This window comes from Gobio gobio (assembly GCF_949357685.1).
Source record: "Gobio gobio genome assembly, chromosome: 21".
Lineage (NCBI taxonomy): Eukaryota > Metazoa > Chordata > Actinopteri > Cypriniformes > Gobionidae > Gobio > Gobio gobio.
In genome coordinates this window covers 17,718,047-17,972,230 of record NC_137117.1, presented here as the reverse complement: position 1 = coordinate 17,972,230, position 254,184 = coordinate 17,718,047, and the positions used below count along the sequence as shown (strand labels likewise).

Here is a 254,184-nt window from a genome sequence, read left to right as displayed (position 1 = left end):
TTACATTCTTGACACTATACACATTATATCTGCTGTGCACCTGAACATCTGGCACCATGAAGAGAATGAATGGTGTACATTTCACAAATCACACCACGAATCAAAGCATCCAGAGAAAAGCGAAAGCAAAGTCTTATTCGTAATGTAAAGGAGTCATTTTAAAGCCATGGCATGGGAGGCCTTTGTCCAGATCTGCTATAGCAAATGTTGAGTTAGAATAACAGGAAAAGATTAGGTAATGGGGCTGGATGTGGGTCAGCTTTTCATGGGCTCTGCAAAAGTGGTGTTATGTCTGTAGGATATTGCTTGGATGTTGTCTTACATTAAGGGGCATTAACAAGTGGTGTTGGTAACCAAAAAATTTAGTGGTGTAGCGGTGCTGCATATGCAAGGTTGGTATGCTGCATATATGAGAACACAAAAAAGCTACTTTGAACACATGTAATCTTTTTTTCACAGGGTTCGATGATTTAAAGGGATAGATCAAACAAAACGATTTTTGCTTTCTTTTGTGGAACACAAATATATAGCAGAATGTCCAAGCTCAATTCAATGAAAGTCAATGGTGGCCACTGGCCAGTCAAGCAGGATTTAACGCAACTCAAGGCCGTAACCACCATTGACATTGAAGGGGACAAGTCCACCCCCCCAATAATTAGAAATGGCCAAACTGTCCCTCCCAATATTTGAAATTCTTGCACTTCTCCACTGCACTCCCATTACGCAGCTCTCTGTATGTTAGGATGACGGCAGTGGCTCAGTGGTTCATGTAGGTTGTCTGCAAACCAGAAGGTTGGTGGTTCAATCCCTGGTTCCACTTGACCAAAAGTCGAGGTGTCCATGAGCAAGACACCTAACCCCAGCTGCTCCCGACGAGCTGGATGGCGCCTTGCATGGCTGACACCGCTGTTGGTGTATGAATGGGTGAATGTGAGGCAATATGTAAAGCGCTTTGGATGACCATGGGTCTGTTGAAAGCGCTTTATAAATGCAGTCCATTTACCATTTTTTTGGCTCGTTCAGTCTTCACACAGACAATCGCGTCAATCTATCGCTTAATGCCATTGCGGGGACTTTCTGGTGAAATCACAAAACAAAATGCACACAAACGTGTCCATGCTCTTAATACACAATCATTGAAGTTTGAACATCTTTGATTTTAATGAAGAAAAAAACTATATGAGGGCGGATTAGAACCTGTAGCCTTCCACATGGTTTACAAAAATTCTACCACCAGACCACTAGGGAATTCAAATATTAGCATTTGTCTATTGTCTTTATCTATTGTATTTATTCACTAATGGGAAGAATCTCGAGACTAACGATATATGTGAAGCAAATTGATGCAAATATTATTTGCAAATAGTCGCAAAATTATTATTTCACAACTAGAATTTCGTTCACTGTTCTGTTTCTTTATGCTTTATCAAAATAAAAAAAATGGTCCCCCCTACGGCCTTGACGCAACTAGCTTAAAAGGGTTAGTTCACCCAAAAATGAAAATTCTGTCATTAATTACTTACCCTAATGTCGTTCGACACCCGTAAGACCTCCGTTCATCTTCGGAACACAAATGAAGATATTTTAGTTGAAATCTGATGGCTCTGAAAGGCCTCCATTGGCACAATGCACGGTTCACTCTCAAGACCCTTAAAAGGTACTAAAGACGTCGTTACAAAGTCCATCAAACTACAGTGGTTCTACAATAACTCTATGGAGTGACGAGAATAGTTTTTGTGCGCAAAAAAACCCTAAATAACGACTTATATAGTGATGACGATTTCAAAACACAGCATCATGAAGCTTCAAAGCGTTATGAATCAGTGAGTCGAATCATGATTCGATTCGCGTGTCAAACCGCCAAACTGCTGAAATTTGCCGATCCAAACTGCTGAATCGACTGCATTGTGCATTGTGCCAATGGAGGCCTTTCAGAGCAATCAGATTTCAACTAAAATATCTTCATTTGTGTTCCGAAGATGAACGGAGGTCTTGCGGGTGTCGAACGACATGAGGGTAAGTCATTAATGACAGAATTTTCATTTTTTGGTGAACTAACCCTTTAAACTTGCAGTCTGTTCCTCAAACAGAGGTATCATATGGCTTCGGAAGACTTTGAATATTGAGTTGTATGATATGCTTTTTGTCCTTTTTGGAGCTTGTCAGGCCTTGGTCCCCATCCACCTTCATTATATAGAAGATACAGTTTTCCATGGATGAAGGAAAGTCATACATGTTTCGAACAACATGAATGTGCATAAATAATGACAGAATTTCTTTTGAGTGAACTATGCTTTTAAGTTTTCACCACTCCATGGGTATATTTAAAGAGCGGGGAGTATATGTGTCTATACAGAAAGTGATGGATCACTATTTGGGAGCTAAAGTGACTTGTGGAAATTTGCTGTCCTTGGTTCTTCTGAGTCAAGAGGTTTGTCATGCATGTCTGGAGTCTAGACAACATTCAATGCTTCTTTGAGTTTAGACACTACAGGATGAATCTTTCGTCTGTTTCTTTCTACACCATCTCTTGAGGTTTGTCAAACTACAGGAAAAAAAAAACACCTCTCATTTATCTCACAGGATATCACACGAATTGCATTGAGCACTGAATTACTGCCTGCTCGTTTCCGGTGAAACATCATAAACATTGTTTTCTTGTGATGTTTTAAACAGAAAAAGGACAAATTGATTTCGTTCACTCCAAAAACGTATGTTCCCTATTAATATTCTCCAGTGTGGCCCATAAATACCTTGTATTTTGTATTTCATTTGTAGGTGGGGGACTCTCATACTTGCACTGTGACTTCACAAATGCTGCCATGGCAACTAATAGTGATCACAACAAAAATAGTGGCGCATGCTGCACTCCAAACAGCTGGGGAGCTGTTTTAAGACACAGCATAAACATATTATACTCCTAATCATTTGCATTTATGGATATATACACACAGGTGTTACATTCACAATCACATGGTACCAAAATCATGTGTCGTTCATTTCAAGGCTTTCATTCATAACCGCTTGCAAGGCCACATAACGTGAGGTTTGTTGATCTTAGCATGTATGTTACATATAATATATAATATTATATGCAATCATTTAATTTACACAGGAATTTAAAAACTAAATTAAGAATTACAATGGCATGCTGTCAATGCACACACAATAATTTTGATTCATCCCTCAGTCATATGTCTGACTGTTTTATTAAAGTTATAGTAATCGTCTGTAAAAAAATGTGCTTATTTAAAGTCAAGTCTAATTTTTTTCCTTTTGTCAGAATGTTTTATTTATTTATGTATGAGTACAGTGTACAATAAGTACAATATAACAATATGAGTACAATATAATTTCCTGCAGGTCAGGTTGAAAAAGGTAGAAAAGTATTGTATTGCAATTTTATCCCAGAGTAATTTATTGCCCCATAGGCTTCCATTATACACTCGATCAGGCATAACATTATGACCGGTGAAGTGAATAACACTGATTATCTCTTCATCACGGCACCTGTCAGTGGGTGGGATAAATTAGGCAGCAAGTGAACATTTTGTCCTCAAATTTGATGTTAGAAGCAGGAAAAATGGGCAAGTGTAAGGATTTGATCGAGTTTGACAAGGGCCAAATTTTTATGGCTAGACGACTGGGTCAGAGCATTTCCAAAACTGCAGCTCTTGTGGGGTGTTACTGGTCTGCAGTGGACAGTATCTATCAAAAGTGGTCAAAAGAAGGAACAGTGGTGAACCGACGACAGAGTCATGGGCGGCCAAGGCTCATTGATGCACGTGGGCATCAGCTTCGCTTACACATGAACACATGGCACCAGGATGCACTATGGGAAGAAGGCAAGAAGCCGGCGGAGGCAGTGTGATGCTTTGGGTAATGTTCTGCTGGGAAACCTCGGGTCCTGCCATCCATGTGGATGTTACTTTGACACGTACCACCTACCTAAGCATTGTTGCAGACCATGTACACCCTTTTATGGAAACGGTATTCCCTGGTGGCTGTGGCCTCTTTCAGCAGGATAATGCGCCCTGCCACAAAGAAAAAATTATTCAGGAATGGTTTGAGGAGCATAACAATGAGTTTGAGGTGTTGACTTGGCCTCCAAATTCCCCAAATACAATCCAATCGAGTATCTGTGTGATGTGCTGAACAAACAAGTCCGATCTAAGGAGGCCCCACCTCGCAACTTACAGGACTTAAAGGATCTGCTGCTAACATCTTGGTGCCAGATACCACAGCACACCTTCAGGGGTCTAGTGGAGTCCATGCCTCGTCGGGTCAGGGCTGTTTGGCAGCAAAAGGGGGACCAACACAATATTAGGACATAATGTTATGCATGATTGGTGTAAATGCATTACTGTAAGTGGAATTTGTAATAAAATATTTGTTTTACAAAATTAGTTATTTATTAGTTTTTAGTAAAGAGACAGTAAAACCCTTATGTTCAGATGTTTTAAACTTCAAAAGCGAGAACAAGAAACTGAAACCATTTTACTACCATAAAAAAGGCGTTTTTTTTTTGTTAGTAAACTTGTTCATATTTGTGCTGGCAGAATGCCTTAATCTCTCAATCTCTTATCAGGATCTAAACACGCAATCAAGTGAGCTCTCTTTTTCCTCGGCCCTTTCTGTCACACAGCACTTCACCTAACTTCAGAAAACTGATATGCATCACTCAGACAGGAAATGCCTCTAACGTAAAGACCTGCCTTCACTTCCTGCTACTTCAACTTATTGCCTCTCTCACGTATAAAGACTCTGTGGAATTTCTTTCCCTCATTCTGTGCTTCTTTAACATTTTCCTATGAAAGGGAGGAAGTTTTGGGAGCTGGTGTTGCTGATAGCAGCAGATACCTGTTAAATTGTGAGTTAGCAGATGGATGCAAGTTTGAGAAATGGGATTTTGGCTAGTGGGAGAGTTCGGCTTCCCATTGTACTGTAGAAGCAGAGCGAAATTGACCTGATCTTTATAATTATAGAGATCTTTTGATGATGCTAAGACTAGAATCAATATTTCAACAAACCCCAAACCAGAATTATTAAACTTTAAAGCATAAATCATTTGTGCTACATGAATGATATCTCAAATCATGCGGTTTGTTCCTCAAAGCGATCTAATGTACAGTCTAGCTGATGATAAAATGGGTAAAAAAAAAATCCCATGGACAAGCATTCAAGGACTGACTCAAGCCATATATAACGTGCCCCTATTATGCTTTTTCGAATAGGGTGTAATAAAAAATGTAAGGTGTAATATAGCTGTTTGTGAATGTAAAAAGGTTTGCGCCCAAACAAAATCTTACTGAAAGATCGTTTTTTTTGTTTGTTTTTTGGAGATATCAACCTCAAATTTGGAACACAACTTTAGTTTTTACTTAGATTTTCTAGCAGTTTTATATTTCAACTAGTGCTGGGGAAAAATGAATCGTATCCAGAATAAAAGTTTGTTTACATAATATATGTGTGTGTACTGTGTATAATTATTATGTATAAACACACACACATGCATGTATATATTTAACCCTCTGGGGCTCTTCGGTCATTTCTGACCCAGAATTTCTTTTTTTAAATCGTAGCTTCATCGGAATGGTCTGAAACTTGGTGACTTTATTGGTACTTGGTATATATGAACACCCAAAAAAATTGGGGACAGGATTTGAAAAGTCTAAGTGGTCGTAAAAAAAATATTCACACTCAGGACCTTCGGGTCAAAAATGATCCCAATAGGAAATGAATGGAAAATTGGCAAAAATATGAACATACAGAGTTTTTTTGTGCATACAATCTCAGCCAGGATGCAGAAAAAAAGGACTCAACAGTGAAGGGGTGAATGTGTAAAACATCAAGAGTGCAAAACAGACAAAAAAACTCTCTCTCACACACACACACACACTTATATACACACAAAAACACACGCACACACAAATGAACGCGTGTCATTCCAAAAGCTAATTTTGGGAAATGTGTGAAATAAAAGCAATTATTCATCAATGTAAGAAATAAAGTGCACAGAAATGAAAGCATGAGACTGTAAGCCATCAAGGTTGCAAAATAGACACACTCACACACACAAACACACATAGGGAAAAGAGACTGGTGAAACTGTAACAGAGAAATGTGAAAATATGTGAAATAAAATCAATGAATCAAATAAAACAATGGGTAACCAAATGCTTTCCATTTGTTCTCTTTCTAATGCAATGTTCAGGTTTGACTCTATTATAAAGTAAAACTGGCACTTCAAATTACCATTTAAACCAACCAAACAAACAAAAAACTTGACAAAAATAGTCTTTGAGAATCTGTTATTATATATGAAATGGTAATTTGAAGTGTGCGTGTGTTTTTGTGTGTATAAGTGTGTGTGTGTGTGTGTGTGTGTGTGTGTGTGTGTGTGTGTGTGTGTGTGTGTGTGTGTGTGTGTGTGTGTGTGTGTGTGTGTGTGTGTGTGTGTGTGTGTGTGTGTGTGTGTGTGTGAGAGAGTTTTTTTGTTTGTTTTGCACTCTTGATGTTTTAGAGATTCACCCCTTCACTGTTGAGTCCTTTTTTTCTGCATCCTGGCTGATTTGTAGATTGTATGCACAAAAAAATGTTTGACCCGAAGGTCCTGAGTGTGACTATTTTTTTACGACCACTTAGACTTTTCAAATCCTGTCCCAAATTTTTATAAAACGCTTCGGGTCATTTTTGACCCGAAGTACTCCAGAGGGTTAAAATAGCATAATAGGGCACTTTTTCTGGAAACAACTCAGAACACCCTAGCAACTGAATAGTAACACTCTGGCATTGTTGTGGTGAGTTTTGCATGGGTTTTCTTCAGAACAGCCCAAAAGTATCTCAATTTTATAAATGTGAATCTCGTTTTGTGAATGAGAAACAGTTCAGTTTCTTTTCGTTCCTTCTTTCTTTTACTTGTTCGTGATAAAGTTTAGCATGCGTTGCAGACGGTGCTCTGATCTCCGTTTTTTGATGTTTAGTTTGTGTTGCTTGGACCTCCTTCAGATTCTCTGAGAAACTTGCTCCAGAACTACATTGCTCTTCAAAGGATCATTAGAATTATGTCCTCCTGGAGAAACATTGCAGACTCCATAAATTCTCACACTGTGTAATTTCATTACTCTGGTCTAGAAGTACAGAAGGTCACCGAAAACACTGTGTTTTCTTACTGGTGATAGGTATGGTATAAACACGGTCGTGTGTGTTTCTTTGGTACTAGGAGAACATAAATCAAGAAAAGTAATTTGAGAACCCAAGATATAGAGAAATTCAGATCTGAGATCTTAAGTCATATTTTCATTTCTAACAAAACATTTCCCCGCCAAGTGTTATTATTGCATTACCTCATTACATTACAGGCTAGGGCAGTGGCTCTCAACTGGCTTTGTTTTAGGATTTACATTTTACATTGGACAGAATTGACGAATGTTGCATTAAAATATGTCATTTGTAACTGGCCAACAATATGCAAAATTACTAACAACATTTACTAGCCTAAATCTGGAACAAAAAATGGGCTAAATATTGTGTAAGTAAAGTCATATTACAGATGAATTTGAAGTTTGAGTGGATACATATACTTTAATAAAAATAAAAAAAATGGACAGGCCTATTTAATATGTATTAAATATTGTATTTGTTTCTTTTCCCTGCTCTCTGCCCCACACCAGTTGAGTCATGCTATGAAAACTCAATAAATTACCCTTTCTGATGCATAGTTCAATATTTTCAACTTTAAAATAGGTTCTTTACACACTGTAAACCCTAATGCTCAAAATAATTAATTGGTTTGAGTAGAGCCAGCTCAAATTAAACAAATTAGTTCAATCAAATGAACTTTTATGAGTATTTAGAACTTCCTTTTTCTTTTGAGTTCACAAAACCGACACATTTTAAGTAATCTGAATGGTTTCATTGTTCATTGAACATGTTTCTTCTAATCTAGACAAACTTAAATTTAAGCAAAACTGGGTTGGGATTTCTATTTCCCAGCATGCTTTGCCATGACACTCAAAAGGGACAGTAAATGCCAAAATTAAGTGTTAAATTATGATTTTTTTTTGTGTGCAAGATTAACATTAAGTTGGAGATTTAGTAGTTTTGTTATGCTAGTTTAGAAGAGTCTCTGTTATGTTGGTTTTTTGTAGGGTTACCATCATGGTGACAAGTGGAGTATGAGCGTAGTTTGAGAACAAATATAAGTTAAATGTATTATATCGCTGTCCTCATTCAGTAAGTGCTATGCTAATGCTAATGCTACCAAAGCATTGTGTATCCAATTAGCTAGTTAAAGCTATAGTCAAGTTTCCACTACTAAAAATGTGAGATTACATTATATTTTAAAGTTAAATGTATGAATTATGAATTAGCTTAAATGTATGAAATAGCTTACTCAAATATTTCAGGTTCAGAGCTATTAAAATGCCTTTTTTTTTTAGTTTTGCCAACTTAATCGGGTTTACAGTGCATATTATAGTAAACATAACTTTAATTGAATTCATTTCACCTCATCCAGGTATATTTTATGGGCGACAGAGGAGAATATTGTTCATCCGGTGAAAAATAAAGTCCCAGTGGTGGCATTTGTCCCAAGAGTTGGGGTCAAGTTCAGAAGTTGTAAATTTAGAAACAGAAAATGCAGTGTTTACATGCGGCTGACCCCTTGTCTTAAAGTACTCTAACTCTCATCTGTTGTGTCTAAAGTTTCACTGTGCTATTTTCTTTTCCAAACACAGGCTGGCACCACAGGAAACCGCTCTTAGATGACACCTAAGTTTGAATTGTTCCGAAACCTTCTTTAAAGAGCCACAAAATGGTTCACGACGCGTGCTTGTCTTTAATGCACATCCGCTAGGATCCCACACTGAGACATGCGGCGTAGTATTCTGCATTGAACCCCAGCTCAGAGTTCGCCAGACAACTAATGAGCCACATAAACATCCCACCAAGCCTTTTACAGTGCACTTATGTTGCCTTAGCATAGGATCAGTTGTTATTCATGCAACATTCATGCAAATAGTGTTTATGTTTTTTGTTTTTTTAATTTCATGTAAGTCAATGAAAATGTCCATGTTAAAGGAAACTTCATGTATGATTAAGATTTTACCATAATTTTGAGCAGGTCCCCGACTTTTACATGCATGTTTAGGAATCACATAAAATGTGTGAAGAGAAGAAGAGGTATGGGAGGTTGGACAGAGTCAGCAGCAGAGCGGGTCTGTTGACAGAAAGTGTAAAAAGATCTATGTGAAGGCCTTCAGGGTCACCTCAAATCCGCAAGACGGCAGAGGTGAGAGGGTGAGCATGTTTAGAGCAAACATTTGAGTTAACGTCAGTTTAACATAAACTGTTCCCAAACCTAACGAGCTGCCTACATAGACATCACGCATCATGAGTGCTTTTGGTCATTTCCAAAATGTGGTAAGTTCACTTAGCTTGTGCAATGCATTCTGGGACTGTCTTCCATCATACTATGCAGAAGAGTGTGTATTAGAAGGTAGCATATGTATCTTGCCCAATGAAGGAAATCCCAGAATGCATTGTGTAATTCAAGATGGAGTATGAAGTGAGAGAAATAGAAATGATAAACATACACTACCCTTCAAAATTTTGGGGTCAGTTTCGTTTTTTTTTAAACAACTTAATACTTTTATTCAGCAAGGAGACATTACATTGATCAAAAGGGACAGTAAAGACATTTAATATGTTACAAAACATATTTGTTTTATATACAAAAGTATATAAATGTTAAACTTTTAAACTTTACATTCATCAAATAATCCTGGAAAAAAAAGGCATAATGGTTTCCACAAAAATATTAAGCATCACTGTTTTCAACATTGATAGCCATAAAATATGTTTCTTGAGCATAGAATGATTTCTGAAGGATCATGTGACACTGAAGACTGGAGTAATGATGCTGAAAATTCAGATTTGCCATCACAGGAATCAATTAAAATCTTGAAATATGTTCAAATTTTATTTGTAATGATATTTCACAGAATTGCTGCTTTAGTGTTTTTTTTTTATCAAATAAATAAACAATTTTTTTATAATAATAATCTTACAGACATTACTTACTTTGTTCATGTTTATTTAATAAAAAAAAATTAAATTCTGAAATATACAACTAAGATAGTTAAGTATAATTAAAAATGGACTGTTTACCCAATATTTGTTATGTTTTAATGTTAAGAGTTAGTTTGCTTAACAACATGTTAATGGAAAACTCTATTAGAATCACTTTTGAGTTGTTGAGTGTCCTGAAAGGAAGCTTGGAACAGAGCTTGTTTTCGAAGTTCAATGTTCATTTTAGTGTTTACTTTTCTCTTTAAGCTACAAATGAGGACATTTGTCCTGTAAAGTCTCTGTTAATCTCATAACGATCTCTGGTCACTTGCTAATGAGATCCTTTGAATTTGTGCAATTGAGTAAACACTTAATGACATAGTTGGCATTTTCCAAATTCTTACTTTTAAAGGGTTTCGCTTGAATGAAACAAAACAAACATACTTGTATTCTCTTAAACCTTTATTTTGTGATATTAAACGGCGACATCTCTTGCGATGACAGCAACAATACAGAAGCAGCTTCCATTCATGGGCTCCACTGACGTTCTTCTACTAAGCGTGCGATTTAGCATTTACTTACTCTGTCCATTGGTCTCTTAGAGTAACAGTGGCCCTCTGACCCCCTCCTGTGTTTTCTCATTGGGTTAAACCAAGTCAGGGGGCAGGCATGAGGCCCAATGGGGAAAAAATATAGAGTATGGGTTAATGTGTTTGTGTTGGTGGGTGTGTGCGTCCAGGGCTCCTGAGCACAGAACAGACAGGCAGTAAATCAGGCTTTTAGGGGGATGCCACAGGGGAACGCTGTTCCCTCTATCTTGAACCCCGAGCACACATACTCATGCACACATAAATAAACACAGATCACAAATGCAGTCATTCCACGTCCATGGGCTTCTAAAGTTAGAAGCATTATGCTCAAAAGTATTGCTTGCTGTAGTCCATACATCTTTAAAAATCAATTAATTCCCATTCAGAATCCTCAGTATGGGATTATGGAGGCATCTTATCATTCGATTAGGTCAAACTGACTGATTTTTTAAAACATAAAGATACTCGAAATACTACGAAAGATTGCCATGAGTCATTTTCACAACATCTGATATGATATATTTGGAATAAAATGGCTGACTTCATTATAAATAAAATGAAATGAAAATTCTGTCATCATCAAGTTGTTCCAAACCTGTATGAATGTCTTTATTCTGCTGAACACAAAAGAGGATATTTTGAAGAATGTCTGTAATCAAACAGTTGATGGGCCCCATTGACTTTATAGTATTTTTTTCCCATACTATGGAAGTCTAGCATGACTAGTCAGACCCACATCAAGATGTTGGGTCTGGGAACACACAATTGGCAAGGCTCAATCCAAGGGGCGAGATAAACGGTTGTCTTTCAAATTCCCTCTGCACACAATATTATAGCATTACAACCAACCAGAGCAACGAAGAAGGTGAAGCAGAGCTAGTTGAGCGTTTAAACTTTTGCTGTATCCGGTCAGCAAAACTCTGAACACATCTTCCTTTCTTAAGAAAGACTTCAGTCCCGTTCCTTGTTCTTTTCTCAAAGAAAAGCTTAACTCCAAGTCTTCCAGAGTCGCGGCCAAAGCCAATTCGAAAGTCCGCTGTTCGCCAGCTTCTTTGTTTACAAGTAGCACGCAGAACCTCCGCAACTCTGCCGTCATTATGTTAAGCCCGCCCACCGACTCTATACACAATGTGATTGGTCTGACCAGAGTTTGGTTTTTCCAGCTCGCAAGCCAATGGAGAGTTGCTAGACTACCCTGCCTGCAAATTAGATTTGCTGCCGCTAGGGTACGTCTAGATTTCTAGGCTAATAGAAGTCACTTGAGGGTGAGTAAACGATGATAGAATTTTCATTTTGGGTGAACTATCCCTTTAAGCAATATCACACTCCTGTTCACAAGTGATTTGTTTCTTTATTTTCTTCTCAAATTTCATCTCAAGTTCACCACTGATCCTGTGGTCTGACACAACATTTAGAATAAAACTTTATCAGTGGAAAAATTGTTGTGGTGGAAATGTTGCCGAAACTGTGGGATAATCGTAATCTGTGTAAAAATTAATTGAATCATTTTCACATACTGAACTAATCTTTTTTATGAAGATTTTTTCTTTTTTAAAAGTGATCTTTATAATTTAAGATCCAATAAGAGTATCCAGATCAGAGACAGGGGTAAAACAAACAAAAAAATACTATCAAAACCAAAGCCCGCTGTTAGATCACAGCCTCTGTGTGTTGTGTTTGGCCCTGAAGCATTTTTTTTAATATATTCTTCCTTGGATCCTGTGCAGTCATGATTCTGCCATTTTTGGTGAGCAAGATTGTTGGCACTCGCATAAAAAGGTCACCATAGTCTGGAGCATTATAACAGCAATGAAACACAGTGTTCTCTGGAGTGACTCACAGCATTTTCTAATAGTCCTGTAACACGCTCTCTGACACCCAGAATATGACAGGGTCTTCCTTATAAGACTATGCTCACAATAAAACTCTCCAGGGAAAACAGGGTGACATACTGAAGAGGACCGGTTGTGATTGCAATATTTGTGTATCTGTATGGTGGAGATGACTGTTTATTTAGTTAGACAGTTAACTGACTCACTTTGAAGTGGCTCTTTTAAAACACTCAGGCAGGACTGTTGGAACATGATTTACATTTATTTTCATTCGCAGGGTGGTATTTCTGTGAAAATAAACCACAGTTGTCTTCACAAACAACTTTGGGGCAGGGGCGAGATGTTTCTTTTAATGGAGAAGTCCAAGGCATGCTGACCGTTGGAGTTGAGCTGGTAACTTGAGATATTCATTTTCCATTTGTCAAGGCATCTCCACCTGTTGAGAAGTTCCCATACTCGTGCAATTTATGGGATAATTGTCAACATAATTGCCTGATAATTGCTGATAATTACAAGGACAAACTAACAATCATTTTGATTGTTTATTAAATTAATTAGGACCAGAGGCGGACAGTATAATGAAGTATTTTTACTCTGTTTAAATACATTTTTCAAGTGCCTGTACTTTATCAGAGTGTTTGGTAACACTTTACAATAAGGTAGTATTAGTTAACATTAGTTAATGCATTAGTTAACATGAACTAGCCATGAACAACGCCTCTCTTTAGCATTAGTTCATCTTTGTTAACGTTAGTTCATAAAAATCCAGCTGTTCATGGTTTGTTCATGTTAGTTCACAGTGCATTAACTAATGTTAGCAAGATTTTAATAATGCATTAGTAAATGTTGAAATTAACAAAGATAAATAAATGCTTTATAAGTGCATTTCATTATTAGTTCATGTTAACTAACGTAGTTAACTACTGTTAACTATAATTAACCTTTTTGTAAAGTGTTACCAGTGTTTTTTAACATTCCAAAGCATAATATTGTACTTTTTACTGCACTACATTTCATAATGAATATAATTTAATACTTAATTACATAAAAAATGTAGTACTTTCTTACTTTTATTCAAGTAAAAGTAATTCAAAATTGCAAGTGCAAGTAAGAAAGTACTACATTTTTTATGTAATTAAGTAATACATTATATTCAATATGAAATGTGGTGCAGTAAAAAGTACAAAATTATGCTTTGGAATGTAGTGAAGTACTGATAACCACTGATAAAGTACATATACTTGAAAAATGAGTAGAAAGTAAAAATACTTTACTTCTGTCCACCTCTGATTTAACTTTTAAAATTTTTGATATAGTAAAAAATATAGTAAAAACTAAAATATTATTAAAATGCAATTTATTCCTGTGATGGCAAAGCTAATACGTATAAATATATTCCATATCTTTCCTAAAATATTTTATCAAAATTAATATTTGAGTCAATACTGTGCTTCATTTCTGTTGTGGTCTGTCACTTAACATTTACAGGAATATATTTTATTTCATTAGCGATTATTATCATTTTTATAAGTAGTGACATTAGTTACATTAACCAAAGAAAATACACATTTATTTTGTTAGAATGACAAATTCTTCAAGTAGTCTCCTTAATGCCAGCAAACGTTAAAAAAAAATTGAACAAAAGCAATAATAACTTGAGAATACTTTGGGCCATCCAGTTTCTGTCTGTAGCTATAGAACGTATAAAAATATTGGTTTCATGCTGGCTCAAGCTGGTTTATGCTAGTAAGCATTAGTTTAGGGCTAGTCTAGCTGGTGGACCAGCATTATCAACCAACAAATTATTTCTGGTAAGGCTGGTTGACCAAGAAAGCCTTGCTGAATACACAAAACTGTTTTCAAGGAAAACTTTTTTTGGCTGTTCATTTACATGACAACAGCATTTTGGGGGCCTGAAAACGCAAGCTTATTTAAATGGGTTTCAAAGTGCAAGTTTTTGAAAACGATAACCGTTATGGTCTCTGTGTAACCCACAAAAACGAGAATTTGTGAAAACTGTGTGTTACGTGTTTCTTTACAAAGTTACATCGCCAACTACTGGCCTGGCATACACAATACAGAGTTTTAATGGGGATCCTTGTGAATGGGGATTTATTTGACAATGATGTCATAAAATGCGAAGGAAAAACTTGTCATGTAAACGTACCCTTAGTCTCCGTTGGGACATTGTGTGTGCACCATTTATGGCGTTCAATCCGGAATATGTGCTGTTACAGGAACCATCACTTCCTGCTATTGTGGAAAGGAATGTTTGCTGTGTTTTTGGTTTATATGGAGAGTGTGATGCATCTTCAGTGCTTACAATGAAAGACATATTTATTTTGGTGCCCTGTTAAAAGTATGGTACATGATCTACAGTTTTGATCAGCATAGGGTGAAGCTTATTTATGGCTGCCTGTCCATAAACAAATGTGTCTTTGCTTGAAAGTTGCTCTAATATTATATTTAAATAATCACCCTCTTTTAGGCATATTTCCATTCCACATTGTTTTGCTGAAGATTTCTCATGACACACGACTTTGGTTTACAGCACAGTGGATTGCTACAGGGAGTCTGACACCACACGGGACTCTAAGATGCGTGCAAACATCTGCTACTGTGAGAGTCTCATCTGCTCGTCTTCATGTTTCCCATAAGAGGGACTGAGATTCAGACCGGATTTTTTGTGGCAGATCGGAAAGGAAATGCATGGTATGTCACGTAAACACAAAACAAACATTCTGATGAATGTGTTTAGCCGCTGACAGGCAGCTGTAGAATGATGAGACAGTTGCTTTTCCTGCTGAGAGATAGACTCGGGTTGATCCAGTGTGTGTTGTTTCTTTAACACTGTGGCATGTGCTGCTCTACTCTACTAATTTTGTCTTTTAGTGTTTTCTGCTACAGAACACCCAAGAAGACCAAGAGACCAACCAACAGATCTGCACAGCTTAACTTTATGGTTTGCTATTTTAAAGCTGCAGTCTGTAACTTTTTTTGGTTAAAATTTGGTTCATACATTTTTTAGCAAGTACATAACCAACCAGTGTTCAAAACTATCTCCTTCACACTGGTAAGCTTGTAATAATGTGTTATAATTTGAGTAGTACTGTCTTTGCGTCATTACGTCACATCTGTATAAATAAAGAAGGAGTTCTGCTAGTAGTATCGCATGTGAGGATGCTGCAGGTGGCGGATCATTTATAGCCTTTTCTCACAGCAGCTGGAATAATTAGATTTATAATTTTGATGGTGGATTGTAATCCAGAAAGGTCTGAACTATAATCATCAGTGACAACTAGAGAGTCACCTGTAGTAAAACAAAAAATTTGACTGTACGGAAAATTTAAATCTACAGGTAATGCTAATACACACTAAATACATGTAGTCACACAATGCTGATGTTGTTAAAGGGTTAGTTCACCCAAAAATGAAAATTCTTTCATTAATTACTTACCCTCATGTCGTTCGACACCCGTAAGACCTCCGTTCATCTTCGGAACAGAAATGAAGATATTTTAGTTGAAATCTGATGGCTCTGAAAGGCCTCCATTGGCACAATGGCACGGTTCACTCTCAAGACCCTTAAAAGGTACTAAAGACGTTGTTACAAAGTCCATCTCACTACAGTGGTTCTAAAATAACTTTATGAATCGGCGATAATAGTTTTTGTGCGCAAAAAACCCCTAAATAACGACTTACATAGTGATGACGATTTCAAAACAAGGCATCATGAAGCTTCGAAGCGTTATGAATCAGCCAGCCGATTCATGATTCGGATCGCGTGTCAAACCGCCAAACTGCTGAAATTTGGCGATTCAAACCGCTGAATCGACTCGCTGATTCATAACGCTTCGAAGCTTCATGATGCCTTGTTTTGAAATCGTCATCACTATGTAAGTCGTTATTTAGGGGTTTTTTGCGCACAAAAACTATTCTCGCCGATTCATAGAGTTATTTTAGAACCACTGTAGTTCACCTTAAATGCTCTCTTTAAGTTTATTTGACATCAGAGATTTAAAATAAACAAGACAAGCTGGTAGCCAGGGGAAATAAATGACAGGTACTTTAGAGGTAATGACACTTTACTATAAGACAAATAAACCCGAAGACGTCCACCCATACACAAAATCATAGCAGAAAAGAACTTCTCAAATCTTTGTACTTTAATTCCTTGTATGGAGAATTGGAATGGCACAAGCCATGAACAAAGAACAAGAGACAGACTTTCTCAGTAGTTTTAGGCCTAACAAAGGCCTATCTGTGTACCAGCGGTTCCATTAGCAGGTAATGTAAACTGGACAAGAACAAGAGCACTTTTTAATGCAGTACAAAACATATCTTAAGAAGATTTGCTTAGGCGAGAAAGCTGTTTTTGTATTAGATATTGCATTTTTCCCTTTGCATGTAAACCTTGAGAGACTATAAAGAGGTTTCTGTGTTGTACGACTGTTTACATGCGCATTTTTGTGAGTGTTTGTTTTTAAATTATTGTAAACTCACTGCATGCTGTGTGTGTAATCCATTTGAAGGATCATTATAGTATCATTTTATTGCTAAACATAACCTTTTTATGAAAAGTCTCATGCAAACAGTACAGGATGTGAGACATCTATTCTTACGAGTGAATCAGCTCCTCGACCTCCATCAGGGAAACACACTAACATCTGACTGTTTACGCTAAACCGACCAAGCCACCACCTTGTATGGCCATCTGTGCTCTCAGAAAGACTCAGCTGAATATTATCCAGAGGCCTGTTCTATTAGACTGCTGATTCAAGTGCACTTAATGATGACCGCGATGAGTGTGAGGTTCAAACAGAACACAGACATGGTTCTCAGCTTATCTGTATAGTTCCTGACCGCTAGTATCAAGTGATCCCGTGGTAGCACCATACCCCCATCACCACAAAAGAACTAATATAAAGGTTACCAGAGAAAGTGATGTGGGGTCTGTTCTGACATGTTCTCAATAGTGGAAAGGGAAAGCAATCCCAGATCTGCTGATAACAGGCCTGGGTAACTGGAGCCATTCAGACAGGATCACATGAAATTGTTTGGAAGTTGAATGCTGTGCTTTATATCTCTTATGACAGCTGACTACATAATAGTTCAGGGTAGTTCAGAGAGAGAGAGAGAGAGAGAGGGGTACTATCCCCTGAATGTCTTGGGAAATATGAGTCACAAACAAATGATTATGAATCATATGATTTACGGTTTGAAATATTCACACACCCACTGCTTGTCTCTCACGTGTCTTTCCGTTCCTTGCCCTGGGTATGACTACTTTCGGTTAGTGTACTGCTGACCCACATCCCCTCATTTCAACTTCCGCACAGTCACCTCTGCACATTGGCATATAAGATTTAAATAGCTGGGTATCTAGAAAGTACTAGGCAACGTCTGAGCCTGACAGCAGAACATCATGTATGGTCTCACTTCATGAGAGAGTGGACTTGGCTGCCATCCTATCTACAACCCAACAACCTCTTATTACCCTTCCAAAGATTCAACTGTCTTGGCTATGATAGAGTATGTAAGCCTGGGGACTGTGATGTTGTCTGGAGAAACTCTGGAGTAGGTAAAGAAATAAACTTTTGGGAAGAGATCTCTCGCCACATGACCTTTTGGAGCATGTAATTTCCACATAGAAATGGCAAACAGCAAGCAAGAGGACCCCTGTATTACTATTCCCCTCTCCTCTATGTATATCCTTCATTTCTTTTCCTCTGCTGTGAAATGTCCTGCTCCCCCATTTGCCAGAGGTCTGGCTTACATTAAAGATTTGGCATAGCGCCCCTTAGGGCGGTTCACACAGCCACGAGATTCGTCATTGCTTAGACCCCGCCTGTCTCTGTCTCATCCACCAATTGAAGCCTCCCAGCCCAATACAGTTACACACACCACCCTCCCTTTTTCCCCAACAGAATATTTAGAGCTCGGAACCTGTGAGTGAGCTGGAAGTTTGGTGTGTAAGCAAGCTGGTTGCTAAGGTGGAATCTGTGAGGAGTGCGCACACGTTCATGCACTCTTGGGTAATCCATCCTGTCCATGTTTTGGCTGTAGACTCTGAGCTGAGTCTGGGGATTTTGGGAAGGCCCAGAGTACTCAATTCTGACGTGAGCAATATTTGAGACTGTAAAAAATGAGGCCAACGCTGGGAAGAATTTTACTGAGAGATATATGATGCATGACGTAAAGCTCATTGCAACAAGAACTCAGGGACTTGGGGAGATCTGAATCAGGGAGTTTATAAACTTGGTGGCCAGCCAGGTTTACTGATGTCACTACAGGCAACCACAAGAACTAGGTACGCCTTTGTCCTGTTCAGCTCAGAGTAAGAGTTTGTCCTCCAATAACATCTACATTAAGTCTTTGAATTCAAGTCTTCGGGTTCTTCCATCATCTGTAATATTATCTGGCATTTATGGTTCCCCACCCAAACAGCAGATCACACCACAGTAAAGCACTCTATCCTCTCATCCATGCTCAAATTCACATCACCTCCCATCTCACATGTGTCACAGAGTCTCAAACGGTTGATCAATGGTTTGGCAGGCACTGAGACGGAGTTGCTTTGATCCCACCGTTTGAGCGCTCAGTCTTTTAAAATGTTCCCGTGCTTTCCTACGGCCCTAATTGCTTCCATCTCTCTCAGTTGTGGCGCAGTCAACGCTGACTGCTGCAGAATTAACACAGGGAAGGCTGGAGAACGCGGCGGTGGGGAGGATTAGGTCACCTAGTTGTTATTTCTTATTATTTGCATTGGATCCTACACCTTTGAATGTAGTTGGTGCCTAGAGGAGCTAAGAAAGTGTATGCAGGACTCGCTCACATCTTAAGAACCCCAAAATTTGAGGAATGCAACTTGAGCCAAATCTTAAGATAGGCAAGAGAAAATAAGACAAACCTAACAAAAAACATACAAGATGGAGACAGATTCTCACTTCTACTTCAGCAGCTTGCATAATAGGAGAGGAAGAAATAGGAGCTATGATTGAAAACACATTGCGCATTGGTTTGCGAAACCATGCTCTCCAGTATCAAGATGTCCTTACTCGTTTGATAAGAAGCTCTCAGTACTCGAAGCTGAATCTCGTTGAACTTAAGTTGCTGCTTTCACGGATTCCTTCACATTTTATGTAGTTAGGACCATCGCTATGGAGAATGTTTACATAACCACAACACCTTAAACCCAGATGATTTCCACCCACACCACTAGCAATATTTCTTTCTTATAAACATTTATAAAACGTCTATATAGAAACCACACTGAGTTGTATGAATGCTCCTTTTTTTGCATCAGGACAGATCGAAGGAAAGGTAGCTGCTACTGAGTCTCTCACAACAGGTGAAGATGTTGAATTCCACAGGTGTGCTTTATCTAAGCCCTACTGTTCTCCAGGTGTGTCCTGAACACATGTTTCTTTGATATGAATTAAGGAGGGGTGACATAAGGATAGGTGAGTAGGGGAACAGCGGCTGCATGGCTGAAATAGTCAGATTGCTGCATTATCCTTAAATTACCCCATTAGAGGTCCCTGCATGCCATTAAGTTGTTAAAGCTCTGTCCCACTGCTAAACGTTGAGCAAGAGTGTGTAAGCAGAACCACTGTTTCACCATCCTTTGGGGAGGTAGCATAACCCCGACCTGACTCGTTGGGGTGGGTATGTCTTTTCCATTGTGTAAAGCAAAGTCATTTTGTAATTCTCGTGTCTCCAGCTGAGTTAATGAGACCCTTACCTGGGGAGTCGGCACGAGACCTGGTTTACCATGCCTTACAATGACCGACTCAACTGTAGGAAAACAGAAAAAAAAGAGTTCCCACAATCTTTGTGGTGAGTGACGCCTACTGCCCAAGCCATCACCACCTCCCCTGCTGGAGCCAAAACAGACTCCTATTGATGGAGGAAACTGGCTAGTTACTCTCACACACACACATGCTCAGAATAATGCAGTGTCCACATGTTCATGCTGGCGATGGGTCTCCTACAGCATTGCTCCTGGGAATGAGTGTTGAGACAAAACGAGGCTGACAAAGTGTGTATGTGTCTGCAAGAGATAGGATCTGCTTGCTGTCTGTCTGAGTATGTCTCCTGAGGTCATATGATAATGAGGAAGCACTGACCAAATCTATCTGTGCAATGTCTATGTGAATGAAAAGACAATGTTTTCTTACGTGAGAGCATGTGAATGCCAGAGTCCGTTTCACAACTTCAGGGAGGGTGTGAATGTCAGCTTAAATGCCCACATCCCTTGGAGGATGTCCAGGTCTAATATAATGAGGCCTTGCATTTCTGTGCAGTGAGCATTACATCTCTGGGAGATTCTCTTCATTTATGGCAGTGCCGGAAAACTGTTAGAAAACAGAAAATTACATTTTATGACAAAGTTTATGTCTGTAAAATTAAAAAATAAGTTCTCCCTGGCTCTCTCTGCTACAAAGTTAACTAAATTCCATCTGAAGTGACAGAAAACAGACCACTTGTTGAAAGCACACAAAACTTGAGTTCTTTGACAGTTTTTAAAACGTTTTCCTTAGACTAGAAGAATTAAATTATATAAATTTTACCTCCATTATTTAACCATTTTTTCATTATGCAAAGAATTTGGGACAGCAGTGACCAGGGCCAGGTGGAATCTATATGCAAAGAACTAGAGCAGAAAGGTTATAGAAGTGGAGCAATATCATTCACAAAGTTCCACACCTACACTAATAAAATTAATCTTTTTTTTTTTTTTACAAATAAATCTTTGTTTGTAACTTTACTTGGATAATTTGAGTAGCTCACTTAATTTGGATTTGTAGCAAAAACATATATTGTATAATTATATATCGCACTTCTTATTCTGAGTAATCTAGACAAGGCTTTGTAGACATGTGAATTTCCAACATACTATTTAAGCTTACTTAAAATATTTACTGCTGGATTTGGCTGATGCAGTAAACCCTTTTCACGTAACGTTACTCACTCAAAACGAGGATGTTTGCTGCTTGTTCAATATTATATTTAAATGAACATTTTGTCACGACTTCATTTTATTTTGTACAATCTACTTTCTAGGGGTAAGGAGATTTCTAGTTCCCAGAATGCTTTGCATGGGATTTAATTGGAAGAGAAAATGTTGAATTTATTTATCTTTATTTGTTTTTAAGCAATATAAATAAAGTAGAAGGCCTGTTATTATTGTTTAATGTTCTATTAAGTTGTTTTTTGTCATGTTGGAGTTTTGGGGGTTACCATCATGGTGACGACGAGTGGAGTTACTTTTTAGAGTAAAACCAAGACTATATTTTTTTACAGTATGAAAAAAGTAAAATTGTCAGCTTATCAACACATTCTGCAATAATAATAAGTCCACAGTTTGCATCTGGCCCTTGCAGTGACTAATTAGAATCGGTTAAAGAAAAAAATAATAAAATCATAGTGGTTAAAGATCTAATGTTTATTTTGAATTTATTGTGTATTATGATATTTTGTGTGTATCTGTGCAGGTCATGGTGCAGGTGCACCACAAATTGTTTGTGTGCTGAAGACAATGCATTACATTGGGAATCGGCCCTAGATGTTATCTGTTCTCTGGTACGGTCACCTGCTTGAGCATGTCACAAATGGTATCTGTGTTCTCACACAAAAATATGCAAATATGCAAACTGACGTGCTAGACATGAATGAAAAAGTGCAGGAGAAGAGTTCTCTCATGTATTTCTCAATATGCCCCTCCTCATTTACTTTCTGTTTTCTCTCTAATGTCTGGAGTCTTAGTGGAGTATTTTGGGAAAAAATATTAATATATATAAAACATGCTGCATGGTAGAGAGTTACAATATCTGTCCTCATCATCATAACTTTTGCACACTATCATCCCATTACAGAGTCTAGACATCAGACATGATTTATATCCATCAGAGCACCATATGAAACACAAAAGGACAGGGGATTGACCCTGAAGTCAACTCTGTTTTCGAATCTGGAGATCTCACATAATAGTCTAAATGTAATCAAGACCATGTCCTAATGCAACATTTACATTTTATTCTCTGAAATCAAACAAAAAAACATATTAATAGTGTCCTTAAAGGGTTAGTTCACCCAAAAATGAAAATTCTGTCATTAATTACTCACCCTCATGTCGTCGGACACCCGTAAGACCTCCGTTCATATTCGGAACACAAATGAAGATATTTTAGTTGAAAGCTGATGGCTGAGAAAGGCTTCACACAGGCCTCCATTGGCATTCAGTACATTGACACTTCCAAGATCCATGAAAGGCACTTAAAACGTCGTTACAAAGTCTATCTCACCACAGTGGCTCTACAATAATCATACAATGCGACGACAATAGTTTTTGTGCGCAAAAAAAAATCAAAATAACACCTTTATCCAACTTGTTCTCGACTTCCGTGTGCGCCTCCACGACGCATGCGCGAGAATATGACGCAGATCCGGCGTTCGGACATATGACCCAGAAGCGATTTGTTTACGAGCAGAGGAAGACGCGCGTGTCTAAGCTGTTGGATTCTACATTGATCGTGCTTTAGGTCTCGGCGTAGTGCTCAAAATGGAGCTTAAGTGTGTATTTCATCGATTCCCGAACACCGGCGCTACGTCATATTCTCGCGCATGCGTCGTGGAGGCGCACACGGAAGACAAGAACAAGTTGGATAAAGGTGTTATTTTGATTTTTTTTTGCGCACAAAAACTATTGTCGTCGCATTGTATGATTATTGTAGAGCCACTGTGGTGAGATAGACTTTGTAACGACGTTTTAAGTGCCTTTCATGGATCTTGGAAGTGTCAATGTACTGAATGCCAATGGAGGCCTGTGTGAAGCCTTTCTCAGCCATCAGCTTTCAACTAAAATATCTTCATTTGTGTTCCGAATATGAACGGAGGTCTTACGGGTGTCCAACGACATGAGGGTGAGTAATTAATGACAGAATTTTCATTTTTGGGTGAACTAACCCTTTAATAGTTCTTGTCAGGCCGAAAAGACAATAAGTGGTATCATCCATCCCTACGGAAAGTGACCTCCAAGCATCAGTTTTCAACATGGTATATTGTGTAATGTCATCAAATCAAGACATGCAAAAATGTGCAGGATGTCCTGTGATAAAGCATGACATTTTGACCCGTTTTGACCCTGAAGACAAGTTCATAAGCCTGGTGACCTCAAGAGGACCATATCACAGTTTGACAGAGCCTTAAAGAATGTTCTCTAGATTAAGTGAAGTGGACACATAGTCAACGTAGCTGACACTTGCAAAAGATAAATGGCCGAACACAAGCTTTTTGGGCTTATCTTATCCTGATGGGCCATTCAACACACCTGGGTGACCATGGTTACACAATGGAGACTTCACAGTTCATTGGAGCTCAGAAGGGAAGCTCTGCTTCCATTTCAGTAAAAAAAGTCCAACACTTTTTTTCTATTTTTTGAAAAACAGTACTGTTATGAGTAGATTATTTAGGGAACAATAATCAAGCTGACAACATCAGAAATCCTGGAAGTTCTTGTTAACTTAGAAGTGCTATGGGATTATTATTATTTTTTTTAATAGTCATTAGCTGCATCCGAAATCGAATACTTCCCTACTATATAGTATGCAAAAAACAGTACGCCAACAATAGTAGCATTTCCGAAATCATAGTATTTCAAAAATAGTAGTCGAAAAGTACCCGGATGATCTAATACTTCTGAGACGCGCATACGATGTACACTACTATCCCATGAGGCCATGGGAAGGGACACAACTGAGGCTGGTAGGTTGTTGATAATGACAACATGGCAGATGTAGTACGTCCGGATTACATTCATACTCTACAGAACAAGTCGCGAAGTAAGTTCCGATTCAAATGTAGTACCTACTCACATAGTACACGATTTCAGACGCAGCAATAAAGTCATGAGTAGGAATGGGTACTGAAATCGTTACTTTTAAGGGCACCGACCGAATTACGTCGGTACTACCGAGTACCGATTCACATTGAATCAATTGGTACCAAATTTCGGTACCTGAGAATGCATCTGGTGATATAGACTAATGTCTGTGAATATTAAACTGCAAAAACACTATTTAAATACGAATCCTGCATGTCACTGTGCGAATGAATGCCGTATACGCGAGGTTTACCTCACACACACACACACACACACTCACTCACTCAGAATCGAGCGTGACGGTAGCATGTTTCCATCTCTGCCGTCTCATATAAGGACATTAACGCACAAACATCATCTCCAGAGCCACTGAGAGTCACTTTGAGCATTTTACCATTTAATTTGAGAAAACCTACCGTCATGTCATAAACACACAGAAACTCAAAAGTCTTCACGGCAACTCATCAAAATAAAAGTTCAGCTAACTTAACAAATGTTGTGCAGTAGAATTTAGATACGTCTCAATGTTATAATAATACTAACACTAATGTAATAATAATACATTATAAGAACTTTATTTTTTAAATAATAAATTAATTTATTTTAATTTTAACCATATAAAGCTCAGTTGTGTAGCACTTTGTTTGACAAAAAAAGTTTCATTATATTAAAAGATCAAATAAATGTATGTATTTTGTCGTCATTTGATTACCAGTAAATACACAACACATCATTTGTGGGAAATCTTTTCATAAAAATGTAATAAAAAAAATAAAAAAGCTGGTTGTTTTTATGAATTAAATTAAGTACCTAGTAGCCTACTATTTACTAGTAAATATTACAGTATACAAACATCACAGACAATGGCAGACAGCGACCAGGGCAGCTCTGGCATAATGTCAATAACCCTTCTATAAACGACTTACAGGTTCTTTATAGTTGCCTAAAGTACCGAAAAAAGGTACCGTTGGGTACCGGTACCGAATTTCAGATACCGATACCGGTTAAAATGTGAACGGTACCCAACCCTAGTCATGACCTTAGATTTCTCATGAAGTTTAAAAATCTAACGTTGCACACAAAGTTTGCAGTGTAAAAGGTACCCATTACGGTTTCACTTAAAACCAGAATATGCATTAAAAATCTGTTGTTGTTATTCCCAGCGATATAAATGAATTTAATGATTTTAATCAACATTCCTCAAATGCCACCATGGCATTTCTTGTCAATAGCCTTTTCTTGTGGCTGTTTAGAATTAATATTTAATTACATTTCATTATTGAAATTCCTCAGCTACTTGTTTAAGACATGGGCTCCACCCGCACCAGTGATTTCCACACATCTAGTCCAGCCGGAGAGCATCCATGCTGGGTAGAGACAGTGAGCCAATCCACCCTCATTATCCTAGCATGAGTTTCTGAAGCCATTAAAACTCTGTGCCCTCGAGGTGGTTAAGGCCCGTCACCTGCTATGTCTAAATGACAATAATGGTTCTTTGTCAATTCATTCACCCTTTTTTCTCACTCCTTCTATTTTGAAAATAATACTACACAAAGTGAAGTGCTCAAAGACCAGGATAACGAATGGAAGCACGAGTTGCCTGAACTGTTACTTTTGAACCCAGGTACTAACTTTTTAGGCCGAGCACAAGTTTTTTGGGCTTATCTTATCAGATGAGAAAAAATGTCATGGTTTACCACAGAACATATATATGAATTAGAAGGGCATTTTTACACCCATATTTTAAACGTCTGGACATTTATGTACTTTTAGTGGCATTTTTTCTTTGTTACCCTAATCAAGTAAATCTATGATTGCGTTTCAACTTTTTTTAGCACAGCAAATTTGATTTACCTGTTAACAGAAATGAGTGTGACTAGACATTAAAGAGAAACCTCTGGCCTCTCACTCCCCAGGAAACCCCTCATCATGAAGGACTCGAGCTCCGAGGAGAGACACACTGGAAGTAACCCTGAGGGAATGATTAATTAAACAAACCCTACATGCCTTCATTCGGAATGCCTTCAAGGCGGAATTAGAGTGCATTTTTTTGGTGCTCATCTTACACAAGAGTTATACTATGCAGATCCTCTAGCATTTCATTTAAACTACAAAATCCATAACCAATCATGTTGACCATGGCAAATATCATGAGATGGGATTGTTCAAACACTAAACATTGCCAACATTTTCTTTACAACTTACCCTCTCATTTCCCTCTTCTCACGCAGCGAACAAATTCATACAGAAAATTAATTTGACATAGCTCAGGAACATCGGGTTCCACCTGCCGCCATTGGCTGTGTGAGAACACCACTTCTCCTATTAAACATTGTAAATGGAGGATCCATAGATTAAGTGTGGACTATTCAGGCATTGTGCCACCTCAGCTGTTAATGGAGACGGGTGGGAAGGAAACGAGAAAGACCATCAACTTCCCAGCCATAACACACACCACACGGGTCTTCCATTAAGACTTCTGGATCATTGAGCTAAGATGGTAACCGGATTTAGTATGTAACGACAGTTTTGATTCGTTGTTTGTTTTAAGCGTAATTTACTTATGGGGAAATTGATATTATGCTTTAATATTTGATATTATGGTGTAATGGTGTATTTAATGTTCATATACTGAGCGATGAATGCAATGAATATCACTGAATGATTTAAAGCTACAACATTTAACCCTAACTATTACATTATTTAAAATATTTGTTTGTATCAATGTAAAAGTATTTACTTCTTTAAAAAAATTCTTACTGACTTCAAACTTTTGAGCAGCAGTGTATGCATTTCATATTTTTCATGTTTATTTGTGTTTAGCAGATGCTTGTATCCAAAGCAACTTACATTGCATTTGTTTTGCTTCTTATAATATATTTGAGCTTCAAATACAGTACACCCTACTATCTACATAACGTGCTAAAATTGCATAGTAATAGACTATCAGCAATTGCATAATAACACATTTTATTGTAAATTTAAAAAAGAATTGGAAAAAATCTAGTTCATTTTGTATGTGCCTAATCTTTCCTTTTCAGTTTAACACCACGCGTGACAAGTCTTACAGTTTTAAAGGCATTTCTCTAGAAATCTTAATGGGCTCTTATGCGTGCCAGAAACCCACCCCTTTCCTTTGGAGTTGAGGTTTTTTTTAGATGGAGAAGAACATGTGCTTTGGGCTGGATGTGTACTGTCCTGTACCTGCGGAAGGCCACTAACTAATCAGGAACAAACCCTAGCATCTCAAGCCTGCTCGAATTACCGGCTGAGAATTTATGGTGGCTAAAAGCCGTTCCTGCCCCTCCCTCTGAGCTGGATCCTGTGTAGGCGAGATTGGGTTGCCATTGAAATTGTTTTATCAGTTCCTCTGGAAGCCAGCCAGCATGGGAGTATAGCGTAAATCTGCAGCGATTCGAGCCTTTCCTCTGAAGTCCTCAGGAATTCGTTTTGTCAGGCCTAGTTTGGGAGAGCAAGATAAATGAGTACCCTGGGCAGGCTAGCACCATGAAATCCCACTGTTGAGAGGAAGTGCAGGGAGAGATACATCTCTCAGAAAGGCATGGGGGTCAACGTTTGACCATCCAGCCAGTCGGGCACAGGTGATTGGTGATGCAATGCAAAGGAGAGAAATGAGTTTGGGTGGCTGGTGGTGCTTTATCCTAAATCTCCCCTATCCAAGATGGCAGTAAATCACAGTCACGGTGAGCGGCGGTGCACTGACCCTAAATTCCAGCCGTGCCTGTCGGAATCCCCCGCTCTGTACCCGTCTAAGGTTTACGACTACACCAGGACAGCATTACAAGACAAATAACAGTCCATGATGAAATAAAGAACCGATCCTGATGAGGTCTCGCTCATGCAGAACATTTGCTGATACGGGGATTTCTGTGTCCGCTGATTTACGTGCAGCGATGAAGCGAGGTTATCCGCGATCGTAAAGCGGAGTGGATTCTTCGGTAATTACCAGAGCGTTTTAATTCTAGAGGATTTGAGGAATGTTATTTACAGTAGATTGAAGGATGAATGGCCTCATTGGTTTATAAAAGTTAACCAAGGACACTGGCGTGCTCTCGCACAAACATACGGTCCATATGTATGCTTCGGCTCGGGATAGTGTCCATTTCCATTACCATGACTACAAACATTCATCATAGTTGTGGTAAAATTATGTTTCACAGCACACTCTCAAGGCATACAGCCCAGATGTCCTTTATTCTCAAAGAACATAACATGATCCCCCTCTGCAAGCCCCCTGTCCCGTGGAGACCCTATAAATAACATTATGAGCTCATCGCAAATGGTAATTAATTACAGGCAGGGGTTCCCTGCAGGAGAAGCTATGGGATATTGTGACACCCCATCTTCCCTCAGGACCCACCGTCACCTGTCAGGCCCACACTGGGCTTGTTTTCCCACCGGTAACCTGGTTAGTATCTCCTGCTGGGATGTAATGTCCACTGTGGAACCGGAGAGGTGCTGGACAAATCAACACATTAGAGACCGGAAACAGTGGCTGTCCTGCTAGTGTCTGTCTTCTTTTTTTCCCCTCTGGATGTTGTACAGACTTTAGCAGTAAATCTGTTCACATCTGAATGTGTTTAACACAACACTTCCTCTACTCTGAATTCAATTAAAGATACATAAACTAGGAAAGCGTGCTGGACTTATGGTCGGGGAACTTATTGCTGTTCTAAGATTATTTGCATTATGCTGCAAGTTACATGTCATAATTTTCAACAGCTATGGTGCTATATGGCACTAAAAGTAGTTCTTGGCTCGTAATCATAGGGGAACCACAAGGTTCTGTATATGGTAGCGGTGCTATATAGCACCTCAATCATCCCAAAGAACCGGTGAAGAACCGCTGAAGAACCACTGAAGCACCAAGATTTGGTGCTACACAGCACTTAAAGTGGTTCCCCTATGATTACGAGCCAAAGAACCACTTTTAGAGCACCAAATTTTGGTGCTTCAACAGTGATTCAAGTGTCAAGCCGTTGTTTCACACTTGGGGGGCAAAACATGAAATAGAAAAACCCAGCCTGTATGAAAATGACATCTTCCATGATAGAATTTTTTCATTATTATAGTTTGTATGGAAATAAATGTTGTGCACAACTTTTGGGGTCAAGATCTTGTATTGACAATGCAAGAGTCTCTGTAAAGTCTCCTCCAGCACATCCCAAAGATTTTCAATTAATTTAAGGTCTGGACTCAGAGGTGCCAATTCATGTGTGAAAATGATTCTTCATGCTCCCTCCCAACCATTCTTTCACAATTTGAGCCTGATGAATCTTGACAGACATATAACATGCTAGAAATATAATAATCACGGCACTAATGATCCAATCATAGACTCATAAGCATTTGTATATTTAAATCCAAACAGTAACTTTTTTTGGGCCGGGCAGTGTACATTTAGAAGTATACATGATATAATTTCATGTTTTTAAAATATATATCAGTTTTATGGTACTACGCAAACGATTCACAAACTATGACGTTCACAGTTGGAAATATAACAATACCTATTTTCCAGCAATAATATTACAATCACAAACCCCCCTCTGCCAATAAAGCTCCACCTTTCCCTTCCCAATCCATTCATTCCAAAACAAGAACCCCACAGCAGAATCAACACCCCTTGATAACACTGCTAAACTAAACACAACAGGTGTCCTTGTGAGAAAACCAACAAAGGCCTGTTGTCACCGCCCAGGGTACTAAATTTACGAGTATCTCTTTGAGTCTGTGAAAGACAAGTGTGCACTCAAGGAGTCTCATTTATAAAGCATGCGTACGCACAGGTTTGGTCTTAGTGCGTACACTAAAATCCACACCCACGCTCATATTTAAAAACACTTTTCCTTCTAGGGGTACTGCAGGGTTTTGGAAATCTAAGCTATTCTTGCAGCTCGCCATTCTAAATGAAATAATTTGGACGATGGCTGGTGCTCTTTTATGTGTAAATGTAATTAATTAGTCGTTGTTTACAAGATTTCACACTTAGATTTCACATCTGAAAGAGAGGCGTACACGCATTTTCTGTACGTACGCTCATTCTAATCACACATCCGCATATTTGATAAATGATCCTAAGATGAAATTTAGTAACATTTTATAAACGAGGCTCAAGAAAACAATGGCACTAGATTTAACAGAGATATCAAAAATATATCATAAAAGTAACAGCTCAAATATATTTTTGATGCTTTTTTGTGCTCTTAATTTATGCACTGATTCTTAGCCAGGAAAACAAATATGTCCAAGTGTTGGAATTTTCTTTTTTCTATTTTTATGTTTTATTTCAGGAAACAGTTGCCATGAAGAGAGGACATGTGCATCCTCTGTATCTCCGATTCTACAGAAACCACTTCCTTATTACCCCCTAAAAACAAGCATTTTCCTTCTCTTACTTGAGCCTCTTTCTCTTGACCCGAGGGCTTGATTTCTCCCTCTGAGGCACACAGGAAACAGTCCCTTCACCCTGAATCACCCTTCTATATATTCCATCCCTCAGCACGATCCTTCTCTGTGTTTCCAATGATTTCATGTGACCCAAGTGAATGGGCCTCTTGTGGGGTCAGTTAGTAGTAAATTATTCTCAATCTCTCTCCCAAACTCATTCTCTATCTCTGCAAATTACACAGTTGTCATTTTAGCCTGGGTATTATCATCCGTCACAGGTAATTCGATCACTAGTTGTCAGGAGAGTCAAATTGCTGTTTACACCTGGTATTAACAGGCTTCTCAAATGTGTCTCCTGTTTTGACTTGATCAGATTTCGCAAGGCTTCTGGTGCACTAAAAAAAACTACATATATATAATTCAATTTTGATCTCTCCACAAATGTGACAATTTGAGTGGAATGCTTTATTATTATTATTTTAGTTGACTACCTGTATTATCTGAACTTTGAATGTGCATGCTTCATGTGATCAATGTAAGGGGTTTTCAATCTGGAGTCTGTTCTGAGGGGTTGGAGGAAAACATTTTCATAGTATAAATTAGTCTTCATAGTTGAAAATAAATGGCTGTCTATATTAAGAAGGGGACTCTTGCGAGGGGATCAGAATATGGGAATCTGTGGTATCAAAAAGTTTGAAAATCCCTAGTGAATGTTGATGTCAGAAGTCTTGTGCATGTAAATGTATGCACCTTTCCACGTTTCATTCATATAGTACTCTTTAAAACTATACTCAGCCAGTTTGAAACTTATTTTGGTGGAGTGATTATGTATTAGGTCAATATTTGGTCTTCCAGGTCATGCATTTCTTACTTCCTCCAAATTCGGTTTGAGTGATCGCATCACAGATGTTTTGAAACATGCTTACACCTTTATTTATTGCTGTCCACAAGATGTATATCTAAACAGGGGTTTGTCTAAAAAAGCAGTTTTTCTCTGATCTGCTATCTAGTTTAAGGAAGCAGCAGGGTATTGCATCACTGAGCAGCTCCTGTGTGACTCGGTGGTGACCTCTTGCCCTGCTTGTATCTTTGTCTATCCATCTTTACCTTCTTTAGATGTTGATTTGAAAACATTACCATCTCAAATCACTCAATAACGGTATCTAGCAACCCTTGAGCGACGTAGAATCCCTCTTCTAATCTAGAACGTTTCACATGTCAGATAAACTAGCTCATGTGGTCAGAAATTACAAGTTGCAGTCATCTACCCTTTACACCCAAACTGACCACGCACGCTCTGATGTTGTGAAGGCTTTTAGTAACCCTGAGAAACTAAAATCGGCTCTTATACTTTCTCACGATAACGTCTTCTCATGAGAAAACATCCTTCCTCCCACAAACTCTCACTCCTAATTTGTCTTCTCCCTTACAGGAAGATCAAGGCATGATAGACCGACATCAGCATGATGTTAGACGTTTAAAGACGAGATTAACAGATCAACAGGCACCGCAGTCTCCTTCCCAGCGTTCCCTTTACCCATATCTCTCCCTCCAATGGGCAAATTCTCAGCACTCCCTTTCTATGTGACCCCACGATGCAAAGCTCTTCACGCACTGAAATGATTTCATGGCCAAAGCATTAATGAGATGATGTCACTTCACCCCCCCCCCCCCCCCCCCCACCCAAAACCTCCTTTCAGCAACACCACGGTTTTCCGCTGACATCACCGTGCAGAATTCATGTGGGGCGAGGCCCCTGAGCACAGATGCACTCAGGCCCTGTAAATAGAAGAGTGCTGAGCTAATTTGAAGTGTACACTGAAGAGGCAACAGATGTAACTGTCATGACAGCGATGCAAAACGTTTGTGTCGAAAACAAAGTCACGCCTGCGGCAGGACACATCTCAGATTGCAGAGGAACGCTGAGAGATCAGCACGGGAAAAGAGTTCAGTGGGTTTCTATGGCATTGCTGCCAAAAGTTAATCGTAATTCTTTGCCTTTAGCTAATGAGTCGTAACCTTAAATGTTTTTAAAGTCAACAAGAAGTGGCATTCCAAATCTATTTCCCTTCTGTAATTGAAATATTGTTGTGCGTAGGAAGTTAGTTTATTATATAAAGTGGTAATTGATTAGATTAGAAAAGTGCATGGTACATGCCAGACCTTATCATCTTATTAGTATTTGTAGGTATTCATAAGTTTGAAACGTATAGTATATGGAAGTATTGACAACATTTAAAATGCATAAGTATTTTTTTCCCCTTTGTTAAAGGGCTTTGCATCACATGGTCACATAGAAAGGGAGTGCTGATGAATGAAAGAAGAAACCATTATATTGTCAAATGAGTTAAATGTGATTCAGATATTATCAGTATTAATGCCTCACAAATAAATTATAGTAATTCTAAAAAATACGTACACATTACTCAAGACTTAAAAAAAGATTAGCATTAAAATGATAGCATTTTAATAAGCGTTTAAACATAACTTGAGAATTTCTAATTATGGCCACCAAGAATTGTGTGTAGCCTTTATTTTAAAATAGTCTGATCAATGTACTATCAATTTCTTAGTCAAAACTGTTTCCTAGCTTTTTTCAAATAAATCCTACTCCAAATTTTTCCACACCCGCTTATGAGGAGGCTTTTTCGCCAGATTTTTGGATGCTTTAGGTCAAGATCCCCCTCAGGACCTTTTTATCCCCTAAAGGCCTGTGCACACCGGGACGATTATCATGAGCGCTTATCGCCAGCGTTTTTCGTGACGTTTTCCGGCGCGTCTGTGTTCACACCCAATCGATTTTCACTGGCGATGCGCCGAGTGGACGTGCAAATTCAGTAGATAGCGCACCCGATACACAAGGTGGTGCTGCGCCACTTTACGCTTCTGACACTCGCTTGTCACACAAAAGAAGAAGAGAGACAGTATTTACGTGCTTGCCAAAAACCATAGACATATTATGTCTATGGCCAAAACCATTCACACCCTTTTTGCTAACTGGCAAGCAGCATTAGCAGCTCATCTTCTTCTTTGTCTACTTCCTCTTCGTCGTATCAATGTGTGCTCGGCAAGAGCGTTTTGTCCTTGAGCGCCACCAAGTCGTGTTTTACTGTAACTTCAGCAGCTCCAGGCACCTGAACAAAAGCGCCGATCTCATTGGTCGGACAGTTTTTAACGCGCCACGTAAAAATAAAAAAACTAAAAAGTTTTTGTTTTTAAATGCTTTTACACCTGGCGTTTTGCGCGTTGGTGTGCACACTCACATTGGCGCCCTTTGTTTAGTCACGAGGCGTTAAACGTCGCCGATAAACGCGGGCGAAAATCGTCCCGGTGTGAACAGGCCTTAATTCGTCGTTATTTACTATTATTGTCGTAACATGTTAACTTTATCTGGCATTAAATGACTGTTTAAACTAAAAGGGTTAAATCACCCAAAAATGAAAATTCTGTCATTAATTACTCACCCACATGTCGTTCCTAACCCGTAAGACCTTCGTTCATCTTCGGAAGACAAATTAACTGGCGTAACTCTGATGTAACTCAGAAACGCTGTACAGTATTTACTACGTCAACAGTGTAGAAGACGACAGACGCGAAGAAATTGTTGAATTAAGTTCATAAAATTAAAGTTGAACCACTGGAGTCACATGGACTATTTTAACAATGTCTTTACTACCTTTCTGGACCTTGAAAGTGTTAAATAAATAGCTGTCTATGGAGGGGTCAGAGAGCTCTTGGATTTCATCAAAAATATCTTCATTTGTGTTCTGAAGATGAACGAAGGTCTTACGGGTTGGAAACGACGAGGTACGACATGAGTAATTAATGATTTTTAAATTGTTGGGTGAACTAACCCTTTAACTGCATTATTTCTGGCCTAGTTGAGGTCAGCTCAAGGGATAGTGATTTCAGAGCAACATGATGACAAATTGTGCACATTAAACTTGCATTAAGAATTGAATAAGGTAAAGTTTGATTTCAAGTCACAGCTAGGGAGGGTCTGATAGTGTTGCCTTTGGTCGTGTCTCCTGAGGTCTCCCTCTAGCACACCATGAAAGGCCGGGGCATGACTTACACTAAACTGCAGCTAATTACATACCTCTCTCATCTTTCATCTGCATGATGTCAGCACATCCCTCCTGTGTTTTGGGATCTACAGCAGAGTGAGTTCACCATGTCTCATGAGAGCCACTTTAAAAGGGGTTTATGTATAAAATAATTTGCTTTTTCATGAAAAATTTGCCTAGGCGAGTTATATTTTCCTTTAACTTGTAATTTACTGTACAACCTTCTTTGTTTTCCTTTGGAAGTGAAGATGTCATTTGTTAGGTAATGTAAAAACTATTTGGAAGAGATTACAGCCGTATTGTTTTCAAAAGGCACTCCATCGCCACGAGTGTTTACACATCAGTGTTGTCGGAACAATGGGAGGCACTGAGACTCGTGAAAAACTACAAAGAACGAGATGGCAGGGAATAAAGATGAAAATGGATATGTGAGGCAACATTCTTTTTCCTAACAGTGAGAAATGGATCGAAAGAAGGCCTCTTTTTAAGAATTTACACTGCTATTTGGAGCATAACAGGCACATCCCTGTGAAGAAGAAAAAAAGTAAGACTGTAGTTTGCAGCATGAAATATAAAGAGGGAAGATAAAGATCAATATGCATATCAGGCACTATAACTCCTATTTATCTCTTTAAAAACTTCACCTATGTTCTAGCTTGCGTACTAATCTTGTTTATTCTTAAAACGTAGCATTGTGTACTATGAATTTTTGGGTCCTATGACCATTTGTCAAAGTCACTTTTATAAATAAATATAAATGTATTGTAAATGTATCTGAAAGTGTATCATGTTATTCAGTGCGCAACAGTGTCTGCCCACTTTGTCAGCGGTGCTGGTACCGGAAGTATTTTTTCCCTTTTTTCCATAGGAATATAAAAAAAGTCTTCGTTAAAGCATTATAAGCCATGAACCAAGTTAATCAGCAAAAAGGTCAATCAGCGAAAAAGCATTTGAAAATCGGACAAAAGGTACAAGACTGTACTTAGCGGCTTTAGTGAAGAAAAGAACTACAATCCAACGAAGCATTGCGACCAGCATAATCGGATTAAACCCGATGAAGAAATATAAAAGTACCGTTTTAAAATGTTAATTATATATCAACATATTACATTATTATGCGTCATGCGAGTAGGCAGAGCTGAAGAGCTCTTTTGGTGCATTTAGCTTTTTTTCCGACTCTGAATGGTGTAATTTCTGCACAGCATCATGGGTAATGTAGTTTTTCACCATATATTCTGCTGTTACATTTTTTTTTTTAAATAATGTGGGCTGACGGGTTCAGCAGAAGCAAATGTCATTGATTAACAACCTCATAGCTCACAGCAGGACTGACTTTTAGGTTATCGTTTCCCTTATGGCGAAAATGAATGGATTTGGAGAACGGAGAACCCAACTGTTGAACTCTATTGTCTGCGGAATTGGATGAAACCAGATCATATTTAGCATCTTTCTTTGATCCTGAAAGCATAAAAGTAATAATATGAGGACTTAATAATGCAATTATGTTTTCATTTAGTTAAAAATCTATGTTATTATATTCTTCAAATAATATAATATGGTATTTTTTTGGCATTACAATCATTTGAATTTGGAAGAAAACGTGCTTCATTTTAAATTAATTTTAAACTCAATTGTCCTATAATAATTTGACCCAGAGATGTTCATGACAGATTTTGAGAGTCACAAACTCTTATGACTCCTATAGACATATTTTTCTTTTCAGGAAACTTTTCTCCAGCTGATGTGCAGCTGTTTTCTGGGTCCTCTTGGAAAAGCTTGGCTATGTTGTCATGTTCTGCCTTTGTCAAGTTCCTTTTTTATTTTCCTGCCCGATGGCCATGCGCCTGCAAATATATGACATAATTGATTTCGTATGGTTTCAGTACCTCTGTAGTACCTCTGCTGAAACGAACAAACATATCAGAGGGCAGAGAAGATTTTAAAGTCTATACTGTAACATCAGTTGTCATCAAACAATTGTACATTGGGATTTGATGTGCATATTTTTGTCAATGATATGACAGAAACAGCGCTCCAAGTCACCCATAATTTACATCATATGGGTGGATCGTCATTGTGTAATTCATAGATCTCCCATTGCTTACAAAATGAGGAAGTACAGCATGACAATATCTGCTGTTAGCCCCACAGAAATAAAAAAAGGGAAATGTCACTTACCACAACTTCTGTTCACAGCTGCCTTAAGTTGCTATGGGAAAATTTCAGTACACATATACACTCAGAATTTAATTAGAAGCTAGGTGTGATTTCATTACATTCTTTTTAAGAAACTGAGAGGAACTAAGTTCTAACATCCATTCAGCAATTTTTAATCGACTGTAATGCTCTATACAGCAGTTAATATGTTGCTATAACCACAAGTAATGACAACGCAAGCAAAGCAACAAGTGGTTGTTTGCAGCTCAACTGTTTATAAAATGAGTCACATAGCACGGTTCGGTGCACAGTACGTACAACACAAACCGATATTTTTTTCAGCTGTCATGGAAGCCTTTGTGTTTTTTTCTCTCTCAGTCCTTATGTTACTTCACTGGAACAAGAGCATGAAGTTGTTTCCGTTGCCTGTGAATGAAACTTGCTAAGTTCCACAAGAAAACGTTGAATGGAAAAAGGCATGCACCTTAATTTATTTAGCCAAAAGGCTCTTGAGGCTTAAACTTTTTTCAATTAGTCATTTTCGCAATGTTCTATTGTCAGGGATTGATATAATAGTGTGACTATGAGTCTGATGTGACTACAAACATAAATCCTGACACGGCTAAACTAGATTTGTAAAATGTCTGATGTCTGTGCGATCTCTGGCTATGGTGCTGTTGTAGGTGGTTTGCAGAGATCGCTGTGGTTTCTAAGGAGAACTGAGGGGTTGATAGCATGTTGCTGTGTGGTCGCTAGGGATTTCTGGATGGTTAGGTGGTTGTTGGCTGGTTAAAGAACCAATATGTCTATGATTTTCTTGTCTCTAAATATGGCTTGAAGGGATAAAATGAAAATTCTGTCATCATTTACTCACCCTCAAGTTGTTTCAAACCTGTATGAGTTTATATCTTCTGTTGAACACAAAAGAAGATATTTTAAAGAATGTCGATAACCAGACAGTTGTGGACCCCAATGACTTCTATAGTATGTAAATAAATACAATGGAAGTCAATGGGGTACTTTAACTTTTTGGTTACCAACATCCTTCAAAATATCTTCTTAGAAAGAAACTCATACAGGTTTAAAACAACTTGAGGGTGAGTAAATGATGACCGAATTTTCATTTTTGGGGTGAACTATCCCTTTAAGTCCCTCCTTTAATGCGTGTCTGTGGCATTTTGCTGTCAGTTTTATTGTCCAAAAGGTAAATAAAAGTTTAAAGTCTGATCACTTATAGAGAAATAAAAGCATACGTCTTCTTGACAAGTGGCATGGTTTGAGTTATCATTCTCATCTGAAGCACTTACAGGTTGAGACATGCTGGAGTTTACTACGGTATGTTTACTATGCAAAATATGAGCTATAATAACAGTAGCTCCTTTCACACAAAGATTCCGGAAAATACATTGATAATGTGTCTGTCCCAGGATCGTTTGATTTGGTTCATTCACATTGCCAGTGATTTTCTGCAATCTGTGTGCGAGTCCAACTTCACACACATCCTGTAAAGATCCAGTAAAGACATGTGACATCAGGATGTGACGTGTAATGTCTCACAGTGTCTTAAGTTAGGAACCGCCGCAACTCTGCCGTCACTATGTTAAGCCCGCCCACCGACTCTATACACGATGTGATTGGTCTGACCAGAGTTTGGTTTTTCCAGCTCTCAAGCCAACGGAGAGTTGCTAGACGACCCTGCCTGCAAATTAGATTTGCTGCCGCTGGAGTGTATCTAGATTTCTATCATCATAGCACATCGCGCATCATTCCACTAAGTTGCCGAACGATCTCAGCTTTAGCGCCATCACTACGACACATCCCTTACGGCATTGGTCCTACCTTTTGTTCACACAGAGCACGTTCCAGGACTTATCCCAGCACTCATTTTTAAAATTTTCTGGAATATAATTAAAAATAAATGAAAACTATTAAAAATTATTTCCCATAATTGAAATAAGTTAATAAATAACAAGAGAAATTTAAAACGAAACAGGAAAATCACCACCATTGACATTCAGTCCACCATCAAGTTTTTTTAGCGTCCATTTGTCAACCAGCCTCTTTCTGCCAAGTTCTTAACTTGCTCATTTATTTTACAAGTGCATAAAATGCCAAAAAGTACCTTTCCATCATTCTTGAGTCACATTTTTACAGCTGTACTTCTCTCCTCACATGTTGAGTTTTCCTCCATTCACTATGTTCCTGAGGGAGGTGTTAAATCTATTCTGAGTGTGGATGTTGGAGTGCACTGACTGGAGTCAATGGGAGATTGTTGTATCATTCCCTTTGTAAGCGGTTATGAAGAAAATCATTGTGGCTTATCAGACTGTCTGAAGCTCTAATAATGGAGAGCTGACTGACCAGCAGAGAGTGTTTTGAATTATTGGATGGTCTTTTTTAGATATACAGAGTGATGAACCCCTTTCAACCTCATAGCGTTTTGATGACCACTGAACTTGTGATCGATAATTCATTTTTAGCTTGTCAAGTCACTGTAATTGCAGATATACACAGAACATGAAGCTTTCTAAGAACAGACAATTAACTTCAGGGCTCCAGACTAACTTTCTTTACTAGGAGCACTGTAACCCCTTACAGAAAATTTTAGGAGCACAAGCAGAACATTTTGGGGCACACCTTAAATCGACCTCCAACACAATTATTCACATTTTTCCCCATTTTAACTGTATTACTGACAAATGATTTTCTAATAAATAGACTTAACTTACAGAAATGACAATGTACCATTTAAGCGCAATGTAAATGTAACTGGTCCTACTCAACCCGCTCCAAGTGGGATTCGAACCGTGCTCTCCAGCGTGGGAGACAGGCACTTCACACAGGGCCAATTCACACCGCACAGACAAACACAAACAAACACTTTTGTTGGATCAATGTGTTACCCCAGTCGGCGTCTGTTGGCGTTGGTCAGGGTTTGTTTTCACCTGACTGAACATGTTCAATCAGCATTTGTCTGTGTCTGTTGGGGCAGTGTGAAAATTAGTTATTTTTTATTAAAAATCTAAATCCAACGTCCAACTTGTTGGTTGGCGTTTTTCTGTGTGGTTTGAATTGGCCTTAACAAGGAGGCTTAAGATAGCAGTCTTGAGAGGTTTAAGCCTGGGACACCAAGCCGATGACTGGCCGTCTGGCAACATCGGGCCATTTTTGGGCATCGGCCGACTTAGTTTTTTTGGTGTGTTCCGCACCATTGGCTCTAGTCAGACGGCGTCAGTTTTTTTTGGGCCGATTCAACATGTAGAATCAGCGTCAGGCCATCGTTGAGAGAGAGAACACTGATTGGCTGTTCAGCTCAACGAATGAGTCAGTGCATGAGAATAAGAGCAAAACAGCCAGCAAAGAAGTCAAAACGGTACAAATAGAAGGCTGTTCTCATTTTACGTCATCTTGCCTGAGTGTTCCTGGGCGAATATTGTAATATTAACATGAGCGGAGTGGAATAAAGAAAGTGATCAGCAGGATTGATATTCAAAAGGGTAAGCACGCGCTACTTTGTTTGCGGTTTGTGTATCTGCAGCCTGTGGCATTGGTCAAATGCAGGTGCAGAATGTAGTTCTCTCTGTGTGTTCAAGTGGAGCTTTTTTCCCCCAACGTAGGAAACTGGAGGCGACAACACAGTCGGCTTTTAACAGTGCTAGTTCTGTGGTATCAGTTTGGTGTGTCCCTTTACACGCACAGCTCTCACTAGCTGACCTCCATTACACTCACCCCCCTAAGCCTCACTCCCATCTGGGTCACAACACCAAATGTAACCGGTCCTAGGGTGCTTTCACATCTCTAGTTCGGTTTATTTGGTCCGAACCAAGGGCAAACAATTATACATTGTAGCATTTTTCAGCTTTTTTGGTTCCTTTTCACACCACACTGATTGCTTTGGTCCGAACCAGTTGAAACTAACCAAAATGCAGTCACATGACAACATCCACATCCCTCATTGGCCATGGCGTATTTCCTAAATTGCGACTGCACGGGCTGGTTTTGTCCCTGGCCATAATCTATTACATTGTTTGTATACACCACAATATGCACATTTCTATAATGAAGCACGGATGCAGCTTGAAAACAACGTTCTAATGCACTGCAAACAGCGAGCGCGCATCGCTCGTCACTTCAAGCGAAGATTGCGCTGTTCTTGTGAGTTTTCAAAAGTTGGGACCTAATATGGTCATCAGACCAAATTTCTATGAGGCTCCGCAACTCCGCAACTCCTCACTACTCCAACTTTGTCTGCGAGCTGCCATGCTAAAGTGCAAACTGTCAACAAACACTTCCTCATAACATAATGCACAGCGCAGCCGACTACGGCAGCTGGTTTAGTCCAAAAATGACCAGTACTTATTGCAGTTGGGTCTGTTCCAGGTCGGATCACGTTCTCACTACAAACGAACCGCTCCAGAGTTCGTTTGAAAGCGCACCGAGACCACCTCTTCAAGGTCTCGTTATGCTTGTTTGGTCCGCTTTTGGTGCACACCCGAGTGCGATTGGTGCTGCTTTCACACCTGACCAAACGACCCGCACCAAAGATGAAAACAAACTCTAGTACGATTCAACCAAACTAAATAAGGCAGGTGTGAAAGCACCCTTACTGAACCCGCTCCGAGCAGGATTCGAACTGTGGTCTCCGGTGTGGAAGGCGGGCGCTTTAACAAGGAGGCTAAAGACCGCAGTTGTCAGTCCCTAGAGCGCCTCTTGAGATCAGGGGAGTGAGGCTTAGATGCACAGCTTTTACTAGCTAATGACTAAACTGAGCACTAAACTGGGGTCAAATTCATCTACTGTATTTAACATACCTTCATCATTTGTATGCTGGACTTCCATGTGGCCAATCAAAATATGCTAATGTTGCAGGATCCTTTCGTACACACTTTCACATCTTTCATTGAAACATACGCGTCACCATCGATTATGAATGAGAGATAAGTGGCTTCCGTTAACTTGGCATAAGTTAAAAAGCTTTTTGATTTGGCTTACAATCAATGAGGAAGTTTTATTGCACTGTTCTTTACTAATTTATATTGCATTTTCTAATTGTTCTGTTTTATTGTGCAGTACATTGGACAACCCTAGTTGTGTTTAATGGTGCTATATAAATAAAATTGACATTGACTTCCTGCCAGTGAAATGCTGTTGGAAGTGGAGATGCAGTTTCATTAACGTATCTGTCTCAGCATATTTTATGCTTTGGGGTGCTGTTGTGCTTAACTACGGTGTCATGGTAGGCTAAATGTGCTCGCTGTGCATACATATGATGGTATATGATGGAGATGAGAACTCGTAAAGAGCTTGTAAAATGTGTGAAGGAGTCAAAACAGCGGCAAGAATCCCTCCGTCACACAGATGAACGAAGATCTGCTGCGAGAAGACGTGTACCGAACTGGGCAACAGCACGACTATGATGAGAAAAAACATGTATGCTTGAGCATTCTGTCCTATTTGGGGTCGCATCTTGTGGCATCATGTCTTGTTTTTTATTTGTTTACATGTCTTTAGTCCGTGTTGCGTTCATATTTACTTCAAACCACACCAGGGTTCATTTGGAAGCAGATCGAGACCCATCTTTTCAGCTGTCTTGGTCCATTTGTTTTGGTGCGCACCAGGATTTGGATGGCAGCGTTCACACTTACTCAAATGAACCACACTAACAGAGCAATCGCACCAGGGTTCGTTGGTGTCAAGTGTAACACACCCTCACCATTCACGAGTAAAATAGTTTTCCTTCTCGACGATTTGTTGCTATAGAGGGCCTGGCTCTGGTGAGAAAAATGCTTCAATGGCTCATTTCACCATTTTTGACGGAGCTGTGACGTTAGACACGACGATAGCGACACACTACGACCCGTGACTTGCGCAGTTGACCAATCACTCTAATCCTCCCCCTCTCACACACTTAGGCCTACACTGGTGGACTTACTCCCTACTCATTTAACATTAAATTTGGCTAAATTTACGTACGACTAGTTGTAAAAAAAAATGTTGTCCATATGGTTGCAGTCTGGATCCCTCAACTTGAACTTTAGTCTAAAAAATGTCATTCACTTCGTTAAGTCATTTCTTTGGCCTCACATTAGACCTTATAGGGTAGCACCATTTAATTTTTGACTGAATAAAAATAAGGCCTTGAGGAATAGAAAACGTAGGGATAGTGTGTACAATGGATTGTAATGTTCAATCAGATTGTTCAGCTAATGAAAGGCCTTCTAAAAAAATTAAACTTTCAGTAGACAAAAACTCCTAAAGACATAAAACAGTTTTAAAACTTATGAGTTGTGAAAATTACATGATAGAGCCATTCCCTCACAACCTTGTTTTCATCTGCGTTAAATTCAATATGGTGACCTGACCACTTACTCAAATGAGAAGAAAAACTGTGTTTTCTCAGTAAATTAGACTAGTATTACTGTATCACACCCATAGACTGTAAAAAAATTTGGACGTACGTAGTGTCGGTGACATCTCCCGACACTAGGGAGATAGGATTCTGAAGAGTCACTCCCGGATAATGGAAAATGGGCAAAGAGGCGGGACGTGGGTGGAGCTGAGGTGACGCGATGACTAACAGACAGCAGATAAATGACTATCCACCTGTCACTCAAAGTGGCCACGCCCTTAATTATGCAGAATTTTAAGGCTTTATAAAATGTAAACGAATGAGTTATAAAAAAATTCACCCCCCTCACAGTTGTCATGAAGGGCAAAATTACCCGTATAGACCAAAACCACAATTTGTACCAGACTGTAAACATGTTGTAAAATCAATGAGATTCTGCTCCCTTCTGGAGCCCTAGTGGCCAGTCGATGAATTGCAGTTTAAGTCACTTCCGTATTGGCTTCAAGAAAAACTGCGGGAGTTTGCCGCTTGATCACACCTCATACAAAGGCGGTACGTAACCAGTATGTAGGCCTGTTAATTTTGGCGCCCATAATAACATTTGTAACCGGGTGGTATTAGAATATAAAGCCCCTAAACTAAAAGTGTACTTCCCCTTTAAGAAAGTGGCCGCTGAGGCTGTGACGCGCTAAGAGTGCGTTAGAGAAAAATGGCTTAAGCAGTGCATGAGAGAGGAATCCGAATTTTGTATCATCCTGGGTTAAATCCATTATCTACGTGAGTAAATGTGATGATAATACTTTAATCTAGTGTAATATGCTGTGTTCATTTCATCCTGTTTATGTAAAATGTGTATTTTATGGTTAGGGTTCGGGATGATCGGAGTGTTTGTGATTGCATGTGACGAGTGTTACGAGTTCTCTGTAAAACAGAATTCGGTAAGTGTCCAATGTCATGTTTAAGTGCAAGATGTACGTGAATGATGTGCATAGGATCATGTGCATGTTATATTTGATTTCCATGTACTAGTTTAAATTCACCTGATGAAAATGCTGACAGTTGTTTTGTGTTTGTGTAGGGTGCCACTACCGTGTTTGTGTGATTTTCTAAAGTGTATTGTTTCACCCTGAAAGTGTGCCCTAACACTAGCAATAACTGGAAATTGAGAAATTGACACTTTATAAGAATTTCGTATTTTATTTTCTGTGAAGATATTCTTGGGAAGTTTTGGTTTGAGTTTATAGTTAGAGGGACCCCATGTGGTGGATTTGAGTATTACTATCTTTGATTTCATTATTACAGCATTACATGATTGAGTGATATTGTATTATCACCTGTATTGTGTTAAACTATTCATTTAAAATATATTAAGACCACAACAAAGAAAATCTAAACTGATTGAGTTTAATAAATCACCCAAATATAAAAAGTAATTCAGTGTCAATTGATTTATTTTGTTAACTGGCAACAAAATTTGGTACCAGGAGTGGGGTCTTTTTATAAATCAATATGGCCAGTGACAGTTAAGTGTTAGTGGCACATGAGTGAGCAAACACGGTAGTGGTGAAGGCCTCCGGTGTGGAAGGAGCTAGCTGCGGCCAGGCGGAGTGTTCAACGCAGTGCAGACGGGACAGGTGAAGTGGCCAGGACGTGACAGAGTGGACACAGTGGTGACGTGTGTTTCCCGTGGATTTCTGAAGTAGGCACGAACTGTCCCTTTTTGCTGCCACATTCAAGACTTTGACTTGCAACATGTCTGACCATTCAGAGGGGGAAGAGGACGACATTCGTCTGAAGTTGAGAGAACTGAGTCAAAAGCACGATGAAGCAATGGCCACTCTTGAGTCTTTGAAGGGTGGGCTTAATAAGACTTATGTTTATGTACCCCGAGAACGTCACATCAGTCCATTCACAGGGGACAGTGAAAAAGATGGGAAAACAGTAGATGAGTTTGTAGAAGAGGTTGAGCGTGCTTTAAGAGCCCGAAATTTGACACCAAATGATGAGTGTGATTTTGTGATGTCTTTGCTGCGAGGTGCTGCTTTAGAAGAGGTTCGGCTGCGAAGCGATGTAGACACTGATACAGCCACTGACATACTCACTTACCTTAGAGAGGCTTTCACTGATAGGCGCAGTAGTGCCCAACTCCTCCAGGACTTTTATAGTCGTAAGCAGAAAGAGGGGGAGGATGTTCGTGATTTCTCTCATGCACTAGCTCATGCTCTGGGTCAGATTACCAAGCGTGCACCAGAGGCTGTGGGAGATGAAAAGATAATGCTAAGAGACCAGTTTGTAGAGGGCATCCGAGACCCTGCCCTCAGACGGGAACTTCGACGATATGTAAGGGACAAGCCTGAGTCTTCTATGGTAGAAGTGAGGGAGGAAGCCTATCTCTGGGGCTGGGAGGAGCCATCTGGGAGGGTTCGAACTTCTAAAAGTCGAAGTGGTCCTTATGGCTCCTTCAGTGAAAACGCACATTGTGCAGAAATGAAAGCCATGGGCCATAACCCCGACACTTTATCCAAAGTAATGGATGTAGTCACTGAACAGGGCAGGCAGATCCTTGAGCTAACACAGGCCGTTAAAAGCTTAATGACACAGCAGCCGGGGGCTGGAGGCCTGTGGGGGAACAACACCCGAGCCCAGTTACGATTCACTGAGGATGGTAAGCCCATATGCCTGAAATGTCAGGAAGCCGGGCATATTGCGAGAAATTGTCCCCAGAGACGGAACTCTAAGAAACCTGCACCCCGTTCCAGTGAGTCGGGAAATGGGACGCCCGGGTTGCTGTGAGTCAAGCAATCCGGGGCCAACCTGTAGACTCAAGTCATGAAGAATTGCTGAAGCGGGCAGTGGGGACATGTCCTCAAGTAGACATTAAGGTTCTTGGTGTAGAAGTATCCTGTCTATTGGACACGGGCAGCCAAGTGAGTACGATATCCGAAAGTTTCTTTCGACAACACTTGGGGGGTGATGATGAAGACATGCTGTCGACCACTGGGTGGCTCAAGCTTACTGCTGCCAACGGGCTGGACATCCCGTACTTGGGATATCTTGAGCTAGAGGTAGAGACGATGGGCAGGAAAATTCCAAATTGTGGTTTCTTAGTGGTAAAGGATCCTCCGCTCTCTTCAAAAGCTGTTTCCTGTATTGTGGGGATGAACATCATAAGTCAGTGCCGGCAGATAGTGCAGTCTGAATTCGAGGCTCCATGGGAAGGGGGGCTAGAGACTGATTGGAGGAACGCATTCCAGCAAGTACAGACCTGTGATGTTCTTAAGAGTCGGGTGGCCCGGGTGTCAGGGAGGAGTATGGTCCATGTGCCAGCGGGCTCCATAATTACAGTAATGGCAAAAGGGTGGACAGTGAGTGCGGAAGGTGAAAACCAGTGGCTGCTAGAGCCAGCACACTTAGCTTTGTCAGGAGGTGTGCTGGTTATGCCGACTGTGGTAAGCTCACACCATTACGAGGGCCCTGTCCAAGTTCTTAACCTGTCTAGTGAAGATGTGTGGCTGCCCCCGAGGACTCGCATCGGTGTTCTGTCACAAGTGAAGGTGGTGGATAAGGACTCAGGACACGAAGTAACATTCCAACGTATTTCTGCCAATTCCGAAGAGATCTCTATTGGGGCCAAATCATCATCAAGGCAGGATCCGTGGTCCAAAGTAGTATCCCAGCTGGACATCGGAGGTACAATGGAGCAGCAAACCGAGATGAAAGCATTACTAGCTGAATTCTCACATGTGTTTGCCGTAGAGGAAGAGGATCTTGGATTTACGGACAGAGTACAGCATGATATTAACTTGGTGGATGATGTGCCTGTTAACCTGCCATATCGCCGAATTCCACCGAACCAGTACAGAGAGGCCAAGGAACATATAGCGCAACTGTTGAGAAAAGGTGTCATCCAGGAGAGTTCAAGTGCCTATGCATCTCCAGTGGTGCTTGTGAGAAAGGCCGACGGTAGTATTAGGTTATGCGTCGACTACCGCAAACTAAATCTGAAAACCAAGCGGGACGCCTATCCACTGCCACGAGTGGATGAGAGTTTCGATGTACTACGTGGCGCCCAGTTCTTCTCAAGCATCGACCTGGCCAGTGGTTATCACCAGGTGGCTGTTGCAGAAAAGGATCGGCACAAGACTGCCTTTACCACACCATTTGGGCTGTATGAACATCTGAGAATGCCAATGGGGGTTTGCAACGGTCCCGCAACTTTCCAAAGATTAATGCAAACAACCATGAATGATCTCATATTTCAGATTATGCTTGTTTATTTGGACGATATCTTGGTGTTTTCCAAAACATTTCCTGAGCATTTGGTGAGGTTGCGGTCTGTGTTAACAAGGCTGCAGGAGACTGGACTTAAAGTCAAAGTAGGGAAATGTCATTTTCTACAATCTACAGTGACGTTTTTGGGACATCAGATATCAGCTGAGGGTATAGCCACTGACCCTAACAAGATCTCTGCTGTGAAGCAGTGGCCGGTACCCACCACTCTGAAAGCTCTGAGGTCGTTCCTTGGTTTCTGTGGGTATTATAGGAGATTTGTCCCTGGCTTCTCAAAAATCGCAGGGCCGCTGCATGATTTAGTCAACCAGTGTCTGAACGAGGGACCACCAGCTAAAGTTAACCAAAAGGTGATCAGTGGGTGGAGTCCTGAGTGTCAGGCATCCTTTGATGCTTTGAAGGAAAAACTGACTAGTGCACCCGTGCTCGGATTTGCTGACTTCTCTGCCCCATTTATCCTTGAGACTGACGCAAGCAACCAGGGCTTAGGAGCAGTCCTTATGCAGCAGCAAGAGGGAAAGAAAAGAGTGATCTCTTATGCAAGTCGACGGTTGCGGAATGCTGAAAGGAATGACAAGAATTATAGCAGCATGAAATTGGAGCTGCTGGGTCTCAAATGGGCAGTAACTGAAAAATTCAGAAGTTACTTGCTGGGTTCGAAATTTACCATCATCACGGATAACAACCCACTATGTCACCTAAACACCGCCAAGCTAGGAGCTCTGGAACAAAGATGGGTGGCGCAGCTAGCGGCATTTGATTTTGATGTCCAATATCGACCCGGCCGGTGTAATCATGCTGCAGATGCATTGTCTAGGCAGCCCTTGGCAGGGGAGCCCGTGATAGACCTGGAAGATGTTGAATATGACAACTGTGTGACTATTTGTAGCCAGGTGCGACGTGGGACTGCTCTTGATGCTGAATTGGTCCACGCTGGAATTGAGAGGTGTGAAGTCCGGCAGATGCGTGCCATGGAAACGGGTGGGCTGGCAAGCACTGAGGCACAGGGGAATACTCCTATTTGGCCTGGCTATTCTAAAGAGCAGTTGGCCACGTTTCAGAGCCAAGATCCAGTGGTGAAAGAATTCAGGATCTTTTGGGACCAAAAACGTAAACCTGCAGGCTTGGAAGTAAAAAACCTGTCAAAATCTGTACGGTTGCTGCTGAAGCAGTGGAGGCGACTAAGGGAAAAGGATGGATTGTTGTATCGGGTAGTGGAGGATATGCGTCATGGGGAGTGCTTACAACTGTTAGTCCCCATCTGTCTAAGAACCCAGGTGCTTGAGAGTGTGCATGCTGGAATGGGGCACCAGGGGATTGAAAGGACCCTGCAACTGCTGAAACCAAGATGTTACTGGGTGGGGATGTATGGAGACGTTGAGCAATGGATCAAGAATTGCCAGCGCTGTGTTCTCACGAAAATGCCTCAGCCTAAAGTACACCCGCCCATGAAGTCCTTCCTTGCTAGCCGGCCTCTAGAGGTGGTGGCAGTAGATTTCACTTTGCTAGAGCCAGCTACTGATGGAAGGGAGAACGTTTTAGTTGTCACTGATGTCTTCACCAAGTTCACGCAAGCGTTTGCGACACGGGACCAGAAAGCTGACACCACAGCTAAAGTTCTCTTGAGGGAGTGGTTCATGAAATTTGGAGTCCCAGAACGGCTACATTCAGACCAGGGCCGAAATTTTGAAAGTGAGGTGATCGCAGAATTGTGCAAGCTGTATGGGGTTAAGAAGAGTCGTACCACACCCTATCATCCGACTGGAAATGCCCAATGCGAGCGGTTTAATCGTACTCTTCACGATTTGCTTCGAACACTTTCCCCTGAGACCAAAAGACGGTGGCCTGAGCATCTGGCAGAGCTCGTCTACGCATACAATGTTACCCCGCATTCAACAACAGGGTATTCTCCTTTCTATCTGTTGTTCGGCGTGGACCCTCATTTGCCTGTGGACGCATTGGTGGGACGAGAATCGGGGGCAAAGCCGACTCATGACTGGTTAGCAGTCCATCAGAGACGCCTGAAGGAGGCTCATGAACGAGCCAAGGTCTATGCTGAAAAAAAAGCAGCAGAACGGATTGAGCTTTCTCATGATAAAGTGTATTGCCCGTCCATTGAGGTTGGCCAGATCGTATACCTAAGGAATCGACCCCTGGGAAGGAATAAGATACAGGACGCTTGGCATTCGACCCAGTACCGGGTAATAGAGATTCAAGGGACCACTCATACTGTGGAGCCTGTGGAAGGAGGGCCCATGAAAAGAGTGAATCGGGTAGATCTCAGACCCTGTGTGCATGTTCCTACTTCAGTGGCTCGCAAGAAGGATGTTGAGCCTGATGTTGAAGTGGATGGAGCTTCGACAGTGGATGAAGATGATGAGAGCTTGGAGGATGGAGTAGTGCTCTTGGAATGTACTGGCACAAGTGGATCTGAAAATCTTGCACAGACTGAAACTGAAGTGGAAACCGAGATGAGAGCTCCAGAGGTGTTTTCTTGTGATCCCAAGGTTCCGGTTGGAATAGATCTTGGGGAAGGGTTTCAGGAGCAAGGTGGGGTTTCTAGTTTGCCCACACTTCGAAGGAGTGCCAGATCTAATGTAGGCCAACATTCCAATCCACACCACGAACCTAGATCAGCCCTTAGTCACAATGCTGTATCTCAAATGATAGCCAATTTAGGAACAGTGTTCTTCAGAGAAGCCGTCAAAGAGCTGAGAAATTCTTACACTGTCACCGAGGACGGTGACCAGTCGGCAGGGGAGAATGTAACCGGGTGGTATTAGAATATAAAGCCCCTAAACTAAAAGTGTACTTCCCCTTTAAGAAAGTGGCCGCTGAGGCTGTGACGCGCTAAGAGTGCGTTAGAGAAAAATGGCTTAAGCAGTGCATGAGAGAGGAATCCGAATTTTGTATCATCCTGGGTTAAATCCATTATCTACGTGAGTAAATGTGATGATAATACTTTAATCTAGTGTAATATGCTGTGTTCATTTCATCCTGTTTATGTAAAATGTGTATTTTATGGTTAGGGTTCGGGATGATCGGAGTGTTTGTGATTGCATGTGACGAGTGTTACGAGTTCTCTGTAAAACAGAATTCGGTAAGTGTCCAATGTCATGTTTAAGTGCAAGATGTACGTGAATGATGTGCATAGGATCATGTGCATGTTATATTTGATTTCCATGTACTAGTTTAAATTCACCTGATGAAAATGCTGACAGTTGTTTTGTGTTTGTGTAGGGTGCCACTACCGTGTTTGTGTGATTTTCTAAAGTGTATTGTTTCACCCTGAAAGTGTGCCCTAACACTAGCAATAACTGGAAATTGAGAAATTGACACTTTATAAGAATTTCGTATTTTATTTTCTGTGAAGATATTCTTGGGAAGTTTTGGTTTGAGTTTATAGTTAGAGGGACCCCATGTGGTGGATTTGAGTATTACTATCTTTGATTTCATTATTACAGCATTACATGATTGAGTGATATTGTATTATCACCTGTATTGTGTTAAACTATTCATTTAAAATATATTAAGACCACAACAAAGAAAATCTAAACTGATTGAGTTTAATAAATCACCCAAATATAAAAAGTAATTCAGTGTCAATTGATTTATTTTGTTAACTGGCAACAAAACATTATTCACACTACTCACGTAAGCAGCTCGTTGCTCGTGTCTCTGTGGTGGTGCCCATTTTGCGCGTGTAATGCGTTGAACTCTGCGTTGGAAATGCACAATAGACCTATTTATCAACATAATATTTAGCATTCCAATATATGTTTTTAAAAGCAACATGAAATATCTCGGTGAACTAGGCTACTCGCCTACTGTTTGAAGGGAAAAGACTGAGCGACCACCAGCACACAAACAGGGGCTGAATCCGAAATCGCCCCCCAAACCCTCATTCACTATTCCCTACGATGTTAGTCCACTAATATAGTTCACTTGAAGGAGTGAATGAAAACGAGTGCGTGAAGTCGGACAAACATGTGTTCATCGGCTGTGATAACACTCGTTATCGCGGTGCAATGTGGGAATGAATGAGTGCACTCAATAACGTCCACTATGGTTTTGGACACCACTACAAATGGCTGCCCCTTCAAATAATGCCCTATTTGAGGGTATGGAGCGATTTCGGATTCTGCCCCAGTCTTTTCTGATTATTTAAGCAGTTCATAGCTTCGGTTAGTTACCAGGCATTTGGATGTAACTGGTCCCGCTCCTCGTTTAAATTAGATTTCACGACGAGTTGGTAATCATTTTAGTCAGTCAATTATGTTGTGACAGTTTGGCAAACACTTTCGGGCGTTTCACTACGAAGCCCAGCCCACAGTGAAATAGGTTCAAAATACTTTTCCACATTACTTTATTAAATCATAATAATGTTGTTCGTGAATGAGTTGTCAAAATTACTTTCACACCATTCTGTAGTAAAAGTACTAGCCCTCAAGACTGATAACTCAAAAGTCTTGTGAACAACTATTCAGTATGTGTTTTATGGATTTATTGTGGTGGAACTCAAAAATGCCACTCACAGTCAAATAGCCTGTTATTTTCCTGTAAATGTGACTCATCAACCTTGCTTTGCCACATCATAGTCAAGAATTATTTGTATTCCTGTCACTTTCTTCATCTTATCTAAATCTGCTACTGAATGTTCAAGTGTTCCTCACATCATTCTGTCTTGTTATTCAGCAAATACATGTTACCACGTTGGCATTTCCTTGCCATTGCATTGTATCGTAAAATCATTGGTTTTTACACAATATGCATTCCTTCGGCTTTTCCGGCTTTTGGAAGCACGACACAATGGTGAAGCCGAGACAGGAAGTGATGGATGACTGACAAATCTCCCTTAATGCTTCTTGATTATTGCTCAGATCCTGTTATGCTGACATATTAGTGTCATATATGCAGTAAAACAAAAGTGATATGTGCTGGCAGTGTTTTTGCTAAGTAATGATTTTTTTGTAACTTAAATTGAAAGGCATGGTCAAGAATTTCTTTATAGGTAATCAAAGATTTGCCATTGTATTCCTTCAGAATGAAACTCAATTCAATTCACATTTATTTGTATAGCGCTTTTTACAAGCTTTGCAATTAAGAGTAATCTGTTATCAGAGGTGGCTGTGTCAAAGTAATGTCCATATGTCAGACATGTACAGTTCTAAGACAATACAGTACTACCAAATGCCCAGGGTTTTGTGACCTTCCTTAAATAGCTTGATGGATGGAAGATTGGTTAAATACACAGGAGCTGAACCAAAGGCCTTATAGGTCAGTAGTAATACTTCCTTGAACAATACATCCTTGTAGATGTAGAGATTTTGTGTACAGGTTTTTGGTCCAATAAGTAATACCTCAGTCTTATCCAAATTTCTTAGAAGAAAATAACTGGTCATCCAATATTTTATATCTTTAACACAATCTATCAACATGGATAATTTAGAGATTTCATCTGGTTGTGATGAAATAATAACTGAGTATCATCGGCATAACAGTGGAAACTAAGTCCGTGTTTTGTAATATTATTACTAGCATGTGTGTATATTGAAAATAGCAGAGGGCCTAAAACAGACCCTTGAGGCTCTCCATAATTTACTGACGTTAACTTGGATAATTCCCAGTTTAAATAAACAAAATGGTAACGGAGATAGGTACAGTCTAAACCACCTTAATGCCTGTCCCTGAATGCCAGTGTAATTTTGTAATCGATCTAAGAATATGTCACAATCTATAGTGTTGAATGCAGCAATAAGATCAAGCAAAACTTGAGATACAGCCATGGTCAGAAGCTAGAAGTAAGTCATTTGTCATTTTAATGAGCACAATTTCTGTGCTATGATGGGGCCTGAATTCTAACAAAAAAAAAAGTCAGTGTATGTATCATTCAAATGCAGATGTTTTGACAAAATCATAAGTGAAAAGCAAATATGCAGTGGCTGGGGACATCACAACATTTTAGGCTTTGACTAATAATGTTTTCCACTGCTAAAGTGTACAGGAAAAGAATGCAGACAAAGAGGCATTTGGTCACTGTACCAATCAAGCTGTTTCCTCCCATTCAGGGGATACAGGAAAATTTCATTGTTCTCCTCTCCAGGCAAGGCATGAATTGATGTTGAAAAGATGGTTCATTTTATTAGCGGTTGTCAAAGCAGATAAAACACAGACTTAAATTCAATTTGTATGATTAACAGACACAGGCTTAATGCCTCCCTTTGCTAAAATGAAATGATAAAATGAAAAGTGCACATTGCGCAAAAAGACACGTTGATATAAACCTAGGCAGCGTTTCTCAAAAGCACTGTGAGCTAAGTTGTTCGTAGGGACCATTGATAGCAATATTCTACGATCTACTTAGGCTTACGATGCTTTTGGGAAATGCAGCCCTGGTCTTTCCCCAGATGAAATTCTTCAGCAGGATGTCAAGAACTTTCCTCAAGCCATCCCTTCCTCTTTCATTCTGAATGGCTGTGTGGAACATTGGAGACATTCATGTGTTTATTGAAAGCTCTGTATGATTTCACAGCATGTCGGTGATGCTATCATCATTACTCACTTTCTCTAACCAAAAACAGTTTTGTGTGAACGTTAATGTGATAAATGACTGAAAGTGAGAAAGCTGAACTGAAAGACGGGCTGGTTTGATAGTCGGCATCTGCGGTGTGAATAAACTGAAGACGACTGCAAACAATGAGGTGTTGGAATGCCTTGGTATGCCTCATATTTGTCATAATTAAATTCAAAGGCTGAGGACAAAATATTAGTGCTGTCAAATCGATTAATTGCAATTAATCGCATCCAAAATAAAAGTTTGTTTTACATAATATATTTTTGTGTACTGTGTGTATATATTATGTGTATATATATACCACATATTATATAATCGCGATTAATGAATTTGACAGCACTAATATGCATATATGTAGGCTATATATGTATATAAGTGCTGTCAAATCGATACAAATATACACAGCACACACACATATATTATGTAAAAAAAAAAAACGTTATTTTGGATGTGACAGCACTAATATACATTGGGACACTTTTTGTCATTGAGATGACAGAGGAAAGTGAATACACCCCTAGGCCTTTGAAATAGGTCTGCAGTTTATCTGCAAATACATTTTCCATATCTAACCTACTGTGGATTATTTTTGGTTCAGTAGCAAAGAACAAGGGCAAACAGTGAACAAGACAGAAAATGTCATCCCCTCATGCAGCATAAGGTTTATATCTGAGAATGAGAGGGACACGGCAGGTTTTCCCTGGATGTAAGACCGCTAACTAAACCTGGATCTTGCTTAGATCTGCTCCATTCATGGGACAGTGTCGCCCTCTGGTGGAACGGAAAGCTTTGAATGCAAATTGAATTTACTCATAACGTGTGAAGAAACTCGTCCCCTCAAATCATTCTCTCAAAATGTCCAAGTACTATAGTCTCTCAAAATGTACAAGTACTATATACTATAGTAATAACTGTAAATGATGCATAATTAAAAGAAACTAACCGTAAAACAAACCCTAACTGCAACTCTATAGTAAGTACATGTAGCTTGGTTAATTAATACTATTCAGTCCTTATTTAAGTAAGTACAATAACTATGTCACCTTAAAATAAAGTGTAACCAGCTTGACCAACTTGCAAATGTTGAATATTGCGGTTATTAAAAACCATATAGTGGTGTACATGTGACGTATATACACTCACCTAAAGGATTATTAGGAACCCCTGTTCAATTTCTCATTAATGCAATTATCTGATCAACCAATCACATGGTAGTTGCTTCAATGCATTTAGGGGTGTGGTCCTGGTCAAGACAATCTCCTAAACTCCAAACGGAATGTCAGAATGGGAAAGAAAGGTGATTTAAGCAATTTTGAGCGTGGCATGGTCTGAGAATTTCACAATCTGCTCAGTTACTGGGATTTTCACGCACAACCATTTCTAGGGTTTACAAAGAATGGTGTGAAAAGGGAAAAACATCCAGTATGCGGCAGTCCTGTGGGCGAAAATGCCTTGTTGATGCTAGAGGTCAGAGGAGAATGGGCCGACTGATTCAAGCTGATAGAAGAGCAACTTTGACTGAAATAACCACTTGTTACAACCGAGGTATGCAGCAAAGCATTTGTGAAGCCAGGACACGCACAACCTTGAGGCGGATGGGCTACAACAGCAGAAGCCCCTACCGGGTACCACTCATCTCCACTACAAATGGGAAAAAGAGGCTACAATTTGCACGAGCTCACCAAAATTGGACAGTTGAAGACTGGAAAAATGTTGCCTGGTCTGATGAGTCTCGATTTCTGTTGAGACATTCAGATGGTAGAGTCAGAATTTGGCGTAAACAGAATGAGAACATGGATCCATCATGCCTTGTTACCACTGTGCAGGCTGGTGGTGTAATGGTGTGGGGGATGTTTTCTTGGCACACTTTAGGCCCCTTAGTGCCAATTGGGCATCGTTTAAATGCCACGGCCTACCTGAGCATTGTTTCTGACCATGTCCATCCCTTTATGACCACCATATACCCATCCTCTGATGGCTACTTCCAGCAGGATAATGCACCATGTCACAGAGCTTGAATCATTTCAAATTGGTTTCTTGAACATGACAATGAGTTCACTGTACTAAAATGGCCCCCACAGTCACCAGATCTCAACCCAATAGAGCATCTTTGGGATGTGGTGGAACGGGAGCTTCGTGCCCTGGATGTGCATCCCACAAATCTGCAAGATGCTATCCTATCAATATGGGCCAACATTTCTAAAGAATGCTTTCAGCACCTTGTTGAATCAAAGCCACGTAGAATTAAGGCAGTTCTGAAGGCGAAAGGGTCACCCCTTATAATACAACCATACTAATACAACACAGTATTAGTATGGTGTTCGTAATAATCCTTTAGGTGAGTGTATATTCTGTTAATACTTGTGAAACACTTTACAAACTAGGCCACAAATCAGTTATCTGTGATTATCAATAGTTTGTATTGATACTGGACCATTCCTGATTGAAAGATAGCTATAAGATGCCCTCATAATTACTAATAGTACAATTTAGATTTCATGCAACTCAATAAGCTCTCACATTGAAGATGGACCACAGTTGTTTTCTTCATTTTAGATTTTATTTCACTCACATTTTCATATAAAACTTTGTATGTTTTGTCTCCTCTGTAGGCAACAGTTAGCGTAAGTCACTCTTACAGCGTAGAATTCAACTCCATTCAGCCTTATTAATAAAGCACCTCTAACACACACAAACACACAATCATAATGTTGGTTTTCAGTTACTGTAGTGGTCTCAAATCTGAGTACTTAAAAAAGGAGGAAAACGAAAATATATCTGACCAAAAAAAGATGCTTAGCATTTTAGTTACAGGTACATTAGCATGTGCAACATTCAAGCCTCCTTTTTTAAAGCCATTAGGTTTTAGACCACTGGACTGGTGGATGTTCGAATGTCAAAAACATGAACAAAAAAGAAGACTGACTTCCATCTACCATGTTTTGGTCAGTGGCAGGCCTTTAGACCAACATTTTTAAGGATTCGTCAGTTTCTAGTTTCTAGCAGACAAAACTCATTTGAGTGCAGGAATGTGTGGTGGCAAACAGTACATTAAGATAATTCAGTAAACTGAGAGGAAAAACATGCTAACATACAAGGCAAATAAAAGTATGACAAAAAAGCATTTTATAAACACAGCAACAGTATAAAACAAAACAAAAATCCTTCTCGTTTGATTGGTCATTTGCAAAACTCATAATTATTGCAGATTTAGATTAAATCGAGTTTAATGCTTGGAGCTTCACAATGCTAAGTCATATGAGGGAGCAACCATGCTAACAAATCTTTTATTAGCCTCACATGCTTCATTTTAGCTAATGTAATCACATAATGAAGCATCTCCAATAGCAATGACATGTTGTGACATGTTAGTAAATCAGAAGCAGAGAGATAACGACAACATTAGCAATTACAACCAGCAATATGTGGATTTTTAACTTTTTTTTTTCTCTCTCTCTACATATACTGTTAATATGAATGTGATACAACTAAAATAAGAGCACCTTTTGAAATATGAAGAACCCATACTGCACTTACAAACATTGGTTCATCGCACAAATCAGAAAGAATCTTTCTGGCACACATACAAACACACACACATACACGCTGTAAAATTACCATTTTCTTGGGTTTCTTTAAATAATTTAGCAACATCCACATAACTCATTATACTATTTGAAGACACCATTTTTTTTCTTTTCATATAACCATTCAAATTATTACTTTGTCTTTAACTATCATTAAACAGGAGTGAACTAAACCAACTATAACAAAGCATCTAGGTAAAATCTTCATCAACATTATTCATATTCTAAAACAAGAGGTATGTGGGAAGGATGGGCAATAAAAATGCAAAAGGGAAGGGAACAGCAAGGGTAAAAAGGACGAGGCGGATGGTCTTCACATGGTTGCACTGTTGTGCACTGTTGACAGAAAATTATAATCGGTCTAACTTGTAATGTTGCTTAAATACAAGGATTGGTTGAAACGGTGGCCTAGTGTGACAAACTAAGAAGTCAACATTACAATATATAGTCTCCTCAAAGCCTTCAGCCTTGTCATACAGTACATAAAGACCTACATGATGCATAAGATGACCTTGGATTTTAAGCACTGGGTTTAAAGGTTGAACACATCACGAGTCATATTTCAGCACAAAAGAAAATAACCAATTACATTTTAAGAATATAAAGTAAAGCCAATTTTAAGACCGTTAAGATTTTTTGGCATTGTGTTTTTGTCCATCAATCACATTTGCACAGAATCACCATTTCAGAGTAAAAATAAAATTCAAATAAAAAACCTGGATGCGCTACGGTAATGGAATTTGGAGGTAAAATGTGCTGAATTGTTGTAGAAAAGTCACAAAAAACCTTTATGGTTCTAAAAAAGGCTTTATTTTATTTTAATGTAATGTCTTGTTTTTATTTATTTATAATTATTAATCAGATTTTAGAGTGAAATGTGACCTGGACATGTTTTTATGATATTCACCCATACCAAGAACTCGATTTTTTTGACTTTCTACCTGAAGTAAAATTACAGCTAAAATCTCTTCTGTAATCTTTAAAGGCTTGATGTGCAATAAATGTGTACGATCTCATTCACTCCTGAAAAATGAACACAAACAAACAAAAAAAACAAAAAATCATAAATGATTGTAGGTGACAGTACTCAAAACACACACTGTCCTCGCCCTCACAATACAAAGCGGTGGTGAATAAATAAATGTCCACGAACTGGGACGATAGGCTACAGCTTCAAACGGTGTAAGGTCAAGACTACGATAAATCAGTAAAGAACTGCTGTGCAAATGGCTTGCACATTCATTTATCCTCCTGATCCCCCTGTCATCAAGTTTTCAACGTGCATACAGAGAACAAGCAGCTTTTTCACTCATCTTCATGCTAGCTCTTAGCAAAACATTGTACAGTACATGAAAACCAAGTATTTCCAGGATTGTTGGGTCTATTCACAGGAAGGATGCTACAAACAGCAGCCTCTTCAAAAATTAGCAACCCCTTCTCTTAGCATTAGCACTGCGTTAGCATTATCCATATGCATATTACTAATGTTGCATTCACGCCCGGGCAGAATTACCATAATTATAAGTATTAAAACCTATTCATGTCTTTGGGAACTTGTGTAATTCTGAGGTTGGAACCTCTGAATTTGGTTAAAACTCCATTCCAAGGTTAATGTAGAGATTTTTCTGTCATAAGCAACAAAGCTGCGCATGGATACATTTTGGCGTTATGAGCATTGCTAGAGAACTGAGTCAGAGTACATGAACATCTCATAACTGCGGTAATTCTGACGAAACGTGAACTTAGCGTTAGTATATAACCTCTGGTCAGAGGCAATTGGTTGTTGGGGTGCGCTATCGGAAACTACAAACTAGGAAGGCCATAAGAGGCCGCTGGATAATCCTGAAAATGCTTGCTCCTCGACATAAAGGCCACATTTTCCCACCAGTATCAAGTAACCAACCGATACCATATTGGGAAAAAACAACACTTGTCAGATCAGGATCTCTGCTCCTCTCGAGTTACTTTTTTCTTTTTCTTTTTTTTTTGTAAATAATTTATTCATTTTTTTCTTTTTAATAACTTATTCACGACGGACAACCTACTTCAAACACAGTACATGCTTATCTCCAGCTAAAATGGATACAAACCCATGACGGTAACTTGTTTCTTTAACATTTAATAACATTATGCAGTCTTGTAAGATATCGCACTGTGTGGAGTAGGCTCTCTTCGAATTTAATGACTAACTTGTGCAAAACATCTGCAGAGGTGATGGGCTCTACACTTCTGGAGGAAGTTGTACTGCCTTTTCATCCAGTGCCAGGCACGTCTCAAGGCATCCCCCGTCATTTGAGGCCTGTTCTGGACAAAGTTGCTCTTCGCCACCATCCTCGAAAGGTGGAGGTACTTCGACAGACAAGCTCTTGGCCGAATCCTGCCCGCAGGTTTCTTGCTTTTGCCGATCACTCTCCGTCTCTGGATCATCACCTTCACTCACCGCCTCCTCTACTTGTGCTGGGAGCGTCTCAAAGGCTGCCGTCTCTACGTGACCTACCTGATAGTAAAGGACAGAAGAAGGGTCTTTGAGCAGCCTCTGCTGGGTCTGTTCATCTGGATGGTTCTCTGTAATACACAGGAGGGTGGCACCTTCAGGAAAAGACCCCTCTAGAAGGACTCCCTCAACACCTTCCATGCCCTCCATCCCAGCCTGGCTGGACAGGGCACCCTGCAGGAGGCAAAGGGTTGGATCAGCGTTCTGCTCCTCCTCGACCTGCTGCTCCTCTTGTTCCAGTCTCCTTTCCCGTTCCTCTGCACTTTGTAGGTGAAGCACGGCCGTTTCGTTCTCACGCTCCAGGCTGTCGCACTGCTCCACTTGCAGCTCCTGAACACTTTGGCTTTCCACTTCCACATCCGAGTCCAAAGGAGAAAGAGACAGAGATGGCGAGGAGACTAACTCCGTCTCTTCCCCACAGTCCTCTCCAGACCTAACACCCAACAGGATTCTCTTTTCCAGGTCAAGTTTCATAATAGTGTGGAGATAATGGGTACGCACACGAAGAGGGTTGAACTCAATGCGGCCAGCGGTGTTACCACAACCATCACGGGTGCATCCACATGGGAAGGACATCCGATCCACCTTTGGAACAAGTTACAGGAGACTGATATTAAATGCCAGCCTTTTATTTGAATAGGTTAAAAGACCAAATCAGGGGTTACCAATACTGCTTCTCGAGACCCACATTCCAGTAGAGTTTAGCTCCAGCCCCAATCAAACACACCTGAACCTGCTAATCAAGGTCCTCAATTTCACTAGAAACTTTCAGGCAGGTGTACTGGAGGTAAACTCTGCAGTAAGGTGGCCCTCCAGGAGCAGAAAGTGACATCCTTGGGCTAATTGGACACACCTTAATAGTAAAAAGTACTTTCGAGACTACCAAGTGCCCTACCTGACACTTAATTCCAGCCTGGCTGCAGCCGCAGTGCCGAGGGTCACAGTAGAAGCGGCAGTCACAACCACACTCCTCCCGGGACAAACGTATGGAACGCAGCTCTGCCTTTTCTCTGGCATCTATACGGGCAATACCTGAGGCCCTCAGTAGTGCCCGGCGCCGCTTGGTAGGAAGAGGCTGCAGGAAGAAGCAATCGTCCACCTCCACACTCTCAACGTCCAGATCCTCATCGGATATGTCGTCCAGGGTAAGCAGCTCCGCTTCGGGACAATCTACAGTTCCATTCCGTGTCAGCTGGGGAAAGTCAGGTAAGAGTTCATTTAAAAAAAGAGCTTCCCTACTGCAAAAGCAGAATCCTGTATGAGCAACAGGAGCTACAACGACACACAACTAACCTTTAACTTGCGAGCATTGAGCTTTTCTTGGCGTAGATGTTGACGCAGCACATGTTTGTGGCTGCTCTCTTGTTCCCGTGCAAACTCGCCAAGGGTGTAATGTCGTATAGCGCAGTGATGGCGTGCCATGCCCAGGGAGCTGCCACCCTGACTGGGCACACTGGTGAAGCCCTGCCTTCTGGAGAAGTAGTAGACCGTAACCGCGTCAAAGCGTACCTGCTTACGACCTAAAGACACTTTGTGTCTTCTGAGAATGGAAGGGGCTACAGAAACAAAATAAAGAGAATGTGTAAATAATAATGTTATGGTCTATATCAGGGGTCTCCAAACTCGGTCCTGGAGGGCCATTGTCCTGCAGAATTTAGCTCCAACCCCAAATAAACACACCTGAACCAGCTAATCAGTGTCTTACTTGGGCCTAGTAAGACAGTGATTAGCTGGTTCAGGTGTGTTTATTTGGGGTTGGCGCTAAACTCTGCAGGACAGTGGCCCTCCAGGACCGAGTTTGGAGACCCCTGGTCTATATATAGCTTTGGTACTCAACCTACGCCTCCTTAAATGGCAATATTGTGTTTAATGCCAAAATTGTGTTTGACAAGTTTTCATCTCAAGACTTGCTGCTTTAGGAACAATGTTATTTACCCAAGTAGGACATATTCCTGAAACGGACTATAGAGGATAAAAGTCCAAAGGTGGCTTTAAAAAGGTCATGAATTAAGAAATCAAATTTTCCTTGATCTTTTGACATATAAGAGGTCATTGTACTATAAAAAATATCCTGTAAGTTTCAGAACTCAAAACTTTGTTATTAACCGTAATAACTATCGTTATTAACCGTGTTAGTCCAAAAACGTTTTTTATTGAAACCAAGCTGCCAAAATGATTTGTTTCGTATTTTGTCACATTATGTCATCAATCAATTCCTACTTCTACGTACAATGTCTGCATTGCTTAGTAACATTAAGAAAGCGTGGATGAACCTTATTTTAACAATGTTCCAGATTGCACCAGTAAGACGATGTTCGATTGTTCGCTTCATTTTTACTTCAAATTAGTTTTTTAAACAAGACACTGTTCGTGCAAGCTTTTCAGAGAGTATATCCAACTATATTGGATCCAAAAGAAATGTTGCAACACACATGTTTTTACCATTATATTATATGTACTGAGTATTTATAATGTAGAGCCACAGTCAAACTGTGAATAGTTGTGTTTTGCTGTTCTTTCCTTTGCTTCGGCATTTAATGCTTTGGATTATCAAATTATGCCAACGTATGTTGGTAGGTTTATCCCAGCCACTAGCCATTATTTTTAATCGGAGGAGACGTATGCGTGTTATCCAAGCATTAATGGCAAGGAAAGCCTCTTATACTTCCTGTAATTCTATTGTATTTTATGAGTTTAATAAAGAATGCTGTCTCGTCTTCGGTCCAAACATACTGCATCATCTTTAAAGAATGATCGACTTTCACGTGCTTATGCCAGGTGACCTGTAAGTGTGGAAAAACTGTTTCCATTGCAGTTTTGCGAAAAACTTCCTTTTTTGAATTGCCTGAAAATCCACCTCATGTGAGCATAAAAACTTTTTTGCGATATATGGAAGTTTTTGCGAAATTGACGCGTATTTTCAATTCTCAATTTCAATTTGCACAATTTGAAGGGTAATGGAAACGCGGCTAATAAGACATTACGACAATTTATAAATGTTTTACTTTATCGAAAAGGATGAATGATGAATAGTCTATAAGAACGACAGTGTGACAGTGTACATTCATTCATAATTTCATTACACAAAACACTGTAAGCTATCATTTGTCAATTATAATTGTGGCAACTCCAAGTACTTAAACTTTATTTCCCACAACCAAGACTTATAGAACATGTATAATACGCATAAATGTTCACATTGTTGGCAAATGTTTCAACTATGTAACAAGATATTTTTCATCAATGGAAAATATTTCCACATGTGTAATGGACGTTGAAAATTATTTTAATATGCAAAATAGTTACCAAATCATGGCAGTGGGCATTTACTTCCAAGTCACAGCACGCCTTTCAAAACTGAGTGTTTCAAAGAGAGGGTCAAAACGGATAGAAAAAAGCCTATTACTTGTACATTAGGATTTTCAAAATGTAACAATCATTATAAAATAATTTATACATTATAAAATAATATCTTTTAATAGTATATTGTCAAAAAGGGTACCTATGCGTAAAACAAAGTAAATGCAAAAGCTTTGACACTTTACATTGAAATGGTTCCGAATACTGCAATGGTGCAAATGTTATGTCCAGAATTAGCTCAAAGGCTAAGAACAAAACAAAACACATGGAAATTGTTTGAGCTCTTTCATAACTTATGGCCAGGATGTTGCTATAATAATGGGGTCATAAAGACTAACTTGTGTGTTCTTACGTGTTAGAGAGCTGGAGGGAGCATTGAGACTGTCGCAGCTATCAGCGCTGTCACTGCTGGAGATGTCATCATCTGAATCTTTGGGTGTGGAACACGGCGAGCCGCTGTCCACCTCCTCAAATCTGCGCTTCAGGCCGCGAGATGACACTGTCTCCATGGAAACACTGCGTCTGGAGGCATTACAGAGAGGTACAAGCTTTGTCCGACAGACAATTGCCAGCAAAATTCAAACATGACAAAAGAGTATGATATGTATATAATCAGAAGCAGCATTTCTAACTTAAAAACACTTTTGAATCCACTTTTTTCATACAAGTTATCCAACACCAAATCTAAAATATTGGATTATTATTCATCTAATAAAACATTTTCACTGACAGGACTGTCTGTAGATTTTCAGTGGATCAATTGGGTGAATATCTTTATAACTTAAATACATATATAAACAGTTTATATATAACAGACAATTGCCTTTTTTAAAGCAAAACTGTAATTCTTCAAAAAGTTTCCTAAGTAAAATAAAGAATAAAACTATTAAAAGGTCAGAAAAACTGAAACTTGGCCAGTAACGGAGATTAATCATCAGCTGCCATGCTGAATAAAAATACCTAATTCTGGAGGTCATAGAGACCAAATATAACGCATAAAAATGCAACCAAAGACCCAGGTTTTGAACCTGCTAGGATGGGCGAGAGATTTAAACAGTAGGTTTGAAGAGGCATTGCATCTTCATTAGAAGATTACAAAAAGCGGGTTTCGAGATTAAATGGATGTATGTAAGCGTCTAAGAAGAACTATTCGTCAAAATACATTAAACAAAAATGGGAGAAAAACTACGACTTTCGAATAACAGAGGAAGACGGAACAGATTTATGTGTGATACAGGCAAATACTACAAACTGAAGATCTTGGAGGGGGTTTGGATGGAAGAATTAAGTCTGTTTCTTTATAACTCCCAAATAAACAGCACTACACAGAGTCAGGGCTTTTGTTGGAGGCAAAGTGGAACCTCAATGGCTAATAATTTTCTTATTTTTGGGCCTGCCCAAAATACAACCAATTTAGCAAGAAGTAGTGGCTGAAATTGAAAAGATAATAGGAGAAGAGTTTTATTATTCATCAATACATTTTAAATATAGGGAAAATCCCAGAAACGGTTTTAGACGAGGATAAATACTTATTAAAGGGTTAGTTCACTTAAAAATGAACATTCAGTCATTAATTACTCAACCTCATGTCGTTCCAAACCCGTAAGACTTTCGTTCATCTTCAGAACACAAATGAAGATATTTTTGATTAAATCTGAGAGATGTCTGTCCCTTCATTGACAGCTACTTTCAAGCCCCAGAAAGGTTGTAAAGACATCATTAAAGTAATCCATCTGATTTCAGTGGTTTAACCTCAATTTTATGAAGCAAGTGTTTTGTTCGCACAAAAAAAACATAATTTACCACTTTATTTACAAAAATATTAATCTCCAACGCTTGTTCATGCAACAACATCTGCTCTCGCAGTCTTGTGGTGCTCTCGTGAACGTGCTTTGGAGATTAATATTTTGGTGGCAAATCATGTTTTATGCGCAAACAAAGCACTCACACCACTTCATAAAATTTAGGTTAAATCACTTGGTTCATATGGATTACTTTAATGATGTCTTTCCTACCTTTATGGGGCTTGTGGTAATTGCGTAGGCTTTCAATGGAGGGACAGAAAGCCCTCAGATTTCATTAAAAAGATCTTAATTTGTGTTCTGAAGATGAACAGGTTTGGAACGGCAAGAGGGTAAGTAATTAATGACAGAATTTTTATTTTTGGGTGAACTAACCCTTTAAAGATACTTTTAGCAAGCAGTAAGAAAGCCATAGCTAATAATACAACAAGGGACTAGCAATTGTAAATGAAATATATTGTATGGAGAGAGAGATTAATTTTAAGGCTCAATTAAGAAAAATGTTACAAGTATTGGGGGAAAAAAGGTTTTGTACATACACCATTGAGAAAAGTGGGATATTTTATATTAAGATGTTGGAGGTGTACTGTTCCTTGTTTTTCAATAAAAAAATCTGGAAGCTTATGCAATATCACCTCTTTTGCTACCTAATCCTTGACATTCTCTTTCTCTCCATCCAGTATGAAAGTCCTGCTTAAAAATCATGAAGCCTGCAAACATCACCATGGTAACTGGTTTAAAGCAATAGCCATGGAAAAACTGCATCCAAGTTTTTGGGTCTTTTTCACCCCCATTAAAACCGTTGGAACCTTACAAACAACAAGCCTTTGCAAGCTGATAACAACACCAGTTCAGTCAAACCAGAGAGGTCACACAAGGCCGAGTCGGGACGTTTGATCAGGCCACCTCCTTAGCCCGAGGGAGCTGTGTAATACAACTGCTTTGAGCGGCTCCATGGCTGATTTTCTTCATGATTAAACACTATTTTTAAACAGTCAGTGGCTTTTTACTGGGTAAAATGAGAACAGATCGGCGGTGGCTTTGAGGGAAGGTCGGCTTTTTCCACGTGAAGGGAGAAAAAGATGACAATTAAACTCACAGCATAATGGATTTTAATCCCACAGATTTGTGAAATCCATAAAAACTGGATTAGTTTTATTAATTCTGATTATGAAGGCTAAGGAAATAACATTAGCCTGACTCAGCTTGGGCATATGAAAGTCTTATACATTTTTACAATCAGTCATTCAATAATCAGGCCCCGGTAGCCTTGAATTCACAGTACATGCCAACATCTGCCGCAACACTTATCGCTTGTAAAGAATGCGTTAAGACCTTGAAACCTCAAAAACAGCTGCAACAAACAACAGGATGATGAAATAAGAGAGTATACGCTGCTTTATGCATCAGTGTTTGACACACAGTGCGCTGCTCTTGAATGAACCGTATCCATAGAAACAAGAAATGCTAAACGAGTCCATTTTTTGCTCGTTTAGCATTTCTTGTTTCCTCCCTTTCATGTGTTCCTTTTATAATTAACGCTACCGTGGTGATGCAGTAAAGATATTCTGTGGTGATCTACAAGTAAGCTGCTAGCAAACAATGCAGTACGTCTGCCAATTATTGTGCATTCAGCGAAGCATGCCAAGATTTCTCTTCAGACTCAGAGCCAAACTTAGTCACACATCACTACTATTGGACACCATCGTCTACACTCAAAGTGTCTTAAAAGCATACATTTTAATACTGTATGTACACTCACCTAAAGGATTATTAGGAACGCCATACTAATACTGTGTTTAACCCCCTTTCGCCTTCAGAACTGCCTTAATTCTACGAGGCATTGATTCAACAAGGTGCTGAAAGCATTCTTTAGAAATGTTGGCCCATATTGATAGGATAGCATCTTGCAGTTGGAGATTTGTGGGATGCACATCCAGGGCACGAAGCTCCCGTTCCACCACATCCCAAAGATGCTCTATTGGGTTGAGATCTGGTGACTGTGGGGACCATTTTAGTACAGTGAACTCATTGTCATGTTCAAGAAACCAATTTGAAATGATTCAAGCTCTGTGACATGGTGCATTATCCTGCTGGAAGTAGCCATCAGAGGATGGGTACATGGTGGTCATAAAGGGATGGACATGGTCAGAAACAATGCTCAGGTAGGCCGTGGCATTTAAACGATGCCCAATTGGCACTAAGGGGCCTATAGTGTGCCAAGAAAACATCCCCCACACCATTACACCACCACCACCAGCCTGCACAGTGGTAACAAGGCATGATGGATCCATGTTCTCATTCTGTTTACGCCAAATTCTGACTCTACCATCTGAATGTCTCAACAGAAATCGAGACTCATCAGACCAGGCAACATTTTTCCAGTCTTCAACTGTCCAATTTTAGTGAGCTTGTGCAAATTGTAGCCTCTTTTTCCTATTTGTAGTGGAGATGAGTGGTACCCGGTGGGGTCTTCTGCTGTTGTAGCCCATCCCCCTCAAGGTTGTGCGTGTTGTGGCTTCACAAATGCTTTGCTGCATACCTCGGTTGTAACGAGTGGTTATTTCAGTCAAAGTTGCTCTTCTATCAGCTTGAATCAGTCGGCCCATTCTCCTCTGAGCTCTAGCATCAACAAGGCATTTTCGCCCACAGGACTGCCGCATACTGGATGTTTTTCCCTTTTCACACCATTCTTTGTAAACCCTAGAAATGGTTGTGCGTGAAAATCCCACTAACTGAGCAGATTGTGAAATACTCAGACCGGCCCGTCTGGCACCAACAACCATGCCACGCTCAAAATTGCTTAAATCACCTTTCTTTCCCATTCTGGCATTCAGTTTGGAGTTCAGGAGATTGTCTTGACCAGGACCACACCCCTAAATGCATTGAAACAACTGCCATGTGATTGGTTGATTAGATAATTGCATTAATGAGAAATTGAACAGGTGTTCCTAATAATCCTTTAGGTGAGTGTATATTCATAGGGCAAAGCATTATACCTATATGCAGGTGGTCAGTGACAACCGAAAGCTTTGCAATGGCACCAAACCTGCATTTAATTAGTAATTAACTTAAACATCTCATCCCACAAAATGAGTCTTTCCCCATTTGGTCCTCATCTATTAACAAATTGCCTGATTCACAAAGTTCTTGAGATGTTTAGGTAGATTATATAGTATATAAACCCTAAATGAATAAAGAAACAAGATGGCTGAGCAAAATGGTAATAATAATCTTCATTTGAAAAGCATTGATCATGCAACCTGAGATTTACCATTGATTACATCAAGAATTAAAACTAGTCAGATATGCAACAAACTGGAATAAATGGTCACTAAACCCAGGTTCCATTACTGTAAAACACAGATTAGAATGTAAAGGAGAAATTAGTTCTTAATTTATTAGTTATGATCATTGGGAAGCAGAAATAGGCTTTTAAAAGCACTCTACTATACCATGCAAAATGGGATCAGTAGATGATAAAATAACACGTGCTCCTTATCAGATTGTACTTTATTAACGTCTAAACCTACCCCAACCCTTACAATAATGCAAATCCAGTAATTAAATGACAAAATTTTGATGTGCGCATACCCAGTGGCCTTGGCTGTATCCCTTCTAGTCTTTACCCAACTGTATGCAACCCATTGCACATCGAATAAGTGACAAACGGACATCATACACAGGCATACATAGTTTACATATCCCAGAGAGATATGCAGTAATCATTTCTATGCCATACATCCAGGAAAGCTCCATCTCTGGAAAAATAGCCGAAAGGAAAATTCATCTCCAATAGCATTGATGTATGATGCCAGTACCTGAAGGAAAGGCAGGTTTAGGCAAACCAAACAGTTTCTGAATGCAGCACAGGTCATTCTTTGCAGAGCTCCTGACACACACATCCTGTGGCCTATTTGAGGTGGACAGAAAGCATGAATAATCACCTTACAGTACCGACTACACGCCAGCCTTTTGACTGGCCTGCACTAAAATAGCCCATCCTAGACGTATGACACATAAACGTCACGTCTTTCAAACTCTGCATAGGTGACGTTGAAATTTCTTAAAATGCAAACCTTATTCACATTCCGTGAATGCATCCATGCACCACTTCCATGCACACTCAGCAGCTGTTTTTTTAAAGGGGTCTAGCAGTACAGAAAGTGGAAGATTTATTACATGACATCACACTTTGCACTACATTGTCCATTTTACTACAGCTAATTATTTTAGCAATAATGTGCATTTACAAAACATGTAAATGTCCAGCAATATGAACACTGTATTGTAAATTGTGACTGCATCAGGCGTAGGTAGCACTTACTACTTTACACTAACTGCATATAATGTTAATACTTAATTTACAGGAAATAAAAATAGCTAATATTTGACATTCAATTCTATATAGATGTATAGTTAAGTGTGTAGCCTATATTAATTGTCAGGGTTTTTTTTTTTTTTTCAAATAGTTGGCATCCATTCCATACAGAACCTAGCCTATTAGACATTGTATCACAATTAATACTAGTACTGCAACTTACTAGTAGTTGACTAGCCAAAAAGTGTTTGTAATTAGTAAGATAAGAAATGTCGGTAACAATTGGGTTATTGTACTAGTAACATGTCAAACAAATAAGTAGCCTACTAGTAAATCTGGAACAGATACTAGCAGTAGATTACTAGTCTGGGGTAAATAGTTAACATCTTATCCAAATATTTCCATCAATGGCAAACTCAATGGCAAACATTGTTATCGGTAATGGATTAATGGCAGTAGTAAAACAATTAGACACTAGTTAGTTTAAAGGAACAGGCCTAAATGTTTAAACGGCTTGCCACAGTGTGACCCATTAGATTGGGATGACACATCACATATGATCTGTCCCATGATTTTATATTCTTTACTGGAAAAGGCATACAGAGGGTCTTATGACAGAGCAGAAAATGGCATGCGGTGTTGCAACCGGTCCAATGATCAACCCATTTTTTCTCGTTTTCCCTTGCAAGCTTCCCTGTATGGGAAAGACAGGCAAAAGTGAAACACAAAACCTTTTCTCATAGACTTACCTTGGGCAGAAACAGAGAGCCTTTAAACCGGCGAAGCTGTCGCTCGTTCCGTGCTTCCTTTATTTGGATGGTTTTCTTTTCTTTGGGGATTCAGAGCCTATTTCAGCTTTAGACTTCCACAAGGTTACAAAATGACAGACAAAAGCGACTTCAGCCCATCGAAATGGCCAGACCAATGAGGAAATAGGAGTTTATTCACGGAAATTTTTGAGATGTCCGAACATTTAAGCATAGTAAACACTGGATATTAGTCTGGACATGGACTATAAATGGGAGTTCGTGTATCATGAAGCCTATGCGAGCATTTAACGTTGCAGAAAAGCTCTGTAAAGATTAAAAAACGGGGCAGACGAAGCCAGACAAGAACCTCGCTCACTAAAAATTACAAATTCCGGCGTAGATGCATCCAATACATGCAGATAATATCTCTATGTGATCCTTTAAAATGCCTGCATTCAAAAAGACCAAATAGAGCCAAGCTTCGGGGTTTTTTCCCCCTCCGGATAGGTGGTTGTGTTCTGCGCTATGTTTAGACAAATCGCAACGTTATATTTCCACCCCGAAGGAAAGAAAAAAACAAAAAATGTGTAGTATCTGTCGGCCCGAGGACCCTTTGGGCCTCTCTTCTGCCCCGGTTTGTTACAATGTAACAATAGAGTAAGGAATGCCGCACGAGGACCATTTATACTCATTGTGACGTCAAGGACGTGCCGGCGTAGAGGCTGTCGGGAAATGTAGTTCTAAAGAGTCTTTTGTTAGCTTTGGAAGGTCCGTTGTATTCCTCGGCAAGAAAACGGATATTGTTTCTCTGAGCGGTTTTATTTGGACACAAGGCGTGTAAAGCAATAACAAGATATTTTGTCTCAAAGAGACGTCTCATCTGTGACAGTTACGCTAGTCAAGCTGGACCTATTTGTAGTCCTCGCTTCGTTTTTTTTGACAGCGCGGTTTCCATGGAAACTAAGTGGGGTCGTTCTCAAACTAGTCAAGCACTATTAGCAAGAGACTTGCACCAAATAAATATAAGAAAAACAAAAAATATCGGTGGGTGAATCTCAGTCTGTTTAGAAAACGCTGGGTTCATATTTCAGCCTTAAACTCAAAAGAAAAAAATAAGAAAGTTACTTTGCTTAAAAGAAGTTTCACTGGTTTTAATATTTTTAGGGTCCCCCTTTTAACATTTTCATGACAATTAAGAAAAAGAGTGAAAAAACAATCGAAAAACCAATGATCTGTACACCACAGTAATACTTGTTCTGCATTTATGCAGATTTACAAAATACTGTATTTTATATTAGTTGTTTTTATGTTAAAATAAAATTTTTCATTTTCTTAATGAAATAAAGAAAATAAAAAATAATTTGTTTCAATTAATTTTGAAGTGAAATGTTACAAGATATATTTTTGTGAAATTGCCTTTTGAAGCCATTCTCATCTTATAAATGCCCATAAATTGCCTGCAATGGTTTTAGCCATAGTGTCTCTATTCTGTTAAGCGTTGTGTGAGGAAAACTTAATGTAGCATACAAAACAAAACCACTGGATTCAAGGTAAGTCATTTTAATCATTGCAATGACACGGTAAAGGGTCACAGACAATACCTCACGCCTTTACCATCTTGGTCTGGCTTGCGTCTAGCACTAACCACGGCTGCCTTTACTCAAGCAGTGCAATATTTCTCCCCTTTACCCCACCTGAAATATTAGAACATCAGTGGTCATACCCAAAAGGAAACGAAAAGTAAAACATGATCTCTCTTTTTATACCATAAAATAATGTTCTGCCATGTCTGACATTTGTAAAAACTATTCTAGTATATGCAACAAGGATGAAAAAACAGAAGTGGAGAGGGGTGTTAAGCACAACGTTAAAAAAAAAAATAAATAAAAAGACGCACATATATAATGCCCACTGCGACCGTTCATCTCCTGTCTCTCAAAATAACGTGCATATGCAGCAGCACCTGAAGAATCATCAGAGATCAAAGCTACAGAACCTAATATCATGCCCAACAGCCATAAAGAGATGCCTGAACAAGCCTTAAAAAAATAAAAATCAACAGTTAACTTGCAAGGAACATCAGTGATTTGAGTAGCAATGCCTCAGTCAAGCTGCTCGCCGTGAAACAGACAATTAAAGAAACTGAACTTGACATTAGGGTGGCAGTATCGAGCGAATTTCATTCATTCTGCACTGCGCTGAATCACTGATTTAGAAGTGGAGTGACAATATGAACGGAACTGGCCACCTTTTTCCACAGGTGACAGTACCAACGACAACATTCACCACGAATTGATGCAATTTCATAAGCGTCCCTGGAATCTCTGTCTCCGTCTGTGACATAACCATCCACTTTTTACAGTGTTGTTTATAAAGCGTGTATTCATTGAGACATGTGGACTGCACTTCACATGGAATTCTAGCATAAGCAGCTAAAATACTCATGACATCCAGGCAGACAACACCAAATAATACTGTATTCAACACCAGCCAATTCTCTCTGTTTGGGCCAGTACAGCCTTAGTACATAATACATGAGACAAAATCTATTTTTTTCTGCTTTTAAAAAGAGCAAATGAATGCAAAGAAAGTTAATAAAATAGAAATTCTATGATTGGTTTCATTCTGTGTAAATGGGAAGAGATTGAAAAAGGCAGCACGGACTCCATAGACGACAACAACAGTGAGGGATTCAAAATGGGTCGGGTGCCTTTTTTCCCTCTCCCATGATCGTCTCCATTACTATTCCAAGCAAAGCGATCTTCAGCAAGGTCCAGGAAGTGTGCAGAGAATGGGCTGTGGGTTGAATCTTAAGAAAAACATAAGGGGACTGTTCACTCCCCCCTCATCCTTTGTTTTCACTTCAAAATGATGTGATAGCCATCGTTCGTTTCCGCTGAAAATTCAATTAAAAGAGTGCAAGTTATAAAACAGAGGTTACCTGGAAACAAAGATATGTTGGTTTAAAAATGGCTTGCTCATACCTTTCATTGTGTCCAGGACAAAACACATCTCATCTTGAAAGTTCTGAATCATCTGTTTGAATGAGAATATAAAGAAAAAGAGAGAATGAGAGATCTAAAAGTTGCGATGAAACGGAAGTAGCAGCAGATCTTTTCTTCCATATTGTGACGTACATCTGAGTGTAACAGATTATCGACAACCAGGGACTTGGTTCTATGACGCTGTTGTTGATTGGATTTTGAGTTGTGGGCGTGGCGCTCAAAAATGAATGTGAGCTTGCAGTCATTTGAGGAGGGGTGGGGTTTAAGCAGTCAATTATTTAAAAAGTCCCAGCATGCATCACCGGAGAGAGAGATACGTCTGCCATTTTTACTCCCAAGATTGACATTTTGATTAAACATTATAAGCTCAAAAAAAAAATGAAACGCATGGATGCATGTTCATAATGAGATCTATAACATGCATTAACAAAATAGAGCAAATCATTTCGTGCTAATTTTAAACTCATCTTGAATTCAAAACTGACCTAATTTACTTTAAGGGTGCTTTCACATCTCTAGTTCGGGTCATTTGGTCCGAACCAAGGGTAAACATTTATACATTGTAGTAATTTTCAGCTTTTTGGTTCCTTTTCACACCACATTGATTGCTTTGGTCCGAACCAGTTGAAACGAACCAAAATGCAGTCACATGACAACATCCACATCACTCATTGGCCATGCCGTATTTCCTAAACTGCTTTTCGATTGGTCAGAATTTACGTGAGGGAAAATTCCAACAGAAGAGGAAAAGCCAGCAAACAACACAACTATGGAGAGATGACTGTACGGGCTGGGTTTGTCCCTGGCCATAATCGATTACATTGTATACACCACAATATGAAAACAATACATTTCTATAATGTAGTGCAGATGCGGCTTGGAGGCGTGCATTATTTCTTTACTACTCCAAGTTTGTCCGCAAGCTTCCATGCTAAAGTGCAAACTGTCAACAAACACTTCCTCATCCCATAATGCCAGCGCAGCCGACTACGGCAGCTGGTTTAGTCCAAAAATGACTTGAAAAATAGTTTGGTCCGCTTTTGGTGCGCACCGAGTGCGATTGCTGCTTTCACACCTGACCAAACGAACTGCACCAAAGGGGAAAACTAACTCTAGTACGATTCAACCAAACTAAATGAGGCAGGTGTGAAAGCACCCTAAGGGGTGTTTTCACACTAGGAGTTAGTGCGCACCCGGGTTCGATTGACGTCAGAGTTTGGTTCGTTTGGATGATGTGAATGCGGTCTTCAGAACTCGGGTGCGCACCTGCAAACCGTACCCGAGTCCGCTTAAAAAGGGTGGTCTGGGGTTCGGTTCATGTGAACTCTGGTACGGTTCACTGCTGATGTGAACGTACTCGTACTAAATCGCGGAAGTGAACAGCTATTAATGATGTATGATTTGATAAAAATGTGTGTTTTACTGATTTTCCTGGTGAGCATGACTGACGTACTGCAAGCAGAGAGCTGTAGATCTCATTTCTGCTCTTCTTCAGCGTTCTTTAGAGAATTTAAAGTACATTCGTGGCAGATAGACGCAAGTGCCATTATATACTGAAGCTTTAGAAACAAAACCAACGGTTCAAAAACTAAAATATAAAAGTGAGGTGAGCAACGCTATGCATTTTGCCGCCTTCACGCTCGCAGTCGTTACTGGGCAACCAGGTAAACAGCTGCTGCTTAGATGACGCAAACGCACCCCGGTTCGGACTCAAATAATTTAATATGAACACAGTCCAGGGGGAGGGGGGAGCAATCGAACTCTGGTTCGGTCCAGGCAATCAAACAAGGTTAAACCCTTAAACACGTTCCTGGTTTTATGGTGCATGTTACAACAACACAGAAACGGTTTTCATTTTTAACCAATTAATTTGAATTTTATTTTAATACATCATTTTAGCCTTCTTATTTTTCAATCCTATCACCTAAAAGGCTCAGTTCTGGTATTTAACCTTCACTTTTTAAATCCAATCAATTACTAATGGATAAAATCAAGTCCTGGCTCCATTTTCTTATTCAATTCTGAATATCATTTGGAAATATGCCACATTACAGAAGAAAAACGGGTTGCAGTAAGGCCATTTTCCTACTAGAGCTTTTGGCAGAAATCTTAGAGCGTTTGGTCAGCACGAACTTTTCGCGAACTCGGGTGCATGCGGTACATGAGCACTCCAGTATGCCGCACAATTGGTATGAAAGCAATCTGCTCTTATTTGTGGAAATGAATGCTATCGATGATGGATTGATGACAACTGATGCACTGCAAGCACAGCAGCAGATTCTGCAAGCTCTGCAGAAATGGCCTTTGGCGAGCAGCTTGCATCTCTTGCAATGCATCTTCGGACCAAACAATCGAAACCAAGTGTGAAAACAGCTTTAGGCTTGCCCTCTATTAAGTAGCAATAGGGTTAATGTCAACAGAAAAGTGATCTATGCCATGCTTTTAAAGTGAATGTTTCTATATTGAGTGAATTGCCAAAACAAAGAAGAAAAAGAAAGCCTGTAGAGGCTCTTATTACCTCATCACTGACTAACACATGGATACCAGTGGGTCCCTGTTTGAAGATCTGACTGATCTGGCGTGGAGAGATGCTGAAGAGCTGAGCCAACTTTTCCGTCAGTTCCACAGCTGTTAACTCCTCCAGATAGATAGCATGATACACTAAGATGGGGATAAAGAAACATGAGACTCTAATCAACAAAATCGCTGCATAGAAAGAAAAAAAAAGGAAAAGCATAAGATATTTAAAAACACTTGACAACATGAAATTAATACTGACCCTATCTATTTTCTCTGGTTATTTGATCCCATTTACTATGTCTAGGGCTGATTCGAATACCATTTTTTGAGCTTCGAATCTTCGGTAGTAATCAACACCAAATATTTGAAGCTTCGGAGGGAAGGGGCTGAACATATTCTTCTCTCTAATAAAAGGCAGGAATCTCGAGAAGCGGCGCACCTCAAGCGGGCAGGGCTTATATGCTCAGAGAACAGACACTGCACTAGTGATACAAAACACACAGGTCTGTTACGTCCCAGTAAAATCTCACACTTGAGTTTTAAAAAGATCCTAAATTTCGCAGTAGATTAGTTTAGATTGATAATAACAGGTAAGAGGCTTGCTGCGATAGTCAGCCCCAACACCGGTTACATCACTTGCCCACCGCCGCTTTGATTTTTTTTTATAGTAATAAAATAATTTAGTTCAGTTACAGAACAGACACTACAAATAAAAATTGAATGCACAGACCAGCAGCAGGAGTCAGATTTCATTCATCACGAGAGCGATGATCGCGGAAGGTTTAGTTTAAAAGCTAAATGTAAAAGTGCCTATTTAAGTGAGTTTGTCATTGTACGGTTTTGTTTTTGTGTTTTTCATTAATAATAATAGGCTAATGAACCCACCATTCAAGCAACCCGCCCCTGAATTTGCGCTAGTCATTCACGGTGCATGTCCACTTGCGCGTTTTCAGTTCATTCATTAAAAACACTCCCTTTGCTCCGCGGTCCGTTATGAATGCCCGAGCGGCCGTGCGCATTTTACTTTCGGTTTAGAATTAGCAATTTAAAAGCCCCTGTCGGTGATACCAGTCGTTACATCCCTAATGGGTAAAAAGGCTAATAAATTTTGTTTCTATTATTCTATTTTCCACAACGTCAAACCAGCAGCTTAACCCAAAATACAAGCTCAGGCATGCGCTTCTGTCCATCTAGACAGAGCTCTAGACAGAGAATACTCGAGTTGCAACACTTTAGTAGGCGAAGCAAATATATTTATTAAGTATAACAAGGTTGGGTTCCTTCAACTGTCCATCCTAAAAACAGCTAGGCTATATAAGATAATTGGAAAAAAGTGTTGTATTTCGCCAGATTTTATAGTGTAAACATATTCAAGTGCGAATGAGAACCGCTTCGAGGGGGATGCCAGGTGTGCAAGAAAAACAAAACAAAAAAACGAATATTCGAACCCCAAAATTGAAATCGAATAACAACCCACCGAACTAATATATTTGAATATTCGGATCCAGCCCTAACTATGCCCCAGATCATATTGCGCATAAGTGCACATTATTCTAAAGAAACGTTTTTTTACCTAATATCACAGCCTTACATGTCATTCCTACAATAACCAAGCAGAAATTTAAAATCACATTTCGTTTGATATTTCTTTTTATCTAGTTGATGTCAAACACACACCGAAAAAAGTGTTGCTAGTCCCGTCTCCATTCTCATGTTTCTGCTGCTGTTCACGAGCCTGTTGGGACTCCTGGCACACATAGATGGTGAGTCGTGGACGGACCACCCTGTACGGAAACATACACATACACAATTAAAATATAATTTTTGGTTCATAATATGTAAACACCAACAGACTAGAAAAAACAAAACATGGAAACTGAATGGAGAAATAGACTACTGTTAAAAAGTTTAGGGTAATTAAATAAAACCAAAGTAAAAATAAAATTTTTCAAGTTATTTCGAAAAGATTCATTAAATTGATTAAATGTAAAGACTTTTACATTGTTACAAAAATTTTCTATTCCAAACAAATGCTGTTCTTTTAAACTTTCTTGTCATCAAAGAATCCTGAATAATTGGTTTATAAAAAAAATATGGTCACTTTAGTTTAGGGTCCAATTCTCACTATTAACTCTGACTTTTGCCTCAAACTGCTAATTACTTCTTATTAATAGTTAAAGTAGTTGTTAAATTTAGGTATTGGTGGGATTAAGGGATGTAGAATATGGTCATGCAGAATAAGGCATTAATATGTGATTTATATGTACTAATAAACAGCCAATATCCTAGTGATATGCATGCTAATAAGCAAATAGCTAAAAGTAAGAATTGGAATAAACTGAAATGTTACTAAAATATTAAGCAGCACTTGTTTCAACATTGATAATAATAAATGTATCTTGACCAGCAAATCAACATATGAGAATGATTTCTGAAGGATCATGTGACACTGAAGACTGGAGTAACGATGCTGAAAATTCAGATTTGCCATCACAAGAATAAATTACATTTTAAAATTGTATTAAAAATAATTTAAAAAATGTAATAGTATTTCACAATATTCCTGTTTTGGTAACACTTTACAATAAGGTCTCATTTGTTAACATTAGTGTGTATTAACTACCATTAACTAATAATGTGCAATACATTTGTTACAGTATTTATTAATCTTTGTTAACATTAGTTAATAAAAATACAACTGTACATTGTTTGTTCATGTTAGTTCGCAGTGCATTAACTAATGTTAACAAATGAAACATTTGATTTTAATAATGCACTAGTAAATGTTGAAATTAACATTAACAAAGATGGACCCACTTTATATTAGGTGACCTTAACTACTATGTACTAACACTTAAAATAATAATTTGTTACAATGCACTTATTGTGTACATACATGTTTTTACACTGTACTTACATTTTAACAATTACCTGCATGTAATTACATCTGTAGTTAATTTCTGTAGTTACATTTATAATTACACTGTTGACACTTCCCTCACACCTAATCCTAAACTTACCCATACCACCACACCTGTCCCTAACTTTACCCTTAAACTTACCCAGACCACAACACCTGTCCCTAACTCTAAGTGTTTTGCAATACAATATGAACACAATAAGTACATTGTACTTATTTTTTTTGATGTAAGTACATAGTAGGCCACCTAATATAAAGTGGGACCACAAAGATTAATACATGCTGTAGAAGAATTGTTCATTCTTAGTCCACCTAGTTAACTAATGTTAACAAATGAAACCTTGTTACCACAGTTTTTACTGTATTTTTGATTAACCCTCTGGTGCTGCTCGTGCGGCGGTCAAAAACGACCAATTTGTTTTTAATTTCAATTAAATTATTGTACTATATTGTAGTTCAATAATGTTTTTTATTTAATATTTTATGGTACCAAATTATATTTATGCAGTAGTTATAATCCATGTATTCATGTTAACCACTTATTGAGCATAGACCTGAAAATTAAATTTCCAACTTAAACTGTCATAAAATATTGAATGCTTTGGAGCACAGACTTAAGTTTGGTCTCATTTTAAAGAAGACACTTGACAGATAAAAAAAAAAAAAAAAAAAAGAGTGAACTTAAAGTTATAGAAACTTAAGTTTATTGTTATGAAAATGCACAAAAATACTATTTAAAGTTTTTAGATGAAATATAAATTTTTCCAAAACATGTTTTACTCTGTGAGAAACTGAGGAAAATCAAAGCCATAAATCTAAACCAGGTGTGTTCCAAATTTGACGTTGATATCTCCAAAAAAAAAAATGTTTTGTAAGATTTTGTTTAGGCGCAGCACCAAACGTTCTCGCTAGATGAAAGTCGTTTCCCATTCATTTCCAATGTGGCCATTTTGACCGCGAGGAATACAAGTGTGACTATTTTTTTTCAGGACCATTTAACCTTTTCAAATCATGTCAATGATTTTTGTGTGTGTGTTCATATAGCAAGTGCCAACACCTTTACTAAGTTTCATACCATTCCGACAAAGTAAAAAAAGCTGTGGTGAGCAAACGAGTGTAGTGTACATGTAGATGTACACGGATAACAGACACGTACCGCCCTTTGAGTGCATTAAATAGTCGAATGCCATCAGCAGGTCCACAGATCTGGATGACATCCTCTCGGGTCAGCTTTAGCAGATCAGCACCTGAGGGATGTCGAAAGACAGTTATCACATTCACACGAGGATTTTTTTATACTATACAAAAAGTAATATGGACTAAAGAGGCATATTATATCTTTCTGAACAAATTATGCTGAGAGAATGAGATTGGAAAGCATGTGTTATCTGAATGAGAGTGATGTAAAGACAGGTGTGGCACTGTATGGTTGCTGAGTGAGCAAAGCCTGATGTGAGAGCTGTATGGAATGTGATGCACACTTATGTAAGCCCGATCGTCCCTTTACCCGAGAAGTTTGAGAAGAGACGGCAGAATGGCGAAAAACGGTTTCTATGGAGCCACTGCTGTGCTTCCTGTGGCGTTGCCGTGGGCAACAGATTCTGTTTGTTCGGGGGCAAAGAGAAAGGACAAAATAGGCCTTAGCACACTGACCATAAACTGATCATAATTGGTCTGTTTTTCCATTGAACAATCCCTCCACTGAAGTCAGACACACCCCCTTAAACTGTCTAGCCTTAGTTGAACCCACTTCAAATGTTCTTCTATAGATTTAGAACAGATTTAGTACAACTTAAAATCCTTTGCACACAACCAACCCTTTGGCAAATAAACATTTCAACATATTCATATTAGCAAATAAATTCATGTACCTGATTGCTTTCACTGTCTCTTGTAAGTAGGTGGCACGACAACTGTAAGGCAGAACGGTCTCTCAGTTTTAAAATCTCAGATTTGTCTTGAGTGTTATTATCTTGTTATGAGAAAATATGTGGCGACTAACGGGGCTTATATGTTACGAATGAAACAATAACAATGGGCTAAAACCTCACATAACAGCCTATAAACTAATGCAATGTCATTTTAAAAGTATAGTAGTTACAACAAACAATCATAAAGAGGCACGAGGAAATCAAAATAGATTTGTTAAAGAAAAAAAGAGCCAAACCAATCAATTACCGATTGTACAGATCAACCTCTACAAGTTCTTTTACATCCAATTTGGTCCCTGTATACACTACTGTTCAAAAATTGGGGGTCGGTAAGATTTTTTGTTTTTGAAAGAAGTCTCTTAGGCTCACCAATAATGCATTTGTTTGATCAAAAATACAGTAAAAGTTAAAGTAAAGCTGAATTTTCAGCATCATTACTCCAGTCTTTAGTGTCACATGATCCTTCAGAAATCATTCTAATATGCCGGTTTAATAAAAAAACATTTATTATTATAATCAACGTTAAAAGCACTTGTGCTGCTTCAATATTTTGTGGAAACCGTGATACTTTTTTGTCAGGATTCTTTGATGAATAGAAAGTTCAAAAGAACAGCATTCATTTGAAATACAAATCTTTTGTAACATTATAAATATCTTTACTGTCACTTTTTCTCAGTTTAACACATCCTTGCTGAATAAATGTATTAATTTCTTTTAAAAATCTTACTGAGGCCAAACTTTTGAACAGTAAATGTATATATTATTTTTAACAAAATATATAAGGGCTGGGCAATATGACATATACAGTGCAGTAATGTCATCGTCATGTCATGGTATATCTGTGGCAAGATTTAAAAATTCCTCACACAAAGTAAAATAAAATAAAATTGTAAATATATATATGTATTAAACAAATACAAAATATAAAAAAAGTTTGATTGAATTTTCTAGCAGAATTTTGGTCATGCTGCCCACCCCTATGCTGTATTATATAGTTTTCATTTAAAAAAAAAACCTACAAAGGCCATTACATACTCTGAAATGTGCTAATGAACATGCAAAAGCAACAACAAAAATAATAGCAGCTGCAACAATATGAATGAAAACAAAGGGTTTTTTATGCACTACTGTAGTTCTCCTGACATTATAAATGTACATGGAAACATGGAAGAATGGAGCATGCCACACACACACACACACACACACACACACACACACACACACACACACACACACACACTATACTTAAAGAGTAGCTATTGACCATTCCATTCCCAATATAGCTCAACTACTTGACTAGTAAAGACAGTATGATCAGTTATGAATTAAATCCCACACAAATGTAAATGGAACACATATATATTTGCTTGTACAATCATACTATCATTCAAATGAAAGAATGTAGAATGCAGAAATGTTGTAAGAGAAGAAAAACAAGAGAACGTTGGGATGAAACAATCAAAGACAAAGTGCTCAGTCAAATTGCTACACAGTTTGCCTATATCATATCTCAGTGTACATATATGGACATAGTGATGCTAATCCTAGGATGTCACTAGAAACGTTTAATGAATGTAACTTATATGCTATTGAGAGCAGTGGATCTCACATATGAGAGAAGATGGGTGAAGAGAACAGATACACACTCACATCTGCTAACTGTACGACAGGCTCCGGCTGGTGACTGGGTGAACCATTTCTGCAGGACAAACCCATTAGCCATTATATGGCCACACATGAAAGTAAATCAGTGCATGCAATTCCAAGGAAGACAAATGCCTTCTTAACCTTTTAACAATATATAATTGCTCTTTTTTCGTATTACGCATCTTTTTTGCTAATTTATATGCCATGTTACTGAAGTAAAATGGTTTATTAACAATGTATTTTCTTTGCAAGTGTTGTCTAAATTGACTGAAAAATGTTGATCAATGTTTCCTACCCTTCAGTCACAGAAAAGCTGTTGTGGGAGCTGTTGAAACCTGGTGATGGGGAGTTGTTGACATATGTAGCCTCAGGCCATGGAGAGCACTGGATAAATACAAAAACCCCAATATCATCACATATCAAAATCAAGTTTCAAAAATAATATTAAAATAAAGGATGGAAAATACTGAACAAGAAAGGGGGAATAGAGATAAATATGTGAAATTAACAGATTAATAACTATTTTATTAGATTATAACATGTGGACAAAGTTTTCATTTGGAGACATTTAGGAAAAGGCCATGAATTGCAAAAAAATATGTTATTGCAATACTCAGCATATTGTGGGGGCCTTTGGTGATATACATATACACACACACACACACACACTAGCCACTTTATTAGGTACACCCTTGCTAGTACCTAGTGCCTCCAGAACTGCCTTAATTCGTAATGGCATAGATTCAACAAGGTGCTGGAAACATTCCTCAGAGATTTTGGTCCATATTGACATGATAGCATGAGCATTACACAGTTGCTGCAGATTTGTCATCTGCACATCCATGATATGAAATCTCCCATTCCACCACATTCCAAAGGTGCTCTACTGGATTGAGATGTGGTGACTGTGGAGGCCATTTGAGTTTAGTGAACTCATTGTCATGTTCTAGAAACCAGTTTGAGATGATTTGAGCTTTGTGATATGGCTCGTTCTCCTGCTGGAAGTAGCCATCTGAGGATGAGTACACTCTGGTCATAAAGGGCCACACATGGTCAGCAACAATACTCAAGAAAAGATCCCCCACATCATTACACCACCAGTAGCAGCCTGAACCGTGGTACAAGGCAGGATGGATCCATGTTTTTAAGGTGTTTTCATCTAATTCTGACCCTATCATCTGAATGTCACAGCAGAAATCGACACTCGTCTGACCAGGCAATATTTTTCAAATCTACTATTTTCTAATTTTGGTGAGCCCGTGTTTCCTGTTCTGAGCTAACAGGAGTGGCACCGGTGTGTCTTCTGCTGTAGTTCATCTGCTTCAAGGTTCGACGTGTTCTTCTGCTCTTCTGCACACCTCGATTGTAACGAGTGGATATCGGAGTTGCTTGCTGCTCCTAATTTGCATACTACCAATGCTAAATAGTATTAAAAATGAGAATTAGTGTGTCCCAAATTTTAGTATGTTGAAATTAGTATTCCAAAAGATACCTGGATGGTCTACTTTTTCCAGTTAGAATCCAAACCGTGCATACTCTAACGGCTAATATTGCCCACAATCCATTGTGCATTAGGCGAGGCTTCAATTAGAACTACAAACGCGAATTAAAAAAAAACTGTAAAACTACAAACATGGTGGGTGAGTGAGTCAGACGGTTAAGTACAGAGGTTTAGATAAAGGGGTTTTGGAGTGATTAATAATCAGTATCTAACCTGACGAAAATATATTTTTTCAATGTTTCTGATGATCTGCAACAGCATTGTGAACTTTTTAAGGATACATTTGGTCATTAACTTTTAAATGCAACAGTATGCAAATGTCAAACATGCGAGGAGAGTCTCCACATGAAAGACCCATGATTGGCAGATCAACGTGCTACTACATTTCTCTCCAAAACTGTAGGAAATTTAATTTAATTTTAAAAGACAAGATGATTGACAGGGCAATTTAAACGGTGACAGTATGCACGTAACTAAGCAACAGAGCGGTTCGTTAAAGACGCAGGTGACAAAGTAGTATGTCCCAAAGCTTGCATCCTCTTCTGCTACACACTCAAAAGCATGTACTTTTTCTTCATAAAAACAGTACATACTTTTAGGGCATAGTATAAGTAGGCAAATTGAGATGCAACAACTGTTGCCTTTCTATCAGCTCAAACCAGTCTGGCCATTCTCCTCTGACCTTTGGCATCAACAAGTCATTTTCATCCATGTGATTGGATGATTAGATATTTGCGTTAATAAGCAGTTGAACAGGTGTACCTCATAAAGTGGCTGGTAAATGCATTATATATTATATATAGTGCATTAGGGGTGTAACGGTACACGTATTCCTAAAAAAAACGTTTCGGTACAGGACTTCCGGTACGGTGCATGTGTACCGAACGGTAGCGAAAGCAATCTTTAACAGTTAACACCTTGTTTTACGCACGGAACATACTTTAATCAGAGTTCCCACACAAGCATATTAAGTATTCTGTCCATTTTATCACGAAATTCAAACAATAAATGCTGTTTTGACACTCTTTAATGTGACCGATCACTGTATATGTGCGTCAGTTCAAGCGGCAGTGCGGCGATAATATTAAATAAAACATCTGTTATATTAAAGAGACAAATTAAATGATTCATTTCATTTAAATATTCATGACAAACCCATACTTTCAAGGCAGCAGATACACACCTCAGTGAGAATGGTGGTTTCATATGAAGGCTGGTATTTCTCCTTTTCCTGCGGTGCTCGTTTCTCCATTTTTTCTCTGTCTGTTTTCTGCTTTCTGTCTGCACCTTTAGGCTAAACACAAAAAATACCAAGTATTTGCATTACATTAAGAAAATCCTGTTTCAGTAGCAACGTTACACAAAAATTATGTTGCACTGGTGAAACAGGACTTGCACTGAAATGGAGTATAGACACACTATATAGTCACATTATAAATGTTTATCAGCGCAGGCCTTGGCCCACCTTAAAAACTTTGATTTGGCAGCTGGCGGAGTGCAGGTGCTCAGTGTACTCCCCGGCCTCATTCTCCTTGAAAGTGTCGATTTGAACACGGAACGGCACTCCCTTCTCTCCTCCATGCTTACGCATAGTGAACTCTGTGCTTATACAATGGACCTACACAAACAGGAATATAATGAGAAACAGTGAATACTATATATATATATATATTTTTTTTTATTTTATTTTTTTTTTTTATGAAAATTGTCATTGTCCATAGCCTACAATTAAAGTCAATGAGATGCAGTGTTGCTTTGGACCCTACAGACTTCTATCGTACGGACAAAAACTGCTGAAATGTTCCTCAAAATATCTTATTTTGTGTTGCGCAGAAAGAAAGTAATCCATGCATGTGTGGAATGTCATGAGGGTGAGTAAATGATGACAGAATGTTAATTGTTTTAAGTGAACTATCCCTTTAATACAGTTAAAGTCCATCGTAATGAGGAAGTCTAAGTTAAATTGTCATTGACAAAGTATATAGATTGTGTATGAATGGCTAAATAATTTTATTTTAAAAACACAACAAAGACACAGATCAAACCTCATCTTGGGATTTTTAAGGCTCCACTGACAGTGTCTGGGAGAGTTGTTCTTGAGGTCAGCAAAAGCAGTCTATGATACCTGAATAAACACAGAGGTCCTTTTCGAGGGGTCCCAAAGGAACTCCACAGTGTTGAGCTGTGTAGGGTTTGCCCTGGGATCGACCACCCCTACCGACATTGGGATATCTGAGGATTTCAGTGCAAGCATGTTATTGTCTAATACAGTCCTGCATTTCCACAACACTAATATATTGGTAGTTAATTTATATTTGAGTGACGATTACTCACAATCTGTTTATTATTATCTTACTGGGAAGTGGTTATAATCTGATCTTTCACTTTCTGTCAAGTCATCAGTTAGTATTTACCTAAATCAAGGATTCTGTCTCCCGGTCTGTTCCAGCGCCAGCCCTCTAGCTGCTGGTGTTCAGTGTACTGAAGCCGGCGGTCGTGAAACACGACACGGATAATACTCTGCAGGGAGTAAACACAAGAAAAATATCGGTTAAGATCAACCACAGTTAGTCACAAGAAGCACATTTGAATCATCAGGCCTTCTTCAGATAAAATACAGTGAGATTAACCAGAACACTTAAAGGATTTTCAACAGCTAATAAGATCGAGCCTTGATGCGAGTATAATCCTGTATGTGGGAAGCATGATATTATGGGGGATATAAAAGAACAGACAGCAAATCCTCACCTTCACCATTTTCCCATTGATCTCAGGAAGCTCTCCCAATTTCCGATTGTCCAGCATTCGAATCTCATAAGACTGTCCTGCAGCCGGTGGGGGAAAAAAATGTAGCAATACCAGTAAAAAACATTTTGCATCTCTTGTTACTCTGCTTTTAATGCTTCCCTCTATACAATAAAGAATGCAATTGTTTATGGAAACATTGCATCATAATTTAAAGTTGAAAGCTTGTACATATCATGCACGAATAGGAAATAAAAAATGTATAATTTGACTTAAACAGAAGAGTTTTTTCTCCATGCAGTTATTGTTACTAGTCGTATGTTCATGTTTTCATGTCATGTTCGTATTCTCAACATTAATTTTCGTAACAGTTGTAAAATATTTCCATATCTCTTTCATAGACATGCCCGCCCCCCTCCGATAGAGTACTCAAGTACTCGTTTATTGAGACCTATCAATGATCGAAATGAGAAATTGGCAAAAATGCCTATCCCTAGTGCACGTGTGTGTGTGTGTGTGTGTGTGTGTGTGTGTGTGTGTGTGTGTGTGTGTGTGTGTGTGTGTGTGTGTGTGTGTGTGTGTGTGTGTGTGTTCGTGACTCTTTAGCTCCGCCCACTGCACACCTTCACAAGCTCGGCTGTTTTCGGAAAGAATCGGTACAGCACATCTGTCTTTTACACGTATGATAAAAAAAACTAAAGACTCTTTGGAGATATTAATGATGCAATACTACTCTATGGGTACTCGAAATTAACATTAGATTGGCAGAAACTGTGTGTGTTATATGCTTTAACTAATGGATCTTATTGTAAAGTGTGACCAAAAAAATCTTACTGACCCCAAAATGTAATCTTCAGAGGAAGTAGCTCTTTAAACTTTTAATTAGTCTGCTTTAATAAACTATTAACATGGATTTTGAGTGGCTGTGTATTAAAATATTTATATTGACAACTTAAAGATAATTCAAACATATTAGAATTAAAGGAAAGTTCAGACATTCTCCAGCCAGTGTTGCTGAACAGACCTTGATTGAGGTAGGTGAGTGTCTCATCATGTAGTTTGACAGCAGGAGAGGTGGCGGCACACAGTACGTACTGGAAGGGAAGGATCTTATTTTCGTTTTCTGGAGGTAAATTGGACTCTTCCTGCTTAAAGATGGGGAGAGCTAGCACATCACTGGAGAAAGAAACAGCAAGAGAAAGAAATTAATAACGTTTATTAATTTGACCATTTTTAGTGTTGTTTTTCTTTACAGTACATGGACATTTCAGACAAGCTTGATAAGCACATTTCTAATGCTATTCAAACATCGAAGAGCAAATCATCACAGATGGCAAAGCAGGACTGGAACATGTGGTTTATAGCAGGCAGCAATTTCGTTACCTGGAGACCAGATAATCAGGCTAGACAGAGTGAATCTATCTACATCTCAACAGGGCGATTCATTTTACTTTAAAACAAAAAGTCAAATGAATTGAAATTGGTTTATTTCGCATGCGATTTGTCAGTTTGTCTCTCCATGGTAAAAAACCCTTGAAACCCTAAATATGGGATAAAACACCTCATCAAAGGCAAAGCCTACACACATGATAACCTCGGCACAAATAGACCTGTAGTTTTCTAAATGGATCACTTTCTGCACAGCAGTCATGTAAGAGAACACAAGATACAGAGTGTGCCTCTCCGGAAGGTCAGACGGTGTCAAAAGACATTCATCATGACATTTTTAACAGCCAGGAGTGACATAAGAACAGCAGAAGTTGTTCGGCATAGACACAGTGGGCAAGTAAAATAGATAAATCAACTCTCCCAGTCCTGATAAAAACACAAATAAGCTGAGCATACAGAATTTTAAAGAGCTATAATTCAACAAAATATGACATTTACCAAACCATACAGATCTCAGGACACAAACATAAACTCACCTCATGCTGTATGCACCAGCTCCAAGTTCTTGCCCGATCCCTGACAGACTGGCATCAAAGTCCTGGACCAGACCAGACTCGATCACCTCATCGGCCAGGGGTAGTTTCAGAGCCCAAGCCATGACTTTAGACCTCCAATTCAAGTGAACTTAGGAACAAATGAAATGAACAGTCCTGACAGTCTCCCTTAGGGTTTAGGGAGGATCACAGACGCCTGTCTAAAGAAAAATTAGGGGAGAAATGGATTAGATGGAACATATATTAAGGTTTATTTTATGGTATAATTGTATAACTGTAAAATAAGTTTGTAGTTTTCCAGTTCAAGAAAAACCTTTGAGGTATTATTTATTATTACTACATCAAATATAATGCTAAAGCCAGAACATTGCAGCACAAATCCCCAAAATGACTAAATTCAGAAGTAACTAACAGACCCTACACATGACGAACACGTTTATTACATTGCATTAGTCAATTGGCGGGAAAAACAGATATCGTATAAAATAAAGTGTTTACTTTATGGTATATGGCAAAATAAGAGTGTAAATTACCCCTGACAGCAGTCAGATAAAGAATGTAGTAAAGCTCATCGTTTCACGCCATTTTCCCACCCATCGTCCTTCTTTTGGTAAGACAACTTCGTTTTGCTCGAAAGAAAACTGATTAATTTCCTTCACCGGTCGCTCAAAAAAAGTGACGACGCTGCGAAAAATTCGAAGATAATTTCTCAGGTTGAGTTTTGATTAAATAGATTTCTTATGTATAATATTACATGTTTGTTTATCTCTTCTACTCTGTAGAAATTGCCGTAATATCCGCAGTACTCTCCCTCACTAATGGCTGGAACAGCAGGCGGCTCAAGAGCATTAGCGACCCCAATCGCCCTGGAGGCGCGTTGCCTTTTTTTTTTGTCATGGCAACATACTCTACTTTCTCCGCGTGTTTTTCTAAGCAAAATGTATAATGAAGAAATATAACACAAACACAAAACAATACATTTAATAAATGAATAATTAAAAAATAAGTATAAATATAAGCACAAATGGATATTTTCATAAATTAATTATAAACATACTACTTCACGTTATTAAAGTATAAAACAATTAGACACAGTATTCAAATAAAGACAAATCCTTGAGAACCTTTATACTGATACAACATTAGGCTAGGAAACCGGCATCTCTCTCTATGGCTCTGGGTGTGCTGTAGTCCGTTTATAGCCTACCGTTAGCATTTTATATCTGACGGCTTTATTTGGGCTTCAAAATGTATACATTTTGGATTAACTTGTACAGATTATCTTGGTAGACAAAACGTGTAAGGGTCATTACTCTTTGTTGAACACAGATCTTATTTTTTGCGATTTTCCAAAAGTCTATGGGGAAAATGAATGGCTTTTTGATCGAGGGAACCTATTTTTTTACGGTCTATGGAGGGAACCCATGCGCCGCTAACTTCCGGGTTGGCCTACAAAGTGACGTCATTACTTCGGCACTCTATTGACGGCAAGTATATAGCCTCACTTTCATAGGTGTTGTGCTGCTGTTAAAAGTATAAACACAAAAGTACCTAAATGTTTTGGCTCAATATATATTCTGACAAAATACCACAGTTCTTACAACAACCAACCCATCAATAAAAACAAATCATTCTGAAAGCTTCACACACTTTGAAGATACCACACTTGCTATGACTTTAGGGAAGGATAATCAATGCAGTGATGATTTTTTTGGTAGAAAATATGGTTACCATGGTAATGGACATTTTATTTTTTTGCATAGTAACAAATATCCATGCTATTTCAAGGCCACAGAAAGCATAAATAATACCATGGATTGCTGTGTATTATAATCATGCTTTCTAACTATGGTATTTTTGAAACAATGATAATAAATATTTAGCATTATTTTTTTTATAATGGTGGTTAAGGCCCTGCTATAGTTAGTGTCGCTATAGTTAAATCAAAGACCAAAAACCAAAACCTAAAGATTACAACACAATTGTATGAAACATTTTACCTTTGTTGTCAGGACAGACATTTAAAATGAACTTGAACAGTATACTTCTACAGGTTAATTTTTATGTGTTCTGAGAATTCGTTTGTGAACTTTGCAGTCTGAGTGTGTGGAACACAATCATGGCAAGATGTCAAAAGGTATTTACCAAGATATCAAAATCAAATACAACATATCCGTTTAGAGTTAATTTATTCAAATAACAAGTTAATACCAAACATTACAATTGATACAAAATAAATATAGTTAATGGAGTACCATACCATTGTTTATAATCTGTAAATGCATTTAGGCATCATTTTAAAAATGATAAGTTCTGCGCAGATTAATATGTTGAAAAGATGCTGCTTTTTTACATGTTTATTCTATGTCATTTGTTTAAACACTGTCTAATACCATTCCTTCTTCACAACATTAAAATGTAAATGTATGGTACTGTACCAATCAAGATAAGAATCCATTAGATAAATACTGAAGGTCCATAAGAACAATATAGCTTTATGCTTAGAACAAACATGTGAAACATGTTACAACACACTTCTGTCTGGGCTGTTTTACTAAATGGGGAAATGTTCATATCACCTGTGAATATGGGAGTACAAAAGGGAGCACAATCCAAATTCATTAATGATGAATTGAATTTATGATAGTAATATCTTGTAACACTTGTTTGATGGCTCATTGATCAACAATTAAACAAACTTTCAGTGTTCAGCGAATGTTTCTTAAGTGCCCTATATATTTAGTGATGCAAGTTTGTCTTCAATATCATCTCCTGATATTAATATTTGCTTTCTGGTTATGATAAAAACATTAACAGTAAAATCCATAGGACATGTTCTAGCATGTCAGCCATTGTAATATTTGATACAGTTACAGTTTTCTATTTAAAACAGTGGAAATCATACAATTCTCTGGCATATGAAAGTACAATGGCAGCTGAAATGGAAAAATTGGAGCTAGCCACATAAAAGCAGGGCATGCTTTCTGATTCAGAGTACTATGATTGTCCACTTGACTGAACCACATCTACAGTATTAAAGCACAAAGACCGGGCCACCACAGCACTCATAGAAACTGAAATAAAGACCTGAATACACCCTCTTAGATGGACTTTTTGGAAGGTTTAAGATGACCAAAAACCAATTATTTGTCTCAGGCATTGTACAATCACATAGCTTAAAGTTTACAGCAAAACTATACGAACATGAATAAAAATAAAATACAAGTCATATGATTAAAGAGCCTCTTAAATGTACTAAATGTAGTCAGAAGCCATAGTAAAAAGCAAAATAAAGTAAAGTAAAATTTTAATGGTCAAGAATATTGTTGGTTTCTGCGAAAAACAAAAAAACTAAATGAGAGAGCTTATTTTGCTAGCTTTCTCTATTATGTATTAAGGAAGTGCTTATTTTCATCTATAAAAACAGCAAATACAGGATTTCGTCGCTTCGTCCCCATTTTAAATAGTTCAAAAGCCATTTGGCATTGAAAAGTGTGGTGGCATGGCAAAAAGTTACTCTGCATGCAGCATAACGGAAACAAAAAACAACAAAAAGAGTATGTTTGACGCTATTCTAAGACCACACACACAATTCAAGTGCTGCTGGCTTCATCACAACAGCAAATCAGTTATTTCAGTCCTTTTGCAACTAGCACCAATACATCAATGTCCAAAAGGTTCTTCTGATGCACTCTAAGAGACTTGCCATCGTCCTACTGGGCCTGAAACACGTTGATCTTGCTTGTATTTTTCAGAGTCTGTCGACGATTACAAAACCAGACCCGAACCACCTCTCGGTCATAATTCAGCTCCTTTGCGATCTCAGTAATCTCTTGGCCAGTTGGAAGGGAGTTTTTCTCAAAGTAAGTGTTGAGGACCTCGATGGCCTGCGGTGTGAAGCTCGTTCTCCGTTTGCGCTTCTTGGAGGGTTCCCCACCAACAAACTCCATCAAGTTCTGCTGACCTTTCTGATTCCAGAGCTCAGCCTCTGCCAGCCAGCGCTCCAGCACGGGTTTCAGCTTCTGGGCACTTTTAGGAGTGATGTCAAGCTTCTCAAATCTTCAAAAAAGAGGCAAAGTGTCAACACACAAGATATTGAAGTCGACTGTGAATCTTTACGGCACTTATATTTGAGAACAGATTTTATATGTTTTATTAATGTAATAAGTAAATAATAATTATATAAACAACAACAACAACAACAAAAATATATATATATATAACCAAATACCAATTATTTGTCTCAGGAACTGTACAAATTACATTTACACAATTAAAGTTTACAGCAAAAAATATAACCATATATAAAAAGCGGCACAGGTAATAACGTCAGCTGAATTCTCGCTCTCTTCTCTCCGATGGCAAAGTGACACACACCCACCTCCTCTCACTCATTCGTCTCATTCGCTCCAGTTAATAGTGCTTGTATTGCAAATAACAGCTTGTGAGTCGCAACTTACCAAAATGAGTGGATTACTGCACTTAAATGCTCAAATACGTACAAAGTTATGTCAAAATGCCCGTCTTGGCGAGTATTCAGCTAAACATAGTCAGTTTTGGAACATAGTTGAGAAAGATAATGCATGTTATGTAACAGTATATTGGTTCTGTGCATAAAATCTGTGTTAATCATAAAAACAAAAGACCAAGAAAATTACTCTCTGCTCTTGCCTGAATAAGTTCGCTTTAATTCTAAACATTAATCTGTATTTAATTTTTTACCATGAAGACTACCCAGTGTTATTTTACATTTGATTACTTTAATTTCTATAGTATTTCTAACCTGAATTTACTGTATACCCACCTTATTCTATTGCATTTATTTGTGCTGTTGTTTGCAATTTGTTCTTATTTTATTACGGACTTTATACTTGAGGTTTTTTTTAGGGCTGTCGATTTAACGCATTAATTAGATTAATTAGTTACGGTAAAAAAAATTACGCATTAAAATTATTAATGCATTTAAAGCACTTGCCTCGCCTCGCCCCGGACCTACTTAGGTCATCTTTCAGTTCATACAGTTGATTGATGAAGAATATGATGCAGGGCAACAACTCACTGTGTGATGAAGCCTATAGAATGCAGTTAGAATGTCCCTAAAATTCAAGATATGAGGCGAAAACGCCCATTTTAGTTTCAGGGAGTTTATACACTGGGAACGTTTGTTGTGGTTGATTGTTCCCGCCGGTGCTCAAATACACTGCAGTCTCCCTTTCGCTCGTATCCAAAGACTATCAACACTATCATCCCTTTCATGTGTTTTATTGAACTAAATACATCGTCATCTGATAAAACGCATGCGCAGGATACTTTTCTTGTCGAGCACGAGACGAGTGTAAATGATCTTATACAACAGTTTAATAAAATAAGTTAATATTGTGTTGTTTTAGACAATATTGTCTGTTTTGCCAAAGAAAATGTAAAGACAAAGCAGAACTGTTTTGGACGATCAGGTGAACTAATGATTCAATGGACCATAGAGAAAACCATTACTGAATGAATCAAACAGATCAGGACCGGTTCAATCATTCCAGTGCAGACCTGTAAGACACATCAAGAGAAACAAAGAGATTAACCTGCAGATGGCTGACTGACTGTAAGCAGGACCCTCTGTAGCAGTGAGAGCCTGGCCAACTTGAGTCTGTGTCAACCCCAGAGAGAGCCGTCGAATCTTAAAATTCTTGGCAAACTCCCGGATCTCCTCCAGATTAATGGCCTCTTCTTCATTCACAGCAGACTGTGGCTCTAACGAAAACAAAAACTGAATTAGGACTTCTGGATCCTGTCCAGATCATACACAACATTAGCAATTTACCCATGAGTCACTGAAACATCGATCTTCAAAACTGAAATATGATCCAAACAGTCTTAAAGAATTGCTCCTATTCAATTATGTGACTGAAGAAGGTTGTAAATGCAATACTTACAAACATAAACAGTAAAGATATACTACCATTAAAATATAAACCTACTGCTGACAAGCTGCCCCACTGTAGGCATGTCTCCACAGGCGATGGCACCGGTAGAGGTGAGGGGTGTGACTGTTTTCACCATTTGTGGCTGGGGAGCAATGATCACTTTAGATGGGGCCACTTTCCCAATCGGACCCTAGAGAATGAATTACAGCCCATCAACAAATATGACGATCATTTTACAAATATTTCATTTTAGAAAATGTTCTAAAGCAAAAACTCACCCCCTGATTTTGCCTGGGCATTGCAAGGTAATTTCTAAACTTTTTGCTTGAGTTCATTGCTATTAAATTGGTTGGGTGCTTTGGGTGGCTGCTATGCGATTGCTAAGTGGATGCTAGGGCATTCTGCTCATTGGAAAAGCGTGCCTGTGGCAACATTTCTGCAAAAAGATATTACGTTGCTTCTTGCATGTTTTGTGACACTTTCAAAGTGAAATGTCCACTCAGTGGCACTAAAAGTGTGTACAGTTTTATCTGAAACAGATGAACATGAATCTACCATTTTATTACATTGGTTGTTGTATGTATCATGGCAGTTTGTAAATGAAATGTCCGTTCAGTGGTGCTAAACGGTTAATGCTCTATTGCGTATGGAAATAACATACTAGCTACACTAAACCTAATCGTTATTGCAAATAAAAGCAAGCCTGAAATAAAAACGCATTTGCTGAAGCAACCATGCTATTTTAGCATGATTCAACAAGTCTTTGAGCTCTTTTATAATGACTCAAGGGACTCGTGTCTGAGAGTTTACAAATCATGTGCTAAGGTAAAAGTATTATGAGATCATAGCATTGTGCAAAAGAACGATGCAAAAATAAGTCGTTATTAATGTATAATTTGCTCTTGTATTCTTAATTTTTGTGAACAGCAATAATAGTTTTTGGTGTTTTACTGCCACTAGTGTTCATTTCAGCTGGAAACTGCACTAAACTGTATATAGGTATGTTTTCCAAATATGTAGGTAGAGGCATGTTTTTCCAATGAGTATATTTTGGCATTCTGAGGGGATGCTGAGGCATCGCTAGGTGGTTGCTAAGCAGTTGCTAGGGTATTCTGAGTGTTTTTTTAAGGGGGGCGTGGGGGGGGGGGGGGGGTCCGCACACAGGGCACGCACATTCTATGATTATCAGTTTATGGTCAGCAATATTGTTATGTTTAAAGACATTATGAAATTAAGATAATGTCTATACTATGTTATAATTGTACTGTACAATTAAACACAATTGTTGCTAAGTCTGCAGCCTGAACATTTTACCTTAGGGCGTAACTTACATTAACTGAATTCATTGAGAATCTTACCTGAAAATCCAAACACATCAATCTTCATCCACACAGCTGATTTCTGTATTTTGTCTCTCAGAATCAGTGGTTTGTCGCATATAATTCAAGGTACTTCCCAATTTCACTGAGTTTTTCATCATCTTTATGTTACGCTAATTTCAGCAATAGTATCCAGCTGAGGTGCGTGACCTGGTGCCGGTTTATTTATTATATTTTTCCTATAGGTCTATGTTTAGGCTTTATTCAAGCAGTTAAACTATAATTGTAAAGGTAAATATATTTTGCAGCACAGGGTGAAGTTAGCATGTACATCAATGACGATTTGAGACAATTATAATGTAGGCTAAATTTAATATAAAAGTAGGTAAATGGCACTCTGTGGCGTCATAGCTGGGCGCTGCGGACAGATGCTGAATGGTGCTGCCGATGTGTGTACATTCATTTTAAACGCGTTGCGCGGCGCTGCGTTTCTCTTCCGGTGTGCAACCCCCTTTACTTTAAAGGATATACTGATTCTTAGAAAGTACAAAAATGGCACAGACTACACAAAAATTTTATAATTATTAACAGACTAATGAAAAAGCCATAGTGGCCGGCTCTACAGTACCTGCGTGGTTTTAGTGAGTGTCAGGGGCACAGTGGCTTTGGGGAAGACGGAGGCAGCGGATGGGGCAGCCGCTGTTGGACCATTCCCTATCGTAGCAATGATCTGGCCTTGGGAGTTCAAGATCAGCTGTGGGGACATGGTCTGGACCTGCAGGCCTTGAGCGGGTAATGCAGAGGCTGCCGCAGCTCCAGCCAGTGATGCAGGGTTGACAAGCAGAGGAAGTGTTCCGATCACCTAAAACACAGGTATGACACTAATGAGACTGGTTTGTAAAAATCATTGAGTAAGAAGGCTTGCTTTTGCGAAAAATGTGTCTGTTAAATGAATATATGAACATTTAAATGTAGTACTAACCTGGCCTTGTGCGTTGGTAATGAGCTGACTTGTGAGTCCTGCCACATTAGACATGGCGCTGGTGAAGATGGGAGTTGTAGTAAGAGAGCTGATGAACTGAGGCTGAGCTCCCAAAGAGGCTGCGCTAATCTGGAAAAATATATTTACATTTTAATATTTCGACTACATCTATGATTGAGTGCTATCAGGATGTGAACCAATATACCAAAAGGTGTTTATAAAACAAATTGCCTACCTTTAAAAATCTAATTTTTCACATGCGATACAACTAAACCCAAAAACGTGTTTCTATTCATAATAGATGTGTTCCCTACTCACAATTGCAGGGTTGATGGACAGGCCTGCAGTCTGAAGTGTTGCGACAGAGGCACTAGGCTCTGACATCTTCTGCACCACAGATGCGGTGGTGGCTGGCGTGGTCTGCGTTGGCTGCAGGGCCGCTTGAACGGACTGCAGAGCAGACACCTGGGGCTGCAGGACCGCCTGTGCAGGTGACTGCAGCTGCGTCTGGACAGAGTTCAACACAGTAGCAGCTGGAAAAAGAAAACAGGCTGTTGTAACCTTCAAAACAAATTAAAAAAGAAGAGTTTGTATGCTCAGTAAAACACCTTGGCTTGTACCATTAAAATTGTCATTATGAACGGTTTACTGGTCTGGACAAAAATACCATTTCATATTTAAACACAATATGCTGCCCTTAATCCATGCATTTTAACCCCCAGGGGTCGGCCAGCCAAAGTCAGTGACTGCCTCAATTTTTTCTTATCAGTTCCAAAAAGACTCAAATAACTCATAACATCATTGTCATACAGACAAATGCTATACATCGTTTTAAACTGTTAAGTATTGACTTTTATTTGTGTATACTCACAATAAAAACAAAATGTACTTTTCGTCAAATAAATAAAATGAACATGATGCACATTTAGCCGTCTCTCTGTCAGTGAAGTCCATTCTGAAATGTGTCTGAAAATGAGCTGAAACTCAGAATACTTGCCACACAGACGTTGAACGTTTCAGGTTTTAAATAATGTAAATCAAATCGAAAACAAATATTCTCTGTTTATGTAATCTGTTTGAAAAGAGAGAGATGTCAGTCGTCCGCTAATGCGGCCACACCCATGGAAGAGGGAGTTCTATTCAAAGGCAAATTCTGACGCGATCCAATGCGAGTATCCCTGCCTGCATCAGCTCGAAAAAACGCTTCAAGTTTAGTGAGATTCATGTACTTTACATCGTTTTGAGATGCGGTGAGGAATAATTTACCTCAGAAGAAGAGCTGGTTTCAGTTTCATATCGAGGAGCAACGGATCCAGCCGAGGATTGTAACGGGACAGTTTATCCTTAAATAATTTTTTCTAAATCACATTATAGACTAGTGTCTGAATATTAAACCGCAAAAAGACAGTTAAAATACGAATCCTACATGTTCTGTCTCTGTGTGAATGATGGCGCTCACGCACATACTTACAGTAGTAAGCATGCCATATTGGCTTTTCCCAAACTATATTGCTATACTGAGATGAGTGAAATCGACTGATATATGTAATAAATACTGAAATAAAATGTCTTAGCAACGTATTAAACTGCAGATTAACATTTATAGGCTCTATAATATAACAAAAAATAGTAATGTGTCCAATCTTTTAACCGGTACTGTATATAATTTAAAATATAATAGGCCTATACAAAAATGTTCTCACATACTGTGCAATAATACATACATACATGCATGCATGAGATCACAAAAATCATGTTTTCTGTTAAGAATGGATATTATATTAACTACATCTATAATAGTTGCTATGATACTGTTATCAGTGCTCACTGATGTTTTTTTTTTTTATCTTACAGATTTGAGAATCACAGTGACTTGATACTGGCCCACATAGGACATTCTGCATAAATATGGTGAAGCTCACTGACTGGAAGCAGGAGAGTTTTTCTTCTTCTCAGTGGACAGAGACACCAAATACCTTGGAAATGCCAGGTATATGATTTATCTTTGAACAGGATTTATTTCCAGGTATAACTGTACTCAAAATGTGTCTTTGGCTCTCAATTTATAGTGTTAACTATATTCTAAATAAACTACAAAAAATATATTTATTTTGTCCTGTTTGGTCCACATATTCTCTCTTATAGTTCCCACTCATATACCTGACTGAAAGGCCCATTCATTATGCGGCTTATGCCGTTCTTTGTCTTCTCAGGTGTGAATCAAAACATTATTCATGATTGTTCACACCCTCACACATATTGCTTTTGTAAACAAAAAGTGTCTTACAAATTGTATTGTTTTATGTGAATGAGTATGCACAATGATTTTCACATAATGTTTAAGCAAAAACTCTAGGCAACAACATCCATTAGTCTAAAGTATTGTGTTGCTCACATATTATGGTAGCCCAGTTTGTGCTGAATACAGTGTAACAATAATATGTTTATAAGCAACTGAAAAAAGCACAAATGTCATAGCATGTCAAAACTTCTAAAGGGCCCAAAACTGCCTCAGATGCTGGAGGGTTAAATTGAATCTCATGCCAAAAGAATTAATATAAAATGTGCACTTTTTCAAAGATGCTTTGCACCTGATGAATATGCAAAATATGTACAAGCAGCACCTTACCTTGCAGTCCTGCAAACGGCAGCTTCAGCAGTCCTCCGGCGGGACTGACTGCCGTGAGACCAGGGATGGTGGCGACAGTGGCAGTGGGCAAGGTGAGCACTGCCAGACCACCCTGACCACCCACAGACCCAGCCATACTCAAAGGAATGAGCAGGGGCTGACCCAGAGAACCTTGCTGGGCAAACATGCCAGTCATCAGAGAGGCCAAACCATCCTGAGTCAGGACCTGGGAAGGTAATGGCATAAATATCTAATTATTATATCAAATGTTTCTAAATTTACAGGTACTTTGCTGACATTTGCACTTTTAAAAACTATTAAATAAATTGTGTTAACTGGAAAAAAATCTGGAAAAAAAAGGAGTTTTAAATGGAAAAAAATTAACTAAAAACAACAACTCGTTTTTGATAATTTTCACAAAAGTTTCATGGCCCCCAGGATATTTTGTTGTATGAATATCTGAACATGCAATAAATCAAAAGACAGAACAGACCCTCTGCTATTAACAAAAAAGAAAATAAAAAGTATTCTAGCTTCATGCATTCCTTTATCAACACTTGATAATGCATTCCTTTAATCAACACAAGAATGTGGGTAAGTTTCATGAAAAAGTTACATTTTGAGCAAAAAGCTGAGAAAATTCACGTTTTAGACTAAATCCAGATCGGATTCAGAACGATATAGATCAGTAGATCGAGTCCATCAACAGCCCCAAAGCTTCACAGTCCTATAGCTCGTCCTGGGTCGACATTTCATTCAGTAACATTAGGCAGTTTTGATTGATATGCTGTTTAATGTTAATGATCACGTTATTTTACATATGCATCTGCTTACATATGCTATCGCTTGTTTCTGCTTCTTCACACGTCTTTTGATCAGGAGATTCAGTACTCTTTCAGAAGATGTGTAATAGTGCCCCCTACCGTATAACAGTGAAAACACGGAAAGCCAGGAAATTCCGTCAATGGCGGGGAAAGAGTAAAAAGAAAATTGGAATTGTTGCCTTGCCTCAGATCACTTGTTAATGTTCATTCAAATTCATGTCATGATATGAACATCCACAATTCAGAAATGATCAAGAGCATGGAGCAAAATTGACATTGAAAGTTTCCCTCTGTATTTTAAACAGCAAAACGGAAATGGTGTTCACCTGTGGGCAGGCCTGGACAGTGATGGGTAAGCTGGTCTGCGGCTGGGCTTGAGACACACTGATGGGGGCTGTGGAGACCACGGTCTGGACAGCAGGTGCTGAGACCTCCACAGACACTACATGCAAAGAGAGTCAGTTTTGCTGAAACCTTTTATTTTGAAATGATTTTCCATGCATAGGAAACACAATGAATGGTGGGGTCTTTCTTAAACCATGCATTTATAACAATTATGACTCTAAATGCTTCTTTGATGGTGGTGCCTTTGAATACTGGGTTGCTATGATACCAAACTAGTGTGGCTATTTATATCAGTCAATTTTATCAGCCTCACCAGCTGTGGTAGTGCTTGTGGTTACAGGACTGTCCAACGGACCCTCCTCATCTGCATCCAGGGTCTGACCAGCACCTTCTTCGCCCCCCGAGTCCACCTTCCCATCAGCCCCAGAAGATGACAAGGCTGTATCCACCTCCACCTCCAACACACGAATGGTCTCCTGACCTGACATGACAATGACCTGGAGGAAGGGGTATAACAGGTTATAAATGCTCTCCTTTCTGGGCTATTGGGGGCAGTGTTGACAAGATGAAAATGCGCCATGGTCTGTTATGGATGAGTTTACACCTGTGTGTGTAGTCTGATCTCACAGATATTTTATTAAAATACTAATAAGGTTTGCGGAGCAAAAGAGTATGAATCTGTTGCAACTAGAGCTGGGAGATATATTGAATATTTGCAATGGTTTTATTGCGTTTTTTTTATTTGTATTATTTGGTCATTAAGGAGCAATTTTACTCTTTTTTATATAATTTTTTTTTATACTTTTGCAAAATAATAATTTGAAATCACGTACACTCAAGATCAGTAGCATAATAAAAGCTGTTTTATCAGACATGGTGGACCCTATAGGACGATCCATTCCATGTTGAGATCACATGACCAGTAGAATACGATTCACTTAAAGCCTACTGTTACTGGACACTATCGCTCAAGCAATAAACAAATCATGGCTGATTGTTAAAGGGTTAATTATGTCATTAATTACTCACCCTCGTGTCTTTCCCAACCCGAAAGGCGTTCGTTTATCTTCAGAACACAAATGAAGATCTTTTTGAAGAAATCTGAGAGCTTTCTGTCCCTCCATTGACAGCCTATGCTGTCTTTACTACCTTTCTGGGGCTTGAAAGTGGTAGTTGCGTAGCTGTCAATGGAGGGGCAGAAATCGCTCAGATTTCATCAAAAATATCTTCATTTGTGTTCCGACGATTAACAAAAGTCTAACGGGTTTAGAAGGATTTGAGGGTGAGTAATTAGTAACAGAATTTTCATTTTTGGGTGAACTAACCCTTTAATGGAGCATTTTTGCAATTGCAAAAAGTGTAAACATTTAGTTCATGTCACTATTAGTTCTAGACACCATTAAAAAAAAGTTCATAAATGTAAACAAAACAAAAAAAGATGTTGTAATTAATTTTTGTGATTCAGTTCAAATTGTCAATTTTGATGAATCGAAGATTTGATGAAAGATTTGTTTGCAGCATTACTCAAAAGTGCATGTATTAAAATATTTTGGTAAAAAAATATATGTAGATCATATTATTACTTTTCTTTAATATGCAGTTTTATATTAGTGCATTCACGATTAAATGTCATTTTCTTTGGGTTCATTTATTGTATTATGGCATAAAAAACATATAATTTTGTGCAATATCGCCCAGCCCTACTTGGCACGTTTCAAAGGCATTTAACAGCTGTAAAAGAGGCTCGATAGTTTGAAAACAAGCTAATTAGGTAAGAAAAAGCAGCAGAGGATGTACTAATGTTAACAGGTGCCCATGAAACCCATGGCATGTGAACTCTAATGTCAACATGAGATTTTGAAAAGTGAATTCTGCTGTGTAACTGCGACTTTAACACTACTGTTCAAAAGTTTGGGGTCAGTCATTTTATTGTTTGTTTGAAATTTTAAATTGAATGTCATTAAAATGACAGTGAGGACATGTTAGAAAATATTTAAATTTTAAAATAAATCCTGTTATTTTGAACTTATTTTTTAAATCAAAGAATACTGAAAAAATGTATCACGATTTCCAAAAAATATTAATCAGCACAACTGCTTTACACATTGATAATAAGATAAGCAAATCAGCATATTAGAATGATTTCTGAAGGATCACGTGACAACAACGAGTATTGTTGCTGAAAATTCAGCTTTGCCATCACAGAAATAAATGACATTTTAAAATATATTAAAGTAGAAAATAGTTATTTTAAATTGCAATAATATTTCACAATATTACAGTTTTTACTGTATTTTTGATCAAATATAGTCAGCCTTGTTGAGCACAAAAGCCATGACACACCAAGCCGATGTTAAAGAACTAGCGGTGATGGAAGCGGACTGTGTTGTCACCTCACGTCGACAGCGTCTCGACCAAAAAGCTTCGCTTGGACACACCAACATGACTACAGGCGACTGTCAACTAGCACATGCATGTAAGGAAATAACCGTCTATATCAGCAGGCATCCATAGTCTATATTCATCATTCGAAAAAGGGAAACAGAAACTAGGATTGCAGATATACAAACTGTAAACAAAGCAGCGCTTGCTTAACATTTTGAATATCAGTCATGCCAATCGATTTCTTCATTACAGGTCGATTTCTTCATTCTTAAAATATTTTTGCGCATTGTAATGCTCAGGTAAAATGACGAAAAATTAGAACAGCCTTCTGTCTGTGCAGTCTTGCCTTCTTTGAACACTTTTGCTTTTATAGAATGGTGCAGGTATGACGTAAATTTATAGGCCAAAATGCAGAAGGAGTTTTAGCACTTCCGGGTTCTATTGTCCCGAAGTCAATGTGGTTTTTTAATGGATTTTTGGTTAAATGGCTGAAATAAGGTCTGTGGTGAACACAAGTTCAAGATACTTTCACGTTTTATCCTACAACATAAAAATACATCAGTATTACCCCACTCATTATTATTTTTTTTTTTAAAGCTCTTTTTTTTAAGTGTCTTGAAAAAGGCGGTTGCTAAAGTGGCTAAATGGGACTACAGAGGTTGTTCGCTTTTACAGCCTCGTTATGCTCATAATTGTGCTCTTATAAACTATTCTAACTCAAAAGTTCTGGTACAATGCTTTTTATATAAAAACTGAAAGAGTTGCTGGAAGCTTAGTGGTGGGGACGTTGAATTTGTGGGACCGTGGTGTAGTTCGTTTATAGCCTACCTTTAGCTTTTTACTTCTTGCAGCTGCATTTAGGCTTCAAAAATTCATAAAAGTGTCGTTCATCTGAAAATTATCTTGATGGACAAAACGTGCAAGTATCCTAAACTTTTGTTGATCACAGATTTTTTGCGATAATCCAAAAGTCTATGGAAAAATCCTATTGGGTTTTAGCTGAGGGAACCAGTGTGATGCTAACTGCCGTTTGGCCTACAAAGTAACGTCATACCTGCACCACTCTATTCCTATGCACTGACTTGTTCGCTACGCTGAACAGCCAATCAGAGTTTTCTCTCTCACCAACATGCTCAATCGGCCAAAATACCCCCGACGATGTCCAACTAGGCCGACCGACCGACGGCTTGGTGTGTCAGAGCCTTAAACGGATAGTTCACCCAAAAATGAAAATTAGCCCATAATTTACTCACCCTCAAGTCATCCTAGGTGTATATGACATTCTTCTTTCAGACGAATAAAATTCGAGTTATATTACAAAAGTCCAGGCTAATCCAAGCATTAGAATTGGATTCATAGTTGCTCTGTTTTTGATGTCCATAAAAAAAATCTGCCCATCAAATAACGTGCTCCACGCAGCTCTGGGGTGTTAATAAAGGCCTTCTGAAGCGAATCGCTGCGTTTGTGTAAGAAAAATATCCATATTTAAAACTTTATCAAGTAAACTTTCGACCGACCGCCTTCCCTGTTCAATTTATGGAAAAAATGTTGAAAGTTCCCCTGCCGATCGAAAGACATGACGTCACGCACGCATCTTGAGTTTCACTTCCAACATTCAACACTTTTCCATGGAAGACGGTCGGCCGAAAGTTTACTTGATAAAGTTTTAAATATGAATATTTTTCTTACACAAACGTGTCGATTCGATTCAGAAGGCCTTTATTAACACCCCAGAGCTGCGTGGAGCACTTTATTTGATGGGCAGATTTTTTTTATGGACTTCAAAAACAGAGCAACTATTAATCAAATTCTAATGCTTGGATTAGCCTGGACTTTTGTAATATAACTCCGATTTTATTCGTCTGAAAGAAGAATGTCATATACACCTAGGATGACTTGGGGGTGAGTAAATGATGGGCTAATTTTCATTTTTGGGTGAACTATCCCTTTAAGAGACTTCTCTGAAAAACATTCAAAAATCTGACCGACCCCAAACTTTTGAACGGTAGCGTATTATAAAATGAAATAGCATGAAGAAATTTCTAAGCTTTTGCTCAGCTTAATGTTTAATCAAGCATTCTCGATCATGTTTCAGTCGAGATCAGAGAAACATCACAGGAGCAAATGCAGGGCTCGGGCAGAGAGGGAAGCTCAGCTCAGCGCCACGCAGAGAGCAGTACAGAGGCAGGAGAGGGTGCGTACCTGGTCGTCTTGTGCTGGGAATTTCAAAGTGCAGGAACCTAAAAGCTGAGAAAACACTTCTGCAGTCAGATAGTGAATGGCTAAAGAGAACAGAGATGCCAAGCACACATTAGGACACAGACAACCAACCCAACGAGGACACAAGTGACCTGAGTACAGCAAACAAACAAGAGCGTCTGCCCAAAAACTAGCATAAGCAATGATTTCTGCAAAAAAGCCTCACCACCAGAAGAGAATTGCTTGTGCTGTGAACGGAGACTGAACACTCACACATATGGGGCATGAGGCTGGACATGTGATGAAATGTTAAGGTACATTTGTGTTTTGGTAAGAAACATGTGAGAAACTTATGAGAATTATGACTTGACTCAAGAATACCTGTTCATTGACAGTGAGTGACGCATTGTTTGCAGGGAGATCCTCAGTGTCCATGATGAAGCTCTGAGGAGATCAATGATTCTGCATAGTGGTTGAAGGGGATGTTACCGGCTCCGCAGTACCACCTGAGACAAAAAATACTAGTAGTCACTAAGGATGCTAGACAGAACTTGATGCAGACTATCAAAGATTAAAGTCACCATGACACAACAATTTACCTTCTTAATACATGTCCCTGGTCTTACTGTGAATGATTTATCATGTTATTCCACAATGTAATAGCTTGCTCCATCACCGAAAAAAATATGTCTTTTTCATCAAAACCTTCCCTACAACTACCTGTCAGAGACCAATTTGAACTATTTCTGAATAAAATCAAGCCCTGTCCTATTTTTTTCTCAATCAAAAATACTGATTTTAAAAATAACATCATAGAAGGAACAAAAATATGTGACTTAATACAACAAAATCTGACAAATGTCACATTTCAATCAGAAATACTTTACATTATAAATGAATAAAAAATATGATTTTAAATTAAAAAAGTTATAGAGGTACCAAATATGTAACTCAGTACAATTCAATCTGACAAATATCACATTTCAAGCAGAAATACTACACATTATGCAAGAATGATTTTAAACATTTAAGGTACAAAATATGTGACTCAGTACAACTAAATCTGACATATCTCATTTGAATCAGAAATACTTCACATGCAATAAAAATTATGATTTTAAATATATATAAGGGTTATAAGGGTACAAAATATGTGTGACTTAGTACAACTAAATCTGAAATATATCACATTTCATGGAGAAATACTTAACATTTTGCAAGAAAAATTAGGATTTTAAATATTTAAGGAACAAAATATGTGACTTAGTACAACTAAATCTGACATAGCTCATTTCAATCAGAAATACTTCACATTATGGATGAAGAAATATTATTTTAAATATTTAAGGTACAAAATATGTGACTTAGTACAACTAAATCTGACAAATGTCAAATTTTTCTGCTTGTATTTCTGCTTGAAATTTGATATTTGTCAGATTTAGTTGTACTAAGTCACATATTTTGTACCTTAAATATTTAAAATAATATTTCTTCATCCATATTGTGAAGTATTTCTGCTTGAAATATGATTATAAGAGTACAAAATTAGTGACAGTACAACTAAATCTGACAAATATCAACTTTCAAGCAGAAATACTTCACAATATGGAAGAAACATGTTGATTAAAATATTAAGTTACAAAGGTGCTGTGCAATAAATATCTATCTATTTAAAAAAAAAAAAAAACTGTCCTGTGTGTTCTGAGCTAGATTAACTGAGACTTGCTACAGCACTTGCATACTGTTGCCCTTGACTGTTCTAGTTGCTTCTTTAGCTCTCATTTGTAAGTCGCTTTGGATAAAAGCGTCTGCTAAATGACTAAATGTAAATGTATATATAAAAATAGTATCCTATTAAATTCTCTTAAAAAAAAATACAACATTACAATATGGCCGTTTACTTTTAGTTGTCTCAAAACTATTAGGTTATTGCAATATGAATACATAGGTTATTTAGTTTCAAATATGATGATGACCAGCAACACACCCTCACAAAAAAAATCACTTCTGCTGCTATAATAATAATAATAATAATAATAATAATAATAATAATAATACCATAGCTTCTACAGTGGTTACTAGCCATCAAAATGACATTTCATTGTTTCAATTACATTACATGTTACATTTATTATGATTTCACAGCAATAGCAATGAGTGCATCAACTATTCTGGCGGGAACTATGATTACCATGGTAAAACTTTGAAAAGGCATTAACCAGATAATCATGACGTACTAGTCAATAGTGTAACGTCACGTCAATGACGCCCGCTCTCAAGGTTGTCAACTTAAAATATTAGGACCCAGGTCCCTCATAGTAGAACGTAAACAGTTTTTCGAAATTTGGTGGATTATTTTAATGAAGAAAAAAAAAATCGACTGAGCATATTCCAATGCAGTCACTGTGCAAGTGCATTGTAAGGTGTCTTGCAATATAATTTTGCGCATGTAATAATCCGAGAAACAATAGAGCATTATGTAAGTCTTGCGCATTTACACACCAAGCAGGCCTGAGTGAGGTACTAGTGCAGTCCTTCCAACACATTCACAATGCAATAATAAAACTCTCCCCACGGGACACACACTTCTACTAATCGCACTCCTCACATGCCAATATGCCATGACTCGGGACGGCATTTGATGTATTTCCTTTCTCTTTATCATAAATATATAAATTATGCTAATTAAGACCATTGCATATTAACCAAAAACTCATCTCGATTCCGCGAGTTGGTATAACGTTAGCGTTGTGCGAAAATACGTGCACGCTGTGGTCATATTCACGACTTACCCGCTGAAAGGTGGGATATTTTCCTTATTTCTCCTCCTTCGGCGAGCTTTGCCACAGTTTCTTTTAAATATGCATAATTAAAAATTCATCTCACAGCTTCCGACGCGCGCTACGAATGCACACAAAAGAGCTATTTGCATTGATAAGGAGGCTCGGGAAAGCGCTGGTCCTCTTTCTAACTAAATATTTAATGACGCCTTTCCGTGAACTGTCGTGTCGGTGAAGCAAATGCACCTTAATAGCCAAGGTAACCCCTTATCTGCAGAAAAGTACCTTAAAATTAACACAAATTTGCTCTTTTGCACTACGTCATGAACATAATTTATGCAGGCCGAGTCTAGCATTGAAAAAATGGCGCTGGCTCGACAGAACTAGAGCGATGGCCGTCTTAAAGGGGCAGTACACCGTGTTACTGCAGTTCACTGCACGAACACTTGATTCAAACTTTATTGCTGTAGTGTAAGGTAAGGTTATGCTCTAATGGTAAAATTGCTACTTATAATAATAATATTATTGCTGCTAAGGGGCAATTTAATATGATTAATCAGCCTATTATTGTTTATTATCCTATAATAATAATAATAATAATGACAAATCACTTTATCATGCTTATTAATATTCATGACATTCTACCTCTGTGTGGTTTCTTTACAGCTTTATTGGAAATTATATAGCCATATTTTAAGTCTAAATTTCCATAGGCTAAAATATGAATAAACAGAACAAAACACACAATTAAACTGTTCATTGCAAACCATGATTCAAACTATAATATTGCTATGTGAAGTCATGCACTAATAGTAAAATTACTAATGCTAATATGAGATAAATGTATTATTATTAATAAAAATGCTTTTCATGCTTATTATTAATATTAGTACTACATTACTAGTGTTTCCCAAAAACAATGTGAATAGAAATATTTAAAGACTTTAAAATATTGATATTCATGTCATTCTACCTCTGTGCAGTTTTTAACATTTTTTTATGCTTTAAAGGAAATCATATGTATATTTTATATGATTCTATGTAAAATATGTAAACAGAACAAAACAGACAATTAAATTGTTATATGCAATTATTCAAAATTGCTCTATGGCTTCTCCGTATTTACAAAAAAATTGTATTCCTTTAGCAGAGTTCTTTCTCAAATGATGAACACAAGTGAATAAAGAAATAGACTGCTAAAGAAAAAGAGTTTGGCTATACCAAAGAAGTTCATTCTTCAAATGTTCCCCAGAGATTTCAGGGAATTGCAAGCTATTGCATCTATTGCATTGTATATATGAATCTGTGAGAAAGCTTTACGCAAACCAGATGCATTCAAGTTGAAATGTTACACTTTCCTCCTCATGGACTTTAAAAAAAATTAAATGCATACTGATTCTTATATTTTATTTACAAGGCATATTCCTATTTTTTTGTAATGAATGAAAGAGACACCATGTCTCCTCACACACTCTGTGTCTTTCTTCTGTTGCCAAGCCAGCTGGCAAACACTTCCATTTGCATGCATTAGCAGCATATTGCCATGGAGCTCAAAAGAGAACTGGGATTGTTGAATACAAACGAATCTGTAATTAGGTCCACATCCAATACAGGCCCTATAAATAATAGAGAGCAGTTTCATTTTATATATACATCTGATAAAAAAATTATACATTGCAATTAAAAGGCAATCGAAAGAAAGTGCTAATCAAAACGATCTTTATTCTTGCATAGATGCAGGGCCAATAAGGGGTGTACACAATGCATATTTAGGCTATACTGTCTATGGGGTGTGGACCCACCCATAAAAAATGCATTTAATTTAATCAGACAGGTGCAAAAAAAAATTTGCATCACCATACCTATTCAAGGTCTAATAATATACAAGATCTTTATAAAACCTCTGCTCTTCTTGGCATACATCCCAGGGCCTATTTATAAGTGTGGGTATACACAGGAATTCATTACATGTTGAAAATGTTACTGGGATTGTAATCTCTATCTTATTTATTTAATTTAAAAAAATATATGTTTTGACCATTGTGCTGAACAATATCAATTAAACAGCTATACGTACAACAGTATGACAGTAAAACATACACACATCTCAAAGAGGTTTTTTAGTTTTGCTTTAAAAAGTGATAGTATTCTGATAGAAAGCGGTAGGCAGTTACATAAAGTAATCGCACTTAGGGTATCAAAACGGGACCTATGTCAATGACCTTAAACATCTAGCTGGTGTGTTTATACTCAAACGGTCAGAAAGATAAGAAGGTGCCAGTCCATTTAAAACCTTATTCAAACCATTCAAACTCTATTCGAAAAACAGACTGGCTGCCAGTCCTGGGGTGATATGTTCGTATTTGCGACTGCCCGTCAGAAATCTAGCAGCTGCGTTTTGGACTGTTTGTAAACGATTCATATATAAATGGTAAATGGAATGCATTTATATAGCGCTTTTAACAGACCTACGGCCATCCAAAGCGCTTTTACATTTGCCTCACATTCACCCATTCATACACTCATTCACACACCGACGGCGGTGTCAGCCATGCAAAGCGCCATCCAGCTCGTCGGGAGCAGCTGGGGTTAGGTGTCTTGCTCATGGACACCTCGACTTTTGGTCAGGTGGAACCGGGGATCGAACCACCAACCTTCCAGTTATATATATATATATACAGTAGGTTTCATATATAAATTGAGTTGTAGTCTAGTCAAGATGAGTTAAAGGCATATATAACTCTCTATAAAAAGCACATAGATTTGAGAGTCATCAGCATAACAATGAAACAATAGGTGTTTATTAAAAATTAAACCCAGAGGGAACATACACCGATCAGGCAACATTATGATGTGAATAACACTGATTATCTCGTCATCAAGGCACCTGTTAGTGGGTGGGATATATTAGGCAGCAAGCAAACATTTTGTCCTCAAAGTTGATGTTAGAAGCAGGAAAAATGGGCAAGTGTAAGAATTTGAGCGAGTTTGACAAGGCCCAAATTGTGATGGCTGGGCAACTGGGTCAGAGCATCTCCAAAACTGCAGCTCTTGTGGGGTTTGCCCAGTCTGCAATATCAAAAGTGGTCTAAGGAAGGAACAGTGGTAAACCGGTGACAGGGTCTTGGCTGGCCAAGGCTCATTGATGCACGTGGAGAGCGAAGGCTGGCCCTTGTGGTCCGATCAAACAGATGAGCTACTGTAGCTCAAATTGCTCAAGAAGTTAATGCAGGTTCTGATAGAAAGGTGTCAGAATACACAGTGCATCGCAGTTTGTTGCGTATGGGGCTGCATAGCCGCAGACCAGTCAGGGTGCCCATGCTGACCCCCTGTCCACCTACGAAAGCGCCAACAGTGGGCCCGTGAGCATCAGAACTGGACTCTGGTCTAGTGGAGTCCATGCCTCGATAGGTCAGGGCTGTTTTGGCAGCAAAAGGGGTACCAGCACAATATTAGGATCATAATGTTATGCTTGATCGGTGTATATAGAGAAAACAAAAAGGGGGCCTGGATAGATCCTTGGGGAACCCCACAGGTCAAAACTGATTCGGAGGATGAACACCCATCCACACAGACTGAGAAAGTTTTAGTATTCAAATAGGATTTGAACCAATTTAGGGCACAACCTTTAATACCCAAGGCAGGAAATAAGAACACTGTGGTCTACAGTATCAAATGCCACACTTAAAGCTAAAAGCAAAAGTACTACAGAGTTCCCCTGAATCAACATATCATAATATATCTATCATTTAAAAGAGCCAACTCTGTACAGTGGTGTTTCCTAAACCCCGACTGGAAGGTTTCAAACACACTATTGAACTCTAAAAAACTTAGTATTTGGGCAGACACTATACTTTCTCTAAAACTTGAGAGTTTAAAGGTAAATTAGAAATAGGCCTATATATTTAGATAAAACCATCACATCGAGATTTAAATTTTTCAACATGGGTTTGACAGTTAAAATATTCTCGGAACAGTCCCTTTAAAGAGACTTGTTTATTATAGATAAAATACATCAAAAAACTATTTGTATGAGGCAATAATATAAGTTGAGGACAAAGTAGGTTTTAATGTCTTGCTATATTCTTGAAGAGAGTTTATAGAAATGGGCCCAAATTCATAAAAAAATTAAGCTCAGACAGGAGGGATAGGGGATCATAATCTGAAGGGGCAATAGGGTGTCTGATATCACATATTTTATTTGTGAAGAAGCTGAGAAAACGCTCACAAACTATAACTGGTTCATCAAAGTGAAAATAAACAGAGGGCTTTATAACAGAATTTATTGTGGAAAAGAGAATACTGGGTCTATGACAATTTTAGCTATGATGTCTGAAACGTATTTAGATGTGGCTTTCACAGCTTTTTGATAATCTAACTTTAGATGTGTGTTGTGTGAAAGCAGCTTTTGTGCAAGGGAAAGGTTCCATGTGTGTCAAAGGTACTTCACGGAGCCATAAATGCCAATTAATAACCTTTTTTAAAAGAATGTATTATAGGCATTTTCAGAAAAGTGTAAACGAAAAACAAAAACTGTAATGGATAGGCCTAAATTAGCCTACACATAAAACTTTCCCTTGCTTTACATTTATGAAAAATTGCTACCCTTAACCTGAAATCACAGTCCAACCTTTCAGTTGAAATTTATCTTCATTATATTGTTTACTCTTGTCTAGTTTTATTATGTTGACTTGTTTACCAAACAGCTAGGCCTATTACAAAATATATTTTAATTTAAGAGCCATTTGAACTATGTCTTTGAACTTGAAAACAACATTAAACCACTGCTAGAGAAAACACACACATGTGTAACCGGACTTTTGACTCAAACCCCTATAATTACCGAGATATCGCCCTTGTGACAACTTCCCTTTGTGGTAACTGTCACGCATGCAGCCATTTTACACATAAATAGGCAACGTAAAGTTATATTAGGCTACATAATTTATAATGTATATATAACTTAGTATCACATTTATTTGAATAGCACAAAATGGGGCTTACAGACACTTTCATTTTCGACATAATGTGAGTCATGTATTTCTCTTTAACAGGGAGTGGCGTCCAGAAATTGACGCGGGCATGACGTAGCCCCTCCCAGCACAAATATACTCAAAGGAAAGCCCGACGAAAACAAGGAAGTAACGAGTAAAAAAGACGAGGAACTTTGAGTAAACCTTATATTTATTGTCAAATAAACGCAGAATTCGGTTTGTTGAAATTCTAGTCCCCTAGAAAATTGTATCTACAGTGAAGAAAAATGAACAACAAAGGTAAATACACGATCACCTCCGCTCTTCTGCTATTTTGCTTAGCCGCTTCCTAGCAACTAACGTTACCAATGGAGTTAGCCTTCATAACCGACTTACATAACAAACGGCTTTACACACAGAACTCTATGGATTATGCGTCAAAAACATCTATAATCGACTACCTCATGACTCAAACTGTAATATTGAACGCGGTAATGTCTGATTTCAGCGGACTGGGTAATGTTTTGGAATGAAAACAGGTAAAGGGTAGCTAGCTTGGCCGCTACAGCGCGATGACGTGATTGGAAAGGTGACCTCATTAAGACAACGAGACGCTCACGGCCTCCGTTTAATCATTAATTAATCTAATTTACATGTGCTTCATCGATATACTGTGGTATTAAGAACAGTTCGTCTGATTTTTTTCTATTGAAATTTAGCCGTCAGTTATGGCTGGCTTACTTGCCTCTCATTTTTCTATTGTCATTTTCATTTTGAGATATGCTAATATTGTCTTATTATACATTGTAATTTAGAATATTTGCCCATTTTCTATTTTCATGTTCATTTTTAGATATGCATTGTGTATGCATATCATACTGTATTTTGTGTACATTCAGGGTGATTGGGACACCTTTTTGCCATTGAGATGACTTGGAAAAAGTGTCACAATCACCATGAATTCACCCTATTATTAAATTTGCCTATTTAAAAAAATATATTTCATTGTATTTATTTAAAAAATCCACATTTCATGGCCATCTATTTTGGTTAAAAATCATGAAACAGAAGTTGCAGTAGCATTTTCTTACATATTGTGGCGTATATCCGAGTGAAACGGCTTCTCAAACAAGAAAAAATGTAAGATGGGATTGGTCCCATCTCATCTTGGTCTTCATCCCATCTATTGGTTGATCTCATGTGAGTGACAGGTTGCCCTCAGGCCAGTAAACACATCATCAGAGAAGTTGCAGAGATGTTATTTTGATTTAAGATTATGAGGGCACATGAATACAAAAAAAATGATGAGGTGCACAGATAAATCATTCATAATAAACACTGAACAAAACAAGAATGAAATCAAAACTGACCATGGTGACTTCAAAGAAAACCATTTCTTTGGTCAATATCTTAAGTACATACACCTAATATTACTGTCTACTGAACATGGGATTCTATCGTGATATTAATATGACTGATTTTCTGCTTTGTGTCCATGCAGGCTCATATCCACAACAAGCTGTTTACCCTCAGCAGAGCACAGCACCCGTTTACCCGCCTGCTATGCAAGTCCCTGCTCAGGTGTCTCCATATCCAGATGCCCCTCCACCATACTCTGAGGTTACCAGTACTAATTACTCTCTGTCTGCTCTAAAGCCATGCCACAAGACGTCAGACAGCGTTAAACTACCCCTCATGTCTCAAAGCACATAGCATTACAATAATAATGAGCATAAACAACTTAAAGCGCACTGACCTGAATCACCTGACTGCTGCGGATTAATTTCACCATTGATAGTGTTGCCATTGAAGCGCATACATTTGAGTCATGAACCGCTCCGAGTATAACGCCATGGGTTTCCATCTCTTACAAATTACAGTAGTTTTGGCGTGACCGCAGCATAAGATTGTTGTTTTGGTTCAGGAGGAACTGTAAAAGGTGACTGCAGTTTGTTTTTGGTGCTATGTGACTGTTTGTCCACAACAATCGGACAGACGGTCGGTCTGAATTGGATCAAATGCTGATTGGATGAACATTTTATGGTCCTACACCTTCCACAGACGACATATATATACATATTTTACATATATATATATATACATGGAAACACATTTAGACTACTTAACTTAGTGATTGCTATCAGGATGTGAAGAGACATTCAACGAGCATAGCAACAAAAGGTTTCAGGAACAAATCGCCTACCCTGCCTTTAACACTCAAGAATGCACATTCCCTTACTCGAGACTGCATGCTAAAGATTCCTTCCTTTTCTAAGAATATCCATTTCTGGAAATTGCGCTTGATGAATCATCTGTTTTGATGCAAGTGTCACCACTTGGACATGACAAAGGCAATTTTAGCAACCAATTAAGGTTATTTTTCACACCAAGGATGATACCTATAATAGATATCGTTTTAAAAATCATTCTGAATATATATCGTTAATGAATGAAGGATGAATTATCGTTATAGTTCTCTTCATAGTTATCATTCAGCATTTAGTCGATGTGAAGGAAAGAGATATTCTAGCCAGTATGCTAGAGTTTATAACAAATAAACTTGACGTTGAGAAAAATTAAGCAATTAAGGCCATTCATTTCAGTGGTGTTTTTATGAGTTGTTCTTTAAAAAAACCTTAATAAAACCCAATTTTTGTAAAACTGCACCAAAAATGATATAATAAAAGATGCCAATGTTCAATAAATAGTTATTATAGTCATTTTAGTTATTATAACTTTTATTTATGGACTATACGGTAACCAATGTGTTTATATGCGCTTTAAAATGGCTTTGAGTGCAGCACATTTGAAATATCTTTTTTATAAATTGTGTCATCAACTTTTTAGGGTTTCTGCCCTTGACATTTTTTAAATGCTTCCCTCTCGCAGGTTTATCAGCCCAGGTATATGGCTCCTCCCCCAGCCCATGGACAGATGGCCCAAATGACCTCAGCATACCCTGGTACTCAGATGTACATGCCCATGCATGCTCAGACTATGCCAATGGGAGCCATGGCCTCCAGTGTCCCGATGGCTTATTATCCAATGGGGCCCGTGTACCCTCCTGGCTCTACCGTCATGATGGATGGTGGATTTGATGCTGGAGCTCGCTTTGGGCCTGGCGCCAGTGCTTCCATTCCTGTGAGTATACACAGTAAACGTGTTGTTTAGCCAGGAAGTAATATGCATTTATATTAAGTGGAAATGTACTCGTTCTCCATGTTACCTGGACAGAGAAATTTGCATTCATTTGTCAGCAAAAGTTTTGACAGTTCCAGGGCTTTTGTGAAAACTAAAGATTATACTTCCGCATTTTTGTATGCCCGCCCACAGACAACAGGGTTATTAACAGAACAGTAGGTTTGCAAGAGTAGATTTATCACTGAAAACTCTATCATACAATGTCTACTCTTTAAACAGCATTATGGTAAAAATGGAACATTATGGCAACAGCTTTCTTACCTTTACGCAGCATTTTGCTTTATGTAGGTTGGGCGGAACTGACAGAACGCCATTTTCTTTCAGTTTTTTCCCCTCCATTTGGCCAAAAACACTGTGTTCATGGTCATCCAGTTTGAAATGTTGACTACAAACAAGGAGGTTTTTCAGATTTTCAGCCTTTAGTCGCTGCCTACAACTTGCTGAATCCTTCACTGGAAACCAAAAGTGATTCACTCCTGCTAAATGTTTAATTCTTGCATCGATGAAAAATAAATTAGGTGCGAAACTGGTGGGAATGGCCTTCGATCGCAACGTGCCCAGTGCATTATGGGTGTTGAAGTTGCCTATTTGGCAAAAGGGAAGACAACAGCCTTTTTTTTCTGTTTTCTTTAGTCAGGTTGCACAGATTTGAAAACAAATCTATATAGGCAGCAAAGTTTTATTGAAAGCCCATATTGCCAGTGGTGTGGTACCCATTTACAGTTTATATTGGAGGATCAAGACATCAGATCTGACTTGTACGACCATATCAGTCACAGGTCCTTTTGATTTCTTAAATGTTGGACAAAAAATTACCTATAAATTTACCTGCTAATAGTTTTGAACATTTCAGCTTTAACCTGTAGATGACAACGATTGATGACAAAAAAGTGGTGAAAGAGAAGTAGTTCAAAGAGTTCTGTTATGAGATCCTATAAGTTACAGCTTACTAAATGTTCTTGTCATTTCTGTATTTAATTAACATATTTGTCTCTATATTTAAGCCTCCACCTCCTGGTCACCTCCCTAACGCGGCTCAGATGGCGGCCATGCAAGGTGCAAATGTTGTGATGACACAACGCAAGGGCAACTTTTTCATGGGCGGCTCCAGCGGCGGTTACACCATCTGGTAACAGTGAGCATCACCCTGGGCCTGGACCGAAGCCCTCCATTCCCTCTCCCTGGTTCCCTTTACCTGTTCTCCCACGCCTGCCTCCCTTGGGGCTGCTTGGCTAAGCCACAATACTGATTTAATCTAATGGAATGTAATATTTTAGAGCCCCTTACTCAAGGTACAATACTCCGCTGTTGATATAATTGTGTAAAAACGCAGTTATTGCGTATTCACAATTAAAAACCGCTTTCAGAAGTGCATGATATTTGTAGGTTTGAACTTCTAGTGATCATACACGTCATACATCATAATTATTGGTTGGCTAAGACAACTTTTAAGGTGAAAACCAGGTCATTTTTACCTTTATTGCCACTGGCGTACCTCTTAGAACTTAATTTAGCTTCATTTTACAGCACATTTTCTAGTTTTTGGTTGTCTTCTTGAGCCGGAGATCATGCCAAGAGCCAACTTACCGAGACAGTTTGATCATCTGTGTAAAGTAGCTATGCACTTGTAACGTTCTCTTTGAATAGTACGCTTAACTAAGCCTTTCATTCCTATCATTATTAAGGTCTTGGCAGATATGTTAAATGTGGAAGTAAGCGCTCTAAATCAAAGAGATAGCCGTGTTTACAAATTCAAACAGCGGTGGCGTATTGTACCTTTGGGCAAGCGTATATAAATATTATCAGGTGCCAAAACTGCACCATTATTTAAAAGCAAAGGAATTTTACATATGAAAGAAAGAACCTAAATGCAGTAAAAGAGAGAGCGAACAAGATAAACAAAAGTTGGATTTTCTTTCAATATTTCCCCTCCTATGTCGGATACCCAGAGCTGTACATATAGCCGTTTAGCGTGTGTTTTGTGTGTTCCAGCTCTATGTGCTTTTTCACAAACGTCTTTAGCATTTTCCACAATGGTATAAAGGTCAGGGCTTAATCAAGAGACGGTTTATTTTCAGTATTTTAAATTGTTTGGCACATCAAGCATTTAGTTTGTTTGTGGAGAGCTGCTTGTACCAAAGATCTGGACTAGAATGCACTAAAAGCTTTTTGCTTTTTGTAAGTCTTCTGTCAAAGTACATCTGCACTCAGATTCATACTGAAATAAGTAAACATATCATATTTGGATGATGGTGACTGCTTTGCGGGTGTCCCGCACCAGGCAGAGCACACCACTGCTGTGACTGCATTTTGTAGGGGGTTGTGTTGAAAAATATATAAATGTTTTCTAGTTGCATCTTGATGTTTCTGCATGCACTTTTCAGTCATTTTGTTCTTAATAAAGAGTTATCATTGTTAACATTTTTTACAAGTACTACAAGATTAATTTATGTGCACTGTCAACCAATTCTGAAATGTTTTTGCCAATTTATTTTGCACACATGCTTTTAAACACAAAAACGGCATCAGTTATACTTGTTGCTGCATTGATGAGTTTCAAGGCAGCGCGGTAATACGTAGTAGCATATACAACGGCTCGTGTCCGGCTGTGGTGTCGATTTGTAAATGTTTCGCAAGGGATTTCAGTTTTCCTCACATCTGTAATGTGATTTAAAAATGTTTCACAAAGTACCCGACATAAAAGGAAAACCTCACAGTTACACCAGCAGTTGTCTCCACCACTTTTTGCTCTTATAATGTATTGTATTGCTCGATCTTCATTTCTACTTCCAGCAGTGCTAGAATGCCCTTCAAAAGCAGCCGTTTTCTGCTTGACACTACAACTTATAAGTTCTGTAGCAGTTACCTGTATTTTATGTGACTTTAATCTAAAATGCTGCTTATTTTGCTAGATAACACGGAGGTGAAATGCTTACAAATGCTCACTTGAGTTAACTCTCCATACATTTACTGGTATCCCATACATTTTTTGTCATTATAACGTATACTTTTTCTGATTGATTCAAAAATAGAGGGAATTTTATGCTAGCCTGGGCTCATTTGTAGGCTTTACATGTATCAGGTGCATCACTGGGTATCCGACACTACAGTTCTAAAGGTTTTGCCCATCTGGAGAAAAAACAAAGAAGAAAAAATAGGTAGATTTTCACTTTGCAAATAAAGGAGAAACACATTTCTGATGGCTTTTTTTTAAACATGCCATGTATGCTGGCATTGCCTTAGCTCCATTTATATAATTTTCTGTGATTTCTCATGTAGGTTTTTATTTTAGTTTGAAACGTCTGGCCATTCCTTATTCAATAATTTTTTACTTTGCTATGAAAGTAACATGAGGCAAAAACAAAAAAACAAGGGCAAAGCCTTCAGAACTCAATCTGTTTCAATCTTAGCGCAGCATTTTATCATGGCATGTGCCACCGTGTGTTTGTGTATGCAATGTAGCGGATACACTGCTTATCTTGAGCCTCAATACCATGACAGTCACGGATGGTATACGTCTTTGTGGGCACTACAGTTCAGGGAACCCTTTTGATTTTTTTTCTTTCTATATATATAATATAAAAAGATTGTGATGGGTTATAATGGATGCATACTGCAGCATCAAGGAACCGAGGTCCTTCCTAGTTTGCTACATGACATAATGATCTCCAGTGAAAAATGTGGTGCACTTAACTTTTTTTATACTAAACCTTAAGTATAAAACAAAATTTAGAATAAACGCTATTTTGAATTTTGACCATCTGTGTTGTAATATGTCTTTAAACGTTTCGTGTTGAAATTTTTGCCTGCTGACTGGTTCATGTGGAGTTTTATCTCCAGGTTACAACAAATGTTTGACTAAACGATCAGCCTCTTTAAATACGCATTTAGTCCAAAGCGAGACTGGATTATGGTGTTAAATTACAAACCAGAGGCTTATATATTTTAGAAAATAGATGTAGACAAATTAAATCTTGATTTTAGTTGTACTAGCCCCTTGTATTTGACATATCAATAGCATATTGATAGTGCAATTAAAAAAGATGACTCAGAATCCAATATAAATTACATTCATTTTCTCAAGTAAGATACTACTGTAACCCTGCACAAAATAATATATATACAGCATCATATGCATTTGACATTATGATCAGCATGCGTCTTGTTTTACAAATAATGACAGGTTACAGCATGGCTAATATGTAACAAAAAGCACATCTTGAATTATAAAACGTGTCAAAAACAATTGTAAAATATATTTAAATGTTTTACAAGGCACTGTAACAGTGGGCTCTCCAACCATTCCATCTAAAAATTCTGCAATTAATAAATAATAAAAAGCCAGGCTAAATGGTCAAAGGGGAAAAGGCACATTGAAAAGCCACAAATTAACACTAAAGTAACTCAAAATCAAATTTGTACAGTGCCTCCAATGTTTGGCATTTGCCACTTATGTAGCCAAGTTCTAATAATAACTGATAATAACTCAATAATTATTTGTATAACTCTTGCATATGAACTTTTGTGTCATTTCTGCTGAAGTAACGAGTATACCGTTTAGATTGATTATAAACTATATACCGGCATAACAATTTAACAGCAAAAAAATGATTGTCCCTGTAACTGACAGTAACTTTACCATACCAAAATTGATGGCTAGCTTATTGACAACTCCTTTAACTTCTGTCTCAAACTGAACTCAAACGACGGTATCCCTTCAACTTAACATTCTTCCCCACAGCACAGACTAGTGGCTTCTGTCCCATATGTCTTGCATATATACCTCTCTACATAGAATATTTAGATGACTGGAGCAGTCCATGCATTTTAAGGCAGATCATTGATTGAATCCCTCTGATGCTGAACAGTTCAGATGAAGTATTCCTTCTTGTTGTCAGTGACGGTGTCATTGTAGACCTGTTCTGGGTCCACTCCCGGTGCCGGCTCACCTGCGGTTCTGTAAACACCCTTACTGTGGCACAGGTATCGGTACAACAGGAATCCACATAGAGCAAGGGTCACCAGGATCAGAGCAATTACCACTAAAAACAAAAAAGAGAGAGAGAGAGAAAACATTTTAATGAGGCGTCAATGTACAATAGACCAAATGAATAAACAATACTATTAAAAAAAAATACAAATATTTAGAAAAAACCTTTAAAGCAAAATATTTTGAAAGTGTTTTTAAAGGATGTTTTTTTTGGGGGGGGGGGGGGTTATGAAAAGTCATAAAGATCATTAAAAGCACAAACACAGCTTTTTTTCCTAATTTGGTAATCAAACTTTATCTGTTTCATATGACATCTCTGCATCTCTGTTTCATATGGCACAATAAATAAACTATTTGTATAACTATACATAAATTATTGTATGACTATTACTAATAAAAATTCATGATATAATCATAATAAGCATGATTCACACAATCTGACCTGACCGGTAAAGCCAAATTTTGAGTCAATGAATGTACACTGCCATTCAAAAGTTTGGAATTGGTACGTTTTTTTTATGTTTTTAAAAGGAAGTCTCTTCTGCTCAGCAAGGCTGCATTTATTTAATTAAAAATACAACAAAAAAATAAAATATTTGTATTATTATCAATGTTGAACATTTCTTTTCTGGATTATTTGATGAATAGAAAGTTCAAAAGAACAGCATTTATCAGAAATATAATTTTTTTTTGTAACATTATACACTACTGTTCAAAAGTTTGGGGTCAGTAAGTTAATAGTAAATTCAGTAAATTATTTTATTCAGCAAGGATTCATTAAATTGATCAAAAGTGTCAGTAAAGACATTATAAATGTTACAAAAGATTATATTTCAAATGAATGCTGTTCTTTTGAACTTTCTATTCATCAAAAAAATTGTACACAACAGTTTTCAACATTAATAATAATAAAAGGTTATTATTTTAAATTGTAATACTATTGCACAATATGCATGTTTGTATTGTATTTTTAATCAAATAAATGCAGCCTTGGTAATAAACATAAGAGACTTCTGTTAAATAAAACCTACCAATCCGAAACTTTTTGAACTGTGAACTTTTTGTGCAGTGCGTGCAGAATTATTAGAAACGTTGATTTTCTGATCATATTTTTTTTTCCAGGCACATTTTACCAATCCAAACCACATTAATCTTAACTACTATTAATTGTGTTTTTAATCATATATAATTGATACATAATGTTTTGTGAAGGCTAGAAATGAAAAAATGCCTTATATTCAGGTATATTTACAGATAAAATGAGCCAAAAAAGAGATTTAACTCATACTGAAAAAAGTCAAAAATTATTATATGCCCATGAGAAGGATACAATACTAATGCAATACTAAAAAATGCAGATAATGCATGACCATTGGACAGTGAAATGCTCATTGGGTCAACAGGGTCAGACAAAAACAGATGGCAAAGAAAAGACCTGTTAACTGCAAAATAATGAAGAATTGAGATGAAGAAATAAGTGTGAAACCATCAGGAAGTGGAGCTTTTATTATGCCGCAGACAACCCTTTTCTGGTCATCAAAATAGCTTATTTCTCTGGATTTAAACATTCTTGGAAACATTTGGGATAAAGTAAGTACACAAGTCAACAAAATATGTAATTGTTCAAGCGGTTTTTGGATATTTTAATCCAAAAATCGTACATATTGTGCCTTTAAATTGATCAAATGTGACAGAAAACTTTTATAACATTATAAATGACTTTACTATTTCAAATTAATGCTGTTCTTCTGAACTTTCTATTCATCTGGGAAATCCTGAGAAAAAGTATTATGGTTTCCACAAAAATATTAAGCAGCACAACAGTTCTCAACACTGATCATAAGAAATGTTTCTTGAGCAGCAAATCATCATATTAAAATGATTTCTAAAAGATCATGTGACACTGAAGACTGGGGTAATGATGATCAGCTGTGTCATCACAGGAATAAACTACATTTCAAAATATATTACAATAATAACAGAGTCAAGTAGGATTCCTGTAATATGTAGCCTCATCAAACAACACCTTAAAAATCTGAAACCATCCCAACAAAAGCTTGAGTGTCCAATAACAATTTCCTTTAGTCTAATATCATGATCTGCATTGATGTGTCCTAAAACACTGGCAGACTTTTACCTCCTATGACAGTCGAATCCGTCTGTGGTGGAGCTGTAGAAGTAGGTGCAACATCGGTCACTGTGAAACGAGCAAAAACACAGAAGATAACACAAAACCTGTATGTCAAGATTACAGCACATGCAATAAAATGTTGAATTACAACCATTTCAGCATTGTTGAGGAGTAATCAGATTAGGAGAAAAGCATCATGGCACCATGTTAGGAATTCACTGAGCATAGATTTTATTTAATGACAAAATGAGGCCAGGTTAGAAAAGACAGGACAGATTATGTTACATTCGGCTATTATAATGTTCATTGTTTGATATGAGGGACACACCCAAAGCCTGTGAGGAGCAACTTTTAATGCTCCTAAAGAAGTTTGCTCTCTATATAGGAAGACAAGTTGCACAACTTACCATTAGGTGTAGTGCTATTCATGGTGAAAGTCATACTTGCATTGAAACGGACACCTGTGTGGAGCAAAATAAACAGACTCATTTCAGCGATTACATTTTTAGTATAGACTGTGACTTTTTACAAATACATCCTTTGTAAAACATTATAATAACATTGTTTAAACATTAACTATTAACTGTGGACAAACATCACCGGGTTGTGTGAGACAGATGCATCACTCAATCTGTACAGCAAGTACATTAAGGCCTACTGACTGATTGAAGTGAAGGCCACCCATAGGAGTCTGGGGACCTAAAGGGATAGTTCACCCAAAAAAACTCACCCTAAAGCCATCCTAAGTGTATATGACATTCTTCTTTCAGACGAATACAATCAGAGTTATATTAAAAATTGTCCTGGCTCTTCCAAGCTTTATAATGGTAGCGAATGGCTGCCCAAAATTGGAAAAAAAAATTGTAAGTTGAATATGGAAGGCGGTCCGCTGGAAGCTAGATATTTTTACTTTATAACATGTTAAATATGGATATTTTTCTAACAAAAACCCATCAATTCACTTCAGAAGACCTTTATTAACCCCCTGGAGCCGTGTGGATTATATTTTTAGGTCCCCATGAGGAAGTGATGGTTTTTTTGTTGTTGAAAATTTAAAAATGCATAAAGTTTTGTGTGATGGGTCGGTTTAGTGTAAGGAGTTGTACAGTATAAAAATCATGATGTCTATGGAAAGTCACCTTAAAACATGAACCTCACACGTTGGGTTTTCATGGATTATCTTACTTTATGGGGACAAAATGTTGGCAATACATTGATGGCAATATCCGCGATAAATGGCTTATAAATCATACCAAGTGATGTTTTTTTTTCTTAAATGTAAAAATGCTGAAGATTTTCTGTGATGTTTAGGGGGGTAGTATATAGTTTGTACAGTATAAAATCATTATGTCTTTGTAATGTCCCTATAAAACAGGAAATGTGAGTGAGTGTGTGTGTGTGTGTGTGTGTGTGTGTGTGTGTGTGTGTGTGTGTGTGTGTGTGTGTGTGTGTGTGTGTGTGTGTGTGTGTGTGTGTGTGTGTGTGTGTGTGTGTGTGTGTGTGTGTGTGTGTGTGTGTGTGTGTGTGTGTGTGTATAAAAGTTGGAAACACAAAGGTGGAGACATGAGGAAAGACAAATAAAGCCTTTTTAAATGCTGTGGTTGGCAGAATGTCTATATAAACAAACATTAAATGTTTGAATAAGCTCTTCATCATTAAACTCATTTAGGCCTACACATATATTGTAAGTTAGGTGTATCACCCGCTTTGTAGAAAGACCCTTTACTTATAAATAAATGCTGTAGCAGCAGTCACATGTCTCACTTCCTAAAATTAATATAAATTTAACTATCCTTGTCACAAAGCTCGTAGAGACACAACATGCTCATTTTTAAAAGGATCTCGTCGTTATGTAGGTTAGGCACAGTAAACACAAAGCTATAGGTACTGGGTCGCCAAATAATCAAAGAAACACGCACCGGTGAAGGTTTGTATGTAGAGGCAACCTAAAACTGTAATTATTTTATTGATGGTAATGGACGGAAATCCCCTCTCACAATGTGAACGATCACTTTAGAGAGCTGCAAAACTCATCATTTAACAGCTGTTCAGCCATTTGAAACCGGCAGATCTACTTTCAGTCCAAAAGAAACAAAATAAAACTTACCTGAGTGCTTGAGTGTCAAAGTCGCGGATAAACTCCTTTAAAGCTAAAGATGGCGATCACGCTGATAAAAGTTAAACTTCAGACCGACAAATCATGAAAAGTAGACTTCACTGCGTTCATGTCAAAGTAGAACAGCATAAAGCCACCACACGCTTACTGATTTGTGAACGAGTCGTTCTTGTGAGTCGAATCTTTTCTGGGTGTCGAGTCAATAACCATAACTAGCTTAACCGAATTCGAATAAAAAACAGACGTCGGGTTTGATTGAAAACGTAATGGAAATACACATGTAAACAAACATTTGAGTTTGTCAATGTAGCCTATATACCTGTAATTTTATTAATTCAATTGTATTAATTATTAAAACATGCAGAAACATTTTGTGACTAAATTTTAGTGCTGTTTAGGCCGAATGTAAATGAAAAAGTTTCTACAATGAAATATGTTCCGTTTTCAAATAGCCTATCATAGCTGCAACAAAGTGAATCGAGACGCTTGAAATACATTTAAAAACCTCGCTAATAAAACGTAATAGAAAAAAGCAATGTATATTATTTGATTTGGGACGTTTGAGTGTGTAACGAATTCACTGAACTGCGGCCAGGTGACGTAATTGCGTCATGGCGTAAAAGAACCATTGACTCGTTTTTAAACAGGTTCTCTGAAACAAAGAGTTCAAAAGAGCCGATTCGTGGAAACGAGAGGAGCATGTGCGCGTTCACGAGCGTTTCTTCCTGCCCGCTCCCGTGAAGAATCAAACAATGGTCGCATTCCACGAAATGACTAATATTAACCACACCAACATGCTAGACTAACCTCTGAAAAGTAAAGGACGGAGATTTGGATCATTAGTTTAATTGCTTGAGTGTGTAATGAAGAAAATGTAAACACAATAAGCGAGTGGCAAAGTAATGTTTAGTTAAAGTTCTGGGGTGATTGTCAAGTACATTATAAACAGTTCCAGTGTATCCTGTGATCATTTGTCGATTAGATATGGATGTCATATATATATGTTAAAAACCATAAGGGACACCACATGTGAAGGATAAAAGACAATACAGGAAAGTGATTATATTCTAAAATAAATTGTACTTAAATTAAAACCCAGAATTAAAAAAATTCTCTGAAAAAAAAAAAAAAAATACATCTCAAAAGATCAGGGATGAAAAAATGAATCCAAGTCAGTAGGCTACAGCATTTGGAAATCCTCTCTTATGTTGTGAATTTGCTGTCCAATTCCAGCGTATTTCCAACAAACACTGCGTCTTTTCTGTAAACAGATGAATTTGAAATGAAATACACATTAAGCCATCTGCTCATAGATTAAACTAAACACACGATCACAACATGAGTGTGAGCTGTAAGTGCTCTCAAATTATGCTGACCTTTTGTCTGCTATTAAGGGGATTCTGTTTTCGTTCCTTCCTTCACCTCTCCTGACGGATGGTCACCCTTGTTGAGAGCCTTGAAACAGGTCAAATAAATAAAAATGACACCTCATTTTGAGTTACATTGTAATGTTTCTTTGAGGAATTAATATAATGGCTACGTTCAAAATGGCATACTAGCCTAGTTACTGAACATGGCAGTATTACTGTATACTACCTACTATATATCAGGCATAACATTATGACAGGTGAAGTGAATAACAAATAATTATAAGTTAATAATCATCTCTTCATCACGGCACCTGTTAGAGGGTGGGATATATTAGGCCGCAAGTGAATATTGTGTCCTCAAAGTTGATGTGTTAGAAGCAGGAAAAATGGGAAAATGTAAGGATTTGAGCGAGTTTGACAAGGACCAAATTGTGATGGCTAGACGACTGGGTCAGAGCATCTCCAAAACTGCAGCTCTTGTGGGATGTTCCCGGTCTGCAGTGGTCAGTATCTATCAAAAGTTATCCAAGAAAGGAACAGTGGTGAACTGGGAACACATGGCACCAGGATGCACTATGGGAAGAATGCAAGCCGGCAGATGCTTTGGGCAATGTTCTGCTGGGAAACCTCGGGTCCTGCCATCCATGTGGATGTTACTTTGACACATACCACCTATCTAAGCATTGTTGCAGACCATGTACACCCTTTAATGGAAACGGTATTCCCTGGTGGCTGTGGCCTCTTTCAGCAGGATAATGTGCCCTGCCACAAAGCAAAAATGGTTCAGGAAGGATTTGAGGAGCACGAGTTTGAGGTGTTGACTTGGCCTCCAAATTCCCCAGATCTCGATCCAATCGAGCATCTGTGGGATGTGCTGAACAAACAAGTCCTATCCATGGAGGCCCCACCTCACAACTTACAGGACTTAAAGGATCTGCTGCTAACATCTTGGTGCCAGATACCACAGGACACCTTCAGGGGCCTAGTGGAGTCCATGTCTAGACAGGTCAGGGCTGTTTTGGCCGCAAAAGGGGGACCAACACAATATTAGGAAGGTAGTCATAATGTTATGCCTGATCGTGGTATGTTTACAGGGTTACAGAACTCACATAGCTTGAAGCATCAGTTTCTTCCACATCTGATTTAACGTCACAAGCTATTCCATTCTCCACACCAGAAGGCCCACCACACTCCGCCTTCTCAGATGATTTTTGATCTTTGATCTTGGAGCATTCAGCGAGACTCGAGTTTGGATTCAGTTCGCTCTTATCACTGTCCTCCTCAGAAGACTCCTCCTCATTTGGCGTATCCCCCTGTCCATCTTGGCTTGAGGCTTGCGAGGACTCTTTCTTGTCGTCTTTCTTGTCTTCTACCACTGGTTTATCTTCAGAGGTGCTGGTGTCATCCACCTGTGGCTCGTGGGAAGGAGTACCTTCCTCTGTAGTCTTGTCTAATCTTATAGGGCTTCCTTTTGCATCTTTAGCACCAGAGACGTTCTCATAAAGGGGTTGAGGGCTGGTGGGGCTGTATGACCCATATATTGGTCTGTCAGACCTAAAACTGGATGAGTTGTCTCTCCTGTAATAGCAAATGTAAGGAGAAATATGTTGGTTTGCATCCTGAAAACAGATATCCTATTCAGTTAAGTTATGAGTGCAGTAATGCATGCCGGAAATTGATATACAGGTAGACCGGGGCTAGTTGTCACACATTTTACTCAAATGAATCAATACAGTAAAGTTTTGGCAACAGATTTTAAACCATTTACATTGTTATTGCCCAGGTAAAAAGATCCACACTTTTCATGTGAAAATATGTCAAGGGGTTTAAGGGGTTGGGTTTATCTATTTAAAGGAGAACACTCCACTTTAAAATAGGCTCATTTTCCAACTCCCCTTGAGTTAAACTGTTGAGTTTTACCGTTTTGGAATCCATTCAGCCGATCTCCGGATCTGGCGGTAGAGCTTTTAGCATAGCTTAGCATAGATCATTGAATCTGATTAGACCGTTAGCATCTCGCTCAAAAATGATATTTTTCCTATATAAAACTTGACTCTTCTGTAGTTACATCGTGTGCTAAGACCAACGGAAAATGAAAAGTTGTGATTTTCTAGACCGATATGGCTAGGAACTATACTCTCATTCCTGCGCCTGAAAATAGGCTAACTTCCGTCAACATAGCGTGACAATCTGCTTGCACAGGGAGCGTGCTGGGGACTATTTTCAGGCGCTGCATTGCGCCTGCTGCACCATATCGGCTAGAAAATCGCAACTTTTCATTTTCCGTCGGTCTTAGTACACGATGTAACTACAGAAGTGTCAAGTTTTAAATAGGAAAAATATCAAACGTCTTTGGTCATTTTTGAGCGAGATGCTAACGGTCTAATCAGAATCAATGATCTATGCCAAGTTACGCTAAAAGATCTGGAGATCGGCTGAATGGATTCGCAAACGGTAAAACTCAACTGTTTAACTCTAGCCTATTTTCAAAAAGTGAAGTGTTCCTTTAGTTGTCACAATAGGGAACTAATAAATACTTAGGCTGTTTAATGGTCTGTATAGCTAAATTCAACTAGTAAAACTACTCTGAACCACAAAATATTCATTCTACAAAAATTGGAAAGGTAACAAAAAACATTATTTTGGCCAAAATATATTGTATTAAACAAATAAACACACAAAACCATTGCCATTGTAAAGCAGCATTTGTGTAATTTGACTTTTGATTTAAAATCTTAGAGTATTTTTTTATTATTTAAACAAAAAGGCATGCCAAATTTATAAGAGATCATGTGAATGATAAACGTCAATACTTTTTTGTGAGACTCGTGTAAGTAATTTATATAACTCATCATACACATTCACCAGCAGATGGCATTCGTTCCTTACTTTTGAACCTGCAAGACAAAGAGAGGAATTGAAATGATGATTTTACCTGAGAGAGCCCCTGGGGCTGTAACTCTTGTGGAAATCATAAAAGCTTTTAAGTGATCTGGGAGACAACGTGTCTCTAAATGACCTTCTCATCAAGGAGCCGGAGCTTAAAAGGAAACAAAGAGAGTAATTTGTCCAATATTTGCCAGTTAAAGTTGTACTACTGATATTTAACTTGACTATAAAGCCTTATACCGGCTCAGATTCTTCACGACAAAGCTCTTGTCCGGATGTTGGGTGCTCAACTCTTTCATCACAGTCTGTAGAACCTCATTGTTCTTGGGGCAAAAAAAAAAAAGATTGATTCAAGTATTTTATTTTACAGCTGTATTTTTAACTTTTGGTTTACCTTGGTAATTTCCTTGTAGAAGATGTCTCTGAGGTTGCAAATGGCTTGGAACACTGTGACATAGCAACCGATCCGACTATAGAATGTAGAACTATTATTATTGGCCAAGTTTCAGTTTGTAGATGTCAAAAAATATAAACAATTAATTATTATATTTTTATAGGCTATATCTACCATGGAATTAGGATTGAGCAATCATAAAATGTATAAAATTATAGCTATTCAAAATTTTTATGATAGATTTAATTTAAGTTTAATTGATTAAAAGATCCATTTGTGCTCAATAAAATAACTCCAAAACTCACCTGTCAAACAGAATAGGCAGTTCTATCTTCAGCTCCCTGTTCATGTCCTCAAATATCACCTTGGCAGCATTCATCTCATCCTCTGCCTTAAAAACAACAGCACAAAGGGAAGTCCCATATATTTGGTGTTCATAAATCATGTCGGTATGATTCTAGTAATGTCATGTTTGGTAGTAAAGAACATGACTGGAAGGTAGGAACTTAAGGTTATAAACAAACTTCCGTCTGGCAAATAAGTCAAACATGTCATACCTTTCCAATTTTGATATCATCCTTCTTTTTAGCATTCTGCAGCCCTGTCAGGTGATGACGGGCAGAATCATAATCTACGAGTTTCCTGTTTCGCTTGGACACTCTTTCCTGAATCATAAAGAAAAATAGTTGACAGGCGAAACGGCACATTTAAAAAATGATTGAGAGCTTTGTGCAAGGTGGATGTGCCAATAAGTCATTTTACCCTGACATCTGGAAACTGGCTCATGTAAGACTCCATAGTGATTAATGCCTGATCATGCAGCTTGGACTCATAATCTTTCCACAGAAGCTCCTCTCCCTTTGGAACACAGAGAGCCACATTTGTAATATGGGAAATAATAATGTATAATAATTTATAATAAAGTATATTAGGTCATGGGTAATATTAAGTCATTTTTTTATTACAGTCGATAGCTGGGACACAAGATGCATGGCACCAGTTGCATTTGTATGAAACAAGACCGTTGGCATAGGCCCTGTCCCAAATAGCACACTTCATATTGCCAGGATCCAATCCTGCTCTTCGAGGGCCATTGTCCAGAGTTTAGCTCCAACCCCAATTAAACACACTGGAGCCAGCTAATCAAGGGCAGAATCCGAAATCACCCCCTTAACCCTCAATCACTATTCCCTACCCTCTAAAAAAGGCTGGGTTAAAAATAACCCAAGTTGGGTTGAAAATGGACTAACCCAGCAATTGAGTTGTTTTAACCCAGCGATTGGGTTGTTTTAACCCAGCAATTGAGTTGTTTTAAGCAAACATTTAACCCAATCGCTGGGTTAAAACAACCCAATTGCTGGGTTAGTCCATTTTCAACCCAACTTGGGTTATTTTTAACCCAGCATTTTTTAGAGAGTAAGTTAGTCCGTCCACTAATACATTTCACTTGAAGGAGTTAATCAAAAAGAGAGTGAATTTCGGACAGCCGTTGAGTGTACATCAATAGAATGAGTGCACTCGATAACATCCACTATGGTTTCGGACACCACTACAAATGGCTGTCCCTTCAAATAATGCCCTATTTGAGGGTATTGGGGACGATTTCAGATCCAGCCAAAGTCTTAGGCATACCAGAAACTTCCAGGCAAGTTGGAGCTAAACTCTGGACAGTGGCCCTCCAGGAGCAGGTTTGGACACCCCTGTCACATGCACATACAGTTTTGTGGACTTACAACGGCTGCCAAATGTGATCGTGAATTCCACAAGACCATAGGGTGTCCCGTTTGTCATTTTAGGTTTAATTGGTGCTCACGAGTGCCACCTTTGTGGTCGATATGCGCACTTGGTGCGCAGAATGTGTGGACTCAAAGGAAGACCGCAAGTCTTTAGGGTGCCATTTGGGACAGGATCATCTTCTCTTCTCTGATGACGTGTTTACTGGCGTGAGGGCGGGACAACCTGACAGTCTCATGAGATCACAGCAATAGCAAACCGCAACCCTCCAACGATCCAGGCCCTGTCCCAAATTACACCCTAAACACTTGCGGTCTTCCTACAAGTCCGCACTTTCCTGACGTCACGCCGCTTTGACTGTCGGGTAGAAGTCTGCTGCAGAGCTCACACCAGTGCAGGGTCGACAAAAGTGTGCATTGTGGACACATATCGACTGCAAAGGGGGTGCTCGCAAGCACCCTTCTGAAACCTAAAATGACAAATGGAACACCCTATGGTCTCGTGGACTTAACAGACACGCATGTGGCAGCCATTGTAAGTCCACAAGACTGAAAGTGCAAATTAAGTGTGCCATTTGGGACAATCGCACCCTACATTTTTTCTTGTTTCACTCAGATATACAGCACAATAGGGAAGAAAATACTTTAATATGAAACAATTTTCCATATAGATTTTTCACAGTTGTTTTACATGCATTGTATTGTGTTTTGGGGTTAAAGGGAATGTCCGTTAACTTAACGGACAATGTCCTGGCAGAAATTGACCAGCCATATCCGTTTTGCTAAGGACTTTTCTTACACTACAGTCTCTAAGACTAACCTCCACAACTTCCCCGAGATCGTCTACACCATCCCATTTTTCGTCATAGGCATCATACAAGGACTGAAACAGTCGACCTGAGGCATCCTTCATTACTGTTAAACATCAAGCACAATAAAGCATGTCAGTGTTCCTGCTTATAAGAAGCTTATCTCCTATATGAGTCTCACAGTAAAGAGCCAACCTGTGACAGCGTTGAGGTACGCTTTAAGGTCCTTGTATATTCTGTGTCCATCGTTCTGCAATAAAGACCACAAATTAGGTCAACTTTTGATCTTTAAAACTTTGTTTACCATAGTAGATAGATCTAATGTACCTGTTGAAATTGGAGGTTCAACATGCACTGCTCAAAGTGCTCATCTTTGGTCTCCTCAGATTTGCCAAGTCTCTGCAACACCTGCAAAGGAATCACATATTACAACATGCCTACAAACACCTGACAGACATGACAAGGGTATTCTTTAACTATACTGACAGCTATGCAATGGATGTTACACCTGACCCTTAAAATATTGATAAGCTCACGCTGGAAAAGAAAAAGAGCTTTCTTACAGTTTCAGATCCTACATGAACTATTCATCTGACTTCACCAACCATCAGTTTTGAGATGACAAGATATGAGGTGAAAACAGAAAAGTAAATGTTGACTTTGTCAGCCTTGGCAGACAAATTAAAACAATAAAGTACTCTGTTAAGCAGAGAAGGAAGCTGCATGTTTACACTGACTCTTGAGTAGATAAAGCAACTTGTGTCAGCTACTCCCATGTCATGTGACTGAATTGTTTATTGGATCAAAATAGGGTTTCTGTGCTCTCAAACAGGAAGACTTTGCAAGATTGAAAGCATTGGAAAGCTCTCTTAACTTTCTTGTGTTTTATGATTCCAGCCACGTACCTTCTCCTGTGCCCTGTTGAATTGTCTCTGCACCCGTTTAGCAAGCACATTGGCCCCTCCTTTCGAGTTGATGCTGGCCTTGCTTTCTGCCATGTTCTTCGCTTGTATTCAATCTGGAATAATGTTTCGACAGTCCTTTAAATTATATGGCCAACCCTGAAGAACAAAAGGAGCCTTTTAGAGCAAAAGACAGTTGACTTGGTGTCTTTACCTTCGCCTGTATTCTCTCTGAGCCAAAACACACCTTCTCGAGGCTTCTTCTACAGGCGTAAAGGTAATAAACTTCTTATCTTTCCAGGTCATGACTTGAGCACTGTGGCGGCCCCTAAGTCATATTTCATTGTGAATGGTTATTTGATGTAAGGGCCCACTTGTGGAGAACATTGAAATTACTATATTATATTATAGGCTATTTTATCATATCAAACTGAGCTGATTACTGACACTATTTTCTTCTGTAGAGCTGTTTTACAGCTGAAATTGCAGTTGTATGAAAAATTTATGAATTGTGCAACATTAACACTATTATTTTACTGTTTATTACTTTGAAGCTGATTTGAAACAATCTGTATTGTTGTAGCCTATTGTACAAAGCACTACATGTCACTACATAATGTGTCACCTTTGCACCTATTTTACACTGTTCTATTGTATTTTAACATATAATTAAGATAAAACATTCAACTTATTCTATTCTGAATCAAATATATGATTCATTTTTTCTGTTTTATAGGCTACTATTCTATTATTGGTCACATATAGTACTTTGTTGTATTCTATTCGATTCAAGCTGTAGCCTACCTAATACATAAACAAGCATTAGCCTAGATATTCTCAAACTACAGTTCCCATAAGGCATAGTCCATACAGAAGCAGCGGCCACTCCTCCTCCTCCTCACAAGTGTGGATGTTATGAACTTTGCTCTGCTGTAGGTTTTTCTATAGGGTTGTGTGATTGAGCTCAGGTTTGTAACATTGCTGCTTCAGAATCTGCTGGACATGAACATGGGAAGCACATTAGCCAAATGTGCAGCCACCGACCTGGCCATTCAATTTGTCGGGTGGGCAGTAGCGTCTACTCTCAAAACGGAAAAGTTTTACGACTTGGCAGGTAAATGATTTATCCAAAAGGCGTTGTAGGCACACGATATTGATATAGTAAAAGTATCTCTGTTGCTTTCGTCGGTTTTGTCATGTTTATGCATTAGCTGTGCACACACATATGGCATTTCGACTTAAAGAATGATGCAGGTGTTTAGTTGCGTCGCAACACAAGCAACGTTTTTTTTTTTACTTGTTTATTGTGGAATATTAGGTTGTTATCAAAATGTATTACGAGACCGCGGTTATCTAAACTACAATGGGTGTTGTGAAACGACCATAAATATGTCTCCACCCACAAGACACGATCTTCTACCAGCTTTACTGAAGTGAAATGCATGATTTTCCCGACCCCTATTTCGACAAGCCGTCGGCCTTTTAACCAATCAGACAAATTGCTTAGTCGTAGTCGTCGCTTGATTGGCCAAACTGTGGACACGTACACTGTCAATCTTGCAGCTAGAGGCAGGGCTTGTCAAAAACGGGTGGAAAAAAAAATCTTTTTTTAAATAGAAATAACTACATGTGCAAAAATATATGCTATTTTAATCCTTATAAATTAAAACATATGCATACACCTCGACAATCAATTATATTAATACGGAAACATTAATTTTCTACACACTTCTGTACAGATTTTAAAATACATACATCATTTTCAAAACAGCTGTAATGTTATACAAAAAGTTTTTATTCGGTGTATATTAAGATTTTTGACAATCATACTGATTATAATTTTATTAATGTAGAATAAAGATATGATTATCATTGTAATGCAAATTCTTTTTTATTTTCTACATTAAAAAAACAGCTTCTACTCACCTGTCAGCATTCAATATGCATTTCTTTTAAATGGAGTACAAATATTATCCAATCATTTCAGTCTTTCAAACCCAGGTTCCTGAGTGCTATTCCCTCTTTCTCTCTCTCCGAGAAGTGTGCTCTTGAGAATCCTTGAACTTTGCTACCAATTGTCTTTAGGTTCATTGGTAAAATATTCAATGAACACGCCTCACTTTGAAAATGGACGGACACAGGTGACTGCCTGCTCTGCCCATATCTGGAAGGATATTTAATGCCTTATCAGTTTAACCACAAATTAATTTTGTTGTTTTGTAGGATCTGGTACCTATATACTGCTGGCTCACCTGAGTCGTATATGGGGCGGAAATGGCCACCTTAGACAGAATGTACAAACTGGACTGGTTACTGCATGGGGACTGAGGTAAGAGATAGATAGATAGATAGATAGATAGATAGATAGATAGATAGATAGATAGATAGATAGATAGATAGATAGATAGATAGATAGATAGATAGATAGATAGATAGATAGATAGATAGATAGATAGATAGATAGATAGATAGATAGATAGATAGATAGTCTTGTTGCTTTAACAGTGTTAATAAAGTGAAGTCAGTCAGCTTCATGTTGTTTTAATGTATCTATTAAGTTCTGGTTAATAAGTCAATAAGTAACAGATTGGGCCTTGTCCTGCAGGCTCGGGACATTTCTCTTTCTTAGAATCCTAAAGGACGGACAAGACCGGAGATTTAACAATGTCAGAGACAGCCCTGGGACATTCTTTGTGTACTGGACCATGCAAGGTATTTCAACTAAGGCTATTGATTATTTGCATAGTTACTGTTAATTGATAGCTGCAGTAGGCCATACGTGTCCAATCCTTATCACAACAAAAAGAGACAACTAGGAAAGTCATTTTACTATTATGTGATATTATATTATGAATTACATAAGTAGCATCTATTCTATTACATTATTTATTATTTGCATAGTTACTGTTAATTGATGGGGATGTGTCTCTGTGCATCACACTAAAATAGACAAATAACTAGGAAAATAACTCTACTATACCCCGAAGAGTAAGACTGCCACTTATAACTTGTTTATTCTTCTTTCCAGCTCTGTGGGTGTTTGTTACCCTCTTACCCACCCTAATTCTAAACAGTGAGAGAAGAGACGAGCCCCTAGGTCCACGTGACTACATCGGTTGGGGAGTGTGGGGGCTGGGTTTTGCTACGGAGGCCATTGCCGACCAGCAGAAGTGGAATTTTAGGAGTGATCCTGATAATGCTGTGAGTAATAACTTGCACTGATAATAATAGGCTGATAAGACTACTCAGTTGTGAAAACTAAATTATGACATGTAAATCATATAACTCATGTCATAAATATATTTAAACATAATAACTACAGTTTTATGAGGCCTGCACTCTTGACCGATTACAAACTGGATCTAACTGGTTGTTCTTTACCCTCTGGTTGTCTTCGGTCATTTTAAACAAAAAAAAAATTACGAACGTTTTTTACATTATCGGAATTATACAAATCTTGTGGATACACAAATAATGTGTACATTAACGATTTTTTTGGTGTGCAATCTACAAATCAGCAACAAAGTAGTCATTGATAATGTCTAGATATATATCCAAATGCAAAACCTAATAAAAGTAAGTAATTATGTCTGTGTTATTAGCAACTAGGGAATACACAGCCCTATATATTGGCTATACATGCATCTAGTGGTTACACGATGGTATTACATATGATTTTCTTTATTTCTTCCAGGATATGGCTCTAATCAACATGTTTCTAATACCTTTGCTATATTTTACTTAAAGAGTTACTTCAGCGAATAGCATTAAGCTTTGTATCAGTAGAAACTCAGTAGTATATTCAAATTATAGTAGTTTCCCCCCTCATGTCCCCCTGAGACGAGAGAATTATGCATTTTATTTCTGGAAAAAATTCTCAGATTAATCAAATATGGTCATTTTGCGTCATCGGAGGATTTTTTGGCCAGAGGCTAGAGACCCCAGCCAGTAGAAGGAGCTAGTTCCGCATGTTATCAACCCGCCCATAGGGGTGGGATCTCACTCACAGAATGTAAGACAAAGACGGCCGCTCAGCTCGAGCATTCATAACGGAGCAGTGCAGAGCAAAGTGAGTGTTTCAACTTTTCAATGAATTCCTATGAAAGTTAAGCTTCCATAGGCATGATCTGAAAACGCACCAGACTGGACAAAGGCTGAGAATGACTGCCGCGCTTACCTCAGCTCTGCTCAGCTCTTTGCTCTCGTGATCAATGAAATTTGACTCCTGCTGCGTTTGCGCCTTTCGTTCGGCTCACTCACATTTTATTGAAAAGACACGTTCAGTTTTTAATTGTAGTGTGTATTCTCTAACTGAACGAAATTATTTTATTACTATGAAAATCAAAACGACGGTGGGGGCGGTGCCGCGGTGGGCAAGTGATAACCAGTAGCCGTGGCTTTGGGAGTGGCCTCGTAGGGCAGCAAAGCAAGTGCATTCTGGGAGTTGTTGTCTTTCGTCCACGTGGACACGGCCTAAGTGAGGAATACCAGAGGGTTAAAGGAGACATTACAAACACGACTGAATGTGAATTTGTATGTTGTTTTTTTGTAAAAAAAAAAAAAAAAAAGTTTGTTTGAACATCCTGATCAGCCTATATTGACTTAACCAAATTTTGGGGCGGGACTATCTGTTTGTCCAACCAATGGCAGACAGGGGGAGTAGTGCAGAAATTACTTCACTTTTAATTAAACATTTTGGATTTTGCTACTAGAAATCCTTCTTTATAATTTGCAAATGACATTTTAATTAATATCATAGAGCAAAGGCATTAATCTTATAAGCTTGCATGTATTTGCAGGGAAAGTTTATTCATCATGGACTGTGGGCATACAGCAGACACCCAAACTACCTGGGGGAGATCCTGCAATGGTCCGGCCTGTTCCTGTCTGCTTCCTCTGTCATGCGTGGACCTCAATACCTCAGTGCAGTTTCTCCGCTCTTCGTCTGGTTCTTACTGAGACATGTTAGTGGGATCCCCATCCTTGAGAAGCAAGCTATGAAGAAATGGGGATCAGACCCGACTTTCCAGAACTACATCAAGAACACTCCACTCCTATGGCCCTTCCCAAAATTTAAAGGAGAATAAAGCACATTTACAGCACTTGCTCATGACAAATGAACACTGGAAGCTTATGTGAATGAATTATATAGACACCCAAGTGCGTGTAGTATAAAAAATGTCCTCAATCGTATATGGATGTCCTCAATCCTAAATCAAGTTTCTTAATTATAACAATTTCAGTACACCTAGGGCCAGTTGTTCAAAAAGTTTAATCTGGATCAGAATGATCTGGATTTGGAAATCCCATGTTTTGCTATCCAGGATCAGTTAATCCATTTTACTTACTTTTGTGCTGGTTTTTCAAAGCGAAATTGGATTGGATTACCCTGATCCAGATACACACTTTTTCAGATGACCAAATCTGGATTACTTGTGCTCTAGGAGCCCCTGACATGGTGGTGGGAGAAAAATAAAAAAATTCAATGCTTTTGCATTAGTGTTCACTTAAGAAACCTTGCGTTCGCTCGCAAAGAACTTTTGACTAGTTTATCGCTTATAATTGATACAAAAACACTCAAATATTTTTGTTTGATATTTACAGCTGTTTGGGGATTATTTTATGGTGCCAAAATCTTTTTTTACTTTTACTGTAGGCTACTGAAAGGCTTAAGAGGTAGCATAATAATGTCTACTTCTAATTTAATACTTTAACAGTTAAACTAAAGTAGTGCAACCTTTTTAAAAATGTGAGTGTGTATATCACAATACAAATGTTATTCAATTTAGGTTCCTTTTGTTTTGCTCCTTCTGCTGGGATTAGTATAATCCTGATTTTTTTGGAACAAAAGGTATCCCAATCTGACTAATAAATTGAACACAAAGGGCCAGTTGTTCAAAACATTTAATCTGGATTTGGAAATCCCATGTTTTGCTATCCAGGATCAGGTAATCCATCTTTCTTTTGTACCGGTTTTTCAAAGGAAATTTGGATTGGATCACCCTGATCCAGATACACACCTTTTCAGATGACCAAATCTGGATGACTAGTGCTCTACGGAGCCCCTAAAAAGACATGGTGATGGAAAAAATAGGAGTTGGGGGAAAAAAAATAAAAATGCTTTTGCATTCTCTTTCTCAAATTTTGCGTAACGTTCACCTGAGAAACCTTTTGACTGGTTCATCTCTTAATCTCAAGACTTAAGTGATGAAAAAACATTTTAAATGTAATATTTTTGTTTGATATTTACAGCTGTTTGGAGATTTTATATGGCTAAATCTTTTTTTACTTTGACTGTAGGCTATCGAAAGGCTTAATAGGTAGCCTAATGTCTACTTCTAATTTATTACTTAAAGCTACACTATGTAACTTTTCCGTCCACTAGAGGTCGCCTGTTCAAAACAAAGGCGTAGTTTGATGACGCCACGTTTGAGCGCAGAATCTCGGGACATGTGGTCTTCACCTCACAGCCGGTGGGAAACAGTCAGGATAGGACTCGGGCAGAAATCATGTTCATGGATGCGATTATTAACATTACTGTAGTCTGAAGCAGAGCAGGACCGAGTGTTGTGGTGCTGAGCAAGGCCGCAGGAGCGATTGAAGAGCGGGACTGTTATTATGGCATAGTCGCTGGCGGGACTTTTATTATGACACGGTTGCCGGCGGCACTTCCTCTTCTCCAGTGCTGAATGTGAGGTAACGCAGCTCTGTTTATCGTATTAGATATATCTGAGTGTGTTGAAAAGGAAGTTATGACGTTCGCTCTGCGGCTGCTATGACACTTGTTCACAATGCAGTGAGAGTAAAGTGTTTCACTGAATAAAACCGGAGACCGAGGGTGACGCAGATATGACGCAATCGACAGGCGACTCCCTCACACGCATAGCTCACACGTCCCGGCTCCTTGGTTAAAATAGCAATTTTCTCACGATTTACAAATAGTTGAAAACATTTGGGATATTCTAAGTACTCAACTGAACAAAATATATAACACTGGCCTAGTGGTTTCTGGATGTTTTACTGCAAAAATCCTACATAGTTCACCTTTAACAATTAAAATTAAATGTTTTCGTGTATTATAATGATACAAATGTTGTATTTTTTCGACCAGTTTTTTAAAGTTACATTTTCTTCCTGGAATCCACCTTGAAATCCTACCCCCTGTTGGGATCAGGATGATTCTGTTTTTTTTTTGGATCAAAAGTTAGACAAATCCTACTGACAAGTTTTGAACAACACAAACCGAAGGTTTCATCCAGATTAAAACTAGGATTGGATTCCGTGATCTAATCTGATTTTAGATCCCTTCTGAACAACCCATTTTCAAGATATGATCCAATCCGATAAGTTTATCTTTGAACAACTGGCCCAAAGTGATGATTTGATCCACATCAAAACCAAGATTGGATTTTGTGATCTGAGGCCTATTGCACAAAACTAGGATAAGGGATTAAGCCGGGATATCTTGGTGATCCTGGCTCAATTTATCCGTGATCCGGTTGCACTAAAGCTGGATAGGGTGGCAGTTGGATGTTATGGTATAAATTACCATGGAGATTTATTCTGTGGAGCTAGCCTGCTCCAGACCAGGCTAAAGTCCAGGATCTATTTAATCTCATCCCTTATGTCAGTCAGCAGTCACCACAAACGGAAACCAATAGTTATTCCACTGCCCACTACACATTGTTATCACATATAACTAGACCCACTGTCATTATTTAAACGTTTGTGATCATAATTTCAATAATTTTGGATAAATTATGATTTTTAGATGATGTTGCTATCATTAGATAATTTACGGTTTCCCATAGACTATAAGGCTATATATAAAAATGATGGAATATTAGGGCCACAGAGAAAAAAAAAGAAAAGTCACAGACTTCGAAAAATTAAGTCATAATATTGTAACCCGTTGTTTTAGAGGAAGACGGTTGTTAAAATGACAGCTGTGGGGCATTTCGTGGAATTGTTCTTCAGCATGGTTTTACAAACAAGGACATACTTAATCTTTTGGCACATCAGCGTCACATTGTCATAAGTATCAGGACTGTAAAAAGAATATGCATCTTTTCCGCAGAAAGAACCAGCCTCATAAATGTATGACTTTTTCCTTCTTCCTCAGTGTGGCCCTAATACTCGGTCGTATAAAATACACATTCCATATAAATAAAAAAACACAAAGTGTAACAGGTTCCTTTATTGAATAAGGATAAAACAAAGCAGGTAAACCATCAGCTCCTTTCGAAACTGAAGTCACACAGTGACTCAACAATACAACAAAAGGATAAATACACATTCAAAGATAGAGATTTTATATATATATATATATATATATATATATATATATATATATATATATATATATATATATATATATATATATATATATATAAAAATATATAAAACACTCCCCGCTTGTCTGCACACTGAAATAAATTCAGGACAAATCCATACACATCAACTGAACAGACAAATGAATGGAAGCAGTAGCCTCCCTGCAAGCTTGTATTACACACAGTATACAGCACAAACATCATAAGAGGCCAAAAAAATAAAAAATAAAAATCGGTGGACAGCATAAGAAGCAGAGTACAACGGCTAAGATTAAACTGTACTACTGAGCGTATTAATTATGTAAGCCTTTGATATTAATTTATCAAAGCCTTATACAGTGTGATGGGGTTACTTTACACAATTTCACCCATATCTGCAGTCCATTTCAATTAAAAGTTAAACTGTTTCATAATCAGTGTACAACTGCATTTTTGGAGATGTGAATTAACTATTTGGATTGTAATTGTGATGTTTCAGTGGAGCGGTGAGTGTGTAATTGTGCACTACTTACGCATTCAGGAGGTCTGCGATACTTTTTGTCTTTGCTTTATCACTGTGGCGGTGTTGCCTTTCTTCTTAATTATGTATTTTACCTCCTCGTATGCCTCCATGAGGATTTGTGCCTCCAACGGGGAAAAGTACGCCGCTCTAGTTGCCATGGTGAATCAGTGAATCTGTGATCGGCGGCGGGTCTATTTGAGTGAGCCGTGAGCGCGCACCTATCCAAGATTGGTTTAACCTGGCTTGATGAATCCGTGTCTGCTCATCCTGGCTTGGTCTTTGTGCAACCAATTAAGCCTGGATGCACTTGTTTTGGCTTCATTGAGCTCAGCTCAGTCATTTATCCTGGATGTCTTAATTCTACTTTTGTGCAACGGGCCTCTAATCTGATTTCAGAATCCTTTTTGTTTTAAACAATCCATTATCAACTGTATCCAATCCGATCAGATAACTTTTGAACAACTGGCCATAGTTACTTTGTAATCCACAATAACTTTCTTCAAGAAATCAATCAATGCTTCTTTTTCCCATTGATTCAACTGACCAGTCTTATATTCTGGCACACTTTGTGCCTCAGTGATTTGTATCATTTTAAATGTGAACATTTACGTCTTACCACTTCTAACCCTAAACCCCAATGCAATGTCAAAAGAAAAGACACAAAGGACTTGCAATAAATGAATGTATTTTACAAACAGCACAAGTCTTACAAAATGTCACACCACTCAAATTGAAAAGCAACTAGAATTGATGAATCAACTCCCATGTTCAACACAGCAAACATTTGCTCTTTTGAAACAATGAAAACTTGACAGGCCAGTGCTGCACACAACTACTGATCAATTGCATACAGCGAAAAGCATCCATTCAGTATGTCTTTTATACTACAGGTACATTATTGCTTCAAAATCAGGCAATTCTCCCAGAGGGCACCTCTTTTTTTTGTTTCTACTTTAAATACGCTAAACAATTCAATAAATTGAGACGGAACTGCATATAGACAAATCAATGCCGTGAAGAAAATCGGAAAGAATTCTGGCCATGTACATTTATGATCAAAAACAATTATAAAAGCTAAAATGCCCAATCACGACAACCAAGTGTGTTTGCATGCAAATTGCATATCTTCAATTTTTCTTGCGGCCCTGAATCCCTCTATTCAAAACTCTCATAGGGTTCAGCGCATCTCAAACAACACAAATAGATTGTTTAAGCAAATTCAAAACATCAGCAGCATCATCATTTTAACACAAATTCTGCATTATACCTACTGGCTGTGAAATTTCAGCTTGACCGTGTTTAAAAACACAGTTTACACTGTATAGAAAATCTGATACTACATCCTTGAACCCTCCAAGAGATTGAGATTTTGCTTGTCGTTCCATGTAAAGCATACAATTAGAATATACAAACAAGGTTACAGTTGCAGATTAGGCTACACAAATATTGCATAAAACATAACCTTTTTGTTCTCGATGCTCCAATCAAATTCAGGTATCTTGATAAAGATCTCCCAAATTGATGCAGATTCTGAGGATTCAGGTGAGTGATGGAAGTGCTTATATCAGCCCATCGCTTTGGTTGTGAGGATGTTAATAGTACATTAAAACATTTAAAAGTGACTAAAATACAAATAGTAGAAAAGCAAACAGATAAAAAGAGTAGTAGCGTTAAAATGGTTTGAATTGATGGACAAACCAGATATACATGTAGGACAATGTAATGTATTGCAGCTGTTTCCCAAAGAAAAGAAAAAACTCTTAGCCATGAAGAGATGAACTGGTTCAAGGCTACTTCAGGAGAGGAGAGGCGAAGAAGTTCCCCTGGCGAGAGACGCTGACTGGTGCTCTGCTCCTGCTACCAAACCTGAAAACAAGATGGTTGTTCAAAATGGTTAGCTCACAAATACTTAAACAGCAGTGTGTCATAATACTATAAAACCCGGTATGGTTTAAACATACTTTGGAGTGATTGCGTTGAGAGTTGCATTCTTCATGCGTTGGGAGAGAGAGCTGGACGATGGAGTTTTGCTCATCTGCTGGTCAGGAGTCGTAATAGGCCCGAACATACTTGCTACAGTACAAAGTAATCATGTCGTTATAGAATATCCCTATCGTGAAAATAGATTTTTGTTTAATGTTTGGATGGGAAATGTATACCTTTCTGATCAGGAGTTGCATGGACATTGGCATTCTCAATGATCATGTGATTGTTGTGAGCTTGGTCGTGGATCATAAACTGACTCCAGTATTCCACAGGCAGACTGAGAAGACGCTCAACCACCTGAGAGAAAGAGCTTGTTGAAAAATTCTGGTCCAAAACACCATATATTCACAAACTAAACCCAATGGGCAAAAGTAAAGTGAGGACCTTTAGCCATGAGCACTTACTTTTGGCTGTCGTTTTGTGTCCTGCAGGATGGTCATTGGTTCTGGGTCGGGCACAGCATGACCCACAATTGTGGGTCCAAATACACGAGCCAGATTAGTGCTGTCCATCTTTGTATCTGTGCTCTGGGCCACCCTAATGATGACACGAATTATACCCAAGTTAAATATTAGGTCTTAAAGCCTAAAAACTGCCTTCCAAGGGAAGTGTTTTGGTTTTTATTATCCAAAAATGTTGCTCCAAATTAAGCTGGATTGATAGCATTACCAAACTGAGGAAAATGAACACAAATTATAATAATTTAATAGCTTATTTTGTGTAAATGGACTGAATATTCCTTCTTTTGCTCCATGTTACATTGTATGCAGTTGCTGTTAAAAAGGGAGGGAAGCTACAAAATATTTGGAAATTACATTTTAAAAAGTGTTTCCAGGATTGAAGGCATACATATCTGGTAACAATTTGTAACAATATTAGGAATGTTGTGTTATTTGTAGAAACAATGCCAATCATGGTAATTTAATGCGTTTTTGTTGTTTAATAAAAAGAAAAGCCTAATAAAAAGTAAACTTCCAGATTAAATGGAGATTAAACTTTTTTTTTGACAGGATGATGGATAGGGCATTTACAGCAGCATAAATTAAGTAAAATTGTAACAGTCTATAACCATCAAAGTCAAAGCAAAGTTTTAAGTAATGCCTAAATACAGACTTCATATTTACACCAGTGCAACTGCCCCTAAATGCACAGATTAAGTTGCTTTAAACCCAAGATTTTCTTTAAATGTTACAAATGTTAGTGTAAGTGCTGGCTTTTAGAATGAATAGTATTTGCAAATGGCATAGGAAATAAAGCATACAAAACAATCAGAGACGGTGCATGTTTACCTCTGCAAATGAATGACGAGGAAGGCCAGAGTGTCTCTGTTGGGCTGTGGAAGATCACTGATGTTCTGATATATCAAGGCAATGCTGTTGTCATCATCAGACAGCTCTATGAGAACAGAGTGAATGGTTACTATTGAGCGTATTAATATTAACACACCCATCTTCCCAAGTACACCACTGTTCAACAATTGGGGTCAGTGAGATTTTACAAGAAATAAATGCTTTTATTCAGCAAGGACACATTAAATTGATCAAATACTGTTCTTTTCAACTTTCTATTCAAAGAATATTAAATATTTTTAATTAAAACAATAAATAGAAAAAAGTTAGAATAAAAATATTAAAGAGATAGTTCACCCAAAAAATACTCACCCTCAAGCCTGGGTGTATATGACATTCTTCTTTCAGACTAATACAATCAGAGTTATATTTTAAAAAACTGTCCCGGCTAATCCAAGCTTTATAAATGGCAGCCCAAAATTTTAAGCTCCCCCAAAAAAAGTGTATCCATCCATTATAAAAGTAAACCACATGGCTCTGGGGGGTTAATAAAGTCCTTCTGAAGTGAATCGATGGGTTTGTGTAAGAAAAATAGTCCGCCGGAAGCTAGATATTGTACTTTATTTATATATATTAAATATGGATATTTTTCTTACAAAAACCCATCAATTCACTTCAGCAGGACTTTATTAACCCCCCCGGAACTGTGTGGATTACTTTTATAATGATGGATACACTTTTTTGGGCTTCCATTATAAAGCTGGGAAGAGCCAGGACATTTTTTTTAAATAACTAAAATTGTATTCGTCTGAAAGAAGAAAGTTATATACACCTATGACTTGAGGGCGAGTAAATCATGGGGTAATTTTCATTTTTGGGTGAACTAACCCTTTAAGCAGCACAACTGTTGATAACCAAACAACATTGATAGCAAATGTTTCTTGAGCAGCAAATCAGCATATTAGAAGGATCATGTGACACTGAGGACCGGAGTAATGCTGAAAACATGGGGGGTTTTTTTTAATAGCATTTTTTCCACAATATCACCATTTTAATTATTTTTGATTTAATAAATGCATTCTTGGTGAGCATGAGATATTGACCCTAAACTTTTGAACGGTAGTGTACATTCATATATCAACACTAACCAGCAGCGTCCATGAAGGCACGGTTGAGGCGGAAGGTTAGCAGGGGTTCTTTGAGGTTCCTCAGGAAGTCCTTGAGGAGGCCAGTGATGGCATGGATGTCGTCCACCTTGCTGAGCAAAGGAACAGTTTTCCCACGCAGGAACTTCTCTTTCAGGTCCTTGACCACTCGATCCGAGCCAGACACCCGGTACAGACCAGTCTACAGAAGGGACACGCAGGTTTTCAGAACATATTGATCTTGTGGTCCAGTGTTCTAGACTGAATTCAGCATCTTTATCACTTTACCTCATGTAAGCCTCTCTGCTCAATCTCATTAACGCAGTGCACCACTAGTGAAGGGATCATGGGAGAGGTGGAGGACACATAGCTTGCGAGGGTGCCCTATTGGAAATCGATGTTTAAAGAAATTAAGAGTACAACATAGCCACTTGAAATATCAGCATGTAAAATAGGCATAGACAACTCAAGTTGGATGATAAAGCTTCATATAGATTTGTCACCTCTCCACTTTTGACTGGAGTCCCAGTCATGGTTGGAATGCAGGGCAAAGGGCAGCGCTCGCGGCATTCGGGGTGGGACACAACACGGCAATCCCTGCACTTCAGAGAGAGCTTCCCAAATTTGATCCTCTTACCACATGGCACACAAGACTCTGGCTTGATCACCTAAAAAAAAATCCAGTCAGGCAGATATGAGCTGTGAGGACTATAAACATGGGCCACTGCTAACCTATACAGATAACTTCACTGATTATAATGGGAAATCAAATTGTTTTGTGTCAGTTTAAATCTGATCTGAATGTCTAGATCTGAATGCGAGCTTGTTGAGTTGACTTAAAGAACGTCAGAGTTTAAGAGGCCTAAACGATTGGAAAAATGTAGCATGTCACCAGAGCAAAGTCTGTCGTTTCACCGGAAATGTCCAGTTGTCCTTTTAAATAAATTACGAGGTCAAATTTGAAATGCATACACTGATGAATAATTCAAGATAAGATCTAAATGGATATAGTGAACTTCATTTCATGCTGACTCCAATATTTTTAATTTGACACATCTGCATGTTCACAGTTCTCTGTTGTTGGGTGATGGTCAAATAACATGCAAGAAAAATTATAAAATTGTTTTTATTCAATTACAAACCCCAGTGTGGGAAACCCTGACTTATCAAATTGTATAACTGCAATAAGTGGGTGGGAGAAAACAACCCTCTACGGTTGTGACTCAAGAGCAATGCGTCAGGATAAGTGCATCTTCACATCTCAGAAAGATTTGTATGCGACAGCGCATCATACCGTTTTGGAGACAAACTCATGCAGACGGACACCGCCGTTGCCCTGGGGAGTGCTGGGCTCTGCTCTGCTCTCTCCATTGGTCTGACTGGGATGCTTGAACACGTCCATAGACTGAACAGAGTCTGTGTCAGCAGTGTCCCACTCCAGAGCAGCTGAAGAACAAAGAAGAGAGAAGCACTGCTCACTGCTGCAGAATACTTAAACAGAAATGCAAAGGATTGGGGTGTGAGAAAGGATCAGGGAAAAAAAGCCCATACAGAACAGATCTCTCACAAACAAAACAAATATAAATAAATAAATAGTACCAGGCTGAAGACTCAACAAGGGGTCAATTTAAAACACCCCAGAGTCCGGGAACCACATAAATTATTTAAAAAAATTAATCTTTGACCCTGTTCAATAAAACAACACACATTTATGATATGGCAACCACATATCATGACTCACTGCGGAGCAGCCTGCACATTATTATTCAGTCAATAGCAAAAATCGCATAATCAATGCCTCATGCAAATATTCTCTTGCTCTGCACTTGCGCCCTCACAAATGACAATAATAAATTTAGTGAAGTGAGCTTACCAGTCTTTCTGCGGCTCCTGGTCCAATACGGAATAGCCTCCACTGTGGTAACAGCCTCAATGGGTCCTCCATCAGCGGGCACCGTCACAGTGGTCTTCGCCACCAGAGACTCATTACCCTGATTAAACGTGACTCGAATTAATTTATTGTCAAACAATTTCGAACTTACAACAGATTTTCCTAAAATAGGGCGGTATTAACTGGACATTAACAGCATACCGACATCAAAATCAACTAGGGAATAACTAATTAACTTGGCTTTCACAACGTCAAGAGAAGACAAAATCTTCCAATATTCACACTTGAATGGGTTGTTGGGACAGGGGAGAACTGTGGAAACATACTTCTCATGACTAAACCAAAGCCCTTCAGGGAGCCTTTATACTAAAAAGTCTCTCCAATATTAAACAGTCAGACATGTGCTTATGTAACCAGCTCTTACCTTCTCAGAGGTGCGGCCGGTGGAACGGGACCTCTTGGGACCAGCAGGAGGGCCTTCTGTGTGGTTTCGGGAGGAGCGCTGCATTGAGAGAGATTGCATAATCAGATATTGATAGAAATTTTAAAGCGATTTGATTAAATGTGGAATTATTGGGAAGCTTACTCTCTTTTGTCGTTTCTTCAGACGAACAGTCCTGACTGCAGAAGAGTCCCAGTCCTTTATTTAAAGAAAAGTCATTTAAAATATTACAGCAACAACAAAAATTAATCAATAAAGGATGAGTCAGTCTAACAAAATGAAAATGTAAGATTCAATTTATTTAAAATGTTTTTCACTTTCTCTCTGTAAGGTTTGAGACAGGAATAGACATGATATTCAAGAAAACATACCAAAGAATCATCAGTTTTATCATAGCTGATGTCTGACAAGATAGATGCCGATTCATCAATGGTGGCCAGTCTAGAAGAGACGGTGTGAAAAACGAAATGAAGGTTACAGCAGTAAGAAACAATTCAATCATAAAAAACGTACCAGTTCTTCTGTCTTCTATGACATTTAATTAAATTCTTGAAGATACGGTCCATAAAAAAATGCTCCGAAAGTCCAAATACAAAACAACCATCTTAACCATTTTTCACTAATGTTATTTTACTTTTCTCCACAACTTTTTTTTAGCTAATGTCACTCAAGCTGAACCAATAATATAACAATATTACATAACTAAAAGCAAAATGACAGTGAATGATGTAATGTAAACGTAGCGGTGGCATGTTCTATGCTCATTTCACCATCATGCCATGACAGAGCTTGATGGTGAAAGGAGCAAAGAATATGCCACCGCTACGTTTATATTACGTCATCCACTGTCGTTTTGCTTTTGTTTATTGAAATATAAACCATTTAATTCCGTTGGAAAACGGTCACTTCAATTGTAAACGTAGTGTGCGACTGCGTCTGAGCTGCAAGAATCACAGTTCACGTGAAGAGAGTAAGGTGAAATGATTGACAGGACCAAGGTGGAAGATTCGTGCGCAACAGAGCCTGATAGTGTGTCTGATAAATGTCTTATCTAGAATGCGCACTCAGCACCGCTGCTCCCTATACACAGAGTATGTGCGATCGCGAATCAAAAGCGAAAGTAAATGCAAGCTCCGTGATTTGCGCAAATTAGGCGACATACAATAGCCAGTCTACAAATATCAAACTTATCTTATGCTGGGCTGTGTAGTTGTAACCACCTCTTAGCTCTGGTTATGCTCTCTGTTTGCACTTTATTGAGTATTGAATATTGAGAGAGTAATTTGATTATGATTGCAATTATTAAAATTGAATAAGACTAAGATTTCTTTTTGTCATTTAAACTGTTTTTGTTCCATTTGAGGAAAGGAGTTCAATTAGGAGGTCACACACAGCCTCAGTCAGAAGTTTTGGAAGCTCATAATTCATGTACAGTCTGGTCTGAAGAGACCCCTACAGGAGAGAAGCCAGTAAGTTGAGTTTGTTTGTTACAGCGCTTGTATTGTTGCCTTTCAATGCATATGATAATTAATTTGCAGAAAGTAGAACTGAAATTACATTTATTACAAGACGATTAGGTAGAGCATTTCAAAAGGCACCTGCAGATTATTTTTCCAGTCATGAATTTTGTCATTGAAGATTTCTTAAAAATACTGTGCAAAAATCTTGTCTTGTCTCGTGAGCTAAGCGTCTCATCACACCCCATCAAACATGTAATAAATGATTGATGAAGTCCGGCATACGTCACCAGAGAGAAGTCTGTCGTTTGAGGTGAACATTATGAAGTCAAAACAATTTAAAAAAGTAAAAATGTAATATACAGAGGGATGAATTGTACACAATAAAATCTAGTTCATGAATTTAGTAAATAGATAGGGTTAATTTTAAGCCACAATATGTAATTTTTTGGTCGCTTATTAAAAACAACGGCATAGCTTGATGGCCCCTGGATTTTGTGGAGCTTTTATTATGCCGCAGACAACCTTACACAGCACTGGTTTATCATATTAGACACATTTGAGTGTGTTGAACGTTTATTTTTTATAATGCTACTCTGTGTGTTCGCTTTGCAGGTACCATGAGACATGTAGACAATATTTACATTTACATTTTATGCATTTGGCAGACGCTTTTATCCAAAGCGACTTACACATTTACACAAAGCATCTCACATTCAAGGTACACATTTTACATTTGGTCAGTTCTTGCTTTCCCTGGAAATCGAACCCATCACCTTGGCCGTATCCATGTGTCGCGCATCAACAGAAAACTAATAATTGTCATATAGCTCAACACAGTTAGTTTTATTGTTTAAATCTGTAAACAAAATCTCTACTGTTTGAGCTACAGGAAAGCTATTAGGCATGGTAAAACATGGTACTTGTGGTAAATCAAGAAAACAGATTTAAACAATAAAACTAACTGTGTTGAGCTATATGACAATGATTAGTTTTCTGTTGATGCGCGACGCACGGATACGGCTTGTGTCCTGGTTAAATTAGCTTATTTCTCTGGATTTAAACATTCTTGAAAAATTTGGGATAATATAAGTACAAAAATCTAGCCTGGATGCCAGCCGAATTTAGCCCCACCCACAACATTTGAGCTCGGGCAGTTCGGTCTGGACTTGATCCGTAGAGGAGTAATAATGCCAGAACAGAAACTGTTCGGACCAATGAAATCGTCAGGGCGGGCTTTAGACGATGATGGACAGATGATAAACAGTAACGTAATCATCCACGTCAAAGGCGCTTGGGTTGAATTTGTTCGAATCCTAAACGGAGAACTTGTTCGTATATGCATTCACCTTTACTATTTCTCTCAGAAATGATGATCGTGTTGGTAAGTACTCTGTCTATCCTTACATTCTTTTTTTACAACACCGGCAAAGATCGTTTACACTCATCTTCTTCTAATGTTACTTATTCCAGCATGCGTGCAGACAGGGTTGCAAAGTTTTTACAATAAAAATACAATTGCTACTCAAAACCAGCCAAAAACAAACCTTAATAGCTTTCCGGGGGGGTTTCTCCAGAAAAAATGGCATTTGGGGGGTAAAATGTGTGTTATTTTGGCAGGGATGTCTGCTAAAATGCGCATTCCTGGGTCTGTATATCACATAATTTGGGTTGCTTCAACCCGCGGACGTGGAAACAGTGCAGTCGAGTTCTGTTGAAATTTGACCACTAACGTTATGCGTCTCTCCGTTGCTCTGATTGGTTGTAGGTCTATCCAATTGATGTCTTTCCTGGCTCGGTTGAAACACGCCCCATAATCACAGCCCAACGGAGCAGTATCAGACTCATATTCTGACTAGAATTGAGTATGACGACGTCAGGCTAACAAAAATCAATAAAATATGTAACTTTGTTCTATAGGTTTTTGGATATTTTAATCCAAAAATGTTACATACTGTGCCTTTAATACCAACTTTAAATGGCACATATAAATGACAAGGTTTAAGATTTAGGTTACATTGCCAATCCCTATGCAGTTTAACTAAAAAGTTAATTGAAAGTCATGCCTCAATACTTATACAAAAGACCCAATATTACAAAATAATGGAATGAAAACTCCAAACATATTACAGAATTAAAATGGGTTGCTTATTCTCTTACCGTCGGCTAGTGTTGAGGTTTGTGGGATTCTGGGAACGGGCATTCAGAAAGGCCAGAGCCGAGCGTTGCTCCTCATTTAACTGGATGCTGTTACTGGAGCCTTCAGACACCAACAGCTCCCGGATGAGCTGGATCTGACGGTCCTGCAGAGGAATAAAAGGGAATGTCTGATTTGAGCCGAAATTCAGAAAACAGGTCTACAGGACAAGTACCATGCGAAAAGAGGTCTACAAACCAGTTTTGCGCAGTCAGACTCCGCTTTCTGTCTCCGACGGATCTCCACATCCACTTGGTTGCGGGCATGTTTGAGCTTGACCTCCAGCGCTCCTCGCTCCGTCTCGGCCTTGGTGAGCACCTCTTTACAGGAATTCAGCTCATGCTCGAGCCTCAGCCATTTACGGCGACTGTCCTCAAAGTTCAGGGCCATCTGGATGAACTCTGACAATGAGAAATAATTGCAGTGAGTATTCAGTGGGAGAGAAATTGAGACAGTTAACTACTAGAGCACGCATGCATTTTATTTCAAATATTCAACACAGCCAGTACTTACGGGGCTCAATGCTTTCATTGAGAACATCAGCTTGTGCCCGCAGGCTTTCAAAAACACTGTGAAGATTAATCACAGCAGTCTCCATGTCCTCCTGCATTGCAGAAAATCAGTTTTAACTGTGCGCACCGGTTCAAAGAATTAGCTAGATTTATTTTGCTTCCATTTAGATCCTTGAGACCCAGCATTTTTTGTTAATATCTCGCACACTCCCATGTTTGGATATCTGTAGCTTTTCATTCATCCAAATATCGGGGGCGTGGTCAATTATGGACATTAATGTGTATCTGCATTAGATATATTATAACAGAAGTTGTATTTCAATCTAAAAACAGTAAAAGTGCATAACAAAGGGATACATAATTAATATAGTGAAAAATAACTTACTTATAGAAAACAAATAAGTGTACTATACACTATAATAATGTTAATAAAATTAGTATGAACTAGGATTACGAAAGTTCAACCGTGAACAACGACATCCGAACCCATATTTAATTCACAACATGCTTAATGGTGAACAATAGAAGTAACGTTACAGTAAAACACTAGCATGTCTTCTAAACGGCTCGTCGTTAGTAACAACAAACACTACAAACAAACATTGGTTTGCCAAGTAAACGTAATATAACTTACGGACTGTTGTAGGCACCCAGCCTTGTGTGTAAACAATGTATCGTAAGTTTATATCTTGAAAAGATACTTTTTTCCAGGGACAACAGCACCGCACCGGTTAGTTCAGACAAGTTTACCCGGATGTGTTGTTAACGTTAGCGTCTAGAGGAGTTGCGTTTCAAATTTACCCGCCAGCCAATCATCGCCGCTCGTGCGTAATGACGTAGGCACGTTGACGCATGTGCTGTACTTTGATGATGATAAAATGGAATTACAAAACGGTCAAATTATCACAATAATTTTTCAAATTCCTCCTCTTCCCTAAATATGTCGTTTGGCTCTGTTATTTAAACCTAGCAAAATGTTTGATAATATAGGCGACACAACGGAAATTAAGTAATAAGACCAGATTTCAGAAAATATCAGTGTTGGTGCATTAGGTCTGTGGAAAAAGTTAACTCAGAGAAAAGCAGTGTAAAAAAGAATAAATAAAAAGCCATTAAATAGGCAAATAAACAACATTTATTTTTTAAATAAATTAAAAACAAAAAAACAATACGGTAACCTGAGTGGAAAAATTACATTTCAAATAATATGTTACACATATTTACAATATTAATCTTCACAGTGTAAATCTGGTCATTATACATACATTTTAATCATATTCATATAATCATATTTGGGGGTCCGTGGCATAAAATATTGAAAACCCCTGTCCTAGGGCTGCTTTTCATGCTGGCAATTTAAGTAGGCCATGCATAAATTAACTAGATAAATTAATGAATTAATATTTCCTTTAGATTCAGCCTAAATATTTTATTATTTATGCCTATTTCCTATCTAAATAGTACTGCGACTTCCCATTTATCATCTGTCTATCTGTCTATCTATCTATCTATCTATCTATCTATCTATCTATCTATCTATCTATCTATCTATCTATCTATCTATCTATCTATCTATCTATCTATCTATCTATCTATCTATCTATCTATCTATCTATCTATCTATCTATCTATCTATCTATCTATCTATCTATCTATCTATTCTTCCATCCATCCATCCATCTAACACTTCCAGCTCACTGTTAATCAAGTGTGTACAGTGTGACTGATCGCTCAGACACCTCAGACTCAGTGAAAGTCGAAAAAGATTGATTAATATCCTAGTTGGTCAATGTGCATACACATTAACTGTGTGAGAGAGAGAGAGAGAGAGAGAGAGAGAGAGAGAGAGAGAGAGAGAGAGAGAGAGAGAGAGAGAGAGAGAGAGAGAGAGAGAGAGAGAGAGAGAGAGAGAGAGAGAGAGATGGCCAACTTTACACCATCCTATTAAAGATCCGCTAGTGGGGTGTGCAGAGCAACTTGCAGCACCAACTCAAACAAGGCTTTCAAGTGCTGGAAGAGCAGCGAACTGCATTAAGGAGCTATCGGTACTGAAACTGGGCGCTGAATCCTGCAAAGATGATTGCCACCACACAGCAGAACATGACAACAGAGCTGGTAAAGCTAAAGAGCATGTTTTATCTTTTGCATGAACAAAGAATAATGCAGTCTGACGATAAAATGCGCTTTGGTGCTGTTTTTTACACATCTGTGTGTACTAGAGCCGCAGCAAAGGAGCGCGTGCACGTGCGAGAAAATACAAATCTGTGCACACGACCCTTTCATACCCTGTTTATAAACTGCATCTAAGCTTGTTTCAACTCATTTATCCGTCACAGTACATTAAACGCATGCTTGTTCAGCACAGGTGTTGCTCACGGTTTTCATTCATACTTTCAGAGGAGCTGATCGCATCCCTCGGTCTGTTTCGCTCCGTTACACCAGTTACTACTGCAGTGCTTTCCGTGACTCACTGACTAATTGAAGTAGGGCTTTTCCGACAGAGCTTAATATCAGGCTGTCAGCCTGCCACTTTCAACTTCTTCTTTACAATTTTAATATCTCAGTTGGAAATGTGTATTGTGCAGCAGCGCAATCGAATCGGACAGCTGAACTGAACTGAGGTAAATTCGCTTTGGAGATCGCAAGAGCTGCTGGACGTTTGTCTCAGAGCCGTGAATGACACTCTTTCCTACACGAATCTGCATTTGGGTCAATGACGAACATTTCTATGATGTTCATACAAAAATGATTCGAATACATATGACTAAAACGTTTAATTGTCATTTTAATGTTATTTGTGTATGGTTTAAAGTTAAAAATGTCCAGATAGTAGCTGAGTTGAGTAGCTAAAAAATTAAGGAAATGGTAGTTTGGCAAATATATTTAAATATTTCTTTAAAAATAAGCAGTTAAGCAAATTTTTTCCAAAAATATAATTTCTTTTTAAATGTCTCAGGAAATATTAGTAGGCCTACTTCCCTACTACCCTTACGAAAATAAACCATGGTTTTACTACAAATAAAACCAAAAAACCATGGTTATTGTAGTAAAACCATGGTAACCGCAAATTAACCATGGTTTTGATTCTCTAACCATAGTTTAACCATGGTATTTGTGGTAAAACTGTAGTTATATAAATGGTATTCAATTAGCCAAAAAACCATGGTTACTACATTTTTACTACAATAAAACCATGGTTAATTTTCGTAAGGGTAGTAGGTGAAAAACAGTAGCCTATGTGATGAAAGAAGTATGTCCGAATTCACAGTACTCATAAAAGAGTGGGCAAAAAGTACCCGGATGACATAGGCTACTATTTCCGGTGAGATTCTGAAGTGTGTGGCTGCGTCCGAAAACCTAGGCAGCTGACTCCTTGCCTCTCTGCCTTAACAGAAGATGGCTTGTAAGGCAGCGTTTAAGAATGAAGGCACCTCACAAAACTAATTTCGGACAGGCTTCTTAGGCAGGGTAACAGTTTAATGATATACAGCAAAATAGAGAGAGCTTTAGTGAGAACTAAACACATATTTAATTACTACATTAGTAATTTATCGCTAGAAATGACATCAGAAGTGTTGGTAAAAAAACATACATTTACACACAAACTGACCAGAAAACACAACTTTCGGACGCCATCAACTGTCACAGAATGTAAAGCACAGGATTGTGTGATATCAATGGCAGCGAAGGATACAAATATGCTGCCTTCAAAAATCGGTCAGATGAAGGTACCTCAGGAGACAGGAAGTGAAGCTAACATTAGATTCAGACGTGCTTTGGTGCCTTCCTGCCTTGAAATGTGTCCTCCGAAGGCAACATTTTCCAGGTTTCGGACGCAGCCTGTGTACGATGGACACTTTACTATCCCATGAGGCCACGGGAGAGGATTTGTGAATGGCTGTGAAGCGACGCAACTGACGCTGTAGGTCACATGATAATGCCAGCATGGCGAATGTAGTGCGTCCAGATTACATTCATACTACACACACTCATACTATGGCTACGTTCCACTCCACTTTTAGACACGCCCTTGCAAACCTCCCTACGAACTTCCCCTCGGGGGAAACCTTGCCGCCATTTTGAAGTGTGTTTCACTTCGTGAAGTGGACGAGGGATGTTTATATGGAAAGACCCTCGCTCCTTCGATTTTGACAGAGGGAGCGAGTCTACTTCATTTGTACACTTCAGGCAGCTTCATATACCACAATGCAACACGATTGTGACGTCACCGCATATTGCGTTTAATTTACCCCACCACAAACAACTCTATGATATATTAAATATTTTTTTAAATATTTAAAACAACACAAACACACCTATATACATATATAATGCTGCATAAACTATTTTGTAAGGGAAAAAAATAAATTATAAATCAACTCCATAGTGGATTCCAAGTGATCAAGGGCTTAGGACGTTCCATTTCATGCAAAGGTTCCGCCAGTAGTGGGCACTCATGCAACGTAAGCATTGACGCACATCCGAGTAAACGAGACGGAGGGAAGTTAGCGAATGAAGGGCATAATATAAACCAATTGGAATGCAGCATAATAGATAATACTTTCTGCTCTGCTCTGTTACGATCGGTCTACAGCGTACAGCACACATCTCCGCTTCCTTTAAAGCTCAGTGATTGTACACTGTAAGGCGTCGATTTTTGCCAAATCAATCCAAGCACGAGTCCGATGATAAAACATTGGAAGGACTAGTTATTCAACCCGAACCTCCATCCCATAGATGACTTGAGCAGGATGTCAGTGATACGCTACTCATTTTGAGGTACATTATGAGATGTTGCAGCTGTAACTCCTCACCATCAGCATTAACAAGTGTACGTTCATCAACAAACCCATGTGTATATTTCTAATTTATTGCGGCGCTCATGAGGGAACTATATCAATAACGGCGCATATGTTCACTCAGCACTAATGTGAATGACTTATGTAACATTACAGTTTGTAAAACAAATCTTGCTCCATTCTTTATCTTTACTCAAAGTAGTAAGAACGACAGACTGCAGATTTCATAATTAGACAGCTTCAGGTAATAGTGGCCTACAGCTGATTTGCAGAAGTATTTCAGTAAGACTGTAATAACGTGAGTTATGGAGGCATTCTGTACACAATATAAAACACAAAACTATATTTTCATTCAGTAGAAAATATATACATCAATAATTATTCATACTTACAGGTTGTGATTCTGAGGAGCAAGCTGGTCCAAATAAACTGGGAACTGACCCATTTTGCAAGCATTTTGTGAATCCCTTGCTGAACTCTGAGATTTGAGAAGCAGTTGTCAGTAAAATGACGTCTGAGGGTGGGACGGGTTGTTCGCGGGCGGACAATGTACAACATAGGCAGGCATTATGTGAATGTCTTTTCTAGTGACGTAGAATCATAACGCAGTGGGTTTCAAAATACAAACGACTCGTATAGGCGGTTCAGAGCCGATTCTTTCTTTTGGGAGACAATAACTTTATTTATCGAGCACTTTCAACTTAACAACTTTACTGGCTTTGCTTTACTGGCGTGAGGGCGGGACAACTTGTCACTCACATGAGATCACAGCAATAGCAAACCATAACATTTCAATGATCCAATCAATTCTGGATAGACAAAATCAAGTCCCATCCTACATTTTTTCTTGTCCGAGAAGCTGTTTCACTCGGATATACACTCACCTAAAGGATTATTAGGAACACCTGTTCAATTTCTCATTAATGCAATTATCTAATCAATCAATCACACGGCAGTTGCTTCAATGCATTTAGGGGTGCGGTCCTGGTCAAGACAATCTCCTGAACTCAAAACTGAATGTCAGAATGGGAAAGAAAGGTGATTTAAGAAATTTTGAGCGTGGCATGGTTGTTGGTGCCAGACGGGCCAGTCTGAGTATTTCACAATCTGCTCAGTTACTGGGATTTTCACGCACAACCATTTCTAGGGTTTACAAAGAATGATGTGAAATGGGAAAAACATCCAGTATGCGGCAGTCCTGTGGGCGAAAATGCCTTGTTGATGCTAGAGGTCAGAGGAGAATGGGCCGACTGATTCAAGCTGATAGAAGAGCAACTTTGACTAAAATAACCACTCGTTACAACCGAGATATGCAGCAAAGCATTTGTGAAGCCACAACACGCACAACCTTGAGGCGGATGGGCTACAACAGCAGAAGACCCCACCGGGTACCACTCATCTCCACTACAAATAGGAAAAAGAGGCTACAATTTGCAGGAGCTCACCAAAATTGGACAGTTGAAGGCTGGAAAAATGTTGCCTGGTCTGATGAGTCTCGATTTCTGTTAAGACATTCAGATGGTAGCGTCAGAATTTGGCGTAAACAGAATGAAAACATGGATCCATCATCCCTTGTTACCACTGTGCAGGCTGGTGGTGGTGGTGTAATGGTGTGGGGGATGTTTTCTTGGCACACTTTAGGCCCCTTAGTGCCAATTGGGCATCGTTTAAATGCCACGGCCTACCTGAGCATTGTTTCTGACCATGTCCATCCCTTTATGACCACCATGTACCCATCCTCTGATGGCTACTTCCAGCAGGATAATGCACCATGTCACAAAGCTCGAATCATTTCAAATTGGTTTCTTGAACATGACAATGAGTTCACTGTACTAAAATGGCCCCCACAGTCACCAGATCTCAACCCAATAGAGCATCTTTGGGATGTGGTGGAATGGGAGCTTCGTGCCCTGGATGTGCATCCCACAAATCTCCATCAACTGCAAGATGCTATCCTATCAATATGGGCCAACATTTCTAAAGAATGCTTTCAGCACCTTGTTGAATCAATGCCACGTAGAATTAAGGCAGTTCTGAAGGCGAAAGGGGGTCAAACACAGTATTAGTATGGCGTTCCTAATAATCCTTTAGGTGAGTGTACGTTACAAGAAAGAACTATCACAACTATTGTTTCATGCCAACTTGAAATGTTGTGAAAATAAGGTCAATGTAAAAGGTTTACTTTTCTTAACTTTCCTTTGACTTTGGGGTGACATATGACTGGACATGTTCTTGACAGGTTCAAGATTTTCACATCCTTTTCAAATACAGATTTGGATCTCCTTGCCTGGTCAGTATTTGCACAGTAATTCATGCTGCACTGATGAAGATGTTTATTTAAGAGCCTTTTCTAGAAGGTTGTTAGAGTGTAAGAGAGTGTGAAGGAGCAGTGTTTCTCATCTATGGTTGCAGATGACTCATATGATGCATCTTTAACTGAAACATAATCAGATCACTCCCTCCCTTTTTAGTCTCCACCTCATTTGCATATATTCTGCCTGGTCCCACGGCCATTAAGAGCAACCTGTGCTTGAAGACAGATGGCGATAAACGGCCAGAGAACTGCTGACAAGTCAGAAATGTCACTGTGACAAAATGTTATTGTTGTTTCTGCATTTGGGTTTGAGAATAAAAAGGGGTTGAAAAACAACAATAGTTAAGTCTAGGTGGACAACGGATGCAAATGCAAGATAAGAGATAGAAAACATGCAATGTGCAGTTTCTATGAATCAATGTCTCCATTATAATAAATTCTATTACCATGTATCTAGAGTGAGTGGGACTGTGCATACTGCAGTTTCCAGCTGATAAGAAACACCCAGGCTAATTAGTTTCTTTTGCATTGTATTTCCCCCTTCACATCTGAAAACTAATATTCTGCACCATTCCTGTCATTTGTTTTTCAAATAACTATGGCACTGATGGAATTCAGTGTGCAATTAGTAGGGCTGCACAATGTATCAAAATTATCGATATATCGCGGCTACATATCGTGGTATGCATATACCGCAATGGCTTGCAATAACTGGATGATTTTAATGCCTCAAAAAGTTATGTAAAGTAAAAAATGTAGGTTGATGCAGAAAGCAGAGAACAGACTGGACACATGACTGTTACATAATATGTGTCATATGCTTAATGTTAAAAAGAGTTAAGTGCCATAAGCCACGAAAAAAAGAACTCGGTACTCGCGCGCACCTCTCGGATAGCGAGCGATGCCGAATTCTCTTCCGCAGCTTATATGGCCAAATACGCACAAAATTATGTTAAAATGCCCTCTTGGTCTGTATTTACGTAAACAGTCGGTTTACCTTAAAGGGGACCTATTATGCAAAATTCACTTTTATAAGGTGTTTGAACACAGATGTGTGTCCACAGTGGTGTAAACAAGCAGCCTATAATGGTAAAAATCTACCCACTATTTTTTATAATTCCCATAAATCATAAACAGTTTCTCCAAAAGAGCAGTTCCAGATTTAGCCCCGCCCCGTGACTGGTGACGATCTGACCTATAGCATAGATCCCGCCCTGAGTGAGCCGCAGTCCGCCATTTCTTTTTCCTCACTGTAGCAGCTGGAGAAATACAATGTCTGCACCAAAAAAAAAACATTACAAATGTTCTGTTATTGGATGTACCAATGAACATAAGAGCCTTAAAAAGTCGTAAAAGTGTTACATATTTGCGCAAATCATTTAACGCCGGACTGCTTCACAAACGAACCATTCAGAAACATCCATTTGCACTCTAAAAGTTGAAACTTCAGGGTCCATTTCTGGTTTGAACATGTAAGGCTGAACACTGCTACTGACAATTTCTGACACTTTGACTGCGTGACATTCTCCAGTTTTGTTGTCGCCGGAGTATCTGAAGCACAAGCAGTAAACAAGCAGCAGGTCATCAAAGGGACGCACAAAAACAACGTATTTTTGCTCATACCCAAATAGGGGCCAACTTGACAAGCAGTAATAAATTATCTGTGGGGTATTTTGAACTGAAACTTCACAGACACATTCTGGGGACACCAGAGACTTATATTACATCTTGTGAGAAATGGCATAATAAGTCCCCTATAAGTGAACGTTGATAAAGAAAATGCGTGTAACAGTATATTGGATTCGTGCAGCTCTTAAAGTGACAGCAGCCTAATAAACCTGCTGCCATCTGTGCCATTAAAGGGTAACTTCAGTGATTTAGCATTAAGCTTTGTATCAGTAGATCAGTATATTTGAACTATGGTACTTTCCTCCCTCATATCCGCATGAGACGACAGAATTATGCATTTTATTTCTGGAAAAAATCCTCAATTTTTTGGCCAGAGGCTAAAAACTACAGCCAGTAGAAGGAGCTGTTCCGCATGTTTTCAACCAGCCCACAGGGGAGAGATCTCACGCACAGAGTGTAAATGCGCTCGGCTCGGCCTTGGGCATTCATAACGGAGTAGTGCAGAGCAAAGTGAGTGTTTCAACTTTTCAATGAATTCCTATGAAAGTTTAGCTTCCATATGCGATCAGAATACGCGCCAGACTGGAGAATGCGGTGAGAATGACAGCCGCGCTTACCTCAGCTCTGGCTTCCCTCTCGTGCTGAATGAAATCTGACTCCTGCTGCGTTTGTCCTGTGACTTTCGTTCGGCTCACTCACAGTTTATTGAAAAGACACGTTCCGTTTTTAATTGTAGTGGTTATTCTCCAACTGAACGAAATTATTTTATTATTATGAAGATCAAAACGACGCTGGGGTGGTGTAGGGAGTGGCCTGAGCAGCGAAGAAAGCATATTCTGGGAGTTGTTGTCTTTCGTCCACATTAGACAAAAATACATTTTCTGTCTTTTCTCAGTCTAGAAGGCACCAATTTCTACTACATAAATTACCCAGTTTAAATACACATTCATCTTCCCAGCGCAAACAACAAAAGACAGAGAAAATCACTCACTGCTCTTGACTGAATAACTTTTATAAAAAAAATGACCTTGAGGACAAAGTGTACCTTTGAAATGATGGGTTGTCATCTGAATGTTGAGTGACAGGAAATGATTCTATTGACATGACAGGAAGGTTTCAAATGACTCTCTCCTCATGTCAGATAAGCTGACATCAGAAAGAAAAGATCTGTCTTATCCAGCACACTGGAATGAAACTTTTTCTTATTTTGTAGCCACACTGTAGCGTGAAAATAAGTTATTGTGTTTTGCCCCAAATATATAATAAATATTATATTATATTATATTATATTATATTATATTATATTATATTATATTATATTATATTATATTATATTATATTATATTATATTATATTATATTATATTATATAATATTATATTATATTATATTAATTATATTATATTATATTATATTATATTATATTAATTATAAAGGTAGCATGTTGTTAAAAAGCACTCAGAACACTTAGCAAGCACATAGCAACACCCTGACAACTATCCTAGTATTGTGATGGCCAAAAAAAAGAGACTAGTCAGGGATGTTACTTGAAATAAAATAAATATACAAAAACCAAGGAAAGATTTCTTAATTTAATTTAATGTAAAATATCTAAAACAAAAATTATTAAAAAAATGAATAAAAACTATAGTGTTATTTAGTAGTCTATATAGTTTAAAATATAGTACATATTTAAAAAAAATGTATAAGAAAAAAAGTCAAAAACATTCAACAAAATGACTAAAACTTTAACTAAAATGAAAAAGAAACCAGAAAATATAAAAATAAAATCTATAATTCAAAATTTTAATTAAAAACTATAATAGTATCTCAATGATACTAAAATAACACTAAATCTAGTCCATCAAAAAATATTAAAATGTTATGTAGCAAAACTCCATTGATCCATTTGGAAAGTGTTATCCATCAAAAAATCCTATAACCTGTTTTGAGATGCATATGAGGAAATTATATTTAAAATTCAGCTCATTGACAAGAGGAAGGTCTCCTGAGACAGCGGCCACTTTCTCACCTGCTCGAAATGTTAAGGTGAATGATGCTGTGCAGGAAGCTCATTAATTATGCAACTGTACTTTGTGTCATTGATTTGAACTGCATAACAACCTTTTCCAGCCTTTCCTTTGCTTTTGCTCTATTCACGAGGAGCTGCTTCACAGCAAGCGTTCACTGTTCAGGAGGTTTTGGATCAAACAAAGTTGGCTGGAGATTAGTGCGGTTTCTCTTTGCAATTTTAAATCAGCCATAATTTGGTCCTAGCTCTTTTTTTGATCCCGCTATTTAGGAGGCTTTAGCAGTCAGAATTCAGAACATTGACAAGTTTCCTCAGAGGAAGCGTATATCTGTGAAAGTATATGACTGCAAACACCTCCAGATGTTATTAGATGTTATTTATTCATAATGCAAATTTGCTTTCTGGTGGTAATATTTCATGTCCTAAACCTCAGTAGAACCAATGCATCTCATTACCGCCGAAGGAAAACCATGATTTGCGCTGACTTTGTGCTATCCGCTTTAGGCAGATACTGAGCACATCCTGACAGTTACCACTAGACTGATCATGATTGAGTGGGCTTTCTGTTTGCTTGAAAGATCTTTAATAAAGCATTCTATGTCTAATATCTCTGTGAGTAAGGCTTAGTGTCTTCTCATTGACCAGATGCCAATTAAATGGAAGTCATATTTCTTAGACGGTATTGCCTGACAGCAAATGATTCATCCCCGAAACGTCTATGGTGCTGATGGCTGTACTTTGTAATAATCAAAACTTTTGTTTATCTATCTATCTATCTATCTATCTATCTATCTATCTATCTATCTATCTATCTATCTATCTATCCATCTATCCATCTATCCATCTATCCATCCATCCATCCATCCATCCATCCATCCATCCATCCATCCATCCATCCATCCATCCATCCATCCATCCATCCATCCATCCATCCATCCATCCATCCATCCATCCATCCATCCATCCATCCATCCATCCATCCATCCATCCATCCATCCATCCATCCATCCATCCATCCATCCATCCATCCATCCATCCATCCATCCATCCATCCATCCATCCATCCATCCATCCATCCATCCATCCATCCATCCATCCATCCATCTATCTATCTATCTATCTATCTATCTATCTATCTATCTATCTATCTATCTATCTATCTATCTATCTATCTATCTATCTATCTATCTATCTATCTATCTATCTATCTATCTATCTATCTATCTATCTATCTATCTATCTATCTATCTATCTATCTTAAGAGTGTATACAACGTGTATACTAATCCCCTCTTGAAGTCAAATGTGACTATATTAGAAAACATATCATGCCCATTTATATTTGTGTTCTGAGGTTGGCGCTTAAATTGTAGAGATTAGTCAGACAGTTTGCATGCAGTGACATCTTTCAAAATAAATTGTGGGAATTAGCTTCCTCTAATTATCACAGTAAAGGCAAACTGTAGAGCCCTGTCACAAGTACAACGCTCACTTGTTTCCAACAATGGCTTCTCTAAATCATTTAATTGTCTAATGAGGATTGGATCACACTTCACATCATAGTGCTGAAAATGTAATTATATAAGCAAGTACTGAGTTAAATGAATTACAGTTACTTAACGGTGAAGTGTGTCGACTTTACAGTGCATTTATTTAGCAGAATCTTTATTTGTACAATATCATTGATGTATTTCATCATTAATTATGTGTAGATTTGACACTGTAATACAAACTTTTTCATAGAGTTCACATCACATAAATCTGTCATCCTTGCTTACTCATATTTGACATGTATGATTCACTCAGTGGCATGAACACCATCTCTAAGTTGTTTTGCTGTGTAGCTAGAATGAGGGAGACAGTTTTGCGGGGGTTGTCGTGCTCTATCCACGGGGTCCTTTGTGAAGCTGAGGACCTGTGGGCTGTTTGAAAAGGGAAGGAGGGTGATAAGACTTTCTGACAGCTAAGGGAGCACACAGAGGAGGCACTACCAACACGGCCATGACTCTGAATCCAAAACTGCACTGTGGATAGATAATGAAAGGTCTGCAGGTGCCTTCTCTCCACCTCCTCGTGTTATGGCATCCTTCCCGTCCGGCCAGTGACAGCTTCTGCAGGCGCAAAAGAGCAACATGGTGTAACTCGATATCAACAACAGGCATTAAAATGATGAAAAAGTGAAAGAATTCAATATTCATATGATGAAATTTAGAGGTGAAATCATGTTACGCTACATTGACTGGTGTCACGAAGTGACACATGGGTTACAGTATGTAGGCTGTCCTGGAATAGTGTTTTCAGTTTGGATAATGTCACGGAAGCGGAGCATAAGGAGTTCACCATATGTTTGGCACCAATGTGTTGAACTCACATCAAGAGCAGGTCATTATGAATTTATAGCTGTTCTGTTTCGTTGGCGAGTTAGACTGTTTTAGTTTGATCTTGAATGCTGTTAAAAGTGAAGGATGTAATCTTTATATTAAAACACCTTTTATCCCAGTTAATGTGCACAGGCAACGATATAGTTGATTACCAAGAACAGTGTAAACTCTGTGGCTCTTTGGTGCTATCACAACAAGACACTGACCATGTCATGTATTTCTTTATTTTCACCAGTTTTCTTGCCGCTAAAAGCAAACATTTTGGATGAAAAACACTGAATATATACTCACCTAAAGGATTATTAGGAACACCATACTAATACTGTGTTTGACCCCCTTTCGCCTTCAGAACTGCCTTAATTCTACGTGGCATTGATTCAACAAGGTGCTGAAAGCATTCTTTAGAAATGTTGGCCCATATTGATAGGATAGCATCTTGCAGTTGATGGAGATTTGTTGGATGCACATCCAGGGCACGAAGCTCCCGTTCCACCACATCCCAAAGATGCTCTATTGGGTTGAGATCTGGTGACTGTGGGGGCCATTTTAGTACAGTGAACTCATTGTCATGTTCAAGAAACCAATTTGAAATGATTCAAGCTTTGTGACATGGTGCATTATCCTGCTGGAAGTAGCCATCAGAGGATGGGTACATGGTGGTCATAAAAGGATGGACATGGTCAGAAACAATGCTCAGGTAGGCCGTGGCATTTAAACGATGCCCAATTGGCACTAAGGGGCCTAAAGTGTGCCAAGAAAACATCCCCCACACCATTACACCACCACCACAGCCTGCACAGTGGTAACAAGGCATGATGGATCCATGTTCTCATTCTGTTTACGCCAAATTCTGACTCTACCATCTGAATGTCTCAACAGAAATCGAGACTCATTAGACCAGGCAACATTTTTCCAGTCTTCAACTGTCCAATTTCAGTGATCTTGTGCAAATTGTAGCCTCTTTTTTCCTATTTGTAGTGGAGATGAGTGGTACCCGGTGGGGTCTTCTGCTGTTGTAGCCCATCCGTCTCAAGGTTGTGCGTGTTGTGGCTTCACAAATGCTTTGCTGCATATCTCGGTTGTAACGAGTGGTTATTTCAGTCAAAGTTGCTCTTCTATCAGCTTGAATCAGTCGGCCCATTCTCCTCTGACCTCTAGCATCAACAAGGCATTTTTGCCCACAGGACTGCCGCATACTGGATGTTTTTCCCTTTTCACACCATTCTTTGTAAACCCTAGAAATGGTTGTTGGTGAAAATCCCAGTAACTGAGCAGATTGTGAAATACTCAGACCGACCCGTCTGGTACCAACAACCATGCCACGCTCAAAATTGCTTAAATCACCTTTCTTTCCCATTCTGACATTCAGTTTGAAGTTCAGGAGATTGTCTTGACCAGGACCACAACCCTAAATGCATCGAAGCAACTGCCATGTGATTGATTGATTAGATAATTGCATTAATGAGAAATTGAACAGGTGTTCCTAATAATCCTTTAGGTGAGTGTAAATGGAATCAGTACATCAATATTAAAGATGAACGAGAAACAGCGAGTGCTCTTTGCCATTGTGACTATTTATCTGCAGCAAAAACGCGAGCGTCGGTCTATCTGGGTTCATGGGTTCATAGTTGCTGACCACTAAACTCTCAAGGCTGCTCAATGCAGAGCCAATGGGTGGAGCTTGACGTCCAGCTCCCTCTCTCTCCTATTGGTTGTCACTCTTCGTTTGCATAAAGTTAAACCTATCACAATTTTGGCACGTCTCTGGACACGCATACATCCTGTCTCCAACGGTCACTAGCCTGGTTTCCATTACAGATTTGTGTAAAACTTTTGTGATATTTTCTAAATGTTGATAAAAAACGTCGTTTTTTTAAAAGTCGTTCCAAAAATCATGGCAACGGATGTTGGTAGGTTTACGTATATCGCAGTCACTGGCTGCACTACACTCTAAAAAATGCTGGGTTAAAAATAACCCAAGTTGGAACTAACCCAGCAATTGGGTTGTTTTAACCCAGCGGTTGGGTTAAATGTTTGCTTAAAACAACCCAATTGCTGGGTTAAAACAACCCAATTGCTGGGTTAGTCCATTTTCAACCCAACTTGGGTTATTTTTAACCCAGCATTTTTTAAAGTGTAGACGTTATTTTTTGGAGTGTAGACATTAACGAAGCATTAATGGGAAAGAAATCCCCTTATATTTGGGAGCGGCCATGTATGAGGTGTTTCTGGGTGTCTTGGTGCATTCAAGGCTTTCTGGGAAGTTCATATTTGCAAATGTAGGAAGTCGTGTTCACGACATCATGTGAGTTCAAGTCACTTTCGTCTGAGTAAGATGGCGGAGTACTTTCTCTTCATTAATTACACAAAAATACAGCAAATTTCTTAAAATCTACTTCTGGAAAATGAAGAACAAGGAATGTGCATCAGGTGTATTTATCTTTTTATGTTTTTAATTAATTTCTGAAGCCACTGTAAACTTTATCGTCAAATATTATATTGTTATATTATAATGCTATTATAGTTATTATCATATGCTATCGCTGTAAGTAGAAAAGCCTGACAATATCACTGCTAAATATCTTTAAGTATTGTGGTATTCCGCCATGTTTCTCATGGACACGCCCTCAGCTCGTAAAGATCAGGGCTTAAAGAAAATCCCGAGCTTCCCACTGGTGTTTATGACTTTATGATGGCGTTCATGTGCATTCAACTTGTAAATATGATCTTTACGACATGACTTGAATGCACCATTTCTCCCTCATATCTGCTGTGAGGTCTTGATAAATTATGACATTTCTTTGTTGTTTAGAATGAGTTTAATAAAGAACTCGGTCTCGTCTTCTGTCCGAACATACTGCGCCATCTATGCCAGTATGACCTGTAAATGCAAAAAAATGCTTTCCTTTTCAGTTTTGCGAAATATTCCTTTTTTGAATTGCCTGAAAAACCACCTCATGCGAGCGTAAACACTTTTTTACAATTATATTGGAGTTTTTGTCGAAATTGACATGTTTCCATTGGGTGTATTTTCAATTCGCAATTTGAAGGGTAATGGAACCTCAGCTACTGTTGCTTGTGTCGCAGGAAATTGCCTGCCCTCCATTGAAATGAATTGGATCATGTGGCTTTTGTCTCGCTGGCAGTGTAAACACAGCAAGAGCACACAACTGATGAGAGCAGCTCTGGTGGAGAACAATGACTGGATTTAAAACCTTCAGATGACACACAGCTCATATCTCCGTAGCTATCCATTACCGAAACCAGAACGGCTCTCTCGCACTGTATGACAGACAACTAAACCCTAGCGCTCAAAATAATTAATTGGTTTGAGTAGAGTCAACTCAAATTAAACAATAAGTTAAAACAAATGAACTTTTATGAGTATTTAGAACCTTTTTTCTTGTGAGTTCTCAAAACTTGACACATTTGAAGTAATCTGAATTCTTTCATTGTTTTAAGTTTTATGAACTTGTTTCTTTTCATTTAGAGTAGACTAACTTAAATTTAACCTAATCTGGGCTGGGATTTCTATTTCCCAGAATGCTTTGGCATGACACTCAAAAGGGACCGTAAATGCCAAAATTAAGGGTTACGTTATGTTTGTTTGTGCAAGATTAACGTTAAGTGGTTAAGTGTTTTTTATGCCGGTTTAGCAGAGTTTATGAGTTATGTTTTTTTTTTGTAGGGTTACCATCATGGTGACGAGTGGAGCATGAGCTTAGTTTGAGAACAACAGATATATGTTAAATGTATTATATCGCTGTCCTCATTCAGCAAGTGCTATGCTAATGCCAAAGCATTGTGTAACCAATTAGCGAGATGGCATTTATTGAATTAGCTAATTAAAGCTAGTCAAGTTTCCACTACAAAAAAATGTGAGATTACATTATATTTATAAGTTAAATGGGTGAATTAGCTTAATCAAATATTTAAAGTTCAGAGCTATTAAAATGTATGACTACAAAATAAAAAATGTATTCAGGTTTAAAGTGTTCACTCTAAAAAATGCTGGGTAAAAAATAACCCAAGTTGGGTTGAAAATGGACTAACCCAGCAATTGGGTTGTTTTAACCCAGCGGTTGGGTTAAATGTTTGCTTAAAACAACCCAATTGCCGGGTTAAAACAATCCAAATGCTGGGTTAGTCTTGGGTTCTCCTAACTTGGGTTATTTTTAGCACAGGATTTTTTTAGAGTGTTGTTGTCCAGTCCGGTTCTGTTCTGTTCACACAGCAAGGGCTTTCCGAGAATGCAGTTGTGAATCCTGAAAATTTGCAGGTGTGATGTTATATAGAATGCATTTGTCATTGCCATAAATAACTGAACTGTGTGTGAACATAACCGCGTTAAGGACTCAAATACAGGATGAACAACCATATTCTGCTGCTGTGTGAACATGGCATGAAAGCTTCTTGCAAATGGGAAAAATCCAAGAAACGTCTGCTTGTGAAACTGAAAACTTTCATGTGTTCTCTAGCTGTTATGAATATCTAGTTCTCCTGTGGGCACCCGAACATCACTGGTCGTTCCCCATGCAAATGTAAATACAGAGGCTAGTACATAATACACAATACTCTATCTTCCTTAAACTTCTGGGAAGGTGGTTTTTGAATTCAGTGTGCGTGATGATTGGCAAAACAACAGCAATTATTTCCTGGTGCTGTAGTTAATTAAATTATGTCTGTCTTAATGTGGGTTGCCAAAAAGAAAAAGTTGCTGTCAGTAATGTGGATGGACTTTTTATCCTTCAGCCCTGGAGATGTGTTCTAATTGAAACACTAAAACAAACCATTTGTGTTCAATGCTTGCTATCATTCAGAATGACTACATAAATGGTGTCGGTCAAACTTTTTTTAAACACCTTCAGCAATTTAATGCTCCTCGTTTGTCAATAGCTAACACATTAGCAAAATAACGAATTTAGGGGCTCATTTTATGGAAAGCATTTATGGCTCCATCCATTTAGTCAGCATCACAATTATAGACACGGTGTGGCTTCAGTTCAGTATAATGAATCAATATTAATTTCATCTATTTATCAGCCGTAGCTGATATTTACTGGATTGCAGGTCATTTGTTTGCCCTCAGGGGTTCTAAAGACTGCCTTAAATTTAGCTTAACAGGATTCCACCATATGTTTCACGATTATGTAAAGCTCAGATACTTCGCATTAACAGGCAGAATCTCTAGAGAGCAAAGTAAAAAATTTTGCTAGTTTTCCAGCTAGAAAGGTAACCATCAATAAATTGAGCCATCAATAAGACATCATGCTCAGGTTGAATTAGGCAGGTCATTCCTCCAACTGAGAACAGTCCAAGTAAAGGTCAGTGAAAGTGCTTTTGTGTCTCTTTGGGATGGCACTACACATGCCGTTCACCTTCAGAAAGCAAGCTTCTGGAAGGCACGTAAGTCTGAAGTAGTGAGTTTAGATATGGGTGTGCAGAGCTAGTCAATGGTCGCTCTGTAGGCAAACATCAGTGCCTTGAATTTGATGCGAAGTGCTATTGGCAACTAGTGCAAATTGATGACGAGAGGTGTGACATGCGCTCTCTTCGGCTTGTTAAAGACCACTCTAGCTGCTGCATTCTGGATCAGTTGCAGAGGTTTGACAGTGTGTTCTGCCAAGAGAGCATTACAATGGATAGAACAAGGAGTTGTGTAGCATGTTCCAATAAGAAGGGCAAATCTGCAGGACCAGGCCGTTCTAGTGTAACGGAGGCCATCTGGTAGTTGCTGTGCGAGTAAACCTCACTCCTCTGATCTCAAGAGATGCTCTAGCGATTGTGGCAGCCTCCTTGTTAGAGCGTCCAACTCTCAAGTTGGCGGACCAGGGTTTGAGTCCCTCTTAGACCCAGGAGGGGTTACACTAGCAATGTGATCATTGAAGTTTAGCTGATCATCAATCACAACTCTGAGGTTCCTGGCTGTCCTGGAAGTAGTTATGGATGGCAAACCTAGCTGAATGGAGACATGTGATTGTGTAGGGTTGGCTGAGATCACAAGAAGTTCTGTCTTTTCAAGGTTGAGTGGAAGGTGGTGGTCCTTCATCCAGTCCGAAATGTCTGTCAGGCAGGCTAAGATACAAACAGCTAACGTTGCATCATCTGGCTGGAATGAGAGGTAGTGTTTTTGAGTTGAGAATTGAGAGTTGTGTTTCATCAGCGTAGCAGTGGTAGGAAAAGCCATGGTTTTTAAATGACAGATCCTAATGATGTCATGTAGATGGAGAAGAGAAGTGGTCCAAGCACTGAGCCCTGAGGCACCCCAGTAGCAAGATGTTGCAACTTAGACACCTCACTCCTCCAAAACACCCTGAAGGCTATGTGTTTCCTGTGTTGATGAATGTTTCTTGTTTGGATTTTCGGATACTGTATACCTGCTTTTCTCTGTTTTTTGAATGCAACATATTAATCACAAGTATTTCATTATATTATAGCACAACAGGATTTGTTTGGAGGGATCTTAAAAGCATGAAATGTGTTGCCACCAGGACAGCATTTTTCCCATAAAAATCAATTTCAGCATTAAAACTGTGTACTTTCAGAGGACATGCTCCAGCTGACTTGCTGCTATCAAGATTAATGGGAATGATAGAGCTTTCTCAAGGTATTGTAATGGATACTAAAATATGTTTTCTTTAAATTGAGCATTCATTTAATTTAAGCAATTTTGTGTACATCTCATTTGCTGTTATTAAATGATATTATGTATATAGCAGCATTGTGTATGTAGCCGGCCACTTTGGTCTCGATATCAGCATCTCCCATTAACAAACCCATATTGGTCCACATGCAATCCCAATGGATCACAGTTCACCGTCTCTTAGAACACTCACATTATCTCCCCTCTCTCACATTAATAATTTCCCACTGGAGTTCCCCTCACTTCCATTGGTATCGATCCCCTCTGCTTGTTCTGAGGTTAGGTACGTTAAGATTTTTCATATGTGATGTGTGTTATCGAACCTCTAAACATGTTTCTCTTCCTCCTATAGCACAGGAGCATCGTTGATGAGATTGTCGCCCACGCGGAGCCTTGCTTTCTGCATTGCAGGAGTGGCACAATATATGTGACTGACAGCTTTGTAGAGGCGCTGCTTTGTGAACTGAGCGCTTGAGTGGAATGCAATGAGAAATCTGTCTGCTTGGGCCTCTGCCCGGCTGAAAATGTGTCACTTTGACACCAGTGCCAAGTTTTTTGAAGGCCAGCTGCTTTCACTTTTACTCCATGTCTCTATTTGTCAACTCTCTTTTTGTAACGGCTCTCAGAATTGTTAAATCTCTTGATCTGAGGTGCATTTGATCTGAGGTACAGCGATGTAACTCGCAGGTTAAAGGGTTCGTTCACCAAAAAGTAAAGTTTGTTAAATTAATTAATCACCCTCATGTCGTTCCAAACTTGAAGACTTTCGTTCATCTTCGGAACACAAATGAAGATCTTTTTGATGAACTCAGAGAGCTTTCTGTCCCTCCACAGCTACAGTAGGGTATGCATTATGATGCTTCAAAAAGTTCCTAAAGAGATCGTAAATCTAATCCATATGAATTGAGCAGTTTACTTTTCTGAAGAGACACGATCGCTTTATATGATGAACAGATTGAATGACAGCGAGTAATTAATGACAGAATTCATTTTTGGTTGAACTATTCCTTTAACTACCATTAGGATGCTTCATTAGAGAAACTAACCAACTAGTTCACGAAACCATAGTAACATGGTCACACCTCTGTCGTTTGAACCATATTGGTTCAACAATATAAGACTGTTGTTGATGTCAAGCATAGTTGGAGGAGCAATAAATTCTAATTAATCTATTTGAGATGTTGCTGTAGCGAACATGTCACCTAATGACTACTCCACCGTTTTTATTTAGCATTATTTGATGTTTGTTTCATCCCTCATACATCATAGTTCCCTTCCGCATTTTATGCACATGCACACTCTTCAAAAACGACACTGATTGTTGATGCTAAAATATATAGATTAAAATGTGTATATTTAAATAGAATGAAAGCTATAAAATGTACAAAAATGTTAGCTTGCTCTTTAAAGCCCTGTTTACACTAATGCGTTTTTGTTTTAAAACGCATAACTTTTGATACGGTTATGCCTGGCATCTACACTACTCCAGAGTTTTTGACCCTCGAAAACGAGACTTTTGGAAACGCTGCAGATGTGTTTTATTTAGAAAACTCCAGGTTGACTTTCAGAGTAAACGGACCAAAACTGAGACTTTTGAAAATGATGGCGTGGCTGCCCACACTACTCTACCAGAACACAACAATAACAGACCAGAGCCGTCTCTCTCAACGGCCCTGTAACTGACCAGCATCGACAACCGTGTAAACAATAACATGGAGACGGAACTGCAAGCTTTGCTGACTTTGTTGTCCTTTTTAGCAGCCATTGTTCAGTTAATAGCTGTCTACACAATCTATTATTAGAGCAACCGGCAACTGTTTACACTTGTAAGCACATGCCCAGTGTGAATGAGGGTGTTTTCACATCTATAGATCATTTGTTTTGTTCCCGAAACAGGAACTTAATTTGTTACAATTTTGCATTTTCTTCTTGGATCGGTTTGCTTTTACAAGGCAACCTTTTTAAAGCGAACCAAAATGTGTTCACGCAAGTCACATGCGAGTACAACTGTCGCAACTAGTATATTGGTCAGAGTTTCCTCTGCGTCATCCATCAAGATGATTGACAAGTTCGCTCCATGAGCTTAGATCCTCATAAATACTACACACCTTTAACAAGAAACTATCCTTCTAACCAGGTCGAGAGCTGTAGTTCCCACCATGTTAGTTTGCGATGCTGTTTGCAGATGTTCATTAGAACTATGGTTTCGGGAAGTGGCAATTTGAAAATGGCGCAATGTCCACACCATAGACTGTAAAAAAAATATGGACGTAGTGTCCGTGACCCGTAGGTTTCTTAAGAACATTTTTGAAGCCTAAAGTCGGCCGTTGCCATCTTGGCAGCGCATCACTCCCGGATAACTGAAAATGGGCAAAGAGGCGGGATGTGGGTGGAGCTGAGGTGCCTGGTTGCTGAAACCACGCCTGCCTAGCTAAACCATATAGTAGCAATCCACCTGTCACTCAAGTGGCCATGCCCTTAATTGTTCAGAACTTTAAGGCTTTGTATTATTTAGTTCACAGTTGTCATGAAGGGCAGAATTAGCTGTGTAGACCAAAACCACTTTTTGTACCAGGCTTTTTATCTGCTGTAAAGTTGGGCATTTTAACATGGGGGAGATACGGATTTCTCTAGCAGCCAGTCGATGAATTGCAGTTTAAGTCTCTTCCGTGTTGGCTTCAAGAGAGATCGCTGGAGCACATGCCTTACTGCGCATGCGTAACCCTCATAAAAGCTCACTGTGATGATACGGAGTCTGTAAAATACCTCAAATACCTCCGTTTTCTTGATTACTGGTAAAGTAGTTAATTCACTTGATTATTCAAAAAACATTACATTTAATTAAATTATTTAAAAAAAAATTTTTATTTTTGTTAAATATTAAATATGTGTGATTTATTGTGATTAACTGTTAACATGAAATTGGTCATATACCTAACCCATCAATCACTCTCACTATCACTATCTGGAGGTTAAGACAGCACTGCATCCGTCAGATGGGGAATTCTCTTCAAATTTAACATGCATTAACTTGCAAGATACTTTCTCATCTATGATGCAGGGTTCTCCCCTGTTTGCCAACACAGCCATCCTAATTGGGAGTGTAGTATAATTTCAGGGCTCAGGGGACCTGCGGAAAGCGAGCTGATGAAGCTTTAACTCAGAAAATACTGGGCTCTCAGCCCGTAATGAGAGAGATGCCTTTGAAATGAAAACAGTGACAGTCTTGTATTCAACAGTGTGAACAAATTACATTAATTGTGTTGTTGTGGCTGCCACTTTAATGGGGTAGTGCGAGTGGGTCACAATCTTATACTGAAAAAAGCATCATATTAATTTGTAATTTTTCTTGTTTTCCAGTTTATTTTACCCCACTGGCAAATTCTTAGACCTCTCTTAATGGTGTTAAATTTGCACTTAATACATTAAAAAAACAATTTCCAGTTGAGTTGAAAAATCGGATTAAAATAGGATCAAGAAAAAATTTGAATCATAGTCTTCTTTGTCATTTTGCTTCTTAAATATATTTGATCAAAAATACAGTAAAACATTTGTGAAATATTAACACAATTAATAATAACTGTTTTCTATAATATACACTATATTGCCAAAAGTATTGGGACACCCCTCCAAATCATTGAATTGAGGTGTTGCAATCACTTGCATGACCAAAGGTGTATAAAAACCTGCAAAGCGTCGGACCGCCACTGGACTCTAGCAGGCGAGAAGTGTCTGTCTTCTCTGTCTGGCAATCCGATGGACGAGTCTGGGTTTGGCGGTTGCCAGGAGAACGGTACTTGCCTGTCTGCAGTGTGCCAAGTGTAAAGTTTGGTGGAGGGGGGATAATGGTGTTTTTTTTGTTAGGAGTTGGGCTTGGCCCCTTCTTAATGCTTCAGCATTAGGGTTGGGTATCGTTTGGGTTTTTTTCGATTCCGGTGCCAAACCGATACTTTTAAAACGGTTCCGGTGCCTAAACGGTGCCTGAACCGATACTTTTTTTTTTTTAAAAGGCCACCAAACGAGGTGGATGACATTAAATGGCTTTTTATTTATTTATTTATTTATTATTTAAATTGAACCATTTATTAAAAGTTTAATGTATACTTAAATGTATGAATATAAATAAATACAAAACACAATTTACTTATTTACAAATTATAATTGACATATTCACAGTAAAACCTAAGCCACCCAACTACAACAAGCCTAATATAACTCTAAACAGTTACAGTAATAACAGCAGTCGTCTGTATTCTTGCTCTGCTACTAACCAGCTTCGAGCTTCAGCTCTTTTTTGAAATATGATCATATTCTCTGGCTAAATATTTTAGAACGCATCGCCTTAATGTTTCCATGGTGACGCGTCATGTTTCTCACATGACACACAGCAGCCGCAATAGCGCTGACAGCTCAGCTGTATCGGGTTTATTTCGTTTTTTCTTTTTATTCAAAATATTCACAAACTTCTTAACTGTGTCACGAACTATCTGATGTTCAAATGTGTGAGTGAATGTGTGTTAGTTGATCTATAAAGCGCAATGGGCGGCGCCATGTTAGTTTGCGCCTCAGAATCGGATCTGTCGGATTTACAACACTTGAGTTCATTCACGTCTCACGAAATACATGAAAGTAAGTGACCAGTGAACTGGAAGAAGAACAGAGTAAACTATATAGTTACTATATAATGTGCATGTATCTGATGTGAATAAAACACGTAACGTTAGTCAAATTATAACCGTCTGAAAGGATTGTCATTGCCGCTTTCATAGACATCTGTGTGTGTTTTTTGCTAGTACTTATGAACATTTTATGTCTGAAACCTGAAATAAACATGATGTGGTTGAAAACACTGAATAGTTGTCATGAGTTGTGATGTGACCAGCGCTGAGTGTCTGTCTCTGGCTCAGCCAAAGCGCGAAAGCACGTTTGAATTTTGGCACCGAAATGAGGAACCGAAATCTGCGTTCTGATTCGGTCCGGTACATACCGGTTATATAAGCACCGGTGCCAGGGACGTCACTAGGATTGGAAGACAAGGGGGGCTTAGCCCCCAGGGTATTTGTAACTTGCGTTTGCAAAATCTTTGCACTCACATCTAGAGCTACACTAATGTCAAAAAACAGTCAAGAAACCAAGATGTTAACAAGTAAAACATGACAGACATATCCTCTTCTTCCATTTCTACTCTGTTAAAGAAAAGTTACTGTAATGTTAGCTTTTAGACACATCAAAGCTGCATGGGGGAATTAACTTAGGCCAGACTTTGCTCCTGATGAGTTACTATAATGACTTAAATGCTATCTGTCTGCTCATGTAAATGTATGATAAAGTAATAGCATACTATATCTAATTCCTCTCTATATAAGATAAATTGTCCACAGAATGCTATTTAATTACACAGAACCGCATGTATTCAACCCATTTTTGAGCTAAAATACAAATATATAGCTAAACCTAAATTGAGCTCAACCTAAGCTACAAATACCACAGCTCTGACACACACACACACACACACACACACACACACACACACACACACACGCACTCATCTGGACTGAAGCAGCAAACATTCAGTGTAAGAGTAAATTACATAACATTATTTAATATTTGAATCACAGCTTATAGTGTTTTGACATCGACAACCCAACTGCATTTTACCTCAAACTTGCGACTAGTTAACTTTCTAAAGTAGCAATCGCTTCTCGGGTCGACATTAACACACTGACAAAATTATATTCTGAATTAAAAATATTTTTATACCACTTTTTAATGTGTGATTGTGTAAAGGTGTTCACGAGATACCAACCTTTCGCGAACTTGCTTTCAACATCGAACACTCGTTCTCATGGAGACTGAAGGGAGGGGCTGTGTGTGTGTGTGTGTGTGTGTGTGTGTGTGTGTGTGTGTGTAGCGCGCGCGTGTATGAGAGAGACGCAGGGAAAGGAAATGCAGCTAAACGTTATTTGCTCTATGAAAGACATTGATAAAGACGAAAACTAAGGACATTTAATCTATAATTTTAGATTAGTTAGTTTTGCCGAACACATATTACAGATTTGGTTACTTATCGTATTTTTTTTGTAATGCGTCGTTTTTATTTTTATTTCAGTTAACGACAACCCACCTAGTTTTCGTTTTTTCCTTCATTTTTGTTAACGATTAGGCCTATAACCTTGGTAACGACGAGACGAGATGAATCCTCCAGGCAGTAGCGCTCCGGTCTGCAACGCTCTGAAAGCTGCCACAGTTCACACCAACGCAGGAGCATCATCTTCATAGCACAACGTTCTTTGTACTTCTGTCCAACTTCCGACTTTTCGGTAATTTTTTTGTAGCTGGATATATATAATTTGTTGCGTCTAAATATGAATGAGGATACGGTTTTTGATAAATCAAATTGTTATTGTTGTTCTTATTATTATTTAGGGGGGCTTAGGAACATTTTGGGGTAGCTTCAGCCCCCCTAAAATAGGCCTAACGACGTCCCTGACCGGTGCCATATTGGAACCGGATTTCGGTACCCAACCCTATTCAGCATACCAAGACATTTTAGACAATTTCATGCTCCCAACTTTGTGGGAACAGTTTGGGGATAGCCCCTTCCTGTTCCAACATGACTGAGCACCAGTGCACAAAGCAAGGTCCATAAAGACATGGATGAGTGAGTTTGGTGTGGAGGACCTTGACTGGCCTGCAAAGAGTCCTGACCTCAACCCGATAGAACACCTTTGGGATGAATTAGAGCAGAGACTGCGAGCCAGGCCTTCTCGTCCAACATCAGTGCCTGACCTCACAAATAGGTTTCTAGAAGAATGGCCAAAAAAGTCCATAAACACACTCCTAAACCTTGTGTAAAGCCTTCCCAGAAGAGTTGAAGCTGTTATAGCTGCAAAGGGTGGGCCAACTCCATATTAATCCCTACGGATTAAGAATGGGATGTCATTAAAGTTCATGTGCATGTAAAGGCAGACGTCCCAAAACTTTGGCAATATAGTGTATATTAAAATGTAATTTATTCCTGTGATGGAAAAGCTGAATTTTCAGCATCATTACTCCAGTCTTCAGTGTCACATGATCCTTCAGAAATCATTCTAATATGCTGATTTGCTGCTCAAGAAACATTTCTTATTATGATCAATGTTGAAAACAGTTGTGCTGCTTAATATTTTTGTGGAAACTGATACCATTTCCAGCATTCTTTGATGAATAAAATGTCATAGGTAACAGAGTGCAACGAGACAAGTTTTGTACCTTTATAGTAACCAAGAAAAATGTATTGATAAAATGATTATTTTCAGTGCAGCAGACTGATACTAGTATATTGTGTCTCATGATAATGAAGTTCAGATTTGATGGGCTTAAACTGATGGTTAATGGGCTTGATGTTAGGAAATTACTTTTTTGAAGAGCAAGTATTATAGATTTGTAGAATCTGAAAAGAGACCCGATTGTATTATGATTCTTGCTTTCTCTTTATCAGATTTATCAGACACTAGCAACAGCTGTTTTAATTGTGTGAGGCTTCCAGGATAAGATCTATTAATAATGAGCCTCTGGCTAGAATGCATGCTGGCAACCTCTGAAGCTTTTGAAGTTATCTTTTTGTTTCACAACAATGAACAGCATCCAAGAACTCAGAGGCTCTAATTAGATTTTCTGAAGATGTGAATTTAGGCCATAGAAACATAACCGCTAATTTCCATGTGTACATGTTTGGAAATATTTACAGTTGTTGGAAGCTATTTGTGTCTCCATCAGAATTCCAAACATACTACAATACTAGCATGCTTCTTACCGCACATTAAATATTTTTTTGCATTGTTATGAGTTATGCATTGACTATTTTGGGAACTGGATACTTTAATAATTCATACACTGTATAAGCAAATGCTGAATTTGGAATAGCATAATACTCTTACTATATTTACCACGTAAAAATGTAAGCGTTTTAAGCTAGTGGGCTACTATAGATAATATAGATGACTTACTATATTAAAATGGAATTCCAACATAGTATTCTGCATGAAATACTATATCCCACAATGCAATGTTCTCAACTTGACCATCCTTTTCCAGTGTGTTTTTTTGTTTACTTTTTTTGTTATTGACACATGAGAATACAGCTGCTGACAAAAAATTCTTGCCAATTTACAAATTTGATTTCATTTACAAGATGATACACAAAAAGGTTCTATATGGCACCAACAATGGTTCTTGGCTCGTAATCATAGGGGAACCTTTTTAGTGCTATATATAGCACCAATTTTGGTGCTTCAGTGGTCTCTTAAACGGTTCTTCAGAGGTTCTTCACCGGTTCTTTGACTAAGGTGCTATATAGGTGCTAGAACCTTTTCTTTTTTAGCTGAATTGCTTAGTGAATGGAATATGCAAATTGATGAGGTTATTTGACACTGTAGCATACTGTTTTAAATGTTTATCATAGAATAATGCCTTTCACTTACTTAAAAAAATGCAATAATAGTAGGCATCATACAGCATAGCAGTAAATTATTCCATTCTGAACATAGCCTTTATACAATGATAAGCATTTAACCCTATAAAGCTTACTGCATTAAAACTGCAGCAAAACCTGTGGTAAGTCGTATATTTTGTAATTTAAATTTTGTTTATTTTTTTAGCAATTAAAAAGCCTTTTACTTGTAGCTATTCAGTTTTTGAGTATAACATGTTTTATTAAATTGTTTTATTAGTTGTAACCCCTCCGGTTTTACTCGCACCACTCCAAACAGGATTTGAATGTGAGTTTCCGGCATGGGAAGCGCGCACTGCGAGGTCGTGGTACACGTGTCTTTTTGCTGTCTTTACTGATTTTTACAAAGTGAATGTAAGAGTGACTTTTATATTGATAATAGTAATATTTCAAGATGAACACTCACTGGACTGAAGCAATGTAAGTTTATGTGATTATCCATCATGTTAAAATGTGAGGATCAGGCTTTTGGGGAACGTTTATTTGTACATCTCTCAATCATCATTGCATTATATGTTTTGCCTCCCCAATTAAAACTAAAGCTTTGATCATAAAACTAATATCACATTAAGACAATTTATTGAAAGATATATAGTGACAACTGATATTTATTTGCATTTTATGTTGTCTGCTTGCATAACAAGCTTCGTCTTACCTTTTGGCCATATAAATAACAACATCTGCACCAAATTGCCTATTTGTGCATATAACAAAATGGCCTTTTTCATTTCTTTTAATCATTTTGCCTGTGTTACCAACTGCATACATTTTGGCACAAGTGTGTATTTTTTATTAGAATTTTACTATTTCACCCCCATTTCCTTTAATAAATCTATTTTACACTAGGTTCACAAAATAGTTACACACATGACCTTAAGGACAAAAACGTCCCCATTGAAACCCATTAAAATGGCAATTTTTAACCCTAGGCCATTTAACTATAAAATAACGCCGTCTTTGTTAATAGGCTTTCATTTTGTTGGCACGGCTTCAAAATTAAAAAAAAATTAAAAAAAAAAATTATTTAACAGATGGTGTCTTTTTCTCAGGTTTGGGCTATAAAGCAAATACTCGCTTTATTCATGTTTTCTGCGTCTGCATATTATAGAGCTAATTAGATAAATTAGGCAGCTATAATAGTATGGGTGTGTTGTCATGGATGCGGTTTGTATGTGTGTAATACAAACATTGTGTGTGTGTGTGTAATATTTGAGAGAGAAAAACTACTGCAAATTACAAATCCAACCACTGTATGTATCAGTGGAGCTTTGCTGGTTTCTAATGGGGAAAATTTGGCATAGCGCCCAAACAAAATCTTACTGAAAGATCTTTTTTTTTTGGGGGATATCAACCTCAAATTTGGAACACAACTTTAGTTTTTACTTAGATTTTCTAGCAGTTTTAGATTTCAACTAGTGCTGGGGAAAAATTAATCGTATCCAAAATAAAAGTTTGTTTGCATAATATATGTGTGTGTACTGTGTATAATTATTATGTAGAAACACACACATGCATGTATATATTTAAGAATTTTTTTTTAATTAAAAAAATATATATTTATATACAGTATAAAATAAATTATGTATTTACATGCAAATATTTCTTAAATATATACATGCACTTGTGTGTATTTATATATGATGCACAGCAGTTAATGTCTTACATGTATATTATTAGTTATCATCTTGGAAAATAAATATTTATTTTGAATTAATTTGTTTTAATCCAATTTTACTATCAGGACTTGACTACAACAACAAAAACATTCACATCAGCTTACTTTGTTGGTGTATACAGCACTACCAGCCTGTCAGAAGGTGTTTAGGTGAAATATGGCAGGCAGTCGGCTCTTGTGCTGCTCTTTTTGTCCTGAGACAGCCGAGGTTAAGGAGTCTGCCAGGATGCCAACTGGTAAAGAAATTAGTTTTACCCCCCCCTTTCAACTAACACAGATCTCTCATTTACCTCCACCACTGAGGGAAGGTGAGAAGGGGTTGCTTAACTCCCTTTGAAACCACAACCATAATACACAGATAATGAAGACTAAGTTTTATGGACAGTCAATGAGTAAACACTTGCTCCGCGGTCCCCCCCACTTTGCCACCAGTAGTGATTTTCCACTAGCCTTGGAATGGCTTTTTATTGTTCCTGATCATGACTGATGGTCTTGTAACCGTCCCAACATGCCTGTCAGATACACCGCTAAAGCTTTCTGCATCAGCCTTGGCTGTCACAGAGGCATTTTGCGAGCTTAAAACACATCTAATATACTGTTTCATAACAAAACTCCGGCTCGTCTCATCTGCCCTGCTTTGTTGCAGTAGATTCAGATTCGAAAAACAGTCGAGAGCGCATCTCTGCAAGCTTCCAAGCACAGAAATGCTAGCCTCGCACCCCGCATAGCGTAAATAACACCCCCACGCACACTTTATCACACATAAGCCCCATTAAAAAGGTGAAATGAGGCACCATTCGGTGGAAATTAAGACATAACCGAAATATGAGACTCAATTAGCTTCTCATTTATCACTTGAGGAATTCTTTTCTTGCCGGCTTCATGAAGGATTGTTCTAAATGACACAGATTTCTGTCAGAGTGAAGTCCTTTCGTTCTCCCCCGGAGGGGTTGCTGCACTGATACGCACGTCTCACATGAAATCCCTGCTCTGAGGCGGTGCAAATGAGGCAGCACTAATACATTCTCCCTCAGCGGTGGGGAGACTATGTGTATGAGGGAGGGAAAGTTAATGCAGTTACTTTTATTTTGTTTTTTGAGCAGGACCTCGGCAGCACGGGAGGACCTCCTCGGAATTGGAAGGGAATTGGTATCGCCATGGTGGTCATCCTGGGGGTCATGTCTCTGGTCACCCTCTCAATTTTTCTCCTCACCCCCGGTAAGATGGAGACTAAATGAAAATAAATTGAATGAGGTGGGGAACCAAAGATAAAAGAAGGTAGATCTGAGATCAGCAACAAATAAGGGAAGAAAGAGAGATGGGAAACACAACAGAAGATTATTGAGGGTTTATGTGAGCTCATAAGACATCCATTCACAAAACAAAAATACGAAAAGACAAGCGTAAACAAAGCAAGCAACACTTAGAATGGATTTTTGCTGCCTGCTCAGGTTAGCTCTTAAAATGAGCTTGTGCAACAGAAGTAGTTTTGTGTTGGTGCAATTAACATAAATTTATATAATAGAAACTTGCTTACTCCGTGTGGATTGGGACTACCTACTAAATTAGCTTTGTTTTCATTCATTGAGCTTTTTATTTTACCAGCATGCTTTGCAGGAGACGGGATATGGAGAATAAATGTTGAAATTAAGTGTAATTATTTTATTTGCTGTCTAGCAAGATGAGAAAAGTTGTTTGAAGTGTTTCTGTTGTATTGTGAGCTGGGTCCAAATGGCCAAATCTAAGTTTGGCGCTTGGTGTGTGTTTTGGAACCGACTCACACAACATAATAGAAGTTGTTCTAAATCACAGAATAACAGAATATTAAACCATAATATGCTCTTTTAAAACTCATATTCAGTAAATAAAACAAATTGGCTTGTAACTTAATTTTGAGCTAAAACAATATCCCCCGGTTTCACAGACACACACTCAAACATGCACTGGCATATCTTAAAATGTGTCACTGCCATAGTTTTGTCTCAAGATTCACACCAGTAAAGTTTTTTTCTTAGGCACATTTATATTATATACTTAAAGCTGCTGTCCGTAACTTTTATTGTGCTCAAGATTTACAAAAAATTATATAATGAGAATGTACAACATGAATCCCTTTTCCAAACCGTGTTTTTGTCTTACCATGAATAATGATGGTACACTTATAATAAGTGTTTATATTGGGACTATTTCAGACCGGTCTGGTAGGAACCGCTGTGGAGGAGCACAGTCCCTGCGTGACTCGCCATAGACATAAACAGAGAGAAGTAGGTCCGGCTGCAATGTTCTTCCGCAAGACACACGCAGTTCTGTTTATTAACAGCAAAAAGTTACGGACTGTAGCTTTAAAGGAACACGGCAACTTTTTGGGACTTTAGCTTATTCACCGTATCCCCCAAGGTTAGATAAGTCCATACATACCATTCTCATCTCTGTGCGTGCCATAACTCTGTCTGACGCACCCACCGCTAGCCTAGCTTAGCACAAAGACTGGAGGTAAATGGCTCCAGCTAGCCTATTACTCAATAAGTGACAAAATAACGCCAACATTTTCCTATTTACATGTTGTGATGTGTATGTGATATTACACACCGCCTGAAAATAGGCTAACTTCCATCAACATAACCAACGTGACAACCTGCTTACACAGGGAGCGTGCTGGGGACTATTTTCAGGTGCTGTGTAATATCATTGCGCCGCTGCACCCATGGTACGGCACAAAGTTCCTTGATTATTACGCTGGAATGAGAGTATAGTTCCTAACCATATCAGTCTAGAAAATCACAACTTTTCATTTTCCATCAGTCTTAGTACACAATGTAACTATACACATCACAACATGTAAATAGGAAAATGCTGGCTTTATTTGGTCCCTTATTGAGCAATAGGCTAGCTGGAGCCATTTACCTCCAGTCTTTGTGCTAAGCTAGGCTAGTGGTAGGTGTGTCAGACAGAGTTATGGCACTCACGGAGATGAGAATGGTATGTATGGACTTATCTAATTCTGGGGGATACGGTGAATAAGATAAAGTCCCAAAAAGTCGGCGTGTTCCTTTAAATGCCCTAATTGAACTATGGCCTAATCCTGGTTTAATCTAAGCCCTGTCTGTGAAACCGGGCCTATATGGTTTGCATGCAATATTTTTTACTGTCTATGTCTTTGTGTAAAAATTTGTTTAAAAATTTATTTTTCAATGTAATGAACCATATTCAACAATTTAATTGTTTATTTGTACATTTTTCTTTCTTATGGCCTTCTGCATTTGCATCAGTAGCATCAATATCTGATTTTGTCAGACAATCCTGCCCATTTTTCTCACATGAAAACATGATTTGACCTCAGGAGTTGTGATCATCCTTAACTGACTGCCTGATCTTGTATTTCAGACGAGTCTCACCTCCTGCAGCGGTCTCGTCTCACTCTGGAGAACCTAGAGAGTGAGGATTTCAGAATTCACGACCCATGTGCGACGTGGCTAAATGGTAAATACATCATTTATATTTTACAATATTTTACAGTGTTTAAGTGAATGTTTTAGGTTCATTGATTCGATCTGTGTGGACATTTAGAGCTCCTGGATCTCAACAATTCATTTGTCTTGAAAGGTAACAGGAGACAAGATGTAGTTTTGTAGGAACATAAGGAATGTGAGCTGCAGAAGTTGCCTGTATATGAATCTAGAAGTTCAACTTGACGTGTGTAATATTTGGATTTTACAATACTTACTTCAACCCCATTTTGATATGCAGTTTGAGTTTCTGAAAAATACTGGCATACTCAAAAGTATGTACACTAACCTTCAAACGTTTGGGGACAGTAAGATTTTTTTGAAAGAAGTCTCTTATGTCCACCAAGGCTGGATTTTTTTTTTATCAAAAAGAGACTGTCTTTGGTTCACTGCAGTTTTAAGGAGAACATACTCCGCAATAGTGTTGACTTATGAATTTCCACATGGTTTGTCTTAAAAGCATATTAAAAACACCACATAGACATATAAACAACATTGAAAACGTGATTTTCACCAGATGGGGTCTTTAAAAGAACTGAACATTTATTTATTTGAAATATAGCTATACATCTATATTTTGTAACAACGTAAATGTCTTTACTCTCACTTATGATCAACTCAATGCATCTTTGCTGGATAAAAATATTAACGGTATGGTAGTAGACTTTCCCATCACCAGCGAAGCACATATTCTTATTAGGATGCAGTCCAGATGCAGGTCAGTCAGGAGCTCCGCTATTAAATGTTAATTTTCATGTTTTACAGAGAACGAGGTGTCACTTTTCACCCAGGAGGGTCATGTTTTAATCCACAATCTCAGCTCAAATCTAACCACCACGCTACTGGACAATAGCACCCTGGTGAGTGTATACTTGCGCATGCATTCACATAAAATACAGCAGAATAGTAAATAAAGGCTACGCAAAGACACACACTCATAGAGTCTTGTCCTCGTCCCAAACCACCGGCGTAGAGCAGCTCTCTGGAGAATTACAACCCCCTTGAGGCATGTGAGCAGGACAAGACGTACAACTCCATTAGCTCCATTCTCATGGAACCTGACAAATGGGTCACTCCATAGAGAGAGTATATGGACTGGTAGCGAAACGTCTTTGAAGAAAGAATCAGAATGCTAAGAAATGAGCAAAGAGAAAGACCAGATAGTGTTTCGGCTTCCGAGGCTTGATAGTAAATGCTTTGTCTTTTATTCCCCCTTTCTGCACTTCTCCCCAGTTGATCCCGCAGCATGTCTTCAAAGAGACTGTTTCAGCAGGGCCACCCTTTGAACGCTGCAGCTGGGTTACACTGAGAATCATATATGGGTCATTGCCTCAGACGCTCAATGGAATGTTGTTGAGATGACAGATGCTTCTCCTCTGAAGCCCCACACTGTCAACACCGTTACACTCGTCACATTGCCCCAACAACATCTCCTACACAAGATACACTTTCTGCATTCATGGTTTGCTGATTTATGGGTGTTTTAAAGGGAAGAATTCAAGTTGAGCTCCGTGGCATGTTGCTGATTTCCACCATGGACTGTAAGAAAAGATGGACGACATGTCTCCACTTCTTTCCACTGTAGAAAGATGAAGCCAAAATATCTCAGAAACGGTCGTGGCCGATTATGTTATTTGGAGCCTGAGTCTGCGCAGTAGTAATCCTAAGGTTGAGCAACTGTATCAAGGTCCCGCTCATACACCGCTGTCAATCATGTTACATCCCAATTTTTTTTTTGTATCAAATAGCTAACTAAAACCAACACTTGAACATACATCAGCGTGATGATGAACTACCTAAAATGACAGAAACCATCTTCAAAACCATCTAGTTTGGATCATGTCTCATTCGATTACATGGAGAGGGCGGGTTTATGACCGATGCTGCAGCCAACCATCATCGAAATGTTTTGGCTTCACTTCAAGGCTGAAGTCTAGTCCCAGACTAAAATGCACTTTGGAGCTGTTTTAACTAAAAGACAGTTGCACTGACATATCTTAAAATATAATAATTGTATAAATTGTTTTAAAGTTTCTATAAAAGATACTTAATTGTCCTAATTGAACTAAGGCCTAATCCTGGTTTAATCTAAGCCCTGTCTGTGAAACCAGGCAATGGTTTCCACAGAGAATTTCTAAAATAAAATTGTGGTAATACACTTTCGATGGAAATCCACAGAGTAAGGATATGCACCAAAATAAACGTTACAACACACAAAATATATAAGCCTCAAATGATATAATACAATACACTGATCAGGCATAACACCTTCCTAATATTGTCATGCAGGTTAAAAACAGCCCTGACCCACTGAGGCATGGACTCCACTAGACCCCTGAAGGTGTGCTGTGGTATCTGGCACCAAGATGTTAGCAGCAGATCCTTTAAGTCCTTTAAGATGCGAGGTAGGGCCGCCATGGATTGGACTTGTTTGTTCAGCACATCCCACAGATGCTCGATTGGATTGAGATCTGGAAAATTTAAGGGCCAAATCAACACCTTAGACTCGTTGTTGTGCTCCTCAAACCATTCCCGAACCAATTTTCCTTTGGGGCAGGACGCATTATCCTGCTGAAAGAGGCCACAGCCATCAGGGAATACCGTTTCCATGAAAGGGTGAACATGGTCTGCAACAATGCTTAGGTAGGTGGTACGTGTCAAGGTAACATCCACATGGATGGCAGGACCCAAGGTTTCCCAGCAGAACATTGCCCAAAGCATCACACTGCCTCCGCCGGCTTGCCTTCTTCCCATAGTGCATCCTGGTGCCATGTGTTCCCCAGGTAAGCAACACACACGCACCCGGCCATCCACGTGATGTAAAAGAAAACGTCATTCATCAGACCAGGCCACCTTCTTCCATTGCTCCTTGGTCCAGTTCTGATGCTCACATGCCCACTGTTGGTGCTTTCGTAGGTGGACAGGGGTCAGCATGGGCAGCTATGCAGCCCAATACACAACAAACTGCGATGCACTGTGTATTCTGACACCTTTCTATCAGAACCAGCATTAACTTCTTGAGCAATTTGAGCTACAGTAGCTCGTCTGTTTGATCGGACCACACGGGTCAGCCTTTGCTCCCCACATGCATCAATGAGCCATGACCCTGTCGCTAGTTCACCACTGTTCCTTTCTAGGATCACTATCGATAGATACTAACCACTGCAGACCGGTAACATCCCACTAGAGCTGCAGTTTTGGAGATGCTCTGACGCAATCGTCTAGCCATCACAAATTGGCCCTTGTCAAACTCGCTCAAATCCTTACGCTTGCCCATTTTTCCTTCTCATAACATCAATTTTGAGGACAAAATGTTCACTTGCTGCCTAACATATCCCACCCACTAACAGGTGCCGTGATGAAGAAATGTTAGTCACTTTACCTGTCATAATGTTATGACTGATAAGTATATAATATAATATAATATAAATGTAAAAATGGAAGTATTATATCATATGATTTTTTTTTTTTTTTTACAAACTGAGGGACAAAAAAAAGGATTGTCCAAATATAATAAATATAAATGATTGGTAACTTTGAGCGTTCTATAGATGTGTATGATACAGCTTAATTTGTTTTTAACCCAAAATATTGTTTTAAGATCATAGATGTTATTTCTGGGTTCCCGTTTTAGGATCTGAAGTCCATGAAGTTCCAGGTTTCAGCTGATAAGAGGTCCATCCTGATGGCGTATAATATCCACCATGTGAGTAATAACAGAAAAACACCAAGAAACTGTGGTCTCATTTCCAAATGACCAAATGATTTTTTTTATTGCTTCCAGAGATTATCTTCTTTATGTGCCATTACAACACACAAGTTTTTATATCACAGTGGATGCCTCTCTTTGACTATTGTTTTTAATAAAAGTGTTGTACAAGCAATTTTAACCATTTTGCAAACGTAGCCTCTGAATCAGACAGCTGTTGTCTATCCCACACAGACTATAGCCCAAATAGACCACAAAGCAATTGGCAAAATAGCTTAATGATGTATCACATTACATACATCATTAAGCAATTTTGCCAATAGAGTTTCTTGGTCTAATTAGGACCAGATGACAAATAATGTCCTTTAAATGTCACATATAATGTCACACACAGCTATATTTTTTTATTAAATTGCATGAACTGCTATGAAAGGATAACTGGAAATGATATTTTGATTACTTGGAGGAAGATATCACAATAATGTTATGTAAAGAGGCATTACAAACGTATACCTTAGACTAACTCTAGCCCTCAAATAAAAACCTTGGATTTTATGTCATGCATGTATTGATGATACAAGCATTTTTGTGCACTGCAAGTGTTAGGAGAATCTTACATCTTTTATCTATTGGACTGGAGAAAACTCTTTCAGACCAGCAGGAGAAACCACTTACTTTGTCCATGATTTCTGCAGCATGTTCAACAATGAACGCTGCTAGACGATCAACAGCGAATGTGGAAGGAATAGAATATTCAAACACAGAGCTGGGGTGTTTAGAAAGAATGAAGAGATACCGACAGGCAGAGGGAGAGATGAAAACAGGAGAGAAGCTGTTTGGCAGTGAATTGTAATGAGCATCACACTGGGGCAAGCCTTTGTGATTACAGCAGGTTTTAGTAACAGGCTGAAAATAAACAACTTGTAGGCTATTTGTCTGAGCAACCACAGCAATCTGTAGTTCTTATCCCCCTGCCAAAACCTCCACTTCAGAAAATAATCATCTATGCAATAGTGTTTTCTCTTCTCAAAAGAGAATGACCAAGCAGGGTGTAGACATGAGTAAAAGAGAAAAAAAAGAAAATAAACGGGTAAAGAGGAAAAAACAGGCAATGAGTGAAAACAATGACAGTACAATTCATACCCTCTCTCCTGAGTTGCGCTTGCGCTCTCCCTCTCTCTCAATGTCTCTTGGGAATATCATTTTTGTTGCTCATTTAAATGTGCTCTGTATTGTGCATTTGTCTCTCGGCATGTGACATGTGGTGAATTAAACATATCCACATCGCATTTCACCCCAAAATAAGAAATAAGAAAATATTTCTGCTTAAATAAAACATAAAGTTGAGCCTATTTTAGCGCTATTATTTATGGCTTGCATTGTGACATTAATTCAATGACAATATATATTTGTTGTGTATATATAAGATGAGAGGTATAAGGTAAGAGTTTATTTATTTATATATACACAGTATACATATATATATATATTAGTGGTGGGCATAGATACATTTTTTAAATCTATTAATCTCACTGTAATCTTGGAATTAATCTAGATTAAAATGGCTCATTTGAATTCTGCTGAAGGCATTCCGAATATGTGTACTCGTAAGTGATCGTTTGTCTTTTTGTAGTTTGAATTATAAATAACTTCTGTCCCTTTAAGACCTGAAGCACGCATGGATCTCACTGTTCCTGTGAGCTGGTTACGACTGTGTTTACGTTAAAACTCACCAAGATGGGCATTGAGAAATTTTTGAGTGTGTTTGACCATTAATAGACTGGAAAAAGGAGCTCATTTTTGCACTTGTATATGTGTGTGTGCACTTCAGATGCGAGGGCGAAATCTGCAGGAATTAGTAGAATTAACGTTATGTGCAACCCCGCGCGAAATTCAGACCGGTCACACCAATACTAACACGCTCATGAGGAAAAATCCAGCAGAACACACGTTCGCCATGTTCAGAGGGTTAACCGGACTGAATGAGAGGAGGCGGGTGCGTGTCAACTCGCTGTCGGTCGGAGAGGAGAGCATAGCGAAATATCGATATTTTTGACAACACTAGAAGGCATACACACAGGTTCGAAGACACGAAGACATTAAATGCCCATGAGAAGGATGCAATACTAATGCAATACTAGACATTGCAGTTAAGGCGTGACCATTGGACAGTGAAATGCTCGTTGGGTCAGCAGGATCTGACAAAAACAGGTGGTGAAGAAAAGACACCTGTTAACTGCAAAAGAATGAAGAATTAAGGTGAAGAATTAAGGGTGAAACCATCAGGAACCCTTTAGTCTCCAGCGCCACCATTTTCCAGAATCTGGCAGTACGTTTTGGGAGTTCATTTTAGTCCATCCTGAAGTCCGTTTTGCAGAGATGGACTAAAATGAACTCCCAAAACGTACTGCCAGATTCTGGAAGATGAATTCTTCAAACAGTGGTACTAGAGGATGTGGTGCTGGTCCTTCAAGAGTCATTCTCAACCTATAAAACCTATAAAGCCTATAAAAAAACCTTCTTCATGTATTTTACAACACTTCAGCTTATGATTCTTATCTAGTGGGGGTCATTTTTTAGGATTCTTTACCTAACTGAAGTCTCTGAGATGCTGACACCTTGCACTTCTGGAGACTCCAGGTAGGTTGCAGCTCTGGAAAATGGTGGCGCTGGAGACTAAAGGGTTCCTGATGGTTTCACCCTTAATTCTTCACCTTAATTCTTAATTCTTTTGCAGTTAACAGGTGTCTTTTCTTCGCCACCTGTTTTTGTCAGATCCTGCTGACCCAACGAGCATTTCACTGTCCAATGGTCATGCCTTAACTGCAATGTCTAGTATTGCATTAGTATTGCATCCTTCTCATGGGCATTTAATACTTTTTGACTTTTCAGTCTGAGTTAAATCTCTTTTTTGGCTCAATTTATCTGTAAAAGAAAACATGCCTAATAATTCTGCACACCTGAATATAAGGTGATTTTCATTTCCAGCCTTCATGAACAATTATATATCACTTATACATTATTAAATACTAAATCAATAGTAGTTATTAGGATTACTGTGGTTTGGAATTGGTCAAATGTGCCTGGAAAAAAAATATGATCAGAAAATCAACGTGCCTAATAATTCTGCACTCCCTGTACATACATACATACATATATACATACATACATATACATACATACACATATACATATTTACATAATTGTGTATTTATACATAATAATTGTTCAAAGTACACACGCATATAAACACAGACTTATATTTTGGATGCGATTAATTTGACCTTATATTTTCCAATATAATTGTATATGATGTATATAATCAACATATCCAGTGCTTCCAGTATACAGTGTCTCTTTGATTATGGGAGAAAATTGTGATGCACTGCCAGTGTAGAGATAGTCGGTACGTTTACAAGCAGCAAACTAGAATTATCATGAGAAAATTGTCACAATGCAAGAAATCTTAAAAGATTTTAAAAATGCCTTTCTTTTGATATTGGACACATTCCGAAGATCTCATCTCATATATAGATGAAGCCAATCTGTGTGGTCACATCTGCAGGGAAACATGGGATTTCTCTGTTAGTTCTCCACCTCCTCTAGTCACAATTGCTATCTCTCTTCCTTGATCTTTCGGGCCCCCCCCCCCCCCCCCCCCCCTTCCCACTATCTCTAGAGATTATGTGCTGACTGAGGCAATTTACAGCTCAAGCAACTGAACGGAGAACAGCTACACAGAAGTCACAAAGGAGGGGAGGGGGGTACAGTGACTGAAGAAGACGAGGATAAAAACGATGTGATCTGCAGTCACCCTTAGATCCCGCTGTCTAATCGAAATCAATCATAGGGATGGAATGAATCGGGATGCGTGAATGTGTGCAGAGAGATTGGAAACTAGGAGATAAGGGAAAGAGGGAGATTGTAAAATATGAAAGGGGACACCAGAATAGTAAGGCGAAATTGCAAGGGAAGGAAGAAATAGGAAAAGGGAAAAAGCAAAAGAGAAGGAAGGCGAGTGTCACAAAGAAAAAGAGGGTGTAAGCGAAATGTATATTGAGTGAGTGAAATGGAAACTGCTAAAGACAGCATGAGTGATAGCCCGAGCCAAATCAAAAGACACTGAGTTAAAGAGAATGCTGAGGGTGGTAAAGAAATGTAAAACGTAAAGGGATTATTCAGCCAAAAAAAAGATATCTGTCATTTACTCTCCCTCGTGTAATTCCAAATCCAAACCTGTATGACTTTTTCTTCTGTAGAACCCAAAAGAAGGCTTTTGAACTTCTGAAAGGGAACAAAAGCTTCACAACAGTCGTTCATGTGTCTCATACGCTTTATTCCAATTCACCTGGAGTCATACGAGAGCTTTGTGTGTGGAACAGACCAAAATATACAGCAGTATTCAGTAAACAAATTGATACCCATCCATAGCCCTTTAATACGAGTTCAATAGAGAAGTAGAAAATATCTGATTGTTCTTTTGAGTCACATCTTTTCAATTAATTGGTTGATCTGGTTCACAAAAAAACTGCTGTCTGATTCACTGATTCAGTGATCCAGTCACAGTGGTTAACATGGAGGGGGAAATTATCATCAAATATACTGTACATTTTGGTATGTTTCTTTGGTATACTTCAAAACACTTCTCACAAGTTGCATATGAGCGCTTTGCTTCTTTTGTTTCAATTGTGGACTATCCCTTTGAAGGCACAGCGCTGAAGGAAGTCAGAGTTCTGGAAATAAAGTTAAAATGTCTACATTCAGAAATAAAGAGGTACTCATTACAAGAACCAGGGCAACCTCAGACTTAAATCCCAGAGAAAGACGTGTTGTGATGATTTTACAGTTGGAATCAACACTACAGAGAGAAAAGAACAGAATGAAAAAAAGGCAGGCGGGAAGGCAAACTAGGGCAGATCTTGCACTTTTGGCACTGAGAATTGTGTGGGTATCAGTACCGCAAATTTGTGCAATTACTATGCCAATGTCACAACCCTACGAATTCCCACATGAGCAATATTTATTCCACTGCTTGCCGTATGGATAGTAATTTTGCGAATCCTTGCAAAAAGAGGATTTATGACTCAGTGGGTATACACAATCTCTTTTCTTATAACACTTGAGTCTGTCTCTTTAATATTTAGAGGCAATACTGTCAAAAGTTTGGGGTCGGTAAGATTAAAGAAAAAAAAGCTTTAGAAAGAAGTCTCTTCTGCTCACCAAGGCTGCATGTATTTGATCAAAAATGCAGTAAAACAGCAATATTGGGGAATATTACAATTTTAAATAACTGTTTTTTATGTCAAAGCTGAATTTTAAGCATCATTACTCCAGTCCTCATTGTCACATGATCCACCAGAAATCATTTTAATATGCAGATTTGCTGCTCAAGAAACATTTCTTATTATTATCAATGTTGAAAACGTGCTATTTTTATGGAAACAGTGATACATTTTCATTCAGGATTCTTTGATGAATAGAAAGTTTAAAAGAATGGCTTTTATTTTTAAATATATATATATTTGTAATATTTTAAATGTCATGTTTGATCATTATAAGGTGCCCTTGCTGAGTAAACATCTTAATTTCTTTCCAAAGAAATATCTTAGTGACCTCAAGCATTCATTCTTTAATGAAATAATTGTTTAACATCACTACAGTGCCAGACAGTGCGACAGTCGGCTGTTCTGTTATTAGTATGCAGTGCGGGGCATGACTTTCAATCCTATTAGGCTTTTGGGAAAGTAGTGCAGTTCGAAGCTTGTCGCCACACTGCGTTCTGTACTGATGCTGCAGCAAACGATACGTCTAATTTCACACAAATCATTACAGACCTACTGATCAATATATCTTCATATAGCCAAATGCATTGCAATATATTGTCCTGCTGTACTGACAAAATGCACAATTGTCCTTAGAGGCCCAAAGGACACTTCTATCGATTTAGGTAATCTTTGACATGCTAATCCAGTGGAGTGGGTTTCAAGCTGATGCGAATGTGTTATGCAAGTGAATCCTTTTTTTGGAGGGATATTGACCCCGGTGATCACGTTGATGGGGCGTGTGAGCTATCAGTCTGTCATGTGGCCCCATACATGTGATGTACCGTTCTCATAAGAGTCAAACCAGTTTAGAGGCCTGTGTCCCTTCTAGCTCGTTTTCTGAAGAATCGCTTCTTTTGTTCATGATGCTCCTGAGTTGAATCAGCTGAATGAAGCTTGAAATTAAAATGATTCATTAAACAGAACCTTTATTGCGCTGTCATGCAGTGAGAGAATGAAAGATATTATGAGCTGTAAGAACTATGTGAGCGCGCAGCGTGCACAAGCGTGTGCTATGTTCAGAATGGAGTACTAGCATACTGCACACTACACAGTATACACAAACTATTTATTTATTTTAACAAATAGTGTATTATATACTATCTATTTTAGGTCAGTAAGATTTGAATACTTTTATCTAAGCAATGAGGTACGAGAGGCTGTGCTGTATTGTAAATATAGTCAACTCCTTTCAGGCCTTACCTTTTATCGTAAATAAAATAGCTATAGACCCTTTTCACATTTCTGGGTTTCTCAGAGCGGAAGTAGTCATAGTTGGGTTAAATATTACAGCAGTGAATGAGAGAATACATTAAATGTTTTTTTTTGTGTGCCCATTTGCTCACAACACCACAGTAGTGATTTCACAACTTTCAAAAAGAGGGAAAAAGTAGAGTGAGATTGATAACAGCAGTGAAAAGAGAGAAATATTGTGACAATTTTTTGGGGGGTTTACTCATCTCACTGGAAAACGGTCTAGTTGAGTGCATTGCATATAGTATTCTTTGTTTTATACTTCTTACACTGCACATTTTGGCAGCATGAGATCGTATAATCCTATAATCCTGAAAATTTGAATATGGTCACATACCCATACTTAACACCGCAGAAATAGTAAGAGTAGTGTGGTAGTATGCTATTCCGTACATAGCCATAACATGTGTGTGTACAATTCAGGGATCCACCATGTCCTCTGCCCCTTTCCAGGTATTCTCACAGTCCTTCACAGCATCCTTTGCAATCTACACAGTGGCCAACGGGTAGGTAGAGACAGAGGTCCCTCACTGCATGGCCTGTACTGGGCATGTGCACAACTAAAAACCAGTCCACAGGTCCCTCTGCCTTTGTGCTGTATCCAAAGTTATCCATCAGGCATTGTTTACATAAAAGTATGGAAAAGGTACTATTTGCTCTGAAGTTGACAGGTCTCTGCTGGATGAATTGTTTTTTTCACTAACCTGCAATTTACTGAATGCCCTGACGGGGATTTGCTGTGTTCTGTTTGCTGATAAAAGCCTGAGATTCTTGCTTGTGGTTGTGAAACAGCAGTGAAACTTAAAAGAATGTCTTGAAGCCCGTTTGCTTGTTTTGGCAGAATTCACCGATCATTTAGCCTTAGCTGTGGTTTCATTGCATGACCAGACCCCTGCCTCTCCGTATACTTCACTTTCATTTCGTATTAACTCTGCATCTGCATCGTGCTGTTTTTACGAGCCCTTTCAAGCACACTAAAAGTACCCAGAACCTGGCGAATTTGCACTATGTTGTGCTTCATATGTCTGTAATGTAATAGTTCAATCTCGGTGTGTGTGTTTTTGTCTGCATATCTTAGGGAGATTATGGACCTCACCCCATCAGAGGAGGATACGTCTGTACTTCAGTATGCAGCGTGGGGACCTCAAGGGAACCAGTTGGTGAGGCTCTTTGTTCTATTGTACTAGAGTGAGCTTCCTTAAAGGTGCAGTGTGTAGAATTTATGGGGATCTATTGACAGAAATGCAATATAATATACATAACTATGTTATCAGTGGCGTATAAAGACCTTACATAATGCACCGTTATGTTTTTATTACCTTAGTTAGAATGAGCCATTTATATCTTCATACACTGCGGGTCTCCTTACAGTGAAATCGACATTTTGTGGCGTCATGTTTCTTCAGTAGCCCTAAATGGACAAACTTCTCTAGAGAGCGCTAGTCACTCTCTGCTCTCTCCGACGACAACATTTTTGTCCTGTTTGGGTCCCCGTAGCTTCTCTATGTGCTTCGAAAGGGAGGGGTGAGCGTTTTGTGATTGCAATTCACAACCTCACCTCTAGATGCCGCTAAAACTCACACACTGCACCTTTAAAGGGGTAGTTCACCCCCAAAAATGACAATTAAGTCATGAATTACTCACCCTGGTGTTGTTATAATGCTGTATACCCTATTTTCTTTTATGGACCACAATAGGAGAATTTTAATGTCCCACTCACGCTCGTCAACATAATGGCAGTGTGTCTAGCGACAAGAAAAAACACACAAGTTGTGAGAAATCAAGATTAACAAAAGTACAATGATACTGGTCGCAAGCTTTTGTTGTCCATAAAATAAATAGAACATAGAACAACATCAGGGTGAGTAATTTATTCATCTTCATTTTAGGGTGAACTATCCCTTTAAACTTAACTTTTAGGCTGTGTTCAGAATGGAATACTCTATTACTTTATACTGCACTGTATATACTGTCTACTGCAAACTGTGTTATTTTAGTAACACACTTTAGTATACACTATATTGCCAAAAGTATTGGGACACCCCTCCAAATCATTGAATTCAGGTGTTCCAATCACTTCTATGGCCAAAGGTGTATCAAATCAAGCACCTAGGCATACAGACTGCTTCTACAAACATTTGTGAAAGAATGGGTCGCTCTCAGGGGCTCAGTGAATTCAAGCGTGGTACAGTGATAGGTTGCCACCTGTACAATAAGCCCATTCGTGAAATTTCCTCACTACTAAATATTCCATTGTCAACTTTTAGTGGCATTATAACAAAGTGGAAGCAATTGGGAACAACAGCAACTCGGCCACGAAGTGGTAGGCCACGGAAAATCACAGAGCGGGGTCAGCGCATGCTGAGGCACACGGTGCGCAGAAGTCACCAACTTCAATAGCTACAGACCTCCAACTTTGAGTGGCCTTCAGATCAGCTCAAGAACAGTGCGTAGAGAGCTTCATGGAATGGGTTTCCATGGCAGAGCAGCTGCATCCAAGCCTTACATCACCAAGTGCAATGCAAAGCGTTGGATGCAGTGGTGTAAAGCACACCGCCGCTGGACTCTAGAGCAGTGGAGACGTGTTCTCTGAAGTGACGATTTACGCTTTGCTCTCTGACAATCCGATGGACGAGTCTGGGTTTGGCGTTTGCCAGGAGAACGGTACTTGCCTGACTGAATTGTGACAAGTGTAAAGTTTGGTGGAGGGGGATTATGGTGTGGGGTGGGTTGGACTTGGCCCCTTAGTTCTAGTTAAAGGAACTCTTAATGCTTCAGCATACCTAGACATTTTGGACAATTTCAGGCTCCCAACTTTGTGGGAACAGTTTGGGGATGGCCCCTTCCTGTTCCAACATGACAAAAAGTCCATAAAGACATGGATGAGTGAGTTTGGTGTGGAGGAACTTGACTGGACTACACAGTCCTGACATCAACCTGATAGAACACCTTTGGGATGAATTAGAGCGGAGACTGAGAGCCAGGCCTTCTCGTCCAACATCAGTGCCTCACCTCACAAATGCGCTTCTAGAAGAATGGTCGAAAATTCCCATAAACACACTCCTAAACCTTGTGTAAAGCCTTCCCAGAAGAGTTGAACCTGTTATAGCTGCAAAGGGTAGGCCAACTCCATATTAAACCCTACGGATTAAGAATGGGATGTCATTATTTTTTTATATTTAGATATAATAGTGAAACATTTTAGTATTGACTATAACATTTAAAATATTCCAGCTGTAAATGTGCACACTCCTCTCTTACTGTTTTTTTTATTTCATTGTAATCATCTTCACTCGGGTACCGTTGATGGTTCCACGAAGAAACTTTAAAATCCATGGACCCTTTCTATTCCACAAAAGGTTCTTTATAGTGTAAAAAGGTTCTTTAGAATATTCATATATTCTTCACACTAAGAAAAAAGGGTTATTTTAAGAACAATAACTGAAAGGTTCTTTGTGAAACCCAAAATGGTGGTTCTATGGCATCACTGTGAAAAAAACCCCAACCCTTTTGGAACCTTTATTTTTAAGAGTGTTAGATTATGACTTCATCTATCTATTAATGCTGGTTGTCTCTCTTTGTTGACTCCAGGTCTATATCTTTGAGAATGACATCTACTACAAACCAGATGTGTCTAGCAAGGCGATGCGTCTGACAGCCACGGGCAGAAATGGAATGGTGGTTAATGGGCTGTCTGATTGGACCTACGAGGGTCAGTGATCTTGGATGTATCATTCCCTTCAATACTCTCTCTCAGTTCATCACCATAATGAGTCGCCTTAATTGTATGTGTGCTTTGAGACAATTTTGACAATCCCTTGAAGACATTGCAGTATTCATGAAGAGATTATTATCTCATTTAGCCTTATAAATTCACAATGAGATAGGTAAAAGAGATTTATGATCATCAGTCTAGGTCTACGATGATATGTGTGGGTTAATTAGCCTCATCAAAATTTAATTTCTGTCCTTTATCTTATTAATCTTTAGAGGAGATATTGCTGAAATATCCTGCGTTCTGGTGGGCCAAAGACGGCGCACGCCTGGCGTATCTGTCCATTAACAACTCAGCCACTCCTTTTATGGAGATACATCACTTCCTGGGTGGGGTCTACCCTTCTAATGTCCTCTACCCGTATCCAAAGGTAAAAACATTTGACGTGCAGCATACTAATTCCTTTTAAATGACAAAATAACCTGAAATGAATCAAATATCACAATAAAAGTTTATATTGAATAATGAATGCAAACATTTGCGCTATTTGCAGACTGCAAGCGCATTTAGTCTTTGATTCGATGATGTGAAAAGTACTTGCTCTGTACAGGCGGGTTCCAGAATCCCATCAGCCAGTCTGTTTGTGGTGAATTTATACGGTCCAGCACACACATTAGAGATGATTCCTCCAGACTCCCAGAACAGCAGGTGAAGTTTATCTTTCATTAACATGTGTCCGTAATCACGAACGTGCAACATATGCCGTGCACAGGCTGTGGATACAGAGCTGTTCATTTTGAATATCCTTTAAAAACATGTGTCTTAACTGTTTATTTATTCAACTAAATCTTTTATGCATGAGGTTAAAAATATTGCAAATGAGTCGCACAGTGTTGCCAGTCTAGGCAACAAACACATTTAAGAAGTTCTTCATGATATGCAAATAATGCATATTAAAATGAAGTTTGCTCCCTAACAAAATGTAAACGTTTTTAATGGCTGAACATTATGATCAATTGTTTTTTCCACATTGCATACTGCCAGAATAAGACATGGAAATGGATGTAGTGTTACAAAGATGAAGTTTTTAGTAGTTTATTCAAAGTAATTCCTTCATTATTAACACTTTTATTGCCATGTTAAATGCATTATGCATTTTCAACCCGAAAAAATGGGTTTGTTGCCCTGCGGTAACATCGTGCAATGGAGTAAGAGTGGTTTGATGTTAATGAAGATTTTGTTATATTTGCAGTGATAATTTGTTGCCGTTAGTGAATTTTTTTCATGTTTTTTTTTTCTTCTTCATGTTGTCCCCAACCCCCATGGTCCTTTAACAAAAAGTACAGCCTGTATCATCCTAGGTTTGTCGGTGTGAGTTTTTTCGCATTTAGATTGGATTTATTGGCCATTCTTCAGCGCAAATATGCTCCTGTTCTGCCAGATTAGATGGAGAATGCCAGTGGACAGCAATTTCAGGTCTTAACTGCGGATTTTCAATTGGATTCAAGCCTTGGCTCTGGCTGTGCCGCTCCAGAATACCAACCTTCTGTATTTAAGCCATTCTTCATCGTTTTTACTGTGTGCTTCGAGTCTTTGTCCTGCTGGAAAATCTTCACTCGAAACAGCTTTCAGGCTGATTTTTGCTCTTGATGGCAGTCAGCTTTCTAGTTCCTCCTGGTGAAAAATCATCCCCATGAGCGTGATTTAATTAAATCTTTATTTTACAAAGTTAATAGTCCCTCGAGATTGAAGTCTCATTTTGCTATATAGACCTGGCCAAAATAGCAGCAATAAACATCACAGTATTATATTAACAAACATAAAGTAAGGCTTTAATATTGCTTGTGTTGTGTTCCTCATTTGCAAGTTATTTTGGATAAAAGCATCAGGTCAAACATGTTAAAAAACAGTTTAGCCAACTAAACTACTTGCTAAACATTAAACTACTAACACGGACCAACATTTCTGATGAAATTGTGTTCTAAAACCATTTAGAATAAATGGGCTGTGTCTGTATAAAATGCTGCCTTTGGAGGATGCATTCCAAGGTAGGAAGGCATCAAGGCACGTCCGAATTCAATGTTAGCTTCACTTCCTGTCTCCTGAGATACCTTCATCTGAGTTTTGAAGGCAGCATAAATGTATCGCTGCGTTTGATATCCCACAATCCTGTGCTCTCCATTCTGTGAGAGTTGAGCTAAAAATGAAAGATGGTGTTTGAATGTTGCAGTTGCTGGTCAGTTTGTGTGTAAATTTAAGTTTTTGACCAACGTTTTCCACTTCTGATATAATTTTTTAGCAACAAATGACTATTTTAGTAATTAAGTATTCGCTTAATTATCACGAAAGCTCGCTCTATTTTGCTGTCGATCATTAAACCGTTACCCTGACTCAAAAGTCTGTCCGAAATCAGTTTTGTGAGGTGCTGTCATGTGCAAATGCTGCCTAAAAAGTCATTGCCTGATAAGGCAGCGAGGCAACAAGTCAGCTGCCTAAGTTTTCGGATGCAGCCATACCCAGCAAGCAATAGTCGTAATTTCATTGTCTTGGTTAACTAGATACAATATAATCCGGCTATGAGTAACCCACTTCTAGCCAAAAGAACCTTGAATTTGGTTACATGTCGTTTTTGCCTAAATAACTTGCGAGATGTATGATATTCCATCATTCAAGCAAAGTCAGCAGTGATTACAAGGTGTTTGGTTTAAAAAAAATGTTTGGCATGTCCATGTTCTAGATAACTAGTCTATTCTTGGGCTATGGTTAGACGTCTACTCCATTTTCACTGACAGCCCAAATTTTTCCTCGTTTTAGCCTAGACGTCAGGGCTGTGTTTGGACGGCTATTAGACGTCTTTTAAACCCAAAATTGCTTGCTGGGTAGTCTTCTTGACTCAAAATTGATTGTAATAGACTGTTTCAATAGAGTTTGATTTTGCATGTTGCTAAGCTAAAAGCGCAATACGCTAGTAACCTTGAAGGCATAGTTCACCCAAAAATTTTAATTTTATTATCATGTATCCACTACTGTATTATTCACATAGTACCCTTTAAAAAATACCCTTTATGTATATAATACCTTTTAAAAAACATACTGTATAGCACACAAAAAATAGTCAAGTTTTAGTTAGACTGAACTTTTTTATACTTTAAAATACTGTATAGTATGGAGCCGCTTAAGCAGGCTTCCTCAAATCCAGCCCTGAGGGCCATTTTCCGGCATAGTTTAGCTCAAACTCACTTGCTTGCAGTTTTCTAGTACCTCTTAAGATCTTGCCTAGCTTGTTCAGGTGTGTTTGATTAGGATTGGAACTAAACTCTGCAGGGCATTGGCCCTACAGGATTGGATTTGAGAAACCTAGCCCTAAAGGGACATGGTGAAAGAAAAAAATTAAATGTCAATGCTTTTGCATTCCCCAAAGAAACTTTTGAGTTCTTTGCGAATGAACGCAAAGTTTCTCGGGGGAACACAACATTTTTGCGAGTGAACGCAAAAGCATTGAAATATTTTTTCCCCTCCCATCTCATATTTTTTCCATCACCATGTCCCTTTAGGGTCTCTGTAGTGTTGTATTAAATTAAATATGTTGTCATTATAATGAATATACATGTCATTTTAGCAATGCATGGAAAGTTACCTCAATGGGGAGAATATATATTTTTTAACTTTAAACTTAAAAATAGTCAAGTCACCATTATTTATATAGCACTTTATACAATACAGATTGGTCAGGTGACAGAATGGAGAAAAAACAGGCTCAGTCGGGGGTCCAGTTCTCCTCTGACCAATAATGATCCATTTATGAACATTAGTAAACATTTTTGTTCATTGTTAGTTCAAGTAAATTTCCTACATTTAAATCAAATTAGTTAATGCACAAACTAATGTTAAAAAAAATGAAACCTTATTGTGAAGTGTTACTGAAATAATCAATAAAGTGGTGATTCTGAATGCACTCTTTCTTTCTCTCTCTCTCTCTCTCTCTAGAGATAGCTACATTTCTATGGTGAGCTGGATAAGCAGCACCCGTCTAACTGTGCGCTGGTTGAACCGTGTGCAGAACCAGTCCGTGCTGTGTGTGTGTGAGGCCACGACGGGAGCCTGCTCAGAGGTGAGGGGTTACCAGCTCATGCACTGCTCCCCACCGGGTATCTTTACTTTTAAAGTGTCCATCGATCTGGCTCTCATTCTTTATTCTGCTCAGAACATGCAGAGAATCTCTTGCTTCTCTTCTGCCAGCTCAGCCTAATTTCTTTCTGGAGGCGTGAAAGACTAAAACCGAGGCTTAAAAGTAAAGCTGAGTTAATGTGCAGCCTGTCTTAATGCCTAAAGGTCACTCCCTTTTTATGTTCGTGCTTGCGAGTGATTGAATGCATGCGCACAGGAGTATCTGCGTCTGACAGGATGTTTGATTTCTACACCCTGTGTGTTGATAAATCCGTCAACAGGGTTTTATAAGTGGAGGCATTGGGAGCTGTGTTGAAATACACAACAGAGTGCAACTGTTCGGTTCTGGAAGTAAAAATCCCATTCATTTACTCCATAGAGAAATTGATTTTTAACAATAATGAGTAAATGTCTCAAGGCAAAGACAGCAAAGATGATTCTGCACTTTTATTAAGTGATTTAGCTTAAATTAATCTCCATGCAAAATACTTAATATACAAATGTATAGAAATATTTAAGCAATCGAATATAATATGTAAACATTTCTATACAAAAAATGATGTATACATTTTTTTGTACAGTGCCATGCAAAAAAATTGTTTTTTTGGAAAGGCTACATTTATTTGATCAAAAATACAGTAAAAACAGTAATATTGTGAAATATTATTACAATTTAAAATAACTGTTATATATATATATATATATATATATAAAGTTCAAAAGAACAGCATTTATATGAAATTTTAATCTTTGGTAACATTGTAAATGGCTTTACTGTCACTTTTGATCAAATGAATGCACCCTTGCTGAGTATTATTTATTTATTTTTTTTTTAAATAAAAAAATTACTGAAACCAACCTTTTGAATAATGGTGTAAAAAATACAATGGTAGTGTATTTTCCCATTCATTTTATATAGAGATTTCAAACATTCATGAAAGCAAGTCATACACCAACCAGCTTTTAGATGAATCACAACATTACATTCAGGAACCTTAGCTGTTGAATATGTGGTCAGTCACTGTTGTGCGTTATATATTAACAACATGAGTAATAAGATAAACCAATAATTATTTTCATATTCTGGAAATTAGCCAATAATGGCTGATATTTAAAGTATATATTATTTTCTCTTAATATATGTTAAAAACACTAAAAAACTAAATACAATTTAAATGCTTCAGGCTAATTTAGGCAACATTGTAGTTCAATATAAAAATGTATATGAAATTTTAGCTTTGTAAAAGATTGCATTTAATAGTGTTTTTAAATATTTATGGAGCCCCCAAAGGGACATGGTGATGGAAAATATGAGATGGAAAGGAAAAAAAAAAATCGCAACACTTTTGTGTTCTTTGCGAGCAAATGCAAAGTTTCTTAGGGAAACGCAAAACATTTGCGAGAGAACACAAAAGCATTTACATATAATTTTCCCTCCCACCTCTGTAAATATTAGTGGAACTTTAAGAGCCGTATCAAGTGTTTTTTGCTAGTTTCAGCCTGACGCATTTATCATATTCACGTCCAGCACCACGTTGTTTAAATGGCAAATGCACTTGCGCCCATCTGTTCGCCCAATGGCGTGCTGGTCTGAAAACCAGGTGTGTTCAGGCGCATTGTTGGCGCGTTGCTATTTTGAGGCAACTGAAAACGACTGTGCCATTGACCAACAAAAACCTGGTCTAAAGTCAATAGTGCAGTATTTTTTTGTTATTTAAAGGGTGCGTTAGTAATATGCGCCTATAGATGGGTGCACAACGTGCGTACAGTCTGCTTATTACACACACAGGGACGTGCAGCAGCACACAAATGTTAATAAATATTAAAAATAAAAGGATTCCTCTCTATGGTGCAAGCGCAGTTGACTTTTAAAGAGAATGGGAGATAAGAGTCTCTGATTGGTTTATTGCACATTAGGCCAAAACACACCCATGACTCATTAAGAGACCCTTTTGGACCATGCGCCTGGCACGCCGACCATTTTGTTTCTGTTGTTAAACTAGCAAAAGTGGATTCGGACACGTCCTAAGTGGACCTGCGGCGTGCGCTTCAGACCATGTGCTCAGATCGTTCAAATAGGGCCCTAAGTGTTAAGCAATGGTAATCTAAATGTAAAAAAGAAAATGAGTATGTACCTTAATTCTTAAATAAAGTTGAAGTTTAGAACAGCCTAATAGAAAAAACGTGGAACTCGAGATGTTCCAGACAGCACATCTAAACTGCAGATACAAATAAAACACGCACTTCCTTAATGTGATGCCAATGAGAATGATGGATTGACTGAAACTCTGCGTTAGCGGTGGAGTTTATGATGTACAACTCTCCCTGGCAAGCAGAAGGGAACAAATGATTTAAAAACATATTTGACTTATAATTTATGACATGTCTAATACTTTTAAAACATCTTTAATTTCTAGAAGCACCAAATGTCTATGGACTTCTGGCACAACAACCAGCGTCAGGTAAGTTCAGCCTCTCTCTCTCTCCATCGCTTTTTTACTCTCTCCAGTTCTCAAGCTCTGTTCTTGGGTTCCTAAAAGCTGCAGGACAGAAATGAATTGCATCAAAATGGTGTCGTCTCTCGTTGATCTGTTGAAGGAATGTATATTGATGGTGGCTTGTCCTACAGGAGGAGCCGTTGTTCACGGCAGATGGTTCTCTGTTTTACCTCATCCTGCCTGCCAAGCAAGGGGCCCGTGGGGAGTTTCTCCACATCGCCAGCCTCCCCGCTCAGGTCTGTGGGTGGAACACATTTCATATTCACGCTATGCACAATGAAATTAGATGCACTCATAAACTTCGTGATTAGAAACCTGAAGTACCAACCGTATATATATGTGACTTTTTATGGACATGTGGGGACATTTTGAACCCCTGTGTATTTTAAAATCTTTCTCTCATTTTAACTTAGACTTTCATTTGAATAAATAGCTATGTTAATTTAGATTTGTTATTCTTTATTTGAAGTCATTTACAAGTTTATATAAAGTAACACAGAACAATATGTTCTAATGGGCTATTCCTAAATAAAAAAAATTACAGCCTATATTAATATTAAAATATATAACTAAACACATATATTTGTTTATATATATGAGAATGATATCAATGAGAAAAAAATTATTTGTAACAATATCAATAAAATTTTTTAAAGTTTGTTGCATCAAGGCATCATTGTAGCACAATGGACAAATGATATGCAGATATGCAGTGAATTACTATTCTTATAAGTGCATTACAAAATCATGCAAAAATGCAAATACGTTTACTGTAGATAATTCTAACTCTTTCCATACAAATATATTATATTTGTATTCCAACCTAGTATGCCTGGCATGGCTTTATGCGATTCCATTATGGTACAATGTTGCCTTGAGGCAATACACAGTTTTTTGTTATGTCCTCTAAAATATCTGATGATATATAATATAAAGTTCTTGAAAATACTTCTTTACTTACCAGTGAAGGTTACTGCAATTTTTGTGCGTGATTAACTGGATGCAAATGAGTGAAAAATGCATTTGAAATTAAAATCTATTTGAGTTTTTCTCCCCTGAGATAGCTTTGACCAATAAATGGGAGTCTATTTTAGTTAATTTTTTATAAAATGAGACAATGTTTCCTGGAGGCAACACCGTGCCATAGAGGGATAGATACTGTGTATATACACCGATCAGGCATAACATTTTGACCACTGACAGGTGAAGTGAATAATAGTGGGTGGAATATATTAGACAGCAACTGAACATTTTTTCTTCAAAGTTGATGTGTTAGAAGCAAGAAAACTGGGCAAGCCTAAGGTTTGAGCGAGTTTGACAAGGGCCAAATTGTGATTACTAGATGACTGGGTCAGAGCAGCTCCAAAACTGCAGATCTTCTGGGGTGTAACCGGTCTGCAGTGGTCAGTGTCTATCAAATTGATCCAAGGAAGGAACAGTGGTGAACCGGCGACAGGGTCATGGCTCATTGATGCACCTGTGGAGCGAAGGCTGATCTGTGTGGTCCGATCAAACAGAGGAGGTACTGTAGCTCAAATTGCTCAAGAAGTTAATGCTGGTTCTGAAAGGTGTCAGAATACACAGTGCATCGCAGTTTGTTGCGTATGGGGCTGCATAGCTGCAGACCAGTCAGGGTGCCCATGCTGACCCCTGTCCACCGTGCCAACAGAGGGCACGTGAGTATCAGAACTGGACCCTGGTCTTATGAATCACGCTTTCTTTTACATCACGTGGATGGCCGGGTGTGTGTGCGTGTTGCTTATCTGTGGAACACATGGTTCCAGGATGCACTATGGGAAGAAGGCAAGCCGGCGGAGGCAGTGTGATGCTTTGGGCAATGTTCTGCCGGGAAACCTTGGGTCCTGCCATCCATGTCGCTTTGACATGTACCATCTACCTAAGCATTGTTGCAGACCATGTACACCCTTTCATGGAAACGGTATTCCCTGGTGGCTGTAGCCTCTTTCAGCAGGATAATGTGACCTGCCACAAAGTAAAAATGGTTCAGGAATTTTTTTGAGTTTGAGTTGTTGACTTGGCCTCCAAATTCGAGCATCTGTGGGATGTGCTGAACAAACAAGTCCGATCCATGGAGGCCCCACCTCGCAACTTACAGAACTTAAAGGATCTGCTGCTAACATCTTGGTGCCAGATACCACAACACACCTTCAGGGGTCTAGTGGAGTCCATGCCTCGACGGGTCAGGGCTGTCTTGGCAGCAAAATGGGGGACCAACACAATATTAGGAAGGTGTTCATAATGTTATGCCTGATCAGTTTATATTATTATATTTTTTTTTCTGCAATCTTCTTTAGATTTCGTATTTCTATTTCTAATATTTCCTTATCTTCCTGTCCACTGCTTTCCATTATAACCCGTCTTCTCTTTAGACCTCATATAAGCTTTATCTATCTCTTTCTTTTTCTTCAGGCTTCCACCCCTTCTGCTTCTCCTCGCTTTCTAACATCAGGAAACTGGGATGTAACCTCGCTGTGTGCTCTTGATGAGGAGAATGATAAAATGTATGACAGATCGAATTTTATGAGCAAACCATTTTGACTCAAAAGCCTCAAGACGGTGTCGTAAAGCATCTCTTAGTCAACCAAACTACCAAAGAAGAGTAATTATAGAATTATTTACGCGTAGCAATCCCATTTAGCCCACTGAATCAGCAAAGATGGCACTTAATTAAAATTAATACAGTAATTTAATGTTGAATTGGCTGTAATGACTCTGTCATTTTCTCCCCGGCTTTGTTCTCTAATTGCAGCCGCATAAAACAAACCCTCTTGAATAACCATCCCAGAAGTAATAGCTTTTTCAGAAAGAAATACTTTTTTTTTTATCTTTTCAATGCATGAATATTTATAAAAAGTCAGATCTATAGCTCAAATCAAAGTTTAGGCCCATGAATCAATGATTTACAATTAATCTGGCACTGACAGAAATGAATGCATGTCACAGTCTTCCCTACTTTGCATGTGTAACAGATACAAACCTACTTGGCATGCAGCTGTATGACGGCAGTATGGAAGTAGACTCTATTATTAGAGGATAAATGACTGACTTCAAATAGTAACCTTTTTTCAAATTTTCTTAATGTGTCTTTCCCCTGTAGCTATTTTCTGAGCACAGAGGAGTCGCAGCAGAGTAGACACTTATACAGGTGGGTTCTGTCCCAAACGATACGTCTTTTAGTCTGTAATTGAGTATTCTATCATCACTGTCTAGGAATTCTGCACCTCTCATGCTGTGCTGCACATTTGCATCTAAATCAATCTGACAGCAATTGCACACCCTGTTGTGTTGTGAGATATTTCATTTCCTCAATATGTTTGTGGGTCTTGGACGTCCATATCCTGTTGATATTCTGTATGCGCATTGACGTTCCAGTTTCTGAGTATGTATGTTCATCGATGACTTGTGTTGTGATCAATTAAATCCTTCCAGTCGACATCAAAACGAATCTGAGATGCGTTTCGGGGACATTCGTGAAAAGCCAATAGAGTTTTTTCCCCCTCTAGTGAGCTCCAGGCAAGAAGCCCAGCTAATTCATTTAACAGGAACGGCAGCTTAGAGGGAGAAAGCAAGAGGCTGAGAGAGATAGAGAAGGTTGAAAAGGAGACGGGCAGAGGGGGAGGTGCTGTGCCTCACAACCATTTAAAGGGTGTTCTCTTACCTTTTGATTAATGCTTTAAGCCTCTTACTTAATCTCAGTGGGCCACAAGTTCTCATAGATTTTTTATTGCGACCATCCGAGCAATATATGGTGAAAGTGCAAAGGTCCAGCATTGAACTTAAAGCAAGTGGATAATGGAAAACTAGCTCAGCACATGTCACATACTGGAAGTTATAGGGATAGTTAGACCAAAAATGTACATTATTGTTCAAAATTCATAAATTTTTTAAAAGAAAATAATTCTTATTTATCAAGGATGTATTAAATTGATCTAACGTGACAGTAAAGACATTTAGCATGTTTAAAAAAAAATAGTAAAAGAACAAAACTGTTTTCAACATTGACAATAACAAATGTTTCTTGATCAGCAAATCGGCATATAGGCTTGGTGGTCAAAAGAACATGGAAAATCAACCTCAAACTTTTGAATGTTAGTGCAAATTCTGAAAACTCACCCTCATGTCATTCTTTATGATTTGATTTATTCTATGAAATGCAAAAAGAGACATATTAAAGATTTCATGCAGTTTTTTTATACAGTGAAACATTTAGTGACCAATGGCCGTCAAAAGCTATAAAGTTTAGTGTTAATTTTACGCTTCCTGAATCCTGGTCTCTGTGTGCTTTCATAAGAGCAGCATGAACATTAAAGGGGGGGTGAAATGCTGTTTCATGCATACTGATCTTTTTGCACTGTTAAAGACTTGGATTCCCATGCTAAACATGGACACAGTTTCAAAAGCTAAGGTGGACGTTTGATGGGAGTATTTCTTTGCCAAAATTAGTACTTCCTGTTAGTCATAAGTTTCGGAAAGTTTTTCGGAAACAGGGCGGAATTTCCTTGTATGGGCCGTACGGACAATTCTACCGGAAGAGCGCGCGAGAGAGAGAGAGAGAGAGCGCGTGAAAGCAATAGGCTACGCCCATCAAATCGCTGGCTCGTAGCCAAATAACCCCGCGTTAAGGCAAAAACCCCGCGGATCAGCAACTGAGTTGCGCAAATATTTATGTCTGTTCCCTGCATTTCGGTGCCGATTGTTTTATAAACAAGGCCCAGTTCGACGCCGGATTTTCAAATCGCCTAATACTGAAGGATGGAGCGGTCCCAACGATAAAGGTCCCAACGTTGGAACCGCAGGCAGTGAGTAAGACTGCTTCAAATGTCTGTTTTTGCCTATGCCCATCAAGTAGCCCAAACATGATCACGTATTGATCAATGGAGCATGCGATGTATAGTGTGTACATTTGTTTAGCTGGCCACTATATGTGTATGTTTGTGTATTGTAAAAGCACTCCAAACAACAATACACAAAGAGTGGGGAAATATGTTGAACTAAATAAGCGCGCTTCTTCATTCAAATGCGCTACTATTCCATGTCTTTCTATGTAAACACTAGCCTGACGCGCAAAACCAGTCCGCTTACTACAAATCATGTCTACACAAACCACGCGTAAACACACACACACACACACACGATATAATTAAAGTATAAATGTGTAAATAACACAAGCCGCTAAGCATATTATATAGTTAGTGTAACTTATACCACATAGAGATGTCCTGCTCTAGTCGTTTTTGCTGCTGCTCCTGTTCAACTTCAGCCTCTGGGTCTGATTCCGGATCATAGATGTATGGCTGTATCTGATTAAAAGCCATTTTTTATGTTGAATAAAGTTTTTTCCCGCTTTTAGGGATGACGCAGCTTTCAGACGCACTCAACACAGTAACAGCGGCGCGCGCTCGACATTCTTTAGCTCCGCCCACACGATACGCCCCCAGCCGCACGGCTTTTTTCGGAAAGACTCGGAACAGCGCATCTTCCTTTTATAATTATAATAAAAATAAAGACTTTTCGGAGATATGCAGGATGCAATGCTACTCTATAGGTACTCAAGATTGACATGAGACTGACTGAAACTGAGTGCCCCCCCCCCCCCCCCCCCCCTTTAATAACTCTGTTGAAAATCCGTTTCCTAAATTAGTTTTCCCAGTCCAAAAAATACCAGCTTTTTAAATATCCCATTATGCTATATTACACTCTAAAAAATGCTGGATAACCCAAGTTGGGTTGAAAATGGACTAACCCAGCAATTGGGTTGTTTTAACCCAGCGGTTGGGTCAAATGTTTGCTTAAAACAACCCAATTGCTGGGTTAAAATAACCCAATCGCTGGGTTAAAACAACCCTAAAAAAACTGAGGTGCATTATGTTCAGATCAGTGAGGCCTCAATCAGTTCAGTCATGACCACTCTCAGAGTAGTTTGAAACACACTATTTTATTAATGAGAAATACTGATGTGAATGGGTTTGGTTTTGGTGGACTAGATCTGCTACACTGCTGCTGCAGGCAAGTACACAGACTCGCTCTGCTAGACCACAATAAAACAGAAAGAAAACTTGCTGCTGCTACAGAGCAAGTACGAAGACGGCTGCTGCAAATAAGAGACCCTATAGCAGATCTAGACAGGTGGTGCTGGGGCGGAGGAGGGTTAAGTCTAGCGTGCAGTCTAATGCTGTCATGATACCAACCAGAGGCACTCCTCCCTAGTCCATTGCCATATCAACATGGACTGCGTCCGAAAACCTAGGCAGCTGACTTGTTGCCTCACTGCCTTATCAGACAATGACTTGTAAGGCACTGTTTGTGCATGAAATACACAAAAACGTAATTACTACATTAGTAATTTCCTCGCTAGAAATAACATCAGAAGTGGAAAATGTTGGTAAAAAATGTACATTTAGTCACTAACTGACCAGCAAACGCAACTTTTTGGACGCCATTTTTTTTTTTGGCTCAACTCAACTGTCACAAAATGGAAAGCACAGGATTGTGAGATATCAAAGGCAGCGAAGGATACGTTTTATGCTGCCTTCAAAAAATCAATCAGATGAAGGTATCTCAGGAGACAGGAAGTGAAGCTAACATTAGATTTGGGTGTGCCTTGATGCCTTCCTACCTTGAAATGTGTCCTCCGAAGGGCAGTATTTTCCAGATTTCGGATCCAGCCATGGACTACATTTTCCCAGACCTCATCATCCCTGATTGCTGTCCTGTGTATCATTAACAGGGTTCCCGCGGGGTCTTAAAATGTCTAAAATTAAAATTTTTTAAATTTAAGGCCTTAAAACGTCTTAAAAACGGCCAGATTTTCACCCGAGGTCTTAAATTTAATTTAGTTAGGTCTTAAAAAAAGTGTTATCCTCGTTCATTTCCAGAAATGCTGGCTGTAGAAAGTTATTAACGTTACACTCACTGTAGCAAAAAAAGTATCGAATCGCGTAAGCGGAGCTCTAGAGTCTTTGCTGCGGCGCCCTCAGAGCGTGAGTTCGGTGTCTTGTAGTTCTTTCTGGGGGTGTTAGTACACGTACTCGGTGATAAAACTACAAATCCCGTGATAAATGCAAATACCTGCCCGCAAAATACGTCTACATTTAATAACGTTGTATTTTTCTGGACAGAATGAGGCAGACATGCATTGTTTTATATTATTCTAAACAGTGATAAAGTCTGCACTCAATCAGCACTGCATACCTTATTATTATGACAACAGTGAAGGCTTGAAGAACTCAAATACACCATAGCTTGATGCAGTCGTGTTTATTGTCTTCGTTTCATCAGTCAAAGCGTTTCTATCTTCAGTTTATCCGACATCGCTAGCTTCACATTAGGGCTAAAGGCCTGTTCACACCGGGACGATTTTCGCACGCGTTTATCGCCGACGTTTAACGCCTCAGGACTAAACAATGGGCGCCAATGTGAGTGTTCACACCGACGCGCAAAACGCCAGGCGTAAAAGCGTCATTTTTAAAAAAACGCCTCGGGTTCGTTTTTTTATTTTGACGCGGCGCGTAAAAAACTGTCCGACCAATGAGATCAGCGCTTTTGTTCACGTGCCTGGAGCTGCTGAAGTGACAGTAAAACACGACTTGGTGGCGCTCAAGCACAAAACGGTCTTGCCGAGCACACATTGATACGACGAAGAAGTAGTAAGTAGACAAAGAAGAAGATGAACTGCTAATGCTGCTTGCCAGTTAGCAAAAAGTGTGTGAATGGTTTTGTCCATATACATAATATGTCTGTGGTTTTGGCAAGCACGTAAATACTGTCTCTCTTCTCCTTCTGTGTGACAAGCGAGTGTCAGAGGCTTAAAGTGCCGCAGCACCATCTTGTGTACCGGGAGCGCATCGACTGAATGTGCACGTTCACTCGGCGCAGCGCCAGTGAAAATCGCTTGGGTGTGAACACTCAAGACGCGCCGAAAAATGGCACGAAAAACGCTGGCGATAAGCGTGCGCGATTTTCGTCCCGGTGTGTACAGGCCTTAAGGATTACTTCTCTGAGGTTAATGTTGAGTTTCTGCTCGAGGGCGCCCTCTGGCTTCCAGTATGAATGAAAGTTTGGGTAACAAATATGAAAAATAATACTTCTCTCTAAATAAATTTATATGACAACCCATATGTTTTTCTCCAATGTACAGTTTTTCCCCCACAGTGGATGCATAAGAGGCTCATATTTCATATAACATACATAGACTTTAAGACATTTATATCACAGATAAAAAGCACAGAATTTCTTTATTTTTTAATTTTATTTTTTACAATAAATCTTTAGACCTTTCTAATGATTTTTAGTCATAGGCTGTCTGCATATTAACAGGTAACCCAGCAGGTTTTTTTTGTAAAAAAAAGTTTTCTGTAAAATATAAATGTTATTTTATTAGTATTATTATTATATTGTTATATTTATTCTTAAATACTCTATTTTTAATTTTTTAATAATTAAAATGTTATTGTAATAGTAATATTTCTAATTTTGTTAAATATTTGTATTTATTGAATATAATCATTATTATTAGTCTCATTAATATATAAACATTAATATATAAAATGTTATATGCATACACTTTTCATTTGTTAAAAAAAAAAAAAAAATTTGCATTTTAACCAGAATAATCGCAATTAGATATCTCCCCCAAATCGTGCATCCCTAGTTTATCCTATCTCCATAGAGCATCCCCTGTTCAATCTCTATTACCGGTAGGCTATTAATATGCTGTTTTGTAATCTATTCTATTTGAGGGCAAGTTTGTTTTAGCCTATTTTCATTTTGGGCCTAAGGTTTTGGGCATTTGGCACGTTGTTGGCTGTGGAGGGTTACTAATGTCATTGCTTTTTTTTATTATTTCTTTGATTTAAATAATTTTGGTAATGCGTCGTATAGGTCTTAAATTTCAATCTTTATGGTCTTAAAATGTTTTAAAAAGGTCTTAAATTTGACTTTCTGAAACCTGCAAGAACCCTGATTAACCTTGTTAAAGGGATAGTTCACCCAAAAAATGAAAATGATCCCATAATTTACTCAAGCCATCCTAGGTGTATATGACATTTGAAGAAAGTGTAACGCTTCTTGCAGTTCAAAACACTTACACTATATCTGACGTCATTGTCGCGCCAGTTACGCTTTTTCCATAAGTTGAATACGGAGTAGGAAATGGGTAATAGGAAATGTTTTAATATAACTCCGATTGTATTCGTCATGTATACTTAGGATGGATTGAGGTTGAGTAAATCATGATTTTCATTTTTGGGTGAACGATCCCTTTAACTCTGCTTATTCAGTCATTCATTGTTAAGTTTTGTATGTGTTACACTACATTTCTGAGCGCTACTTCTGGTTTCCATGCCATGGTCTTGATCTTCTACCTGTCTCCTTGTATCCGCCTGTTTGCGTTTGCAGTGCCTTGGACTGTTGTTAATATCTGGATGGTTTGCTCTGTGGTTTTGACTTTAAGCCTGTTATATGGATTATGATCTTGGATTACCCTAATAAACTTCTGCGTTTGGATCTTCAACACGTGTTTCAGAGCAGTGCGTAACAAATGCTACCTGGTCAAACCGGGATATAAAAGTCAAGCCTAGATAGAAATATGTGGCCGATTGGCTGCTGAGACAGTTTCATGACTAAACTAGGCATTTCCAAAAAATAAATGCAAAACCTGTCCTAATTGAAAGAAAACAAGCTGATTAAGAGATTGAATCCAATATTTGACAATAACATGGCACATAAAAATAATCATTAATCAGTTATTTTTGACTGGGAACACCACAAATGTTAGAAGGTAGAAGAAAAAAAATGTCAAAATATTTTTGGGAAGCTGTTATACCCTGTGCAAGGAAAATTCAGTAAAGTTTTAGTCAATGTGTTTTAAATGACTAGCATTTTCTGTAAACAGAAAATCCTCACCTGATCAAAATGACCGGATCACTACCAGAGGGTTAAAAATGTGTTCCACAGAAAAAGGTCAGACAGGTCTGGAAAGACATGAGGTGGAGTAAATTATGACAGAGTGTTCATTTCTTTACTGATGAAAAGGGCATTTCAAGTATGATTGTCATTGATGGCGGCAGCAGCTTCTGACCGTAAATTTAAATTTAATGTATATTCTAATCGCTGTACTCACACAAAACACTTTTGGCAGATGTTGATGGCATTAAGATGATGGGTTGTGAAATAATGAAATGCATGTTTGTTGACTATAGCGTGGAGCTTGGAGGAGTTTTTCATCGCCAGTGTCTGACATGCAACCTGTTTGAGTGGTGCAGCTTCTTCAAAGCAGACTTCAGCCACAATCAGACATACTTTACCCTCTATTGCTTGGGTAAGGTCACTGCCTCTCATTTATGAATGCAAACACACATTCAGGATGATGAATAAAGATGCACATGTCTCATCTCTGTCATACTTTTACAGGCCCCGGTGTCCCAAAGGTGACCATTCACAGCACAAGTGATCCTTCCAGTGAGTAGAATCAATATGTTTTTCATTACGAGCTGTTATTTAGGTAGCCATGCGTGGCTTTAGGAAAGAACGGAAAATGGAAAAGTGGCTTTCTGTCAAAAAAGTAGAATTTTTTTTTCTATAAATGCACCCTATTCGCTCTAGTACATCTAAGGCAAGTATTACTATTATTACTGTTCATACTTAGGATTAGGAATTCAAACAAACCCATAATCCTAATACATTTATCTGTGTAATTTCATCTAGGATGTTTGTACTATGAAGATGAATGATACATTTACTTTGACTTCTTAGCTTGTCTAACCTCAGACCAGGATTTTCATCTGATGAATGATAAAAACGATAAAAACCCCACATACATTATCATCCAAAAGTTTAGAGCCCGTAAGATTTGGTTGCGTAAAATTGATCAAAAGTGACAGTAAAGACATTTTGAATGTTGCAAAAGATTGCCATTTCAAATATGCATAAACTTTCTATTCTTTCTATAAAAATGTATTGCAGTTTCCATTAAAATATTAAGCAGCACAACTGTTTTCAACATTGATAATAATAAAAAAATAAATTAGTTTTGGGCAATACATACAAAGCTGTGTTTCAAGATAAACACATCAGTAACAATCACACAGTCATGTCCTTCACACAAGATTTCAACAGTTTTGTAGCCAAAGGGACAAAATAATTCCTAAACACTGTAAAAGTTTTTTAAGTTAAGAAATGTAAAGTTTATTATATTAGTTATTATTATTAGTTTATTTTGTATGCATACATTTGAATTGCTCTTAACTTGAAATATTTGTGTAAGCTAATTCATGCATTTAACTTTAAAATTGTCACGTAATCTCTACTTAAATATTTTAGCAGTGGAAACTTGACTAGCTTTAACTAGCTAATTCAATAAATGCCACCTTGCTAATTGATGCTTTGATAGCATTAGCATTGCATAGCACTCGCTGAATGAGTACAGCAATATTAAACATTTAACATATATCTGTTCTCAAACTAAGCTCATGCTTACTCGTCACTCGTCATCATGATGGTAACCCTACAAAAAAACCAACATAACAGAAACTCTTCCAAACTAGCATAATAAAACATTAAACACTACTAAATCTCCCAATTAACATTAATCGTGCACCAAAAACCCATAATATAACACTTAATTGTAGTATTTACTCTTCCTTTTGAGTGCCATGGCAAAGCATGCTGGGAAACAGAAATCCCAGCCCAGTTTCAGAGAAATTTAAGTTTGTCTAAGTTTCCACCGAAATTACCCGGAACAATTTGTACCAGGAACTTTTTTCCCCCCAGACCTGCTACTGTCTGCGTTTCCACTGCGGTCTAAAGTACCGTGAAGATTAGGCAAATTAGTCCAGAGACGTGGGACTGTGCGCGACTGTTCCTCCCAGTCAGCGATGGACAGTAATCACTTTTGTGCGACACTGTCTGCAACAATAACAAGTTTGGAGGAGATGCTAGCAGCGCTGCTTTTGCTAGTTATGTATTGGTTTACTAAAGAGGTAATTAACAAAACAGCGGAAAAGAGACGAGCACTGATACTAAAGCGTATTCTGAAAGCTAGATTTAAAATAAGACAACGTATGTTATTATACTAGATTGCTGAGACAACGCGCGCCATCGGACAAAAAGAGCAAGACTGATATTTACTGAACGCAGAATGAACACCGCAAGACTTTTAAAAATGCCGGTTGAAATAAAATGCTGCGTGAGTTCAACCGATCAGCACGTTCAGCGCCCAAGTCCCACCCTCGAAAGTTCCCGAACTTTGAAAAAGTACTACCTCGCGAGCAGGGCCGTTTGAAGGGGGAAATATTTACCCGGAACTTCATTTAGACCCTGGTTCCTGCGGTCGAAACACACAGAGTACCAGCCCAAAGTTCCTAGTTCAAGTTCCTGCGGTGGAAACGCGGCTTAAATTAAAAGAAACAAGTTCATAAAACTCGAAACAATCAAATAGTTCAGATTACTTCAAATGTGTCAGTTCTGGGAACTCAAAAGAACAAAAAAAGTTCTAAATACTCATAAAAGATATTTTGATTGAACTGATTTGTTTAATTTGAGTTGGCGCTACTCAAACCAATTAATTATGAGCGTTTGGGTTTACGGTTGCAAAACATGTGGGAAACCATTGACCATATGGTAGTACAAATTCTGGATAGAGCGTACAGAGTCATTTTCCTTGCCTGTTTAAAAACAATTTTGTTAAATATAGACTAAAGTAGGGGGGTAAAACCCCCACACCAACAAACTTCATTGCTGTGTGCACCAGACGGTTCAGCTGAGATCTGAGGGTAACTGTCAGATTACCAAACCAAGTAGATATACGATACTGAAGATGGATTGAATAAAAGCATAAGACCACAGCATCACCCTCTTGGCAACTCCAAAAAGCCTAAGCCTCTGGAGCAAGTGCATTTTTTGTTGCGCCTTATGACACAGGTTATCGACATGCATGTCCAACAATAGATTAATATCAATAAATAAACAGAAATACTTATAAGAAGATGAAGATCTAATGGGCTCATTGTCGATCATGATAGGTGAGTGGTTGCCCACTAAATTAAATTATTTCTGGAGGATCATGAAGACTGGAGTAATGGCTGCTGAAAATTCAGCTTTGCCATCACAGGAATAAAATCCATTTCAAAATATATTAATATAGAAAACAGTCTAGAATACCTTGGTGACCACATATAAACATCACGCAACCACTCACATTTGCTTTAGAAAATGATTCTGTCAAGGAAATAGATTTATTAATAAAGCACCCTAGTGAGGAGTTTGTTGTAGTGAGAGAGTTCACTAAAAGTGCATGGTAGCTTCTTGAATTTTATTATCTGGCTTCATCATCACAGATTTAACATTTAAATACTCCATGGTGGTGGACCGTTTTGGTTTTATGGCAAAAATATATTAAGTCTGCTGCATTTACAGGTTACATGGTGGTGGAAGACAACAGCCTCCTCGCAATGTCTCTTGAAACCAAGAGGCTCTCTGAGACTGTTTTCCAGACGCTTTCCTCCGACAACAGCGGTAAACTGATTACATTCCTCTTTTCAGCATGAATTGATCTCAACCTTTTACAAAGCCAACTAGATTTAAGAATCAATCAGGTAATTGTTCTGGTTTTGCTAATTGGATCCTCACAGCGGTACCTGCCTTTAGGGGAAGCCCACCGTGGCTTGTTTGCCTGTGTGTTTTTCCTTGCATGATGGGGTTTGCACGTGTACACATCTGTGTATATAAATTGCACATGCTTTGTACATCAGGTCCCCCAACTGTGTCTGTTTGTGCATGTATGTGTGTGTTACTGAGAGTCTGTTAAAACCAACAGGCTCATGGGAGCTCATTTGCCAGTGGTTAGAATATTGATGAGCCAGTACCAAGATTTCCTTGCAGTGTGGTACAGTAGAAACGGCCGTTTGTTCTGTTTTAACTGCCTTTGTGAATAATTGCAGACCTAGATCTGAAGATATCCCTGCCCCCTGGATACGAGGGAAACCTGCACCCTCTTCTTATTATCATGTAAGGGTCTCCTCGCACTTCACCAGCGCCTGTATGATACTGTTAGTAAGGCTGCTTTAGTTTGTATGGAAGCCCATTTCTGATTTAGAGTCAAAGTAAGACAGGTAATTTTGAGATAAAATGTAAAATAAAAAAAGTTGCATCATGAGACGAAAGGTCACACTACCATTCAAAAGTTTGCAGTTGGTAAGATTTTTCATGTTTTTGGAAAGTAGTCCCTTGTGCTCACCAGAGCTGCATTTATTTGATCTAAAATAAGTTTACAGTAAAAAAAAAACAATTACAGTAAAAAGCAGCTATAGTGTGAAATATTATTACAATTTGAAATGGCTGATTTATATTTGAAAATATTTTCAAAATGCAAGTGTAATTTTCAGCAGCATTACTCCAGTCTTCAATGTCACATGATTCTTCAGAAATCATTCTAATATAATGATTTGGTGCTCAAGAAACATTTCTTCTTCTTATTATTATCAATGATGAAAACAGTTGTGCTGCTTAGTATTTTTGTGGAAACGTTGATCTTTTTTTTATTCTTTGATGAAATCTGATTTATAAATGTTTTTACTGTCACTTCGATTTAATGTCTCCTTGCTGAACAAAAGTAGAATTTTCTTTTAAAAAACAATTTTAAATTAATTAATTACATTTTTGAGCTAAAAGGTAAAAAATAAAATAAAATAAATGTGTGACTACAAGACATTACAGTACAAACATTTTATTATGAGAAGTTATGTCGTAGGAAACCTTTTTTCCTTTGTTTGTTAATTCTGAGTTACAAACATCTAGCTAAGTTTTGCTGGCATCCAGGCTAACGAACATCCATAGTAATGACATTAATTTATGTTTTTTCAAAAAGCATAATAATCATATAATCTCCTCTTAATGAAAAATGTTTACATACTGAATTGTAATCGGTCTTGTCTTCCTGGCATATATATTAAACTTAATACTGCATCCCACAATGCAATGCACTCCATTTGTGTGATGGATGAACCAGAAATAATGTATGCTGTTTTTTTTTATTTGTTTTATAATATTACTTAAAACATCTCTTTCTTGACTAATTATTAGTGCTGTCAAATCGATTAATCGCTATTAATCACATCCAAAATAAAAGTTTGTTTACATAAGATATGTGTTATTATGTATATTTGAATGCACACACATGCATTTATATATTTAAGAAATATTTGCATGTATATACTGTATATATATTTATATAATTCATATTATATATAAATATTTTATATATAAATATAACCAATTTTTCTTAAATGCATACATAATAATTATACTCAGTACACACACATATTATGTAAACACAAACTTTTATTTTTGATGCGATTAATCGCAATTCATTGTATTTGACAGCACTACTATTTACATGATTTAAACTTTCAAATTTTACACAAAATTTGGAAAAAGGGCAAAAAGTTTTATATTAAAAAAATGTAACTGCTACTTGCTGAATTATTGCGACGTTAGCAGGTAATGTGACAAGAATGTAGCATTCTACTGCTTATAATATTCATGCTGAGCTGATGCTTACTGCTTTACTTACTGTTTTTTAAACAGTAGGCAGCGTACTGTAGCATAAGTAATAATAAGCCAGTGTTGCATGCATTCAGAAAACAAGTTGCGTGCTGAGTGTCTTGACAGTGACAAAGCAGCTCTGATTTTCAGCAGGAAACTTAAGCCTACCTACCATAGAACTTCTTTTGCTGCATTGCAAGCAGCTATATCTCCTTGTGGAAATGCAAATCTAGTTAAGACTCTCTTCTCCCTTGCCGTAGTTGGTTAGGCTACATGATTTATGAATGCTGCGTTATTAATAAGCAATATGCACATGCTCGATTGAGATGCAAGAAGTGTGTTCAGCAAGTGTGAACACATTTAGAGAATGAAGATCAGAGAGCTAATGTCTTTTTAATCTACAATGTGACATTGTGTCAACACCTCTATCCATCCTTTGTTATCTGCACCTCTAGTGACAGTATTCCTGGCAGGCAGTCGGTAACAGAGGAGTTTGCCTTGGGCTGGCCGGAGGTTTTGTCCAGCCTGCATGGAGTGGCGCTGGCCTGGATCGACAGCACAAGTCGGGCCTCACAGGGACAGAAAAGCAGCATCCTGGACCCTCGTAAGCTGGATTCCCTCCGCATTAAAGACAAGCTTGGAGTCGTGGAGTGAGTTGTTCTCTCTTTTCAGTTATTAAGAATAATACCTCTAATAGAAAAGTCATTTTGAACACAACGCCACCAAATATCTGATTAGGAAATGCTTTATGTTCTAAAACACATGCTGAGTTTTCTTTCGTATTTTGTTGAAAGCCTGCTTGGCTAATTTAATTGAACCTACTTCTTGCTCAAGGCAAAAAAGCAATGTTTATGTCTCAGCAGAGTTAATACATGGCTGCTTTTAAAAGACCAGCCATTTATCATAACTGCTAAATGCCACCTAAAATTTGCATGTTTCATTGCAGATGGTTAATGCAGCTGCCGTACATTGATGGGAGAAGAATTGCTGTTTATGGAAAGGTAAAATATGTTCTGAAAATGTAGTGCAAGCTCTAAAATCTGATTGGATGAGTGTTTGAATAAATAGCAGATGTTTGCATGTTGGCAACTGTAAACAGCCTACAGTTGGGCTAATGAGCTATATTATATACACCGATCAGGCATAACATTATGATCACCTTCCTAATATTGTGTTGGTCTCCCTTTTGCTGCCCTGACCCGTTAAGGCATGGACTCCACTAGACCCCTGAAGGTGTGCTGTGGTGTCTGGCACCAAGATGTTGGCAGCAGATCCTTTAAGTCCTGTAAGTTGCGAGGTGGGGCCTTCATGGATAGGACTTGTTTGTTCAGCACATCCCACAGATGCTCGATTGGATTGAGATCTGGGGAATTTGGAGGCCAAGTCAACACCTCAAACTCGTAGTTGTGCTCCTCAAACCATTCCTCAACCATTTTTGCTTTGTGGCAGGTCACATTATCCAACTGAAAGAGGCCACAGCCACCAGGGAATACCGTTTCCATGAAAGGGTGTTCATGGTCTGCAACAATGTTTAGGTAGGTGGTACATGTCAAGGTAACATCCACATGGATGGCAGGACCCAAGGTTTCCCAGCCGAACATTGCCCAAAACATCACACTGCCTCCGCCGGCTTGCCTTCTTCCCATAGTGCATCCTGGTGCCATGTGTTCCCCAGGTAATCGACGCACACACACCCGGCCATTCATGTGACGTAAAAGAAAACGTGATTCATCAGGCCAGGCCACCTTCTTCCATTGCTCCGTGGTCCAGTTCTGATGTTCACGTGCCCTCTGTTGGCTCTTTCGGCGGTGGACAGGGGGTCAGCATGGGCACCCTGACTGGTCTGCGGCTATGCAGCGCCATACGCAACAAACTGCGAAGCACTGTGGATTCCGACACCTTTCAATCAGAACTAGCATTAACTTCTTGAGTAATTTGAGCTACAGTAGCTTGTCTGTTTGATCGGACCACACAGGCCAGCCTTCGCTCCCCGCGTTCATCAATGAGCCATGACCCTGTCACTGGTTCACCACTGTTCCTTCCTTGGACCACTTTTGATAGACACTGACCACTGCAGACCGGGGACACCCCAGAAGATCTGCAGTTTTGTAGATGCTCTGACCCAGTCATCCAGCCATCATAATTTGGCCCTTGTCAAACTCGCCTTGTTACTCACTTCACCTGTCAGTGGTCATAATATTATGCCTGATCGGTGTATATATAGCACTTTAGCACTGTATTAAGAACACTCAGAACACCTTAGCAACTGCATAGAAATGCCCTGGCAAACACCCCTGACATTCTAGTACTGTCAGCTCCACCCATATTTTCTTTAGAATAGAAAATGTAGTTGTGATTACTATTATAAATCTGAACATTGGTGTTTAAAAACCACCTAAACTTTACAGAATTACAGTGATTTTTTTACAGTGGTTAAGGGGGCTTCTGTGTTTCTGTATTTGCATCACTCCAAATAGCACCACTTAATAAAAAGTGGTCAGTTTGATCTTAAGTACCGCCTCTCGTGGCCTATTACTTTAATACACATCTTCTTAGCAAATGAATCCCTTTGTAGACTTGCATCATATTCTCACTTAGGATATGTATTTTGAATTCAGTCTTCAGTTGCAGGGCTCTGTCATCAGCCTTCATTTGTCCTCACAGGGATTCGGTGGCTATTTAGGTTTGAAGATGTTGACGGCAACCGATCAGATGTTCAAATGTGCTGCTGTCATGGCTCCCATCACAGACTTCAAGCTCTATAGTGAGTTCCAGCTCCATACACTAGCAAAAAAAAAGAAGCAATTTGGAAGAACAGTATTTCTGGACTTTCTTTGAAGTTCCTTGGAGTACTTCAAAATACCATGGTATATTATATGGTAATCATTCAGTCCCATGGTATATATCAAAGTGTCCTGACTCCTGGTACTACTTTTTTGTAAGGGTATCCTTTAGACTAGAGAAATTGTTTAATCTGTAGTGTACTACAGTTTCATTTTCAGATTTACATTTGAAAATGGATTTAACTTTGTTTTTCAGGTGCTGCCTTTTCGGAGAGATATCTAGGCCTTCCAACTAAAGAAGAGCATTCATACATGGTGGGCTTTTTGCATCCATACATTTTTAATTCATTATCACGCATTATCTTATAGAAGCATACTTCCCCCCCTGAGTAAAATAAAAAAGGTTGGCTAATTGTGAGAATAAGTGTAAAAAAAACGTCACATTGTGACAATTTTCAGTTAAAAGAAACACAGACACAATTGTGCAATAAAGTTACAATTACAAGTATCAAAGTCACAATTGTGACAGTTACAGTTACAGGAAACAAATACACAAATGTAACATACAAAGTTACAATTATGAAAAACAAAGCCACAGTGGGAGATTAAAAGTCAAATTCTGGCAAAAGTTAGTTAAATATAGCTACATTGTTTCTCACAACTGTGACTTTATAATGTAACAATGTAACTTTTTGTCACAGTCACAATTGTGAGATTTAAGGTCACATTGTCAGTTAATTGAGAGCAAAAAATGTAATAATTGTGAGATTTAAAGTGACATTGTGACAAAGTTACAGTTACAAGAAACAAATTAACATTTGTGAGTTATAAAGCCACATTGTGGCTTATAATGTTACATTTAGTTAGACAGTTACAGTTAAGAGAAACAAAGTCGCAACTGTGAGATTTAAAATCACGTTTTGACACTTACAGTTACAAATAAAGTTACATTGTCACAAAGTTACAGTTATGAGAATCAAGAGATATGAAGTTACATTGTGACAAAGTTAAAGGGTACATAACACAGGTTATGTTAGTCTCGTGTTAATATTGAGTACCTATAGAGTAGCCTAGTATTGCATCCTTCATATCTCCAAAGAGTCTTTAGTTTTATCGTATTTATGAAAGACAGATACGCTGTACCGATTCTTTCTAAAAACAGCCGAACTCGTTCAGGCGTGCAGTGGGCGGAGCTAAACAGTCATGGAATAATACATCATGGCATTATCCCTGGATAACTTTGGATTCACTATACGTTCATGTTGTTTACATTATATGCACTTACGCGGCGATTGCCAACAAAACAGACATTTGACATTTTGAAATGTATTCGAATCCTGAAGGAGTATATTTGGCACAGAAATACAAATTTTTTACATTTTGGCCATGTTTAGCATGAGAATCCAACTCTTTAACAGTGTAAATAAGTCGGAATTAGGGCTGGGCAAAAAAATAGATTTTTCGATTAATCGTTTTTTAAAATGTGGTCGATTCAAAATCGATTTTTTCCCACATATTTATTTCGTGAAATTTTTACATAAAATTAACGTAAATCTAATTACCAGTCTTCTCCACTAGATGTCACCCTCTTATTGGCCTTGTGCGATGTTACAAAGGAGCGAGATGCGCGCCTGTCATTCATTCATTCAGTGCTTAAATGGCGCCTCACAAATGATAAATCAACAGTCAATAGAGTCAATAGACAGCGCAGGACCAATAATTCAAACCTTATAGCTTAGCCTATATTATAAACAGATTTCCTCAAATAAAAGTTAGTCCACATAAGTCAGCACGTTAAGGTATTGTTAATTACCATGGCAACTTCTTGTGTCCAGGAACGCGCTTCTCGTGTATGAAAAGTAACGAGCGGTGCAGAGGGAGGCTCGTACGCCGGGGGCTCCGTCTCATCCCCCGGCAGAGAGATGACCGAGTGGTGCGGCGCGCCCCGCAAAGATAGCACCCATTCCCGGTTACAGCCTCGATCCTCGAAAGGCCACATCAGGCACTACGATCGGCCCGAATTACAGACGGTTTCGCCGGCGCGTTTCGGAGATATAGCCGGTTAAAGTTTCAACTGGTCTCGTTCGATCCGCCCCGGTTCTCTGTATTTATGTTTTAGAATAAATTTATCAAAATATCCATAAAAACACAATTGTATAGTATTTAACATAATTGTATGCATTTGAAATATATAGATGGGTTCTGTTTTAATGTACCTAAGTGTACCTAAAATAAAAAGAGTTTAATATACAGGTTTGTGGCTCTTAATTTCTTTTAAATTAACCACTTGTAAACTTGTTCACTGTTCTTTTTTTATAAAATATAGTATTTGTATTAAATCTATATTCATTGAGTTGAATCAAGAATGGATATAGAATCGAAATCGAATCGGTTTGAGAGTTTGCGAATCGAAATCGAATCGAATCGGAACATCTGAATCGATACCCAGCCCTTGTCGGAATGCATGAATATTGTGGCATATAATGTTACATTGTGACAAAGTTGCAGTTACGAGCAACAAATGTACATTTGTGAGTTGTAAAGCCACATTGTGGCATATAATGTTACATTTTGACAGTTACGAGAAACAGTCACATTGTAACAGTTACATTGTAACAAAATTACGAGAATCAAGAGGTATAAAGTTACATTGTTTCTCATAACTTTAACTTGGTCACAGTCACATTAGTGAAACAGTCACGTGCCATACAAAGTTACAGTTACAAGAAACAATTGGCATGTAATGTCAGATTGTGACAGTTACAGTTAAGAGAAGCAAAGTCACATTTGTGAGACTTAGTCTCAGTTACAAGAAACAGTCACATTGTAACAAATTTACAGTTACGAGTCACATTTGTGAGATATAAAGTCACATTGTGACATACGTTACACTCACAATTGTGAAATGTTATCACATATATGTGACTGTTACAGTAAACATCAACATTTTTAGATTTAAAGTGACATTGTTAAAGTATATATATAAAGATATAAAGTTTAAGTTACAGTTATTTATATCCATAATTGGATACAAAGACACATTGGGGAAAAATAAAACTACTATTACCTTTTTATATAGTAATTGAGATACCAATATAAAATCTACCAACTAACGTCTGCCAATGTATTCACTGACCTAACAAAGTCACATTTCTGTTGTGTCTTTGCAGACTGCGTCTTTGTTGGACAACATCAGTAAGCTAAAAGATGAAAACTTCCTCCTCATACATGGGACTGCAGATGGTTAGCTTGCATAATAATGACATTTAAAATCAGATACATCATTTGTGGATTTTAAGTAATATTTCACTTGTTTGTGTGTTTAGAGCGGGTACATTTCCAACATAGCGCTGAGTTGTTGAGTCGTCTGGTGAAGATAGAGTCCAACTACACCCTTCAGCTGTACCCAGATGAAGGTCACACCTTAAGAGAAGAGCGGAGCAGTCAACACCTGCACCGCACCCTCCTTCAGTACCTCAACAACTGCCTCAAATACGACCCCTTCCTCACCACGGAGGAGGAAGAGGAGGAGGACGAGGAGGAAGAGTGATCTCGTCCACTGTGTCTGCTCTCGGTTCTCAAAGGTGCCCATTATGGTGACTAACTTCAGGTTGCGTTATTTCACCAAAGGAAAAGGGAGCAAAATGGAGATTTAAGAGGACCAAATCCACCAGCTATTTACTACAAACTCAACTTTGAGATTTTTTTGGTTCAGACTGCAACTGTAAATGTGTCTTGTTGAGTGTCCAGGAAGATGAAAAACAACTGCTCTGGTTCTTACAGTTTTCAAGTAAATCTCACACACAGTATAATGTCTAAGGAACCCATGTAATAAACATCTTTAGTCAGTTTATGTATAAAATAGGTAAAAGATGCTGCATAGGCATGTTGATCAGCCTTGATGTTGTAGCGCCACCTTGTGGTGAAAGAGAGGTCATGTTCAGTACAGCATGGACAGTGAAGATGGAAATACTAGTGGTCAACCGATACAGTGTGATTATTGTTTTATTAGTCCTTTTGTTAATTGAAAGCTGAAATCAATGCAATATTAGTATTAGATGAAAAGCATTACTTAAATGAAAAATAAAATTTGTCTTTGCAACTACTATAAGTTGTACTATAAAATTAAAACAACTAAAATACAAATAAATTAAAGCTAAATAGAAATATTTTAAAATTATGCATTTGTCATTTTTAAATATTTCTATTTAGCTTTAATTTATTAATTTAAGTAAACAAAATTGCTAAAACTTAAACTAAAATTAAATCTGAACATATAAAAATAAAAACAAATTCAAAATATTAATAAATACTGTAATAGTTTATTTAAATACAGTAATACTAAAATAACACTGAACCGATATGGTTTGTTTTATTAGTCAATGCTAGAAACAAGAGTGGACAATAATGCTCACACACAAACACACACGTACTACAATTAGGACCGCGAATGAGATTGCTGACATGAAATTAAATGCCTGTTTTACACAATATTTATTTAATATTCACAAGAAAATTGGAAGTAATTTCCAATTCATTGACACCAAACCGAGCATCTGTTAATCAGCCAAACAGACATTGTTATTGGCTGCAAATGGCCAGTGTTTTGATCTAGCCTATACTGTGGAAGATTTGATTGAATGTAAACCGCAACATGTTATTTGAACCTGGCTCTTTATATGCATGACAAATCGGCTGCATGGTGCTGTATACTCTTGACTCTTTCATAATATCTGTGCCAAACACAATTGAGTGAAAATTGATGATAAAATTGTAGAAATTGCGAAGCACACCGTGTGCACAGACAGCGAGTTTTAAACACCTCCAAAATATTGCGGTGTAAGTACACAGGCTGTCCTCGCTGTAAGGGTGAATCAATGAATCACACTGCATGCTGCTGTTTACAGAAATCTCATAAGGTCTTCAGCACACATCATATTTCTTCATAAACGTCGAGCCCTGCTGTGTGCAGATTCACACTGAGAGTAACTATACATTAGCAGGCAAGCAAACACAACTCTTTCCGTTGCCGTTGTCATGCATATGCAAATTTTATGTTTACAGATCAAATGTGCCAAATACTATGTGACCAAACCTTTTGGTACTGACTTGTGTTACAGTTTTGAATGTGGCAGTTTGTGCATTTAGTTAAAAAAAAATGTATGTTTAAGATTTTTTTTTTGTGTGTGTGTGTGTGCAGCGTTTCAAGTTATTGGTTGGTAATAACAGAGTACTTTTATATACACCATAGTACTAAATTATCAACTACCATAGAATGTCCATAAAAGCTTGTATTTGCATACCGTACATGCTTTTACCATTCAAAGCTTTTGGGCCAGTAAGATATTATTAGCAAGGATGCATCTATTAATAAATATAAATAAATACTGTTCTTTTGAACTTTCTTTATTCATCAAAGAATTATGGAGAAAAAAAGTAACATAGTGTACACAAAAAGCAACATACTTTTCAAGATCAGTAATAAGAAATATTCCTTGCACATATTTTCTTAAAAACATGAAATAATCTTACTGATCCCAAACATTTGAACAGTAGTCATTATCAATATATGCAGATTTGAGCATCCAGAAGTTCACCAGCTCATAACACAGTGACAATATTTTTTAACCCATAATATAATGATGATTATGATTATGATAAAAACACAGTTTGCCAATAAAAAAGTCATAGAACACTAGATCTCAGTCACCCCACCTGCCTTCAACTTTCTCATTCACCAATCAAAAAATTATTTTATTAAACCGATTTTTTTGTGACCCTCATGTCTTGCTGAAATGTATATGTTGTAAGTTCTGTGTGTTGACATTGTGATGCAAGTTACATATCTCAGAATGTTCTGTTGTGTTGTAGGTCCAAGAAAATCCTTCCTACCAGAGCTATGACAATGTTACAGGCAGCATGAAGTCTGAAATGAACGTCCTTGAGCCTCTGTATCTATATATTTGTATTTAATGACCCTTTTCCAATAAAGTCTGAAATCTTTGTGTACATGAATTTTGAAGTCATTACAGGGCAATGCACATCTAAGCAGCCGAAGGAATGAAATTCACATCAGACTAGTTGATATTGACATAATTCAAACCTGTATTGAATGTTGTTCATTCAAAAGGCACGTCATTTTGGAGATACGTTCTCTATTTGTGTAGGTCAAGGTGCCCTTAAAGTTACTAAATTAACAAAGAACCTGTTTTAAAAAAAACTGCACGTGACTTTACATGAGCATATCTGTCATTCTATTTCTAGACAGGCAGTTTAAAGAACAACCTACAGCTGAACGTATACGTCTGGATAATTTATGGCCGTTCTATCCTTGAGCCAATCGAATAAAAAAGCGATTGGAGTTGTCGCCAATGAAAATCGTCTTTCTCATTATTAACCAATCAGAACGCGCGTCGCCTTTCCAGCCTCACCAGGCCCTAACTGACTGAAACCGCGCCTACAACAGGGCCTGAGTTCCTTTTTCAACCTTCACTGCGACCACGGTAGCGAGAGGGGCACCTTCAAGCAGGGGTCGATAAATAACCACTTATAATATTTATACACACATAACTTACAAGAACAATGTCCTTCCTCTCTATCAGCAGACTAGCCCCAAGGCTCCTCAGCTCAAAGGTAGGAACGTTTTATTTTAACTTGACTGAGGGGAACACAGGCTGCTTCCCGGTTAGCTTAGCTTAGCATAGATTACACTAGTAACTGATAGCCAGTATTAATAAACCATATCGAACATCTGCTTTAGGGCATTTATTCATCAAAACTGTTATGTTTATGTGTCTCCCCCGTTTCAAGTCTATATTTAAACCAGCGACTGTATTTCAATACCAATTGTGCGGACTACATGGATAGCATTTTTAAACATAGGCGTTCAAAATTGAGTTTGAACTTGTCAAAGACACAGCCAATATAGAGTTGTGTTTTAGCACAAGAACGTGTTCATTGAGCTATTTAAAGATGCATAGATGACACAGAAACCGTTATATTCAGGTATATTTCGTGTCTTGATATTTATGCGATTCTGAATTAGTTAACGTTAGTCCTTTCACCGAACAACCAGTTTCAGTTGCCCTAATCTAATGCGACTCAAATTGAACAGTCACTTTGACATCTGCACCTGTTCAGCTGTAGTCTGACAGGTCAGTCTTTTTGTTGTTCTCTGTGACTGGTTTGACCTTCATGGTTGTCATTCATGTATTAATGTTTGAATAGTTTCAATAGTTGCTAGATCATTAAAAATATGACGTTAAACAGATTATATAGGGTTTGTGCATTGTCTGTATCAGGGCTTCACCTACTCTGTAGGTGTAGTACTGTATTGTTAGATGAGAATAGATGGATAGATAGATATTATTATACCCATTTCCCAGTTTGAAAGACCCTGGTCTAGTTCATAAAAGCTTGTGTGACATTATATAAGTTGCATAATGTGAAAATTGAGCATGGGTAGTTTCCTGAATTGTGACATGTAGTCTTTAAAGTTCTGTGATTTCCGAAGTCATGCCATACAAATTGTATTTCTCAGTAAAGTTATATTCTGCTTGATCTGAAATGCCTTGAGTGTAGATTGTGATGAGCAAAAAATGAGTGGAAGGTCACTTGTAATCTATAGAAACCTGCCCTTATCCATATGCTGTCTCAGTTGTGTCTGAATGACTGTATAGTAATATAGGTTACTGTGCTCTTGTCATTCAGGGTTAATGCACCGCTCACACCCCTAGATGACCTTTGTACACCATTGAGAGTTTCTCTGCCTTTTCTTCTGCTGTGTATTACATTTATGTAATCTGCTGATTGTCGGTTTATAGGAGTGACCAAGGTGCATTTCTGTACTGTACGTGCATAATTTCTTTTTTTTTTTTTTTTCCTTCTTGGTAATGTGTTGGACCTTGTTCAGACCTAGTAGTCTGCTTTGTAAACTCTTGAAGTAAGTAGACTTAAATGACATTACAGGAAGATTTGCTTATCTAATGAATGGATTTGAATGCAGTGGTATGAAGAGGTGTTCCTGATAAAGCATTCAGGTGGTGGGCAATCTCTCCAGCACGTCTGACCCACCTGTCATCGGCTTTTAGTATAGAAAAACAAGATGTTTTCGTCTAAATGGAGCACAGAGGGGTTTTGGAAGTCGTTAGAGCATTACCTGTCCATCTTTTATACATTTTGCCTTCCTAAAGAAAGCTCACAAAGAGTCCTTTGTCTGTGCAGGATATCTTCCATATGGTGTTACTAGTGATCCCTGCTAACACGCCAACCTTTGTGTCTGTTATATAGGCTGGCTCCATAGAATAGGACTGCTGCTGTAGTCACAGGAGGAAATGAGTCAAAAGTTATAGAGATGTCTAAGATTGCCAGCTGGCCAGTAGCCTGGGCACATGCACTATTCTTTGCAGCCTTTGTGAGGTGACCGTTACCTTGATGCTGCTGCCAAGGCCATTGTTATAGCATAGGTTGTTGTATTTGTGCAGTAGGGCTGGGCAAATTTTTTTTATTTTTCGATTAATCGTTTTTTAAAATGTGGTTGATTCAAAATCGATTCTCAAAGGCCACGAGTCCATCCCCCGCCCATATTTATTTCCGCAAACATTGAACATAAGATTAACGCAAATCTAATTACTAGTCTTCTCCACTAGATGTCACCCTCTTATTTGCCTTGCACGATGTTACAAAGGAGCGAGATGCGCGCCATTCATTCATTCATTCATTCATTCATTCATTCATTCATTCATTCATTCATTCAGTGCTTAAATGGCGGCTTCTGGTGCGTTGTCGACGTTTGTAATGCTGAGGTGAAATGCTACAAATCCGCGGAACCATTTGATGAGACATCACCCAAACGTTGCAACGTCCCCACAGCCGAGCACACAACCGCTAAAAATAGATCACAAACCAATAATTCAAACCTAATAGCTTATCATAAACAGATTTCCTCAAATAAAAGTTAGTCCACATAAGTCGGCACGTTAAGGTATTGTTGTTCGTTACCACGGCAACTACTTGTGTCCAGGTATGAACACGCTTCTCGTGAATGAAAAGTAACTGCACACATGACGGTCGGCAAAATCGCAAGAAAAGCTTGTCGTTTACTGAAAATTGCTGAAAATCATCCAATATCCTGTTTATGTTTTAGGATAATTATATCAATATCTATAAAAACTAAATTGTATACAAATAGAATAAAGTTGCATCAAAATTGTAGGCCTATTGTATTTAACATAATTGAATGCATTTGAAATATAGAGCTGGGTTCTATGTACCTAAGTGTACCTAAAATAAAGAGTTTAATATACAGTTTTGTGGCTCTTAATTCCTTTTTAATTACCCACTTGTAAACTTGTGTTCACTGTTCTTTTTTTATAAATATAGTATTTGTATTAAATCTATATTCATTAAGTTGAATCGAAATTGAAATTCGAATCAAGAATGGAAATCGAATCGATTTTAAAGAGCTTGCGAATCGAATTAGAACATCTGAATCGATACCCAGCCCTATTGTGCAGTTTATTAAAAAAAATTACATTTTTGTGTTGTCCTTGTAGGAAAACAAACACATTTTCCTCCAAAAATGTAATGTACAGTTTTTTCTTTATTAAAATACAAACTATTTTATAGTAATTTTTCTACATTGTATCAGTGTTTCCCACATGCTCCCCTGTAAGAAACTTTTGTACATTTTAAAGTTAAACGCAACTGCTCTTGGAAAGCAAAATTAAGAACTTGGAATGCTTCAGCACAAACCCTTTTTTGGCGTTAAAAAACTACGGGATTTACTAAAGAAAAATTATTCATGAAAAAGCATGGCCAGGGTTACTTGTTTTATTCTTGTTGCATGTGCATTTGTAGGAGTTTCTTTCAGATGCAAAATGTATGGGAGGAGAGTATTTAAATTAATCATGCAAGGTGGTTTACTAAGGTTTGCGGCAATTTGCACCAATTTACTGGTGTTTGCGCCATTATTGCCCAAAAAAAGCATGTCTTGAATCAGATGTTAATGAATAGTTGGTCATTATGAAAATGATCCGGCTGCGTCTGTTCTTTAATTTGCACGTCGTCAGTAGATCATGTAAACTTCCACAAAAATGTTAGAAATTATGCAAGTCTGGGAATTAAAAGGGAAACGCTATTATATTGTATCAGTTTATTACGTTATACTATTTTATATTATACATTCACCTAGAGCTCCACAATTCTGGATATCACATTTCACATAATCCCTTTTTTTTATTTCAAAACAGAGATCACCGTTCTCCCACGATTCTTAATAGACACAACTAAACAAAATAACATCATGTCATTTAATTATTTAATTTGAATAATTATATTTTTTTTAACTGTCATTTGTTGCCACCTACTGATGTAACAGTGTAATCAATATGATTGTTTTTTGAAGCATCGTTACTTTTAAAAGGTGATTTACTCAATTTTGATCACTACCGTAGGTTGAAAGCAGTGTTGAATAAGTTACTCTAAAAAAGTAATTAATTACTAGTTACATCTTCAAAAGTGTAATTAGATTACTGTACAAATTAGGGCTGGGACGGTATGGATTTTTTCTTACCGCGGTTGAAAAGCAAGAAATTCCCGCGGTTCAGCGGTAAACCGCTTTAAACGGCTCCCGCTTGACTTGCACGCACAGCCGCACACTCCAGCGCAGGCAATTGAACATAATAAGGAACATGTTTATTTTACATTTATTTTTTTCACGTTTAGAACAGGAACAATTAGAACAGAAATGGAATGATATCTGAAAAAAAGTGCTGGCAAAACGAAATATAGACTAGGCTATGGTTTACATCCAAGCCTTCATATTTTTTGCTGAGAGAGCAGATCAGATCACGACTGAGAGATCTGAAGATGGAACAGCATAAACAAAGACAAACAAACACATTTTTATTTATCGGTATTGATCAGTGATATATATTTATTTGTTCATGTTTATTTATTTCCCATATTTTTACTTTCAGATTACAGTCGTCATCATCAAACAATCACTTAAACTAACGACTTTCGCGCACACACCAGCGCATATAATATAATATATTATTTATTAGGGGTGGTTAATCTGTCTGATTTCCCGATTCGATTCGATTACGATTATTGAAGTCCCGATTCGATTACAGTCGATTTTCGATTATTAACGATTCTCGATTAGCGATTATTGATTTTCCATTTCACAACAGTAAACGAAAATACACTACAAAGTGATTGCAGTATAAAAAAAAAGTCAGCTACTGAATTACTTAACTCTTTTATTGAGTAACAACAACTCAAAGCACTTGTCATGTAGTGTCGTGTAGTTACACAGAAATGAATACATCACATTGTGTTGTGACTCATCAAGTTGAACTAAACAATAACAAATAAATGAAAGGCTTATTTCCTTTAGGAAGTAGATCAGAACCAACATACTGTAGAAATTGGACAATTTTCTTCTAGAAAGACAACGTGTTCAGGTGGAGGAAGACTGCAGGTTGCAGTCGAAACATGTCAAGGTAAAGAAGAAGTTTTTTCTCCAAACACCTTGTCTTTCTAGAAGAAAATTGTGCAATTTAATCATTAAGAAGACAAAATGAACATTTTTGAACAACTTACTGTATCTTCAGCTTATATACTGTACTGTAGAACACAGTGACAAAATGTCAAGATTGATGGATGCGGTGCGCGCGTGAGGGGGGCGGGAGCGCGTGGAACGCTCGAGCTCCTCGTTCGTTTCCTGACGTGAGAAAGGGGAAAAAACGACAGAAGAAAAACGGGTTCGTGTCGGAGGAGTGTCGAGGCCCGTTCGGTTCCGTGAGCGGGAGCCGCGGGTCGGTGCAGCGGAGCGGGGGTGTGTTTCCAGCATCAGTCCGGCTGTGTGTGTGTGTGAGATCCGCTCATCGCGTCCTCAGGATCGCCTTAATTCCCACGAATGTGCGTGTCGATGTGTGTCGCGCTCGCTCATCTGAAGCGCTCCTAAATCTGCGGATTGAAGGCGTTTATTTGGTGTTTGTGCGCGAATCTGAGCCGTGCTAACGCGCTAATGCTAATGTGCCTGAGCTCCAGAGGAGGCGAGGCGGGAGGATTTCTAGAGTGTTCCCTCAGAATCATCTCCGCATTAACGACAGATTTACATTCATCTAATGAACACACACACACACACACGGTGGTAGTGTCAGGTTTAGATAAATAAAAAAATCGATTTTTGAAAATTTAATGATCGATTCATGCTCGTCCATAACATACTCGCGATTAATCGATAATCGATTTTTTTCACCACCCCTATTATTTATATTGTTATATTACATATTCAGGCTATTAATTTACATTTACAATTTACATCTCGTGTGCGCTTTTGTCTCAGTGGTTAATGAAGACTATTTAACAAAGGCTCAAGGCTATTTAATTTAACAAAGTGTCATCACTTGCTGCTCACACTACCGTGATTGTATATTATGCTACTTTTATATATAATATAATGTATAGCCTAATATGAATATTATTTATATTTATTTTTTATATTTTCTAATATTTACATATTTATATTAATTTACACATCTCGTGTGGTGTGCGCTTTTGTCTCAGTGGTTCAAGGCTATTTAACAAAGACTATTTAGGCTAATTTAACAAATAGTCGCTGCTCACACTACCGTGATTGTATAATTAATATAAATATGTAATATAAAATATATATATATAATTTTATATTACATATTTATATTAATTTATATATAGGCGCATCTCGTGTGCGCTTTTGTCTCAGTGGTGCTATTAAACGAAGGCTATTTAATTTAACAAAGTGTCGCTGCTCACACTACCATGATTGTATATTACTTATTATTTATATTACATATTTTTACATATTTATATTAATTTATATATCTCGTGTGCGCTTTTGTCTCAGTGGTTCAAATATTTAACGAAGGCTATTTAATTTAACAAAGTGTCGCACACTACTGTGATTGTAAGCCTGCCAGACGGTCATCTTTTTCGATAGCCTTTTAATGAAATTGGAATTTCAGAATCACATAGCCTACTTGTATTTAATTGCCTACAATAGATCATTTATTGATTATATTGAACGAAATTTCGCAGGCCCAGCTTATTTGTAGTCAATCTTTCCCAAACAGAGTTGGAAGAGAGTTAAAACTTACCAGTACTAAGGAGTGCTGAGGCAGGTCCAGCTCAGTTTGTTATTTCTGAAGCCGTTGTTTTTTTTTTGCCAGCTATGGGAGAAAGCGGTCACCAGCGTTCGACACAAACCCATGGCCCGGGCGGTGCGTTCTTTTTCTGCTTTCATGACTTTTATCTACCTACCCGCTATTGTCGGCTGCGCAACCACGTGAGAGAATTGTGTTAAGCACGTGCAATAAAAAACTGAGGTCCTGCTTATGCGCCTGTATTTTATGCTTTAGTAAAATGAAATTCAAATTATAGGCTACAAGACATTACACGGGTACTCTCGCATATAGGCCTAATAGTCGATACAAATGCAATGTTATAATCGAACATTGCGCTCCCCAACTCGTGAAAGGTCGGATTTGCTCCATCTTTTGATGAAGTTTTGTTTAGAAAACCTTGAATCCATATAAGACACTCATGTCATTAGACACAATCCATGTCGTTAGAATCAATGAATCCATGGAATTAGACACAACGTGCACACATGTGCAGGCCAATGTTTTTTAGTTTTTTTTTGCGGTGATGGCGGTGACAATCTCAGACCCCCGCGGTAGGCGTCACGTGACTGTGGTATTGCGGTAACCGTCCCAGCCCTAGTACAAATGTCTCTCTATCTCTATCTATCTATCTATCTATCTATCTATCTATCTATCTATCTATCTATCTATCTATCTATCTATCTATCTATCTATCTATCTATCTATCTATCTATCTATCTATCTATCTATCTATCTATCTATCTATCTATCTATCTATCTATCTATCTATCTATCTATCTATCTATCTATCTATCTATCTATCTCTCTCTATCTATCTATCTATCTCTCTCTATCTATCTATCTCTATCTATCTCTATCTATCTCTCTCTATCTCTCTCTATCTCTCTCTATCTCTCTCTATCTCTATCTATCTCTATCTATCTCTATCTATCTCTATCTATCTCTATCTATCTCTCTCTATCTCTCTCTATCTCTATCTCTATCTATCTATCTCTATCTCTCTCTATCTCTATCTATCTCTATCTATCTCTATCTATCTCTATCTATCTCTATCTATCTCTATCTATCTCTATCTCTCTCTATCTCTCTCTATCTCTCTCTATCTATCTCTATCTATCTCTATCTATCTCTATCTATCTCTATCTATCTCTATCTATCTCTATCTATCTCTATCTATCTCTATCTATCTCTATCTATCTCATCTATCTGTATATGTGTGTGTGTGTATATAGTATATTAGTGGTGGGCCGTTAAGATGCTGCGTTAACGTGAGGCTCTTATCGGGCGATAAAAAAAATATCGCCGTTAATCTATTCTCAAAGTTGGGTTGGGAGCTGGGTCTATACTACGCAAGCTATGATGACTTTCACCTTGATATTTTAGCGCGGATATATACCTAGCCGAGTTGCACTGTGGGGGGCGAGAGAACGAGTCTTCGAACCTGTGTGCATGCCTAACGTTACTAGTGTTGTCAAAAATATCGATATTTCGCTTTGTATCGATATCAGCTGCACTCTCCTCTCCGACCGACAGCGAGTTGACACGCACCCGCCTCCTCTCATTCAGTCTGGTTAACCCTCTGAACATTGCGAACGTGTGTTCTGCTGGATTTTTCCTCATGACAGCGTGTTAGTATTGGTGTGACTGGTCTGAATTTCGCGCGGGGTTGCACATAATGTTAATCCTACTAATTCCCGCAGATTTTGCGCTCGCATCTAAAGTGCACACACACATAGGCCTACCGTAATAAAGCCGCCTCTGACATACAAGTGCAAAAATTAGCTCCTTTTTCCAGCTTATTAATGGTCAAATACACTCAACGTCTCCATGAATATATATATAATTGTTCTACAATTTATACACAGTATTTAGTTCAATTACAGTAGCTGTTATTAAATTATGTACACAAAAAAATCCACTTATTTTTTTATATTTTTATATTTTAATTTTTATATTTTTATTTTTATCTTATTTCCTATTTTTATCTTTTACTTGATTTATTTATAATTCTACTTATGTTAATACTTTTTATTCTAATTTTATTCTATTTCTATTTTAATTTCTTGTAACTGTTATTTGCACTGTCCATGGAGCGGACCTGTTTACATTTCACTGCCAGTTGTATATTGTGTATATAACTGTGTATGTGACAAATAAAACTCTTGAATCTACTGTACTTTTTCAAGGGAAAAGTAATTAAATTACAGTAACTAATTACTAATTTCACCTAACACTGGTTGAAAGTACTGTTTGTGAAGGTGTTTTATACCTATACGTCAGCTACGCTCTCTGGGTCAGCGGCAGTGCAATGCAGATTCAAATGTTCTGCTGTCATCGTACTTGTCAAACATACTTTTCAAATAGACATGGTAGAATCGTTTTCATTTAGAATACAGCAACTACAGTACAGAGGCTTATGTAATCGCCCTCTTCGTTGCACTGGGGTCAAACTAAAAGCTGCCGGTGGCCTCACCTTTCCCACAGATTACACACGGCCGTAGACTTGAAGGAAGGTCAGAGACTAGCCGTTACTTATCAACAACAATAAAGGCCACCCCATAAATGAGCTCTTAACCTGATTGGATTCTTTTTCTGGTCACACAGCTACTGTATGTTATGCAAGGTGTGTCAGGCTGCTCTTTATTTCTGGACAGAGAGAAATCTCTAGCTGTAGGGCAGAGTGACGGGTGTCTGGTGTCAGTGTCCCGACTTGCATGGCGATCAGGAGGCTCTCAGTTTAGGAAGTCTTGTTCATCAAAGTGCAGTCATTCCCTGTATAATCCATCTTGATTGCATAGTCTTAGTCTGACCCTTCAAGGTGAAAGTAAAGTATGTGCACTACAGCCCTGTTTAATCTTTCTTGTGCTATTTGTTTTGGATATGAAAGATTACATTTAAAAAATAAGCTTTTCAACAGCTTTTTTTTTATTCACAATAATGCATTCAAGGGCAATGTTAGAGAGTTTGTGTGTATATCAATATTAGCTATTTAATCGTGCACGCTCATTTACTCTTTTTACATTTATATTGTTTGCCACTTTCAACGCAAAACTTTTTAACGCAAAACATAGTCAATGACACTATTAGAAGGCAGTTTTTGCAAATCTTAGAAGGAACATCCTTTTTTTTCTTTCTGTACATTATTAGGGATGTGTGCAAAGGCTAATTTCATAACCGTTTAAACACAAATTTTGCATCCGACTATTCTAACCCTGCCCACCGGAGACAGTTTGTATATGCGATTCATTTGAAAGAACACTTAAAGGGGTGGTTGATCCTGATTTCACTTTTTTAACTTAAGTTAGTGTGTAATGTTGCTGTGAGCATAAACAATATCTGCAAAGTTACGACGCTCAAAGTTCAATCTTAAGGGAGATATTGTCTTTTAGAGAAATTGCTTTTTAAGGACTACAGTAAACGACTGGTAGGGACTACAACAAATTCATCCAGGGTTAGTGGCATCACTGGGCCAGCTATCTGAGCCCATTGTGTATTTCTGAGGGAGGGGCTTCATATAACCAGGAAACCATCAGTGCTTTTACGAGAAGGGACACAGTGGTGTAGAATAAAGCTAAATTATGTGAGAAATTATGCGGGTTTTTTTTAATGAAGCATGAACACGTTAGACTGCACCCCATAAACACAATCAAGTCTTTGAGAAAAAGCTGATCAACCATCCCTTTAAACTATGAACTTTCAATCTCATACTGAACGCCACTAAAAATAGGTCAGATAAATGTGATGTTTGCCTTGCATTATGATCATTGTATATTAAACTTGAGCATTCAATTAAGCAACATTAGCCATTATTTTGTTTTCTGCGGCAGATATACACAAAATAATATATAAATTTTAATATACTAGTATTTTCCAAGTCGACTAGCAGCAGCACCAACCTTTAATCGACTAGTCTGCTTTTTTGTTATTAGTGTCTTATTTTGAAAATACGAAATAGTATACCAATTTAATATAATTTGATCAGTTGTTGGCCTTACCATCAAAATAATTATTGGCTTATCAGTATTGACCAGAAGTTTAATATCGGTGCATCAATGTTTTTGAGCACTGTTTCTCTATGTAATACTTGCTGACATATTGTATTGGGTTGTAAGGTGATTCATTACTTAATAATATAAACTAATAATCAGCAGTGAATTACTTTTTAAAAGTTAAACATCTTTTCCATTTTCAAACCACAGCTTAAATGCTATAAACAGCTGCCTGTTTGAGTGTGGAGGATTAATGATGATTCCAGCGACTGTTCTGTTCATATTCTGAGAATCATAGTCCCCTCTTCATCTCCCCACATGCCTTACCAATCTGACCCGGCTTTCTGCAGTGGCAGTTTATCTCTGGTCCTGCTGTGTGTCAATCAGACAGGGCTCTTAATCTAAAGCTATATATAGAAATGAAGGATGTATCTTGATGTAGGAAAGGGTTGGGCCATACAGAAACTCATCTTTCTTCATGAAGGAATCCTGTAATGGAATTAGCTTGGATCCACACATCTGTCTTGGCAGAAATGCACCAGGCTCCTTTGTGTTCATGTGAAATATTGTCATTTCATGTGTGTTATTGCTATAATTAAATTGAATTAGGTCCTATATCTCTGCATTATATTTGTAGCGTTGAATCCCACATTATAAGGCAATCGTGATGAATGGCACAGTGGTGATAGTTCAAGTCACACTTCATCTAGTTGCTCTAGCAGTCGTGTCTATGTAATAAGTGGGCTGTAACTCTTTAGGACAGAATAAAACAGCTGCTAATGGGCAAAGTTGTGATAGATGATAGAGAAATACTTCAAAGGTTATGTGTAGTAACTAGTAAGCTCTATCTCTGTAGATGTAAACTCTGTTTTCTGGGCTTTTGATTTCAGACCCAGTTGAAAACATTTGGTCCAGCAAAACGTATTGTAATAAGAAGCGGCGTAATTTGAATCCAAAGAAAAAGCATTGCCTTGGCAACTGACACGTTTGGCATTGTGCGACTAAAGTCGCCTGCATTGCAGCTGTCAACAGGCCTTCTGCAGTGAAATCTCTGTTAACCCTGGTTGTAAAAATGATGAACTTCCTCTGCTTTGCATCTCTCTCATCAAAGTCGTTGTTTTCTTTTCTCTTCCAGAATGCAGCATGTGTTGTTGTGGCTGCCAGAAATGTCAGCGCATCCACGGTATGTATCTGCATCATTTCAGATCCTGGGTGTGTGATCACAGCCAGAATCAGACTTTAGATGTTAATTGCACTACAGAGATAAGATTGTTTTGCCTTGCTCTTGAAAGCTTGAGTCACTATCACATATCTGTGTCTACTTTATTGAACCTCAAAAAGGACTTTTTTATAATGCGTGTTAGACAGTGGTTAAATCTGTTTGTGCTAGATTTACTAACCAAAATCTGACCTTTTTTCCATTGACCTTATGCAGAATTTAAAAGACGTCTTAGCAGACCTCATCCCTAAAGAACAGAGCAGGATCAAGAACTTCAAACAGCAGCATGGCAAAACCTCAATCGGTCAGATAACGGTGGACATGGTGAGAGAAACATCACTGCACTCACCGTCACTGTAAATCATGTCTGTAAGGGTGTTTGTAGAACTTAAACTCATTTTATTTCAGTTACTTGCCAAGGCAACATTAACATTTAACTTTCTTTCTTTTTTGTCATGTCAATTAACAATTTTTAGTTGTTTGTTTCTAACAATTAGAGCACTGATACAGCATTCTAATCATTCTCTGCTACACCACTCACACTTTGTTTACATATCAGAGATTCTCTTTTAGCAGAAGGATGGCTCTATGCTTAGAATAGTTTTTTTTATTTTTTTATCATGTATTAACTGTTGTGTGAAAACAATAAGGCTGTGCTGTAGGGGTGTAACGGTACACGTATTCGTATCGAACCGTTTCGGTACAGGGCTTTCGGTTCGGTGCACGTGTGTTTCCGAGTGCAGTCTTTAACAGTTATCAATCGACTTGTGGTAAGCGCGGAACACACTTCAATCTGAGTACCCACACGAACATATTAAGTATTCAGTCCATTTTATCGTGAAATCCAAGCGATGAATGCCGTTTTGGCGCTCTTTAATGTGACGTGACTGTATAAGCGCTGTATAGATGCGTCAGTTCAACTTCAAGTGGCGGCGCGCTAGTGAACGCGATCATCTCTTCCTAAGGAATAAACATAAAATAACATCTCTTAAGGTATGTTGAGGATACATTACAACTTACTGAAATTTCAACGGTGGAAAGACGTCAAACAGCTTGTAAACAATGTCAGGTAGCATCACATTTACCTCAGGCAGTCATTTAGTGTCCACAGCTGTTACTTCACTAGATTCTTTCGCTAAATATATGCACTATATTAGCGGTTATATTCACTAAATTCCACTTAACCTGTTAGTGATGTCTTGTTTATTTAATGTATGTTTAAATAAATCTGTCATGAAAATTACAGCCACTGTATATAAATGATTATATTTCAACAACGAATTGGAGAATTTTTTTTTTTTAATTAGATTTAGAAGTTAATACAAAAACTGCCTTATGTGATGCTTGAGCTTAAAATAAATAGCAACTGAGTTTAGGCTAATGGTTTGGGCTCTGTTGTTAATCCTATGTGTAAGTAAGGGCTCCCTATATAGTTTACAGCATTATCTTTAAGAAACTTTTAGTTATAATTGAATTAATTTAAGGACAGAAATTTTTTTTCAGTAAACCACTGTTTAATAAAAATAAATAAAAATCAATTTTGTAAAACTGCTGTACCGAACTCGTGCCGAACCGTGACTTCAAAACCGAGGTACGTACCGAACCATCAGTTTTGTGTACTGTTACACCCCTACTGTGCTGTATTGTAAACATAACTCCTACAACGCCATGACTGTAGGGACAAACAACGCCCTTTATTCGTGATATTTACAGCACCTTATTGCTTAAATGAACGTTTCCTAATCTTTTAAAGGGTTAGTTCACCCAAAAGTGAAAATTCTGTCATGAATTACTCACCCTCATGTCATTCCAAACCCGCAAGACCTTTGTTCATCTTCGGAACACAAATTAATGTTTTAAGAAATCCAAGAGCTCTCTGACCCCACATAACGGCAATAACACTTTCAAGGTCCAGAAATGCCGGTTTCAAGGCACTTTCTTTGCGGAGATACATTTGTGCTCAAGTGTAAATGAAATTGTTTTGATAAATCCGATAGCTTTAAGCCCTGTTAAGACTCAAATACCCCTTTATCAACATGAACCAGAAATGTTTCCTAGTTACTCGTATTTTAATGGATATCCTTCAGGATTATCATTTTTAATATTACTGAATATGTTAATTAATATACTTTACTAATAAAATTTATACAATTACTAATATTGTATTTTCTTTCTGAGTATCTGGTACACCTGGTTGGGAGTCATTGGCTTAAATTTAGGATATATTACCCCGTTCGCCTGACTGATGACCTGAGCAAGTGTTGCCTAACATGCCTGACCAGTTCTATCTCTCATGATGTGGCGCTGCACACCCCCACAAACACAATAATAGTTTTTTGCCCTCTGATTGGACCACTGTTTTCTCAGGGACCCTCAGGCTATGGTGTGAGAGCTGCTGCTCTCGTGGTTGTTCTTTCAGCTGAGTCATGTGGTCTTTGTCTCACTGCCAGTTATTCTACATTGCAGACTAAACTGCATGTGAGGGGTATTATTACTCAAAATATGACACAAGAAATATAGGCCATCGATGAGAGATCGAGGACTGGGAGGACTCAGAAAAGATTGTTGATAGAAGTGTCAGTAATGTTTGAGTGCTGTTTTTCTGTTTTACAGGTTTATGGAGGAATGAGAGGCATGAAGGGTTTAGTGTACGAGACCTCTGTGCTTGACCCTGATGAGGTGAGACACACACACACACACACACACACACACACACACACACACACACACACACACACACACACACACGTTAATTATATAAGTAAATGCAGTACTTTTTATAGGCCTGTCACAATGCTAAGGGTTATGAAATTATAATATACTTTAATAGTATTTATGACTTAATATTTATTATTATTTTTATTAGAATATAATATAATTGTATTTTATTGTTATTACTTGTCATGCATACTATTTTAGTTTTATAACTATTCAAAACAGACTAAAAGCTCCTGTCTTCCATAAAATTAACTGAGCCATCAATGTGCTTTGAACTTTTATCCTTGACACATGAAATACTCATTTTAGATTTTGAAAATGTACCATGAATGATGTCATACAAGTTAATTATTTGCGCACCGTACAGCTGTGCTGCTGTAAGCTAAAAATAGAAAGTGGCGCCATGGTGCTTTGGATAAATGTATACATTGGGTTAGTATTTATACTACTAACCCCTGAACCCTCTCAGAGTTTGACACGGCAGTTCTCACGGTTTAGTTTATTCAATCGAATGTACTGATGTCCTCCCTGTGTGTTTCGATCGCATCTTTAGGGCATCCGTTTCCGTGGTTACAGCATTCCAGAATGTCAGCAGCTGTTACCCAAGGCTGGTGGTGGAGAGGAGCCGCTGCCAGAGGGTCTATTCTGGCTGCTGATCACAGGACAGGTGCCCACTGAGGAGCAGGTGAGGAGGAATGCATTCATATTCACTGCAGTGTTACCCGTCAAAGTAATGGAGGAAATATTGGCAGAGCCGTGACCTAGCATTTAGGCTGCGTGTCCACCAAAACGTTTTTTTTCCCACGTGGCTGGCTGGCTGAGCGCTGCGATTTTTAGAATGCCGTGAGCTGAAATTTTTTTCTGGTCGTCGAGAGTTGAAGAATGTTCAACTTTGAGTAAGACGCAGCGCTCATCACTGTCACTTTTTACCCAGCTGACCAATCACAGTGGAGGAGGGGCGGGACAAATACAAGACCGACCAACCGCCACATTCTGATTGTACAACGTCAACAGATGAAAACAAGCATAATAACGGAACAAAATCATTTAAAACAAGAGCCAGAGCAAATACTTTACATTGAATCGGCATTTTTATATAGAATCAATACAGAAACAAACTGTGAAATGGGATGCTAGTAACACTTCTGCGGATATTCCGTATCATCAACTTAAAAAAATAAAAAAAATTAAATCCTGACCAAAACGCTCTCAATTTCTCGTTTTCTTTAGCAGAGCGCCTAGCTGGCAAACAACGCTTTGGTGGACATGTGGCCTTAGAGTGTTTTAACACGTTTAACAGTTCCTGATTCTGTTTCCCTTTTTTTTCCCCTTTTCTTTCTCTACCGATCCTCTGCCAAAAATAATGCAGTGAACAGGCAGCCATAGACACAAATCTAAAAATATCTATTGAGAAACAAAGAGTTTTTTTCTGGCTATCTTTGCGTAGATCTTAATATCAACATTAGGTAAAGGAAAATGTATAGACAGTCTGTGTTTATCCCAAAATAAGGCTGACATGTGTTTGGGGTCCTGACACAAAACAGAAAAAATCACCCCGCCTAGATGATTGCTTACCAAAATCATTTTGTAGATAAAACTACTTTCAACTAGCTTTCTTGTTCTTTTAAATGATTTGATTGTGTTTTCTTGAGCTGCTTTGTTTTATATACAGTATACCCATGTAATAACTTTCCACAAAATATCTTTCCTCATTTAACTCTTTGTCGGCTGTTTCCTCAGGTGAGCTGGTTGTCTAAGGAGTGGGCCAAGCGCGCGGCCCTTCCCTCTCATGTGGTCACCATGCTCGACAACTTCCCCACCAACCTGCACCCTATGTCTCAGTTCAGCGCCGCCATCACGGCTCTGAACAGTGAGAGCAGTTTTGCTCGTGCTTACTCTGAGGGAGTCAACAAGGCCAAGTACTGGGAGGTGAGTCGTTGAAAATATTTGTTCTAGAAACTTTAAAGATAAACATGAAAATAAGACTAAAATGACTCTTGACTAAGAAACGTATTTGCTATCTAAAGCGAATGATGCATTGACAAGTATTCACGCCACTTCTGTGTAGTTCGTGTACGAAGACTCGATGGACCTGATCGCCAAGCTCCCCTGCGTGGCGGCCAAGATTTACCGTAACTTGTACCGTGAAGGCAGCAGCATCGGCGCCATCGACTCCAACCTGGACTGGTCACACAACTTCACCAACATGCTGGGCTACACCGAGCAACAGTTCACAGAACTCATGAGGCTGTACCTCACCATTCACAGGTGATGACCTTCAAACTCACTGACTCATTCGTCATAAACTCCTCCCTTCCCTCATTAGGAATGAGGTCAGCTTGGACTTTTAACCTTTGTGATTGTCCTCAGAAAATCTCTCTAGTGTTCGCTATTCAGCCTCGGGGAGAAAAGCTTGTGTTTTCAGCGGAGACCTGAATGCGCCTGACGTCTGACCAAACTAGATCATTCAGGCCATTAAACATCCAAAGCACAAATGCAATACTGTAAATTGGCTCTTCATAGAATAACTGCCGCAATCTGAAAATGAAGTGAAGAGCAGTGGTGTAATATTAAAAGCCAACAATTTGTTCTAACTTCCTCTGCAGGAACATGCTAAACCCAGTTTATTTTCCTAGGGCTACAATGGTCATTGCTCAAGATGTGGATTATCTGATTAGTGGATGAATAAATAATTGAAAGATCAATCAAGATAAGATGTTTTAATACGCAGCAATGTTGAATAGGACTTTAGACTTTGAGACCTCCAATCTACGCTGTTATCACCTTTTATTGCTGATTAAATGGATGCAACTGAAGCACATAAGCAGCCTTAAGTAATTATTAAAGTACTTAAATTAATATTAAACATCTACTTTTTAAATATTGTATTTGAAATCCCCAAAACATCTGTGTGTTTAAATTCTCTAACGGTTATTGGCATTAAACTAACACACCTTGTGAACTTTATATTTAGAAAAATGATTGTGTGGCGCTTGGCTTGATATCTCTCAATCTCCATCTGGCCAGTGACTTCAGACTGGATACATATTGTTCAGTCAGCAAAAAAAACGCCCAGCTTGCTAGTGTACTTGTTAGGACAGAAGGGTGGCGTAAGAGAGGAATGACTTTTGCATAGAATATTCAAATGAATCAAGTCTGCCCCCATGTGGTTGTGTTAGTTTGCCTATCTACAGTCTTTGACCATAAGCTTAACCGTTTTGTGTGCTTCCGTTTCTCTCCAGTGACCATGAGGGTGGAAACGTCAGCGCGCACACTAGTCACCTGGTCGGCAGTGCCCTATCTGACCCCTACCTCTCCTTCAGTGCTGCTATGAATGGCCTGGCCGGACCCCTGCACGGACTGGCCAATCAGGTTCGAGCCTTAATGTGCTTAGTGTTGCACAGGACATATGGTTATGAAATACTAACCAGCTTTGCATTTCATTCATGCATTTCCTCCTCTGTCCTGTAGGAGGTGCTGGTGTGGCTGACAGCCCTGCAGAAGGAGCTCGGCGGTGAGGTGTCCGATGAGAAAATGAGAGATTACATTTGGAACACACTCAAATCAGGCAGAGTGAGTGCCAGCTTCCTGTTTCGATAGGGAATGCATGAACATACAAAAGATGGGGTTTGCAGAGGGATCAAAATATAATGGATGATTATTCGCACTGATGGTTCGCTCATTTCATTATTCAGGTGGTGCCAGGCTATGGCCACGCTGTGCTGAGGAAGACAGATCCCCGTTACACCTGTCAACGCGAGTTTGCCCTCAAGCACCTTCCCAATGACCCCATGTTCAAGCTGGTAGCTCAACTCTACAAGATCGTACCCAATGTGCTCCTGGAGCAGGGCAAGGCCAAGAACCCCTGGCCCAACGTAGATGCACACAGTGGAGTCCTGTTGCAAGTAAGACACCAGAAATCCGCCTATAAAACATAAATGTGATTTTTAAAAGATGATCTGTGGCATTTTAGTACAGACTAGAGCTGTATCATTTTTGTCAAGTGCCCCTAAAATATCGCGTATATGCATCTGTATGTTTATTAGTTTTTTTTTTAATTATTTTATTTTGAACATTGGTATAATCATATTTTTGCAGTGAAAATTCTATTTTTCAGCCTGTTGAAATTCTCTCATTTTACTCTTGTGTTTTGCAGTATTATGGCATGACCGAGATGAACTATTACACTGTGTTGTTCGGCGTATCCCGAGCTTTGGGCGTCCTCGCCCAGCTGGTGTGGAGCAGAGCGCTTGGCTTCCCTCTGGAGCGTCCCAAGTCCATGAGCACGGACGGACTCATGACTCTAGTTGGGGCCAAATCAGGCTAGAGAGGGAGAGACCATGCCAGCGGAGTGAGAACAGGAAGGGGAGGAGCTTAAACTATTAGAAACAAGCCTCCGAGCTAAGGGATTCAAAGAGACAGTACACTTTTAAATTTAATCTAAAAAGGGCCTTTATTAATATATATATATACATATAACGTCAAGAATACACATCCCATTTACACTCTTATTAGTCTTTAATTTCCAAAAACACTTTAAACAAAAAACATAAAAACATTTACAGCTACTTTTTCACGGGAAATGTGTAGACGCATTACACAATCATCGCTTGTGGTCACTCCTCTTCAGGTTTCCCGCATTTCTTGCCGATTTTTCCAGACCGAATGACCAGTTTGAATGACGCGGCTATGGATGTAGTGGGGTGGTTTGATGGAGAAGGCTGTGTTATTGTCCAAGAACACAGCCGAGAGTAAGATATCTTCCCTGAAATCACTTCTATTTAAACTAAGAACTACTATTGAATACTAGTTCAGAAGAGTTAGTTCACCTAGTATGTAAATAAACCCTATCCTCAGCTGTCACACCAACTATTTCCGTTTTAGTCTTGTATTTTTACTCTCCCGAGATCAGATGTTCACTTAAACCTCTGTTTGTGCGAGGAAACGAATCGTCAAAAAAACAAACAAAAAAAAAACACTGCTCCGAGCCAGTCCAACAATTCGCAGTTTGACTATACGTTCATTCAGCTAACATCGCGTTTCTCCTTGTAAGAGCACTCCATGGTGGCATAATGGTCCTCTCTCAATAGAATTGATTCTATGAGTTCAGTTCAACTTGGGAAGCTTGTATATTTGTTTAAAAGGGTACTGCCCCATTGACTTCAACCAATCGCCTTCATCTTCCTGTATGTTGTTTGGCACGTGGTGCCCTTTTTATTTAAAATAACCAGTTCTTCCTCCATCCCCCACCCTCCCTTATTTCATCAGTGGACATATTGGCTTTGATTTGTGTCATTTACACAGTTATTGTAGTCGCAGGTGATTCATGTACCAACTTGAGAGCAAGTCGAATTTGAGGCACTTTTGTATGTTCATCCAAACTCTGCCATCTTTTTACCTGTTTAGAGTTTTAGTTTCCCTATTTTTTCCCTCTGTGTTGATGTCTTGTATAAAGAGAAGCTGTCATTTTGTGTAGGTATACATAATTTGTGGTTTTATTTATTCATGTAAATATAGTTTGAATGTATGAACTGCATCTCAAAACAGTCTTACCATACCTAAACCATCTATGACTCACTTAACCCTTTATTTTAAATCAACTGTACCTTTAATGCAATTTAAAACATGACTTGTACATGAGATGGTCTGGTCTGACCTCTGCTGTGGTGCACATGGGTCTTGCTCTCAGGTTGTTTTTGGATAATCTAGCAGCTATTTAGGCTAGTCGGTCCATAAGCACTCCAATGGCACTTTCCTCCCCCTCTTCATTTTCTGTGCGTATAACCCCACTCATCTAATAGCGTGAGATTATTTGTCTGGTTTGCTGTGCCCTTTTCCAGTGTGACTGTTTTCATCATGATGTACATGATTGGGTTATGCTCCGTCGGGTAATTTAAATAATGAGGTATGTGAATATGGAGAAAATTGGTTGAAGTCGGATCCACCAGGGTAAAATTGGGAGGGGAACAAGAGCATGGGGTTCAAATGTGTCTGGATTGATTGGGGGGGGGGGGAAGCTTAGGTGAACAAATAAAAAAATGGGAAAACTTGACAAAAAAAGGAAAACCAATAAATGTTTTTAACAAACCCTTGAGGATTATTCTTTTTTTCCCCAACATGAAACACTTTTCATTTTCATTGTATTTTATATGTTCAGAGAGTGAGTTGCCATGGTTACTTACACTACCCTGAAAGTTACCTCCATTTTTGGAACCGAAAGTTGGTTATCCGCTTACTCTTAAACATACCCAGGTATGTCACATAACCTGCTTTCTGGAATACCCCCCAGATATTGATCAAATTTGATCATATCCAGCTGTCCATAATGCAATTGACAGAGTAAACATTAACTCAAGCCAATATTCTGGTCACTAGACACCCAAATAAGAAACTTCTCCTCGGTCCTCGCATTCTGAAACAAATCCTTCCCTAAAAACCATAAAATGAAATATAACCAGAACGCTTATTTAATTTTATATATATTTTTTGGGGGGATAGCCAGCTCAAAATTTGGAGCATAACCAGCTCAAAATATCTCACATTGGGTCATTTTGGTGTGTCTGTTTAGGATTTCCATGTATACAGAAGCATTCCTTGCACTCAATTAATTCCTAAGGGGTTCAAATTGACCTGTGAGGGAAGGATTTGTTACTTTTATTACAACCATATAAACTTTGTGTGTGTTTTCCTAATCTAATTAAGACAAAAGTCCTAGGGTCTTGAACCACTCTCAAAATGACCTGAGGAAGGGATGAGGGTTAAATAAAGGTTCTTTAGTGGTTCCATGAAGAACCTTTAACGTCCAAGGAAGCTTTTTTCCATCACACAAAATCTAATTCACTGAAAGGTTCTTTGTGTAGCTTCTATGCCATTGCTGTGAAAACCCCTTGATGGAACATTTATTTTTAAGAGTGAGCTGGTATATTACTTTATAATTAATACATTTCATGTATTTGGAATATCCACTCATAATACTCATTTAAATTTGCACATGTTCAAATGAAATTAAATCTGGGTGCTGTTTGAAACAGGCAGTTTTAACAAGTCAAACAGAGAAATACCATATTTCGATAGCTTTGGAATGTCTAAACTACTTTTTTTTTCTTCTTTTTTTTTGGAATAAAGGCTCAACCATAGTGCACCCAAAAATGAAAACTTGTCATCCTCATGTCATTCCAAACCTCTACAAATTGCTTTCTTCTGTGGAACACATATTT

General features: G+C 38.4%; 9 protein-coding genes across 15 annotated transcripts; 4 read left to right on the top strand and 5 right to left on the bottom strand.

Moving 5' to 3' along the window:
- Window positions 1-59,800: 59,800 nt before the first annotated feature.
- csrnp2 (cysteine-serine-rich nuclear protein 2) lies at window positions 59,801-71,192 on the bottom strand. Of its 3 annotated transcripts, XM_079802454.1 has the most exons (6): window positions 70,539-71,192; window positions 64,019-64,188; window positions 63,613-63,663; window positions 61,600-61,862; window positions 61,202-61,498; window positions 59,830-60,891 (listed from the first exon to the last, which is right to left on the bottom strand). In XM_079802454.1, the coding sequence occupies exons 4-6, from the start codon at window positions 61,726-61,728 to the stop codon at window positions 60,034-60,036; spliced, it is 1,284 nt and encodes a 427-aa protein (XP_079658580.1). In that variant the 5' UTR covers window positions 61,729-61,862; window positions 63,613-63,663; window positions 64,019-64,188; window positions 70,539-71,192; the 3' UTR covers window positions 59,830-60,033. The 3 variants fall into 3 exon arrangements, with proteins under 3 accessions (XP_079658578.1, XP_079658579.1, XP_079658580.1); XM_079802452.1 differs by lacking the exon at window positions 63,613-63,663 and having other exon boundaries at window positions 59,801-60,891; window positions 61,160-61,498; XM_079802453.1 differs by lacking the exon at window positions 63,613-63,663 and having other exon boundaries at window positions 59,801-60,891.
- Window positions 71,193-71,676: 484 nt separating this feature from the next.
- tfcp2 (transcription factor CP2) lies at window positions 71,677-89,591 on the bottom strand. 2 transcript variants are annotated; one of them, XM_079802455.1, is made up of 17 exons: window positions 89,284-89,591; window positions 88,733-88,950; window positions 87,832-87,983; window positions 86,811-86,887; window positions 86,477-86,582; window positions 86,188-86,294; window positions 85,528-85,680; window positions 85,246-85,356; window positions 82,857-82,945; window positions 82,565-82,613; window positions 80,855-80,896; window positions 80,491-80,584; window positions 80,140-80,230; window positions 77,741-77,847; window positions 76,062-76,204; window positions 73,523-73,574; window positions 71,677-73,434 (listed from the first exon to the last, which is right to left on the bottom strand). In XM_079802455.1, the coding sequence occupies exons 2-17, from the start codon at window positions 88,852-88,854 to the stop codon at window positions 73,397-73,399; spliced, it is 1,533 nt and encodes a 510-aa protein (XP_079658581.1). In that variant the 5' UTR covers window positions 88,855-88,950; window positions 89,284-89,591; the 3' UTR covers window positions 71,677-73,396. The 2 variants fall into 2 exon arrangements, with proteins under 2 accessions (XP_079658581.1, XP_079658582.1); XM_079802456.1 differs by lacking the exon at window positions 89,284-89,591 and having other exon boundaries at window positions 72,080-73,434; window positions 87,903-87,983; window positions 88,733-88,761.
- A 1,332-nt stretch (window positions 89,592-90,923) lies between these two features.
- Window positions 90,924-108,516, bottom strand: pou6f1 (POU class 6 homeobox 1). Of its 2 annotated transcripts, XM_079802444.1 has the most exons (12): window positions 108,144-108,502; window positions 105,733-105,857; window positions 105,355-105,399; window positions 101,081-101,264; window positions 100,749-100,864; window positions 99,599-99,824; window positions 97,288-97,502; window positions 96,970-97,098; window positions 96,616-96,849; window positions 94,723-94,858; window positions 94,327-94,495; window positions 90,924-92,809 (listed from the first exon to the last, which is right to left on the bottom strand). In XM_079802444.1, the coding sequence occupies exons 2-12, from the start codon at window positions 105,784-105,786 to the stop codon at window positions 92,464-92,466; spliced, it is 1,854 nt and encodes a 617-aa protein (XP_079658570.1). In that variant the 5' UTR covers window positions 105,787-105,857; window positions 108,144-108,502; the 3' UTR covers window positions 90,924-92,463. The 2 variants fall into 2 exon arrangements, with proteins under 2 accessions (XP_079658570.1, XP_079658571.1); XM_079802445.1 differs by lacking the exon at window positions 105,355-105,399 and having other exon boundaries at window positions 108,144-108,516.
- A 4,518-nt stretch (window positions 108,517-113,034) lies between these two features.
- Window positions 113,035-120,062, top strand: dazap2 (DAZ associated protein 2). Its single transcript, XM_079802443.1, has 4 exons — window positions 113,035-113,404; window positions 114,606-114,724; window positions 115,994-116,245; window positions 117,310-120,062. Exons 1-4 carry the CDS (start codon window positions 113,392-113,394, stop codon window positions 117,436-117,438), a joined length of 513 nt encoding a protein of 170 aa, XP_079658569.1. The 5' UTR covers window positions 113,035-113,391; the 3' UTR covers window positions 117,439-120,062.
- Window positions 120,063-126,375: 6,313 nt separating this feature from the next.
- Window positions 126,376-135,697, bottom strand: bin2a (bridging integrator 2a). 2 transcript variants are annotated; one of them, XM_079802440.1, is made up of 14 exons: window positions 135,566-135,697; window positions 133,643-133,798; window positions 133,065-133,145; window positions 132,933-132,987; window positions 132,749-132,843; window positions 130,958-131,053; window positions 130,753-130,860; window positions 130,501-130,586; window positions 130,196-130,271; window positions 130,042-130,124; window positions 129,848-129,952; window positions 128,022-128,490; window positions 126,919-126,997; window positions 126,376-126,803 (listed from the first exon to the last, which is right to left on the bottom strand). In XM_079802440.1, the coding sequence occupies exons 2-13, from the start codon at window positions 133,733-133,735 to the stop codon at window positions 126,932-126,934; spliced, it is 1,413 nt and encodes a 470-aa protein (XP_079658566.1). In that variant the 5' UTR covers window positions 133,736-133,798; window positions 135,566-135,697; the 3' UTR covers window positions 126,376-126,803; window positions 126,919-126,931. The 2 variants fall into 2 exon arrangements, with proteins under 2 accessions (XP_079658566.1, XP_079658567.1); XM_079802441.1 differs by lacking the exons at window positions 133,643-133,798; window positions 135,566-135,697 and adding an exon at window positions 133,301-133,471.
- LOC307117542 (uncharacterized protein) lies at window positions 134,520-141,803 on the top strand. The gene is made up of 5 exons (XM_079802442.1): window positions 134,520-134,753; window positions 135,863-135,968; window positions 136,245-136,351; window positions 136,668-136,840; window positions 138,439-141,803. The coding sequence occupies exons 1-5, from the start codon at window positions 134,642-134,644 to the stop codon at window positions 138,724-138,726; spliced, it is 786 nt and encodes a 261-aa protein (XP_079658568.1). The 5' UTR covers window positions 134,520-134,641; the 3' UTR covers window positions 138,727-141,803.
- A 1,336-nt stretch (window positions 141,804-143,139) lies between these two features.
- Window positions 143,140-154,151, bottom strand: racgap1 (Rac GTPase activating protein 1). Its single transcript, XM_079802438.1, has 17 exons — window positions 154,028-154,151; window positions 153,395-153,485; window positions 153,080-153,282; window positions 152,845-152,987; window positions 149,599-149,668; window positions 149,372-149,425; window positions 149,210-149,287; window positions 148,768-148,885; window positions 148,189-148,340; window positions 147,398-147,562; window positions 147,183-147,278; window positions 146,898-147,096; window positions 145,750-145,855; window positions 144,865-144,997; window positions 144,634-144,757; window positions 144,436-144,547; window positions 143,140-144,340 (listed from the first exon to the last, which is right to left on the bottom strand). Exons 2-17 carry the CDS (start codon window positions 153,477-153,479, stop codon window positions 144,265-144,267), a joined length of 1,914 nt encoding a protein of 637 aa, XP_079658564.1. The 5' UTR covers window positions 153,480-153,485; window positions 154,028-154,151; the 3' UTR covers window positions 143,140-144,264.
- A 1,318-nt stretch (window positions 154,152-155,469) lies between these two features.
- On the top strand, window positions 155,470-229,419 carry LOC307117411 (inactive dipeptidyl peptidase 10; the record flags this gene model as incomplete). The annotated part of the gene is made up of 25 exons (XM_079802238.1): window positions 155,470-155,508; window positions 184,456-184,573; window positions 186,740-186,835; window positions 187,627-187,721; window positions 190,496-190,567; window positions 197,599-197,651; window positions 198,224-198,305; window positions 200,737-200,857; window positions 201,136-201,290; window positions 201,471-201,568; window positions 204,848-204,971; window positions 207,445-207,489; window positions 207,657-207,761; window positions 209,956-210,047; window positions 210,644-210,691; window positions 217,746-217,864; window positions 217,957-218,004; window positions 220,960-221,058; window positions 221,484-221,550; window positions 223,542-223,736; window positions 224,033-224,087; window positions 225,751-225,850; window positions 226,126-226,184; window positions 229,040-229,112; window positions 229,196-229,419. The coding sequence occupies 25 exons, from the start codon at window positions 155,470-155,472 to the stop codon at window positions 229,417-229,419; spliced, it is 2,382 nt and encodes a 793-aa protein (XP_079658364.1).
- A 2,905-nt stretch (window positions 229,420-232,324) lies between these two features.
- cs (citrate synthase) lies at window positions 232,325-253,060 on the top strand. 2 transcript variants are annotated; one of them, XR_013815448.1, is made up of 12 exons: window positions 232,325-232,502; window positions 244,166-244,213; window positions 244,466-244,573; window positions 246,863-246,928; window positions 247,521-247,652; window positions 248,708-248,896; window positions 249,036-249,235; window positions 250,210-250,339; window positions 250,439-250,540; window positions 250,663-250,872; window positions 251,124-252,286; window positions 252,657-253,059. XR_013815448.1 is itself a non-coding variant. In XM_079802435.1 (11 exons), the coding sequence occupies exons 1-11, from the start codon at window positions 232,452-232,454 to the stop codon at window positions 251,292-251,294; spliced, it is 1,407 nt and encodes a 468-aa protein (XP_079658561.1). In that variant the 5' UTR covers window positions 232,325-232,451; the 3' UTR covers window positions 251,295-253,060. The 2 variants fall into 2 exon arrangements, 1 of the variants encoding a protein (XP_079658561.1); XM_079802435.1 differs by having other exon boundaries at window positions 251,124-253,060.
- Window positions 253,061-254,184: the final 1,124 nt, after the last annotated feature.

Excerpts from the sequence above, each read along its gene's own strand:
- csrnp2 (XM_079802452.1), bottom strand. The coding sequence starts at position 64,175 with ATGGAGACAGTGTCATCTCGCGGCCTGAAGCGCAGATTTGAGGAGGTG. Across the intron at positions 61,863-64,018 it reads TCCCTCCAGCTCTCTAACAC|CCCCTTCCATTCTCAGAAGA; the intron begins GTAAGAACACAC and ends TTGTTTCTGTAG. Across the intron at positions 61,499-61,599 it reads TCAATGCTCGCAAGTTAAAG|CTGACACGGAATGGAACTGT; the intron begins GTTAGTTGTGTG and ends GACTTTCCCCAG.
- tfcp2 (XM_079802455.1), bottom strand. The coding sequence starts at position 88,854 with ATGGCTTGGGCTCTGAAACTACCCCTGGCCGATGAGGTGATCGAGTCT. Across the intron at positions 82,614-82,856 it reads AGCTTTTCTGTGACTGAAGG|AAATGGTTCACCCAGTCACC; the intron begins GTAGGAAACATT and ends TTTGTCCTGCAG. Across the intron at positions 73,575-76,061 it reads ATGTGTTAGTCAGTGATGAG|ATGATTCAGAACTTTCAAGA; the intron begins GTAATAAGAGCC and ends TCATTCAAACAG.
- pou6f1 (XM_079802444.1), bottom strand. The coding sequence starts at position 105,786 with ATGGACACTGAGGATCTCCCTGCAAACAATGCGTCACTCACTGTCAAT. Across the intron at positions 100,865-101,080 it reads CACAAGCACTACCACAGCTG|TGTCTGTGGAGGTCTCAGCA; the intron begins GTGAGGCTGATA and ends CTTTGCATGTAG. Across the intron at positions 94,496-94,722 it reads AGTGGGGCAGCTTGTCAGCA|AGCCACAGTCTGCTGTGAAT; the intron begins GTAGGTTTATAT and ends TGTTTTCGTTAG.
- dazap2 (XM_079802443.1), top strand. Across the intron at positions 114,725-115,993 it reads CCCCTCCACCATACTCTGAG|GTTTATCAGCCCAGGTATAT; the intron begins GTTACCAGTACT and ends TCCCTCTCGCAG. Across the intron at positions 116,246-117,309 it reads GCGCCAGTGCTTCCATTCCT|CCTCCACCTCCTGGTCACCT; the intron begins GTGAGTATACAC and ends TCTATATTTAAG.
- bin2a (XM_079802440.1), bottom strand. The coding sequence starts at position 133,735 with ATGGCAGAAAGCAAGGCCAGCATCAACTCGAAAGGAGGGGCCAATGTG. Across the intron at positions 130,587-130,752 it reads ATGATATCAAAATTGGAAAG|GCAGAGGATGAGATGAATGC; the intron begins GTATGACATGTT and ends GTTGTTTTTAAG. Across the intron at positions 130,125-130,195 it reads TCTACAAGGAAATTACCAAG|AACAATGAGGTTCTACAGAC; the intron begins GTAAACCAAAAG and ends TTTTGCCCCAAG.
- LOC307117542 (XM_079802442.1), top strand. The coding sequence starts at position 134,642 with ATGAACATGGGAAGCACATTAGCCAAATGTGCAGCCACCGACCTGGCC. Across the intron at positions 134,754-135,862 it reads AAAGTTTTACGACTTGGCAG|GATCTGGTACCTATATACTG; the intron begins GTAAATGATTTA and ends GTTGTTTTGTAG. Across the intron at positions 135,969-136,244 it reads GTTACTGCATGGGGACTGAG|GCTCGGGACATTTCTCTTTC; the intron begins GTAAGAGATAGA and ends CTTGTCCTGCAG.
- racgap1 (XM_079802438.1), bottom strand. The coding sequence starts at position 153,479 with ATGGAGACTGCTGTGATTAATCTTCACAGTGTTTTTGAAAGCCTGCGG. Across the intron at positions 148,886-149,209 it reads CCGGCCGCACCTCTGAGAAG|GGTAATGAGTCTCTGGTGGC; the intron begins GTAAGAGCTGGT and ends ACGTTTAATCAG. Across the intron at positions 147,279-147,397 it reads CTCCAGTCAAAAGTGGAGAG|GGCACCCTCGCAAGCTATGT; the intron begins GTGACAAATCTA and ends GATTTCCAATAG.
- cs (XM_079802435.1), top strand. The coding sequence starts at position 232,452 with ATGTCCTTCCTCTCTATCAGCAGACTAGCCCCAAGGCTCCTCAGCTCA. Across the intron at positions 250,340-250,438 it reads TGCACGGACTGGCCAATCAG|GAGGTGCTGGTGTGGCTGAC; the intron begins GTTCGAGCCTTA and ends TCTGTCCTGTAG. Across the intron at positions 250,541-250,662 it reads ACACACTCAAATCAGGCAGA|GTGGTGCCAGGCTATGGCCA; the intron begins GTGAGTGCCAGC and ends TTCATTATTCAG.